General features: G+C 38.5%; 7 protein-coding genes across 7 annotated transcripts; 1 reads left to right on the forward strand and 6 right to left on the reverse strand.

Moving 5' to 3' along the window:
• Positions 1–49,868: 49,868 nt before the first annotated feature.
• Positions 49,869–53,847, reverse strand: LOC139320579 (protocadherin-23-like). The gene is made up of 3 exons (XM_070948956.1): positions 53,548–53,847; positions 53,315–53,453; positions 49,869–52,264 (listed from the first exon to the last, which is right to left on the reverse strand). Exons 1-3 carry the CDS (start codon positions 53,845–53,847, stop codon positions 49,869–49,871), a joined length of 2,835 nt encoding a protein of 944 aa, XP_070805057.1.
• A 128-nt stretch (positions 53,848–53,975) lies between these two features.
• On the reverse strand, positions 53,976–68,393 carry LOC139320580 (protocadherin-23-like). Its single transcript, XM_070948957.1, has 6 exons — positions 68,330–68,393; positions 67,334–67,444; positions 61,479–61,690; positions 60,083–60,234; positions 55,086–55,216; positions 53,976–53,998 (listed from the first exon to the last, which is right to left on the reverse strand). Exons 1-6 carry the CDS (start codon positions 68,391–68,393, stop codon positions 53,976–53,978), a joined length of 693 nt encoding a protein of 230 aa, XP_070805058.1.
• A 3,584-nt stretch (positions 68,394–71,977) lies between these two features.
• On the reverse strand, positions 71,978–124,781 carry LOC139320581 (protocadherin-23-like). The gene is made up of 14 exons (XM_070948958.1): positions 122,873–124,781; positions 101,597–101,781; positions 100,599–100,830; positions 97,994–98,230; positions 93,527–94,546; positions 91,148–91,323; positions 90,127–90,226; positions 87,948–88,105; positions 84,507–85,344; positions 82,896–83,135; positions 75,174–75,308; positions 74,291–74,500; positions 72,940–73,797; positions 71,978–71,985 (listed from the first exon to the last, which is right to left on the reverse strand). The coding sequence occupies exons 1-14, from the start codon at positions 124,779–124,781 to the stop codon at positions 71,978–71,980; spliced, it is 6,306 nt and encodes a 2,101-aa protein (XP_070805059.1).
• Positions 124,782–142,959: 18,178 nt separating this feature from the next.
• PLRG1 (pleiotropic regulator 1) lies at positions 142,960–162,102 on the reverse strand. The gene is made up of 15 exons (XM_070948682.1): positions 162,004–162,102; positions 160,677–160,783; positions 159,598–159,737; positions 158,647–158,700; positions 157,151–157,244; positions 155,234–155,324; positions 154,982–155,083; positions 153,191–153,283; positions 152,725–152,874; positions 152,534–152,635; positions 151,828–151,930; positions 150,788–150,896; positions 149,112–149,251; positions 147,618–147,811; positions 142,960–146,591 (listed from the first exon to the last, which is right to left on the reverse strand). The coding sequence occupies exons 1-15, from the start codon at positions 162,010–162,012 to the stop codon at positions 146,532–146,534; spliced, it is 1,548 nt and encodes a 515-aa protein (XP_070804783.1). The 5' UTR covers positions 162,013–162,102; the 3' UTR covers positions 142,960–146,531.
• Positions 162,103–167,867: 5,765 nt separating this feature from the next.
• Positions 167,868–178,676, forward strand: FGB (fibrinogen beta chain). The gene is made up of 9 exons (XM_070949190.1): positions 167,868–167,978; positions 168,173–168,190; positions 171,157–171,369; positions 172,589–172,772; positions 174,306–174,533; positions 175,328–175,441; positions 175,796–175,918; positions 176,720–177,005; positions 178,335–178,676. The coding sequence occupies exons 1-9, from the start codon at positions 167,880–167,882 to the stop codon at positions 178,561–178,563; spliced, it is 1,494 nt and encodes a 497-aa protein (XP_070805291.1). The 5' UTR covers positions 167,868–167,879; the 3' UTR covers positions 178,564–178,676.
• Positions 178,677–190,306: 11,630 nt separating this feature from the next.
• Positions 190,307–199,517, reverse strand: FGA (fibrinogen alpha chain). Its single transcript, XM_070948960.1, has 6 exons — positions 199,434–199,517; positions 197,353–197,481; positions 195,415–195,598; positions 193,618–193,763; positions 191,525–192,328; positions 190,307–191,191 (listed from the first exon to the last, which is right to left on the reverse strand). The coding sequence occupies exons 1-6, from the start codon at positions 199,482–199,484 to the stop codon at positions 190,442–190,444; spliced, it is 2,064 nt and encodes a 687-aa protein (XP_070805061.1). The 5' UTR covers positions 199,485–199,517; the 3' UTR covers positions 190,307–190,441.
• Positions 199,518–205,773: 6,256 nt separating this feature from the next.
• Positions 205,774–215,435, reverse strand: FGG (fibrinogen gamma chain). Its single transcript, XM_070948171.1, has 9 exons — positions 215,276–215,435; positions 215,124–215,168; positions 214,662–214,845; positions 214,469–214,562; positions 212,723–212,853; positions 209,745–209,878; positions 208,759–208,943; positions 207,527–207,804; positions 205,774–206,167 (listed from the first exon to the last, which is right to left on the reverse strand). The coding sequence occupies exons 1-9, from the start codon at positions 215,336–215,338 to the stop codon at positions 205,971–205,973; spliced, it is 1,311 nt and encodes a 436-aa protein (XP_070804272.1). The 5' UTR covers positions 215,339–215,435; the 3' UTR covers positions 205,774–205,970.
• Between the last annotated feature and the right edge of the window lie 72,923 nt (positions 215,436–288,358).

Raw genomic sequence — 288,358 nt, forward strand, 5'->3', positions numbered from 1 at the left:
AATGGAGAATACAGAAAGATAACAAACTGAAAATAAATTATATATTCCATATCAGTAATGGTAAGAACATCAATGTTATTTTTGCCTATTAAATATATTTATATATTTATATATTTATATTTTGTTTGTTCCTGGTCAATCTGGCCCATAATGTTTCATAGTATTAATTCAAAACTCGTAAGTACATTCTAAAACATTAAATTTATTGTAATCAATATTACCTTTATAAATTACATAACAATTACATAAAATTCACTGCACGAGAGCTAAAATATCTTAATAATCTTAAAGTAACATAATTTGGATAGGTGGGTGAGAAATTGGGTAGAAAGGTCCATTTTTAAGATGCATTTTTCAGGTTTTAATATACAATTTAATAAATACATTTTTAATCTTTTAAGATTTCCAGGGAGAGAATAATTTTGACAAGGATAATAGTTTATTATACCCTGTTTTCACCAAAATAAGACATCAAACAGGGTATTATTAATACCCTGCTTTCCCCAAAATAAGACATCCCCTGATAATAAGCCCAATTGGGCTTTTGAGCACATGGCAATAAGGCCAAGCGCTTATTTCAGGGTTCAAAAAAATATAAGACAGGGTCTTATTTTTGGGAAAACACAGTAAATATAGCCAATATTATATATTGGACGAATAATTCTACTTCAAACTAGTTTTATGTTATAGTAATATACTATAGTAATGTTATAGTAATAATATAGTAATACTATAGTAATGTTATAGTAATAATACCTTTGAATGTTTCTCTTAAAATGCTCTATTAAAATATATAACAGTATTTCTTGATTTTCCTTCAAAGTACTTATGCAATTTTATTGGTATGTCTGTAAAATCTATCTATCTATCCATCTATCTATCTATCTATCTATCTATCTATCTATCTATCTATCTACTTATCATCTATTCCCATGATGGTGAAGTTATGGCATGCGTGCCAGAGGTGGCACGCAGCACGCAGCACCTCCTCTGCGGGCATCGCCCCAGTTCAGCTCCGCCATTCATGAGTGCATGTCTCCCGCCAGCCAGCTGGTTTTCGGGTCTCTGCTGGGCATGTGTGGACTGCAGGGGTGTGCGTGCATGCGCAGGGTGTGTGCAGGTGGGGCTGTGCATGCATGCACGGTGTGTGCGTGGGGGCACGCATGTGGGGGCATGCATGGAGGGGCGCATGAAGACATTGTATTTTGGGGGTTCGGGCACACACGCACGGATTTGCACGTGCAAGTGTGCACTTTGGGCACTCGGTCCGGAAAAGGTTAGCCATCACTGACCTATTCAAATTACAGAAATGTTGTGACTTAGAAGATAAAAAGATGTCAGGCATGAACAATCAAATCCACATGTGATGAGTTCAATTAGCTTTTTTATTCCTTAAGCCTATACACAGGAATCTTCTCAGACCAACAGCTGGCATCTGGGTAAGAGTAGATAAGGTTCAATGGCATTCAAGAGGTCAGACTTTACTCTCTTGTACCCACCTAGGGCAGTGGTGAGATGTAAAATTTGTTACTACCGGTTCTGTGGGCGTGGCTTGGTGTGTGTGGGGGGGTAATATGACTGAGTGAGCGTGGCCAACATTTTTTTTTTTTTACTTTTAAAACCATTTTTTCTACAACCTCTTTGGCATCTAATGTTCATGCGGCTCAGCTGGGCATGGGGGTGGGGAGGGATTTTTGCTACCGGTTCTCTGAACCACCCGCTGCCATCGCTACCGGATCGGGTGATCCGGTCCGAACCGGGAACATTTCACCCCTGACCTAGGGCTTTCAGACTAATTCCCCATTTGATTCCTTCCATTGGCTTAGCCAGTCTTTCTCCAACAAAAGGTGAACGATTAAAGGAAGTCTCTCCCTCTTTTTCTTCAAATGTAATTTATATGGTTGTGATTGAATAATTCCACTTTTGTCTCATCAGTCCAAAGAATTTTATAACAAAGCATTTCAGACTTTACTTTACAAAGCATTTCAGCTTTACTTTTATATGCATTAGACAATGATTTTTTTTGTAGCAAGTTTGGACAAAGCTTTCTTTCTAGCAATTGTCTCATGAGGATTATTATGGCATAAATACTGGTGTTCTCTGAGGTCCAATGTTAGTGAAAGTTTCCAACAAGTTATTTGCAATGATCTGTGGGTTAAACAGACCAACTGGGGGCAGTTTGGCCAGAAATTTACTTGGTCGGCCAGATTTTGTCTTGACTTCAATCGTTTCATATAGCTTCAGTTTTATAATTAGGATTCTTACAGTTGAAATTGCTATCTGGAAGTATTTGCATATTTTGTTCCAAGATTCCCCTGCTACATAGGAGTGAATTCTTTTCATTTACAAATGTTCAGACACTGTTTAGATGACTCCATGGTCATAGACAATAACAAACTCAACCTGAGTGGTAAGAAGAGTTAGTGCATTTATTCATCCATGAAATTGTCTTTGCCTGGTTAATTGCAAGGCCTGAAACCAATGAATATTTAAATACTTTTTAAAAAAAAATAGCACTGAATTAACTAGAAATGTGTACAGCTTCTAGATCTGCCGTATTGTTTTCCTACTTGGATCTGTAAAAAAAACAGCACAGAATTAATAAATATGCATTCAGCAATACAGAACAACAGGATAAGGAAACAGATAACATGTCCCAACAACTATCGAAAAGTGCCTGACCAATCAACTCACTTCAGCACAACCAACACAAGCTAAGAAAAGGATAACCATGTCATACATCAAAAACATCTCAGAAGCAACCAATAGTCTATTACAACCACATGGAATTACCATAGCACACAAACCAATTAAAGTTCTCCAAAACATCTTAAATGAACCAAAAGATACAGTAGCTCAAGAGGAAGAAAAAACAAAAGTAATCTGCAACATACAGTGTAATAACTGTAAAAACCACTATGTAGCACAGACAAGCAGAAAACTAGAAGAGCAAGTCTATGAACACCAACTAGTAATCAGAATATTCCTTAATCTTACAATATGTGGACAGACTCAACCATATTTTTATTGGGAAATTGTGACCATCCTAGACCAAGCTAAATCCACAAACACTAGGGAATTCCTAGAAGCTTGGCATTCAGACAAAATAGCCAGTGGTGGGTTGCCCCCGGTTCAGACCGTTTCGCAAGAACCCGTAGTAAAACCGGCAGGAAGTCCCACCCACTGCCCCGGATATTGTCATTGGTGATCTGCGCGTGTGCAGAAGTTTCCCGTTGTGAACCGGTAGTAAAGGTAAGTAGAACCCACCCCTGAAATCAGCCATTAATAGACATATAGAAATAAACCACAAGAAGGAAAGAAAAAAAACAGAACACATCTTTTCCAGCAGCTAACACTCAGATAAGCAAGGATTGACACCAGAAAAACAATCAAGTTGAAAACAATACTCTAATCAATGAACTACTAGCAAGAAGGAAACCACATCCCCACCAAATCTGGCAGGGCAATCTATTTGAAGGGAACAAACCCCTTGCACTGATGTTTTATTATCTGACTAGGTAACATCTGCAGAAAAATAATAGCAATAGCAGTAGCATTTAAACTTATTGTCCCATAATGCTTTATAACATTCTATGGGCAATTTACAATGTTAGCATTATTTGTATATTGCCCCCAACAATCTGGGTCCTTATTTTATCAATCTCAGAAGGATGGAAGGCTGAATCAATCTTGGGCCTCTTTGATATTGTCCAAACAGCATAAAGAACATTGATGTTTTTTATTTTTTATTTTTTTTTGCAATTTTGGAGTACTCTTTATTTATTTGGAAATAATACAGAATTTACCATTACTTTCTCATTTCACCCAGAGAATAAGAGTTTAGGGTAGGGTCATTTTAAAGACCTGTCCTACACTGTGAAATATTTTATACAGAAAAAATATGAAAATATTTTTAAAATGAGCAGGAATTAGGCAAAAGCACTGGAAACTCTACTGAATTATTAATTCTTTTCCACTGGCAAAGGCAAGCTCACAATTATTTAATGAGTTATGTATACTGCTAGCAGCTAATATTCTCACATGCACCATCTTTCATATTAGAACCATTGAACAAATACATGGCACATACCCCAAATTACAAATGTTGTATTTTATAACAACACTAATTAACAATATAAGATAATTTTGTTTATGTGGCTTTTCTTAAAACACTGAAAAAAAGAAAACATATGAGCCTTTATGCGTAATTTATAGCATGGATCCAATAGTCATTAATTGAGAGATCACACTGAATTCAATAGAAGTTGTCAGCTTAAAATCTATTGATCTGATGTGTAAATCAATATCAAGTTTCATCAATTATCATTGGCTTACATCAGGGATGGAGAATGATTGCCTTTTTATGATGTGGACTTTAACAATTCTGGTAGTTGAAGTCCACAAGTCCTAAATGCTATGGCTAAAATATTGAATGCAATGTATATGTTATTAGATTTAATCTTATTGGTTATGGTTTAAAGAGAGAGAGAGAGAAAAAAAAATTCTGAATATTTACCTAATTTTAACAATGGAGAAATAAAAAGCCAGAAAGAATGTCTGTAAGACCTGCTTTTAAAAATGTTTTCTTGTTGTTTCTCTTATTTATTTATTTAACTTGTGTGAGTCCCTTGAACTGCAAGGTGATCAAACCAGTCAGTCCTAGAGAAGATCAACCCTGACTGCTCTTTAGAAGGCCAGATCCTGAAGATCCAGAATCTTATGCAATAAAATATACACAGGGCACTCCTTCGTTTTTGGACATCTGTAATCCAAGAGTCAATGCATTTTTATAAAATGGGCCTCTGAGTCTCAGACTGAATCAATCTGAAAGGCCATACAGACAAAGAATTTTCAATGTAGTGAATCCTAAAACAATTAAGAAAAACTAGTAAATTATACTTATGGGAAAGTGAACTTTGGTTGAGATTGCTGACTGACGAAGACTTGGCAACATCTCTGTGAACTGTCGTGCTGCAAAATGGAAATGTTCAGCCAGCTAAATAATATTTTAGGATTTTGACTGGCAAAAGTGAAGGAAGTGTACAATATATATCTGCAATCATTCTTGGAACAAAACCTATGCTATGAAGCTCAAGAGACCTTTTCAATACAGTTAAGGCCTAAAGGCATTGGCCTCTGCTTCTATTATTATTAGCTTGAGGAATATATATTTGCTATGAAGATTGGAATGAAAACAGTAACTATGACATGTTTGATCATATTTGTAATATTTAATTAAAAACTGCATGGAAAGTATTTCTGTCTACAGAATTCAAGGCCATTGAGCTCAGACCATTAACTGCTGAAATTGATTTAAATCAGTGGTGAAATTCAGCCGGTTCTATCTGGATCGCACAATCCGGTAGTGCTGGCGGCAGGAGGCTCCGCCCACCCGCCCGGACGTCATCATGTCCCCATTTTTGACCCTCTGCGCAGGAGTGGAGGAGGCACACGTGAGTGTAGCGAGTGCACACGCATGGACACTCACCTTTGCGAACCGGTAGCGAAGGTAAGTGAGTACCAACCCTGATTTAAATGTTTGTAAAACAGGGCCGATCAATAAATTACAAAAAATCATCCTTAATATCATGCATTCTTAAAATATTATCTTCACACAAACACATTTAATATACTTTCTCCCAATATATATACAATATGTACAGCTTTCTTTAACATTTTAATTAGGCAAATAAATCACAAAGTGTGGAGCAATGCAAATCCTAATTGTTAATGTCAGATAGCATGTTGTTGAAAAGTGAAATTAGTTAAATGCACCATAATGCAAATTGGGTAAGTTTTCCCATCTTCCTTAGACACAAAGAGCTTCACGTTTTTTTTAATTATAATCATGCATACCACAATATAACATGATCTTCCTCAACTCCGTCCCTTCTTTATACATTACTGATTATTCAATTAATATGCTTACGATATGACATTTGCACTCATTCTAAAATGCTGAGACTGTGCTATGATTTCTGACTTGGTATGTGTCAGTTATGATACATGCATAATAAATCATATTATAATATACATTAAAACCAGTAAACTAGTTAACATCGTTGGAAAGAAATCACCATTTCAAAACCAGAGTTTTGAAAAAAGTTCAAAAAAAACAAATTAAAATAGGGAGAAGATTTTGCTCTGAATCTTCTACCATCCCACCAATAAATTCATAAATATCATTTCATATATTATACACAATGAATTATCAAATACATATGACTTTTTGATTCTATCAATTAAAATGCAGTTCCAAGTTATAATTATTATTGCAACTTAATGCTCTCAGAATGGAAAGGTTCTATAACTTGAAAATTCCTAGTAGGATGTTCATTCCCCTTGCCACTTGGTCTCTTCATCTGATCACTCAGCAAGTCTGTGTTTTCACTCACTTCTTCACTTCTTTTCCTCTTACTGATTTCTCATTCATGTATTCACTATTTTATCCATTAAGCTGGTCATTCAGTAGCATCTGATTGGTTGCTTCCAGGACAGAAGCAACCAATCAGAAGCTGCCTCTAGAAGTCCCATTGATATTTGGAGGTTAATAATTAGAATTATAAGTCCGAAAGCTCTGGTCTCGGTGACTGACCCAGATTGGATCTTGCAATATTATCCTGGGGCTCATATATATGCGTTTGTTCATATAGAAGGACATTACTTAAATCCAGTGGTGGAATTCAAATTTTTTTACTACCAGTTCTGTGTGCATGGCTCGGTGGGCATGGTGTGGCTTGGTGGGCATGGCTTGGTGGCATGGCAGGGGAAGGATATTGGAAAATCTCCATTCCCTCCCCACTCCTGGGGGAAGGATATTGGAAAATCTCCATTTCCACCCCACTCTGGGGCCAGCCAGAGGTTGTATTTGCCGGTTCCCCAAACTACTCAATATTTCTGCTACCAGTTCTCCAGAACCTGTCAGAACCCGCTGTATAGCACCCCTGCTTAAATCGTATGTAGTTTTAGGACTAAATCCTTTAAAAATTATACAGTGCAAATGTGGTACCAAATATGCATTATAATCAAGCTCAATAAAGTAATTTTCACATTGTTCTCTAAAAGTCTATGGAAACTACAGAATCTAATGACACAGTGGTTTATGAAGCAATTGTAAATAGACCCTGTTTGAGGTTGAAGTTTAGTTATTTTTCAGATTGACATTTCATGCTACAAATGATATTTACATAAGAGTGGATCCTGGCACAGACAGCAGTGTTTAATTTTGTCTACTTTTAGAACAATTAGAGTGAATAAAAAAAGATAATAAAATGCGAAGAAACTGCATAGAACTTTGTCAGGAAAATTCTACATTGCAGTTACACTCAACGGGAAATCTAGCTGTAATCTTGGTTTTCACTTTGCACCCCATTAAGTAAACTTTGGGGGGGATATTTATCTTTTAAAGATTAAGCAAGGAGACCAGTGATACCTATAATACCCGTCTACCTTCCAATATACAGCTGTCTCTGAATTTTTTTTAAATCCTAATTATTCCTTGTGCCTTACCTTCCAATGCCTTACCTTCCAATTTTCATCAGTGTTTCAACTGCGCATCAGAAAAATCCCTGAAAACAACAGGCAGAATATATTTCAATGTATGTTATCACTATACTCCATGTTTTCAAGTAAGTTCTTCCATGGTCTGTTGAAATAAACATATATTTTTAGTGTTATTGTATAAATAATAATAACTATTAAATTCTATTTCATTAAATTAACTTAAAATAATTAAAAGCAGCAGTTAAATGCCAATCCTTTAAAATAAGAAACTCGGAAAAGAGCCAGGTGCAACAAAGATGTATTTAGAGTCTGCATACTTCCCCTATAATAGCCAATAAAGTGCTCATGTAAGCAGGATATGAGTACAATAACACTCTCTGAATTGTATTCTCTACCAGTTGAATATGAGTAGTGAAGTGCTAATATAGACATAACAGAAAACCATTGTGGGTAGTAGTGATTTTTTATATTTTTACCGTGAATCATGAAATCTATTTTCAAATTGTCCAACTTTAGAATAGTAAATTCCATAATTTAAATATGTATTTTAGGAAGCAATAACAGATTAACAGAGTTGGATGGGACCTTGTAGGTCATCTAGTCCAACCCCCACCCAAACAGGAGACCCTACACCATTTTTGACAGATGGCAGTCAAGTCTCTTCTTGAAGGTTTTTAGTGATGAAGCTCCCACAACTTCCGAAGGCAAGCTTTTCCATTAGTTGATTGTTCTCACTGTCAGAAAGTTCCTCCTCCTTTCTAGGTTGAATCTCTCCTTGGTCAATTTTCATCCATCATTCCTTATCTGACCTTCAGGTGCTTTGGAAAATAGCTTGACCACCTCCCCTTCTGTGGCAGCCCCTCAAATATTGGGACACTGCTATCATGTCTCTTCACTAAACTAGCCATGCCCAGTTCCTGTAACCGTTCTTCATATGTTTTAGTCTCCAGTCCCCTAATCATCCTCTGCACTTTTTCTAGCATCTCAACATCTTTTTTATAGTGTGGTGACCAAAACTGGGTGCAATATTCTAGGTGTGGTCTTACAAAGGCTTTATAGAGTGGTATTAGTACCTCATTTGACCTTGATTGTATCCCTCTGTTAATGCAATTTAGGATTGCATTGGCTTTTTTGGCTTAGATTGAATAATATCTCCTAAATCTCCCACCATTAATTTTACTGGAAAATATGGAGAAGAAAGAAAACTGTTTTTTTATGCCACTTGGACACTTCTTTCAAGATAGTTCTAAAAATTAGTCTTTTCAAGATACTTTGAAAGAGAGTCTTCATCCCACAGATTCATCAACATGAACAGCAATCCTCAGAAAATCTGGTTCTTAAACTATTTTGTGCTTTAAAGATGAAAACAGAACCAACGGAACTCATGCAGTCAATAGACAGCAGTATAATTAGAACAATTGGATGGCATCTGGAAAAATTGTGCTTCCTGATAAGCTTTTGAATGAATTTGAAATGCGTTTGAAGAGAAAAGAGATGGCAAAGGCTATCTGAAGTGCAAAGATGGAGGCTGAATTGGCTGAAGGGGCAATTTCTCCAGAAACTCTGTTTGATTCTGTTGACTGAACTGGCTCCTGAGACAATCTCCAGCATGTAACTGGTATTTGATTGAGACACATGTGCTGGCAGTTGTGACTTTTCATTTCCTTGTAGAAGAAGGAAAAGAAAAGCATGAAGGAGGATTTTATTTTCCTGGTGGAGGAATTCTCAGGATGGGGAAAATAGATTTGTGTCAATAAACTGGCTGTGATTGACTCTTCAAGCCCCATGGCTGATTTGGCTGTTTGGTCTACATGTCCAAGTCAGACAGTTGCTGCTCCATTGATCCACCAGGCTACTTATGTCTCTTGTATCCCTCCAAATTAAACACATCTGAGATTCATTGATCCAATTGTGATTTATGACCTACCCTGGATTGCAGGGGTGGGATTCAAAAATTTTAGCAACTGGTTCTCTGCCCGGTTGCTGAGAGGGCATGACCATGGTGGGCGTGGCCTACTCAGCCTCCTGCACCATGGTAGGGGGGTTGTTTTTGCCCTGCCTGCCTCAAGCCTTTGGGAGGGCAAAAAAGGCCACCCCTGGGCTCCAGAAGCCCTCCAGAGGCTGGAAACAGGCCCGTTTCCAGAACTTCCAAGAGGCCTGTTTTTTGCCCTCCCAGAGCCTCCAAATGGGCCCTGTACTTACCTGGCATCCAAAACGGGCCATGTGGAGACTCCTGGGGAGGGGAGGGGTGTGCGGGGCCAGCCAGTTGTTGCAACTACCAGTTCGGTGAACCAGATGTAAAATTAGCATCCAGTTTTCCCAAACCGGTCCAAATCGGCTGAATCCCACCTCTGCTAGATTGTATTTCTATAACAAAAGGAGAGAGGTGGGAATGGATAGATAGTGAGTAGAAATTTGAATAGCAAAAGCACCAAAGGTGATTGGGATAGAATTAAAGACTTGATTCCTCTTCCCCCCACCAAAACAATTCCCCATTGAAATTTGCCTTTGGAAAGAGGTTTAATGACCATATTCTACCTTCCCAAACAATACATATTCACACGCTCTCATGTGGATAGTAGTTCCTCTGGTAAACCATTCTGAAAGTTCCAAAGATTTATACATTACTCTTTGCAGACTGGTATATGGGTATGCATGTCTGTAGAACATTTTTCACATAATTTCTGTTAACAAAAATAACACAGTGGCTTACCAAACATTGTAAGGCGGGCAGTAGTATGTCCCATCTTGTCTGTGTTGTGAGGGATTTCTTTCTTATTCTACTTCAGAATTTTCTAAGACTCCACTGAAGCCAGTCTTTAACATTATATTTGGAGTCCCAGCTGATCACAGGATAATAAACTATCGATGTCTGCTCAAATCATTTCCCCCAAGGCATCAACTTCTGTTTTATCTAAGGTTCCAGCTACTGTCAGTTTGACATTCTTCTATCTTGCTCTTTTCAATGTTTGAGCTGGATACAAATAGCCTTTCAAAATTCTGCAGCAAATCTGCGAGAAGAAAGATTGGGTGGAGGATTTCTTTGAGTTTCTTCAAGAAAAAAAGGGGAAAAAAAACAGTGCAACGTTTTATCAAGAGCCACCCCTCTTTAGCAGCTCCAGTGGAACTTTCACAATAATGTATTCCTTCCATGTTACACACTCATCCCTTGGTTCCTTTGAAATGTGCAAAAATGTGTAAAACAATACCACATTACACCTAAAAGAAATTCTCCAAAATGTCTTCTCCTTTGAGAATAAAAGTCTCTAAGGAATTTGCTATCTCAGATTGAACAAGAAGCAATAGGGGGGAAATGCAGAAGAAGTGCTCCTTGTGGCATGAGACTTTAGAGTCGTAACCCCTTTTCTGCATCCTCACATGAGTTTTACGTTTTACAGCTGTGGGGAGTTGAAAACCAGCCAAGCTTTTGTTCTTTTCAAACGACTACAATATGTCTTTCAACAACGCTTAAAACAGGCCAGCTTTGAGATCTGGTGTATCTCAGAGACCAGGTCATACCACAAGACAGGAGACACTACAGAAAGGTCTGTTGCTCTAGTCTAGGGGCCAAGTAGCAATTTTCTGAGGCACAGCATGGAGACAAGTAATTTGGCTCTAAAGCATTTCAGGCTTTACATATTAGTACCAACACCTGAGCCTGACTTGGTAGTATTTATTTATTTATTTATTTATTTATTTATTTATTTATTTATTTATTTATTGAATAATTGAAGAGCCTTGGTGGTGCTGAAGAGCCTTGGTGGTGCAGTGGACTAAGTGCTGTTATGTAGCACTTAGCTGCCAGCTGCCTGCAATTAGTGCAAGTTCAAATCTCACCAGGCTCAAGGTTGACTCAGCCTTCCATCCTTCCGAGGTAGGTAAATTGAGGACCTGGATTGTGGGGGCAATAAGCTGACTTTGTAGAAGTCTTATGAAGGGGTCAAAAGCCCTAATAAGCAGGTATATACAAAAGAATGAAGGCTATTGCTATAAGTGCATTGTAAGCCGCCCTGAGTCTTCGGAGAAGGGCGGCATATAAATTGAACTAATAAAATAAATAAAAATAAATATTATTTTATTTATTTATTTATTTATTTATTATTTATTTATTTATTTATTTATTTATTTATTTATTTATTTATTTGTCAGGCATATATAAGATAACCAGTGGTGGGTTCCTTCCGGTTCAGCCCGGTTCCGCCGAGCCGGTAGTGGTGATGATATGATGTCACCAAACCAGTTCTGTCCCCCTGCCGCCCCCGCCCCCCGCCCCCCCCTGCATTATTCTTACCTTTTATTTGGCCCCACCCCCAATTTATTGCTGCCTCCTGAGTCCCAGCTGATCAGCTAGAGGGGAAAAACTGTTTAAACTCTTGCCGCGGGGCTTCAAAGGGCCGCCCTACAGCTGATCAGTGTTAACAGAAAACAAATGAGTAGACCGGTGCCTGCAAAAATAAATGGGTAAACCAGTGCCTCCAAAAACAAATGAGTAGACCGGTGCCTGCAAAAACAAATGAGTAGACCGGTACAGCTCTGCAAGCAGTTAAAAGCCTGGTAGACCAGTACCTCTGCTAAATCCTAAAGAATTGTCACATGACCATCAAGCCATGCCCAGAAAATAAGCCATGCCTACAGAACTGGTAGTAAAAATTTTTAGAACCCACCCCTGAAGATAACAGATAAAAATATAAACACGATTATGAATACATGAAATGGATACAAATAAAAGACATTAGAATAAGGACAGTAGGCTCTTTGGTGCGCTTATGCACACCCCTTACAGGCCTCTTAGGAATGGGGTGAGATCAACAGTAGACAATCTAAGGTTAAAGTTTTGGGGGTTTGGGGAAGAAACCACAGAGTCAGGTAATGCATTCCAGGCATTGACCACTCTGTTGCTGAAGTCGTATTTTCTGCAATTGAGTTTGGAGCAGTTTACTTTAAGTTTGCATCTATTGTGTGCTCGTGTATTATTGTGATTGAAGCTGAAGAAGTCATTGACAGTTAATTTTATGTACAATGCTTAGGTCAGACCGAAGTCGGCGTAGTTCTAAATTGTCTAAGCCCAAAATTTCAAGTCTGGTGGCATAAAGTATTCTGTTGCAAACAGAGGAGTGGAGGACTCTTTCCGTGAAATATCTCTTGCCTCGTTCAATTGTATTAATGTCCGATATGCAGTGTGGATTCCAGACAGATGAGCTGTATTCGAGAATTAGTCTAGCAAATATTTTGTATGCTCTAGTTAGTAGTACAATATTACCAGAGAAGAAGCTACACAAGATTAGGTTAACAACTCTTAATGCCTTTTTGGCAATGTTGTTACAGTGGGCTCTGGCACTTAGATGAGTAGTCCAAGGTCCTTGACAGAGTGAGGGTCGTCTACAAGGTCATAGTGTAGTATATTGGCAACTAGAGCAAATCTTGTAAAAAATGTGCTGGAAGCTTGCTAAAGGGTGATTTTGTGCCTCTTTTAAATAAAATCAATAAATAATATCAATGCCACTTGGATATACTTAAAACAAAGAAAGCCAAAGAAATCCAGTTTTCACTTGGTACCGGACAACTTCAAGCTTCTGCAGAATCCTAGGCCCTTGCTCTAAAAGCTTTTCTACGGACTATGAGTATCATCATTTCACGTCCTTTTGCACAGTGCTTGCAGACTATGTTAAGCCAATCCTGGAAACATCTATTTAAATTCTAGCTGTCTTGAATATGGAAGAGGTAAATTTTGAAAAAGAAAATCATTCTTTCACTTTTGAGATCGTGATATTGGTTGAAAATCTGTACATCTGCTTTTATGTAAATAATTACAATGCATGATTTATGTAACATTTTAGAAAACTAATCTTTATCTGGATTTTTTTTTTTTTAAAGAAAAACAAGAACAGCTGGTTTCACTTTTTGTTATGGTGTAACATCTAGTACAAATGTATGTTGCCTTGCTTGCAATAAATTTATTGCCTAAATAAGTGTTACAGAATGTGATATTTTTTAAATTCAGTCAGCCGTTCTGTCAGATTTACACTCTGCTTTATGCCAATGTTTCAAAAATTCACATTTACAGAACAATCCTTTTAAAATAACACACGAGTTCTGCAGTCTTGCCCTTAGTGATCCACTAACCAAGTTAGAATTAGACTGCATGCTGGAAATAAGAAGTGGAGAAATTAGAGAAGAACAGAAAAAATGATTTTATAAATTTATAATGAACAGCCACTGCCTAGCACCTGCCTCCAAGACAACAGGATACAAATTAGTGAAGTAATAAACAAGCACAATTTAGAAAGAAGAGAACAAAACTCTTTGTAATGATAGAAATAATTGTTTGCTGTGTAGACAATTTACAACACTGCAGCTGTATTAATTTCCTATCACATAAAGGCCAGTGTGCTAAAATTTAGGTCAGTTTAGCTTCTGAAGTAACACTCAATTTTATATTTTTATTGCACTTCAGAAACCTCTTAAATTTAAATTTAACTAAATCTTATGTGACAATAAAGAGTTTAAACCAGTGGTAGAATTCATTTTTTTTACTAGCGGTTCTGTGGGCGTGGCTTGGTGGGTGTGGCATGGCTTGGTGGGCGTGGCTTGGTGGGTGTGGCAGGGGAAGGATACTGTAAATTTCCATTCCTTCCCCACTCCAGGGGAAGGTTATTGCAAAATCCCTATTTCCTCCCGATCAGCTGGGACTCGGGAGGCAGAGAATAGATGGGGGTGGGCCAGTCAGAGGTGGTATTTACCGGTTCTCCAAACTACTCAAAATTTCCGCTACCGGTTTTCCAGAACTGGTCAGAACCTGCTGAATACCACCTCTGGTTGAAACATACTAAATATATAAAAAATACTTTTATGTTCTGAGTCTACACTGAGAACGGCTTCATCAGAAAAGACAGAATATCAGGTGCTGTAGACTTCTGAATATCTCAATCTCAATGATTTAGGGAAAATATGCCTGTATATGCCTTTGTGCTTGTAGTGTATTTCCCCTTGGTCTGTATTTTTATGCATGCTGAATCTGTATCCAAATATCTAGCTATGTAATGCATTCCACAATCTAATTTTGTTGCAAATATATAAATTTCTACACTCACTCTTATAAAGGCGACTTGAAAACGTTAAAAAAATGTTTTAGGCAACTGTTGCTTTGTTCAACTCATTAGTGCAAAACTTTTCAAATTGATCATTGGCAGGGTGGTATCCGATGTTCTTTTATTTATTTATTTATTTATTTATTTATTTATTTATTTATTTATTTATTTATTTATTTATTTATTTATTTTTCATATTTGTATACCGCCCTACTCCCGAAGGACTCAGGGCGATGAACAGCCATAATAAATACAAATACATATAGAAGTTAAAAACTATTAAGAAACAGATTAAGTAATTTAGGCTCAAAGATTAAAAACATCCAAATTTATCTAAAGAGGTTTAAAACCCAATTTAAAAGCCAGTTTAAAAGCCAATTAAAAATTTTATTTTTAATTCAATTTTCATTCACTAAGTGTTTTAGTCTGACAAGATGGTAGACAACAGCAATAAAGAAACTACTTTGAAATAACTCATGTCTTTCTTGTTCCTTGGGCCTGACATTAACCAATCACTCATCGGCATAAATATTAAATGTACCCTATGAAGTGTTGGGGGTAGGTTCTGCCCTCACCCTCTTTCTGCACACCAAAGATTCCAAACTATGTCGCCTCTTTGGTTTCTGCTAATGAGTTAACTAATGTATGTAGGAAATATACCTTGAAGTAGTAATGGGGGACTTTAAGTACCCTGACATTAGCTGGGAAACAAACTCTGCATCAAATGGGGGTCGAACCTTACAAGCCTAGCTGATAACTTTGTCATCCAAAAGGTATGTTGGACTGAGTTCTTACTAACAGATGAAATGATAGAGGGCGGTCGAAATTTGGGAGAGAGTGACCACCTTGTATTGGAATTTAATATATTGCAGACACAAGCAATAGAACAAAATCAAACTAGTGTCTTAGACTTTAAAAGAGCTGATTTCAACAAACTTAGAGAGATCTTGGGAAGGGTTCCATGCATGAAAATCTTAAAGGCAAAACAACTCAAGAAGGTTGGGAAACTCTGAAAAATGTGATTATAAAAGGCCAGTCTACCATAATACCAATGAAAAATAAAAATAAGAAATCCAAGAAGAAACCAGCATGGTTGCATCTAGAACTTTCCAAAAGGACTAGGGGCAACATGATAGCAGTGTTCCAATATTTGAGGACTTCCACAAAGGAGAGGGAGGCAACCTACTTTTCAAACCACCAGAAGGCAAGACAAGAAACAATGATTGGAAACTAACCCAGGAGAGAAGCAACCTAGAACTAAGGAGAAATTTCCTAACAGTGAGAACAATTGACCAGTAGTATGCCTTGACTTCGTTAAGTTGTGGTTGCTCCATCACTGGAGGCTTTTTAAAAGAGACTAGACAGCCATTTGTATGAAATGATATATTGTCTTCTGCTTGACGAGAGAGTTGGATTAGAAGACCTCCAAGTTTCCTTCCACCTCTGTTATTCTGTTCTGTTAAGATTTAACTATATTATATTTCTAAAGGATGCTAGGGACATATGCCTTGTCCTGTTGAAATAAAATTTGGCACAAAGAGCAAAACATTTATTTTAGCAACAAATATTTTAAGTTAAGTATTGCTTTTAAGCAATTTCCATTTAATGATCTGTTCATTGTTTAAAAGAAAAGAAACTATGGTGAGTGTTTATACATTAATTGGCCCTGGATTAGCTTGTCAGTAGATTACATATAGTCGCCTCACTTTTATGAATAAACATATATTATTTTAAAGCATGACTTTCAGAAATGCTGTTCCTAAATATTCACTTATTCTGCTCTCTTTGTTACAACTGCTGTTCCTCTTGAGAACCATCACATGTTTTCAGATTTGAATCCCACCTCTGGTCCTCGCTCAGGTTCTTCCTCCTATCTTCGAAGATCATTCCCATGCAAAATCTCCATTCCCACCCCACTCCAGGGGAATGATACTGCAAAATCCCCATTCCGTCCCCACTCCTGGGGGAAGGATATTGCAAAATCTCCATTCCCACCCCACTCTGGGGCCGGTCAGAGGTGGTATTTGCCAGTTCTCTGAACTACTCAAAATTTCCGCTACCAGTTCTCCAGAACCTGTCAGAACCTGCTGAATACCTGGCTTCTTGAGTTGTGGTAGTCTTGTGTCACACTGGCTATTTTGGATGAAAGTCAAACCTAAGCTATTTTGTTGCTTATGTTCAGAAATAGATTTTGGGCACAGGAATGAGGTAGTGGGATGTGATCTTGAACAGTTTTTAGTCCCATGGGCCATGCTATTCTTTTGTAATGGCCTTGCATTTATCCTTGTACTGTCTTATGGTTTTGAAACTGGATATAAGAAATAACTGATGTATTATCTCTCAACAATGGAGCATATCATATTATCTTTACATGAAGACCTAGGAATGAAATAACAAGTGAGAAAATAGTGTATTAAATTTAGCCAAATTTAATATCATGCAGTATTTCTTTTTTTTTTTTGACAAAAATGTTATTTTTTAAACAAATATAAAAAACAAATTTAAAAAAACCATGTAAATACAAACAGTGTGGTTACAAGTCTTTTGTGCATCTTCACTCTATTTATATATATCCATATTTTATTATCTTCATTAATCATATATTTAACTTCTTCCCTCATTTCATACAAAATAGTCTAGGATTTGAGTTAATTTATATTACACCTTACATTCTCCTAAATCATTCCAATAATAGTAGATCTTTATATTGTATTTTATATGATTCTACATTTCTTACATTAAAAAAATCTCAATCATATTTCATTTCCATGTCTTTTTATCTAACCATTGGTAAAATAAATCCCATATCTTGTAATATTGTTTATCTTCTTGTTCTCCAATTTCAAATGTCAATTTACTCATTTCTGCACATCGTATTATTTTCTTAATAACTTCGTCTTGCGTTGGTATTTTCTCATTTATCATGCAGTATTTCTTATATCTATTTTTCTTTTAAAGAAGAAACAACAGCAGATACACTTGTATTTCAGCATGAAATTAAAATAATTACAGATAACAGACTTAACTACTGCTATTCAATTTTGCAAGTTGAATTAAAAAAAATTGGATGCAACTTTAGATTTCATCCAAATCCAAATTTCTCCACATTGGTCTTTTCTTCTCTTGTATAAGGGCAGAGGATGTGAAATGCCATATTTTCTGATAAATGTTTATATCAAACAGAATCAGGCAAAAGTTTCTAGTACTGAAGGAAGAAGGTTAGTCCTGTCTAGACACAATAAAAGTTATACTACATAATAGTATACATTTGGTGACAGGGGAAACAATAGATGTATAGACTATCTGGCCAATGTCTTGGATACCTCTGTAACAGAGCTTTGCGGACTAATCTGATTTACACTCTTATGAGCAAGGCAAGTTCCTTTATGTTTCTCTGGCACACTGGAAAATTAAAACAAGGTGAGCTTTTTTTAGCTTGCTAACAATTCCGAGTTCTTTTTATTAGAAAGAATCTTCACCTTTGGGCTTGTTAACTTTCTATTCAGCCACTGCAAGAATGGAGTGGATGAAGCGGGGGGGGGGGGGGTTGGCTAAAAACAAAGGATAACATGACATGACTGGGACATGGAGCAGCTGGATAAGGATGCCTAGGCTAATTGTATTTTATTCATTTTCATTTAGCAAAGGCATAACCATTTTAGCAGAGTGGGAGAGATACAAATTTCAAGGTTAATTTCTAAAAAGGAAAAAAGAGAACATCTAAAAAGACTGCATGCGTTCAACCAGAAGTCTCAGTTTAGTCCCTGATGGGCTAAAGGCCTGAGAAATTTAGTGTCAAGGAAACCTGAAACCTTTGTTGTTGTTGTTGTTAGCTTATGTTTCCAAAGTTGTCCTGGATTCAAAGCAAAACAAAGCTTAACAGAAATGGAAAAAGGAGCTCCAAGGCTGGGAACTGGTCTAACAAAATAATCCAAAACCTGTACATGTCATAGTTTATGTCTTGGATTGCCTCCAGGGCACTCAGTTCAAGTCCAGTCTCAGCCAAGGAAGTCCTTTTTCTCAGCACAACCTAATTCACAGGATAGCAATAGTATAAATGGGATGAGGGAGTCCTTATGTACATTGCTTAAGGTGCTGAATGAATGGTAACAATGAGCACATACTGATTAATCCAATGTTTTCATTTTAGCTATTTTATGTTGATGAAGTTTGTTTTATGTTCACGTGGATCGTACTCAAAGATTAAGAAGAGCTGCACACCTGTTGTGGCCTGCCAGCGGCCTGCGCGGATCGTGGCTGATCCCGACGAGGAGGAGGCTGGTGTGGTGTCGTGCCAGCAGCCTGCACAGCTGGCGCTCGCATCGGACAGCGAGGAGGCTGAAGAGGATGAGGTGCCAGAGGCAGAGACTCAGCCAGGGCCTTCAGAACCTCCAGAGGCTCCTTCAAGTGGAGATAGCAAAGTGGAGGAGCCTGTCCTCAATGCTCGAGCATGCAGGGCTGCCAAAAGGCAGGAGTGGCTACTCAGGAGGAGGAGGTCTCCTCGAGAATAAGGCTTGAGGATAATTGGCCACTCCCTTAGTCTATTTAAGTTACACGCCATTAGTAAGTTTCTTGCTGGAAACAACTGGTTATTTACGGGACCGCCTACTACCACAAGCAGCCTCCCACCGGCCGGTACGCTCTCATAGAGAGGGGCTCCTCCGGGTGCCATCAGCAAAACAATGTTGACTGGCGGCCCCCAGGGGGAGGGCCTTCTCTGTGGGGGCACCCACTATCTGGAACGAGCTCCCCCCAGAGATATGGAGGATCCCGGATCTACGCACTTTCTGCCATGCTCTTAAGATTCTCCTATTCCAGCAAACCGGCCAGGCCTAATTGTCTCCCCTATTTTAAAATTCTTTTAAATTGAAATTTTAATCTGTTTTAAATTATTAGGATTATTTAATTGTCTCGGGCTAAATTATTTAATCTGGTTTTAATTATGTCTTTTAACTTTTGTATCTATGTATTTTATTTTGTGCCTGTTCACCGCCCTGAGTCCTTCGGGAGTAGGGTGGTATATAAATCTAATAAAACAAACAAACAAACAAACAAACTTGTAATTATCATCAGAGTATTTTTGGAAAAGTCTTATCATATCTTGTTTTCTGGGCTGGTTGCCAATCTTTGCCGGACTTTGGTTTATTCTTGCTACTTAATAAATTTGATAAGGACTGTTGGTGTGTGTCAATATCTCAGGAATCCAGAGCTGGGGCAGAACAAAACCAAATGGACTGAAGGGTTTGATAAATAGCAAGCCTTAAGGGTATCAGCCATTATATCCGTTATGGCGAACCTATGGCACATGTGCTGGAAGTGGCACGCAGAGACATCTCATCGGCCTGTGAGCCATTGCCTATTGCTCTTCCAGGTTCCAATGCACCAGCCAGCTGGTTTTCATGCACGCGGGAGCACCAGAAATTGGAAGAGCAGCCATCCGGTGCACATGTGCCAGCTAATCTTCACATGCATGCCAGAAACTGGAAGACCAGGTGGCCGGTGCACAAGCACGTGCCAGACACCAGAAGATCATATTTCCGGTGCACGCATGCACACTGGACAGCTGCTCTTCCGGTTTCTGGCATGCGTGCACTCGTGCACACTCCCCTGCTTCAGCACTCGGTGCCAAAAAGGTTCACCAACACTGCACTATATGGTGCATCAGTTACAGTATTATATCAATCATAACCAAGTGTTTTCTAATGTGAAAACAGCAGGGCTGTCAAACTCCCGGCCTGTGGGCTGGATGCGTCACACGCTGGCCACACCCACGCCCTGTTTAGCAAAGGGGGGGAAAGTCCCGATACGTCACGTGATGTCACCATGATGACATGAGTTTGACATCCCTGGAGTACAGCTAAGGTATCTGCCAGTCCATGGAAGAAAATCTTTGGAGGTTTCAGCCACGCGGAAGGCAGCCCTAGTAAATTGTTTTGCTGGATTCAGACTGTGCTTCAGGGACTGTGAGAATATTAGACTCAATATATCTATGAATTTTGATTTATCCCCTTTTTAATATAAAACTCTAGCATTAGAGCAAATCAGCTTCAGAGGTTTCGGGGTTACAGGGAGAATGTTGATATGTTTAAGACTGGAAGTTTCAGAGAGTGAATTATCTCTCTAGTTGCACAGATGTAGAACTGCAGTCTAAATCTCTTATTTGTCAATTTTAAAATGCCATTGTACATTAACTACTGAAATCAAATATAATCAGCTGTCAAATACAGATGGCTGGTATTTGCTGAACATTTGGTGGTGAACATTAAATATCTACTGTCATAAAGGAGAAATTTGAATGGAGTTCAAGTAAATAAATTTGTTTCAACTCTTAATTTAAACAATATCATCCAACTTTCGATACTAAGTAACTTTTTCCAAGAATATAACTGAACATTTTTAAAAGATATTTTTGAGTACATTAACATGTTTCTGTGCATTGAAGCAGTTTATAAACACCCTTAAATCCCCCAAAACTCCGTGATGCTGATATTGTTTAAAAAGGTGTTGAGATGATAGTTAAGGTCCAATGAGACCTTCAAGGCAAAAATAATAAAAGACAGAAGCCAAGAAACTCTTTTCTCGGAGTTAAAACTATAAAACTATGCCACTATTACTCAAGTACACTTATTTTCTGCCTTTAAATGTTTTAAAATAGACTATTGTTCACAAAAGTAGTGAATATCAGGAACAATTTTGCAAATATTTTGTAGTTGGTTATTTAATATAACTTGTTTAATTTTGTTTTCATTTCAGTACCTTTATTGGATATGTGGTGCATTAAACAGTATAGATGGCTCAGAAAAGAGTGTTTTGGTTTTTTAAAGTTACCAATAAAAACTTATAAAGTGGAAACAATGCTATTTAATTTAATTTAATTTAATTAATTCAGTTTATATGCCGGCCCTCTCCGAAGACTCAGGGCCGCTATTATTTTGGATGATGTAAGGAATCCTATTGATTGTGACTTAAACAACCTGGACTAGAAGTTAAGATTTCTGCATAGGCGCAGAACTCTTTACCTGGGTTTGTGCTGAGCTTTCCATATGGTGCATATGGGTTGAGACTTGGAGTAGAATGGATGGTTACTCAAATGTATAGACAAGAAACAATATGCATTGAGGGATAATCAAACTTAAATTGTTTAAGTCACAATCTGTAGGACAGAAACCCAGGACAAAGCAAATTGAAGCTAAATTATCTAGAAACCAGCAGACCTATAGTTCATCCCAAATATTGCTTCAGCAGAGAGGAGATAAATGTAAAGAAAACAAAAAAGAAAGGAAAGGAAGGAAGGAAGGAAGGAAGGAAGGAAGGAAGGAAGGAAGGAAGGAAGGAAGGAAGGAAGGAAGGAAAGAAAGAAAGAAAGAAAGAAAGAAAGAAAGAAAGAAAGAAAGAAAGAAAGAAAGGCTTCTCTTTGGCAGAGATGGCCAAGAGCAGTCTTGTATGTTTAAGTATAGTCTAGGCAAGAAGAATGGCTCTGGCTTTAGGAAAATACAGCAAATAGGAATTGTCTAATGGTCGGCTACAGTAGCCTACAGCCTGGACTTAGCCAGCTACTGTTAAAGTGTCCCGATCTGGACACTTAAATAGTATTCTTGTTTTCTTAAATTAGTTTAGAGGCACCTTCCTGAACCTTAAGATAGTACAAGGCAGCAGTGAAATCCATTTACCTTCGCTATCGGTTTGGGAACGGGAGTGCATGGGGGTGCGTGCGTGCGCTACACCCACTCGCGCCTCTTCTGTGCATGCGCAGATGGTAAAAAACAGGATGTAATGATGTCTCGGCAGATGGGCGGAGCCTCCCACCACCAGGGCTACCAGTTTGGTGAACCTCTCTTTCCTTGTTTCTGATAAAAATGAATAGTAGCAGCAGAATCAAAACAAACATTTTGAGCTTTTCATTCATTGCTTCGCTTCCTGTCTGTTTTTTCTTATATTGTCTTCAGAATGAAGTCTAACAGACAACCTAAGACCATGATGGCGAATTTATGGCACCCGTGCCAGAGGTGGCACGCGGCGCCCTCTCTGATTTCAGCTCAACTGCACGTGTGCGTGCCTTCTACCGGCCACTTGTCTTTGGGTCTCTGCCGTGTGCGGGGGCAGGACATATGCAGGAAGCACATGTGCGGGGCCCGTGCATGATTTCCATTTTGGGGGTTCAGGTAGACATGTGCTCATGTGCGTGGATGCGTGGATGTGCATGCATGTGCATATGTGTGCACATGCACGTGCCCCTTGGGCACTCAGTCCAGAAAAGGTTAGCCATCACTGACCTAAGCCAAACGAATCATTGAAAAGAATTGCATACTTTACTATATGTATTTACTGTGGTTTAAAAATACAAAGATAAAACAATGCAAAGATTTGTTTTTAGACATAAGATATAGGAAGATTTTTTTGCCTTTGTATGGAAAGACTTTCTATGTTTCTCATGCTTCATCTGCTTTTTTCCAACGGTTTTCCTATTAAAAATCACTAACCTTCTTTATCTAGAGTCTAGACCATAAATATTTTAAGATAACAGCAGCAGCAACCTTTGCTACAAAGTACAGTCATACACCAAAATTTAAGTATAAATCCATGCCAATAGTAATAGTAATAAAAAGGAACAGTGAAATGGGGAAAGACAAATGGAATAGCTGCACAACTTTTCAAAATTGTGAAATATGAGTGTTTCTACTTTGGTCACACAGTAGGCATGGTTTACAATTAAGTCATAGTTTACAATTAACCCATCAAAATATTAGACATGATTTATTTTTACTTTCCAAAATAAATAATTTGCTGGGTAAAATCTTTATCTACTCTTTAGTAAGCCTATAAACCTTTGTTTCATCTGCACCAATAGGATGAACCAACGTGATGCCGTTATCAGATTATTTGCAGATGGCTGAAGGGAGATGAAAGATTCTCTCAAGGTATGCCTTGCTCTGTTCTTTAGACCCCAGACTATTGGTCTACGTGCTGACACTTGGATGCTTGTTTTACAATATCATTTGACATGTGGGATTTGTGTGTCAAATTTTCACTTAAAGCCAAGAAAATGTCAGCTGGTAAATAATACAATAAATCAGCAAAAAGGCTATCAAGGTGGTTGAGGGCTTTTTAGGAGAAAGAAGGCAGAAACTGGGTGAGTGCCAAGTCTACTTAACTCAATACTATGGGCACAAATTTGACTTGACTGCCAGCAGGTTCAGATTCCTTTGGGGTGCTTTGTTGAGATAACATTACTGCCTTTATCATTAAGGGGGGGGGGAATATTTTAACAAAAATGGTACCTTTCCTTGAATCTATTAATGAGATAAAATGTGTTGGTCAAGTTCCAAAACCTCTGGAGCCACCCTTAATTTGATGATGCTTTTTGTGGTTTAAAACTTGGAATGCAGGGATGTTCCATAACATAATGAGAATTGTAGCAGTATATTTGAATAAAAGACTTTGGATTCCATCATAGAATCTTTGTACTTGAGGAGCACCCGGAGGCTCCAACTGGTTCAGAGTGCGGCCGTGCAGGTGGTAATGGGAGCGACATGGCTTTCCCATGTAACACCTCTCCTGCGCGAGCTGCACTGGCTCCCGGTGGTCTTCCGGGTGCGCTTCAAGGTTTTGGTTACCACCTTTAGAACACTCCATGGCTTAGGACCTGGTTATCTACGGGACCGCCTACTACCACCAATAGCCTCCCACCGGCCGGTACGCTCTCATAGAGAGGGGCTCCTCCGGGTGCCGTCGGCCAAACAATGTCGACTGGCGGCCCCTAGGGGGAGAGCCTTCTCTGTGGGGGCACCTACTATCTGGAACGAGGTCCCCCCAGAGATACGGAGGATCCCAGATCTGCGCACCTTCCGCCATGCTCTTAAGACCTTTTTATTCCACCAGGCGGGCCTGGCCTAATCTTTTCCCTCTTTTTAATTATGCAAATTTTAATTGGTTTTTAAATGATTGGGGTGTTTTAATCTGTCTGGGCCAAATTGTTTAATTCGATTTTACTTTGTTTTTAAATTTTGTATCTATGCATTTTTACTGTTTGGCTGTTCCCCGCCCTGAGTCCTTCGGGAGTAGGGTGGTATATAAATCAAATAAAGTAAGTAAGTAAGTAAGTACTGTTTAGGCCATTATCCACATATGTTCACAGTGAAGCCCACGTTAATTCTGTTGTAAACACATTGGCAAAAAAAATCGAAACATAAAATACAAATTAGATGGACATGACCTTGTAGACGACCCTCACTCTTTCAAGGACCTTTGAGTACTCATTTCTAAAGATCTAGGTGCCTGAGCCCACTGTAACAACATTGCCAAAAAGGCATTAAGAGTTGTTAACCTAATCTTGCATAGCTTCTTCTCTGGTAATATTGTACTACTAACTAGAGCATACAAAACATTTGTTAGGCTAATTCTTGAATACAGCTCATTGTCCGGAACCCACACTGCATATCGGACATAATCAATGTAGGCTGGTGACCCCCAGGGGGAGGGCCTTCTCTGTGGGGGCACCTACCCTCTGGAATCAGTTGCCCCCAGAGATAAGGAGAATCCAAGACCTTAGTGCCTTCCGCCGTGCCCTTAAAACTCACTTTTTCCAGCAAGCCGGGCTGGCTTAAGAAGAAATTTTAAATGTTTTAATTGGTTTGTATTTTTAATCTTGGGCCAAATTTATATATATTTTAATTGTTTTTTAATATTTGTATTCCATGTTTTTTAATTCTGGCTGTACATCGCCCTGAGTCCTCAGGGAGAAGGGCGGTATATAAATTTAAAAATAAAAATAAAATAAATAAAATAAATAAATGCAATTGAGTGTGTCCAGAGATGTTTTATGAGAAGAGTCCTCCATTCCTCTACCCGCATTAAAATACCTTATGCCACCAAACATGAAATTTTGGCTTAGACAACTTAGAACTACACCAACTTCAGTCTGACCTAAGTGTAGTACATAAAATTATCTGCCACAATGTCCTACCTGTCAATGATTACTTCAGTTTCAACTACAACAATACACGAGCAAATAATAGCTACAAACTCAAGGTTAACCGCTCCAAACCTGATTGCAGAAAATACGACTTCAGTAACAGAGTTGTCAGTGCTTGGAATGCACTACCTGACTCTGTGGTTTCTTCCCCAAATCCCCAAAACTTTAACCTTAAACTGTCTACTGTTGGCGTCACCCCATTCCTAAGAGGTCTGTAAGGGGCGTGCATAAGCGCACCAGCATGCCTACCGTCCCTGTCCTAATATTCCATAATAATAATAATAATAATAATAATAATAATAATAATAATAATAATAATAATAATAATAATAATAGTAATTTTTACTCTTTACTCTTACTCTTTTCATGTATTCAAATTATGTTTATACTTTTACCTGTTATCTTATATACTGTATGCTTGACAAATAAATAAATAAAATAAATAAATATGCCACCTCCCCAACAGAAGTTGTGTAAAGTAAAACCTACCTAACTTTCAGCTGCTTTTCTGAGAGATGGATTCTTGGTGTTAAACCTCTTCTCCTACTAATATTGGTGTGCCTCGTTAACTCTGTCCAGCCCCTAAAAGCAACTCATAATCAAGGTAGCAAGATTCACTAACAGTCTCATTATTCATATTTATTGCATGGAAAAAGAAGTTAGGTTATAAAATCTTGAAAACTATACTTTAACCCTCATATATCAATGAATTTATTAAAGAAGGGAAGGGTGTCCTTTTGCTTTTGATCCTTTTTCTAACTGCTTTCCGACTCAAAGCAGAGCTTACTACCTATTTAGAAGATACAAATAAATGTCTAACTGTTTTGCAATAGTTCGGAAACATCTGTTCCCATTACTAATACCAGACCATTTGATTGCAAAATCTTTGCTTAGGAATAAGCTCTCCTTGACATTGGCCTTTGCCTGTTTTTCCCCACCTGAATGGGAAAATGAAGAGCAACCAAGATAATGAGGGGACTGGAGGCTAAAACATAAGGTTGCAGGAACTGGGCATGGCTAGTCTAGTGAAGAGAAGGACCAGAGAAGACATGATAGCAGTGTTCCAATATTTGAGGGGCTACCTCAGAGATGAAGGGGTCAAGCTATTTTCCAAGGCACCTGAAAGCCAGACAAGGAATAATCGATGGAAACTGATCAAGGAGAGATTCAACCTGGAAATAAGGAGTTCACTCTGACAGTGAGAACAATCAACCAATGGAACAGAAGTTGCCTTCAGAAGTTGTGGGAGCTTCATCACTGGAACTGTTCAAGAAGAGACTGGACCGCCATCTGTCAGAAATAGTGTAGGGTCTCCTGCTTGGGGGGGGGGGTGTTGGACTAGATGACCTACAAGGTCCCTGTTAACATCTGTTAAGCATACATATAGTTGCTTTCTACAACATTAAATGATATAACTCTAGAGCTATAAAACAGTAAGCAAAATTACATGTTTGAAATATTTGGCTGTTGGCAAAGGTAGAAGATTGTTCATGTTTCCAGCTGCTTAACAATTCTTTGTCAACACACAAGCATAACTTTTTGAGGAAGGTATGCAGTCATGGATATTACTTTTCAGTTTGACTAAAAAGATGTTAAGGGCCCCTTCTGGATCAGCAAAGCAATTCATTTTAACAAGCTTTAAAAATCAGACCTTCCAATTAAATTTTCATCTGATTTATTTCTTTTGACATAATATATCATAGTGTATGAACAACGGACCTCTGCTTTGTTAGTTGGAGTTTAGAATGTTGCCTGAACTAAGCCATAAAGAGACTAGTTTTCTTTTTTTTTTTCTGGCAACATATTCAGACATATCCAGAACAACAACAAGAAAAAAATGGACCCAAATGCCAATAATCTTCCTCATCTAACAGGAAATTTGTGGTAACACCTTTGTTCTTGTTGCTTAATTTTCATTTTTGTTACATCTGCCCAGTTTATTTTAGCAGGGAAAATAGCCGAGAGCATGATATCATCTCCCTCTTTCAAATGGAAAAATTGATTTATGTGCACACATAACCTTCACCAAATCTCTGCAGACCTCTTTAAAGCGGTTGCCTTATGCTGAGCTTGGTGTTCAAGGATAAAAAGCATTTATTGAACCCATAGTTATAAGGAACCAAGGTGTACAGCAGATGTTGGACGGGAGAAAAAGTCCAATAAGAAGCAAACTTAGAACTGGTTGCCAAGATAAAGGATTAGAAAATGAAAAGGAGATCTACACATCCTTGAAATTAGTTTAGAAAATTGACATTTCTCAGTTTATATAATTAAATTTCTATTTGGACTGAAAGAGGCTTCATCATAATACATAGAACTTCTATTAATATCAGCTATGGATGCAGCTCTGTGTAGGTGAAGAGTCCAATCTCCTCGATAGTTCTCATGTTGCCTATACATTACAGTACAGTACTTGATACAGTACTTCCATTATAGTATATGTTAATCTGATCCACTGTTACTAAATACTAAATTCTCCGACCAGATACAATGGATTGTGGGAATTTATAGATGTAGAGGACCAAGAGAGCTACAGCTAGAATACATCCTGTGAAAGTCTAATGTTCAAACTCCAGAATTTCCAGGTAAGGTTTGAAAAACTCTGGCACAAATACTGAAAAATACTTCACGTCAGCATCAATATTAATGGGCTCAAATAGCTAATAATTTGACATTGTGCCATCAGGGATATGAAAAGCAGAAAGAAGAGTTTGTCTCCAGACCTCCACATCATGTGTTCCCATAAGTTATCCTTTCAATTTGCTCCCTCCTTCTTCTTGTCACCCAATATCATAACATTTTTCCTTCTTCCTTTTCTTTCTGTCAAGTTAATTCATCCTCCCCCATCATATTGCTTGAATACCTTGCATTTGCTTACTTTTTTTTTTCAATCACATTAATATAAATTCAGCCCTCAAAAATGGGAATTATTGAAGTTCTAATCACCATCATAATAGTTATGATAATCAAGATAAACCAATGCGTTTTTAAAAAGCTGTATTATTTCAATCAAGGTGAAAAGCAGATTCACCATCCCCACCAAGAAGGCAGCTGTTTTTAATGTTGCAAATGCTATAACCTGCTAACAGTTCAAATGGGATTGACCTTTTTGATTGCAAATGTCTCATAGTGTCATAAATAAAGGAATCTGCTCTAAATAATACAATTTCATCTAATGCTCAATATAAACTCTTGAGAAATGCAGTGGTTTTTTAAAATAAATGACTGGCAGAAAAAATATATTCCAGGAAAGAATTCCCCTTGAACTGGATAATATTTCTAATAAAAAGAAACAATATGTGTTCAAGGCCACTTTATTCAGAGAAGTGAAGGCATGGGAAAAATAAATTCAGATCTTATTGCTTTTAAAACATGGGACAAATCCCTTCTCTTTGGGGATATGATCAGACACAAATAAAATAATTAAACTTCATTTATTTATGATACAAAAAAATTCAGGGGTTAAAGGCAAAGAATTACAGAGTGCATTAAAACATTCCCAATACATTTTCTCAGAAGGATAAAAAGAATGATAGGAGAATATTCCAGGCAAAATGTGAGATAGCTTTTATTTTATTATTGGGGAAACCACTGTTACCCTGAGAATCCAAGTGATATAAGCTCACCAGTTTTTGCATAGCTAAAAAAGACACCAGAATAGATAAGAGCCGAGAATAAAGCAGAGTACAGAAGATTAAAGCATACAATTTTAACACCGATCTCTAGCTAAAAAGATTTACTCTGTGGGACAACAGATTTCTTAAAGAATGAATTTTGCTAGCCGGGATCCACATTTCTTGTAAATTTTCAATCCCCCCCCCCCACCGAAACTGATTTTTCTTTATTTAATCCCCAGTTGGTTGAGATTTGGATTTAACACATGTTTTCTGATATATAAAGGAGAGTTGAGGGGAATTTCATGATTGTCACGCAGATAAAGTATAAACCTTCTGCTGATTCCATGTCTAGGAAGTACCTGTCAGATTTGGAACTGCCAGTTGGCAATCACAACAAAGAGTTTGAGCTATTTTGTCCAACAAACAATGGAAGGCTAAGATTCATGATTGATTCTTCCCCCTCTAAACATATTTACCAAGCATTTAATTGCAACAACATGGCCCCAGGCTCCAATTATTTTTCCCCTACAGTAATATACATTGGAATTTCAGGATAACTTAGTATAATTCTTTATGAAACAGTATTGATACAGATGCATAAGAATAGTTTGAAAAAAGTAGATTTCTGTTTCATCTGTAATTAATTCCTTATGTACTTGCTTCATTTGCCACGTAGAATTTTTTCTTAGATAATTAATTGCATCTCAATGTCTTGCAGTAAAATAACAAATCCTTAGCATGTCTGATATTTATTTATTATTTATTTATTATTCATATTTCTATGCTGCCCACTCTCCGAGGACTCTGGCCGGCTTACAACAAAGACAACATGAACAACATATTGCCCCCAACAATCTGGGTCCTCATTTTTCCCACCTCGGAAGGATAGAAGGCTGAATCAATTTTGAGCGCAGTGACCACTGCGGCTCTGATATATAATAGGGTACCAAAGTGTAATTAGCTCTTCTGTGCACTGCACCTTCCTTAAGGACTGGCAATCAGCAGCTCAAAATGCCAGTGAACTGAACTAGCTTCTTTTCTTATCAGCATCATCATTTAGATTTGGAAATATGGAGGAAGACCATCCCTTGAATGTCTTGAAGCAACTTCTCATTCTAATATGGGCCTTGGCTGTTTATATGAGAAAATATCATGGGCAAGTCCATAATTAATCATTACTTCTGTTTGGATGCATTTTTCCCCCTTGCATCTTCCTTTGTAGGTGAAGGCCAGAGAAAATGAAGAATGTTAAAGAAAGCTCTGATGCAATTTATCCAAGAGATCATTAAAAAGCTAGTGGCTTAAGGTGCAGATCTATCTGAATGAAAACAAATTGGCTCCTTTCATGTCTAACAAGTTATTCAAAGACTTTCATACATCACTTCTTCTTTTTGTGCCATATCCATCATCGGACGTTGGCGATCATTTTGGCAATTGTATTTTTATCAACAGCCGCACGAAAAAGTGCTGCTGAGTTTTGTCCAAACTAGTACCTTAGATTTTGAAGCCATGATGTTCTTCTTCTGCCTGGACCTCATACATCACTAAAACCTATTAAATTAATCCATATTGGATAGATAAATTTCAATAAAAATGTAACTTTTTAAAAAAAGTTGTAATGCAATTTATAGAATACAGAAAAATAGCGTTGGAAGGAACCTTGGAGGTTGCTCAAGCAGGAGACCAGGGGTGTCAAACTCAAGGCCCGGGGGTCAGATCTGGACCATGGGCTGCTTAGATCTGGCCCGTGGGGCCACCCTGGAAACAGCAAAGGACTGGCCCATGGCGTCTCTGCCAGCAAAAATGGCACGCGGCACTCCCAAGCTCCATTTTCATTGGCAAAGGGTTGCAGGAGGCTGTCACAGCCGAAAACGGAGATCAGGAGTCCGTTTTCTCTGGCAGAGTGCTCGGGCTGCCACAGGTACCCCCGACAAAAGTAATGTCCAACTGGACATGCCCATCCTGGGCACAGACACTCCAGCCTCCCCGAGGTCAAACACAACCCTGATGCAGCCCTCAATGAAATTGAGTTTGACACCCCTGCCCTATACCATTTCAGACAAGTGGCTATCCAGTTTCTTCTTAAATCTTCCAGTGATGAAGCACCCGCCATGCTAGTCTGTAACATAAAGCTTTCTAGAGTTGAGAAAAAGCAGTTATTTCCACCCACAATCACATGTGGGATCACTGTGAATGTGATAGGTTCTGTTTTGATTTTTTAAAAAATGAAATAATATATTTCAATATATTCCTTGCATCATTTCTCTAATTGTCAATTAATTAATTGCCTAATTGGGCAGAGTTTCATTTTCTTAAAAATTCATTGTCTTAAATGTACATGACAGAGTTAGGCATTGTTAGACTTGTGAGGGATTTCATTCTGCATACTTTAAATGCAGCCCTGATGCATACCTACCAGTTTTTAAATTGGCCTTGTTTTCAATAGTCCAAGTCATTTGAATGACACTAGGTTAGAAGGGCTGAGCTATACAATAATACATAAAAATAATCTAATTTGGGAATCTTAGCAACCAACTAAAGCTTCTTCATAAAATTTATTTATAAAAGTACACTTTCTACCAACTAATTGCTCAAATAAACTCTCTCTATTACTTGAACTCTGCCCTCCCCCATTAAAGCACAGCATATCAGTTGTAACGGACTCCAGCAAAGTCATCTTAATTAGAGAAAATTGCATTCATTTCAGACTGTCTCTCAATTATTAAAATTCAGCTTGTAAATTTTAAAACTAGCAAACACCAAGTTAATGTTTTATCTTAAATAAACAAATAATTTTCAGTGTCTGACTAACACAGAGATATCCCACATCTAGCTGATGTCTTTACTTTTCATTCCAAAATATTATGTTGTTTTAAAAGATCAATTCTAAGCTTTTTTCAGGCTCTCAATATGGTGCTCTAATGTATTTGCTCTGCTTATATTTAAAATATGCAGCAATACTCCAAACAACTGGTTGGATTCAGTTACTCTTATTCATTCTAATTGTTTCACTGTAGACGGTAATAATAAATACTTGCATATGATTTTGAGATTTAGATATTTTCATCCTTAATATTAATTTTTTTTGTGCAATCAATATTTGTTTTTTGCATGATCAAAATATAAGCTTTTGAATAAAAACAAAATTCACATATTTAAGCGAATTATGTAAAATGGAGTGTGCTGTACATATGTAGGTTCTTCCGCTGATTGGGAAGAATGTACAGAATTCCAAATTATATGAAGAGCTTACACCAAATTTCCCCAACTTGATGTCCTCCAGATGTGCTGGGAATGCAATACCCAGAATTTCCTGCCAACATGGCCAAGACATCTGGGAAGAAACCAAATTGAGTAACATTAGTTACTCAATTCCTCAATTCAGCAAGCTTCCATTACAGGTGCTCTTCCTAAGAATGAATGATGGGGAAAAAATACAAGAAGCCTTCTCAATTGTATGAAACCTGCCAACAGAAATACACTGTCCCATGAACTGTAATAAGGGATCTTTCCTGATGGGCCTTGCACTGCACATATGTGCTAGTCGTTCCCGACTCTAGAGGGCGGTGCTCATCTCCGTTTCAAAGGCACTAGGGATTCGAACCGCTGAACTGCCAACCTTTCGATTGACAAGCTCAGGGTCATAGCCAGAGCCACTGTGTCTGTTTTAAAGGATAACAAATATGCTTGAACGTAATGAAAAAAAAGTTTGTAACAGAAGAGAAAAGATACGGAGTGTAGTAAATGATATTGGTGTAAAAGCCTTGGCTATATTTCTTTCATTGAGATGGGCATATGTCCTATTGATCTTCTGTTCTCTGTGTTCTAAGCCAGTGACAAAGATTGTACAGCAATCTTCAGAAGAGGTTGGAAGGACTTGGGAGTAAAAATGGTAGACAAAAACGGGAACAGAGATTCATATAAAGAAGAATTATTCATCATCATCACATCTGTACCATAATTTGATTACATTATACTTTTTATTAGATTTTCTGTTACCAACTCCTTGGCTGCATATTTGTGATCTACGACTTACAATTCAGTCATAGATCACTGTTGCTCCACTCTTACTGGCAATGAAAGTTTTCAGGATCTGTATTTTATTTATTTGGATTTATGTACGGACGGCCTACTATCTGTGTGGTCAGCTCTTGAAAGTACAGTAGTGGAAGACAGAATGACCCTTTTTTTGAGTTAAAAAACTAAATATAAATTTATTTGAGACACTTTTATACACAACATTGAGCCCCCAAATTTCTGATTTGAGGCCAGCTGCATTTTCTTCTGGTTTGAATACCCAAGCTCAAAACTCATTAAATGGTTTGACCTCCAGAGAGCTGGGAAGTGAGCCACTTTCTCATTGCCAGATACTTCCACTGATTCCTGTATCCACACTGCTTGCCTCTCTATGCTCCCTTCACTGTGAAGAAAACAGCACACTGTGCTATGGCTCAACAGAGTGACTTCCCCCATGCCACAAGCAAATATAGTAGCGACTCAGATAAGTTGACTGCAGTCCATTGTAGAAATGGCTTTGAAGATTTGGGCAAGTGTTTTTTTGGGTGGCAACATTGGATATCTAATTTTATGAAACTTATGTTGATTTATGAAACAAGAAATCAATTCTTTAATAAGGTGTTTCCCCGAAAATAAGACATCCCCTGATAATAAGCCCAATCGGGCTTTTGAGCACATGCGCTAAAATAAGCCCCCCAAAAAATAAGCCCTGCCCAAAAATAAGCCCTCCCTGAAAATATTTAAACACATGCACAGCCAGTCCCCGCCATTTCCTCTGGTTAGGGTTAGAGAGACAGAGCTGGAAATCAGGTAAGATGGCAAGAGGAGCCCCATCTTGCTCAACGTGCCCCAAAATAATAAGATCTTCCTGAAAATAAGGCCAAGCACTTGTTTTGGGGTTCAAAAAAATATAAGACAGGGTCTTATTTTCGGGGAAACACGGTATGTAGCTATCAATATCAATTATTAGAATATATGATTACAAATTTATTCTTAGTATGAATAAGCTAATAATACAAAGAGAGAAACAGATTAAATATTTTCTCTGATTTAAGATAGACTGATACACGCATAACATTGATGTTAACAGGATAGAAATCGTAGAATTTGCATCCCCATGTTTGCTGCCAACAAGAAACTTTGCCAGAAATGAATTTCTGAGTATGTGCTTCTTGACAAAGATTCAACGGCCTGCTAAATGTGAAGTCGTATAAACAATGTGAGCAAATAATCTGCCATTGAGGCGGACTCTTTTGTGTAATGGGGACAAAGAGCATGAAAATCAAGATAATACAATGCATTGGTTTCATGGACAATACAGATTAGAAACAGACAACTAACATAGTGTTTCAATTTGATGGGTAAAATGTTTTGCAAAAACTTCATTTTTTTTTCCAGTAACACTCAGGAACCATCTTGTTGTATTAAGATGCACAAAACAGAGTAGCAAAAAACTGTGTGGCTAAGTGGGATCCCTTTGGTAAATAAAGCAATTTTCTTAATATTAGGGATGCTTATTTAAGATATGCAAGCACTTCTCTGTACTAAGATCAAATCCACATTTCTGTATCAATTGCTTGCCTCTGGCAATTAGTCTTAGGAAGTCACTGATGAAAGAAAAACTGGATATACAATCTCCTTTTTATATATACATGCCTCTCTGTTCTATTAGTCAATAATTACTGCTAGGAGCCCATTGTATAATTGACTAAAAACCTACACATAAGGCCAGACTTGATTTTTTTGAAAAGAGCTGAATTAAACTGGAATCAGCCCTGGCAATCAAGAAGTTACATAATGTTCATAATTTTATTTCTTAGAAATATTTTAACCAGCTGTAAAAGCTAAAAAAGAACTGTGAAATATCTTAGGCATGGTTAAAGGAAAAAAAAATATGGAGCGAGACTTGAAGATAGATATTTATTTTCCCTCAATATAGTACTTACAGTAGGACAAATACCACTTCTTTTCTCTCTTACTTCTCCGGGTCATATATAATTATCACAGTCCAGTAGAACAACTTTTCTTTTAAATAGGAAATGAACAGTTCCTCAAACCTAAGATCTCTCCTGCAAGACCCTTGAACTGCAAGGCAATCAAACCGGTCAGTCCTAGAGGAGATCAACCCTGACTGCTCTTTAGAAGGCCAGATCCTGAAGATGAAACTCAAATACTTTGGCCACTTAATGAGAAGGAAGGTCTCACTGGAGAAGAGCCTAATGCTGGGAAAGATTGAGGGCAAAAGAAGAAGGAGATGACAGAGAATGAGGTGGCTGGATGGAGTCACTGAAGCAGTAGGCGTGAACTTAAATGGACTTCAGAGGATGGTAGAGGACAGGAAGGCCTGGTAGAACATTGTCCATGGGGTCACGATGGGTCGGACATGACTTTGCAACTAACAACAACAAGAAGAAGACCTCTACACGATATAACAATCTATCTACTGTATGCCAAACATGTATATTTGGCAGGTCAATATATTTTCCAAGATTTCAACTCTTGCTATCAAAAGTAATAGGATGTGTGTTGTATAATCCATGCAATTTTTATTATTTGGGATTTGTGTGAAGAATTTGGAAAACTACCAGATTAGATAAAGCAGAACAAAGCAAAGCCAGTCACATTGCCCAATTATCAATTCTATGTATCCATTCACTTGAAAGTACCATACAAGTAGTCCTCAATTTATGACCACGATTGAGCCCAAAATTTCTGTTGCTAAGTGACACAGTTGTTAAATGAGTTTTGTATTTTGACCTTTCTTGCCACAGTTATTCAATGATTCACTGCAGTTATTAAATTAGTAACGCAGCTGTTAAGTGAATCTGGCTTCTTCATTGACTTTGCTTGGCAGAAAATCACCAGAGGTGATCATGTGACCCTGAGACACTGCAACGGTCATAAATATGAGCCAGTTGCCAAGGGTCTGAATTTTGATACTGCAATAAGTGTGAAAAACGGTCACGAGTCACTTATTTTCAGTGCCATTGTGACTTTGGTCACTAAATAAATAATCGAGGACTACCTGTATCACAAATATTTGAACATTTAGAAGTTTATTGATATGTCATTTGGTCACCTGCAAATTGAAAGTTAGTTTCAAAATATCAGGCACTTTTTTGGATCAATTGTAAACTAAGGAATTCTTAGTTATGGGGGCATGGCAGAGGTGGTATTCAGCAGGTTCTGACCAGTTCTGGAGAACCGGTAGCGGAAATTTTGAGTAGTTCAGAAAACCGGTAAATACCACCTCTGACTGGCCCCACCCCCATCTATTCTTTGCCTCCCAAGTCCTAGCTGATTGGGAGGAAATGAAGATTTTGCAGTAACCTTCCTCTAGAGTGAGGTGGGAATGGAGATTTTACAATATGCTTCCCCTGCCACACTCACCAAGCCATGCCACGCCTACTGAGCCATGCCCACAGAACCGGTAGTAAAAAAAATTGAATCCCACCACTGGGGCATGGGGATCAGGAGGTAAAGAAAACCTGTGAGATTTGAATTATTGTCGATGGTTATTCTTGGTCACCCCTTTTTCATTTTACTCTTGTCGTCTTCTTCTTCTTGTGCCATATTCGTCATTGGATGTTGGCGATAAAGTTGGCCATCATATTTTTATCAGCAGCCGCACGAAAAAGTGCTGTTGAGTTTTGTCCAAAGCAGATTATGAAGCCATGATGTTCTTCTTCTGCCTGGACCTTATTTGCCTTCAATCTTTCCTTGGAGGGTTAAGTGAAGTATGCCGTATTTTTCTGGGTGTCGCTTCACATGTCCAAAATGTTCTAACTTTTGCTTTTTTATGGTTTTGATAATTCCCCTTGGCTTTCCCAGGAAGCTTATCACCTCATTTCTTATGTCAACCCAACTTATACGTAACAGCTGCCTGTAAATCCACATTTCAAATGCTTCTAGTCTTTTCAAGTGGCTTTCTGTCAGAGACCAACTCTCCACTCCATAGAGCAGGATAGAAAAGATGTAGCATTGGACAAGCCTGATTTTCAATCTTAGGCTTATGTCTTTATTCTTCTAGGGCATCCTTTTAATTTTAATTTTGTATTATCAGGTCGATGTTTTTAATTGTGTTTGCCAGCCAGAATCCTTAGGCGAGCTGGGTAGCCTTTTAAATGAAATGAAATAATGAAATGTCTTTAAAATATCACAATAGTAGTGCAAGAATAGTGTAGAATGAGAATAATCAACTGCAACTGAAAAAAATAAGCATTCACTTGTGTATTTGTTGGGACTGACAGCTGGTACCAGCTGTCAGTGGTTGCTCAGAATTGTTTCAAAAGATCTGTAGGATAAAAGATTGCTCTCTCTTGCTAGTTCCACTTAAATAAAATGTATTACAATGACACAGCATTAACCACATTGATGAATTGCTTATGCCACTATTATCCAAAATGTTAGATGTTGCCATAACAGGTTTTAAACTGGAAAAAGAACTAGGCAGTTTCAATTGCCCCTTACTAACAGTTGGTATAGTTCTTACTAAATTGTGACCTGGACCCTACCTATTTCATGACAATAATTTGTCAAACTTTGAATCAAAGGTTCTCAGTTAAGTAAGCTACCTCATTTTCTTTATGTGTGATGTCTTTCATACCTTATGCCCAGTGGTGATCGCGTGCTGTGCACACACGCTTTTTGCATGAGGACATGCCTGATGCACACTGCATGCACATGTACAGTTTTACATAAACTTACCTTCTGCATTACTGCTGAGGAGTAATACAGCTGAGGCGTGGCCACACGAATCAAGTGAGAAGATATAGGTCAATACAGCACAGGGGTGGGCAGGCAAGCCCACCTGATCGTCGGAGCGAATCATTTTGCTTCCAGCTGATTGTCGGTGCTACCGGTTCGCCCGAACCAGTCTGAATCGGTAGAATCCCATCCCTGCTTATGCCTGATTTCTAAGCTGCTCTGGAAAATAGTTTAGCTAGTTTTTTCAAGGAAATAGCAAAAACAAATAGATAGAATGTAACCTTGGAAAGAAGATCATGTCACGAAGCAATCACACAAATCCACATAGAAATCAATTTCATTAAAAAAAAAAACCCTGTAAATTAAAACAATATTGCAGTCACGTTTTTTGGTCTAGCATGGGAATATATATTGAAGCAAACAGCTTAAAATTATGAGTGAAAAAAATAAGTATTGGGGCAGGAAATTTACTATATAATATATATTTACTATATATCATCATATGCCAACAATATGATCCCCAAATATAAGAAATGTAAGCAGGGGAAAACAGTTCAGTAATCTAAAAACAGGGCAGTAAGTGTTGTGACCCAGGCCCACGTAGTTAGTATTAAATATAAAACAATTCCAAAAAACAGATTTTATTAAAACAGCTGAGAATTAACACATTCTCAGCGTATTCCAAATTAAATGAAAGCAAAGTTCTCAAAACACCATTCTTCAGTTTATCTCCGACCTTGGGATAATTAGGCAAACTGCCAAAGGCTTTTCTTGGCAACAGTTCAGGAACAGAAGACGCTGACAAGAAAGAAATACATCCAAACACGAAGCAAATCTCTCAACGGTTGTTTTCCTGCAAAGAAGCCAAGAACCATTGCTGGTCTTTTAAGCCTTATGGGAGGGGCCAATCATCTATTGGCCCTACTCCCGAGTCGTCCTCTCTGCTTTAGCTGCTCCTGCCTTCTGGCAGATCTTCTCATATGTGCACTAGGAACAGGCTCCTCCTATTCCTCTGCCTCTCTACTGTCAGTCTCTGGAGACTCCGAAGTCCACGCATCACTCCCCGATGGTCCTGGCCCCATCTCTGCCTCTGACACAGAGCCCTCATCCGGACCTTCCCCAGTCTCCAGGACTGGCCCATGTTCTTCCTCAGCCTCAACGCTATCCGACTCCGCTGCCAGCTCCGCAGGCTGTTGGTGGACCACAACAGTAGGCCCAGAGAATACACAATACTTTGTTCCTACAAATATAGTACAGTATAGTTGAAATTAATTTACACATATAGTCATTTTGCTATTCTCCCTACCCTGCAGTGTCGTAAAAGAAAGCTGTCAGATTTCCAAGTTATGTAAGGAAGCTAAGAAAATTAATTTCATTGTTCAACTTCACTGTTATACTGCTTAATAACAAAGAAGTAAGCTAAATTATGTTACATTTTCCTGACCGATTCTAGTAAGTGAGAATGATGCTGTTTATCGACTTCTTTTGAAGAGCATAAGCACTGATAATTCTGAACATTCATGTCATGTTATTTTTATTTATTAGATATTTCTATCCTGTTTTTATATATTTTTTTAAATAAAATATGTAAGGCTCCTTCCTCCTCTTATTTTCCCAAAACAATCCTGTAAGGGAGTTGGGCTGGGAGAAAACAACTGGCACAAAGTCACCCAGCCAGCTTTCATGCTTCGGGTAAAACTAAAATTCACAATTCCCTGCTTTCAACCATGTGTCTTAATCACTATACCAAACTGAGTCACGTTATTTTATCATGTAGATTATTACAATTATTTATAATCTTATTATGACAAATGTGACAAAATTTTTAAAGACCGAAAGATAACTTTTTTCCCCATTTGCACAAAGTATTATACAACTACTTTACAATGTAAAAAGCATTGCTCGTTTTTTTGCAACATACATTACACAATATCCTCTGCTAGCTGTTGTTCACAATTCCTGGAATATATCTCCCCCCAATACATCTCTGGATCTAAACCAGCAGCAGTCTGGATGTGGTTAAGGAAAGTTGCAGATATAATTGTCAAGAGGGAAAAATTGTGAGATAAAAACAGCTGACTCATGAGCAGCTTTTTACTTTTAGCACTCCACGTTAAATGTAATAATGCTTCTTTATCACTTTCACAACTCAAAAAAAGCTCCAGAAGAAATAAACAGATAAATCAAGTCCACTTAATATCATATTAGGTTGTAAGGCCATGAATTAGTCTTCAGGATTTCATTAAAATAAACAGATCAGTAAGTAGCATCGTGCAGATCAGGCCAATTGTTAACATTCCAACCAGCAATCCTCACTAAACATTAACGTTGAAGGGATATTCAAAATGCACAGACAATGTCTCCTCTAATGGTGATGAAACGTTTGCAACCAAACTGCCAAGCTTGGAAGTCAAACCAACAGCCCAAGTTACTAAGTGTAAACCATACACACAAAGTACGAGGACTTGGATTCATTAATTTCAGAAATACATAATATTTGAATAAATTTGGTGAGATTTGCAACCAACACAGATCAGGAATTTATGATTATTATAATGTGTGGGCTGTATGAAGGAAGAATTTTAAAACAAGGGATGTCACAGCACAAACCAATGTATTCAAAATTTAGAAAGTCCCAAGAAAGTTGTTATGTAATGCATGAGCAACAATATTTTTCATAACTTATTATTTAATATATATCCTTCAGTAAGCCACCTGGAGTCATTTATATATAATAAATACATAAATAAAATAAATATCTTGTTTACAAACTTAAGATGGCTCACATAATATCTCTATTTTTTCCCACAATTGTTGAGGTAAATTGTACGAATGGGAATGAGAGAGAATGAAGACTCACTGTCACCTAGGGAGCTCCAGTCACTCTAAATAAATGAAAAAATGGGTCTTCCCATTCCTAATCAAACAATTTACCACTATCCCAGCATTTTAGGCTGATGCCGAGCTGCAATTTCCCGGGTCAATTAACCTTTTTTAAATTACAGATTATAGTTTGGCTGAACTACTCTACTGTGCTCCACATTACTCTGCAAACAGATCTCAAGTTGAAATTAATACAAAATGTTGCTACCCAGAGGTTCTTATCATTCCAACATTATCAATTGTATAGGCTGTTCATTTAAAAAGTGGTTTTAACATTTACAGCCCTATTTGAGTTGGGCTAAATAAATTGATTTACTATTTGCACTCATATATAGTGTTTTAGGAGCTATAATTGACACTACTAATACAGTTACATTTCAGTGAAATTCCCTGGCTATTGGATTTTAAATAGATCCTGAAAACTTTTTTTACTCTGATTTATTCTTTCCGTTACTAGATTTTCTTCAGCTTGTGCTTCAGTTGAATACAAAATGGTGTTCTGGTCATGGACATTCAAGTTTTCATCTGGAAATATTCCAGACAATCTAGGAATACTGTAATATTTTTGCCACAAATAAATTTTCCAAAACAAAAAGTGGTTTATGGCATTACAGCAGAGGTGAGCAACTATGGCCCTTTTATGACTTCTGGACTTCAGTTCCCAGAATTCCTGAGCTAACATGGCTGGCTCAGGAATTCTGGGAGTTGAAGTTCACAAGTCATAAAAGGGCCATAGTTGCCCACCCCTGCATTACAGAATCTGGCAAATATCATGACTCAGGAGAGAAAAATATGTTCCACGCAACATCAGAACTGTTTGTGAATGGAACACAAAGTATTGTGCATTCCTGAAATGACTTATTTAAGCTTGTACTTATGGGTTGGTGGTTGTTTTTTTTTTTTTTGCATTGATCTATTTATTTGAATTTTTTTATTTCTAAGGATTTAATGTAGTGCTTCATGGTATATATTGTGTTTTATAATTTATTCCATGCTTTAGAAAACTGTAGATGTGAAAATGAAGAAATCTTCAAAGTAAAAGAAAAATAATTTTAAAAACAAATCCTTTCTTGTAGATTTGTCATAACATGTAATATAACTTTAAATAGTAGTAAAGTAGACAGTTATATACTCAAACTTTTATTTAAAGTATATTATTTCCATATGTGCCTTTACATTAGTAATAAATTATTATACAAATGTAAAGATGTTGATGAATGGAATTTAGGAAAGAAATACCCATATTATCGAGAACTGATAAATTTTCCAGAAAAAATAAGTTTTGCTCTGAGTATATGGGATTTAATTAAAGATTATAATAATAAGAGTAAAATTACCTCTGCGACATCAGCTAAAATTGGGAGGCTTCTGCCACCGATAGCCTCCCACCGACCAGTACGCGCCCACAGAGAGGGACTCCTCAGGGTGCCGTCAGCCAGGCAATGTCGGCTGGCGACCCCCAGGGGGAGGGCCTTCTCTGTGGCAGCTCCCGCCCTCTGGAACGATTTGCCCCCGGAGATACGAAGGATATTGGATCTCCGGGTTTTCCGCCGTGCCCTAAAAACTTTTCTTTTCCATCAAGCAGTGAAAACCCCCCCCTTTTTTTTTAGTTTTTTAGCTTTTTAAATTGTCAAAGAGGTTTTAGTTTTCAATGTTTTAAATTTTGGGGCCACAGTTATTTAATTCTTTTAATAATTTTAAATTTTGTATTGATATGTGTTTTAGTTCTGGCTGTGCGCCTCCCTGAGTCCACTTGGAGAAGGGCGGGATATAAATTGAATAAAATAAATAAATAAAAAATAAAAAAGACAACTGAATGACAGATGAAGAGAGGCAGAAAAGGAAATGGGGGAGTTGGAAGCAAGATAAAAAAAATTCTGACATCTATAAAGGCAAGGATCAAATTACTGGAAGTAAGAAAAGGATGTAATTTCCTAATTATGCATGAAAAAAAATGTTTTCTGTGTAGTAATACTGGACAACAAATCTGGAAAGTAAAACTTGCTTAAGTTGACTAAGTGTGAAGATGTCTGTATGGCAGTTACTTGTACTACACAACCCTGTACACAAGAATAGAGACCATCTCTTGAAACTTCATTCACAGGCCAAGAAATCAATGGTGTTTCTGTCACCTCAGTTTCATTCATTCTCTCAATTAACATGAAAAATCAGATTTGTTTTTAATATTCTGATTATTATATTTAAATTTAGGGGCAAAAGAGCCTCATTTAAGTACATAATAATATCTCTATTACATATAACTATTTGTAGTAGTTTAAAAAATTTTTTTTTATTTTACTCTCACCATGCTTTGTTGAGGATCTGGTTCTAAGTGGCCCACAATCTTCCATATCCTCCAAGAAATAAAGCTTGATTCTCTTGGTTTAGTTATAAGAAAATGTCCCTCTCAGATGTATACTACTGTATACATACTGTATAGATTCTATATCCTTGGAATCTGTCCTTGTGCAACATATTAATACATTAATATTAATGGACATTAATACATTAGAGAGGGTCCAGAGGTATTTTACAAGAAGAGTACTCAACTCCTCTGCTCGCAATAAAATTCCTTATAACACCAGGCTTGAAATTTTAGGCCTGGATAACCTTGAACTACGCCGTCTACGTTACGACCTAAGCTTAGTACACAAGATTATCTACCATAACATCCTACCTGTTAATGACTACTTTAACTTCAACCGCAATAACACAAGGGCTATTAATAGATACAAACTAAATGTAATCTGCTCTAATCTTGATTGCAGAAAATACGATTTCAGCAAGAGTACTAAATGTCTGGACTACTTTACCTGATCCTGTTGTTAGTTTCTCTAACCCCCATACCTTTTACCTTAAACTGTCTACCGTGGACCTTACACGTTTTTTAAGAAGTCCCTAAGGGGCCGTGCATAAGCACACCAGAGTGGCCCACCATCCCTCTCCTATTGTCCCCATTTATATGTACTCATTTTATGTGTTTATGGCTATGTTTTGCTCATTTATATCCATTTATTTGTGCCATTTTTTCATGTGTCCATGTCTATGTCTATACTGATACTTGTTGACAAAACAATTAAATAAATAAATAAATATTCCTTGCTGTTTCATATTCAGTGCATTGCATGGAATCAGTTTAGTTTTGCCAATTATATTAACCGATACTTTGATTCTCCCAGGTGCAGTATGTGGGTTTAATGAAACTGCTGTTACAATAAACTTATTCTGGCAGAGGTACTTCAAGCCACAGGAATATTTCATTTTATATATTCTTGAGTTTCTTTGGGGAAAGGTTCTAGCCAAATATGAGCATTTAATGGATTTTTCTGCTTTAAGAAAGATCTTATCATTACAGATGTGTGTCAGCGTTAAAAAAAAATCTGTATTAGAACTCGATAATATGATTACCAGAGACCTTCATTTGGTTATCTGAAAGTTAAGGAAAAATTTGCCTCAGACTGATTCAGTTAAGACATAGGGTAAGCCATCAATGCTGTCTGGTGTTTCTATACAGTGGTATGAATTTCTTTCAATAACCTGAATGACATCGGTGCATAGATAGCTATGTCCAGTTTTTATTATTGTGTAGTACATATGGGCAGCAGAGGTTAAAACTTTCTGTCCTTTCCACATCTATTGCTATTTTATGTATGATTTATAACAAAAGTCTACATTTTCACTTGGGATGAATCCATATATGTTCAGTAAAGCTTATTGTCAAGTATGATTTTGACATAATGTTCTTCAAGAGAGTTAGGAGAAATTTGTATTGGAAAAATTATGACTGGTACAAAATTCCCTTGATTATTTCAGTTCTTTGTGCATATAATGTATATACTAGTCAAGCTATTGTTCTGCAAGATGATCAATTTTATACAATGGTGTATATCTTTATTTTCACTTGTATTTTATTATGAAATTTAATTTAAAAATTGAAAATATATAGTGTAGACAAGAGGTAAGGAATAGTAATCAAAATAAAATAAAAATTTATTAAATTTATACCAACATCATTCACTATACTTCTATCTTTCTTTCCTTGCATCCATTCTTGCTTCCACTTTATCTGTACTCTGTTTTACACATTGCTTTTTGTCCTTATTAGATCAAAATAATGATTTGGTATTCTTATGTCAGTTCAAGTTCCATGAAAATAAAAAAGTCTTATTTTATACATTTTACACTTGGGACTTAATTTACTTTTCCATTCACAAGTTTTATTCTTCTAACATTAGTATATGCTGATCTCTTTCTTTCTTTACTGAAATAACAGAGAATAGACTATTTGAAGCAAGTGAAAAGTAAATTTACAATAAAATAAATGAATTACATCGTTTACACAACAAATTAAAAAACCAGGTGAAAAGAGCCGTCTTATGATTTATAGCAGTCTCTTGCTGTATATATTCACTTTTCCACGTTCAGCTACACACAAGACAGAACTACTTCTGCTTAATATACTTCACAGTTTTGGACAGATGATTAGTAAATATATATATTAAAAAGAAAAATGTAACAAAATATTTAATTGAACATTTGTTAAGCCTGATTATCTTAAGCATGGCATGGCATAAGTATGTCTACAAAAGGGAATCAGCTTACAGCTATTATTGGAAAAGGTACAAGGTTTGTTGGTAACAGTAAAAGCAGCTATTTTGGTATATTAGTAGAAAGCTAAATAAATATATATTTTTATGCCATCAGTCTATACGAGTCTAGACATACTCTAGGCAACTATACTCCATAACATTTTTCAGTGTTGCCTGAAAAACGAATCAAAACTGATGTTGAATTTTTAACTCAGCTGTGTCAGGTTTTACCCATATTCCCTAAAGTTGATAGACAACCTGGTGCTCTCCAGATATTTTAGCTTAGACAATGACATTGGCCTTGCATGCTGAGGCTAATGGGGATTTGTGTAAGCCACCTAGAAGGCAGCAGGTTGTCAATGCAACTCTAAAGAGGTTTTCATATACTGCCATCTATAGCAATGATCAGTCAACATAAACCCACAGCTCATTAAGAATTAGGGACAATATACATTTCGTATTATAGTACCAGGCCAGAAATAGAGAGGGAAGGGTTAACAAAAGCATAAGGCTTAGCCTTCTTGTAGACTGTTATTGCTGTAGACTTATTTGTCTACCATTGTAGGAACTTGTCGGCTGACGGCGCCCAAGATGAGGGCGTTCTCTGTGGCTGCACCGACCCTCTGGAACGAGTTACCCACCGAGCTCCGGATGGCCCCTGATCTCTGTTCCTTCTGCAAGGACCTGAAGACATGGCTCTTTAAGCAAACTGGCTGAGTCTGTTCTGGGAGTTTTAATTAATTGTGGGTTTTGAATTGAATTTTAATTGTTAATTTTAATTGCTGTGAGCTGCCCCGACTCCTTCGGGAGAAGGGCAGCATATAAATTCTAATAAACTTAAACTTAAACTTGTTAAAGGTACTGCTGCTTATATGGCATAATAGCAACACAAGAGTTTTAGTAATTATATAGCATTGTGAGAAACAAACAGGCCATGAATTAAGTCAACTCTTGACAAATATAACTTAAACAAAATGCTTCAATGAGATTTTCTGTATCTAACCTGTATTCACATAGAATCTTTGACTAAGTCTCAATGTAAACTGCATATATAAGTATTAATAGAAAACCTTGAAAATGAGACTGTGATATTATTTATATGTATTTTTAACCTTTCCAATATATGCTAGTAAAAAAAAGAGCATAGTGATAATGCATATGATAAAAAATAATGAATATATGAATAATGAATAATGTTATCATCTCAACTGAAAAAATAAGAACAAGTAAAACTGTAATAGTGCAATGCGGTAAAAAAGAAGCAAAACCAAAGTGTTGGAATACCATTTATTAATAATTAAAACAAAGTAGTAATAATTGATACTTTATGACAATGAGCATTTTAGAATTATAGAATGCTAGGATATTACTTGTTCTAAAAAAACATTAGTACTGAACATACTGTATATAAGGCTGAAAAAATATTTTATGTAACCAATATAATCTCAGGTATTTTGGGTTCAAATTTTATTTTCTAAATATACCTAGGCTATATTTCTAAATATTAGTTGCCAAATATCTGTCTCAAATCTAGAATGTGTACTCTACCTGAATACTTATGCTATTTCCAAAATATTATCAATCATTATTGAGAGCTGCTGTCAGAACTTTTAAGTGTTATATATGTATGTATGTTTCTGGATGCTTCTGTTCAGAATTGGACCGTCATACTGCAAAATACTTCCTCTTAAAGCAGGGGTGTCAAACTCAAGGCCCGTGAGTCAGATCCGGCTCATGGGGTACTTAGATCTGGCTCGCCGGGGCACCTTGAAAACAGCGAAGGACTGGCCCATGGTGCCTCAGACAGTGAAAATGGCACTGGTGGAGGATTGCAGGAGCTCAGGAGCCCGTTTTTAATGGTAGAGCGTTTGGGCCACCACAGCCCCCTCCCCGACATGAGCGACATCAAGCTGGCCACACCCACTCTGGCCACGTCCCCAATGTCAAACACAACCCTGATGCGGCCCTCAATGAAATTGAGTTTGACACCTCTGTCTTAAAGCATTGAAAAACTCTAAATGTAACTGCAGTTTAAAAGTATAATTTTTTTAAAAAAAAAAATACTTGATTTAATCATGTAATCATATTGCCATGACCTTACGTTTTTGGTTATGCTTTGTTTTGCTTGTATATATCTGCATTGTGTAACTACAGATAGTCATGTTGTAAAAAGAAAAGTAATGCAATCGAAGAGCTATCTTATTTCAGAATGTGTTCATATCATTAACGCATTATATAAACAAAAAAAAAACCCTTTTTATAAATTGAATCATCTCTCACACTTCTCATGCCAAGCCAAAAGTCAAAGAAAATGAGCCCCCAAACCGCATGTGAAGCAGGATGCCATTGGAGGGGTCCATAAAGCCCAAAACCATAAGCAGGAGTCCATTCTGTAGGCAAGAACTAGGAAGTCCTGGCTGCCCTCAAATGCCTCCCTGCAGATTTCTTTATAACGTGGGTGTCAAACTCGCGGCAACACGTTGCCATCACGTGACAACTGGGGTGGCATGGCCTGCATCCGGCCCACGGGCTGCCAGTTTGACACCCTTCTTTAGACTATTCTCAAGTCACAGTTCACAAGGGTTACCTGAATAACCCCTGAATGCCTCATAGATGATCTCAGAAGATCTTGAATGGAGACTCCTCTCAAAGCAAGGTAAAATAACCCCATTCTGAATACACTTTTCTGCATACTGTATATTTTACTGTATATCCTTATCTTTGCAGGAGTCACAAAATTACTGAATCAATATATTTTGTGTCTCGAATTGTTCAGAATAATCAACCAGTCATAGAATCTGAGTCCGTAGAATCAGTGATATTTTGCACCACGATTATTCTAGATATGCACTGAAGAAGTGAACGTTTCAAGGACCTTTTTTGCATCCAATACCAATTCAAACTTATCATAATTTCACAAACAGTAATTATGATGAAGGTGCAGAGACAATCTCTCATTGAAAAAAAAAAAAGCAAACCCCTGTAAAACTGGTAAAAATGTTTTTTTTTCACTATAAATATACTAGCTCTATCATGTGAATATGCAAATGTACATCTATATGAATTCATAAAAGAGAATATTTGTAGCTTAGGGTTGACAAGTGGGGTCCTTGGTGCTCTCTGGGCTTGTTTCCTTGCAGACATTTCATTACCCAAATGAAATATTATATACTGGAGCACCATTTCCCCCCTAAACTGAAGTATGCTTGACTCAGAGTAATTTGATTAGGCACAGTGGTGGGTTGCCCCCAGTTTGGACCGGTTCACAAGAACCGGTAGTAAAACCGGCGGGAGGCTTCACCCACCGACCCAAACGTCATCAGGAAGCTTCTGCGCATGTAAAGTGAGCGCGAGCACGCAGCCCCATTGCAAACCGGTACTAAAGGTAAGTACAACCCACCCGTGATTAGGCAAAAAAGTAGTATAATCTCTGTTCTGTTGGCAAGACCATGATAGATCTGTTTGATTCCAGTGCACCATGACTCCACTGAATGAACACATCTTTAGTAATACCCATCTCGAGTTTCAGAATGAACATCATGTAAAAGTAATTTCCAAGGAGCCTGGTGGCGCAGTGGACTAAGTGCTGTTAAAGTAGCACTTAGTTGCCAGCTGCCTGCAATTACTGCAAGTTCAAATCTCACCAGGCTCAAGGTTGACTCAGCCTTCCATCCTTTCGAGGTAGGTAAAATGAGGACCCGGATTGTGGGGGCAATAAGCTGACTTTGTATAAAAAAAGAACACCGCTTGGGGGGGGGGGGCAAAAGCCCTACTAAGCAGGTATATACAAAAGTATGAAGGCTATTGCTTAATGCATTGTAAACCGCCCTGAGTGTCCGGAGAAGGGCGGCATATAAATTGAACTAATAAATAAATAAATAAATAAATTGGATTTCCCCTAAACAGGGATCTCAAACATAGGCAGGAGAAAAGAGATAGACTATTCCTGGTAGTATCTGACAAGTTGATAGTATATGTTGTGGACAATTATTTATGAAAATAAGCTTGGCTAAGTAATTTCTAATTTATGAAAATAAAACATTTACAGCTTTATGATATAGGATGCTGTGTTTTATAGCATATGATAAGAATGCCAAATGTCTGTTTTATATTTGAAACCAATGATAAATTATCTGCACAGGTTCTTAAATTTCTTCTGCTGTTGAAAGTTCGCATGCTGAACAACTGGAACTGATTAAAACTTAAATATCGCTTCACAGTGGTTTACAGCTCTCTATAAACAGTTTACAGAGTCAGCATATTGCCCTCAACAATCTGGGTCCTCATTTTACCGACCTCAGAAGGATGGAAGGCTAAATCAACCTTGAGCCTGGTGAGATTCGAACTGCCAAATTGCAGGCAGCTAACAGCCTGCAGTTCTGCAGTCTAACCACTGTGCCACCATGGCTCTTTGGTGAAAAGGTGAAAAACATGGGGTTATAAGTGCTGAAGGAGATTTCAAATGATGGATATCAGATGAGTGGGAATATTTTTAAAATACATCTGGCAATGAAGTTGGCAGTTGGGAGAAAAATGACTTTAAATCAGGTTGAGCTGTAGAAGTAAGCAAAGGAGGAGGAAAAATGAAAGATTTGTCCCCTTTAGGAAAATTATGCATTTCGATACTTTCATCTTGCAGTTCTGCAATGTCATTGAACACAGAAGCAAGAGGCTCAAAGCTGGGCTCCCAGTTCAGCAAACAATTCCAGTTATAATTCTCTCCAAGATCTTTAACAGAGTCTACTGGGGTAACAAGATCCTTGCTATCAGGTGCTACTATACATTCCATTGTGAGATCTGTCATTATCTCAATTTCTTTAACTGTCACTTTTGCAAGTGTATGGGACAACATTTTGTTGCAGAGTAATTCTCTGAAGTAATGGAGGGCCTCTGTGTTTTGAGAAACGGACATCATCTTATTTTCTCCAGACTGACATGAAAACTGATCAGAATCCCTTGGAATCCCTGAATCTGGATTAAATGAGCCTCTGTCACTTAAAGCAAATCTAGTACCCTTCCTATAAGGATGTTCATTGACCTTTTTTAGTTCCACATCTTCTCCAATTGACCCTTTCATTGATCCGTGGCTATGTGAGTTGGGTTGTACACAAACACTATCAATATTTCTTTTATCCATGGTGCCAATTAAACTTAGCCAATCAGCTATGCTCCCTAAAGGGAGAATAGTTGTTCCATAGATTTGGGGTTCTTGGAAATGTTTAGATGAGGTTTTTTGTCTATGCATGTTTAGATCTATAACTGAGGGACATGGCAACTCTTTCTTCAGGCTACACCTGCGGGTATCTTTTAGTATATATCTACCAATAAGCACAGCAAGGCAGATGGCTAAAAACAAAAGTATTATAATAGAGATGGCAATGTTAACAGATAGGTTAGCTGCTCGCAGTGTGTGATAGCTCTTAGGGCTATTAGAAATGTTTACCAGAACTGTGCAGGTGCTGGATTTTGAGTCCTGCTTTGGACTATGAGCTTTTATTAGAAGTTCAAAAGTGCCATCTTTCTTCTTCATGCTGCTTCTTTTTTTGTGAAAAGATCTAGCCAAATAAACAGACCCACTGCTACAGTTCACCGAAAAGAAGGAAGATTGTTCTAACAAAGTATAATAAATGACACCATCCAAGCCACCATCACAGTCTGATGCTTTTACATCGCCAATCAACTGTCCTGCTTCATTCTTCTCGGGAAAATAAAAGAAATATTCATCTTGGCTGAACACAGGGTCAAATTCATCCAATCCTTCAACATTAATCTGAACAGTAACAGTAGCTGTGGAATTGCTTTTATCTTTTGCCTGTGCAACGAAACAGTACTTACTCTGATGTTCAAAGTCAAGTACCTGCTTGGTGCGGATATTTCCAGACAAAGAATCTATTATAAACAGGTTATGATCTCCAAGATTCCCAAGATGAGTAGACAAGCAAGATGACTGGATAGAGTAGGAAAGATAACCACAAGGGCCAGTATCAAAATCTAGTGCAGAAATTGTGCAAACAGAGGAAAAAGCAGGCATATTTTCATGTATACCACACTCGAGGTTTGGAAAAACAAATACGGGGACATAATCATTAGCATCAAGGACACTGATAAAAACAACAGCAAAAGCCACGTTTTTAAGAACTATTCCTCCGTCAGAAGCTTGAACAGTCAAATTGAATTCCGTAGCATCCTCGTAATCTAGAGCTCTGATGAGACGTATTGAGCCAGTTTTACTTTCTAGTTGGAAGTGCCCGTTATCATTTCCAGAGGCTATATTGTAAGTGATATCTGAATTAGTTCCAGCATCATAATCATACGCTGACACTGAAGTAATGTAATTACCAACTGGAAAATCTTCCCTGACATGAACATGATATTCCAAACTTGTAAATACAGGTGGATTGTCATTAACATCTAAAATAGTAATCGACACGGTAGCAGTGGAATTTAGATGAGCAGCTCTATGATTAGAGGCAAGAATTAACAACTTATAAGAGGAATATTTCTCTCGATCTAGGGTGCTTCTCAAAACAAGATTTCCAATCGTTTGATCTGAATATTCTGGCCCAAATAAAAGCTTTTTCACATAGAATTTATTATCGTTATTGCCACCAATGATGGAATACACAACATTGGTGCCTTGATGATTTCTATCTTGGTCATTAACTGAAAATGTAAACAAGTTCTCTCCAGCTGAAGCATTTTCACTTATAGTAAAAGTATAGATTGCCATTGTAAACAGAGGAACGTAAGTATTCATAGCCTGTATCTGCACTGTAACAGAAGTCATGGCAGTCAAAGGTGGCTTTCCATGGTCGACAGCTTCTACAAGGAGACGGATCTCTGGGTTACTGAACTGATAGGTCAGTGGCTTAACAAGAAATAGTGAACCTAAAATAAAATAAAACATGCATTATGTTGTGCAAAAACTTTTAGTAGTAACACTATAGTTTCCACTTTCTGTATTGCACAAAGATCATCATTTTAAAAAATTTTATGTGCTACAAAAAAGAAAGACAATATAAAAGGACAATTCCAGGCAGCCAAAAATTGCATGTACTAAATGGAGTTCATATAAATTCAGGGGTATGAAAAACATATGTACCTATTGTGAAAATCATTATAACATGTTAGTACTTTATTCTTATATTTAAAGAAATTCTGATATTCTTAAAATGTATTAATTTAGTGAAATTTCTAAGTCACAGAAAAATAATAGCATTCAAATTAAATGAATAGATTTAGATAGGCCAAAGAGTAGATATACAATCCAAAATATACCATGTTTCCCCAAAAATAAGACCCTGTTTTATATTTTTTTGAACCCTGAAATAAGTGCTTGGCCTTATTGCCATGCGCTCAAAAGCCCGATTGGGTTTATTATCAGAGAATGTCTTATTTTGGGGAAAACAGGGTAGAATCAGAGGTGGGTTTCAGCAGGTTCTGACCAGTTCTGGAGAACCGGTAGTGGAAATTTTGAGTAGTTCGGAGAACCAGTAGTAAAAATTCTGACTGGCCCCGCCCCCATTATTCTCTGCCTCCCAAGTCCCAGCTGATCGGGAGGAAATGGCAATTTTGTAGTAACCTTCTGCTGGAGTGGGGACGGAATGGAGATTTTACAGTATCCTTCCCCTGCCACACCCACCAAGCCATGCCATGCCATGCCACACCCACCAAGCCACACCCACAGAACCAGTAGTAAAAAATTTTGAAACCCACCACTGGGTAGAATATATACTATATGATATATATAGTATATATACTCCTTGGATCCTTTCTTCTAGTACTTAGAAGAAATACCTAGATCCTTAATTAAAATCATGAATAATATATTTAGCTACACTTAGGTATGCATGAAAAGACCGCCTATTAAGCATTCTCAGTAGACAGAATCTTGAACAGGATTTTTCCCAATTTGTGTTGTTGTTTATGCATGCTCACCATTTTGTGGATCAATAAAAAATGTATCAGAGACAGAAATCATTCTGTAGAATATCTTTCCATTGTGCTCTGAATCTTTGTCTGTGGCATGCACAGTCAAGACAGAGTCATCTATGTACCTACATTCAGGTATAATCACCTGAAAGAAAGGGAAATAAAATACAGCATTTCAAATATTGACCATTAATTGGTTTTAAAAAGTAATTACTGATCCTGGCATTTCTTTTTCTTACCTGATAGGCATCCTGAATAAATACTGGAGGATTATCATTGACATCAGCTACAAGAATCTGAAGTTGTTCTATGGTTTGATGCACAGAATCAGAAACGTTGATAAAAAGTTCCAAATGAGTATTTGTTTCAAAATCTAATGCCTTCACCAGTGTAATTGTTCCCTTCAATTGGTCGATTGCAAATTCCTTTCCATGATTATAACCTTCAGCAAAACTGTAGTGAAGAGGGGGGCCCAGGTCTGTATCATTTGCAACTACTTGTATCAGTAGGAATCCAACTGGTGTACCTACAACAATCATGCTTAAAAATGAGACTATATCACAGTAGTTCTTGCATGGTTTGAATAATGTAAGCCAACTATTGATTCTAAATTATTTAGTAAAAAAACAGAAGTGTTATATCACAAATGATCATAGTTTTATAGATGTTAGGCAAATTTTAAACTTAATTCTAAAATGAGTAACAATAATATTACATTTCATTCTGTACATTTTGCAACAACCACAATACAAATATATGGCTATCCCCAATTATCTGAGCAGAGTTGGGAATAATATATTCAAACTCCCTGTATGTTGCACTTGGTAGCTTGACTTCTAGATACTTCATGGCCATGGCAATATACTTTCCTTAAGCAACCTTCTTCTGGGATGTTTTCCTGCTCCTAACCAGATTTTAATCCACTTCGCTTCTGGAGATCACGAAGATCGATATGTACCATAGCCTCCTTCATAAACCTTTGTTATTCACATGCACAATTATTTCAAGATAGGAATCTTAACTTTTACACCTAACCATTTTTAATTTTTACAATACTGATCACAGAATATTAGATAAGTTTTTAATTATTGTTATATAACTATAAGAACAACTCCTCTGGATCTTGACAAAGGCTCTTCTAATTCAATATTTTATATCACACTGAAGCCAATTGGATGTATTTGGGAAGTCACAGAACTGGAGAAGAAAGTAAAAATCCCTTTCTACTGTTGATTTCCAACAATCAGTGCCCATGATTCAAGAGAAGTAAAGAGCTATTTATTTTAGTAGCTATTGATATTGTCATCTCTTTCCTATCTAGTCTACTTTTAAAACCTGACAAATTAGCTACCATTATTTGAGTTAGATTTCAATTTTCCTCCACTAGCTCAAGACACCATACTTCCATCAACATTAAGAGTATTCTAAAATTCTCTTAAAGTTGGTTGTCTTAGCTTCACAGTAGGTTTTTTTCGCCCCAAAAGTAAAACAGAAATTAAAACTAAATGTCAGGAATAATAAATAATAATCAATTCTTAATTTCCAGATTGCTGTGTCTTAAGACAAAACGTCCTTTGAGGATTTAAAGGAATAGATTGCATTATTTTTTGGTGTTTATTTTAAATAGTTCAAAAATAGAATATTAATAGGTATTAGAAATATCTCACAGAATATTTGCTGAAATGATACTTGCTATTTGAGCAAGAATATAAATTGAAAGAAAAACTATTCCCATGTTTAAAGTTTAATCCAAGCATAAAATGAGAATCATTCTTACTTTCAGAGAGATGGATAACATCAAATGGCTGCAGAGTTGGGGCATTATCATTGATATCCACAACTTCTATCTCTACAGTGCAAATAGCAAATAGCCCAGGAGTTCCTTTGTCAGCAGCTTGTACAACCAACCTATTAGGGAATCAGTAAACCTGGGATTATTGGCTGCCAGAAGCATTACACAGGTTAATTAATATACTAATTATTACAAAGTGTCTGAAAAATTGTCACTTTTTTTTCCAGTGAAAATGTTAGTATAATAAAATCATTTGTGAAAGATAATCCTGTATTTGTCTATTGGTGGTTTTAAAAAAAAAAAACATAAGCAACTGAATGGATTTTCTTAATTTATAGAATGACATACTATGTTAGTAATTGATTAGAACAGTAGCATTAATAATTGTTTTATAATTCTTTTTTAAGAACCTCGATCCAGATGTTATCACTCATACACACACACACACACACACACACACACAATGGTTTTCTGTTGAAGCACCTGGTCTACTCCAATATGGGAGGGAGCATACTGCTTCCCTTTCGCCTTTCAGCTCCAATCCAGGAGCCCTCAAGCAGTCGCATTAACGACAAACCATTTTATACCAAATAATATAAATTTGAGATATATAGGTATAGGTATAGATATACTGTAGAAATATATATCATGTACATTTTTAGTTTTGTAGCACTATTTCTCTCTCTCTCTCATCAGATAGATAGATAGATAGAGATAGAGATAGATAGATATAGATATACCCTGTTTCCCCCAAAATAAGACATCCCCTGATAATAAACCCAATTGGGCTTTTGAGCGCATGGCAATAAGGCCAAGCGCTTATTTCAGGGTTCAAAAAAATATAAGACAGGGTCTTATTTTCTGGAAAACACGGTAGATACAGATATAATGGATTTAGATATAATGGAAGAGCCTTGGTGGTGCAGTGGACTAAAGTGCTGTTAAAGTAGCACTTAGCTGCCAACTTACTGCAAGTTCAAATCTCACCAGGCTCAAGGTTGACTCAGCCTTCCATCCTTCCGAGGTAGGTAAAATGAGGACCCGGATTGTGGGGGCAATAAGCTGACTTTGTATAAAAAGAACACTGCTTAGGCAGGGCCGAAAGCCCTACTAAGCAGATATATACAAAAGTATGAAGGCTATTGTTTAACGCATTGTAAGCTGCCCTGAGTCTCCGGAGAAGGGCGCATATAAATCAAACCAATAAATAAATAAATAAATAAATAAATAAATAAATAAATAAATAAATAAATAAATAAATAATGAGAAAGAGAGAAATAGTGCTACAAAACTAAAAATGTACATGATATTCTTATTGATTTATATACTGCCTTTTATGCAGGAATTTAAGACAGCAAACAGTGCTCCCTGCTGCATTTTTTCTGCAATAGTAATGTGATATGAACCTATATGAGCATAGACCAAGAGGAATGGTACAGTATAAGCAATGGTGAGAGAAAAAAAAAATATGTTAGTATAAATTGCATTGAAAAATCCTACTGGTTTCAGTATGAGGTCATTCCATACACAACTTGATCACGTCACGTGACGTATCGTGACTTTTTTGTCTTTGTGGAGCTGGGTGGGCATGGCCTGCATGTGGCGCATCCAGCTTGTGGGCCACCACTTTGACACCCCTGCCATAAGGAAATTCACCTGAGATAATATCCAATTGGACTAAGTAGTGTCTTACTAAAAAATACCATCTATTGAGTTCAGTGGGACTTCAACTGCTTTATAATCCATGTAAAGTTTAAATATGCAAACATTGAGATGGATCAAATCTAAATTCATTCTCACTGAAATCAATGGGATTTTAATGAAAACATAGTTTAATTACCTCATTGATTTCTTTGATACTAAAATAGTCCGTTCAGTTTTGATTCACCTCATTGACTTCCTAAAGCAATAAAGCATTATACAAAAGTAGTAAAACTCTCTTAACCATACTACTTTACAACAATAACTTCTAAGTTAAGGCAAAATATTCTTCAAAAGATTAAATAACTTTAATTGGTAACATTTGCACAGCACTTTTTATGTTGATACGTAAAGAACCACAAAGTTCAATAAAAGCTAGAACAAAAGAACAGGACTAAGCATAGACACAAAGACTTAATGGAGTGAATATGCTTTCTATATTGTAAATAGTCTTAAATTGATATACGTCAGTTTTATCATTTCAAATGTATTAATATATTGTACATGTTTGAAGTATAGCAGAATATACATTGTCAAATAAATATGGAAAATTTATATTCCCTTTCATCTCTGATACAATAACCTCCTTTCAAAAAGTAACAAACATTTGTTTTCCTTTATTCATATGTCCCCTCACAAATAGATCGGGAAGAAATGGAGGTAGTGACAGATTTTATATTCCTGGGCTCCAAGATCATCGCAGATGGGGACTGCAGCCAAGAAATTAAAAGAAGCCTGCTCCTGGGAGGAAAGATATGGCAAATCCAGATAGCTCACTAAAAAGCAGAGACATCACCCTGCCAACAAAAGTGTGTATAGTCAAGGCCATGGTTTTCCCAGTTGCAATGTATGGCTGTGAAAGTTGGACCATAAGAAAGGCTGAGCGCCAAAGAATAGAGGCCTTTGAACTATGGTGCTGGAGAAGACTCCTGCGAGTCCCTTGGACTGCAAGGCCATCAAACCAGTCAGTCCTAGAGGAGATCAACCCTGACTGCTCTTTAGAAGGCCAGATCCTGAAGATGAAACTCAAATACTTTGGCCACCTATTGAGAAGGAAGGGCTCACTGGAGAAGAGCCTAACGCTAGGAAAGATTGAAGGCAAAAAAAGAAGAGGACAACAGAGAGGTGGCTGGATGGAGTCACTGAAGCAGTAGGCGTGAGCTTAAATGGACTCCAGAGAATGGTAGAGGACAGGAAGGCCTGGAGGACCGTTGCCCATGGGGTCACAATGGGTCGGACATGACTTCGCAACTAACAATAACAACATTTATATATCAGGAACGAATATTACAATTTGATTATAGGATTATAGGATTCTATTGCCATTCAATAGAACCAGTATAGAACACTGGTTCTATACTGGATTTTTGTTGTTTAAAAATGGTCAGAACATATTACTTAAATTACAAACTTGTATTTAAGTTTCTAAACAGCCATAATTTCATATTATGCCTAGAATATTTATAAGTAAGCTAAATGTTGAAATACATACTAATCTAACCAATTTCTTAAATTTCAGTGTTTGAAAAACACGATAAAATATATAATCAAGGGCATCTAGATAAAATCTGTTGTCAACAGTTCCCTCTGAAATTCATACTTTCAAGTTTTTACTTTTCCAGCATTTTTCAACAACAGATCATTGTAGTTTCAGAAGTTTTTTTAAAAAAATTCAGACTTAAGGTTGGTTATAGTTTGTTCAAGGAAATGCATTTTAAAAGCAACAATTTATTTTAGAGCACATGAAATCACTTCTAATTGTGCATTCAGTAATATGTTTAGAAAAAAAGCTTTGGAAATTATTTCCAGACATACTGAATTAGATACATCAGGAAAAAAAAACAAACCCTCCACAAATATGATTTAGACTAGCATTAGGCAATCAAAAACAGCCTCATTTGTACGTCCACCATCTTGAAACTGTGCCACCCAAATTTGATGGTAAAATGACTATATTTCACCTTCTGCAACTTTTTTACATTTATTTTGTTTTGAAATAATAATAATAATACATACTTCGTCTTTCTTATCAACAATTATTAAGTCTGATTGATAAGAAAGACAGATGTCTGGATAATGGATGTGGCATAGCTGGAGGTGTGGTGGTTAAACAATATCTGCCTATCCAGGTCCTTGAGAAAGACACAAATGTCAATTCCAGTCTAACTATCTGACTGACTGTGTAACCAATCATGATAATAAAGGTGGAATGGGAGCTCAAAGCCTTCGAGAGGCGCACTGCTCTCATTTTCATTTTTAAATCCTCCAACTCCCTGAAAACAGAGCCAAAGTGTCTTCCAAAATATGAGCTGGAGTTGTTGGGACTGGGCTTTTTTATTCTGAGGATGAATAGGAGCAGTTTTCCACTTTCCTCATTCAGTACACACGTATTCTCCCAAAGGAGGCTGGTAAATTCACCTTCACCTGTTTCTATGATGTCACTATATCATGATGTGGCCTACTATATCATGGCCTACTGTATTTCTCCAGAAGATCAGGAACCCACATCCCTCAAATGCTGCCGAACTATTTTAGATGAAACCTCAAGAGTGCTGATGAAAGAATCTTCACCAGTGCCTTTGGAAGTGGCAAATGTCATACCATTAGGTTATGTTTGTTAAAGGTCAGTGTTGAGAACGATTCCAAGGTGGAATTATGGAGAGCTCTGCCATCATGTAAGCATTAATGTGCTAGATCAAAGGTATAAAATATGCGGCCCGGAGGCCAAATCCAGCCCATGATAGGTTGCAGAGTTGGACTGGTCCCTGCCGCCCCAGGCCCAGCCACTCCCACCCGGTACCGTGATGACCACGCCATGCCCACCTCAGCCCCTCAAGGGCAAACAAAACCCCAACGCAGCGGACGATGGTTTGACACCCTTGTTCTAGATGGACCACCATGTGATTTGACAACTTCCTATGATTCTGTGTCAGAAAATGAGATTCACAAATCATATTATCAAATACATAAAAACGTGCGCTCCCCAAAATACTTAACAAGTAACAAAGTAAGTAAGACTGATATACCATATTTCTGCCATAGAGTATGACAAGAAGTATTGAAGGACACAGGTAACAAAACTAACAACACATCATCCATTATTCACATAACATACAACTACACACAACATATTTGGTGTAGCTATGGTCCAAATTCAGAAAAAAAAATCATATGTATAACCCATTTACATATCCGTATTGTATTTGCTTATAATATAAGTAACACATTTTCAAGGCTCATGTCAAACATGATATAATATAGATTTTATAATCATTACAAACCTATATAATGAAATGTCTTCACGATCCAGGGCCATATTTGTAGATATAATTCCTCGTGATGAATCAATAAGAAATACTTCATTTATATTCCCAAATAAAATAGAATATTCAATTTCTCCATTTCGTCCACTGTCAGAGTCTGTTGCATAGATCTGTATGGGTACAAAATCCATGCTAATCTTGAGGCAATAAAGGTTCCAGGACAGATGTCTGCCATTCTAGAACAGAAAACGGCCTATGATGCTAGTAAGTGACGTTAGCTTAATTTTTTTGTTTTTCAGAATATGTTTTTGGTCATATTTTGGTCATGTGTGACAATATGTGCATATATAATTCAAATGTATTTCATCAACAACTTATGAAATACATCTCAACAAAATAACTTATAGACAACTTTTATCATATTTGAAACCGCTGAAATAATATGTGTAGTAATCTAATGTATTTGTAGAGAGTTCCAAATCCTAAATTTGTCTTTTGAAGTTTTCTGTCATTCACACCTGAACAAGAAGGGGTAACAATGTGCATGGAAGCTCTTGGCTAGCTTCCTAAACTCTGGTTTTAGGTTTCCATTCAAACAGGAATCACATATCCATTAGAAGTTCAGCAGTTTTCTTTCTTGATTTTGCAGTAGTATTTCTTCTTACAATGCCTTCACATGCAATACACTACTGTACTACTTTCTTGGTAACTTAAAGGGAAGATGTTAACACTTCCTGTCTGCCTCTGAAGGCAATCTGCTAGAAAACTAGTGGGCTACCTTGAGTAGTTGGTTGGCTATTGTAATAAAAGATGGGTCAGGGATCTGATCCAGCAGGGTGATGTTTGTATCCTTATTGTAAGGTTTTTGAGTGCAGCTTAGAATCTGATAAATCCAATGAAACTCTGAACACGAGGCAACTGATAATCAGTTTTATTTCTGATCAGAAAGCAAAACTGGGCGACATTTTATCTCCCACCTTAAACAGAGCAGGCAGAGAGAAAAAGAAAAAGCCGAAGCTGCCACGCACAAAAACGTTTTCTTGAACTTCTTATAGTTTACACAGCTTGCACAGATCGTCAGTGTTAGAAACATAATTTCATATCGATGATTTCATGCAAACCTCATGATTTTCTCAATGGTCTGCAAACAAAGGACCTCGGAAGGGGAAAAGAATACATTTTCTGGCATATAGCCCAGAGCTTTGTTAGAGGGTGCTATCTTACATTAGGTTGCTGAGAATACACATTTTGCATTTCACAATAAGTTATTTAGCTAGGCTACTTGGCAGCCTGGAGGCTTTATCTATGCAGGTAGAGCATTAGGTCACAATGGAGCTTTTCTCAGCAGCAAGGAATATCAAAAGTTGAGTTAGGTACACTCTGTACATGCTCTAATCTTTCATTATGTTCTTACCTGTGTAATATATGCATCATAGGCTTGGGCTTCCCAAACTGATGCTCTGATATAGCTTTGTTCAAACTGGGGTGCATTATCATTAATGTCCTGTAAGAATACTGTGACACCACACACTGCTGAAGCCATGCTATTTTCAGCTAAAACTGAAAAATGCACTTCCTTTCTGATTTCATAGTCAAGAAATTCAGTACGTTTTACTGTAATTTCACCTAGAGACAAAAGAAGTTATCTACATCAGACTGTTACACATGCAATGAAAATGATTCTTTCATTACAATTTCTAAATTAGGGTGTGAAAATGAAAAATTATTCTGGGAATTTGGTAACAAGTTCGAATCTTGAAATCTTAATAAAATGGTTCTTACAAAAAATAATGGATAATAGTGAGGTATACCATCTGTTCTTACTTAAGTTAAACAATAGAGCAATCAAAGATATGTAGAATATTTTTGTCTTTTTTGTTTGTTTGTTTGTTTACCACAAAAGCTTGGTTATGGCAGCGGTCAGCAACCTGTGGCTCTGGAGCCACATGTGGCTCTTTCATCCCTCTGCTGTAGCTCCCTGTTGCTGGTCGGTTCCACAATTGATAGGGCTTTTGGCTAGGATAGGTAGAAGAAAAAGGATGCCACACTAGGAGGAGACTCTATGGTGGGGGGACCAGACTTCCGGTCAGCAGAGGAAAAACGACGCCATGCTAGGAGGAGACTATGGTGGGGGAACCGGACTTCCTGTCGGCTCCAGAATTGAATGGGGGCTTCCGGTTAGGACCTTTGTGGCTCTTTGAGTGTTTAAGGTTGCTGACCCCTGGGTTATGGGGTCCCTTTCCTACAGCCTGAAAAAATATAAAGCAGGCCAAAACTCTTACTCTTCAGAAAACCAGAGTCTTAATAGCAAAATTAAAACGTATTAATATTGTTTTAAATTTTGTATTTTTTGTATTTTATCTGCTGGCTGTTCACTGCCCCGAGTCTTTCGGGAGAAGGGTGGTATACAAATGTAATAAACATAAACATAAACATAAAATTAAAAAGTATATATTCAATTCTATATAAATAGAAATGTGTGCATCCTTGCAATTGAATTGAAGCATGTATGTCTTTTAAACCACATATAATTGAAATAAATACCAAATCTCAATTCCAGAGAACTAGAGGGGTACACAGCTTAGAATGGGTGAAGCAGTTTCTTCCAATTTTCCAGGTCAATACGATTATCTTTGAAAGGGTTGGGCCTCACTTTCCCCATGTGGTGGGATGCCAACTTGGTAGATTAATGTGGGTATTAGCCTTGAAAATACTGAGTTACAAGACACAGTGCCAGAAAAGAGGCCCTCTGTGTGCGGATCATAGAAAAGGTATAAGTTGGCTATACAAAAAAGGTTAGCTTTCCCTATAATGAAAGACAGAGAGAATAACAGATTTCAAGAAAACAGATATAGAAACCAGTAAGCTCCAAGATCAAAAAATGGCACAAATTCTTTGGACCAAAAAGACATTTAAAGAGCATAGCTGTATGTCCCATCTTTACATTTCTCAATCATCATCATCACCATCATCAAATTGCAGCTTCCTGCAATAACACCAGCGGAACTGCAAAAAACTGTGCTACTTGGAACATCATACATTTTAAGAAGGTACTTGGTTGATACCTAGGATGCTGGCAGCAACCCGTATCAACCATTAGCACAGTCAATAGTAATTGTGATGCATTTCTGAATGTTTAGTTGACTGAGTTTCATGTTTAATGAATAAAGTAAATAATAATAATAATAGTAATAACACTGTTATTACCATGACGTGTTGCTAAGATCATTCACTGGAAATTGTGCCAGAAGTTTGGATTTGAGTACAGCAAAAACCACTGGGAACATCAGGTTGAGAAAGTTTTAGAGAATGAAAAACTCAAAATCTTGTGGGACTTTAGGATTCAGACTGACAGGCACTTGGTCCACAACACACCTGACATAACAATAGTTGAAAAGAAAAAAGTATGGTTCATTGACATTGCAATACCTGGTGATGCACGGATTGAAGATAAGCAGCAAGAAAAAACCACAAAGTGCCGGGACTTGCAAATTGAAGTTGAGCGACTGTGGAAAAAGAAATTGTGTGTTGTCCCGATTGTAATTGGAGCCCTTGGAGCAATACCCAAAGGGCTACCTCGCTATTTAGAAATTCTAAATTTGCCAGACTTGAACATTTTGACTCTACAAAAAACCACCTTACTCGGAACAGCTTACATCCTCCGATGATACCTTAACAGTTCCTAGGTCCTTGGTTAGGACTCGAGCTGCTGAGCTATTAACCAGCCTCAAAGGCTGTGAATCTCACGAAAGATTAACCAATAGTAATAACACAACTTTATTGTCATTGTACAACACAGTATACCTATACAATGAAATTCACTTAACACCCGAAGACCAGGTCGAACACACATAACAATCCCCAACCACACCCCCACCCACCACAAATTCCCCACCCCTAAACCACCCAAACATCCACAACAGATCAAGTAATGCTGCCCAACAGCTCACTGATGGTGGCCCTTTAGTTCATTGTTGAGTGCAATTATAGCTCTGGGATAAAAACTATGTCTTCAAGTGAATTAACCTGTGGTTTAAAGTCAACGTATGTATCTTCCTTGTGAATCACAAGACAGTGGTGAAATCCATATTTTTTACTACTGGTTCTGTGGGCATGGCTTGGGTGTGGTGTGGCTTGGTGGGCGTGGCTTGGTGGGGCGTGGCAGGGAAAAGATACTCAAAATTCCCATTCCCACCCCACTCTGGGCCCAGCCAGAGGTGGTATTTGCCGGTTCTCCGAACTACTCAAAATTTCCGCTGCCGGTTCTCCGAACTGCTCAAAAGTTCCGCTACCGGTTCTCCAGAATCTCTCAGAACTGCTGGATTTCACCCCTGTCGCAAGATAAACTTTGCAAAATCAAAGGTGGACATAAAGGAAAAAAAACCAGGACAGGTGATTCGAACCTATACTACAAAGAAAGTCTACCATGGATTTAAACTGAAAGAAGCAAAACTACAGAGACTTTATCGCCTTTAGAGAGCACTAATGGCCAATATAAGCTCATTTAGCCAGCTGAAATTTCAAGAAAATTCATATGTCACTGACAGATACTTAGGATAGACTATAGGCTTCTGTGGTCATCTTAGTTACTTGCCCCCAGAATTCCCTTACATGGTGGCATTTCTTCATGACAGGCTGGATGCTGTAACAGCAATAACAACATGCACTATTTCCTAATCAGCAAGTATCCTAGTTAACAATTATTCAGTTATGTTCCTATTTGGGCATATGCCAGTTTCCTAGTATTGTACCCTATTCAAAGCTGTATTGCACAGCATGCTGATACAAGTAAATCATGCCTCAAAATAATTTAAGCAAATCATCCCCACAGAAATGAAACCTTGGGTGGATATGAAATATATCCTGATTACTCTGCCAACAAAAAGTCAGGCAGTATATAAACTATTTTACTTTGTTTTGTTTTGTTTTTACTCTATTCTATTAGCTGAGGAGTTGTTGAAAACATCTTTTATAAATGTTCCCAAATGTGAACTTGATTTAGATTAAATAAGACAGTCATGTTAATAAAATAATTGATTATTAAAAACATACTTGAGGTTTAACTAAGCAGTAGATCTCTTTTTCCACAGCCAGGAGCAAATTATGTTTTCAGCAGTCAGCTGGTATTCATTTAGTATATAGCAACTTTTCTCATAAAATCTAGCCTGTTTCATCTTAAAATCTTTAAAACATAGTTTTATGTTTCAGGTCATTTTCTTTTTGACTTCAGCATTTGGGGAATACAAAATATACTTTTAATACAAAATACAATTCAATTCTCACAAATATAGAAAAGGTTTACATTCCTTTTTGTGATCAACCTGTGTAAAATGTTGATGTTAAATACTAAATTGGATGGAAAAATCCATCTTTACTTTGTTTAATTTGGTAAATAAAATTGATAGGAAGTTCACAATTGTTGTACCCATATCAGAATAAATGAAATCTTAGATTTTTTTAAAAAAACACATTATTGGAAAAAGTATTTCTCATCAGTACAATTAACGGGCTAACTGGAGAACTGATAAACAAACCTAACTTTGAATGAAGAAGTGATGTACGTAATCCGCACTCTAGACACATACTGTATAAAACTACAGACAGATAGATCTTCAATGGAGATTCCATAACACCACCAGCAAAAGAGATACCCTGTGAATCTCATCCATAATTTTGGAACTCTCTTCCATTTGAATTCCAAAATCACTCAGGCAGTGGTGAAATGTAAAATTTGTTACTACTGGTTCTGTGGGCGTGGCTTGGTGGGGGGTAATGTGACTGGGTGGGCATGGCCAACTTTTTTTTTTTTACTTTTTAAAGCATTTTTTCTACAACCTCTTTGGCTGAAGAGGTTGTAGAAAAAATGCTTTTAAAAGTAAAAAAAAAAAGCCTCTGATAATCGCACAGCTCAGCTGGGCATGGGGGGGGGGGGGACAGGGATTTTTGCTACCGGTTCTCTGAACCACCTGCCGCCATGGCTATCTGGGTCCGAACCAGGAGCATTTCACCCCTGCATTCAGGGCTAAAATATACTTATATATTCAGAGAATTATGTGTATGCTATTTGTAAGATGGAGTAATATAATGATGTTGAAAAGACCTTGAATTGTATCAATTCAATCTGAAAGTGGCAGTCTGAATACTCATACATTTATATCCAAAATTTTTATATACAATAGATATTTTTAAAAATTATTAACACCAAACAAGATTTTACTAGATTAGGATTTTATTTTAGCATTTGGGATAAGTTGACCGTGAAATGTATTTGCATTTGTTCCTTCTTCCTCAAGACAAATCTTGCTGGACAGAGCCAGCTGCAAGGCTCCATGTGTAGTGTAGTAACTAACTCTACTATTCATTCAACTTGTCCCATGTGGGCTTCTGTGTTGTATGAGGAGGCCCTTTCACTATCTTCATGGAGCAATCTATCAAGTGAGCTGTTGAAGTATATTGGCAGTACTCAGTTATTGGTACCATAACTGAGATGTTCCTTCACTGAGATTATAAAAGAGCTGAAACATTACTGTGAACCTAGTAGTGTGAGTGCAGGTCTCCTTCCAACTCCTCCTGAATCAGCTCTTCATGTCAAAAAAACCTCCAGCTTTCAGAAAAGCAACACGGAGTGAATACCTGTGCGACCAAATGAGAAGGAGCAACACATACATCGCCTATGAAAGGAAGAGGGAAGAAGTCCTTGGGAGGATGACTCATAGTTTCCCAAATCTCATCCAACATTCGTAGATTCAAGATTTCATTATTTTTTGTTTTCTATGGTTATATACTGGCATAAAATCATCAGCATGAAATTAATAATTGTGACCATCTTATAGTCTTTTTTTTTAGAGATTCCTTTTGTTTGCTTTAAGAATAGCAACCGTTACTTTGAAAACATTGCATAACTTGGGTCTTATTAGTGCATAAAGTCAGAAATTGCTTTGGGGAATTTTGAATGAAATGTTTGGGTATTTTTAGGTATCTAAGATAAAAAATATATATATTGCTGACCTTTGCTATTGAGATCACTATAGAAGGATAAATCTCAATTCAGATGAACTTTAAGGAAAGAAACCCTACTTAAAATTTTATTTTAAGCAAACATCGTTTTTAAGATTAAAACTAAACCCATTTTTTACTGGAATTTAAATAAATAACCACTAACCCCTTGTATGATGTTTATACAAATGCAATCATAACTCCACTGTGGAAAATATTTTCCTAAAGCCTCAAATGATTTTAGAACATATGAAGAATAATAGGCTAATTTACCTGTGATGGGATGAATATAGAAAATATCCTCATGTTCACTGATGATTGTATATTTTACATTGTTTTCCAACAAACTTTGGTCATGAGCAGCAACGGTAAAAACAGAAGTACCTGTGAAAGCAAATATTAAATTTATTCTAAAAGATGTTAAAGTATGAAACAAGTTAAACTGATAACTGGTGAAATATATTTAGTGTTTACAGGTATATGTGTTTACAGCTTGTTTCTTCCTACCCAGACTGTAACAGCTTCCAGATACTGGGTCACGACATTAAATGTACGAGTCATTGGGCCTGGTATAGTATGTAGCTATTCAACTATCATTATTTAGTAGTGACGCAAATCCTGAACCAATAGTTTGCTTCTGTGAGTGGTCTCATATAGAAATTAAACAGGATGGGGAGATCACCACACTATGGAGCATATCATCAGGGAGCATCTATCAGCCAGATATCTTCCCAACTCTACAATCCTTATTGGGCTTTCCCATTATGGAGGGTGTGGAATGATCAAAGAATAATATTGCCAACTTGTTGTAGTCTGGCCAGAAGAATATTGCGGTTGACTGGGTCAAAGTTTTCCAAGAGATCGAGGAAGATGAGGATGGTCTTGCTTCCTCCATTTAGGTCCCACCTTTAAGTCATACTGAGACCTGAATCTCAGACCTGACAAAAAGAACAAATAACTTGCTTCTTCCAGGATTCTCCGTAATTGTCACTCCATCACTTTCTCCACAATCTCTCATACAAAGCAGATATTGTATATAACTTAGTAATTGTTCAATATTAGTAAGCGCAAGCCAGGCCTCTTAAGGAGAGAGCAGAAGCATGATTTAACACAGGAAGATTTAAGTTTATAAAGTTCTAAAAACAATTCTGACAGAGGAAAACACATATTTTTCCTGGCACTTATATGCTTTTTTATTTTTATTTTACTCTTTGAATTTTTTCAAAGTGTACCAGGAATCTATATATATAAAAGCCAAATACCACTCACTCATCACAAAATCTCCAGAACAGTAAAGCCTACAAACTTGAAATTTGGCATGTATGTTCCTCATGGCTTTTAGGTACTTGCTAAAAAAGGATTTTTCGAAATGACCATCAGAACATTAGTATTTCATATACAGTATATTCATATATTCAGTTTAATTCATACGCTCTAATGCTACGGAGTTAGACGTTCTACTCTACCTCCCCACCTGAAAAGAATTCTGTTCCAACTGCCAGTTGGCGTATATTAACATACTCTGATGCTATCCTTTCGCTAAACCGGGCATGGGCGTGGCCAGCGCGTGACTCATCCGGCCTGTTGGCTGGGACATTCTACTCCCCCTCCCCCTCTGTTCCAACTGCCAGTTGCCTTATATTACCCCGTTCTGATGCTATGGAGTTACACATTCTACATTAAGTTTCAGTCTTTAAGTGTCAATTTATCAAGCCCGCTCACATAGTTTCATAGCAAAGCACGGGCATCCAGCTGGTAATGGATAAAACAATAAAATATAGCTGCCCTTTGAAACATCATAATCTAGGACATTAGATTAGCCCTGACCCTGCTGATTTTTTGTAAGGCCTCAAAGACAAAAAAACAGTTTTGTCACTGAGCTTGGGGATTTGGATGTGGTAGAGCCCATGCAGTGGCTGTTGCTTGTTACCGATTTCTGAATCTAAGCTCCTGATGTACTTGTAAAATTGTAAAATAAAAAACCATAATAGCCACCCAGAGTCATGAATTTGAGGTGGGTGGACATATAAATTCAATGAATGAATGGCAGTACGATGAAGCAAATGATCAAATGGGCAAACAAAGATTTCTGTTTTTCAGTATGTTTTGTCAAAGTAGCATGATTTATAAAGGAAGAGAGAAAGAAGGTGAACAGGAAAAGAAATTGGTAGCTAACTGTGAAGTGGACTTTGTGAAATCTGGTAAACAAAATCAAATAATGGCACTCTTTCTAAGCCACTGATGCTGATTTATGTAGAAAAGTATGAGACATGGTCTCCAAAAATCTAGAAAAGAAATATATATAGCCATTCCGTCTACCTAATTTAGAAGAGAACTGATACATAAAATGCATGAAACAAACAAGCATTCTGTTAGTAGTTTAAATCGGACAAATAATAAAAAAGAGCTAATCCTAACCAAATAACCGTACTAAGCTTTAGAAACATTTGCCATAATAGGCATTTGTTAAAATGTTATAAAGATAAAGAACTGGAGAATTTTACTCAATTAAGAGTACGGAGGATCCCAGATCTGCGCACCTTCCGCCGCGCTGTGAAGACCTTTTTATTCCATCAAGCGGGCTTGGCCTAATCTCCTCCCTCTTTTAATATGTAAATTTTAATCTGTTTTTAAATTATTGGGGTGTTTTAATCTGTCCGGGCCAAAATGATTTAATTTGATTTTATCTGGTTTTTAAATTTTGTGTATTTATGTATTTTATTGCTTGGCTGTTCACCGCCCTGAGTCCTTCGGGAGTAGGGCGATATACAAATCAAATAAACTAACTAACTAACTAACTAATTATGAAAACAAATTTGTAATATGGCAACTGATATTAATCAGTTATGATATATTCAGGTACATTTGCCTTAGTCAAATTTTTTACAGAATCATTCTGTAAATACAAGCAAAGCTACACTAGTCTAGGAGCTGGAACAGACTGTGTTTGTATTGTTGCCTGCAATTGCATTAACTACCCTGACAGATTTTTTTTCTAAGTTACATTAGCAATCTATTCTATTATAAACTGCATTTTATACTACTGCCAAAGGCTTTGAGGGTTAGGGGATCTTACAAACAAAATTAAGTTGAATTGGTACAAAAATAAAAAGGTTTAGGCACCAATGATGCATCGGAGCAATTAAGCTAGTGGTGGGTTGCCCCCGGTTCGCACCGGTTCTATAGAACCGGTTGTAAAACCTGCAGGAGGCTCCGCCCACTGACATCATCAAAATGCTTCTGCACATGCGCAGAAGAGCACACGCACAAGCGAAGCAAGTGCACACACGCGGCCCCGTTGCGAACCGGTAGTAAAGGTAAGTAGAACCCACCCCTAAACTCAGCATGGATTCCGCCACCAAGCTTTTTGTATAAAGCATGTTCAAGCAACAGATTAGCATGACTTTAGCTGCCATTAATCGACATATGCCTAAAATTAATCTCTAAACAAAGGGAGCTCACTCCCCTATTACATTAATAAGAATTCGATATTACAAATAAAAAAAAACAAAATATAGAACCTATAGATAAACTTTGCCTGACTGGTTCTTTTACTTGTTGCTGGCTAGGGATAATGGTATTATAATTCACAATACCTGGTTGGTTCAGTTAGGGCAGGTACATTTAGAGAACCTATCTTGTGAATAGTTACTGCCCAACAGTCTCTTCCTAGGTCAATAGCAATAGCATTTAGACTTATATACTGCTTTGTAGTGCTTTACAGCCTCTCTAAGCAGTTTACAAGTCAGCATATTGTTGTTTTGGTCCACCGGCAGCCTGCGGAGCTGGCAGCAGAGTTGGACAGTGAGGAGGTTGGGGAGGAACATGGGACAGTCCTGGAGTTTGAGAAAGGCTCGGACGAAGGCTCTGAGTCGGAAGCAGAGAAAGAGCCATCTGGGAGGTATGTGCTGCCTACAGAGTCGGACCTCAGCGAGGCAGAGGAACAGGGGAAGCCTGTTCTCAGTGCGCGCATCCGCAGAGCTGCCAGAACAGTTAAAACAAAAGGGACAATTCGGGAGTAGGGCTTGGAGATGATTGGCCCCTCCCATAAGACTTAAAAGAGGAGCAAAGGCACATGGGCCTTTGCAGGAAGCAACATTGTTAATTCTGTTCAGTTTAAAGTCTGAAGCTCTGTTTGATTCTGGACTCCGTGTGGCTTTGCCAATTAGGTCTTTGATAGCTTGTTAAGGGAGATAAAGGTGGGTGATTATCAGCCTTATCCCGAAGGACTCTTTACAACTATTTGGGACTCATCTGTGAATGAACATAATTCACAGCTGTTGCAATAAAAGAGGTTTTAGGGACTACTCGTGTGTTTACTGACTCAGGAAGCCTTGGTCAGAACCTTGTCCCCAACAATCTGGGACCTCATTTTACCGACCTTGGAAGGATGGAAGGCTGAGTCAACCTTGAGTTGGTGCGATTCGAACTACAGGCAGCTGGCAATCAGCAGAAGTAGCCTGCAGTACTGCACTCTAACCACTGCGCCACTAAAATAATGAGGTTCTCCTTGTATCCTCTGTGATTTTACTCTTGATTCCCTAAGTTTCCTTTAGTCAAAACTGTCCAAATGTATTTTTATTTATGTTTATTACTAGTTAGCAGCATACTGTTTTTATTCTCATATTGTATTCCCTTAGGGAATTTCCATAAAATACACCCCTTACAAGGTCTTATTTGTAACAGACCGTTTCAATATCAGATTAACTCATTGAATTCTAATAATTGTATGCATATCTAATAAAAAAAGGGAAAGAAACACCTTCCATTTGAATATGTTGCTAATATTAAGCCTGGAAAAGAAGCTTACAGCTTTACTCATAGTCCTTGTTTAGCAACTGCCTAATACAGAAACTGATTGTAGTTATGACAGTGATGAAAAAGTAACATTGTGACCAATCCTCACATTTACAACCTTCACAGATCTGTAAAACAAACAAAAGCTAAAGCAAGAACATATGGTAATGGTTTCATTTAGTGACCACTCCACTTAATGATTAAATGGTTGCTCCTAATTGTGATTACTAAATGAGGACTTCCTATGTAGGCTCAAATTAAGCAGCCCACACACTCCTTTGACTTCTCCAAAACATGAAACATTAAGAACTGTAGTTTCCTGAGCTCTATCTCCAAAAGAAGAAACAACAAAGTCAATACAGAGAAATGAATATTATGCAGCTAAAATTGTATGTTCATCTTCATTTAACGACCCATAATCTCTTGCGGGATGGAGTCTTGATAGCTGAATGGAGCTGAGTATTTACTGGCCGGATGCCCTTCCTATCACCAATGCGGAGTTATGTTCAGCAGATATAATCTCATCATGCCCAGAGAGAGTTAAAATTGTACATTGCTATTTTGAAAACATTCAAACCAAATAACTGTCTTTAAAACAGGAAGTAAAAATGCTTTATTGTGTGTTGCAGCTTACAGCTAGTTGTGATGGCAACTGAACAATGTATATTAGAGACACAAAATCATGATAATCTAAAAGAGAGCTAAAGATTTTGAAAATGAGAAAATAAGGCATTCTGATATGAATCAGTAGGTAGAGAACATGTTTTAATATGGGTTCAAATTTCAAACTGTAGCTTATTTTTGCTTTTTCTGTAAGCCCTTTCTGTCCTAGGATGCCTATTAACACACATACTGTACATTCAAATATATATACATCAGTGATGGGTTGCTACTGTTTCGCCCCAGATCGGGCGAACCGGTACTGACAGCGGGAGGCTCCACCCACCCGCCTGGACATCTCTGTGCATGCGTCGCGAGAAGCGCCGCAAGAGCACCCACGAGCGAACTGGTAGCAAACGAAATTGAAACCCACTACTGATATACATAACATTACAGAAGACACAATATGATTGGGTACTCACCCATTTCACTGTTTTCAGGAACCACTGCTTCATATTGAGTATGACTGAAAGAAATAATTTCCATGTGAGCTTTAGAAGAGATGATCACAACAGCTGTAGCAGTTCTAGCTGGGATCCCTTGATCGCATGCTACTATCAGGAGGTGGGTGAATAAGCCATCATAAGATACAGGTTCCCTAAGAAATATTTCACCTGTATTTGAATCCATCTCAAACACTGTGGCTGGTGTCACAAACCGAAACTTCACAGTTCCATTCAGACCTAAATCTAAGTCCCTGGATTGCACAGTAGCTATTGCCTGGTTTACAGGTGTTTGAGAGGACACTTGAACTTTAAGAGGATTCTCTAAGAAAAAAGGATTATTGTCATTTACATCTTCAATCTGTATTATTATAGTAACACTGGCACTTCTTGGTTGCCGGACATCAGAATCTGTCGCTATACCTTTAAATATATATTGAGATTGTCTCTCTCGGTCCAATGGTTTATTAGTAATGACAACACCACTAGTTCTGTTAATAGTAAACAATCCAAGAGTTTCATCCATTAGAGCGTACACAACCTTTCCATTTGGACCTTCATCTGCATCTGCAGCAAACAGTTCAAGAATTGATGACTTTTCTTCAATATCTTCACTTATAATTGCTTGATAATGATTTCTTGTAAATGAAGGACTGTTGTCATTTTCATCCAAGACTCTGATTTGTAGTTCCATAACAGAACTTCTTGCTGGATTGCCTAGATCAAAACACTCTATGACCAAGGTAAAATTGTTGACTATCTCTCTGTCCAAACTGCAAGTAGTGAAAAGGTCTCCTGTGGTTTTGTGCAAAGCAAAGTGTCCTCCGGTGTTACCACCTTCAAAATGAAACAAAATGAATATGTCAATTAAAAAAAAAACCACAAGAAAAACTTTCTATACCTTATTATGTATTTACATATAAATTCTATGTAAGAGCTGTGATACTGACTAAAGTCCCAAATACTAGAAAGCATTCTACCCCAAATTTTAGAAATTAATAGTTGATTCGGTATTCAGATGCAGGACTTAAATTTGCATTGTGAATTTAAGAAAGACTAATATTTTCTAAGGGAAAAAAAAATAAGATTTTTAATGAGACAGCTAGACTTTTTTTAAAGGACTTATGTATTTCCTCTATTGTAGAATTTAAAGAGTCTTTTAATAATAATGTATTAAAATAAATAAATCATATTAACACAAGTTAAAGGTAAAAAAATGCAAATATTAAAATGATCACATTTTAAGAGTAGTTAAATAAGGTCAGCAGATGCTAAATTTCAACTTTTGCTTTTTCGAAATAAATATACATTATTAAATTTTTCACCTTACCAATTATTTGATATTGCACAATTCCATTATTAGCTATATCATCATCCACAGCCAGGAGAGTTGTTATTGTTGAAGGCAGTTGGTTCTCCAATATTTGGATATCAGAAGCTGGAAAGATGATCTTAGGAGTATGATCATTTTCATCTAGTACCCTAAAGATAATTGATGCTGTACTGGATAAAGAGGGAGTGCCCCCATCTTGAACAAGCACTATATTTGAAAATAAGCATATTTGAAAACTGATTTATAGTAACAGATTGACGAGATCAGATTGTGAACCATTCTCCCTAAAAGATCAATGCAACACTGCTTTGTTTCATTCAAATATGTTCATGTATATAGTTTAAGTTTAAATTTAATGCAATTTATATGCCGCCCTAATGGACTTAGGGCGGCTCACAACAATAAAATGCACAATTGCACATTAAAACAATATGAAATTAAAAGTCCAAATTAAAACAGTTTAAAATCAATTTAAAACTATTAAGAAGCCCCCCCCCCCCATCAGTCCAGGCTACAAAACAACTAGGTCTTCAAATCACGGCGGAACGAGCAAAGGTCAGGAGCCATCCGGAGCTCCAAAGGAAGTTGATTCCAAAGGGTGGGTGCACCCACAGAGAAAGCTCTCCCCCTGGGGGTCGCCAGCCGACATTGTCTGGCCGATGGCACCCTGAGGAGGCCCTGTCTGTGGGAATGCACCGGGTGATTGGAGATTGTTGCTGGCTGCAGGGGGTCCTGGACCTAGGCCATATAGGACACAAGTGATACAAATCAAAGGCCTTCCTTGTACATTTCAGACAAATTAAATTTAAAGGGAAATAATCAGTTAAAAACTATGTGTAATCCCTGGGTCATTGTATGTATAATATCTCAAATGCCTTACCTTTAATATGAAGAACCTCTCGAATTTCCCTGTCAAGCGAGGTGGTTGTTCTAATTTCTCCAGTACTTGAGTTTATCTGAAAATTCTCATATGCAGGTCCTGGCAATATGTCATATTTAAGTAGGGAATTGATTCCTTAAAATGCACACACAAACACACACACACACATAAAAATCAGTCCATTTTAAATGTGCCACTATAATATTAATAAAAGCTTTCAAGCAGTTTCCTGGCATATTCACTTATTACAGAGGTGATATAGATTTATTTTTTCTATATATTTGTTCTGCACTATTTTATTTAAAAATCAATTTTAAGTAAAGATGTTTAAAGATAAGGATATATTAAATGTGAACATTTAGAGACTTTTTTTTAGACCTTTGAAGGGTTGAAAAGAATGTAGCATGACTTTTTAATTTGAACATTATGTGGCATTTGCAAGTATTAAAGTTCTCTGTTATTAAATAAAAGAGAAAATATTCCGATTGGTCAGATACAGTTAACCCTGTAGTTCAGTAAGACAGAACCCCCCAAAATAAAATGTTGAAAAGATCAATAGCTAAAAAATAAATGTTGGTTACAGATTTTTTTAATGTTATTTTGGTAATTAACAAATCTTTACTAAGATTTTACATTAATACTGGGAATTCTAAATTTATCACATGGCCAAACTGACTTGTTTGAACAGCCAAATTGATTTGATTGATCAGAGAAAAGACAACATTTATGTTTATTGCTGACTGGAAATACCTTATTGGTATTTTGCATAAAACAGAAAAAGATGAACTCGATTTATGGGTTTGATGATTACGGTAGATATAAACTAGATTATAGAAAGAATAGAGTCACAATGTAATTTATAGAAAGAGGTAAATTTATAATTGCAATTATAACTGCTGTAGAATATTGAAAACGACATGTTAGTATTTCTTTCCCTTTTTTCTATTAATTTTTTCTTTCTTGCATTTTTACCTATCTTTATTTCTTTTTTCTTTCTTATTCTATATTACTTTATTAGTTTTAGAAATATTTAATAAATAATATTTTGCACTGTCCATATGAAGAATTTCCTGTGGTATGTTGGAAATTGATTCTGTAAGTATTTTTTTGATAGTCCTAAGGATTTTGTACAGTGAAACTTATTTTCTTGTAATGCATTTGCAAGTGTTATCCTTCAGTCCATTTAATTACAACATATTTATCCACTATCAAGAATGACCTGATCCATCATTTACCGATTGTGAGCTTTATTCTTTGAGAATACCATGTAACTGATTTTTATGCATGTCCCTTAAAAATGGAGCTGTGATATTAAACATATAACGTTCCATATTAGTCGGTCGTCATGACAGAACTTTGCCATATCTGAGTGTAGGAAAAGAAAATGTTACTCATGAAATTTAACAGCTCTTTATTTTTTAGAACAGCTGTATGCCTTCTGTCTGTAATGGGAAACTTACTTCCCATTTTTGCCTTTTATACTTTTATATGAAATTACTTCCATATTTCTTGTGGTTTCAGTGCTGAAGAAAGCATAGCATCTTTTTCATAATGTTTACAGCAAAATAATACTGTAACAATAACTATAGTCCTTTATTACAGACAAATGTATATGTCAGGTTATTATAGATTATTTTACCTTCAGCTATTCAACATTTCAATTTACTTGGTCTCTTGCCCTGGAAAAATGTTAAATAAAAACAGCTAATCAGAACACTCTATTCTGATATCAGTACAAAATCCTGCTTCCTATTAAATGGTTTCTGACTTGCATTCTTGTTTTTACAACCTTATAAATGGTACACAAGGTGTTCTTAGGCATTTTCTATTGTTTCTGTGTCTGAACTGGGGAATTCTGGTCCAATTAACGGAGGAAATATCATGAAAGCTGAGAGAACAGCTCTAATAAGTATTTTGTTAGTATTCCAAGAAATAAGGCAACATCAAGATCCATATAGTCTACATAGGAAAGAGTCAGCTTCAAGTAAGTATCCATCCACTTTGCTAAACAAATAATTCCCTCAACACTGTCAAACTAGTTATTAAGTCTGCATTACTATTTATCTTCTCATCATTCCTATCACCCATCTCCTCCCACATATGACTCTATGACTGTAACCTTGTTACTGGTATCCTTACGATTTATATCGACTGTTTCCTAATATGATTTGATTGCTTATTTGTCCCCTATGACTATCATTAACCGTTGTACCTAATGATTCTTGACGAATGTATCTTTTCTTTTATGTACACTGAGAGTGTATGCACCAAGGCAAATTCCTTGTGTATCCAATCACACTTGGCCAATAAAAAATTCCATTCCATTCCATTCCATTCCATTCCATTCCATTCCATTCCATTCCATTCCAATCTAGCTAGTGTCAGAAAACCAAGATTATGGCTTTTGCCAAAAGGCTGAAACTCCATTTATGGAGCACTAATGGCCATAAAATAGAATACCGGTAAGTGACTGTCTTTTAGTATTTAGGAGTAATCATGCATGCCACTGGCTCAAGGCAAGCCCACTGTGAATATGTGGTTGCTGCTAGACAAAGATCTTCCAATGCTATCCTTAAATTTTTAAATTTTTCCGAATCAAGGGAAAATGAACTTTCAACTGAACTTTCTCAGACTAAGTCTCTAGCCCAGTTCCTTCATGGGACTTTGGTTGGGCCCCCAGGTTTGTGTTTCCCCTCTCTGGAAAATGTACAATCTAAATTCATCAGAGCAGCTCTCCAGATACCACGCTGTGTATTAAACTTACACCTACAACTGGAGACAGGAATGATTAAAGTTGAGTCCAGAGTGCCTCTAGCTTCTATAAACCTTTGGTTAAAGCTCAGACTTCTTTCCCCAAGGCTTAGCACCACTAATCCTCGGGATAACTTCCAATCCACATGGATCAAGGCTACGGAATTATCTTTCCAATTTAGGCTACCCGCCCTCCACATTTCTTAAGATGGAATATGAATCGGGAAAAACAATCCCTGAAGCAAAGGTTAAAAGGACACAGAAAGGCAAACAGACCTAGGGAAAGCTCCAACCTGCCTGTCACCACTACACATCATCCACACCGTTACTGCAGCCAGCTGCATCACACAACTAGAAACACCTAACTATCAGAAAGCTTTCTCTCTTGCCCCATGCAAGAATTTGCCTGCGAGCAAGAAATGATGGGATAAAATAGACAAAGTAATAAAAAATGAGGAAGCTAAAATGCTCTGGGACTTTAGATTTCAAACTGACACCCAACATCCCAGACTTAACAATTTTGATAAGAAAAGACAAAATAAATCTGGACAGTGGAAACTGCAAAGCCTGGAAACAGCAGAATAGAACAGAAAAGCACAAAATACAAAAATCTGCAAATAGAAGAACGATTATGACAAAGGAAACAAAGATAGCAGCAATAATACTGGACACCTTGTGTGCAATTCCAAAACATCCAGAGCACCTATTGAACGACTATTGACATTTACAAAAGCACCATCGGTCAAATACAAAAGGCAGCCTTACTTGGAACAGCTTACATTCTGTTATGACTTGAATATTATTGAACAACATCTGGCTATCCCAGGTCCTTGAAAGGACTCGAAAGGTGGACAAAAATGCCAATTCCAGTCTAAACATCTGGCTGACTGTGCAACCAACTATGATAATAATGGTAGTTTTATTGTCAAACCTGCTTATAGACCGAGATCTAAGAAAAATTAATTCCTGGAATAAATACGATGAGAGACAAGACGTTTTCTTCTGAGCAAATTCCAGGATGTTCTGCAAGTGACAATCAAAATGTCCATGGAGGAAAAAGTAATTCTGTTGCCCTTGGAGGCCAAATTACTTCTGTGGCTCAATACTTTTCATATTAAGAGATTCACACAACAAATAGACTGCTGCTCATAGAGAACAGTCTAATGTCCTAATCAGGGTGCGCCAGTGTTTTACCAGAATATTGGCTAAAATAAGAATCTACCATAAAAAAACCCAGCAATATACTATGGAGCCGGTTTATGAGGTTGTTAAATTATGCCTGAAGTTATAGATTGAATTCAAGAAAATACAGAAATGTACACTGCATGCAGACTGACATCTATATTATACTCAGAAACAGGGGTGGGAATCCCATTTGATTCTTGGGAAAAGAAACCTGGGATATCCCTGGTTTACTTCTAATTCAGTGCTTCCTCTGAGTTATGCTAAGGAGACTTTCTCTCTCTCCAACTGTGGTTGTGGACTGTTTGCGACATGGGGGAGATTTCATGAGTAGAAAGTTGGCCATCTACAACATGTTTGTTGCCTCCGTGTCCTGGCCCCTTGAATCGTCTGTTGGATAAATAAGAATTTACCCACACAGTAGTCAGTCAGTTTCTCCTTTTAATGTACTTCTCTGCAAAATACGTGTGTGGACAATGCTTTATGTAAAAATTCTATTTCTTTTTACAGAAGTAATGAAAAAGGCAGAGACAGGATTTTCTTTGCAAATTTTGGAACAAAGAAAGGACTGAGATAGCAATCAAGGGGAGAAAAGCTATGTTTCCTTGAACAACAATGGTTGACTTGGAAACTAAACTCAAGTCAATGCCATTGTGTTCTCTGCTTATGAAAAATCAGATTCTTTAATATCTGTAAAGAATGTCCTGTGAAAAGCATCTTTTTTACACTGAACTTAAAAATCCTTTCTAAAGTTCAAATCTGGCTTTTATTTATGTATACTTTAGGCACACTGTACAATCTCTCATGCTAGAAGCCTAGATCAGTAATGGCTAACCTTTTCCGGACCGAGTGCCCAAAGCGTGCATGTGTGTGTGTATAAGTACGTGCATGTGCGCCCGAACCACCAAAATGCAATGCATGTGCGGCCCCCGTGCACGCATCCTGGCCCCCCACATGTGTACCGTGCATTTGCGTGCAGCTCCCTGCATGCGTCCCGCCCCCATGCATTTACACATGCCTCCTGCACGCACCCCTCACAGGCGCACCTGGCCCCTCGCACATGCCCAGCCTCCATGTACATGTGTCCCCTGCATGTGCCCCACCACCATGCATACGTGGCAGAGACCCGAAGACCAGCTGGCCAGCAGGAAGTGCGTGCACATGCACATCAGAGAGGGCATTGCGTGCCACCTCTGGCACACATGCCATAGGTTCACCATCACAGGCTTAGACCATTTTATAAGAACAGCCTAGTTTCTCTTCAGTTTTGGGTTCAATTTGCTGGATAGAACAGAAAGCAGGGTTATAAAAAAGAGACAGTGAAATCTCATTTTTTGAATACTGTAGCCTTTTTTTAAGAAAAATTAAGATATATAGCTTTTAAGGTTGTTTCAGCTACAATATTCCACGTTATTCTTATCTTGTTATAAGCTATTATTGGGTACTACTAATGGGAAAATGCTGGTAAACAATAAATTCCAGTATTATGTTTTTCTTACTTTCTGGGAATTAGAGAGGTTAGGTATTTCCTCAGATGAGAAGGCAAGAATATATGTATGGTCTCATGGACCATGTCCCTTGAACAAGGGATTGGATTAGAAGACTTCCGAAGTGCCACATAACTTCTAGAACATGCTTTCTAGAATAAGTTTTGTATTGACAACTGACCTTTAATACATCAACACAGTTGACTGAAATTCAGTAAAATAAATTGGCAAGTGCAACATATATTATAGCTAGCAACATATACTACAGTTAGAGAAGCACAAATGTAAAATTTGATACACTAATTTTCCCAATTCTTAAAGTCAGGGAACTCTGCACACATTTCATGTTCTACTGTTATAGTATTTTTATGTTTTGTCTGTCTCTCTGTCTAGGTAGCTACAGTCTGTCTCTCTCCCTCCCCCTCCCACCCCTCTCTCTCCCTCACTCCTTCCATCTATATCTGGGAATTTGAAAAGCAAATCAGATGTGTGCATATGTAAGTTCAGGAGCTGTAACTTGAGTGTAGAATTATTTTCATTTAGAAAAAAGTGACACCGATACCCTCTTCCTCCTGCATTTAATATAGCATCTGATTTAAAGAATTAAATAAAAAAGCTTTATGAAATAAGTATTTGAACTGAAATTGTCCATGATTTCTTTTCTTCTTTAATAAAAACAGTAATTAAAAGTGGTATTATACTGCCCCATTCTGGACAGATGGAATGAATGCATCTGTGTAATAACTTTTAATGTATACTGATTAATCTATAACTTTTAAAAGAGCATAGATCTCATAGGGAGAGCTTTGAACTAGTTCGTACTGCTGAAGCCGTGATCATATGCTCATAATTCAGGCATTTTGGCAACCACCTCGTGACCTTTCCAGCCAGCTCACCAAAATTAATGGGGAAGCGGGCAAGGAAGCTTGCAACTCACTCCCATAAGCACTACCCACTCACCCTCCTCAGCAGCCTACTTGTGGTCCATCTAAAGAAAGGTTGGTCGTGACCAGGACGTACAACTACTCATGGGCTTTCCCATCGACTTTGCTTGTTGGAAGCCAGCAGAAAGTCACAAGTAGCAGTCACGTGAGATCCTTACTTAATGACTCACAATCGTCACTTAATGATGGCAAAGGGGATTGCTGGGACTGCCATTGCTAAATGATGATGTAATGTGAAATTCCAGACCCAATTGCCATTGTAACCTGCACTGTCACTATCATATACTATTTGAGCTACACTGGTTTTTGGTGTTCTAAGGCACTTCAAGGTGCTGGTTGTTACCTACGGAGCTCAGGATCTGGAAGTGAAGGATCTAAGAGAAGGAAGAACTATACATTTTTATTCAGTATCTTTAGGTTCTTCTTCAAGAAACATATTTACACACATTAACGTTTTATGGATGAACAATAGATACTGTAATAGCAATGAAATAAAAAAGTTACTTTTCTATATACACAGTGGTGGGAACCTCCCGGTTTAACAATCGGTTCGGTGATTGCGCGATTTGCTGCACACGTGTGCAAAGTTTGAAGAAATCTTCACTTCCTGGTTTCTTCGGAGGAGTAACACAACTGATTCGCACGGCAATCCGCTCTACCATGCGAATCAGCTGAGAAGATAAAGGTAGGGAAATAGCACGGACAGGAGGATGGGCCCATCTGATCATCGGAGCAAACCAGTTCGCTCCCAGCTGATCGTCGGAGCTACCGGTTCACCCAAACCAGTCCGAACCGGTAGAATCCCATCCCTGTATATACAAATTTGGATCCTTTAGTGGAGATAAAATCTATCTTGCATATATAATAGAAATGGAATTCATTTCTTTTTTCTTTTTTTTTTGACAAAAAAAACAATGTACATTATTCTACATATAATAACGGCAGCAAGACTAGCCTCTGCACAGTGCTAGAGAAACACAAATATACCCTCGGAAGACTTAATAATTAAGAAAGTCTTGGACTGCGCTGTAATGGACAAGATGACACTTGAGCTGAAAGGATTGATGGATTTGGAATATTATATAATATTGGTGGTATAAATGGATTGCAAATAGAAAAAAAATTAGATAAAGTAGGATTGAATTTAGTTAGAATGTATAGAATATAAATGAAATATAGTAATATGTAAATGATCACAGTTATGCACAAACTTTCTTTTTTTTGTATTTTAATTGTTGAAAATCAATAAAATATTTATTAAAAAAAAAGAAATGAAATTCATTTCTATTGGAATAGAAAAAAAAATAAAAATGGAAAGATGTAAGACTGTTAACCGTTTTTAAAAATGTGAAAATTACCTGAATCTTTATCTATTGCTTCAACTTTGATGCCAAGCACTCCTGGGGCACTATTTTCCCAGACTGAAGCTTCATATATAGCTTTGGTAAATATGGGTGCTTCATCATTTACATCAAGAACAATTACTATCAGGTTCTGAGTGGCAGATAGAGCTGGATTGCCATTATCGAGAGCAACAACCTTCAAGGTATAATATTCTTGGTTTTCACGGTCCAGAACAAAGACTGTTGTTAGCACTCCTAAAGGAAGACGAGAAAAGATATTAATGCCATCTCATTCAGTTGATGTTCCCATAAGGCACTATGAGGATGCACAGCATGAGAGTTCAGATACCATGCCAATCTATGGTTTGTTTTAACCAATATTCAGAAACCTATCTATTGCTTGGGGTGCAAAGAACTAGAAAATTATTGTACATCTTATCATAACAGAGGCTATGAGTACTAGAACCTCAAAGAAAAGTAACTTGTTAGGAACACACATCTCTGCAAAATAGTTTTCTAAAACATGCTTGGAACTTCAGCATTTTGCTTATGAATGTTCTGTTCTTTGGTTAATGGTGATTATGAAAGCCTCTTATAATGCCACTTACAAGACTGATTCAAATAATTATCTCTATTATCAAATATTCCTTTTATAGGAACATACTTTATACTCATACAATTCCAGAGATGTTGATCTTGATATAAATCTTACACTGTTTGGCATCTGCATGCCTTAAGGACACTCTTCTTCTGTATGATTTTCCCTGCAAGATACAATCAGTATCTGAAGTCTTTTTTTCAAACCCCAAATGCAAGATAAATGGTTAACAGGAGCAAAGCTTCATCATCAACTTTCCAATGTTTTCTTTCAGATGCTCGACTATAAAAAAGGCTGTTCAGAAAAGTCTAATATATGTTTTTGGTCTAATATATATTTAAATCTGTTCTATTACATAGCTATCTTGTAATATTTATTTTTATGTTTATTGGATAGAAAAATACTGATTTTAAGAGGTTTTCAGGGTTTTTATGTCTTGCCAAAAACGACTTAATATAAGTTTCTTAGATAAAATCATCTGTGACTATTATGGAATCTCTCAATTAGTTTTCTGAATGCTGTCCAAGAATTACTCGGCCCTTATCAGCTTTTATGACTGCTTTGGCCTTCAGAGACATGGTGTATCACTGAAAGAAATAAAAACACTGGACACAGATAAATATAAGTGCCATTCCCTGTTTCTGCAAACCTTTAATATCTCCCTTGATGTTCTTCTTTACTATTTGTTTGGTTATATAAAGGTCATTAAAAGATATGATTTTAAAATGTGCCTTGAGTATGCTGATTCTGGTATAGTTACTAATCAAATAAATTGTTTGCCTGCTTGCTTCTAGCATTTTTTCCTTTAACACTGTGTCAGTAAATTGAGATGCATTTTAAGAAAACCGTTAAAACACAACTTAAGAGTATTGAATTTTTCATATGCTATATGTAGCTATGAGCTATTTTCCCATAGACTTAGACTCTATGATAAATTAAAAATTGTATTTCCAGGAAATCAATAAGGATGCAATTAGTATTATCTCCAGGGTAACATCAATGGAATCAACTTATCCCTTTTAACTTACCAGTAGCTTTATCTATGAAAAAGGCATGGTCTTCATTGCTTGAGAGAAGATATGTGACTTGTCCATTCATTCCTTGGTCTGGATCATGTGCTATTATGTGATGTGCTATTGAGCCTACCTCTGCATCCTCTCTAATGTAGGAAACAGGAGATGAAACAAAGCTAGGGCTGTTATCATTGACATCTAAAATGACAATTTTTGCTGTCAGTGAACATTGGTTATGCTCAGTCAGGCTTACAGCCTGATTTGAAGCCAATACTGTCAGGACAAAAAATGGAGTTATTTCTCGATCAAGAGATACTGCCGTAATTAAGGTACCATAAATAGGATGGATGAAAAATGAATTTTCTGTCAAGTAATTACTATGCATTGAATACTGAAGATTTCTGCTTAAAAAACTACCGTCTCCATCTCTTGCGCTAAATGTATACACCAAAGTACCAACAGGCACATTTTCCTCTATCCCAATTACAATAAAGTCATTTTGGAAAAAAGGTGAGTAGTCATTTTGATCTTCAACATCAATACTGAGGAAAACAGTCTCATTCTGTGGAGAACTGTTTAGACAGTCAGTTACAACAACTCTGAAGAAGTAGTGAGATATTGCTTCATAATCAAGTGCTTTAGAAAGAAAGAGATTGCCTGTAGCATTATCAATTTCAAATGGAATATCAGAATCTTCTTCAGGGATAATAAAATGCTGTTTTCTGTTGGGATATAAATGCTGATCAGGGAGTTTTAAAGAGCCCATGACTTGACCAGGTCTAAAATCTTCTGGTATGGCAAAATGTCTGATGTATTGAGAAGAATAAGAAATTCCTTTGCCAAGAGGTATTACCTAGGCAAAAAAAAAAGAATGTATTTGTTTATTAATGGCATTTTATAACATTTTCCCCTGAAATGGGAATGATTACTCATTCATTGACTGATAATATTAATTTCAGTTAAGGCCGATATGTCTTGAAAATTTGAACAAGGTCAGCTTGAACTTTCCATTTGTTTCATGAGACCTCTCTTGTTGAGTTAGACCTAAATTAGCCTGTACAGCAGAAAATATTCCCCTTAGAAACTAACAAGCATAACATTACAACACCCTTCAGCTCATTATTCTCAGAAAATTATATTACGATATAGTCAAACTCTCAGCCTGCGGGCAGCATGAATCACATGCTGGCCACACACCTACACCTGGTTTAGCAAAGGGGAAAAAAGTTGTGATACATCATGTGATGATGCTGTGAAACCGCGAATTTGACACCCCTATATATATCATCATGATGGTTAGCAGGGCTTCATTTTCTAGTATTTTCAAGCATTTTTGTGCTCATTAGTATAACATGATGTATAATCAATGATTTCATCTATTGATTAATTTTGCAAATGATCCTTCATACTGTGGCAGACGTTACAATGCTACTACTTCTGTAGTAACTCAGAAATAATTCCAGAAATAATATTCTACTAACTGCATAATCAAGAGAAAATCAGGTGTCTATTAAAGCTAAATGAAACAATCTTTTTATTGACAGCCTGGATATTATGGAATTTTTCAGGGTAAGAAGGTTAGATCAACAGAACTATCCACACTTCTTCATGAACCAGGGTGGATAAAAATCAATGATTTTTTTAAAAAAATCAAAAAAATCAGATTTTTTTTATTTAAATCGGATTTTTTTGATTTTTATCGAATTTATTTTAATAAAAAACTTTTGGGGTAAAAATCTATCGTAAGATAGTTTTCTATTTAAGATACATAAATAATTTAGTTTATTCAGCATGAAATGGAGCTTAGTTATGTAGCATGAGGTTGTATATTCTGCAACACTGGGACTATCGGTGAGTCAACAGTAGGTCAGAGGAGTAGCAGAGATGACAGTTGCTCTTTAAAAATTATGATTTAAATTGAGCTGATTTAAATCAAGGCTCCTTACTAGTGATTTAAATCATGATTTAAATTGTGATTTAAATCAACTCGATTTAAATCAAATCCACCCTGTCATGAACTATTAAAAACAATCTTCTTCATCCGATACAATGTTCGGCATGACTTCCTCTGTTGTGTTTAAGCCACAAATGTTATTTCATTAGATGATACAATATATTTTTGTTATGAAGTCAAAATTAAATATTACTACAATTAGATTATTCATACTTTAAAATGCAGTGTTTTTTCTGTTCAAGAGAGAGCAATGCTCTTTATATTGAACAACAGAATGTGTCAAATTTTGTACTATTAAGAAATACAATTGGTGGCTTAAAATGCATCAGGTCACATCATCTATTGCATACATTAAGTAAAATCACACCTTTGTGGTGAGTTATATTGAAATAGTTTCATTTGGTTGGTTATAACTGAACGCACTGTAATGGACAACAAAAATTCCAATGAAACACTCAAGTGCTTAAAACTATACTAAACACACCCAAAGGTTATTAAAGGATCAACCTAAGAAATATATAAAAATACCTATATTTTGACTAAACCACAATTAACTTTTCACATTTAACAAGATCTGAGGGCAAAGATGTTAGCAGGAACCATTCTGTAAGTTGATGATATACCATCCATGGCTTTAGAACATTATGCATTTCTTTTAAAGCCTTTGATAAAAAAAACCCAGAACCTTCCAAATTGGCCAAAGAATTGTAAATACATATGACAGAAGAAGAAAAATTATTGTAGAAGATAGGTAGATAATAATATATAAGATAATAATGATAGCAGCTGAATGTGCTTACTGTGATCTTAAATTTAAATTAAACCAAATTTAATTTTTGTCCAGGTTCAGCATTTCTTTGCTCAAGATTGATGAATCTTTGGGAGTATGCGCCCCCCCCCTCCCCACATCAGTGAAAGGTACTGAAACAAAGATGTGCATCATTATTTTTCTGCTGCTTTTAGTTATATTTTTAATTTTTCCATATATACTTTGTAATTGTATTATTTAAAGGCAGGGGTGATATTCAGCAGGTTCTGGAGAACTAGTAGCGGAAATTTTGAGTAGTTCGGAGAACCGGCAAATACCACCTCTGGCTGGCCCCAGAGTGGGGTGGGAATGGAGATTTTGCAATATACTTCCCCCAGGAGTGGGGAGGGATGCGGATTTTGAGGTATCCTTCCCCTGCCACGCCCACCAAGCCACACCACGCCCACAGAACCGGTAGTAAAAAAATTTGAATTCCACCACTGTTTAAAGGGATATATTTCTTTTAATGAAGGAAATATTCATGCCAAATTCTGCAGCACCCATATTTTAAAATAAAATAAAGGATGTACAAATGAATCAACAAAGAGAGATTGAATGTATGGTGCTCTGGATAGGGTATCCATATGTCCAAAATATCATTAATTTTGGTCTCTTTTAGTTGATTCGTTTAAGCGTGTCATTTCTTATTCAAAAGTACTACTTCTCAAAAAACACTGTATGCTGAAGCCAATACCTCAATATTGATGACTGTTTCCCCTTGAAGAGAAGGATCTCCCTTGTCAATTGCCTTGATTACCATTCGATAGCTTGAATGCCAATTGTATAAAAGAGCTTTGGTAGTTCTTAACTCACCGCTACTGCTGTCAATCTGAAAATGACCTAAACTTTCTTCTGAAAGAGATACATGAGCATGTTAGGAAAGTGTTATTTAGAAGAACCTTAAACAATGTTAAGTACTGAGTGGACAGCTGACAATTCAAAATTTTGAATTGTGCAAAATTCTCTCAGATGGCAAGCAGAATATAACCATGTTTCCCTAAATGTGCATATTTTTTCTCTCTGCCTTGCAGTCTTAAAAAGATTCACTTAAATAGAAATCAACTTCCAATTCAAGGAATAAAAATTTAAACTAATAGACTTTATAAGCTTACAGAAATATCTGGCACTTTTAAAAAAGCAATCTGATTTCTTAGGGTACAATTTTAACCCCTCATCCCTCCATGTTACAAGAGATAATGATATACCCAATCAATATGCAATGAAGGTCATTTATACCAATGATGAGCAATTCAAACTTATAATCCATATTTGGCCCCAAATTCTCCAAGATTGCACTGCCTCAAGTCAAGGAGACCTTTTCCTCTATCTTAATAGTGTCACTTTCTATGCTTCCCTTCAAATATACCTGAGAATAAGGATATTTTCTGGTAAACTCTTTATATAGTATGGCAAGTTGCTCTGAGAGGGTAATCTATATACCCTGTTTCCCCTAAAAAAAGACATCCTCTGATGTCTTTTTTTGCCTAATAAGCCCAATCGGGCTTTTGAGCGCATGCACTAAAATAAGCCCCCCCCTTGAAAATAAGCCCTCCCCGAAAATATTTAAACACATGCACAGCTGGTACCCGCCATTTCCTCTGGTTTCCTCCACACACCCCAAAATAATAAGACCTCCCCGAAAATAAGGCCAAGCGCTTATTTCAGGGTTCAAAAAAATATAAGATAGGGTCTTATTTTCGGGGAAACACGGTACTACTAAAACTCCTGTAACTGGATGAAATGGTATACCACAGAGCAAAACATTTTGAACCAAAGTACAACCATAGTCAAATAGGCTAACCTACAGAATACGTACAAAATACAGTATCCAAGTATGCCCACGGAATTAAAATTTGGCAAATTTTATAAATGTCATAAAACATTTTCTGTGCTGATTTGAGTGTGTTAACTGTTCAACATGGATCATTTTCAAGGCAGGTACATCTTTGAATATAGGCCAGCTTTTATAGTGAGAGCAGTACATTAGACCCTCTGTAACTGTTGAAGACATTGAGGAATCTGGTAAGGAAATATCTTTGAAAGCATGTCCTAATATATATCAGATAAGAATAAAAAAAAAATTCCACATGGTTGATACCCTCGAGCAGTAGAGCACATTTTGTATCAACTGTGGCTTTGAACACAGTAGCTATACTATTTTATAACATATCATAAACCTATCAGAGTTTAAAGATAAACATTGGATAGATTGTCATGGCTTACTTTGGGAGAATAAGATCCAAAACACAGATGTCACCCATCCAGTTTGTCACAATTAAGATAAATATATATTAATAATATATTAATATATTATTATGACAAACTGAACATATGACATCTGTGTTCTGGATCTTATTCTCCCAAAATAAGCCATGACAATTCATGAAGTCTAGATTCTCCCATTTCCTAAATAATTCCAAGAAATATGGAAGTCAGAGAAAAACAGACCAAGGAGAGAAGCAACCTAGAACTAAGGAGAAATTCTCCTAACATTGAGAACAATCTAGCAGGGGAACAGCTTGCCTTCAGAAGTTGTAGGTGCTTCATCATTGGAGGCTTTTAAGAAGAGATTGGACAGTCATTTGTCTGAAATGGTATATGGTTTCCTGCTAGAGCAGGAGGTTGGACTAGATGACCTCCAACTCTGACAATGTTCTTGTTCCTGTCCCTATGGGATAGGTATTGTCTCTATGGGATGCCCCCAGCAGGCTCAGCTACCCTCCAAAACATAGAATCCCAGTACCTCAGTAAAAAGTAAAAAAGGCAATAGTCACCTGAGTCCATAGCATTCCTTAAGTTACACATGGGTGGTGCTAAATGGGTGACAATGACCAGATGCAGCCATACTATTTTTACTTCATAAATAATATTACCTGAGGATAACAAATACAGCACTATTCCATTGTTTCCAGAATCAAGGTCTTTGGCAAATATACTGGCCACTCGTGTTCCTGCTGGTTGCCTTTCTAAAACCTAAAATTAAACAATTCAGTTAAAACTAAATGTTTCAAATTTACAAGGAATTCAAATAATTTGTGTCCCAAAACAAAATCATGACTTATGGTTTGGAGACAATTTTCACAAATATATTCACAAATGGGCGGTTCATACCATATATTCAGATATTTTTCTGTTATCTATTTGCCCCTTTTCTGAGTGGCTGGATCAGCATGATTTTCAGCCTACTTATCAAAATATTACTAATAGTCAAATTTATTGACTGATTGCAGGATGCTTACTTCTATCTCTGGCCATAGGTAAGTTGTAATTTGTTGAGGTTGGTTGGGGCTCTATTTTCCAGTCAGAGCATAACTAAGCTGATATATTAAAAATACTTCATCTCACTGAGCATATACACATAAATACATACTATATTTATACATTTAGAAGACATGTCATAGCATTGTCATAGCATCTAGCTTCATTGATTTTTCTGTAATACCTATACAGGTTTCACTTTAAAAAATATATGCCATAGCAAGTAGCAGTATTTAACCAATTATGATTCCAAAAAGCTAACCTGACTTAGATTTTATTAATATTTGAAATTGGGAACATTATCTGACAAAGGTAATGATTAACCAGTATGGTTGCCACAAGACGTTCATGTTAATCATCGGGATCTCAGATCAAATTCTTTCACATTTTGTAACAGGATGCTCAAATTCTAATTCAAACGTTTGACCACAAGATGGTGACCAAAACCAATTTTTCTTCATACATTTTTTTTTTTACTTGCCTGTAACGCAAATTGAACATACACTGGGTCGAATTCACATTCAAATTTAAAATTAATACCCTCCATATTCCGTCTCACTGTAATAAAATGTATAAAATGTCCCCAAAGCCCTTTCTCAAACCTGCACAGTAACAGACTCTGCATATTTTGCAAACCTTGAAACGTAGCAGATCCTGAGAGAAGCATGGACGGTTGTCATTGACGTCCATAACTGAGATATAGACAGATACGGTAGCATTAAGTTGAGGGACTCCATGGTCTGTTACCAGAGCGATCAAATGGTGCTGAACTTGCTGCTCATAGTCTAATGCCACCCAGTTTATAATTTCCCCTGGTGAAAAGGAACAATGAAAAGAAAGAGTATTGTGGGATGCATTTTGTCTTAATAAGTAGCACAAGGTACCATTTGCTGCTTCTGTCACTTGATCCATTACCCAGAGGCTAGCAAGAGCAGTCATTCAGCATTACTTGTGCATCTAATGTCATTGTGCAGTAAATGACTTGGACTTCACACAAAAGTTAGCGTCAGAACCAGATGCTATCAGCCAGAAGCAATTAGATTGTCAGGGTTCCAAGTAATACACCCATAGCAAACATAACTCCAAGGCTGGTCGATTCCTCAAAGAATAGTTTTATTGGGATATATCATATTGGCACAGGCTGGTGAAAACCAACTCTGAATGTTCCTACGGTTTTCACCTAATTAGGTAAACATTTTCTCCCTTCCCTAAACTATCAGCCATATAGTCCAATCAAGGTGTCGTCCAGTTGTCTGTTAACTTCATTCCTCCCCTCTCCGACCACCTGTTGGAATGTCCTTGGTTCCCAGGAGAAAGAATTTTGTTTTGGCTACAAACTCCAACTATCTTTATTCACCCCTCCCTATCCCCCAGCTCCAGTGTGGCAGCACTGAAGCCTCAAAATGGCCTCGGTTAGGTCAGCTTCAGGGTTAACACAGATAATATTATGATTCCCAGACCAGCAAAACAAAAGGGATGACGTTATTTTAGTTGTTAAGGAAACTCACTAAAATCTTCTTAAATTGGGGATTCTCAGTACAAATGCTTTTGAGAGACTAAGGAACATTTCTTCACTTTGTTCAGAGCTGCAGATATTCTGAAGCCTTGCAACAACTAAATATGAGTTATCTGGGAACTTTTAAAAATGAATTGCCTCATAATAGAATAATACAGCAGTGGTTATACTCCATGATTTCCAAATTATTTCTTTATATCTGCAACAGCAATGCTGCTTTATTCGTTTTTTTCAATTGATAAAAGGACAGGTTTTATGGAACGTATTATTTACATGTAGAAACAACTGTTCTGGCAATTAATCTGGCAAGTTATGTGTAATTTCCATTCCATTCCATTCCATTTATCCATCGTTCTGGATAAAATTTGTTTATCATTACACCTTTTCTTGAATTTTATTCCGTATCAGCTCTCTCATTCTCTTTAAAAATATACCAGTAGATTATTTACATCTGTGATATGCTATTATTAAGCATTTCGTACAAATATCTCTAAATCATGCGTAAAGCCATGCTAGTCAATTTCCTATCAAAAGGGGTAAGCACTACCTATGAAGTTTGAATTAACTTAAATTCTCCAAATGGAAGAAAAAGTTAGAAGAAGAAAAGGGCAAATATGTCAGCAAGAATAGAAATAGACAACTGTATAGTTTTAAAGCAGTAGGGCATCCCTGAGAAACTGGGGCAGCAGAATACAGAGAAAACTCAGATTGAGTGGGGCGCTAGTATCAATTGAGGGCACATACTGAGAGAATCTGACTGACTTTTATCCTAGAAGTTCATTCCTCAAATCAGTAGAATATATGTAAGAAGCACAGACTACTCAGCATTTGTGCTGATGGTTTATATTTTTTAACTTTATGATACTTGGGAGTATCAAAAACTTTTATTTATTTATTTATTTATTTATTTTATTGAAAAGTTTTATGAAAAATACAAACATTTTCACCCCCCACCCTTCCCCCCTCAACCGCACCCTCCCCTTCCCACCCTCCCTTCCCCTCCCTCCCCCCCAACCCCCTCCCTAGACTTCCCAGAACGAGCACAGGGTATAGCATTCACAAACCAAAAACTAAAATGTGCTAACAAATTATTACATTTCATATTCTCCCTAGGTCCTTAACTCCTTATAACTCAGAAAAAACAAACATAAACTACTTAATATTATTTCATTCATAAGCTATATGAATCTTCTTATTCGGATACTTCTTCTGTATGTAATCAATCCATTTTCTCCATTCCGATATATATCTCTCATTTGAATGGTCTTTAAGGTATGATGAACTTTTTTTTTTATTTATTAAGTAATGAAGACTGCATTCTATTTTTAGTGTTATTTTTTTTTCTTTGCACCTATGATGCCCAGTTTTACTAAATGTTGAGATGCAGTTTGTTAATTGACAAATAAATTAAATAATTAAACTAATTCAATGAATGCATATATTACTAGAAAAATAACACAGCCCACCTGAATATAGGGAAGATTGTAAAATGTTTTTACCTGTATTGGAATTGATTCTGAAATAATTGTCATTTGATAAGATGAAGTAGGAGAGCTGCCCGTTTCTTCCAGAGTCCTTGTCAATTGCTTTAATTGTGCCAATCACACCTTGGGGTAATACTCTTTCCTCAACTTCAATAAAATAGACATCGTGAAGAAACACAGGAGAGTTATCATTTTCATCAATTACACTGATTATTATTAATGTGCTTGCATTTTGTACTGACTTATCCATTGGGCTAGTAACAAAAGCTCTAAAAGTATGAGTTTGCAAATGTTCATAGTCTAAAGGATTATGTAAGTAAACCATGCCTGTTTCTGGATCAATTTTAAAAGAAACAGAATCTATGTTATGTTCCAAAGAGTATGTAAGAGTAGAAGAAATGTGATGGGAATTTAGCTTCCAGGCCCTTATTTGCAGGATTCTGGCACCTAAACAGGATCTTTCACTAACTTCCACTTGATATAACAACTTTTCAAAAGTCAACACAGGACTTCCCTTTTGTTTGTCAATTAGCACTCCCAAAATCAACACAGAGCTCAGGGAAGGATTTCCATGATCTTCTGCTATGATGTGTACCACTACATGTTCATGCTGCTTATGACCACTCAGATCTCTAGTAAGGTAAAGAATCCCAAGAGCTGGATCAATAGTAAAAATACTTGACTGACTGCTTACAATGGCATAACGGATGAGCCCATTGAGCCCACTGTCTTTATCTTCTGCATGAGCAATATAAAGAGCTGTTCCAGGTAGCATGCTTTGAGATAGATATATTTGATCATATTCTATCATAAATACTGGATGGTTATCATTGATATCAATCAGAGTTATGTTGACCTGGGCACTGCTGAAGATGGAAGAGCTTCCCAATTGTGACTGCACTGTAAGAAGTATGTGATCATATGTTTCATGGTCAAGTTGTTTTTTGGTGTGTATGATTCCACTGTGAGAATCAATAGTAAAAATTCCATGGGAATTGCCAGAGGAAATTCTATAAGAAACGGTATCCAGGAAATCTGTAAAAAGGAATCAAACAGAGAAGTTTAATAGTGTAGAGGTTTCATTTCATGGAAATGCATTCCAGTTTGCTTGAAAAATCCATGCTACAATATTAAATGAACTAAATATTTTAAGCTTGCTTTTAGATACTTCCTATTTGTTTTTGCTTTCGCTGAATCTAAAGCATGCAGAAAAATAGAGAGAAAACAAGATCCTATGGAATATTTGTAAGAGCTATACTGTGTTTTCCTGAAAATAAGACCCTGTCTTATATTTTTTTGAACTCTGAAATAAGCGCTTGGCCTTATTGCCATGTGCTTAAAAGCCCGATTGGGCTTATTATCAGGGGATGTCTTATTTTGGGGGAAACAGGGTATTTCTATCCCTTTAGATTATAAACTCACACACACATAAAATTGTGACCAGGATTGCCATGCAATCCGGTTGTAAAACATGACATCATGTGGCTGCATTGCTTAGTAACACAATTCTAGCAGTGCCAATTGCTGTTATAACTTTAGGACACACAGATCATTAAATGGGAAATGACAGGAGTTGCAGGTAAGAATTTGGGGTTGATATACTGTTGCTGCGGAAGGGTGTGGAGATTCTTTGGGTCATCAGGACATGCAGGCAGGTCAGTGGAGGCCATAGAAAGGTGCATTTGCTATTAAGGGTGAGAAGTGTGAAAAATCTTTGGGATCTCGTACTGGCAACTCCAAATCTCAACCAACAAATGCTCTGTCTTACACACTGGCAAAAAAAAATAAAAAAAAAAATCAATCAGAACACAAAATACAAACTGGATGGATACAACCTAACAGACGACCCTCACTCTGTCAAAGACCTTGGAGTACTCATCTCAAATTATCTAAGTGCCAGAGCTCACAGTAACAGCATTGCTAAAAAAGCATTAAGAGTTGTTAACCTAATCTTGCATAGTTTCTTCTCTGGTAGTATTGAACTGCAAACTAGGGCATACAAAACTTTTGCCAGGCCAATTCTTGACAGACAGCTCGTCTGCCTGGAACCCGCACTGCATATCGGACATTAATACAATCAAACGAGTCCAGAGATATTTCACAAGAAGAGTCTTCCACTCCTCTTCTCGCAACAAAATACCTTATGCCACCAGACTCGAAATTTTGGGCTTAGACAACTTAGAATACACCGCCTTCAGTCTGACCTAACCATAGTACATAAAATTACCTGCTGTCCTACCTGTCAATGATTACTTCAGTTTCAACCACAATATACGAGCACACAATAGATATAAACTTAAGGTAAACCGATCCAAACTAGACTGCAGAAAATACGACTTCAATAACAGAGTTGTCAATGCCTGGAATGCACTACCTGACTCTGTGGTTTCTTCCCCAAATCCCCAAAACTTTAACCTTAGACTGTCTACTGTCGACCTCATCCCGTTCCTAAGAAGTCTGTAAGGGGCGTGCATAAGTGCACCAGTTTGCCTACTGTCCCTGTCCTAATGTTTTCTTTTATTTGTATCCTTTTCATGTATTTATAATTATGTTTACATTTGTATCTGTGATAAAATACATGCTTGAATGAATGAATGAATGAATGAATGAATGGCAGGAACAACATACTGGGGTGACTTATGACCTTTCCTATGGGCTTTCCCATTTACTTTGTCTGTGAGAAGCCAGCAGAGAAGGTTGCAAATGGTCATCACATGATGCGGCTTGCGATGACATCATAATTGCAATCTGCACACCTGAGAACCAGTATCATGATCACATGTCTGTGCGGATGCTACAATGGCTGGAACGTTTAGGAGTTTTAGTTAAAAGTCCGTTTTTTTCCATACCACCATTACCTTGAACAAACGGAAGTAAGCCAAAGACTACCTATGTGAATTTACTTAAATCTCTGCTAACTACATCCACTTAAGTTGAATGATTCTACTGTATAGACACCCATCAAAGTTCTTATGCAGTCAGAGCTTATAAATGATATGAGGTTAATTCAAGCCTGACCCTGCTTTAGAACAAGGAATTAATAATACATAAAGCACACAAGCAAAGGGGACCTAGTCAAAGGAATGTCTTCGAAAACTTTATTAAGATCTAGTAGTAGCTAAGACACCAGGCTAGAAACCAGGAAACTGGAAGTTTTGTCTTGCCTTAGCCTGCTGGGTGACTTTGGGCTAATTACACTCTCTCAGCCCAATTCATCTCACAGGCTGTTGTTGTGAGGAAAATAATTACAATAAAGAATATTAGATATATTCTGTCAGGTTTCGATGTCGTCTCAAATAAAATAAATTGCATTTCCAAACAGATAGTCTTTGAAGAAATCTTTCATTTTATTAAGCACGGCAATCTGTCCCCGATCGTGGCCTAGCCAACTCTGACTTCCTGACCCCAAACCTTCCCTTTCCGTTCCCCAATTCTCTGCGTCTCATTGGCCTTCTTCCAAATCACTCTCCCCATATCTACTACTTAAGCTCCCAGGAATGTCCCCCCTCCCATCTCATCTCCTAAGGAATATTATCTTCAAGGAAAATAAGTAGGTGAAATGTCAAGCGTCCTCTTGCCAGCTGCCCCCTCTTCTCCTTCTTATGTCAGCACTAGAGTAAATGCAGGTTGAAGTGCTGACATATTCACTACTTTGAGTTACTTAAAAGCAAGATAAGTAATCTAAACTTCACCTCCTATGCTACTACATATACATGCTCAACATATTACAAGTAGCATGATGAGAAAGTAGGGAATGTGGCAGGAAGCATAAAAGGTTTCTTGCATTACGTTCATGGAAATGTAACATACATTGAGTATGGATGTGGGAGTGATGTGGTGACCTAGAGGTGGAGCTCTCGCCTCACAATCAGGAGGCTGTGAGTTCGATCCTAGGTAGAGGCAGATATTTTTCTCTGGGCACAATGAGAATATATCTGCTGAACAAAACTCCACACTGGGGACAGGAAGAGCATCCGGCCATTAAACACTCTGCTAGCTCCATTCTGTTGCCCAGACTCCACCCCGCAAGGGATTATGGGGTCATTAAAAGATGATGATGATTGAGTATGGATGTGATTAGAGATATGTTTAGGATGAAGGATATGGTAGAACACTTTCTTTTCCATAAAGAAAGTTGTAAATAAATAATGTTCTATATGTTTCAAAGTCTAACAATTGTTTTAAAAGTCTTTTAACATTATTTAGATGATTTTTAATGTCACTTCTCAAGGAAACATTCCATGAAAACATATGTTCAGAAAAATCATTATGAAATTCTATTATTAATATGTATTTATTTATTTAATATATATGACTACCCACCTCAGCAGGCAGTGGTCCTGATTCCAAGCTTAGCACTAATTTTTTTGCATTTCTGCATATCTAATGTACTAAAAAGAACATTGGCATCCTGTATTGATAACCTGTAAACGATCAGCAGAGTTTTGGAATGTGCTGGAATGGATCTCAAGGGACACTTACTCAAAGGCTTTCTTGCTTTCACTGTTCCAACAGAACTTCCTTCAGGGGCATCTTCAGTGATGGAAAAGCTGTAAGATGAGTGCTCAAAGACAGCAGGAGCCACAGCAGTTTGAAAGATCCCCACAGTTACATCCGCATCAACATCAGACCTAAGACCCCCACCATCCTGAGCAGAAACAATCAGCAGCACACTGGAACAATCTGCATTAGTCAGGGATGATATCAAATAAACAGTTCCTGGGGGGAAAAAGATAAAATAATGAACCGATATATTAATTGTAGAACATTTAAATGCAAAAGTTTTGCTAAAACTAAGTCTAAAGGATCTGAATCTGTTATTATTTTTGTTGTTGTCGTTGTTAGTTGCGAAGTCGTGTCCGACCCATCGCGACCCCATGGACAACGTTCCTCCAGGCCTTCCTGTCCTCTACCATCCTCTGTGTTGAGTATTGAATGGCAGATTTGAACGGACCAATCAGGGACAAGAGCGGGAAATTCATAGGACAGTCAGTGGCTGAAGCCGCGGACAGCTCCTAGCTATAAAAGGAGCTGCTGCGGCTAGGATTGCCATTGCGATTTACGGAGCTAATAAAAGTGTTAGACTCTACTGCGTGTCCTGTCCTTTCTTGCACCCATGACCTAACACTCTGGAGTCCATTTAAGCTCACGCCTACTGCTTCAGTGACTCCATCCAGCCGTTCTCTCGTTCTCTGTCGTCCCCTTCTTCTTTTGCCCTCAATCTTTCCCAGCATTAGGCTCTTCTCCAGTGAGTCCTTCCTTCTCATTAGGCAGCCAAAATATTTGAGTTTCCTCTTCAGGATCTGGCCTTCTAAAGAGCAGTCAGGTTTGATCTCCTCTAGGACTGATCGGTTTGATCGCCTTGCAGTCCAAGGGACTTCTTCTACAGCACCATAGCTCAAAGGCCTCAATTCTTTGTCACTCAGCCTTTCTTATGGTCCAACTTTCACAGCCTACATACTAATGAAGTGGATATTGCAATTTATTATTTTTATATGGTGTTTAAGTAGTATAAATGTACACGTCTTACAAAATTAATGACACCTGCAAAGGGACTGTAAGCACTCCTGAGCTATACTTTGTGACATGCTCTTCCATATGATAGGGACTATGTCAAATAAGGCCCAGGAGTTTATGGCTTCACTGAGTTTATCCTCTGTGAACCTAAACCACATAGATAAACACGTTAGCCTTGTTTTTACTCTGGAGTAATTGCCTCTCTCTATTGGACACACTGGGTGGTGCCAAGATCCCTAGAGTCCCAGCTGAGAAAGCTAAAGATCAAATCTGATTTGAGTATGTTTGAGTCTATTTCAAAGTGGAGCATTTTCATATTTTCATCTCCTACTGCATCAGCAGATTGTTAGGTCTGTCTTTGAGCGGCCCTGTTTAGGATGGCCAGTTACCTGCTCCCACAGAGCTGTACTGACAGTTAGCACAATGTTTTGTCAGCAAAGTCACTCACATTTAGTGAGTCTTCACTGGACCTGGGCTGGACCTAGGGTAATGACTAAGGCATTTTCTTGCCATGTTTTCTGGGATTCAATCTAGCCTGTGTCCTCTGATCAAATAGTTAGGGAATTTTATAGGATGTCCTCTATCTTTTGTTCCTCTTGCATCATTTAAGGGGGGAGGGGTGGTTAGCTTCAAACTTTAATTCCTAAATTAGTCTCTAGCAAAGTTTCGTTTTCCTAGTATTGTGCTATGTTTGTTTTTGCTGGGGTCAATGTAGGTTGCTACAAATGATAATCACTTTCTTAAAGGATACCCAAGGATTATGTTAGAAGATGGGTCGCAGATGTCAAGGCACCTATTTCTGTGAAGTTAAAATCACAGTGAATCTTTTTGTGCTCTTTAGACTGCATCAAGTGATTGAAATCCAGTTGATGTAAACTTAAATCCTAAAAATTACTCATTCAGAAGGATATTTCTTTATCCTAATACTTAAAAAAGACATCTTATTTGGTCTATTTTAAAAGTGTGATCTACAAAGTTTCTTATAATTGTATCTCCCTTTTATTCTAAGAGATAATTTAACAAAGAGTATGTTCAATTTCTAGGCATTTCCCATCCAGGCCTATGCCTATTCTGCTTCAGTAAAATTCTGCATCAGATGCTCCAGCAGTATAAACAATTGTATCCGTAATTTAAAAACAAACAAATCATTTTTAAAGTGTCAATCCAAAATCAAATATTGCAAGTACTTATCGTATTTTTCGGAGTATAAGACGCACCCTTTTCCCCCCTAAAAGAGGGTGGAAATGTTGGTATGTCTTATACACTGAATACAGCCATTTTTGGCCTCCCGAAGCCCCGCCCCGCTCATTCCATTTTTGTGAAAAATGGGCCCGTTTTTCACAAAAACGGGGTGTGCAGAGGGTTTGGGAGGCCTGAAGAGTGCTCCTGGGTGCCAGGGAGGGAAAAAACTTTTTTTCCTCTTACTTACCTCTTGAAATCTTGGTGCGTCTTATACACAGGTGCGTCTTATAGTCCAAAAAATACAGTATTTGTTTATTTTTTAAAATTCACGTTCCCACAATAACATGCAATCATAATTATAATGCATTATATATGATTCCTATCATACCTGTAGATGGGTCCACTTTGAAAAGGGAAGAAAAATATCCCGGAACCAGTTTATATGTCACAGTTCCATATAACCCAGAATCTTTATCTGTAGCAAGAAGTTTAGTTATTTCTGTTCCTGGCTGTGTATGACTGCTGATGTTTATCACATAAATTACAGGGTTGAAGATAGGAAGATTGTCATTTATATCTTCAATTACTATGTGAACAAAAGCTTGGGCACTTAGTCCACCCTGTTAAATCCAAAATCAAAACAATTTGTAAGCCAATTTCAAATATAACAAACACCTTTCAAATTGCTAGAGATCAGTTAACCTAAGGTATCTTAAAAGCAGTGTGAAATCTGAACCGGTTTACTACTTTTAATGCTTTTAAAAGTTAAAAAAAGGCTCTGATGATTTTTTTTTTACTTTTTAAAAACATATTTACTACTATTACTTTTTAATGCCTAAAAAGGAAAAATCTGCTGTATAAAATAACATTATCAGAAAATTATTTAGAGTTTGCGTTCATTGTTTTTACATTCTGAGAGGGAAATTTGTTGAAGTGATTTTAAAGCAGAATCTAAAAGAAAAAGCAGAATCTAATCTGAGCAAGGATTAGTCAAGCATATTTTGTAACTTTAACTGAAAGGTTTATTTACAAGGAATATATGGCCTCATATACTTTTCTAGGGAAGAAAGGCAGGAATAAAGAGTATTTGAGTTTAATGAACTCATAAACAAAGAGCAGGAAGAATGTAAGGGAACGCAGAGCAAATCCCTTTCTCTCTATCTATGGCCCACTGGTCCTTGTATTCAATAGGTTGTGAGATGAGGAATATCAGTGTATCTGAAGTACTGTACATATCCAATAGATATATGGGAGGTTTAAGCAGCTATCAGCATTATCCTTTAATGAGCCTTTCAATTTTTTTCCTTCATTGGTTTCCTATGATTGCATCCTTTAAATTGCCTTTCTGTAGCTGTAAGGATGACATTTTTAAAAAGCGAAACTTACCCCATCAATGGCTTTTACTAATAAATCATAGGTAGATGGATCTTCTTCCCTGTCAATATCCTGAGACGCGTATATACAGCCAGTGTTTACATCAATCTGAAATGCTTCCAATTTTTCATAGCTATGGAATCCATTATAAAGAAAATATTCAATATATCCAAAATAGCCTGAATCTTGATCTGTTGCTTTGACCTGCAATAGTATAAAGAAAACAAAATCTCATTAATTCTTACATACCTGTTAACACATCCAAAACATTACTTAAGCAAGCAATATCTGTATTTCTCCAAGCTAAGTCTGTATCTCTTTGGCCCCATTTTATCTTCTTTCTTTGGCTATGGAACTTTTATTTGCTGCTCAGCTCCATGAAATAGTAATTAATTCAAAGCTAGATTTCATCTGGAAACACCAGAAAGCTGCAGAGTTTAAATTAGGGCAGTTAATTCATGCAAAGAACACTTAATTAATCCTTCCACTTAGTATCTCAAATTTAGTCCCATAGCAAATCTTTTAACGATGCTGGCAGGACAGCTACACATCTCCACCTCAGTGGACTGGGCAACAAATACTAGCAAGTAGTGAAATTGACAAAAATATGCCACTTTCTGCTCTCTGCAGATAAGCTGCCTGCATAGTGCACTTAGATTTTTTTTTAAAAAAAATAGTCTCTTTTTGATGTGGAATATGGATTAAGGAATTTTTGTTACTGTAAATCTGTCACAATTAATAAGGGGCGACTATCTTTAAAGCTGTGTGAAGTTGAAATAGTTATGGAATCTAATGTTGCAATATCAACTCTATAATAGCTTTTGTATATATAGTATAATATACTGTATAATTTTGTTGGAAGAAAGAGACGTAAATAAACATGCTGGATAGCTACTTGCAAAGAAAGGTAGTTTTATTCAGCAGCGTTACATGGAGTATACCAGCCAAAGCAGGGGTGAAATCCAACAGGTTCTGATAGGTTCTGGAGAACCGGTAGCGGAAATTTTGAGCAGTTCAGAGAACCGGCAAATACCACCTCTGGCTGGCCCCCGAGTGGGGTGGGAATGGAAATTTTGCAATATCCTTCCCCCAGGAGTGGGGAAGGAATGGGGATTTTGAAGTATCCTTCCCCTGGAGTGGGGTGGGAATGGAGATTTTGCAGTTTCCTTCCCTTGCCACGCCCACCAAGCCACGCCCACAGAACCAGTAGTAAAAAAAATTTGGATTTCACCACTGAATCAAAGGTAGGCTACAATGTTAGAATGCTGAGAGTGGTAGTACTTATAATATATTTTAATTGTGAAATAATGGACTTTGAGTGAAATATGTGCAAATTGAGGTGTTCCTGTTCTGGAGCATGTGAAGTCCAGAGAGGAAGATCATTTATAGCCTGTGGAATGTGTTGGTCTTAATTGTGTAGATCTTTTCCTAGGTGTGGATTTTTATGAGGTGTCCGGCATCACGGTGCAGAGTTGTGATATTTCCCTTATCTTACAGAAGATTCTGTTTTATGTATGTATGCCAGTGTCAGCTGACATTTGGAGAGGTGCTTAATTAATTGCATCCCAAGTGCCCATGTGAGCAAAAAAAAATAAGCAGTTTATTTGTAACAGGAAGGCCTGAAGGAACGTTGAACATGGGGTCGTGATGGGTCAGACACAACTTTGCAACTAACAACAATTTTATTGTTTATTTTGAGGTTGCCAATGCGGTCAGCAGTTTTTGTTGTGTGATTAGCAGAGATGACAGGAAGGTTTTCAGCTTCTAACAACATTTTAGAAGCGAAGTCTCAATTGTATTTGTGTTAACATGGCTTTGAAATGTTTATAATTTTACGATGAAATAATATTGTAATAAACTACTTTTATGTTAGGGCTGATAGAATGTTAATATTCTGTATAAATTATGCTTTAGATCTTTAATGGCTTCTCACATGTGTCTTTCCAGCCATCCTTTGAAATATTAACATTACTTTAGACTGTAGATGCTCAGTTTAAGAAATGTGTAAAGAAATACTTATTTAGAATTTATTTAAAAAAAAACCTTAAGAAATGAAATACCTCAAGCAATTTAAAATTCTTTATGAATGAAACTTTGTAGATTAAGACACATTAATGGTCAAATGAAATAATGTTTATAAATTGAAAATAATATTTTATTCTATAAATCCAACCTGACACTATTAATTTTAATAACATTAATATCCGTAAGAGAACAGTGCTTAAAAATATGCAATAAAAACAGATGAGTTGAAAACATGCACAGTCTATATATGATAATTATTCTAAGAAATCGAGAGTGTCACAAAGCATGGTCTGTTTCACTTGATCTTTTTCTTTTAAGAGTATATGGAAAATGTAAATCCAAGCCAACCTTACAGCTTGTCTCATTTATGTAAATTTAAAAAAGAAACAATGCAGTTTGCAAAGTATAGTATTTCTTCCAAAACATCTTGTAACCATATAAATTTATTTTCCTTACATGTCTCTTCATAATAAGCTTTACCTAGATTTGACCTCACTAAACATCACACGCTTTCTATAATCATAGGTAAGAGACAATAACTTCCATTTTCATATACAGCACATCTTCTTAACCAAACCAAATGAATAAACTAAATTCTCATACATCCATAAGAGAAGAACAGGCTGATCTGGAAAGCATGGTTAAACATATAATCAGTTTGGAATCTTTGCGTTGACACAAGAGACTAAGTCCAGCCCCCATAAATTCCGTTGATCCTTATCAAGTGTCAATTTAGCTTTGACTGTTAGTTGACTACATTCTTGAACAGAGATAGTACTGATACCGAGGGGTGAAATCCAGCAGGTTCTGACAGTTCTGGAGAACCAGTAGTGTAAATTTTGAGTAGTTTGGAGAACCGGCAAATACCACCTCTGGCTGGTCCCAGAGTGGGGTGGGAATGGAGATTTTACAGTATCCTTCCCCTGGAGTGGGGTGGAAATGAAGATTTTGCAGTATCCGTCCCCTGCCACACCCACCAAGCCATGCCCATCAAGCCACACCACGTCCACCAAGCCACGCCCACAGAACCGGTAGTAAAGAAATTTGAATTTCACCACTGCTGATACTGTCTATTCAAGACAATTTATATTAATTGGAATTGAATTTGCCTTACTGACTCAAGTTGTTAAAATTCCTCTTTAAAATAAATATATATAATTACAAAATTCACAAGAAAATATCTGGGAGAAAAGATTTTTAAGAGTGCCTTTTTAATGTACTTCTTTTACTGACAACTAGCAATGTGCATAGTGCGGTGTGGGGTTAAAAAGGCGATATGATTGCAGCATGGCAAATGAAGCCCCAACTATTTTGTACATGTATCAACACGTTCAAAGAGGCAATGTTTCAATTATGATGCTTCAATTGTATTCTTGCCTATTTTGACAAACACTCTTCCGTTCCCAATGCAGTTGTTAACAATCTAGAGACGTGATATTTATATTAAATAACCTTGAAGTGATAATCATGAGATAAAAAGGTTTGGAACATTTCAACCCTCTGGAAGAAATGCTTCAAATGTTGTTATGATGTGCTGTCTGCTATTCAGAAAATCATACTCCATATACGCATTATGGCACTATGCTAAATAGTAGCTGGACTAACAATAGGTATTAATTTGGAAATGTAGAAACAATTCTGTTATAAGTATTCAAAAGCTTCAGCTGGCACAAAAAGCAATCGTGCAGGCGACCATGAGTGATAGTCATTCAGCACGTGACACTTCTGCTCTGTGAATTGCATTGGTTGACAGTTTGCCTCTAGATACAATTGGATACAACCCTCATGGCCTGGGACCATGTTACTTACAGGACCAACTCTTGTCAGTGTAGATATATTCATGAACTGGAATAGTCATGGCAACAAGGTCAGCCAATGGGGACTGTTTGGTAACTGAAACATAGTATTGCTGTGTGAGCCACAAGAGACAGCTAGGAGCCTGGGCGTGGCTTAGCTCAACTGTTCTGTATATAGGAGAAGTCTTGTCTCTGCTGTCCCCAGCCTGTTTTTGTACCTACTTACAATCTCTTCTCTCTACCACGTTGGAAAAAGCAGCATGGGTATTGTAGATTTGTCTTATGTGTTATTATATATATATATATAAAGAAGTTTTGAATCCTGCTGGATTTTCTGATTGTGTGTGCTGCAACAAACTCTTGACATCTCTCCCCAGTGGTATCCATCAGTGGAGTTAGATCTATCAGGAGAGCCATATTCTACATCCCGCCTTGAGGCAATGTCAAGATACCTTTTTTGCTATGGTGTCTACCCTCTGGAAATTAGACTTGCCCAAACCTGCTGGCTTTTTGTAGGGTACTAAAAACCCAACTTTGCCAATTTGGGATCCTGATAGCATGGGTGAGCCTGTTTCATGACTAGTTTGTATATTTATGAGTTTCTCTATTGCTATTTTTATGTCATTTTTTGTCTTTAATTGTGGCTATTTTTATTGTTTTTCACTCTACTTTAATGATAGAGTAGGTGAGATCTCTGTTTGTGATCTACTGCCTGGTTGACCCATGTTTTAAATCAACACCAGGAAGAGAAATTGTCAGGTCTTCCTGTTTTCCTGAATAGCATATCATTTGTTTATAACAAACATGAGCCATGAACTCACAAGCTTCCCTTCTGATTTTAATAGATGAATAGGTACAGGTGGTCCTCGTCTTACAACAATTTGTTTACTGACCGTTTGAAGTTAGAAAGGCACTGAAAAAAGTGACTTATGACTGTTTTCACACTTACCACCATTGAAGCACCCCCATGGTCATATGATCAAAATTCAGAAGCCTGTATTTCCTTTCCCTGTGGCTCATATTTCATTGCCAAATGGCTTAATGAGACAAACAGCTTGCATATTGTATATCTTTCTATGCGTATTCAGTGGTGGGATTCAAAAAAATTTACTACCGGTTCTGTGGGCGTGGCTTGGTGGGCATGGCAGGGGAAGGATACTGTAAAATCTCCATTCTCATCCCACTCCAGGTAAAGAATACTGTAAAATCTCAATTCCCTCCTGATCAGCTGAGACTCGGGAGGCAGAGAATAGATGGGGGCGGGGCCAGTCAGAGATGGTATTTACTGGTTCTCCAAACTACTCAAAATTTCCACTACCGGTTCTCCAGAACTGGTCAGAATCTGCTGAATACCACCTCTGTGCATATTCTTTATTATATGCTCACATCCTTTTTTTACCCTCCCTTAACAATAGAATCTCCTTTAATGATAGAATATAAGTAAATAATTATCTAAAGTAAATCTAAGCATCTAATTTTAGTCTGGTTAATCTTTTCTGATATGGGGTGAGCCTTCCAAAGCGTGTAGGGAGTTGTGGGGAGCTGATTTCCTCTGTACCACTTTGGCTCATTGAGAGGAGAAATTTGTCTTACACTGGGTTTGCATTAAACTCCTACTATTTATAATTATACTTGGTGTCTTTTCTTGTGTTCAGCTTTCTTGCTATACAAGCTGCAAATAATATATTAACCAGCAATATGATGTTTTATATTTCTTTTGTTGCTGGATTGCTAACTTGTGATCATTTTATAGTTAATTATTTTTGTAGTTGTAATTGGTAACTTTTTTTGTATTTTGGTATTTTTATGTCACTTTATTGTTGGGAAGTGCTCAGAGCCAGGTGGAATTGGGAGCATTCCAATAAATAAAATAAACAAATTGAGTAAGTTGAATAAAATTAAATCAATGTAATGCAATCAAAAGATTCTGATAATATCAATATCTATTCCATTATTTTTGCTATAGGAAGAACACATTGCCCAGTAAATTCCTTGAATGTGCCAATTCAGCAATATTTCATGAGGCAACTGGGAAGTAAATCCAGACTCAGATAGCTTGTTTTAATACTATCAGTTTCACACACCATATTCCATATAAAAATTGTTAAACTGGATGCTGAATTTGCAAATATTTATTTATTTATTATTCATATTCCTATGCTGCCTGAGCCAGTGAGATTTGATCCACTGATCTGCTGAACTAGCAGGCAGCTGAAGTAGCTGCAGTACTGCACCCTAACCACTGCGCCACCTCGGCTCATTACAGCATGCTACATATCAATCAAGGTTATCCTCACATATTCAAGTCTGCTATTTGAGACATGTAGACATTTGCCACCCCTGGCCTTACACCAGGCTGAGCTATGTTTATATGCATCACTCTAACAACAAAATACTTCAAAATAAATTATTGCTGAAATTAACAGATAAAGACTCTGGAAATATTAATCAGATACATGGAAACCAATAGGGGAAAGAGAGAAAGTGACAAACATGCATCATGAACCAAATACAGCAATTTATGCATTTGTATCAGATATTGGAACAAATATACAAAGGCAGGATTTGCATCAGGCCATCACCAATATGCTTGTTGTCATTTTTGTGACATCATGGCTTGCTGTTAATGCTTTTTTTCTTCCACTGTAAAATGAAGATTGTTTATAACACCAAATTAATGACATACAGATTTACAGTACAGATTTAATTTGGGAAATATATGCTGTTCTTTCATTTTTGACTTTTTAAATGAAAACAGCATGTTTCAGCAGTCTAGTAGCAGCATAAAACCATTATGAAGCTTTAATGATGCAAAAACTGTACAAAGGTCTGGAACTTCAAAGGCATATTTATGAAGAAAACACATGAAAAATATTATCCCCAGATCTATGAATCTTAACTCAAAAATCATCAAACGAAACAATAAAAAATACTGGCCAAACATATACTGTTTTGCATAAACAATTTTTGGTTTTGAACCATTAGAAAAAAAAAAATTCAAACAAAGATTTGAAAGGAATTACTTGTGTAAAATCAAACAATATGAATAAAGAATTTATTATAGGATAAATTAATTATTCTCTGGAATTTTTAGTGGTATAATTTTATCCACCCTCATTTTTTCCATGTGCACTGTACTTTGAATTGAAAAATAATCATCAGTTTTCTGTCTCTACTTTTCTATGTTACTTGCTCTCACACTATTAAAAATGGAATATGTTGTACTCAGATTCCCAACAGATATACATATATTTGATTGGTTTATACCCATTGTCCATTAGAACTTATTTCTTAAGATACCAAACTTCAGTGTTCACCAATACGCTCAGTGTCAATGAAGCTACACAGAATGTCTGATATTTTTATTTATTTATTTATTTATTTATTTATTTATTTATTTATTTATTTATTTGTCAAGTACATATTAGATAATATATATAAGTATAAGCATAAATTGAATACATAAAATGAATACAATTAAAGGGAACATTAGGACAGGGACGGTAGGCACGCTGGTGCTCTTATGCACGCCCCTTACAGACCTCTTAGGAATGGGGTGAGGTCAACAGTAGACAGTTTTAGGTTAACGTTTTGGAGGTTTTATTCCAGTCCACGAATAGATTTGTTTTCATGCTTTAAAGCTTGCCTACTAGTTATATACTAATACAAAGCTACTTAGAGTTACTTGTCTTGATCTCTTTGAAGCTAAAGCTTTTATCAAAGCCACTATATTAAAGTATAGACTACGACTGATAGTTATACGAAACAGCACATGAAACTGGCAATGGGCTGCATTACCAAAGAAATGGCAAGGTAATGTGCAATGTTATTTTCCACATGTCAAGATCAGAGACAGTTCCATGTGAGTGTGGAAAGGAAGACCCCAAAAAGGTTTAGAATTCCATGTGGAATTCTGCAAGAGATTTGATCTTAAATCTATATAAAAGAATGAAGTATGGCTGCAGAGAGGCATATTTCGAAGTACAGTCTTCAGAAAAGAATAGACTCTTAGTGAAATGAGTCTATTCTCTGGTGTTTTTGGCATACAGTATGTTTCAATAATGTATTCTGCTGCTGCACTACAGGGTGATCGTTTGAATCACCAATATTTCTGTGGCAGAGTCAATAACACCTACATATGCAGAAGACAGTTTAAGTGTCAGAAAAATTCATCACCAGAACTCCTTCTGATTCTCATTCCTGTTAATACCCAGTTTCTGGAGTGCTCTAGAAAGAATGCAACTGAGAGTCTAGAAAGAGCACAGAGAAGAATAACAAAGATGATCATGGAGCTGGAGGTTAAAACATACCATGAACAATTGCAGGAACTGTCTAAGTCTAATGAAGTAAAGGACTAGGGGTGAAATGATAGCAGTCTTCCAATATTTTAGAAGCTGCCATAGTGAAGAGGGGATCAACCTGTTCTCCAAAGCATTTGTGGGCAGGGCAAGAAGTAACAAATGGACTTATCAAAGAAAGATCCAACCTAAACTTCCTGATAGTGAGAACAATTAATCAGTGAAATGGCTTGCCTCCAGAAGTTAAGGGTGCTCCATCACTGGAAGTATTTAAGAAGTGTTTGGATAGCTATTTCTCCAGAATGCTATGAGGTTTCCTGCTTGAACAGGGGATTGAATTAAGAGACTTCCAAGGTTCCAGCCCTGTTATTCTGTTATTAGGTTCCTGTTATAACTTATTAACTATATTTTATCCTGGTTACTACTATACAGGCAAAATAACTAGATTAAAAGGAGTGTCAAAAACTCTTGATTTCCCCCACTACCCTCAAAGCTAGCACATGGACATATCCCAATGATACTTTATGTGCAGTCCTTCTCCCCCAAACTCCACTCAGCTTAAAACATGCAAATAAGATTATTTGCCACTTAATGCACAGATGATGATTTAACAAAAAATTCTTAGGAAATATCCTACAAATACCACCCTGTGTCTCTAATGTTACTCTCTGCTGTGAAATGGGGTCAATTAAGATTGAGCTGAAAATCTGGTTCATCTTCTTTGCATGTTGGCTTATTTTTTTTCCCCATAGGATTGATTCTTCCTGTCATTAGCAGACAATTTTAGCTGTGGGTACAAGAGGTAATATCCTTGATTAATTTCATTTTTATGGTTTTTCACAAGATGGTCTCCTTCCTTTAGGACAGGGGCGTCAAACTCAATTTCACTGAGGGCCACATCAGGATTGGGTTTGACCTTGGAGAGCCGGGGGGGGGGCATGTCCATGATGGGCGTGACATGGGACCGCACCTCCACAGACATGGTTTTATAAACTTATAAAAATAGAGAGGCATACATTTCTGTGATTTTGTTTTTTTAATACTTACTTGATCTACTTGATCACCTTATGAGAGAGAGACCAGATCAAGAAACTGATTCCATGCGAAGACTAGAACTATAAATTTTTGACATAGGCTATAGTAGCAGATTCTGCAAGCCTGAAAGGTAAAATATTTTACTTTTCTTCCCTTTTATAACTTTCTGAATCAAGGACTGCCTTCTGCAGTAATGGAAGGCCTCCTGGACCACTCCAAAGGCCCCATTTTGGCCTGGAAGGCCTTCTGGACCACTCCGGAGGCCCCGCTTTGGACCTAGGCGGCCTCCTGGACCACTCCAGAGGCCCCGCTTTGGGCCTGAGAGGCCTCCTGGACCACTCCAGAGGCCCCGCTTTGGGCCTGGAAGGCCTCCTGGACCACTCCAAAGGCCCCATTTTGGGCCAGGAAGGCCTTCTGGACCACTCCAGAGGCCCCGTTTTGGGCCTGAAAGGCCTGCTAGACCACTCCAGAGGCTCCACTTTGGGCCTGGAAGGCCTCCTGGACCACTCCAGAGGCTCCACTTTGGGCCTGGAAGGCCTCCTGGAGGACTCTGGATGCTAAAAGCAGTTGCGGGGGGCGCCCCCACCTGCACCCCATTTTTGCTAGCAGAGGCAACGCGGGCTGGTCCTTTGCTATTTCCAGACTGGCCCTGCAGGCTAGATCTAAGCATCCTGCGAGTCGGATGCAGTCCGCGGGCCTCGAGTTTGACACCCCTGCTTTAGGATATGAAGAAGCAGGCAAATCACTAGCCAGCAATATCAGTAGCAAATGCAGTGACCCAAATGTTGATTGGCACCAGGTTTTCCGACCATATAACTAGCCTATTTGTAGTAATAGTAATTCAAATTACTGATCTTCATTTTGAAAGTCTTGTATCATTATGAATAATACCTCTTCACTGGTATCGTTTGGTATAGGAAATTATCTTTTATGTAGAAGATAATCTTTGCTATAAGCAGATAATGCATCAGACTCAACTGTTGTGGCTCCGTCCTCCGAGCCTATCTTATCGGAGGAAGAAGGCTCCGAACATGAAGGAGAGGAGACGGCCAGGCCTCCCTCTCCAGGACCCTCCTCTCTGGCAATGCCTCAGGTGTCTCCCGAAGGAGAAGAGATTGGCCAGGAGCCAGGTGTTTCCGAGCCGTCGGATAGTGACGAAGAAACATTGTAGTTGGACCCACGCCAGCGTCGGAGAGACAAGCGTGCGCAGCAGAAAAGGAGGCGTGCCAGAGATTAAGCTGAGTCACTGGACCACACCCCACAGGCTATAAAAGGGAGTGTGATGGCCATTCGGACTCTGTGACGGACAAAGCTAATCTCCACGGAGTTGCTGCCAAGTTCCTTATCACTGACGTTGAGTGTTTGAAGAGTTTATTTAACCCTTGGCTGGCTGGTTGGGTGTGTGCGTGGTACGGGGACAGAACATCAACAAAGCACGTCAGTTCCATGGTAATACTGTGTTTCCCCGAAAATAAGACAGGGTCTTATTTTCTTTTGAACCCCGAAATAAGGGCTTGGCCTTATTATCGGGGGGTCCAGCAGAGAGAGGCTCCCTCTGTGCACCATCAAGCCCCACCCCTCCTGCAAGGGGAGAATGTGAGCGGCCCAAAGGCACCAAGCCATGCGAGCGCCTGTTCCCTCCGCCACTTGCACGCCTCCCAGGCCTCACCATGTTGATGTGGGCGAAGCCGGTGAGCACCCGGCTGGAAGCCGCTGGAAATGGAGAAGGCGCCCTTCGGGCCAGCCGCCTGCTGCCAAGTCTTCCGGGAGCCGGGGCAGAGAGTCTTCCGGCAGCCAGACCAAAGAGGTGGCAAAGGGCAAAGTGAGGTGCAGCCCCGCAGGGGGAGACCGTGCTGCTGCCACCGCCATCCAAGCACTGAGGATGATTTCCTCTCCAACTTTCAAACCCCAGCTGGGAGCTGCTGTAAGCGGAGAAGAAGCCGGTCGGGTCAGCCACCTGCTGTGAGTCTTCCAAGAGCCAGGGCAACCGCATGGAGTTGGAACCATAGAGTGGGAAGCGCACTCCCAGAGCGGCCACTGCCGAAAGACTGCGTCGGTTATTTATAATTCCTTCTAATCTTTCCAATTCTAAAAAGGGAAGAGCTAAGATTATAGTTAAATTCAAACTATATACTGACATACACAAACACAGGTTTCTCAGCATTTATCTATGTTTTCACTATCAAAAACCTCTACAATTCTTAATTTAGATTTCTATAAAACCATGGTGAACAAAGCTATTTAGAGTCATTTGCCATAAGATATAAAATGCTATTTCTGCACTTTCAAAGCAACAGAAACATGGAACAGAATAAAAACAAATTCAATGTATAACAGCTTTAAATATTTTCTCTATGTGGAAATATACATCCAGTACTTTGAACATTACATTAAACCATATGCATTACATGGGTGGGAGTTGTAAGAACAATAAAGCATGCCTAAGTTGTTTGTCTCAAGCATGTCTAGGAGGTTTAAATGACTGCCCTTCCTTTCACTTTTTTCCCAAATGTAGTCCCATGAGTGGGAATAGAGCAGACTTAAGCGTGACGGCCCTTGCATAAAGTGGAAGAAAACTACTGCTTGGGAGTCAATGTGGGAGACAGACGCATCAATCAGAAATGAAAAACGTGTGCATTTGCTTATTCTGTTAATAAAACATACCTAAAGCAGTATTAATGGTTGCCTGCTTACTATATTTGAGGCTTCAAAGAGACAATTCTAAATATGTAGACAGTTAGGTAAAGTGTCTTAAATTACATAAAATAGAATTTACTGTATTTTTCGGGGTATAAGACACACACACCCCCCCGAAAAGAGGCTGAAAAATTTGGGTGCGTCTTATACTCTGAATGTAGCTCCGCCCACCTGCCGGCCCCCACCCTTTGGTCTCCGCGCGACCTCTTCCTTTCTGCAGAAATTGCCAGACAATGGCTTGTGTTTTTGGGCTCCGCACGTCGTGTTTTCAGCTCCAAACGTTCTGTTTGAGAGCCCTTCAAAGCTGCAGGGATCGCCAAAGCACATCGCCATCGATTGCTGCCTGAAAACGTGACGTGTTTGGAGGCTTAAAACGCAATGCACGGTGCCCAAAATGGCTACTGCTATATCTTATCCCTTCTGAGCTTCACTGGAGCTCCCTCCGATGATCAGCTTTTTTTTTTTTTTTTTTTTTTTTAGCTTTAATTTATATGCTTTGAAAGCTGTGGTTTCAAAGCTTTTTTCAACCCTAAGGAGGTGCTAGTGATTTCTGCGCTTCGCCTGCTTTTCTCATTGCTGTTCCCTCCGACGATCAGCTGTGCTTTAGAAGCTGTTTTTAAACCCCAACTGGGGGCAAACTAATGTGCTGAAGCTGACCAGGCTAAGGACTCTAGCCAGATGAATACCTGGTAGGCAGAATTTTTTTTCCCTATTTTCCTCCCCAAAAACTAAGGTGTGTCTTATACTCCAAAAAATATGGTAAGTATAAGAAAAGTATGCTTTACTTTAAAAACTGCTTTGTTTGGTCCCATAAGAAGGAAATATTTATCAAAGCAGAACAGACAAAGGCATTTTAAAAGAAGAATGTTTTGCAAAAAAGCACTCTTCTAAATCAGTGCTTCTCAAGCATGTTGGCCTCAGGACACATTTACATTCATAAAAATGCCTGGGGTTTAGGTGTGTTACATATAAATATCTGCTGTATTAGAAATTAAATCTGAAAATTTTTTTAAGTATTTATTTATTTGACTTTGTGGACCCTCCTGAAAGGGTCTTGGGGATCCCAGGAGTCTCCAGAACCCCTGTTCCAAACAAAATTCTTAATGGGAAATACTTTTTAAAAGTATACTTTGAATTTAGTTGCACTGGCACCTGCCATAGTTAGGTAGAAAATTAAGGGTTTCAAAATCCGCACCTGTCAAAGTCCATAAACACTACATGTATTTTGAAATCTGTGGAAAAAAGAGAATATAACATCATTAGCCCTGTTTAAAAATCAGAATATTATATGGGATTACAAATGACAGAATAGCAGTGCTTAAACACCCAAAGAATTTACATAGCATAACAAAATTGACTTATTACTATTTACTTAACATCTATCATTTAAATCTAGTGTGCTCCATGATTGTGGTATTCCAGCTGTAACCATAAACAAAGGTTTGTTTTGATTTTCTTTATATGATGAAACAAAACTAAATCAATTTTCTAATCCCAATAATAAGGACTACACTATCTAGTCATCTTCAACCATATAAAATGTTGATAGTATACAGTAAGCAAAGCACTACTTTTTCCCAGCATATTGCAGCTTTCAAAGAGGAAAAACACGTCCAATTTTTATTTAACCAGCAAAAATATAAGGTTCCCATGAGCTGAGCATGCTTCTTTGTAATTTTCTGGGCAAAACTATGAGAGAGGTGTGCTACTGTCTTCTTCTGGATTTGTTTTTTTCCCTTCATAATCTAGCCTTTGGATGTAATGGGAGGCTAGCGTAAGCTCATACATTCTCATTCCATTATTCCACACAGAGATTCTGCAGGTCACAGAGGTCTAACCCTAACCCAAGCCAAACTGTATAAGCAAAATAAAGAGAGCACCTGCAAGAGATTGTTGGTGTTTTACATTTACAGTGCACGAGTCTTTGGCTATGCTTACTGGTAAATCTTGAGGCACGATAGCTCAATGGCTTAATGATGCTGGATATAGTTTCTGCATCAGCGGTTCGAGTCCTAGCACTGCGTGTTGGGGTGAGCTCCCATCACTCGCGTCAGCTTCTGTCCACCTAACAGTCTGAAAGCATTTTTTATGCAAGTAGATAAAATAGGTACCACTTGGAGAGTGGGGGGGGGAGGGGTGACGAGCTGGTGCTCCATGCAGACAGTCAGATTCCTGCCCTCTGAACCTTCCTAGTTGCGGTGCCTGTTTTCGAGGTGGCTCAGGGGAGGCCTTGAATGATGCTGCAGGAAGACCTGCTTATCTTTCTTTCTGATGCGAAGCCAGCTTGCCCCCTTGTGAATTGTGCAAGCATGTACCTGACTGAGCTGGTAAACAAGCAGCCAAACTACTGCTCTGCAATTGCATTATAGTTTCCTGGCTAATGAAATAATGCCATATGCTATCAACAACAACAATAACAACAACAACAACAACTGGCAATCCCAATATATTTATAGAGGATCAGATTGGGGATACACTATGCACTTTCCAGCAGCGGTTGGCTTCTATCCAGATTACATTAAGCATTCTAGGAAACCAAGGACTCAGTTTACAGTTAAATATTTGCTTTGGTGTCATTTTCTGGTTTTCCACAATTAGTTTTTAAGATAAAGGGAACTTCTTACCTCTTTTGACTTGCTAGAGATTTTGAACTTTTGCTTTTATTAGTAACATTTATAAAGTTGTATTTGTTGTTTCTATACATAGCATAGCTGTTCAAGAGATCAAGAATTTCTGTTTATTATTTAGTGTCATGGTTATTTCGCAATTTCTCTTTTTACTGCAATTTATTTACTTTGAAAAAGCTGGGCTTAATTTGTTCTCAGCTCCTTTCCCCAGGCTTACTAAACCAGCAGCTGCTTTAACTTAACAATACTTGTTTCAGCATGGAAAGCAAAAAAATCTCATACATAAAACACACTTGCTGAGGTTGTGAAGATACTTATTCAACTGAAATGCCTGAATGAAAAAGTGTCCTTTAGGCCAAGTAAATGATTTGGCTCTGTGGGATTGTGTGAGAAAACTCTTCATTAAATATAAAATGTGGTAAATCAGAATTTTCAGGTAAATCTCTGAATTAAGACTGCATTTTTTAAAAAAATAAAATCGTATTCATACCTCTTTTCTCTCCCTAGCTTGCAGTAAGGAAAGGCTAGTAAGGAAGTTGACATGGACTGAGATATAAAGTAAGACTCCGAGAAAGATATGAAGCTGTGGGACATTAAACAAGAGCCTTGGTAGTACAGGGGTTTAAGGCACCCTGTTATTAAGCTTATTAAGACCAGCTGCCTGCAATTACTGCAGGGTTCGAATCTCGCCAAAGCTCAAGGTTGACTCAGCCTTCCATCCTTTCTAAGGTAGGTGAAATGAGGACCCAGTTTGTGGGGGCAATAAGCTGACTTTGTATAAATATACAAAAGGATGAAGGCTATTGCTGAGCACATTGTAAGCCGCCCTGAGTTTTCGGAGAAGGGCGGCATATAAATCAAATTAAAAAAAAAAAAATTCCCCAATCCAAACAGCAAGATTGGAAATAAAGGAGACTGGTTATTATAAAAGGATAAAATGTCATATCAAATCATGCAAGCAAGTTGAGTTCTGTCATATCATAGAGATGCTACTGGATGTAGTATGTTGAATTATACTCACTGGAAGAAAGCTAATGAGATCTACCTGGGTAAAACAGAAAAATAGTTTTATAAATTACTACAAGTTTCCCTATAGATGAGAATTGGAGACTTTTCATCAATTTTTCTATAGCACAAACAACAAAAAGACTTTTGACATCTACCATATTGGTCCAATGTACCTCAGACAAAAGCTAATATAGGTATATGCTGATTTGACTACATAATAGCTCATAGAATATAAGAACCAACAGAGACACTATTTTGAATCTATATCCCACCCCTCACTGGCCCATTAATCATAAATCAGTAGCAAATGGCACTTAACATCCCAATGTCACACATCCATTCATTTAGAGTTATCATCAACACCTAAGATCTCTTGAGCAGCTGCTAGCCGGGATGGTACATTAGTGCACTGAATCCCAGTACTGGTACATATCTTAAATTCCATTTATATATTAACTTAACCCAAAAGGTTCATTATCATTTTTTTTCTTTTGCCAAGATGTATAAATTAAGCCAATACACTAAAACAGGAACACTCCACTTAAACAGGCTAAGGAGCCACAAACTCTGTAGAATAAAATTGTTCAATACTGTAGATAAACAAAGGGGAACACACAAATGTTTTTGATTAGGTTTTAAATAATATTAAGAAAGTGCCAAGTGAAATAAACATAAATTAAAAGTAAACAGTCATTCAGCAGACAGTGAGAGCCAGAAACAGGAATTGCTCAGGAATTCTGAAAGTTGAAGTCCACAAGTCATAAAAGGGCCATGGTTACCCATCCCTGACATAGATGAAACAGAGGTATACCAAAGAGGGTTATTGGATCAAAATGAATCTATCATGTTTTGTTCAAGTATGGCAAGGTGGCTATACCAGGGGTCTGCAACAGGGGTGGGTTCTAAATTTTTTTACTACCGGTTCTGTAGGCGTGGCTTATTTTGTGGGTGTGGCTTAGAGGTCATGTGACTAGGTGGGCATGGCTAGCTGGTCAGTCATTTCTGGAAGGTCCTCGCACTTACGACCAGTCCTCGCACTTACGACCCGACTCATTTGTTTGCTTTTAACACTGATCAGCTGTAGAGCGGCCCTTTGAAGCCCCAGGGCAAGAGTTTAAACAGTTTTTTTCCCTCTAGTCATCAGCTGGGACTCAGGAGGCAGCAATAGATTGGGGGTGGGACCAAATAAAAGGTAAGAATAACGTGCGGGGGTGGGAGGGCGGGGGGGAGAACCGGTTCGGTGATGTCATATCGTCACCGCTACCGGCTCGGCTGAACCGGACCGAACCGGGAGGAACCCACCACTGGTCTGCAACCTTAAATACTCAAAGAGCCATTTGGACCCGTTTCCCACAAAATGAAAATGTCGACACCTGTGGTGGCCCGAGCGCTCTGCCAGCAAAAACGGGCTCCCGAGCTCTGTTTTCGGCTACAACGCCCTCCTGCAACCCTCTGCCAGCAAAAATGAAACTCGGGAGGGCTGCTCTCCTGAGCTCTGTTTTCACTGACAGAGGCACCACAGACAGGCCCTTTACTGTTTCCAAAGCGGCCTCATGGGCCAGATCTAAGCACCCTGCGGGCCGGATCCAGGCCCCTGGCCTTGAGTTTGACATTCCTGCTCTACTGCCTTTTCCTCTTCCCCTGTCTTCTTATGATATCCTTTCCCTCCTTCTCCATAGTGCTAGTAGGTCAGAGAGAGAAAGGGAGCAGTTGAGCTTTCTGCAGCAATCAGCTACATTTCAAGTGAAGAAGTACAGATATTGCTTGATGAACAACCAAAACTGCACAACCCAGATGAAGAAGAAGAAGTGCTACCTTTTATTCTCCCTGTCTTCTTCTCTCACCTTCCTTCCATGGTTTATCTTTCCATTACTTCACAGTGCATGGATGCATAGATGTGTCTGACAAAGAGAGATCATTTTAAAAAAAAAAATCATTTGGAAGATGTCTTAAGGTATGTGGATAGGAAATGTAAGAAAGAGCAAAAGAAAAATGATGATCAAAATTTGGGTGCTTGGCAACAGGTATGTATTTATAACAGGTGCAGTGTCCAGGGGCCATGTGGTCATTGTTGTAAGCACCCCAGCTGACTTCCAATAAACAAAGTCAATGGGACAAGCTAGATTCACTTAACAACTGTGTGTAAGTGCTGTTGCTTAACTACACTTCACTTAACTATGGCAAAATGGTCATAAAAATGGGGCAAAACTTGCCCAACAACTGCCTTGCTTAGCAAACAGAAATTTGGACTCAATTGTGGTCTTAAGTCAAGGACTACCTGTAATGCTTTTTTCACAGATAAAAATATTTCAGAATTGTGGGTCCACTGTATGCTGTGATAATTTGTGGGTGCACGTGTGCGCGGACATGCCTTTGAATACGTACTGACTCCTGTCGACTGTCTGAACAAGTCCTTGCAGATTTCTTGGTAACATTTCAGAAGTGGTCTGCTATTGCCTGTTTTCAAGGACTGAGAGACAGAAAAAGGTCACACAGCTGGATTTTGCCTAGAATGGAACAAGTACTCAAGGTCACCTTAATCACTGCAGCAAATTGGCTTTCTATGCTGTGATCACATTGCTACACAAATTGGAGCATATCCAGTCACCTATATATCTGTGGCAAGGGATGATAATCTATTTTTCTATTTAGTGACCTGCAAAACTTTTTACCAGCACTTGAGTAAGACAACACTTACTCAGGTGCTGTCCGGCTTTTACCATGCAGAAGTCTGACAGCACTTGACAAGAATTTGGAAGCCACAGTTTAAAGAAAATGAAGGCAGCTAATATGTATGCTCTAATGTTAGAAAATTAATAGAAATACGAATTGCATTTGAACAGAAAATGTGCGGAAGATTCTCCTGAAGAGGAAGAGGATGCCACGACACTAGTAATACTTGTGAAAGATTTATAAAGTTCAAGATCATTACCATCAGCTAAGAAATTTGTTTTATTTATTTATTTATTTTAAAAAATGCCTTATTTTAATTCCCTCATCTCTATATACAGTGCTAGTTTTTTCTAACCTGTTGCCTTTCAGGCAGGTTGAGCTATATAATACCTATAATCTCTACAGTATGTGTCTGAATTTGGTAGTTGGGTTTTTATGAGAAATATAGTTGAAAATCTAAGTAATGTACCAAAATAAGGAAGGTTGTTCTATTCACAAATATAAAGTATTTTTTTTTGGCAGCTCTACCCAAAACATATCTACATATCTAACTAAGCATGGGTTTAATGGAAGTTATTTAAAGCCACAATTGACTCGTTTCACACAAGACACTAATCAATAAGCTATAGTTTGCACACAACTCGTTCACACAACCTATTAAGCAAATTCCTGTGGAGTCTGTGTGTCTTCTGCCTCACACTCCACATTAGCATGTGCATCTTGTTCCTTGTTTGCTAATCAACCCACACTTCTGATGTAAGAGTTGTCATAGAACCTTGACTGAAGATTGCCACGTTCCTATCTGGTCCTTCTCTTCCATCAAATACAACTTCAAGAAGGATGCACAGGAAGAGATAAAAGAGGGAGGGCATACCATCTAACCAGCCATATCAGTTCAATCAATTGTAGTGACCAATGGAATGACAGATGTTGCAGTCAGATCACAGTCACATAATTAGCGCTCAATGAGGCATAGATTTTCAAAATATCTGTACACCTGTCTAGGAAAGATATCTTCTAAGGGATCATTTTTCTTTTTCTCAGAGTGATGGCTTCCATGAGATTATTATTTTCTGCACCACTAGAGGAATTTTGGAAAAAGTTCTCTGAACCATTCTGCTTCCTTCAGCTTCTCCAAATTAAATAACTTGGCCTTTAGAGAACAAGCTTGTAGAACAAACTTCTGCCATCTGCACGCATCACCCATCCCCAGCTCAATTTCCATGTGGTGTTGGGGTTACTATGACCCTCTGAATCTGGGAGACTATCATTGCCTTTTTATGGGAAGAGGTTTGAAAGAGATTTATGGTATGACTCTTCCTGAAGAGATCTTCCCTAGATCCAACAATCTAAATTTAGATAACCATTAGCCAGTTTCCACCTCTCTGTTTTTAAGAAAGGTTGCTGAGGTAGTAGTGGCAGATAATTACAGAGCACGTTGGATTACTTGAATCCTTTTCGGGCAGGATTTAGCATTGAGAAGGCATTGGCTGCTCTTATACATGACTTCTGTAAAGATTTGGAGAGGAATTGTGTCTCTCTCCTAGTTTTTTTGGCTCTCTCAAAGGTTTAATACTATGAGTTACTTTATGGGATTAAGGCAGAGGTCTTCAAACTTGGTAGGTTTAAGACTTGTGGACTTCAACTCCCAGAATTCTCCAGCTATGCTGACTGGAGAATTCTGGGAGTTGAAGTCCGTAAGTCTTAAAGCTGCCAAGTTTGAAGACCTCTGGGTTAAGGAATGGAAGTGCTCCTTCAGGGGGCAGTTTCGTCCAATTATTATTGTGAAAAAAGAGATTGCCTTGGTGATTACTTATGTTAGGGGATTCCAGGCTTCTCCCTTTTTAACTTTTATAACAATAAAAATAGTACTTAGACATATATACCACTCCACAGTGCTTTACAGCACTCTCTGAGCAGTTTACAGAATCAGCATATTGCCCACAACAATTTGGCTCCTCATTTTACCGACCTCAGAAGGTTGGAAGGCTGAGTCAACCTTAGGCTTGTCAGGATCAATCTGCTGGCAATGGGCAAAGTTAGCCTGCAATACTGCATTCTGACCACAAGGGCTCCTTATAATGAAGCTGCTAAATGAGATCATTTAACATTTCACAGTTTGGTATCATTTATATTGTGGAAAAAATGTTCTGCCTAACCCAACTAAACTTCCTTGCTCTGAATCAAACAGAAAATGTCACAACTGTGCAGATACAAAGCCTGCCTGTCCAAAATATCTGGGAAACCTATGAAAGACTAAATAGTACCTGAAAAAGTACCTACAATCCACACAAGCATAATTAAACAAACTCCATTCTAACCTAGGATTGTTTCTTAACAAATCAAAGAGAAGAAACTTTTCCAGTGGCAGCCAATCTATTGAGGCAAGGATAGACACCTGGATTAGTTTAGCACCTGTATTTTGATAAAGGTTCTGCTATTTTTTAATTGTGATAGTGAAGGGAATATTTTAAATCAATAAAGGAGAATATTTTAAAATACCAGCTGGTTTTACCTGGCAAAATTCACCTAAACCAGCTTTTTTGCTGGTCCTCCAACCCAGAAAACACTAGCTCATTTGGGGGTCATTCAGGGGTGAAATCCAGCAGGTTCTGGAGAACCGGTAGCAGAAATTTTGAGTAGTTCGGAGAACAGGCAAATACCACCTTTGGCTGGCCCTAGAGTGGGGTGGGAATGGAGATTTTGCAATATCCTTCTCCCAGGAGTGAGGAGGGAATGGGGGATTTTGCAGTATCCTTCCCCTGGAGTGGAGTGGGAATGGAGATTTTGCAATATCCATCTCCCAGGAGTGAGGAGGGAATGGAGATTTTGCAGTATCCTTCCCCTGGAGTGGAGTGGGAATGGAGATTTTGCAATATCCTTCTCCCAGGAGTGAGGAGGGAATGGGGGATTTTGCAGTATCCTTCCCCTGGAGTGGAGTGGGAATGAAGATTTTGCAATATCCTTCTCCCAGGAGTGAGGAGGGAATGGAGATTTTGCAGTATCCTTCCCCTGCCATGCCCACCAAGCCACACCCACCAAGTCACGCCCACAGAACCGGTAGTAAAAAAAAATGGATTTCACCACTCCTTGTGCTCTACCTACAAGAGGTTGCTCCTCCTCCCCGGCCAGTTACCTGCAAGAGGCAGTAGCCGACCTCGGAGTGTTCAGCCAGGCTCACGTTGTAGACTTGGCGTTTGAAGACGGGTTCGTTGTCGTTGGCATCCGCGACGGCGACGCTCACCAGGCACGACGCAGACAGAGGCGGCGCGCCCAAGTCCCGGGCCAGCGCCCATAGCTGCACCAGCGCTTCCCGCTCGCGATCCAACGCGGCTCGGAGACTCAGGACGCCGCTGAGCGGGTCGAGGTGGAAAAGCGCGCCGTGAGGCTGAGAGGGAGCCAAGGCGTAGCGCACCTGGCTGTTGCGAGAGCCCGGCTCGTCGGCATCCGAAGCGCTGAGGCGCAAGACCACCGCGCCGGGCGAGGCGGCTTCGGAGACGGTGGCGCGGTAGCGAGGCTGGGCGAAGGCGGGAGCCTGGTCGTTTCGGTCGGCCACGCGGAAGGCCAGCACGTGGCGGGAGGAGAGCGGCGGGACGCCGGCATCGACGGCCGTCAAGCGGAGCTCGTAAGCCTGACGGGTCTCCCGGTCTAAGGGACCGTCGACGCATAGGAAATAGACGCCGCCGTCGCCAGAGCGCCGCAGTGAAAAGGCGCCTTCGCCGCCTTCCAGGCTCAGCGTCACGCCGCCTCCTCTTCCTCCCGGCTGTTCGTCGGGGTCGGAGACGGACACGCGGGCTACGTAGTCCCCCGACCGCGCCCCTTCGGAGATTTTGGCGCCGGCCTCGGTGAGGTAGAGCAACCGAATGACCGGCGGGTTGTCGTTCACGTCGAGGACTTCCACGGAGACCCAGGCGGTGGCCATTTCGGGCTGGGCGCCGCCGTCGCGAGCTTCCACAGCCAGGCGGTGGCTGGCGCGCAGCTCGCGATCCAGCGGCCGGCGCAAACGGAGTAACCCGCTGCGCTCGCCCACCTCGAAGTAAATCTCCGCGGAGGAGTCTCCCTGGCGGCGGCTGAGAGCGTAACGCACCTCCCCGTTGACACCCAGATCCGGGTCGGTGGCGCAAACCCGACACACGGAGGTTCCCGCCGGCGCGTCTTCCCGCAGGCGGGCGCGATACTCGCGTTGCCCGAAAGCGGGAGCGTTGTCGTTTTCATCCAGCACTTGGATCTCTACCCCGAGGCGTCCGCTCCGGCGAGGGCTGCCGCCGTCCCAAGCCTCGACCAGCAACCGATGGGTAGCCGCCTGCTCCCGATCCAGCCGTCTCAGCAAGAGCAGCTCCAGAGGGTCCGAGGGAGCGCCGTAGCGCACCTGGAAAAACGGAGCTTCTTCCTCCTCCGCCGAGCCGTCCTGACCCCACGGCAGCAAGGAGTAGCCTTGGAGGCCGAAGCTTCCCTCGTCGGGATCGCGCGCGGCGGGCAAGCGGAAAGCGCTGCCGGGCGGGCTGAGCTCGGAGACGCCGAGATGCGCCAAATCCTGAGGGAAGCGGGGAGCGTGGTCGTTCACGTCGGCGACGGCGATTTCCACCTGCAAGATCGCCCCTCTCGGCGTGGCCGCCGCGAAGCTGTAGCGCGCCGTCCGCTCGCGGTCCAGGGGCCTGGCGGTCAGGATGAGGCCGGTGTCGGTGTGCACGTGGAAATCCGCGAACAGGGCGGACTCCCCGCTGCCTTCCGATAAGAAAAACCCACCGGGGTGGGCTTCCCCGGGGGGCAGCCCTGCGCTGATGTCCCCCACCAGAGTGTCTGCCGGCAGCTCTTCCTCCACTCCCAAGCTGAGGTGGTACACCTGGGCTGAACACTCCCCCGCGATGCATAGGCAGAACCACAGTGGGATCGGCCATCTCCCGGCGATCCACGGCTTAAGGGCCGGTCGCCCCCTCAGCTTCCTCCGTCTCTTCCTCATCTTCAAGGCGAGACACCGGAGCTCCATGCTCTCCTCGATCTCTTTGCCCGAAGCTGGTGCGTTAAACACTCTGCCCATAGGAGCCCTTGTAGCTCAGCCAAGTCAGACTGACCAGAGCTTCTCCTTAGTCCTTTCCTCTTCCACGCTCTCTCAGCCCTCCTTGTAGCCTAGACTGAGTGCAGTCAGACTGCGTTCATCCATAAAACTTGGGCTAAGAGGCACCGATGCCAGGCGCCAGTGGGCAGGACATCTCCCTTGCCTCTCTCCCGACGTGACTCCTTGTTTCTGATGCTGCAGCAGCCTTACCCAGGCACCTCTGAGATGCTAACACACCCCCACTACCCCATGTGATGGTGGGGGTGTGGGCAAGTGGGTAGCATGGGACTTAGCCCCAATTAACCAGCCTATAGCACCCTTGCTGCGCACTATGTACCCAGCTAACTTTGAAAACAAGATTAAGATTTTATTTTAATTCATTTTTAATTCCTCTTGGCCTCCCACCTTTCGAAGGAAGTTATACAGCACAGCTTGCTAAAGCATACTGTCGTGCAATTTATATGGTGGAATACTATTGTTCAGGATTCTAATCTCTGACTTACATCTTTTCTTTTTGTCACTTTAAACTATTTTAAGCCAATCCTCAGTAGTCCTTGCTGAATTAATTTTGAGATGCTCCCCTCATCTTAGCAGCTCTTTCTGTTTCTTTCTTTTTTTACTTTATCTTTGCAAAACGTGGAAGTCTCCAAAACTATGGTTTTGAGTGATGATATGTAAAAGCTAAATGAGGAATGAATATCATAATTAGAAAGAATGACGAGCAGGGGATGTATATATGTTTTATAGAAATCTACGATAACCTGTACATGTTTGATATGTATGTCCAGTACTTAGTAAATAGATAATTCACAGTAATAAAAAACGTTTTTATAATGCTTTCAGGACTTTAAAATGTTTTGTTTGTTTTATCTGATTTTACTCTTATAACAAGTACTTTTATAACAAATAAAAATTATTACATCTTCTACTCTAGACTGAAGTCTTACATAAGATCACTTCACAGCAGAAGAGTCAGCCTTGTGCCTTCCAATATATAGCTCAAACCAGTGATGAAATCCAAATGTTTTTACTACTGATTCTGTGGGCATGGCTTGGGCGTGCAGCGGAAGGATACTATAAAATCTCCATTCCCACCCCACTCCAGGGAAAGAATACTGCAAAATCTCCATTCCCTCCCCACTCCTGGAGGAAGGATATTGCAAAATTTCCATTCCCACCCCACTCTGGGGCTAGCCAGAGGTGGTATTTGCCAGTTCTCCGAACTACTCAAAATTTCCACTACCGATTCTCCAGAACCTGCTGGATTCACCCCTAGCTCAAACTCTTAGTCCTATAATACTATTATTATTTTGTTGAAGGACACCTCCATGAAATCACCAGGAGTACAACCCAAATTAGAATATAAGGTTACCTTTTAAGAAGTATTATACTTGATTTTGGAATCCAGGATGGGAAATTCAAAATATTTTGCTAGTTCTGGGATAGATGCAAGGAGTCCCGATCCTGTCATAAATAAATGCCTTGCCTCTGACCCAGAGCTGGAAGCGGGGGGGCTGGACAAGCCAGCCCCCAAGGTCCACCCTAGCCCAATAACCCCTCCTTACCTTAGCCACGCCCCAGGGGTACTTAAGGGTCAGCCATGCGGTCCTGCAACACTTCCAGATCTGTACCTGCAAAGTTAAGATGTATGATCAATAAAAGATAATTGATTCACTAAGAACTTGTCTATGGAGTTATTGGGCACGATCCTCGAACACATTTAACAATATGGTAGCAGAGGATGGTTTGATAGCCCAATCCTAATACTCCGCAGCATGCAAGGGACCACGACAGACAGGGTGAATACCAGGGCATTCACCAAGAAGATGGCAGAACGGCCTGCTCAACCCGAAACCACGCAAGGAGAGGCACCAGAGAAAAGCGGCCTACTCCATCACCCATCCACCCCGGCCAGGAGCAACAAGGGGTGGACGAAGCACGAAACCTCAAAGGAGGAGATGCATCACCTGAAAGAAAAACTCCTCGAGCTGATAGATTCATCACAAAGTAACAACGACCTCATCGCGGAACTCCGAAGCCTGATCGAAGGCTGCGAAGCAGCGAGTGAGGAAGATGAGGACGAATCCGGTCACAGCGAAGGAGACCCGGTAAGGGAAAATTTCCCCCACCAAAAACCTACCGCAAAGGCCGAAGGAGGCTTCGCGCCCTTTTCACGGCGGCCATCTTGGAAGGCGGCGTCATCAAAAATGGCCGACCATCCACCAATAGACTCCCGAGATTCAAATTCCGCGGCGGGAATCGGGGCCTACTCCAAAACTACCGACCAAAAATATCACAAAAAACAAAAAGACCCAAAACCCAAACCTACAAGCTCACCTACCGAGCCCGAGATCAATAAGGCCATCGAACTAATCGCCGCGGCCCTAGGGGACAAGGTAAAAATACAAACCGCAGACCCCGGTGCCAGGCCGAAAAATAAAAGGGACCCCAGCGCGACGTGGGCCGGCGCCGATGCCCACCCCGGGAAGGCGACCACCATCGCGTGGGACCAGGACCACCCAGAGCCCCTGAGGGACCCACACGCAAAAACGAGACACCAAGGGCGGTGGGATTACTCACCGGACCGACGACCGGGACCAGATCCGTGGACCGCGAGGCCATCCACAGGCAGAGGACGTCCATCGGCGGGCAGGGGGATCGGCCCGACACCCACAGGCGGCACCCGCGCGAGACCGGGCCGACCGGGACCATTCGCGGCCACAACGGGACTCCCAACGTCCATCGGCGATCCTCACCGCTCTCCGAGACTCCAGGCGGCGATCTACGACGATCCCGAGCAGGCAAGCCCAACCGGAGAGGAGCTGAAGGCCCATCCGGAAGATTGGGGCCTTCATCCGGGAGCAGCATGGACGAGCTCCTCACTCCACGACGACTGGGGAGAAATGAACTTCACGCATGCGCAGCGCGCCCCTGTAAGAGAAACGGAACAAGACATAGAGCTACACCGACGCAGGCACATAGAGACAAGTCAGTTCAGACTTGCCACAGTCGTTCCCCTGCCTTATTGCGAGTATCCTTATGTGAGGAACCATGGACAGCGACACAATGTAAGTAATTTAACTTACAATTCAGGGAATTTACCCAGTGATTTTCCAAAACTGAGGCTAGATGGGGAAAATTTCCTAGACTGGAATCAACAACTCCAGGGCACCCTACTTAAAGAAGACCTGCTATCCATGATTACTGACCCCCCAGAAAAACCCTGGACTTTTGAACTGGATTGCATCCACCACAAGGCTTATTGCATTGTCATAGCTAGCATTACCCCCAGTATTTACCCCAGCATTGGTCACCACCTAACTGCATTAGAGATAATACAAAGAATGCACAAACTGTTTTACTGCCAAAGTGTTGCCAGCACCACCAGGCTATCCAGGGAATTCTATGCCACAAAACTCAAGGCAGGGACACCCATGAGCGAGCATTTACTATCACTAAATAATACTAGAACCCAGCTGACACAAAGGGGGGAGGTCATAAGCGAGAGGACCATGATAAGTATCATAGTGAATTCCCTAGACCCCAGTTGGGACACATTTATTACGCAGATAGACAACCTAGGGACAGGGAGGCTCTCACTTGACTTACTAACGAGTAAACTAATATCTGAAGATTGCATCAGAAAGGAACGCTCCCTAAGCCGCAGGGAGCAGAGACCCAGCAGAAAAGTTGAGCCACAGGGCAGGAGCCAGAGCAACACAGAGTGCTATACATGTGGGTCAAGAAACCATTACAAGAGGGACTGCCCCAAAAATACAGGTGACAGGATGCATAGGAGAGATAGACTAGAACAAAGGACCAGGCATACTAGCGGACGCTCACCAGAGGCCAGGCACAGGCGTAGGGACTCACCTAGCCCTAGAGACAGGAGAGACCACAGGGACAGTTCCAGGGAAAGTCACACCGGATCCCTATATGGCATAGGGGACCAAGCACGACACGTATGCCAAGGCAGGGAGGAAGGCACATGGCTGCTGGACTCAGGAGCCACAAACCACACCACACATGATCGCAACCTACTAACCTCTTTCACGGGAGAAAGCTTTGTAGTGAAAGTGGCTAACCAAAATAACGTACAAGTGACAGGCAAAGGTAATGCATACGTACCAGGGATAGGTACGGTGCGTGGAGTACTTCTAGTCCCAAGTATACCATATAATATCCTTGCCACCCTAAAACTAAGCAAGGATAACAATGTTGAGGTGATTTTCAAAGAAGGAAAGGCACAGATAACCAGAGGGGGTAAAGGGATAGGAAAAGTAATAGTCTGTGGGGAACTACCATTCTTCCACCCAATTAAGAGCACTCAACCAGAAGTGAACAGTCACCAAGAGGCCAGTCCCAATAGCGCAGACAACGCAAGTGGGGAAGTAGAGGGGGTTGAGCTCACCCACACCACTGATGAACCAAGTAAACGGGGGACACCTAGAAAGGAAAAACCTATGATAGGGAAACCAATGCATGACAACTGTGCTCATCTATTGCACAGGAAACTAGGACACATTAGTTTCCCCGTAGTGCAGAAAATGTTGGAATGTTCTGAAGGTGTAAAAATAAAGGATTGTGAGAACTATCTCGAGTGTTCTATTTGTAAGGGCTCCAAATTAAAAACCAAACCAAGGCCCAAGAAGTCAGTACGCACAACTAATTCGATTTTTCAACTTGTGCATATGGACCTAGTTGGACCACTAAGGCCCTCCATCAAATACAGGAAGAGGTACTTCCTCACCATAGTGGATGACTTTAGCCGCTATGGCTTCGTGTACACCCTAAAACACAAAAGTGAGGTTTTTCAAAAATTTAAGGAATTCTATGCAAGGGTAGAGACACAACACAACACCAAAATCAGACAAATAATGACAGACCGGGGGTCCGAATTCTTATCAAGCGACTTCTCGCGATGGTTAAAGGCACGCGGGATGGTCCACTACACAACTTCGCCATTTTCCGCTTTTCAAAATGGCGTGGCGGAACGAAAAAACGGAACGCTACAGACCATGATGAGGTGCGCATTAGACGATGCCGGCCTAGGGCAGCATTTCTGGTCCGAAGCACTCATTTATTCAAACTATACTTTAAATAGACTGTGGTCCAGCGTACTAAATAAAACCCCATATGAACTAATGTACCAAAGGAAACCACAGGTGTCACACTTACACATATTCGGGGTTACAGCAGATGTACATATACCCAAGCAACTCAGGCGTAAGGGAGACAGGGTATCCAGGAGGCTGAGGTTCATGGGCTATGAACCAGGGACGAAGGGATACAGGTTCATAGACAATAGCAACAATTTCGTGATATCACGAACAGCTGTTTTTCACGAAAACGCTAACTGGTCTAAAATACACCTCAACGAGGTGTCCCTTAACAAGGACGGACCAGGGGATGAGCAAAAAGAAATGAAACGCCAAGCAGAGAGGGACACTGAACAGAGGAAAAACAAACCCAAGGGACAGGAAATATCAGTGAAGGGATGGAAGGAAAACCACCCGATCATTAAAGTAGACTCACTCTCCGAGAAGGAAGCTAGGTACATGCATGACACAGAAACACCCCCTGACAGGCCAGTCAGGACAAACAGGGGCAAGAGGCCAGAAAGGTTAGGGGACTACATACTATCCCTACATAATAACCAACTAACCCCCAACACGTATGAGGACGTACTGAGGTTGCCAAATGAGGAGAGAGAAAAATGGGAACAGGCCATGGAAAGGGAAATGGATAGCTTGAGAGAACTAAAAGTATACACTCCCTCTAAAGTCCCAACAGGAAAGACAACCATAGGCACCAGGTGGGTCTACAAGGTTAAAACCCTAGAGGGAAACAAAACACTCTACAAAGCAAGGCTGGTGGCTCAGGGATTCGCCCAGAAATACCCTGATGACTACACGGAAACATACTCCCCCACGGTCAGGGCCGAGAGTGTGAAGTGTGCACTCGTAATCGCATCACTGCTAGGATTAGAAGTGCACCAGTTCGACGTGCAAACCGCTTACCTGCACGCTGAACTCGACAAGGAGATATATGTGAAAGCGCCACCCAGCCAAAGTACCAAAAAGGGGGAAACCTGGATTTTAAACCGAAGCTTGTATGGACTCAAACAATCAGGGAAGCGTTGGTATGAGTGCCTATCCAAGACATTAAAATCCATGGGGTTCTTAGCCACTTCAGCCGACAACTGTTTTTTTACCAAGAAGTCGGACAACTCCCTCGAATATGTTTTGATATACGTAGACGATATATTATATATCAGTGATCAAGCCAGCAAATGTAGTAACTTCGCAAATGAACTAGGAAAACATTTTACACTAAAAGTATTGGGCAAAGTAGACAAATACTTGGGGGTGCAAATCACGAAAACAAACAAGGGCTTTCAACTGTCACAGAAAGATAAAATTTTGGAACTAGTTCATAAATGCAACATGGCAAACGCCAAGGGGTGTGAAACGCCAATGCAACCAGATTTTCTAAAGGACATGTATAATGAGGCTGAGGCGTTCGAGGACAATACATTATACAGGTCCACCATAGGCTCTCTACTATACATTGCAAACTGGACCAGGCCAGACATCGCACTACCAGTTAATTTACTGTCAAGGCATGTGGGGAAGCCCACCGTGTACCACTGGGAGGCCATCAAAAGAGTACTAAGATATCTAAAGCAAACCTCTGAGGCTTGCCTGTCATTAGAGCCCGAGAACACCACAACACCCACACTCACGTGTTACGCTGACGCTGACTGGGCTGGGGATGTAAAGTGCAGAAGGAGTACTTCAGGTTACATATTTTTTCTAAACAACAGCCCAGTTCATTGGTATACAGGCAAGCAAGACCTGGTAGCCACATCCACCACGGAGGCCGAATATATCTGCTTGTCCAAAGCCGCCGACAACCTGGTCTGGTTTGATGACCTTCTCGCTGACATATGGGCCGAGCCAAGCTACCCCATCATCATGCACGAGGACAACAAAGCTGCCATGGAAATATCTAAGGCTGAAGCGGTGGGTCAAAGGTCGAGGCATATCGACATAAAATATAAGCACGTTAGACAGTTCGCGAACATAGGATTTGTGAAGGTTATACACTGTGACACGGAAGAGCAAACAGCAGACATTCTAACAAAGCCATTGCAAAATAAACAGCACACGTATCTCACATCAAAATTAGGCGTTCTACTAAAAAGGACACCTCAGTCACACACAACGCAGAAACATCTCGGCCAGGCATTTAGAGGGGGTTTTGTCATAAATAAATGCCTTGCCTCTGACCCAGAGCTGGAAGCGGGGGGGCTGGACAAGCCAGCCCCCAAGGTCCACCCTAGCCCAATAACCCCTCCTTACCTTAGCCACGCCCCAGGGGTACTTAAGGGTCAGCCATGCGGTCCTGCAACACTTCCAGATCTGTACCTGCAAAGTTAAGATGTATGATCAATAAAAGATAATTGATTCACTAAGAACTTGTCTATGGAGTTATTGGGCACGATCCTCGAACACATTTAACAGATCCAGTTGCGTCCCTTTCTGGATCGGGACTCCTTACTCACGGTCACTCATGCCCTCGTCACTTCCCACCTGGACTATTGCAACGCTCTCTACATGGGGCTCCCCTTGAGGAGCACCCGGAGGCTCCAACTGGCGCAGAGTGCGGCCGCGCAGGTGGTTATGGGAGCGACATGGTGTTCCCATGTAACACCTCTCCTGTGCAAGCTGCACTGGCTCCTGGTGGTCTTCCGGGTGCGCTTCAAGGTTTCGGTTACCACCTTTAGAGCGCTCCATGGCTTAGGACCTGGTTATCTACAGGACCGCCTGCTGTCACCAATAGCCTCCCACCGGCCGGTACGCTCTCATAGAGAGGGGCTCTTCCGGGTGCCTTCGGCCAAACAATGTCGACTGGCGGCCCCCAGGGGGAGAGCCTTCTCTGTGGGGGCACCTACTATCTGGAATGAGCTCCCCCTGGAGATACGGAGGATCCTGGATCTGCGCACCTTCCGCCGCGCTCTTAAGACCTTTTTATTCCATCAGGCTGGTCTGGCCTAATCTTTTCCCCTTTTTCCCTTTTTAAAATGTAAATTTTAATCTGTTTTAAATTATTGGGGTGTTTTAAATCTGTCTTGGGCTAAATTGTTTAATTCGGTTTTACTTTACTTTAAATTTTGTATTTATATGTTTTATCTTGTGGCTGTTCACCGCCCTGAGCCCTTCGGGAGTAGGGCGGTATATAAATCAAATGAAATGAAAAATGAAATGAAAAAATGCTGTAGTATCAATGATGGGCAGTCTATTAGCCATGCAATATGTGCCTCCATAGTCCTACATTTACACCCCAGGACCTAATTTGAAGAACTGAAATTCGATAACAAAATGAAGAAATGCCACTTTTAAAAGGGAGGAGAGAGTGTAAAATAACCTGCTAAGCTAAAAAATATTTTTTTAAAAAAAACCACCTCAAATTCCAAAAGATCTCTTTCCCCTATCTGTGTGTGTATATAAATATTAGTACAATAAGGTAAAAAATATCTGAATAAAAGAGCAAAACAACAGAACACAGAATCACAGAGCTGGAAGGGTCCTTAGAGGTTTCTAGTCCCACCAAGGCTGGGATCAGAAGTGATGGTTGATCTCCCATAGAAATAAATGATCCCCAGCAATCATGTAGGTTATTTCTAGCATAGAACTAGGGAAAAATATGACAGCTTTTATTTTCTAAATCCATCTTAATTTGACTGTTTTAAGCAAAGCATAAGGCAAAAGTTATAGATATTGGTACATTTCAGTTCCAGAACTAAACTCTTAAATCATACGTAATGTTCAGTGCTTCGGTTTTGATTCCAGAAAGATCTTCAAAGCATTTGGGACTTATCTGTACAGATACTTAAAAGTATCTGTAATACTTTAAATTAGCTCTGCTTTCTCCTTGGATCATGCAAATAGGGAATGCAACATGAAATCAGAATTGGGGATGGTGGTAATTCTTATTATACACATTTTCAATTTAATGGAAACCATGTCGCTAACAATTGTTAGGTAAAAAGAAAAAGCAACTGCACTTCAATAGAACAATAAAAAGCAGTGGTTTGGGTTTTTTTAAGTTTTTCTTTTTTCTGTTGTTTTAACCAGTTTAGGATAGTTGGAGAAGGGTGAAAGGAAGGGAGTTTAAAAAGAAAGGTTCCCCTCGCACATATGTGCTAGTCATTCCGGACTCGAGAGGGCGGTGCTCATATCCATTTCAAAGCCGAAGAGCCAGCACTGTCTGAAGACGTCTCCGTGGTCATGTGGCCTGCATGACTAAACGCTAAAGGCGCACGGAACACTGTTACCTTCCCACCAAAGGTGGTCCATATTTTTCTACTTGCATTTTTTACCTGCTTTCAAACTGCTAGGTTGGCAGAAGCTGGACCAAGTAACAGGAGCTCACCCCATTACGCGGCACTAGGGATTCGAACCGCTGAAGTGCCGACCTTTCGATCGACAAGCTCAGCATCTTAGCCACTGAGCCACCGCGTCCCTGGAAGGGAGTTTAGAGTTGAGATATTCTTCACAGAAAGACCTGCTTTCTTCCTCCCTCCCTCCCTCCCTCTCTCTCTCTCTCTTCCTCCCTCTCTCTCTCTCTCTCTCTCTCTCTCTCTCTCTCTCTCTCTCTCTCTCTCTTTCACACACCGGAGGTAGTCTGATTAGATTTAGAATTTTGCAGATCAGTCATTTGATTCCAGCTCCAAATCAATTTATAGTTCAAATAGCTGTCTTTTAAATCTATGGGAAAATTTGCACCCCAGTAGCAATTAGAACCATCTGGATCTTTTAAAGAAAATCAGATTTGCATAAATCATACCATCACAATCCCATGAATATTATCTGAGGTTGAGTCACTATGATCAGACTAGGTTTCTTAAAAACAGCTGCAGATGATAAGTGCTCCATCGAACACAGCAAATGATGTGACATTGTGCAGGATCTGATTTTAGATTGAGGGTGTACAGATTTTTTTTTAAGTCCGAGAGGCACATTTTACTTTTGAATAGTTTGCCAGGGAATAAAGTCCAAAAGCAAAAGGAAAAGGAAAGAGAAAAAGAAAGGAAAGGAAAGGAAATACACTACCTGTATTTTTCTATTGTAACCTTCCACACCCTATGCCTATATGTATCCTAGACTTAGAATAACTTTGTCAATTTGAATATACACTAATCAGCATACATTAAAATGAAATTTTGTTGCATACCGCTCTCAAAGGGTCACTACCTCCAATATATACTACATAAACATGACAAAATAAATAAATACAAAATTATTTATATACCCATATATAGGACGCAGAAAAACAAGAAGTCTAGTTTGGATGTATACATGTACATGACAAGAAAAACTAATCTTGTGAGTGTACCAGATGGTTGGCATAAGGAACAACGCTGTTACAGAATCTGGTAGTCCTGCTAGAAATACTTTGAAACCGCCTCCCAGAGGGGAGCAACAGAAGCAGTCCATAAAGTGGGTGTGTGGGGTCTCTAACAATGCTTTGAGCTCTAAGCACATAGTGCTTACAAGCAGTATCCTGAATAATGGGAAGCAAGCTTCCTATAATCTTCACTGTCTTCACCACTGTCTGTATGGTCCTTCTATCTGAGGCCACCAAACCAAACGGATGGAGTTTGTTAAAACATTCTCAATGGTGCCTCTGTTACATGGCTGCATTTTCTCACCGTTTCCATTACATTCACTTTGTCTGCCAAATTTTATGGATTAGGATCAGATCAAGAAGAAATAACCTTGTACTTCCCCTTCCCCTTTCCCCCATTCTAATTTGAAAAGTGTGCAATTTTCTTGTCAGAAGTAACTCCTTTTAGATAATTAGTAGTACTCACCAACAATAGTGTCATACCATACTTTGTCATCTATGAGAATTTGGCACTCTCCAAGATTTTTTTTTTTTAATGTGTTGGAAAATACATTTTTACTATGTGGATTGTATTACATTAATTTAGAGAAATGTATTTTGTGACATAACCCAGGTCTTCCAAGTACTATGCCTTTTTAAAAAGTTATTGGAAAATCAGCAAAAGAAAGATGGAAGCAAAGTTTTAAATTAACACTACCTTTGTTGTGGTGCTATCTTAGCTGCCTGTTCTTGGATCATATAAATCTTAGTTTTGACCAAAAAGTAGAAAAGAATGTAAAGAGCATTAAGATAATAGGGCAGATGTTTTCTTTTTTCAAAAAAAAATATGAAAAGTGCCTGCAAATCTGTAGTTGATTAAAAATAGGTTTTTTTCTTTCTCTTTCAAATCTTAGTAGATTAAGAGAACAAATACTCCATCACATTAACTTATTTTCAGGAAATTGGAACTATTACTTGCTTTTAAAATGGCTTTTAGCTCATTCCCCAAGTCTTAAAATAATGCTGAATGTGTTGCCAATTTAAGACAAATCTCAGCTCCAATCTCCTTCATGGCTTACATAAAAGCCAATTGTGGTGATGCCAAAACTTTGATTATTTAGTATTTTGTTCACGATCTATCACAACTATTATTTATTATTATTTATTTATTTATTTATTTATTTATTATTTTATTGTTCATATTTCTATGCCGCCCACTCTCCGAGGACTCTGGGCGGCTTACACCAAAGACAGTAAACTAAATAGCATATTGCCCCCTAACAATCTGGGTCCTCATTTTACCCACCTCGGAAGGATGGAAGGCTGAGTCATCCTTGAGCCGGTGAGATTCAGCTGAACGTCAGCTGAAGTAGCTGCAATACTGCACCCTAACCACTGCACCACCTCGGCTCTATATACTGGATATGAAAAAAAAGAAAGGTAAATGCCATGTAATTATCATTCCATATTGAGTCAAATACCAGTAGATAACCAGTTTAGCATAAACTTTCAAATGTCCAAGTCAGAAGACTATTTACCATCAACATTTGCATTAAAATAAGTATTCAAACTACTTTGAAGTTGATTGAGTGTTAATGACAGCCATTCCTTTCTAACTGCAGGTGTATTCTGCAAGCAGAGGCTAATGAGATTTGCTGTGATTGGAGATGCTGGCTAAATCATTCTTACTTGGAAGAATTCTGGCATGTATAATGGGATTAGCTTTCAAAGAAATGTGTTTAGGATCAAGATGCTTATTTGTTTTTCTAATGCAAAGGAACTTTGTGTGCTAGCTAAAGATGTTATTGTATGCAAATGTATTTGCATTTCATTGTTATCTTTAATTAAACTTGGAGACAAAAATAATTCTTATTCCAGATACACAAAATGAGCTACACTTCCATGAATGACCAAATAATTCTTCAAAATTACAAATGGGGCTATTATTATCTTGAGCTATTATTTACTTTTGTTCTTATATTTCTAATTTTTTCCTAGTTTTTGTGATATATAAAACTGATAGGAGGAGAGATATTATTGTTTGGAGCATGACAATCAATATTTTATACTTCTTCTTGTGCCATATCCTTCATCGGACTTTGGCGGTCATGTTGGCAATCCTATTTTTATCAACAGCCGCATGAAAAAGTGTTGTGGGGTTTTGTCCAAACCAGTCATTTAGATTATGAAGCCATGATGTTTTTCTTCTGCCTGGACCTCATTTGTCTTCAATCTTTCCTTGGAAGATTAAGTAAAATATGCCGTATTTTTCTGGGTGTTGTATCACATGTCCAAAATATTCTAACTTTTACTTTTTATGGTTTTGATGATTTCCCTTGGCTCTCCTAGGCGGCTTATCCCCTCCTCATTTCTGATTTTGTCAACCCAACTTATACGTAACAGCCGCCTGTAAATCCACATTACAAAGGCAAAAATGCTGAAATGCCATCATGACTATCTGCATGGAGACTCTTTTAAAGGTAAAGGTTCCCCTCGCACATATGTGCTAGGCATTCCCGACTCTAGGGGGCGGTGCCTATCTCTGTTTCAAAGCCGAAGAGCCAGTGCTGTCTGAAGACGTCTCCGTGCTTATGTGGCTGGCATGACTAGATGGCAAAGGCGCACGGAACGCTGTTACCTTCCCACCAAAGGTGGTCCCTATTTTTCTACTTGCATTTTTTTACGTGCTTTTGAATTGCTAGGTTGGCAGAAGCTAGGACAAGTAATGGAAGCTCACCCCATTACGCGGCACTTAGGGATTCGAACCACTGAACTGCCAACCTTACGATCGACAAGCTCAGCATCTTAGCCACTGAGCCACCGTGTCCCCTTTAGACATCCACTAATATAAGGGCTGAGGAGCAGAGCACCCTTAGAGAAAGATTGCACCATAACAACCGTCTGCTAGTATCAAGAGGAAGGAAACAGAATATGCAGGCTAGAACAGCCTGCTATTTTACGGTATAATTGGAAATCCAGGTTGTTATGTATTTATTTCACTAGGAAAAACACATCTCTATTTTCTGTCGAAAGAAGGGGGGAAAACAACTCCTGAGATTTCCATTTTTTTTAAAAAATGAGCATAAAATAACTTGAATTGCTAAACACTGCACCCTGCTCACATTTTAGATCTGTCTGCACTCAGATGAGCAAATACGCTTTTTTAAAAAAATAAATCCAGTGACTATAGTTCCACTAAAAGATGATGAAAAATTTGAATTTCTTGGGAGTGCCATCCAGAAATATTAAGCAAATTCTACCACTCCAGTTAGGTTAGCCAGTGAAAAGTCATCCTCTAAAACAATCATTGGAAGTGTCCTCTTAGGACAAGGACCCAAAGGAATATAATAACACAAATATTCAACATTGCCACTTTCGGGGTCCCTTTAATAGAACAATGCCATATTTTGCAACACAAGATGTGTGCTTTCTCTGATGCTACTCTCTGGAATGATAGATTTTCCAGAAATTTTAAAAACTTGCCTGCCTCCCAGGCCTTAGGGGCCTAAGTATGCAACAATGTTTTCGTTTGTTTGCATCCTACCTTTATTATTTTTACAAATAGCTCAAGGTGGAGAACATAAAAAGAGCCTTGGTGGTGCAGCAGACTAAAGCACTGTTAAGTAACACCAGCTGCCTGCAATTACTGCAAGTTCAAATCTCACCAGGCTCAAGGTTGACTCAGCCTTCCATCCTTCCGAGGTAGGTAAAATGAGGACCCAGATTGTGGGGGCAATAAGATGACTTTGTATAAAAAAGAACACCGCTTAGGGCGTGGGAGTGAAAGCCCTACTAAGCAGGTATATACAAAAGTATGAAGGCTATTGCTTAACGCATTGTAAGCCGCCCTGAGTCTCCGGAGAAGGGCGGCATATAAATCGAACCAATAAATAAATAAATAAATAAATAAATAAATAAATAAATAAATAAATAAATAAATAAATAAATAAATAGCTGATACAATTTCCCCCTCTCCCCCCCCAACATTCCTCTGAAGTGGATTGGGCTGAGTGAGTGATTGGTCCAAAGACATCCAACTGGCTTTCACAGCTAACGTGGGACTTGAACTCACTTTTTCCCGTTTTCTCACTTCTCCCGTTTTCTAGCCTGGTGCCTTAAACACTAGACCAAATTAAAACATAAAAACCATAAAACATATAAATATTGAATTCTGGCACGAAGCAGTTAAAACCAAGATAGAAATAATAAAGTTAAAAATTCTATAGAATTTAATTGTTCAAATGCATCAGATTTTCTCTTTATATTTTTGTTTTTTAATTGTGTGCCATGTGGAGTCACTGGAGTCGGTCACATCTACATTTAAATTCTCATCCTCATCTCAATAGCACCATATATAAACTATATGTCTTTTATGTATTTGTTTATATTTAAACTCAGTTTAATTCAAGAAGACATACTTCCAAAGAAACATATAAATGCAGACTTATACAGTCATAGTTTGGACTGTATATTTCTTCTGCATGTGAGACTCTGTGAAACCCTGCTCAACAGCCTTCCTACTTGAAAAAAAAATGTTTTTTTTCTCAGGACAGAAAGCTAGCTGTGATCTCTAAAGCATAAGTCTAGTCATTACGTCATATCTAATGAGACAATGTCCCTTGGAGAATTGAGTCATTTTTGCCATAACCTAGACCAGTGATGGCTAACCTTTTTGGCACTGAGTGCCGAAAGTGCGTGTACACCTACAGCCATAATGCAATGCCCATGCCCACCCCTGCGCATGTGCACACCCGTGTGCCCTGCCCCCCACGCATGCATGTGCATTTCCCGCATGTACCCCACCCTCCACGCATGCGTGGCAGAGACCCAAAAACCATCTGGCCAGCAGGAGGTGCATGCTCATGAGCAGTGGAGCTGAGCTGGGGCGACGGCATATGTGCCCACAGAAAGGACGCCACAGGTGGCACGCGTGCCATAGGTTTGCCATCACAGACCTAGACATATTCTAACAACTAGCAAAAACTGAATTTTGAAAGAAATACCTTGTGTTGCAAATAACTAAACGAAAAGTATTCTGCTAGTCTTTATTTTCAAATGCCTAAACTTCTTAAACAGATGAATTATAATTGTCTTGTGTTTTCCCCTGTAAAAGAACATTGGAAAAATATGCTGTTCCATATAAAGACCATATAAAACTGTTTCAATACAAGATTCATGAACAGAACCACAGAGCGCCTACTAGGCTGACAATTTAAAACTGATCAGAAATGTATGTTTGCAGCTCAGAAACAAATGTTACTCTAAAGTAACCTCTTTGTAAAGAAGGCGGGTAGCACTCCTAATGCATTTCATCATAGGGTCAGTTTTAGCTTTCAGCATCAGACACCATCACAGCTTATTAGAAATGATTTGTGCATGGGATCATGTAGACTGCAAGATTATAAAGCATCTCCATGCAGATCAGAATCAGATGTGGGGCAAGCCATTCCTGTTTCAATAGGCCATTAGTCATCCTTACTATTTTATCAGTTTGTGCGTATATCAGTGTTGTGACACCAACTCCGGAGCCTGTCCTAACAGAGGAAGAGGACTCAGAAGGTGATGGAGAGGAACTGACAAGGCCTTCCTCTCCAGGACCCTCTTTTCTGGCAATGCCTCAGGTTCCATCTGAAGGCCAGGAGGAACAGCCTGGGATGTGCCAAGAAGAAGGCATATCAGAGCACCAATTGATAGGGAGCGAGGATGATGAATCCTGGCTTGAGCCCAGGCAGCGTTGGAGGGAGAAGCGTGCGCAGCAACGGAAGAGGCATGGGAGGGCCAGAGATTGAGCTGAGTCACAGAGCCATGCCCCACCAGGAATAAAAGTGGGTGGGATTGCTCTTCAGGCTTTGTGACGGACAAAGTTAAACCCTGAAAGTCACATCGTGATCTCTGAAATTCGGCTTGGATATATTTTGGACTGAACATTGACTAAACTCTTGTCTCATGGATAATTTGTTGCTCCTGGAACGGACTGAAGATAAGTCCTCTTCTGCTATATGAGAGTGAAAACGGTCTTGGCAGGCATTCGGCAGTTTGCTGCCAAAACCTTGGTCTGCCAAGAATTCTAATCTGTTTACTTAATAAAATATTGGCAGGCGTGCTTGGTATTACCTTTGCCTGTGTGAGGAAGGGGGACAGAACAATCATGAATTAATGTATATAGTATAATACTGTGGTGGGACCGAAAGCTATCTCCATGCCATGGAAATGCGAATGCTCCATTGGATATCGGGCATCTCCCTTCTTGACCACATCACAAACGACACCATTCAACATTTTGGTGAGGCACCAATTATAGAGAAGATGAGAGAAGGCCGGCTGCTCTGGTATGGACATGTCCTGAGAGCAGCACCTTCCACCGTTGCCAAGACTGCCTACCAACTAGAAGTCAATGGCCAGTGACCTTGCGGGTGCCCAAAACAGAGATGGCAAGACACCATCAACAAAGATATGCAAGCCGCAGGCCTGCACCCTGGAGACACAGCTGACCACGCCCAGTGGCGCTCAATGATCTGAAAAGTGGACCATGCACTTGCTGGAATATGCTAGGAAGAATGTTGTGGTGGAATCACCGGTTGAAGGGGAGGGGCCCCTACCATGGAAAGTTAAGAGATATTCCATCTAAGGAGAAAATGTCTGAGATCAAACCCTTAGGTATATATCTGGCAAAATTCTTGCAATATATATATTTATTTGTTAAATTTATTTGCTGCCTATCTCACCAGAGGCTATTCTAGGAGGGGTATAGGTGATCAAAAATAAAAGTATCTCTTGGGGCCATCCACAAGTGGTTCTAGTTGTTTGTGCTTGACAAATGTAGAGATAAATATTTTTTCTGACCTAAGTACTACCCTTGACATTTATGTTCGTGTTTAATTTTTTAATTTAATTAATTTCCTTGCTCTCTGGAGTGATCCCTTCCCTGCCACACATGCAACAGGACCCAACTTGCCTGTATGAAAGTCCTTAAGTCCTTCATCCAGGCATTTAGTGTCAGTTGAATGGGACTCCTTCTGAGTTTGTTTTGCAGTGTGTTTGATTGCTATTTTACATTTTTATCTATATATTGTTTTTTTAAAAGGATCTAACCGGTGTGTTTATTCATCTTTTGTTCTGCATATGTGTCTAGATGTACATGTTCCTGAAATATGATTTGGGTTTGAGGATAGTTTGCAAAATAACACTATCAAAGAACAGGAGTCTATGTAAAATACTAATTAGTTAAAGAATAATTAGCACTATAACTGTACGTCTACTATAAATAGAACATACTCCACATCATAAGGCTCCTTTGAGTGCATTCTACCCCAGAGGTGGCTAGTGGACTAGGAAAATCCCATCTGCATTCTGTTCATGTAATGCTTACCTAGTTTTACCCAACTTGTTAATTTTAATGTTTTAAATTCTTGTTTTTATAGTGTAAGCCACCTAGAGTCACTCAATAGTAAATGAGTGACATACAAATTTAATAAATAAATGAGCAGCATAAGTTTTCCACACAGAATGGACTGTTCAGAGAAAGCCTTTTATTATGCAGAACTAAGAGATCTAATATTTTAAACCTTAGCAGAAGCAATATTGAGTCTCATTTTGTCTAATGTGAATATCCCCAAAATTTCAATACACTATGTGATTGCCCAAATAATGTTAATTATTTGGAGTGAGTTCTCAATAGGAACAAAATACTACTCTAATTAAAAATTTATTGTCAGAAATTGCAAACATGACCAATATTAGGGGTTTAAGAAAAATACTTTTGTGTCCATTCTTTCACAAATAGTAGCAACTTTATTCTACATTTATATTGCATGCTAGCATACATACAAGAACCTTACTCTATTTTTATTTCCTTAAAAATAAAAACAATGCAATTAAATTACAAGAGCCTACATTTCTATTTATCTACACTTTAGAAACAAAAACAACCAGATGACAAAAATGGGTATTTCTACAAATTTGGAATAGACCATTCCATTGGATATGAAAACACTGAATTCTAATCACACTCTGAGGTATGCTAACAGGAATCATACAATCTCTTTCAATTCAACATGATCTAAACTTCCTGATTTTGAGAGATCCACCTTTATGAATCAACTTGGAACTCGTAATCTGAAAAAGAATAATCACAACATCTAATATTTCTTATCTAGAAGATACTATTCACTGCAGTACAGATCCACTCATTAATTTTAGTTGCTATTGTTTCTCATTATAGCAGAGTAATATACACGTTACTTGGAGATAAATTACATAGAATGGTATGAAACCTATTGTATTTCCTGTCAAGTACATTTAGTCCTTGTTTCTTTTGGGGGGAACATGCCTCACCAGTATTTCAGTGGTACACTTATGAATTACCTGCATTGACGTGGAAGAGATAGTTTTAAAAACACTTTTTTATGCACAAATCTAAATAAATTTGACTACTGTTTGAGTCTTGCCGTAGCCAAGGAAATAAATAAATCCCCTTTAACTGACTTTTTTCAAGTTGTTGACTCAGTCCAACACGAGCAGCTCTTGTTGCTTTTACCAATGGCAATAATGATAAAGGTAGAATAAATGAAACATATAACAGAAACTGTATTTTTTCCTTTAAATAAATGTGAAAAGATCGTTTTGTGCTTTTAAAATTGTTATAAAATCAAACATTACTAGTACTTAATATAGCCCTGATAAATTGCCCGAATAGCAGTTTTATCCTTATGAGCTAAGGAGAATTTAGAGCACAAGATTTTTTGTCCACCTCAGTATAGACTGAGTACATTTCAATATTGTAAATATAGGATATTTTCCATCAATGTGGTTCCATGATTATCATCCAGAAATGATATATATCTAAAAGTAATTTAGTCATAACATTATTTTCTATGATCACCATTTTACTTACACCTGCAATTGTGCAAATCAACATTTATAATAGTTCTGGTATTTCTTAAGATAAAGATGAGTAGTCTCATATCAACTGAAGTAACCATTGTTCAGCTTATATCCAGTTCCTAATTTTCTCTGGATTGTTTTAGTATCTTGGAAAAATCTATTAGCAATTAATGATTAGCAATGATTTCTAAAACCTCTTCAACAAAGGTTATGTAAAATCCAAGTAGGTTGGAGTATGAAATCCTTTCAGCGATTAGCTTTTTAGCTTACCCTTGTGGAAGCTATCTTTGGGGGTTTTTTGGGGGTAGGGAGTACTCTATATACCTGCCCATTTAACCATCCTATGTATGGCTCCTGGAGAATAAGATAGTACTTAAGAGGCTGTTTAGAATTTGGCCTGAGTAGCTATTCCCTGGAGCTCCTGAAAGATTACGCTTGAAGGATCACATTGAAAGCTCCCATTGATATAGAATAAAGATCTGGGCATCGTTCCTGAGATTGGCTCCAGCTCATTGGTTTGTCACACAATTAAAAAAAAAAACAAGACATGATTACTTTCTGAAACGCTAGAATATACTGATTTACTTGACAAAGCTTCGGAGCACCCTGGCCAAATAGCAAATGTTATGAAGTCTTTCCAAACAGAATATCCCTATTTTCAATTAAAATGTTAGTATCAGGTACTCAACATATTAAGCAATTGCTTTTAAATGGAAACACTTTGAATGTGACCCAAGGAATCAAACATAAGGGAAATAGCTTTTAACATTCTTCTGCAAATATATGGACCAAAAGCAAGTTTCTATCAGAGATTCTTCTCAAATTGCAATTGCACAAGTGAAACTTTTAGTTCTTTTCTCCCATAATTCTCTAGTATGAGGAATAAAATAGTTATTAACACAAGGAGGTCACATACTTGTGATATGCTTAACTTAGGTTTATAATCTGTAGCTGACATTTAAAAATATTGATGCAATGCAGTCATTTCATTTAACGAAAACTTGCAACATAAGTTCCTAAGTAGTTCCACCTGGTATTAAATATAATTGATCACCTTGGTATAAATATAAGCAATGGATCACAGCTTCACAATAACTCCAACCTGAGTCAGAGTATAAGGAAAAGTGATAACTATTCCAATTTTTTAAGGTACTTAAAAATGTATCATTACACACTTGCAACATACATGATCTTTGTAACAAAAGCTTTCTACAACAATTGCATATTTTTTTATCAAAACTTACTCATTAACAGCTTCAGGTGTTATATGGAAATTACACTAATAACAGTACCTTACATATCAAGCATGCTACTGACATTACATGTGAATGAATACAAGCATACATATAATACATACCTTGAACATTTTTAAGAAAGTTTAAGTGAACACATTATATCATTTATATTTAACTTGTCTTCGTTACAACTCACATGGAGGGGAGAAAAAGCTAAAGATGTCAATCTATATTAGACACACCCTTGAAGCAGTAAGCAAAATCCAAAACAGAAAAAGATGTGCAGTGATTTTTTCAGTCCTTCCTAAGGGACTTCCTCTCACTCTTTGAAAAGCTAGGGAGATCATGCTATCAGAAGCAAAATTCAATGTTGTTTGAAGGGCTGCAAACCAAAACAAGGAACACTTTGCCACTACATTTAAAGCAAAGTCCACCCATATACAAGTATATTTTATTTCAGCTGAAAAGTGTACCTGTTTCTGAAATTTATTCTATATCCTCTCCAATGTATTACCTTCACTTTGTTTTCAAGCTTTTATAAAGAACGTAAAAATGGAAGAGACAAACATCAAATTATTTTTAAAAGGTTGTTTCAATAAAATTTTAATGATGATTCCAACATGGGATAGGCAAAAATAGAACCGTGACTCAAGCAGAATGATGCACATTCAATATATGAGACTGCAGTTAAATCTTCTATTTTAGGGGAAATGAAATGAAATGAAATGTATTGGATTACATCCTGACAAGCAGCACATTGTATTAAGGACGTGAATCATTACTACAATGGCTTTTGTTTTCCGAATGGTAAAATTTTGACAATTTTACCATTTGGGGTTCTAAGAGAGAGTAGTATATAAGGGTTTTTTTAAAAAAAATAATCATCAAAATTTCAAACATTACTTTTTCATCAAGAAGGCAGAAAGAAAACCTTCCATCCACACAGAAAGACATGCAAACATTTAATGGTTTACAGTTAACAGTCTACTATGTAATGTACTCTGATTTCTTCAGACATGTATAATAGCTGCAGCTGATTTTTCTAGGTTGAGAGAAAAAATAAATTCCAAAAGAAAGTATTATAGAAGAAGAGAAAAAATAAACTCGGACAAGAAAGCAATACAAAATGTAAAGACTGCAAACTGAAGCAATGGCTTTAGCAGTGTTTCGGCTATGTCACAAAGGATTGGCATTATGGCACATCAATGGAAGTTTGGTTTCATTAAAATCGTTTTCTCTTGATGATTTCAGGTTTCCAGCTAACAGGATGAGTTTCTTCAGTCTGGAGAGATTAAAGGAGAAAAAAAAGAGTTCTAGCCCAATTCTAATTTTGCATATGCTACAGTTACATATTTCCTTAAATTGGCTCTAGGGAATTTCTGAATACAATCCCAAATGATATGTCAATTTAGACTACTTTGGTCTTTCTTATTTAGAACAGTCACTCGTATTAACTTCCCAATCAATCCCTAGCTGAGGAGGAATTGTATCAATATTCTCCATTTCTTTTTAAATTTTAATGGGAAGAGAAAGACACTATTGGTATGGAAACACAAAAAACACATATGGGTTTATTTCCTATTTCATCTCAAGTTATCCATGATTAACAGTTTGGGAAAGAATTTTAAAAGTCCAATTGAAATCTTTCATATAAACCACAGCATCAATTAAGAAACATAAGAATTACAATTATTTTTGAAAGTGTGTGCTCCATTTTACTATTTTCATTAATCAGATATTTTGCTAAATAGTCTAAGAGTGATTTCTTGTCATTTGTGAACTACCAGAATTCAACCAATTGGTTTGTTTTCATATATCTTCCTTTATACATCACAACATGCTGCCATACTAAATGTGAAAGCAGGTTGAAATATCATAAATTTACTTGGAAATAAATTCCACAAAACTAAGTTGAACTTTCTTATGAGTAAGATATATGTAAAATTGTTCTATAAAGTGTAATTCACTGTTTTTAAAATGCAATCATAAACACATATTTTGTTAGCCAAACTGAATAAATATCTGATGACATAATGTTCTCAAAGTTACTTTACTGAAACTGAAGAACAGAATGCAAAAGCATTTATTTTATTCTGTTACTGGAAAGTTTCTATCAAGCAACTGAACTCAACTTATAAATCCTATTTTTTTAAAAGAATGTTTCCAGTTGTGTAAAATGTTGTTTGTGAGCCTTATTTAAAAACAGTTTAACCTTAAATATACTTTTGAGATTTCAGAATATGTGCACTAAGTCTATCTTTAACCTAGTTTTATGCTGTAAAATGGTATCAAAAAATATTCCACATACCGCAGACTCATCTTCTTTGTAGACTTTTATAGTTTTGTCAGCTTCAGCTGTAAGAAGTCTGCTTTCAGATTGGTCAAATGCACAAGAAAATATTCCAGATTCACTGTCCAAAGAGCCAGGCTGTACAGCTGCATGCACCCTTTGGAAGTTGTACCCAGTTCTCCAATCCCAAAGGTGCATTGTACCATTGTCAGCTGAAAATAAAACACTGGCATATTCATTCAAAGTTACAATTCAAGTATAAAGCAGAGTTATTCCGAAGACTGACTACATCCACCATAATCCAGATCTGTTTGCATCTACACAATTCATTTCTACGTAATAAGATTAACAATCCATTTCTGTGCCCCTCTGATTTCACTAGAATTGACTTCTAGAAAAATTTAAACATTACAAGTGCTCTACCAAGATATAGTATTTTATTTTCCTATAACTTGTACTGATACTATGTATAGGAAAATAATGCTTGCTATTGGCAGTTAATATATATTGCAAATAGTCTCCTAGGCTTGGCCATTTGTATGTATTGGATTATATACCTAATGGGAATTATAGTTAAACATAACAAACGTACCTGAGGACTAGAAAGCCCAGGAAAAAAAAACTTCCCAGAATTCCTGTGCGAATATACTGGCACCAGGTAGAAACTCTTCATATTATCTGTGATGTTTTAGGCTAAACTTGCTTTACCATTTCTCCTGGTATATATATTTAAATGAGCTTGAATTAGCTTTTACTGAAAGCTCTCCCAAGAACATGGCTATATGATAGATATATATTCCTTTGAATACAAAAATAATTTTAAAATTAAAATATAACTAAGCATTGGGTGTTTAGTACTTGTAATTATTTTAATTAACTAGTCCCAAATGAACCAAATGTAAAATGCTCAAATCTATTTTTAAAGCAGTTTGCAGTGCCTGATGCTGAAAAATGAAATTACTACCTTGAAAACATTTGTTGAAATAAGTGTGTATTGCTGTCTTTAGAAGGAAAAAATTGAAAAACTGACATGATGCACTAGCCCTGGTGGACAGCCCAGCTGTTAGCTTTGGGCAGATTCATCTCCTTGCCCACATCAGATTGTAGCAAGTACCAAAATTTGAAGTAAATATATTCACTTTTGCCTTTGTGCAGGAAAATCTTACAGGAGAGAAGATGTTGAAACTTGAGCAAGGACATTTTAAACTAGAAATGGGAAACTTGTGGATTCTCAATGTCACAGCACGGCTACTGGTTAGACATGATGGGTACAATAGTCTGACAGCCTATGGATAGTCACAGGTTAGCGTTCCAAAAATGAAAGGTCAAAATAAATTGGAAACCCATATTAAATCCTTCCATCACTGATGTTCATGCTAATCATTAAGTCTGCTAATAAGTTCTAAACAATCAGAGCTTTAGAATAGAAATGACAGTGCTGTATCATGAGTCTTACAGTGCATAATAGCAAATTAGAATTTGTTTTCAAATCATATGCAAATTTTAACTTACCTCCAGAAACCAGGACTCCATCTGAGTTCACAGCCAACGTGTTGATAATAGCACTATGGCCAGAAAGGTTTTGGATGAAATTTCCATCAGGGAATTTCCACTGTTTTATATTATCTGGCGATCCAGATGCAAATGTGTACCTGTAAGAAAATGTATATTAAGATTTTAAAAATTACTGGATGTCTAATTAATCAATATTTAATTACTGATTGTTAAAGTTACCAGGGTTTATTACAGTTTCAATGTTAAATTATTTCCTCTGAATTATTTTTGATGGCAAAGAAACATGGCTTTCCAGGTATTTTTGAATTACAACTTCCAGTGATCTCAATATACATTATTAGTAGTAAAAACTATATGGAACTTGACATTCAGCAGCAACTAGAAAGCCTACGTTCTTCACCCAGTAATTTAAGCACTGTAGAACTGCCTGCTTCAAAACAGAGTAACTGATTAATGAGGAGTAAGATGATTGTTAAAGCCAAATATTGTTAAATATAAATGGGAAGTTACATATACATAAAATAGGAAGGAAAATGTATGATGTTTACTTTATTCAGTATAAAATGGTAGGTTTTTATATAATACATAGAAAGATATAGCATACAGATAAATTTTGTCCACTTTATATTACTTAACTAGGTTTCCCCTATCCAGTCCTACTTTAAGGAATGGTGCTCATCTCCATTTCCTAGCTGATGGAGCCAGCATTATCCGAAGACATCTTCCATTGTCATGTTGCCAGCCTGGCTATAAGCCAAAGGCACACAGAACACTGTTACCTTCCCACCAAAGTGGTACCTATTAATCTACTCACATTTGCATGCTTTCGAACTGCTAGGTGGGCAGGATCTGGGGCAGGAATGGGAGCTCACCCAGTTGCACAGCACTTGGGTCTCGAACCCAGGCTGTCAACTTTCCAGCTGACAAACTCAGCATCTTTAACCACTGAGCCAATGTGCCCCCTGGTACTTTATTCAACTAAAGATAATAAAATCAAAGATTTACTGTATGGGAATAATCCACCATAGCTCTATTTGGTCAGTAGAATATTAGAAGATATTTTCCAATATTCATTTTTCCCAAGTAAATAATTCTATTTGGTGAGCAGAATATTAGAAGGTATTTTCTAATAATTTTAGAAGCCATAGTAAATTGGTGTAAAGTCTAAATGAAAGCAATCACACTATGGCTTAATTTGCAAATCTATCCACTCTCAGTCTCTTATTGAGATGTAAAAGGGGAACAACGCCAGCAGAAGGCATACTGCCTTCATCAGTGTAAAGAAATGAACTATTTAAATCTAAATTTAAACTCTTCCTCACTAATTATAGTGAAACACAATCTAAGTAAATTTATACAAGATTGCAGCTTTAATCTTATATACTTTGATCTTGTTATGCTGTAATACAGAACCAACTTTTGCACAAAACCCTCTGGCTTCGATGAAGGAAAATTTCAAGCAATGATCAAAAGCTCAGAAGGTTTGTGACACTGCAATAATACATTGCTCTAATAGTTACAACTGCTAGAGAAATTAAACATATTATTGCCTTAAATAGGCAGCACAGTATTGAGTTCATGACTGGTAATCTGATTTATCTATACTAAAAAAAGTTTATTTACTTTTTTAAAAGCCTTTTTTTTAAAAAAAAAAAAACCATGGAAAATCTTACTGTCTTGGATGCAAGACAACTGCTCTTACGGATTTCTTGTGATTTGTTAAGGTGACTCGTGTTTTTCCTGCTACCAAGTCCCAAAGACGTATGGTGGTATCATGACTTCCTGCAGTGAAGAAATGAATTTAAGAAGTAATATAGATAAATACTTAGACCACACTTTGTTTTTCCTTAATGTTTCTGTTTCTCCTGCACTTGAAAATCTTCTTGCTACTTTGTATCTTATTAAAATAAGAAAGGTGGCAGAGATACTGGATTGCTTCTGGTATCCCACTACATGCTCCAGCAATACAGAGATTATACAGTATGTCGACAACAATTATGACCTTGGCAGAACAATACCCGCTCTGTTCTACCATAGCTCCAGGGAAAGTCCCAGGAGCCACAAATTGAACTGCTGCAGATACATATTCTAGTTCATTTGTAGGCCTTATTCATATGGCCAAAGCAGTAAAGAGATGATTTTCTGAAAGACCTTCTCTTCCTTTGTAAAACAGTTTTTCAAAACTTAAATCTATTTGCCTGAATAAATATTAGCCGCAATCCAATAACAACTCTGAAAAGCATTCAAGATTCTCATGCTTTCAATATGTATTTTTAAAGGAATTCTGGGTATTTATACTTGTTTATACCCAGAGGTTCTTAGCTATATGTAGAATTATTGAAAACATTTACATAATTGAAAACTACGAATGCAACAAATGGAAGCATTTTATTCAACCATAAGCAACTGCATGCAAGTTGGCTACAGCAGTGGTCCCCAACCCCCGGTCCGCGGACCGGTGCCGGGCCGTGGAGTACCTGGCACCGGGCCGCGCAGCGGCCGGGGGACATAAACGCTGCAGCGCAAAGGCTCCTGGGCCGTGCGCAAAAGCTCCTGGGCCGTGCGCAATGGGCCGTGCGCAAAAGCTCCTGGGCCATGCCCCCACCCCTGCGCGCGCTCAGCGGGCCGTGGCGATAAAAAGGTTGGGGACCACTGGGCTACAGGACCAATTTACTGAATTATGTTCCACTCTAACAAGCAACATTAATCATACCTGTGATAATCTGTGGCTCTGCTGCTTGGCACTTCACTGTTGCCACAGCATTCGTGTGTCCTGACAATGTATGCACACTAGCTTTTGTTCTTACATCCCAGATCTAATAAGATCATAAATTTGAACAATTAAGTACAACAATGCAAAGGTTATAAACAATCTTTATCAAACAAACGTTACCATTTGTATATAATTATGAGGTTATCACTCAGGATCCTGCTGACTTTAGTATCACTTATGAACTCCAACATACAGTAAGAACAGTATTTGTGTAGGAAAATAACAGAAACACACAAGCATTCCTGCCACTGGCATGGTTTGCTATTGTAAGGAGCAGAACTGAAACTGCTCAGCTTATTTTTGAGGAATAAAGCATGGATTACAACAGTTTGCAGTCCCAGGGACCTCTCTTATTTCTACTCCCGATCCTTAAAACAAAAAAGTATTAAACAGTACTCCCCAAATTTATTTTGCAAAAGTATTTCAGTGGCACAATCCTGGGATGCTGGGGTTACAAATGCATCAGATAACTCACTTTCCATATTTAGATATCATTCTTATTTGATTGACTGGAATTAATAGAATCTGAAGATTTTAAAAAGGGAGTATAAATAGCTAATGATAAAAAAAAAAATCACATTAGTTTCCACAGGGACAAACAAGTTTTTTTTCAAAAAAAATATATAAAAATTTTGGCTTTACTTACACGTGCTGTTGAATCTCTGCTACAAGTTACAAGCACATCTATTGTTGGATGCAAATCCAAACCATACACAGCGCTTAAATGGCCATGGTAATGCCTAATAACCTGGATGTAAACATATTACCATCAGTACTGAATGTTCTATCATCATTACATTGCTGAAAGATTCAACTGTTTCAAGTTTATTTAGTTACCTTATTATATTCAAGATCCCAACATTTCACCTGTTTGTCTTCCCCACATGAGAACAGATAAGGACTTCTTCCACTGACTATTACACCTCGAACTGTACTAATATGTCCTGTTAAAGACAGTTTTAATTTGCCACTTGCAAGATCCCAAATCTGTAATGAGAAAAATACATCTTTGGTGTGCTTTGAAATAAAACACACAAATGTCTGTTATTCTAATTGAGCAACATCTCAAAGATCTTACTGGAATACAAAATACATTCCTTCAGGATGGTAGAAAGACTGAAACAATAGTTTATTATACCAATCCCAATTTGGAAGTCCTAATACACTTAAACAATTTGGCCTATAGGCAAAGATAGAAGATAATAAAATATAATGAAGTGGATATTACTAAAGCACTATTATGAAATATATTAGCAAAATAATAATAAAAAAGTACTGGACCACAATTAAGTCAATATCTCACCTTTATGGTCCTGTCAGCAGAGCCAGTAACAAACCACTGATTCCCTGGTTCAACTGCAATACATCTCACCCATCCCAAATGTCCACTGATAACCTGCAAAAGTTACAGGATAATTTATCAATTTAGATAAAATATGGAATGTTTTGGAAATGTCTTCCAAAACTAACATATCAATCCTGACAGCTTAAAGCAGTTACATAACAAAAAGTCTGTTTGGTCATTTGGCTTCAAATTTACCAGTAACTGTAATGTTGACAATTTTCAATGAATAATGATTAAGGGGTTCCAAAGGAAATTGCAAAACCCATAGGATGCAGGTTGCCCAGTTCTGCACTAAATTAGGATTATCGTTATGTGCAAATAGCAATAGCAATAAGACTTATATATCACTTTTTACAGCACTCTCTGGGCAGTTTACAATGTCAGCATATTTTCCCCAACAATCTGGATCCTCATTTTATCAACCTTAGAAGGATGAAAGGATGAGTCAATTTTGAACCAATCAGGATCGAATTCCTGCAATACTGCATTCTAACTACTGAGCCACCGGAGCGCCTACACGGCGCCACCACAGCAGATCCATCCATGACCATGAATTTGTAGACTATGTTAAATTCAAATTTTATTTGAAATAAAATTATTTTTGTTGCTGCCTTCTAGGGCAAATTCCTTTGCAACACCTTTTGTCTATATAATCCATAGAGCTACATTAAAAGGGTCAGTATTATATTAGTTAAATTTCTGTTTGGAGCTGTGCCCCTCCCCCAAATTCCATCATTTTAATCTTTTTAAGTTTCCTCCTTGATGGTATAAAGATAAATTGTCCGTATCTTTCTTCAATTTTAAAGTGAACTTGTGTTAATCTTGTTTGAACTGTATTTAAGAATGTGTTGCCTTGCCTACTATGGTTGTCACACCATTTTGTAAAAGTAACTAGTTAACTAATGTGGGAGGCAATAAATAAGTCATATGTGCACATGTGCACTGTGTACATATGTGTAATGAGCTAGATGCTTCTAAGGGGCTCTACATACAGTATGTTTCCATGAAGTTCTGAAGGATGGGAGTTTAAAAAAATTAGTTCCACTCACTCTGACAGTTCTGCCAATAGTATTCCATGCAAGACCAAGCTATCTGAACTAAAATTAAAATACTGAGCCTGGATAGCTCAACAGACAGAGCTCTGTAATTTAACATCAGCTGTCTGCAATTAAAGTAAGATCGAATCTTGCCAGGCTCAAGGTTGACTCAGCCTTCCATCCTTTCAAAGGTAGGTGAAATGAGGACCCAGTTGTGGGGGCAATAAGCTGACTTTGTATAAATATACAAAAGTATGAAGGCTATTGCTTAACGCACTGTAAGCCGCCCTGAGTCTCCGGAGAAGGGCGGCATATAAATCAAATTAAAAAAAAAAAAAATTAGTTGGAATTAGATTCTATATCAAGCTGATTTTGCTATCTTTTCTGCTACTTTGTAGTGATTAGAAACATCATTTCAATTTTTTAATTGTAATTCAGTTATGATTTACTGAAACAAGACAGGATAAAAATGTGATATGACCTTGATTCAGTCAATAAACTTTAATCAGAATGCAGTTAATTTATTAATAGATGTTTCCAATTTACCTGAAACATACTGAAGTAGGACTGATAGTAACTGAACTCAAGATCAGAATAGGCTTATTCTTCTAATAACTTCAGCATATGATTTTGTAACTCCCATCTAAACTAGTCCAATATTTAACAAACTATTTATCCGGCAATAAATACTTCTAATATATTTACTACTTACTCTGTATAGCTTCCATGGTGGATGCCACTGTGGTTTTGGCATTGTTGGAGCCTTTTTTGCCATCAATGCAGAATTTTTATTCCCACCAGCTTCCATCATAGCCTATAAATTGAACAAACATGACATCATATATTTTTCTTCTTTGGACTACTTTCTCATGGGCCTATAATTCTGTCACAAAAATTCTATGCTCTTTCGAGCTCATTAGAAGACTAAATATAATCTGGTTTTTACATGAGAAGTGAAACTTACCATAGTCAAACCTGGAGGCTGTGAACGCTCAGAAATCCCAGCATGTCTATATATATCACCTACACTAGCAGCAGTTCTATTTGATTCTATTCTGAAATGAGAAAAAAATGATGAGGGTTTATTACCTCCAGAACGAATAGACTGCTGATTCTGCATAAAACTGATAATACACCTATTCGAGAAAATCTGTGGAATATCATCATGCTAGTGCAGAACGAACAAATATGTTCAGATCACAATCCAGCTAAACTGGTAATAAGTAGCAACATTTTAATCATAACTATTAGATTCCATAGTATTTCATGAGCCTTAGACTTACTAATTTTCACCTTATATCAGTGCTTATCATAATACCAAAGAAAGAAATATGTCATACATGCACATTCATTGAGGCAAGCATAGTTTATAAGCTCTGTTGCTAATGGAAGAGTGTATGTCCAAAAGGATTGCTGGAGATAAGAATAAAAAGATGCTATTGCTGTCCCGTTGATAAGACCATTTACTCTGACTGGAATCTGTCTATCTGTCAGACCTGGAAGCCATCATTCTATCTTTGAGGCTTCAGGCCTGCCACAAATTCTACTGTGGGAAAATGGGAAGGGGGATTGTATAGAGTGAAGAGGATATGTAGTCAAAATAAAATTCTTTCTAGAAAGTCAAGGTCATTGTGCCCTGCAGCTGTGCTGAGAAGAATGAGGAGGTATCTTCTGTTCTGGAAGATACAGGGATCCCAGGGTACTGGATTGGTTCACGTGGTGGACGTGTGGGTGAAGGGCAAGGACTTGAACTTTCTTTTGGGTAAGGAAAACCCAGAAACTTTCAGATTCGGGTTTTCCCAGATGTGCCAATATGACATCTCTAATAAAAATTAGCTTTGAGGAACTTCAAGCCTCGGAGTTTGATTTCGTGGGGGGGATGTTACTTGGAACTCTGACACTATCAAGAATTAGCAGAAAGGGCAGTCTTCTGGATATGGCTTCCTCCTAGAATAGCCGTATGGCTCCTTCTCTAATAATATTCAGAAATGGTATTAAAATAAACCTTTGCTCTTCTCTAAAGTCTTCAAGGAATAAAGTTATACTGTACTGTGACTGAGTAACTGATTTATCTGATCCTGTGATAGATTATTTTGGATTTTTTAAAAACAGGATATCACTGTAACTGTAGCGCATTTTGCCAGAGACATTAGAATGAGACAGCATAGAAGACTAAGTAAGCAAATTGCACCCATCTTACTTGCATGCCTTTCTGGCTGGCCATTGTGGAAAAGAATACTTGACCAGACAGATCTATCCTTGCATGGCTCCTCTTCCTTTTTAAGGTCGGTATTAATGTAGCAATAATGTAGTGAAGACCTGAAGTTAATTATCAGGTCATTTATACTGCAATTTATTTCTTTGTATTTTTAGGATTGCCTACTTAACAGCAATCCCACACAGGCATACTTGAATGTATGTCCTATTAAACTGAAATGATTACTGAGCAAAAGCCTGTTAGGATTATATTATTCATGGATTGTGTCCTGGCTCATACAGAAATCTTTAGACACTTATAGAAAACAGCTTTCCTCAAAAGATCCTTTATGCCACACAAAAGCCATCAGAAACAGAAAAGATATCGATTTACATACTGCTTCTGTTTTGCTGTTTGCTGTAAGTTCCTATTTTACTTTTCCCCCCTTAAATTATCAACAGTAAACAACGTCTTGCTGAACAATTAGAATAGAATAGAATAACAGTTGGAAGGGACCTTGGAGGTCTTCTAGTCCAACCCCCTGCTAATTACAAAGAACATAATCAAATAGAGCACACCATTATGAGTGAACAAATACCACTTGACAAATACCGCTGTGTTTTGCAAATGAATCTCAAATGCCATTTTGCTTTCTTAGCTGATTAATAAATAAAATATAATTACTTGGATTGAGAAGTAGGCAGTGCCACAGCTAGTGATTGAGATGCTGATTCACTAGGCATCCTTTGGATTTTAGTGTCTGCAGTCAGAGCAACTCCTTTTTTTTTTAAAAAAAGAAAGAATATAATCAAGAACAATAAAATTAACAACTAAATGCTTATTTATGTTATGAATTATATATTTAATACAGTACCATTTTTCATTTTGCAATACATAAAGGAACAATGATCACTTCTTCAAGCAATTGTGGAATCAGGGAAATCAAGGGAATTCTATGTGAAGTTTTTAACTGATAACAGACATGTTATATATATTGAAAGATTGCCCACTTCAAGTATTATTCTTTTTAATAGACTACTTTTTAATTTTGAACGCTTTTAATTCATTGCAGTCTCTGGATATAGGGCTAATGCTGCCACACAGATATTTCAACTGCTTAGTTTCATAGAACTCAGCAAAAATAATCAGTTTTTTTAAATTTTAAAAAAGACCAGTTTCACAGTAATTTTACAAGAAGTTAAAACATTAATTCCATGTAGGAGTTTGGAAATTCAGTGAGTGGAAGCAGAGATTAAAAAATAAAATTGGATTAAAGAACGTTGTGATCCGTAATGTACCGTATTTTTCAGAGTATAAGACGCACCTCCCCCCCCAAAAGAGGGTAAAAATTTGGATGCGTCTTATACACCGAATGTAGCCCCGTCTAGCCTCTTCAGAGGCTGAAAAAAGCCCCTAAAACCTCAGTTTGAGAGGCTGAAAAAAGCCTCTGAAATCTCTGTTTGAGAGGCTGAAAAAAAAGCCTCTGAAACGTCCGTTTGAGAGGCTGAAAAAAGCCTCTGAAACCTCCATTTGATAGGCTGGAAAAAAAGCAAGGCACAGAACTCACAACCAAGGAACCTGTTGCTAAAGTTCACTTCTGGGAACAGCTGATTGGAGGTATTCCGGAAGGCCGATCCACCCCCAATCAACTTTTTTCTTATTTTCCTTCCCAAAAACTAAGGTGCGTCTTATATTCCAGTGCCTCTTATAGTCCAAAAAAACCCCCGGTATATAACACATGAATTTGAGTAAGATTTTTTTTGAAGCTATATAAAAAGAGATAGAACATTCAAGAGAATTTAACAGTATATATCTACTGGGAAGCTGAATAGATAAAGCAAACAAAAAGAATATATTCCTAGTTTAAAAGTTTGAAAAATATCTGGCATCCTGCTAACTATCTTAATTCAAAGTATTCCAAGCAGGAAGCAATTCTGTTTGTTTGTCTCAATGTCTAAGAATGGGTGAATTCTTCCATGAGATTGCTGAGCAGCTAAAAAGAATACAGAGAAGAACAGCAAGATGGTGAGTGGCTTACAGGCTCAATCTTAGAAATACTTCAGAAACTGGGTGTCTTTAGCCTGAAGAAGACAAAGTTGAGGGGAGACCCAAAGATCCTGTTCTAGAATACAACAGAATTCAACCTAAATATAATTGTATTTGGCAGTATGCTTACTCACCAGGTCCAGGAGGATATGGATGTGTTCCTGTTATCAAATAATCATTATCGTCTCCTAAACATTAAGAGATGTATTAAGTCATTTATAGAAGAGTAAAAACAATCATTTAATGATTATACAATTCCTATCATGATTTTAAACTGCAATCATTTGAATTTCTACTGAACAATTAATGTACAAAATCATGCATATATTTTATGCATATGAACGTGTATATGTATGTAAAAAGGTATTTGAATATCTGAAAAGCTCAGGGGGAGTTTAGCAAAGATGCTAAACATATTCTGAACAATATCTGGAGGTTCAAGAAGTCTTCATATTTGAAATGATACTTTTTTCTTTTAATCAGGCACATGTGGACTTCACCCTGTAGGATCTACTTTATTTTGACTAGAATTTCAAGATCATTGACTGAATTCAGAAGAAAAATAATTGTTTGAACAAATGGACACAAGTTAAGAATTCACAAAGAATCTCTCTCTACCCACAAAAACTCATCCTAGCCACTTGTGATTAGTAGTGGAACTAAACTCATGTTCTGAAAATAGAAATTAACTCAGTTTTCTTTTTCATTTATTTAACTTGGGGTTTGAAAACTTTTTTAGTTATTACAATTTTCTACATAGCCAATAATCAGATACTCTGCCAATGTATTTTAAAATATCTAGACATCTATTATTACATTCTGATCTATATTTAATTATCTCTGCCTTAAAGTCAAGTCAAGTCAATGACAAGTCTTCAGGCAGTTACAATTCACTGTTCTTCAGCCAGCAGGCAACCCTCTCTTGAAAAGTGAGACACAAATCCAATAAAAACAATCCTAAGCATCTCTACAATTACTATCATCTGATAGTGACCAAAGGTGTTTCTTGAACACGGGTTCAGGATTATTAAAGCCATATCTGTATCCATCACCTACACACTTGCACACATGTAACGGTCACCAACCTGGATTTTGGAGATACTGCTTGTGTCCATAGGACTCTACACCATGGGAACCCTTCTCTCGAACACATTCTTTCAATACAGGCATGTGTAGCACAGAGCCATACTCTGTACGGAGTTTAACTGCCATCTTAACTTTGTGGCTGCACAAAAACATACTTTATTACATCTTTTTTTTTTTTACATATGTTTTACTATAATAACATATCAATTTGGATTATTTAACATACAATAACTTGAAGTTTATTTAACCGCATTAAGGGGAATCATTCCATTTTTCCATGGTATATAGCTCTGAATACTGGACTGATTCAAGACTTCAGGATACAAGCTATGAACAATGCCACTGGTAAAAGCTAAAGTGAGGCAAGGAAAGGGAAGCATTGGAAAGATCAGCAGAGGTGGGGGGAAGCGGGAGACCTAGCTGCTACTGTCCCACTCGGTCTTCAGACAGCTTTCCTTTCCTTTCCTATCTGCTGACTGCCTTGGCTTCAAATATGGCATAAGGAAATATTTGGGGGGAGGGGGGGACATTGCCCTTAAAACTTTCTTTTTTCCAGCAAGCCGGGCTGGCCTAACACTTTTTAAAATGTTTTTAATTGTTTGTTATTGTTTTTAATCATGGGGCCAAATTTATATATATCTTTTTAATTGTATTTTAATGTTTGTAGTTTATGATTTTACTTGGCTGTTCACAGCCCTGAGTCCTCAGGGAGAAGGGCAGTATAGAAATTTAAAAATAAAATGAATAAATTGGATAGATGGAGGAGGTCAAGTCAGTTAGATATGCTGCATTTGAAATCACTCATAGTAGGGCAGGTAGGGAAAGGAAAGTACTCAGAAGATCATTATACAAACCACATGGGGGTTGCAAGAGAGATGCACACTAGTCTTCCCTATTCATCATATTAAAAAATCCCAAATTTTGTTTCAGCTGAAACCTAGAACAAATGTTTTGAATTTGATTCTGCTGAACCACAACCTATATGATACCATTTGGCAGAACTTTTAAAGCACAATGTGTTTATTCTGGGTTCAAAACAAACCCTATTTTTCACTTCATGACTAGTTCTATTTCTTACCTCCTTTCATCTAATAATACAGGCTTTGCGTTGTCAGCCACAAACATATCATGGGTCCTCTTTAAAGACCTGAATACAAGAGTGTGGACGGAGTGCTTCTGCACTTCCTAAAAAAGGAAAAAAAAAAGCACACACTGTTGTTAGAAATTCCTTGAGGATGGGCTCCAGCCGGACTCCAAAAATTCAGAAGACTAAGCCTCTGGTCTCGGATTCAATTACTACCGGTAGATAACCATAATTTCTCTTTATGTGCCAATGAGCAAAGAAAATGAACAACTGACCTCACTGGGATTTGAAAAAGAAACCACATAAAACTTTTCCTACCTCCTTCAAAGCACAACAGAATGTAACCTTCAGGACAGAAGGAACCACTACATTAATCACTCAACAAAAGAATCATTATGTTTTACTTTTTATGGAATAAAACCAAAGGTAGCCATTCCTTCTTGCTCTAAAGATCAATATGTCACAAGAAATCTCCCCCTTACTATTGTACAATTTATATGGAAGTAAACCAGTGGTGGGTTCCTCCCGGTTCCACTGAGCCGGTAGCGGTGACGATACGACATCACCGAACCGGTTCTGCCCCCCCCGTCCTCCCGCGTTATTCTTACCTTTTATTTGGCCCCACCCCCAAACTATTGCTGCCTCCTGAGTCCCAGCTGATGGCTAGAGGGAAAAAAAACAGTTTAAACTCTTGCTGGGGGGTTCAAAGGGCCGCCCTGCAGCTGATCAGTGTTAAAAGTAGACCAGTGTCTGCAAAAATACATGAGTAGCTCAGTGCCTCCAAAAACAAATGGGTAGACCGGTACAGCTCTGCAAGCAGTTAAAAGCCTGGTAGACCAGTACCGCTGCTAAATCCTAAAGAATTGTCACATGACCATCAAGCCACGCCCACAGAACCGGTAGCAAAAAAAAATTAGAACCCACCCCTGAAGTAAACGTCCAGCTATTTATTTATCTGACAATATCTCAAGGCTTTGCTGGCTGGGGAATTCTGGGAGTTGAAGTCCGCCAGGCTTAAAGTTGCCAAGGTTGGAGACCCACCCTGGTTTGGAGGGCTAAGCCAGGGGTGGGCAAATATGGCCCCTTTATGACCTGTGGACTTCAACTCCCAGAATTCCTGAGCCAGCTTGGCTGTCTCAGGAATTCTGGGAGTTGAAGTCCACAGGTTGTAAAAGGGCCACAGTTGCCCACCCCTGGGCTAAGGTGCTGGGTGAACACAGCCCCAGCGGGAAAGACCGAGGGGCCCGTCACTCATTTCCTTTCGAATAAAGCCCTGAACGCGTCCAAAGGGTCGGAAGGGAAAGCGCTCTTTCTTTCTTACCTCCACCATGATGGCAGCCGGCTTCGGTAAAGCCGCCCGTTTTCGGCAACGGATTCCTCCCCTCAACGGAAACTACACCACCACAACCAGGTCTGTTACCAACAGGCGCTTCCGATAACGGTCAACGGCGCGACGGAAGTGACGTTTCCTGCTCGCACCCTGGAGCATGCGCAGAAGCTCGCCGTCTTGATTGGCGGCGCAAATAGACTCGTGATGGCGGAGCGGGGCGCGGGGGGGCGGGGCAGTAGATGCGAAGTTAGAGTCAGAATTTCAGCCGGCTGGGGAGGAATCTTCTTACCAACAGAATCAGCCGTGGAAGAGCTATAAATAAATAATATACGATGTTCAATAAAAAAATAATAATTAAAAAACAATAATATACGATAAAATTCTTATATTAACACTTCAAATGTGTGAGATCTACTACTCCCAAGGTCCCTTCGTGGAGGAGGAGGAGTGCAAGTTTTTAGCACTCTTGAAATCCGGTTGATCGACTTTTACAAAACTGAGAAGAGCGGATCGCAAGATCCCAACGTAACAGAGTTGGAAGGGACCTTGGAGGTCATCTAGTCCAACCTCTTCCCCGCTCACGCACGAGACCTATACTAGGGATTCGAACTGCCGACTTTTCGTTCCTGCTCTGTCTCTCCCAAGTTCCGGATTTGATTAAAAAAAATCAACAGTTTGGAAGACTCTGAACCAGAAAATTCTAAATTTTAAGTTTTCTTTCAAACCCAAAAAAAGGGTTTGTCAAAACTACACTGCCCAAAAAAAATAAAGGGAACACAAGCAGAAGACATCCGAGATCTGAATGAATGAAACAGTCTTATTAAATACTTTGTTCGTTACATACAGTAGTTTTGTGTTCCCTTTAGTTGTTTGAGCAGTGTATAAACTACTGTATGTAACGAACGAAGTATTTAATAAGGCTATTTCATTCATTCAGATCTCGGATGTCTTCTGCTTGTGTTCCCTTTATTTTTTTTTGGGCAGTGTAGTTTCGGTGCTATTAAAGAAATGGAAAACTAGCATACTTCTGTAGGCTAAATTTTGTTTTTATTTTATTTATTTGTCAAACGTATAAGATTACGGATATAAGTATAAACATGATTATGAATACAGGATAAGGATACGAATAAATGGGGACAGTAGGACAGGGACGGTAGGCACGTTGGTGCACTTATGCACGCCCCTTACAGACTATATATATCATTATATATAAAATATAGTAATAAAGATCTACCAAGGTCTTCTTTGCAGCCATTCCTCCAGTCTTTAAGCAGAAAAAGTATGTTGGCAGGATCTGTGATACCCTGACAAGCTCTAATTTGCGTCGGTAACAAGGTCTGCTTATTAGAGGATTCCCAAGATAATTGGTCTGGGTTATCTTTAGGCCAGGCTGCATCCAGACTTGGAGAAAAGTATTAAGAGAAATTATAGAATTGAAGTACTACAACACCTGTTAGGGTCAACCAGACTTTGGATAAAAATGCTGAAGTAGCCTGTGGAAAATGAAAAGCACTTGAGGCAGAAACTTTGCCCCCTTTTCTTTAAAAAAAAGGAAGGTTTAATGGAGTGTGATTTTTTTTTTAAAAAAAAGGCAGTCTCCTATGCAATCCAGATATTCAAAAGATAACAAAAATATATATTTACAGCATTACGAAGTTTGCATAGTATTTCAGAGTTGTATACAACCTTGTAAAACTTTCATGCCCCTGGCTTCATGTTATATTTTGGGGCAGAAAGTGCTATTACAGATTCTGAACAGAAGAGAGTGTAGTTTAGCTTGTTTCACAGCAAAGTACTATAAAGCAATTATCAATATCAAAAGGTGGGCCTTTCCCCCCTCCAAATGAAAAAAGAAAAAGAAAGAAAGCCAAAATCCAAACTGATGAAAGATTTAGGTTGGTTGGGGGCTGCAGTTCAATACTTACAGAGGCTACTAGCTTTAGAACAATTAAGACTATAAGCCTGTAAAATTTAAATCTCAAGATTTGTTGAATTTGAGTTTAAAGATGCTTGTTTCCTAATAAAGGAGTATCATGCTTTTATTGCTGAAATTATCATCTGCAAATAATTGGGCATCTGTGGCAGGGGTGGATTCTACTTACCTTTACTACCGGTTCGCAATGGGATCATGCGTGCTCGCTTCGCTTGCACATGCGCCTTGCTTCTGTACATGCGCAGATAGCTTCTGATGAAGTCAGGGTCAGTGGGCGGAGCCTCCCACCGATTTTACTACCGGTTCTATAGAACCGGTCCAAACTGGGGGGGCAACCCACCTCTGATCTGTGGGAAGAAAATTTGTAAGATGCAATGGGCAAAATTGCCAATATATAAGGGTAGGATTTGCACCATGATGCTATTGCATGCATTTTATAATAATCTCAATTTCTGCAAGATATGCCGATAACCAAAATATGCGATGATATACAAAATGCTAAGGAAACTAGATTGATCATCAACAGTTTCAAAATAATCACATATCTAATAATTTCTGCTTAGTGGATTTTAAGATTTTCCTTGGAATAATTTTCAGTAAATATACTGATATTGAGTATTTAATAGCTAAGCGACTAAGAGCTAATCTGATAATTCCAATCTGGTTTTTGTGTGTGTGTGTGCATTATAAATATGCAATATAAAAATAGCTGTCTTTTTTCCAAACAAGTTGTATTTTAAAATGTACATTTGGATTAAATGCTGTACTATGTGCTGCTACCATATTTACTCAGCTGGGGCAGCTGAAAACTGGAAACTATGCATTAGTCTTCCCAAAATGTTTTGGTTGTTTTCTTTATATTGTGATTACATTAGATTCTCATTTACAAGAAGTTACTACTTCAACTTTTTGCTTGCCTTCAGATTACAATTTGAGATATCAGAGATAGACTCTGTGTTTGCTGCTTTAAAAGTCAGAATAAACTTGCGACACCCCTTGTGAAAAAACACTTAAATAAACAACCAGAGGGACTGGTTGGCTTCAACATTGCTTAGATTTGGTCAAAAGTCTCTGTTCCTGGTGCTATGTGCAAAAGCAGTCTGATATGAGTGCTGAGGCCTTGACTCATCTGATAGATACAGCAGGATATTTCACCACTGTTTGAATAAGCCCAGTAAGGCAAACAATGCAAGTTAGCATCTCTGTCCTCCACTGGCTAAATAAATAACTTGGTAAATGAATGAAAAAACCAAGGAAGAACAAAATGCCTACCAACATCTTTACCTCCATTTCTGTTTACATGGAAAACACTGTTCTCCATCTAGCTTTAGCAATGCAGCTTATTTATATACTTCATTCTCATAAAAAGCTCAGGCAAGACAATATGCTATATGCTTAGTCATAATAGTTCAAAGAAACCATGATTCTCCTGTGTAATCTTTGCCTAATTTGAACTGCAATAGCAGATATTTCTCTACATGCTACTGCAGTTCAAATCAGGCAAACAGATTACACAGGCAAATCATGGTGGCAAGTATTGTGTAACATTGGTCAACAGGATAATAAAGATAGTCAAATAATTTCCCCTAAATGCTGCAAGGTATTATTTGTGGCCTAACTTAGGAAAACTATTTTGTAATGTTAACTTTGGTGCACAGTGTACTACTTGAATAATTGTCTATTTTACTTTGCTGATTTTGTGAGTCATTGTTGGATGCTCTATTCCACATTTTCCTGTTATAACACTAGGACATCAACAGGTCAAACTATCTGTACATTAACAGATCAATCAAATATATTTAGGAATGGCTAATGCAAAAAACCATCAAATGTGGCATTCTTATATTTCATACTACATATGTTTAAATTTTAGGGTGCTAATTAGGTTGCGCTCCAAAGACTTTATGACAAATATACCAGAAGTGGTTAAGATGTTGCGCTAAGAATGGAGAGACCCAGGTTTTAGTCCTCCATCAATCACATACTGTAAGTTCCCTGGTTGTCTTGGATCAAATCATATTTCTCAGCACAATCTGTTTCATGGAGATGTGGGGAAATTAGGAAGAAAGAATGATGTACAGTATATATAACTCAAATGCTTTGGCCACCTAATGAGAAGGAACAACTTCCTGGAGAAGAGCCTAATGCTGGGAAATGCTGAGGGCAAAAGAAGAATGGGACGACAGAGAATGAGGTGGCTGGATGAAGTTACTGAGGCAGTCGGTGTGAGCTTAAATGGACTCCAGGGGATGGTAGAGGACAGGAAGGCCTGGAGGAGCGTTGTCCATGGGGTCTCAATGGGTCAGACACTACTTTGCACCAGTTTCCAGACTTCCTTTCCAACCTCAACATCTTTTAATTTATGGAATTGGATCATAATTCCTTCATTGGACAGGATGGCATAGAAGAATATTTTTGAAAAGAATGCTGGTGGATGATTTTCAGGTCTTTTAGTTGCAGAATCTTCTTTTCATAATTTATGTAGTCACCCATCTTAACCAATAATTGAGCAGGTAACACTACAATAAACCTGCATGTATGATAAAATAATATATCCAGCAAAATTTTATTTTCTCAAAGTTCAAGCGACCACAGAATACCTACAGCAGTATTTGATCAGTAGGAGAAATACAGTATCATATAATGTGGCCCTACCACTTCTTTTAGCTTCAGCTGGCCTAATAAATGTTCTTGCTCTATAATATAGACTTGGGAACTTTTCTCAAAGTTGAGATGGCTATTGACAAGCATCTGCAGAAAACTGAGTTTATGTCAGAAAATAACATACAGTGATACCGTATCATAAATCCAGACCTTATGTTCTTTCATCCTAATTCTCAGGAGTGAAATTCAAAATTTTTCCTTACCGGTTCTGTCGGCATGGCTTGGTGGGTGTGGCAGGGGAAGGATACTGCAAAATCTCCATTCCCACCCCACTCTGGGGCCAGCCAGAAGTGGTACTTGCCGGTTCTCTGAACTACTCAAAATTTCTGCTACCAGTTCTCCAGAACCTGTCAGAACCTGCTGAATTTCACCCCTGCCAATTCCTGATGCAAACATGAGTTCTGTTTGTTTGTTTTTTATCACTTTCCCTATAAGGGTTATCATTCCTTTTGTCCAGTTAAAAAAAAAGTGGTATCCCATGGTCAATAACCATGGGATTTGATTATTTGATTTAATCAGGACAAAATACAGTGTGAATTACCAAACATAACATAAGTTTCTCTGAAACCCTATTTTTTTATGCAGGGAACAAATTTACATTTACAATTGTTTTTCTTTATGCAAGCCTTAAAGCTCAATTGTACAATAAGGCTTGTAATTGACAGGCAAATTATGTTTTTACAAAGCGGTGATGTGGTTCAGGTTGAAGTGTCATTTGACACAGGGGTGGGTTCTACTTACCTTTACTACCAATTTGCAATGGGGCTGCGCGCATGCGTGCATGCTCTTCTGCGCATGCTCAGAAGCATTTTGATGATGTCAGGGTCGGTAGGCGGAGCCTTCCGCCGATTTTACTACCGGTTCTATAGAACCAGTGCGAACCGGGCGCAACCCACCACTGATTTGACAGTACAAATCGTACTATAAGGAAACATCCCTAAACTACAATAACTAAAATTACTATTGGTCAAAGATATAACCCAAATTCAAAGAAATGGGTTGTGCTAAAGCCCCACTGAATACTCATCATTTTTGAATCACCACCATTTGATGGCGCAGAACGATATTTTAAAAACTCATTGTTTCTGTGCTTAAGCTTGTGCATAGCAAAAAATATTGCTCAATTAGTGACTTGTCCAGGCACAATGTTAACTATTAACAATTGGAACGACAGTTGGACCTATCAGGAATCATTTAGTACCCCTCATGGTGACTCACTTATATAGGAGCTTGGATTTGCTTTCCCTAATTTGGGGGAAATACTGCAAAGATGTTCAAGCAACTCAGTATCATGAAACTACTATTGCTCTTTCTTCTTTCTGTTGCTCTAGTTAAATCTGATGAAACTGCAGACTATGATGATGATGAGGTTAGAATATCACTTCTTTTATATGGTAGCATGTTTTCTATTTCATTTAGATTAAAACATATTTCTGATTTGTACAAACAAAAGTTTAGTTTTCAACCTAATCTAAGAAAAATGTGCTGCACTTTTGCCCATCCGAGTACATATTTTCAATTTTTCTCTCTCTTCATTTTCTCCTTTTTTTTTTCTTTATACAGGTACCTGATGCATCACTGGTAAGAATATTTTTTTTAAAAAAAATTAAGTTAAAATATATAAGCATATACTAGTTTATGCTTGTTTCTGTGGTAGACAGCATTCTGGTAATGTGTTAATAGTGTCCTATCAAATGCCTTAATGCAGAAAAATCTATATACAAAAAAGTTAAACTTGTCTGAAAAATTTCAATTCGAAAGCAAATTTTATTGTTACTAGGAATGAAATTTCGTAGGTATAATGGGAACCAGTTGATTTTATAGACATTACTTCAGCATCATTTATAGTATCCTTAGTGGTTATGGTTTTAAAAAGAATATAAGAAAAAAGAATGTGAAAGTATTCTTCATTCCTATAGTTAAGAGGGTGGAGTATAGAATCATTTGCTTTGATAATGCACACTGAAGATATGTTAAATAAAAGCCTATTGTCTGAGCAGGTAATCACTGAACTTTTCAGAAATTAAAAAATATTCCGTATTAGTCTAAAAACAATATTGAATATTTTATTATGCTTAATAGATATTTGTAAATGAAATTTTAAAACTTTGTGGAATGAAATATGGTATTAGATTACTTATTTATCAGCAAAATGTTATATAAAATATATGATTAACATGCTAATCAGTGATAATCCATATAGCTAATATATATACATGTACATATACATGTACAAATATATGTAATCGAAGAAAGTAAAGCCTGTTTCTCTTCATATTTGTAGCCATAAGGCCTTAAATTCTTCAGTCACTGTCTTTTATTTTAATGTACAAAAATATTTTAACTGCTTTCCATTCCCCCCCCACTCCCGCAAATTTATCTTTTGTTGTATAAAATATTGTATGAGGAATTTTGGAGATAATACCAAGCTTTTCCGTGATTTTTTGAACTTACGATTTCTTAGAAGGCCTGGCTAGGCTAAACTAAGATGCTGAGCTTGTCGCTCAGAAAGGTTAGCAGTTCGGCAGTTTGAGTCCCTAGTATAGGTCTCCTGTATGAGCAGGGGGTTGGGCTAGATGACCTCCAAGGTCCCTTCCAAATCTGTTATTATCATATCCAGATCCATAGCCCACATCCACACAACTGTGTTGTTCCTGAAGTGGATATAACCCATAAGATCTTCATGTCATGAAACTTTTCCTAGCTACTTTAAACTGATTTTTATATTCTTTGGCTTTGATTCTTTTTCCTTTCTGCATATGTGGATTTTTTAAAATTTCATTTGGCTAGTCTTGGTGATTTATTCTTAGGCCATTTCTTTAGTTAAGGTAGACTTTCATAACTGGAGTGCAGAAATCTGAATTACTACTAGTGGTCTTCCAGTTTTTCTTCATTCTTTTTTTTTAAAGCTATCTAGCACCCTCTCTTTCCCAACAAATATATATGAAGGGGTGTTTGTGTGTGTAATACAATATTTGACAGTACTAAGCAGAAGGAGGTCAAGTTTTTCTCTCTGCTGTTTTTCCTCTTCTAATCATATACTTAGAGGCTGCTTCTCCTCCATGTGCTTTCAGATCAACTTTTATTGTGCATTATATTGAACAGATGCTCCAATATTGATCAGATGCCCCAAATATAAGTCCTGCCCACAGACACATTTTAGAGATGTGTGTTGCTTGCTGCTTCCTTCAACAAACTAACATTTGAAATGAGATCCCTTCTGCGTGGCTTTCACCCTGATGATGTTCCATAAAGCCTTCAAAACATAGTTGTTCTCTCAGGTCATGGGGTGAAATGAATGGGGCTCTTTGATTAAGTGTGCCTATTACTCCTTTTCTGGTCTATATATTGTGGCCAAATCACATTTGGGTTTTGGTTTATATTGGTTTTTATGTTAGTATTTTTGAGCTACCCAGAGTCAGTTAGAGTTGGACATTGTCTAAACTGAATTAAGTAAACAAACAAATAAATACAGAAACATGTCTAGGCTGAATCCTATTTTGGGGAATAAATCTCATTGAACTAATAGGTTTTACATTTGACTAAATTAATGGGAATAATTTGTTAATGCTGTAAACCTGCAGTTCAACCACATCACGTTTGCAATTTTTCTGAGAGTAATAGAGCTTTGTTCTGAATAGATATATATTGTGAATTAGTACTCTGCAGTTGTGTATAAATGTATGTGACAAAATAGGTGACAAAAACAGGATTGCCAACATGGTCTCCAATGTCCGATGACAGATAGGGCACAAGAAGAAGAGGTTGTGTATACTATAATAATAGAAGACAACAGTTATTTGAAAGAAGAGATGGCATTATTCTATGGAATGATGGATAATTACTTGTTCGTACCTTTTCCCCCCCTCCTGTGGATGGAATAAGCTAAACCTAATGGAAATAATGCATATGTATCTTACTTAATCAATGTGGTTTGCATAGTTCCCCAAATGATGATTTTTAAAAATATTGTTGAATAAGCTGCATCGTACGAAAACATAAGTCATATAAACCCTGGCTAACAATCCACAGAATTCTGGTTGGATTAATACTGCATCCTAAATTAAAACCAAACCAATGATATTGTGCCATAGTGCAATGTGGGAACCTAGCCTTGTTAATCATATAGTCAAAAAATTAAAATGTTAGTTAGGTATTGTTGCTAATCATCTCCATGCAATCTACAAGTTCATTATTATTTAATTTGATCAATTAGTTTCCATGAAAGAAAACTTACAGGCTTATTATAAAACATTAAACCACCAAGAGCATCCATGGTACAATAACTAAGGTATTGGACTAGGACCTGGAGGGATTGGTGTCAACTTGATGTCTCAAGGAAACTCAGGATATAAATCTAACAAAGTAAGAAACCAAGCAAAATACATTACACAGAAATATTCCAAAAAAAGCATTTTTCCCCACATGAGTTCGCATCACTTTTTTTTGAGAATTTGATTGTCTGTGTTTTTTGCTAGAAAATTTCTCATCTTGAAAATTCTGACTGGTTGCAATTTATAACAATATTTTTCCTTAATGCTAAATAGATTGAAAATAAAGGTGAGACTCCGGATGCACGAGGTCACAGGCCTTTGGACAAGAAACGGGAGCCACTTCCAACTCTCAGGCCAGCTCCTCTTCCTCCTGTTGGTGGCGTGAGATATAGAGCTCGTCCAGCAAAAAAACCTATTACTGATACAAAGCTAGGCCCAATCGTTTACCCTGATAGTGGAGGTTGCAAACACTTGGCAGAGGAACTGGTAGGTATTAATTGTCCTGAGATAGAGTTGGGCTAGAATATTTAAGACTAAATAATATGTTGCTTTCTTTAATGCTTCCTTTTCAGATTTACTGCACATTTTCATGAATGGAATGTTTATATGGAAGTCCATTTATTATGTGGCCATTTGGTGTGGACGATAAACCGTTTCAAATAGAATACACGCATACATACACAAAAACATTGCTTCCTAGGAAGATTGTTTTAAACCACACAAATTAGACCATTACAATTATAATTGTTTGAGTATTTCTTCCCTTTCATTATTTGCCTATTTAAATCAGTGGCAAAGATGTCAACATGTTCTTTCTCATAGGACTCCAAAAGGACCAAGTTCAGAGTATTGTTGGGCTTATTCCCTGTAACTCTGCTTGAAGAAGGAATGGGCAGGACCAGATATCTTGAGTTTGATTCATTTATTTTTTTAAATCCTTTTAGGCAGGGGTGGGATTGAAAACTTTAAGCAAGCGGTTTGCTACTCAGTTGCTGGGTGGGCGTGGCCACGGGGGTGTGGCCTACTCGGCCTCCTGCACCACAGCGGGGAGGGCATTTGCACCCTCCCCAGGCTCCAGAGGCTTTCCTCAAGCCTCCAGGAGGGCAAAAACGGCCTTCCCTGGGGTTCGGAGGCCCTCTGGAGGCCAGAAATGGGCCCATTTCCAGACTTCCAGTACTTCCAGTAGGCCCATTTTTCACCCTCCCAGAGCCTCTGTGCGGGCCCTGCACTTACCTCGCATCCAAAACAGACCATGTGGAGACTCCTGGCAGGGGCGGGTTGGGCTGGGTCAGCTAGTCCTTGTAACTACCGGTTCGACAAACCAAATTAAAATTAACATCCGGTTTGCCCGAACTTGTCCGAACCGGCTAAATCCCAACCCTGCTTTTAGGGCTCCTTCCAGGTAACTTTGATGGCACCATGAGGAAAACGCTTCCATATTTCTGCAAATCCCCATGAATAGCACTCTTAGTCTCATTAGATCCATAGGATCCACAAAAATTACTCTTCATCTCGTAACAGATTATTACTTGGAAAATATTACTTGTATTGGTGTGAGATGTTGTTAAGAAGAGAGATTTTTATAAGGCTCATAGCAAAATAGAAAAGAATTACGCTCTGTCAACCATCTTGTTTGCACTTTTTAAAGGTTATTTTATCATTTTTAATTTTGAATTAACCTACTGAATTTGTTGTTCTTTTTAAGGGTGTATTATGCCCAACAGGTTGTGAACTGAGAACTGAACTATTGAAGCAAGAAAACACAGTGAAGCCAACTATTAAGGATCTAACAGACAAAGCACACAATCTACACCAGTCCTCCTCAACTATCAATAGCTATGCTCATTTATTGGATGAACGTTTAGCCAAAAGGCAGAAACAATATACGGGTGAGCTGTCAAACAGTAAATTAGTATGTAGGCAAAACTGTCTTGTTTTCATCATGAAAGTTTTGTTTTTAAAAAAGATGAGGGGTAGCAAACAACATGAAAAGGCAAATACATTCTACAAAATAAGTACACTTGAATTAAGTGTGCTTAAATCACATGATTTAAGCCTCAAAGTTGCACCAAGAGCCATGGTGGCGCAGTGGTTAGAATGCAGTACTGCAGCTACTTCTGCTGACTGCCAACTCCCTGTAATTAGGCAGTTTGAATCTCACCAGGCTCAAAATTGACTCAGCCCTTCCATCCTTCTGAGGATGGTAAAATGAGGACCCAGATTGTTGGTGGCAATATGCTGACTCTGTAAACCACTTAGAGAGGGCTGTAAACTGTGAAGCAGTATATAAGTCTAAGTGCGATTGCGTTTGTTATTTTTCAAAAGGCAGCTGGAGTTTGTTTTTCCTTGAAGACATTTTGCTTGGATATACAGGACTGAAGAAGCTTCTTGGATTTGAAGTGAAATGTCTTCAAGAAAAAAAAAAACCCAAGAAAGTCCAGTTGCCTTTTGAAAAAGCATCTTTTGGACAACCATGACCTGGATGACTGAAAATCTCCGTAGACACATGATCTAAGTCAAAAAAACGTACATTTATACTTAGTAAATAAAGCTTATATGGTTTTTCTAGTTTCTACGTGTTTGCTATAATATCTGTAAAAATTAATTTTAATCAGTGTTGCATTTTCTTTATAGTTATACATTAGGTAGCATAAATAGCAGTTTTCTAGTATAATCTTATATTTATTTAAATGTGAGTTCTGCTAAACTAAAAAAAAATTGGAGCTGTTGCATTCCCGTCCATACTTTAACTTGCAATCTTTTAGATAGTCTAAATCTTATCTTTGGTTGCAAAATCTGCTTGTGAAATTTGCCATGAAGATCAGTATGCCAAGTTGCTTAACGCATTGTAAGCCGCCCTGAGTCTCCGGAGAAGGGCGGCATATAAATCAAATTAAAAAAAAAAGTTTGTCACATCAGTTGGTTCCCAATCTGAATAATTAGTGATTCCCAACCCTGGGCTATTAAATGCTTTTGACAAACATTTTCTTTCATTTTTGACCATTAACCATTCTTCCTGGGAATGATGAGACCTAGAATAATCTAGGAACCCAAGAGTGAAATCTACTTAAATTAATATAATAATACCAGTCAAGTACTGGATCCAGTAAGCAGATATGTCCCTCAATCATCTATGATCTTTGTCTAAGAGGAAAAGGGGAAGAAAGTTTTGACCTCGGTTTATAAAATGGCAATTTATAAAACGGCAAAATTGTAATTATTTATGTTGCATATAGTGCCACCTGTTCATAGAAATTTACATAGATTGGGAAGCCTGAGTTCTTTTATCCTGGAGTTTTAGAGTCTAGAAATAAGTATAGTACAGGAATTAGAAGGAAATGGAAAGTCTTAATATCTTGTTAAATGTATTTTGTTGTTCTTTTTAAAAAGCTTGCCACCTCTTCATTTCTTTTTATCTCCAGATAATCAGAATTTAATTTCCCAATATAACAGAGAACTTGAGGAACACTACACTTTCATCAAAGAAAAATTAGATAACAGTATTCCATCCAATTTACGACTTCTTCGTTCAGTTGTGGATACTTTGAACAAAAAGTTACAAAAACTAGAAAACGCTATTACGTCACAGTTGTCTGAATGCCAAACCTCTTGTACAGTTTCTTGCAATGTTCCAGTTGTGAGTGGCAAAGGTAATGTTTCACTTCTCCAGTGGTGGGTTCCTCCCGGTTCCACCCGGTTCTGCCGAGCCGGTAGCGGTGACGATATGACAATACACAAAATATACAATACACAAAACAATACACACAAATTACACTTTAATTTGTTATGCTCCTGGGGTTGGAAAGCAGGTTAGTGAAGGGATGTGGCTGCCTTTCGGGGGGAGGTGTGAGGGACTTCTCTTTGTGTGTGTGTTTTTCTCTCTCTCCCTCTCTCTTTCTCTCTCTCTCTGGAGGCCGGGGAGGCCAAAAACGGGACCGTTTTTGACCTCCCTGGCCTCAAGAAGGTGGGGGGGCCGGTGGGCAGGTGGGGTAATGTGGGCGGTGCAGCATCATGGTCCCACGCGGGCTGGATTAATGGCTTCGGCAGGCCGTAGTTTGAGGATCCTTGTCCTAGACCTTTTCGTCCCACCCTTGTTTGGTTATTGTTCCCTTGCCCTTGAGAGTTCCATATTTATACAATAGTTATTTTTTATCTCAACACTAATGGCTTCTGTATGGCCAAATTCAATCCTTACAGTGGGATGGATGAAAGAATTTCCAAATCAGCATTTCTAAAAATGCATTTAGTCCTAGGTAAGGCAGAGATCCCAAAAGCAAGCAAATACTTGAAAATTCTATGATAGGTGTTTACTGCAGATAAAATCTTCAAGCCTTCCCGTGCAGTTTTAATTATGTTGTAGATTTCTGTAGTTTACTTATTCCTCTGTTCAGCACATTTTTGTTGCTCACTAAACTATATAGATAATGGATTTTTCTGTTTGCAGAGTGTGAAGATATATATAGAAAAGGAGGTGAAACATCTGAGCTGTACCTTGTTCAGCCTGATTCTTTCTTTAAACCATTCAGAGTGTATTGTGATATGACCACAGACGATGGAGGTAATTGTTAAGCTAGTATCCTTAATCAAAATGGTTTCAAATGATGGATCTGCCAGCTTTATAATATTCACTTGCTACTTCAAATACTGTATGTATACAATGATAAGAGCAAAAAACAAGAAGATCCACTTTCAAATGCTGGGATCTTTTTTTCTAGGCAATAGATTGAGAATAAAAGAAGAGGGCACATGATTGACTAAACATAACAGTGATAACAAAGGGGAATCCATTCTAAGTGGGGACTCTACAAAGAGCATCTGTCCCTTCCCCATCCTCCAGTTATGAGGCTTTATGGAAATATTTCAAGAAAGTGGACTATATAATTGTGATTATAATTGTTATCATTTTGAACAGGTTGGCTTCTAATTCAAAACCGCCAAGATGGGAGTGTTGGCTTTGGAAGAAAATGGGATGCATATAAAAAAGGATTTGGAAATATTGCTTCCAGTGGTGGAAAGAACTACTGTGACACCCCAGGTAAGGATCTGTTTTCCAGCAGTGTGTACCAATACATACTTTGTTTTTCCGAAAATAAGACAGGGTCTTATTTTCTTTTGAACCCCAAAATAAGGGCTTGGCCTTATTATCGGGGGTCTTATTATTTCTGGGGTGCAGGAGGCCCGGGGTGGCCTACGCCCTCACAGTCAGGAATCTGCCATAGAGAGGCTCCCTTCGTGTGCCACTATCAAGCCGCTCCTCTCCCACGGTGTGTGTGTGTAGAACGCAAGTGGCCCAAAGGCACCAAGCTGTGCAAGTGCCTGTCCCCACCCCCCACTTGCATGCCTCCCAGGCCTCACCATGTCGATGTGGGCAAAGCTGGTGAGCACCAGGTCCTTGAGGAGCTCATAGTCAATGCCGCCAGTGCCCACCACCTTCACAGAAGCCAGGGCCTGGGCTAGCTCTCCCTGCAGGCTCCAGCTCCAGCCGTCACCATAGAGTGGGAAGCACACTCCCAGAGCGGCCGCTGCCCCGGCTGGGGTTTGGAAGCCGCAGAGACAGAGTTTGGGGGAGAAAAAGAAAGATTTCTGCTGCTTCTGCTTTTGGCTGCATGGAAAATAGAATGCACGCCATTCTATTCTTAAAGTTGATCTATCTTCTCCCAAAAGTCCAACTGAACTTGTTTTTGAGTTAATCCATTCCCAATCTATTTCAATCTTCATATTTTCATACATCCAGAATGACTTTGATTCAGTTATTATGGTATAGCTTTATGACAAATTGAAGACACTGCTTAAAATTTGATGAAAAGAGCTTCAAGGGATTTATTTTGTGTCATAGGTGAATATTGGCTTGGAAACGACAAAATCAGCCAGATTAGCAAATTGGGGCCGACTGAACTTTTAATTGAACTGAAAGATTGGGATGGCACTAAAGTTAAAGCTCACTATGGAGGCTTCAGCATTCAGAATGAAAACAGCAAATACCAGCTCTCCATTAGTAACTACAGGGGCACAGCTGGAAATGCACTTTTAGAAGGAGCTTCACAGCTATTTGGTGAAAACAGAACAATGACAATCCATAATGGCATGTTCTTCAGCACTTTTGACAGAGACAATGATGGATGGTAAGTATATGCTTTTTTCATTCGGTTTCTTTATAGTTTTATATAGCATTTCCGCAAAAAAGTTTTTGAAATATATTTGCAAATCATCCTCCTACAGAGGACTTTTTTGGTAATTTTTTTCTACAGTTCCTTGTGAATGAGCTCAGTTGAACTCCGTTAAATTTATTACAGACATTCATATCATTTGTCCAATTTTTAATCCCATGTTTTCTCTGGCAACTCAAGATTGGATGAATACTGTAGTATTTTTTTTCTCTCACTTTTCTCCCCAGCACATCTATGGAACAAATTAGGTTGTGAAAAAGGGACTGGCTGAAAGTCATCTAGTGCAGAGGTCTTCAAACTTGGCAAATTTAAGACGTGTGGACTTCCAGACTATGATGGCTGGAGAATTCTGGGAGTTGAAGTTCATACGTCTTAAAGCTGCCAAGTTTGAAGACCTCTGATCTAGTGAGTTTCCATGATTGAGATGGACTTGAATCTCAGTCTCTTTATCTTAGTTCAATACCATAACCATTTTAACTCTTCATTAGAGCTGTACAAACTGTCTGGAAAAGATTATAAAGAATAGCCAAAAAGTAAAATTATGAGTATCTGATATTCCATTTTTGGACAGCTGATCTTCTAGAGTAGTTAAATTGATTAAAACAAGTAGATAGAGATAGATAGATAGATAGAAGATAGATAGATAGATAGATAGATAGATAGATAGATAGATAGATAGATAGAATGCTTTATTGGCCAAATGTGATTGGACACACAAGGAATTTGTCTTTGGTGCATATGCTCTCAGTGTATATAAAACGACAAGATACATTCGTCAAGAATCATAAAGTACAACACTTAATGATAGCCGTAGGGTTCAAATAAGCAATCAAATCATACTAGGAAACAATCAATATAAATCGTAAGGATACAAGCAACATAGTCAGGCAGTCATAAGTGGGAGGAGGTGGGTGATAGGAACGATGAGAAGAATAATAGTAAGTAGTAAGTAACCTTATCTAAGTAAAATCCAGCTGTTTCTGATGTGCTATCTTATATATAAAAACTATGTTAAAGCAATACTTCATATTGTTTTGTTTGGGTTTAAGGAAAGTTTCAGGTATAGTAAATACTAAATGAATGCATTTATGGGGAAATATAGACATTTAAAAGTGCAACAACTAAAATCAAAGAAGCCAAAACTGTAAGGTTTCTATTATTTTTCTTATGTGTCACAGCAGTGAATATATACACATAGTAAGATAAGGGAAGATTCATGGTATGTATTTACATTTCATTTATTGGTATCTATTCTTTTAAGTGTTATGTGTAATTAATTCACAGGATACACCCAGATCCCAAAAAGCAATGCTCTAAAGAAGATGGCGGTGGCTGGTGGTATAATCGTTGTCATTCAGCCAATCCAAATGGCAGATACTACTGGGGTGGACACTACACCCCAGAAATGGCAAAACATGGAACAGATGATGGAGTTGTATGGATGAATTGGAAAGGATCCTGGTATTCACTCAAAGAAATCAGCCTGAAACTCAGACCAATTTCCCAGTCTTAGTAACAATGATTATTTAAATAAATAATTGCAAATGTTCACATCTGTTTCTTGATACTCAACTTTTACTTTGCATAAAAGCAGTGAAGAACAATAAAACAATTCTTCCTTGGTGATTTGTTTAAAAGCATTTTGATGAAAATGGAAAGACTATGCTGGAAATGAATCTACCAACCAACCGATTAAAATAATGTTATTTGTGATGTACAAAGGGGCAGTTCTGAAATCTACGTTTTGCTAAATAAATATTTTATCCTAATGTCTGCCCATTAGCTTACTCGCCGAAAAGTAGATTCATAAGTAGTGAGTTTTTGTCACACATTTTGTTGAAAATGCTTAATAAAAGAAGCCACATTCTATTGTCAGGGTGCTTTGTCCTTCTAGCTTCCTTCTTAGTATGCAAACATGATTACACTACCTGTTTCAAACAATATCATCGTATCTTTTGTTTTACATTATTCTCATAGCTGTTAGTATGTTTCTGATTTCTTTTTAATCATTGGAGACTAAAACACTTCTGGATTTATACCATAACTTCTCAATCCCTGCAAGGCATATTAGAGAAATATTAAGATTGGGAATTTCATTCTCAATATATTTGTAATGAACAGGTTAAAAGTAAAGGTAAAGGTTCCCCTCGCACATATGTGCTAATCGTTCCCGACTGTAGGGGGCAGTGCTCATCTCTGTTTCTAAGTCGAAAAGCAGCACCGTCTAATGATAATTCTGTAGTCATATGGCCGGCATGACTAAACACCGAAGGCACATGGAATGCTGTTCCCTTCCCACCAAAGGCGGTCCCTATTTTTCTAGTTGCATTTCTACATGCTTTTGAACTGCTAGGTTGGCAGAAGCTGGGACAAGTAACGGGAGCTCACCCTGTTACGCAGCACTAGGGATTCGAACTGCTGAACTGCCAACCTGTCGATTGACAAACTCAGAGTCTTAGCCACTGAGCCATCACATCCCCTAATGCACAGGCTAGGAAAGGTTTAATAAATTTATTTGCTGCCCATCTTGCCACCAGGCAACTTTGGGCAGCTTACAACATTTTACACACACACACACGGTGAGAAGTAGCAACTATTATTAGTCGATCAACCACCTCCAGTGATATTCCCCAAAGGATCTCCAACTGACAGGGCCAGGTCTTCAAGAAAAATCAAGAGAAAACAACATGCTTGATCCCAGGTTAGTTTCTGGCATCCCTAGTTAAACCAGACAGAATTAAGACAGATCTCTGATGAGGTTATTAGAGAGCTGAAGTCTCTCCGAGGTAGCAGTATAAGGACATGGAGCTATGTTTAGACAGGGTATGAGATAAATTCATAGATTCATGTCATCCTTGTCATGGAGATTGTAATAGTTTTACAAACAAAGTATATTTGCTTCCAAGTAAGTCCTACTGTCATCAGTGAGATTATTCTATAAAAGTATAGCTTCATTTTCTACTATTAGGTTGATACTTACCAGATAATAGAGCTTAGTATTTTCAGGATACTGTTGACTTCATTGCCTCTTTTATCCCTTGACAGTTTTCTGTCATTTTCTCCAATGTTCCAAAAAATGCTACTATGGGATTTCCTCAGAGGAGGTAAGATGAAATGATGAGTAGCCTCTTGGTTCCAACAGTAAGAATATAGAAGTATTTTGGTCAGGACATTGTTCCATCTAGTCTAGATGGCCACCATCAAGCCACCAGACTTGAAATTTTGGGCTTAGACAACTTAGAACCTACACTTCCTTCGGTCTGACCTAAGTGTAGTACATAAAATTATCTGCTACAACAGTGTTCCCCAAACTTGGCTATTTTAAGATGCATGGACTTCAACTCCCAGAATTCCCCAGCCAGTATGCCTGGTTGAGGAATTCTGGGAGTTGAAGTCCATACATCTTCAAAGGGTCAAGTTTGGGAAACACTGTGCTACAATGTCCTTCCTGTCAATGGCTACTTCAGCTTCAACCACAACAACACATGAGCACACAATAGATACAAACTCAAGGTAAATCGCTCCAAACTCGATTGCAGAAAATACAACTTCAGCAACAGAGTGGTCAATGCTTGGAATGCACTACCTGACTCTGTGGTTTCTTCCCCAAACCCCCCAAAACTTTAACCCTAGACTGTCTACTGTTGACCTCACCCTATTCTTAAGAGATCTGTAAGGGGCATGCATAAGCGCACCTACGTGCCTACCGTCCCTGTCCTAATGTTCCCTTTTATTCATATCCATTTTATGTTGTTGTGGGCCGCCAGCGGCCTACGCGGATTGTGGCTGATCCCAACGAGGAGGATGGTGTGATGTCGCACCAGCAGCCTGTGCAGCCGGTGCTCAAGTCGGACAGCGAGGAGGCTGAAGAGAATGTGGTGCCAGAGACAGAGACTCAGCCAGGGCCTTCAGAACCTCCAGAGGCTCCTTCAAGTGAAGAGAGTGAAGTGGAGGAACCTCTTCTCAATGTTCGAGCACGCAGGGCTGCCAAAAGACAGGAGTGGCTACTCAGGAGGAGATCTCCTCGAGAGTAAGGCTTGGGGTTAAGTAGCCACTCCCTTAGCCTATTTAAATTCGCACACAGATAGCAAACATTGCTGGAAACAATGTTTGGTCCTACGCAGAGCATTTTGAGAGTGAGTTTTTCTTACAACTTGGTTTCTGGGCTGATTGCCAACCCTTGTCGGACTTCATTTAATCTCTGTAATTCATAGCAGGCTGATAAGGATATTTGTGGTTAAAACCTGCATTTTGAAAGGGGTCTGTTTGTATTAAACGGAGTTTTTGGAGCTCTGTGTGTGTGTTACACTTCTTGGGACCCGTAGCTGGAGCAGAACACATGTATTCATAATTATGTTTATATTTATAACTGTTATCTAATACATGCTTAATGAAATAAATAAATAAATTAAATAAATAAATTAAATAAATAAATAAATTAAGTAAGTAAGTAAGTAAGTAAGTAAGTAAGTAAGTAAGTAAGTAAGTCTGTACTACATGGGGAATGTACTACAAATGTATTACATTTGGAGAATGCACAGGTCTGGCTTAAAGGGTATACCCCTTCCACTGTTCATCTGCATCTATCACACATACATACCCATCACACTATTTCCATTGAGCGTTGTTGAAAAACAAGAAACACTAACGCAAATTCATTAAAAGCTTGAAATAAAAATTTTAAAAAACAGCTAAAAATGTATTTAGCCATAGCTACATTCACAAAGTATTGCTCGTTGTTACATAGAGTGCCCTTTCAATTAGAACTCTACCAAACTTTTTCCCAGGCACATATAATATCGTGTTTCCCTGAAAATAAGACCTTGTCTTATTTTATTTTATTTTTTTGAACCCTGAAATAAGCTCTTGGCCTTATTGCCATGCATTCAAAAGCCCGATTGGGCTTATTATCAGGAGATGTCTTATTTTGGGGAAAATGGTAGTTTAAATCACTTGTGTTTTTTTGTAGTGTTTTTTTTTTTTGAATTTCCCCTTGCTATTATTCCTTTTATATAGAAGAACAGTAATTAACATTCTTCCAATCATGAGGCATAGATACAGTCTTGTATGTTGAACAAATCATGCCCACCTTCCTCAAGCAAAGCACATTCATATTTTTAACATGTTTCCAGTTACTATTTCTTTGGATATGTCACCTGAAGTCTTACCATTCCCATAGCATTTATTATTTCCTATTCATCTCTTTTTACAATTGAAAATACTTACATTATTTTCAATTCCACTCTTCAATACCTCACTCTCATTTTTGTATAGATCCTTGAACTATTTGTTCATTTCAGATTCATCACAAATCTTTTCATTTTTTTTAAAAAAAAATCTATTCAGTCTTCTGGATGTTTATTTATCTCCTTTTAGAACACAAACCTGTTTCCCCCCATTTTTGGTCCTTATTCATCTTATTTTCACCCATTCATTGCATCTCTCACAAGAATAATTGTTCTGTTCATTCATATTCAATAGTTTTCCAAAATTTCTTCCATTTCTCACTATTATCATCACTCACTGAAGTGTAACATACAGTTATCCCCACCTATGGATTCCTATTTCTTTATATATATACTGTAGCCAACTATATAGACACCAATTCATGCTTTTTAGCATACATTTTAGCCCTTTCATTCATAATTAAAACTACCCTTCACTTCCGTATCTCTATTAATCTCTTCCACTCCATGGGATTGGACAACATTCAGATCTATTCAGTGAGTTTCCGTGGCTCAAATGAACTGGAAGCTGGGTTTTGTCAGCTTCATTAAAAGCTTGAAAGCTTAGTTCAGTCACTTAACCAATATACTATTCCACATCCGAGTTTGTTTGGGGGTCTTTGTAAAAGATTTTGTCAAAGGCTACTTAAAAAGTTCATGCATACAGTATACATTGAAATGCTCTTGTGTGTGTATTTGTTGAAATCTTCAAAAAAAATCTAGAAAGTGAGATAGCTTTATCTTTGGAAAAACTATGTAGTTTTCTTTGAAGAAAGCTTGTTCTTCGATGTTTGTACTTATTTTTATTAACAACCATTTTTTTCTATAACAGAGGTTGAGCTAGCTTACTTATTATTTCTTTAGAAACCCTTTTAAAAATCAGAGCCATATTGGATATTTTCCAATCTTTAAAGCAGGTGCAAAAGGTTTTTTTTTTTTTTTTTTAAAGATCAACTATTCATATTTAAATTCTTGAAAGATTTTTGAGAGAATATCATTTGGACCTGTGAACCAATTTGTTTTTATTTTGTCAGCCCTTGTAATTTATAACTTCACCCCTTTACCTTTATTTGTCTCAATTCATCCAATCTTGTGCCTAAATAAATTAGTTTAGGAACAAAATATGCCTCTGTGTACTGTTTAGAAACAGAAAGAGGAGCAGGAATGCAGAAATGTGAACAAGAATTTGTCATTAGTGGGCTAGATATTAGAGGAAATCCAAGTCTCCTTTAAGTGTTTGAAAGTTAGCTATGCATAGGTTCTAAATAAACATTAAATAAATAAAATAAATAAGTAACTTTATTGTCATTGTACGTGTATACACAGTATACCCATACAACAAAATTCACTTAACACCCAAAGACCAGGTCCAACACACATAACAATCCCCAAACACACTCCCACCCACCACAATTCTCCAACCACCCAAACATCCACACAACAGACCAAGTAATACTGTCCAACAGCTCACTGATGGTGGCCCTTTAGTTCATTGTTGAGTGTAATTATATCTCTGGGATAAAAACTATTCAGAAAACGTGTGGTCCGAGTTTTAATTGTTCTGTATCTTTTGCCAGAAGGCAACAGTCCAAAAAGATTGTAAGCAGGATGGGAAGAGTCTCTGAGAATGTTATGCAACTTTCTCAAACAGCGAGATTCGAAGATGTCATCCAGGGCTGGTAGCTGGAGTCCGATGATATTCTGGGCAGTTTTAATGATTCTTTGTAGAGCTTTTTTGTCTGCTACAGAGCTGCTCCCATACCATGCAAGAACGCCATATGTCAGGACACTCTCAATGGTGCTGTGATAGTAGGACAAAAGTAGATGCTGAGATAGATTTTTCTTCCTGATCATTCTCAGGAAGTACAGCCTCTTCTGTGCCTTCTTCACAAGTATGTTAGCATTCATAGTCCATGAGAGGTCCTTTGAGATATAAATGCCCAGAAATTTAAAACTACCCATCCTCTCCACCTCCTCACCATTTATGTACAATGGTAAATGTACACCTCTCTTCCTCCTGAAGTCAATTATAAGTTCTTTAGTTTTTGTGGCGTTAAGTGTGAGATTATTTTCATTACACCACAATGTCAGCCCTTGTACTTCCTTCCTGTAAGCAGACTCATTGTTCTTATTAATGAGCCCCACCACTGTTGTGTCATCCGTAAATTTAATAATTGTGTTGGTGTTATACGATGGGGTGCAGTTATGTGTGTACAAGAAATAAAAGAGGCTCCAACTGGTCCAGAATGCGGCCATGCGGGTGGTTACGCGAGCTACGTGGCGCTCCCATGTGACTCCCCTCCTGCACGAGCTGCACTGGCTCCCGGTGGTCTTCTGGGTGCGCTTCAAGGTTCTGGTTACCACCTTTAGAGCGCTCCATGGCTTAGATCGGGGTACCTATGAGACCGCCTTCTGCCACCAATAGCCTTTCACTGACCAGTACGCTCCCATAGAGAGGGTCTTCTCAGAGTGCCGTCGGTCAAACAATGTCGACTGGCGGCCCCCAGGGGGAGAGCCTTCTCTGTGGGGGCACCTGCCATCTGGAACGACCTCCCCCCGGAGATACGGAGGATCCTGGATCTGCGCACTTGATGGTAGATGTTAATGGTGCACTATCAGTGGTAAATGCTGGAATGATGGCCGTTCCTGTGTCCACCTCAAAACGGTTGATTATGCTCAGTTGGAAACTATTGGTTATCTATTATGCCATCATTTCTATCGTGATTCCTGGATTAGATAGGCCAGCCTTTTAGTTTTCTGTTTGGCATTTTTGAGGAGAAAGTCTAATGGGCAAAATGGGAACCACAAAGCTTGTGGGTATTCAAGGGACCCTTTTCAATCTTTAAGACTTCTGAAAGTTGCTTTGTCCCTACTCATTTTGGGAAGCCCTTGAAACGGCATGCAAAATCTGGATTTTGGCCTTAACCTGGCAGAAATGATACAGTTGTTATGATATGACAACCCAGTTTATAATTGTGCAGTTAGTATTTGAGAGCAAGTGCTTATATATATAGATTAGCGTTTGCCCATAATTGCTGCCATGCAAAAACATGTCTTAACCAAACTTATAATTGTTTTAACTGATTAACTGAACTGATTAGAAAGTCTTTGGAGTTTACTTTTCTGCAAATATTAAGCAACAGGGTTTTGTAAACTAACCTTTGAGTTTCTGGCTTGTCTTTTTCATGTGTACATCACATGTCTGCCTTAATATTTGACATGGACCTTAGTATTAACTTTGGACTGGATTCACACATTGCAGGAGCCATGGTTTATTTAAACATGATTTGCTGAGAAAGCCACAATTGATTGAGATCACACAATACCCTAAGCCAAAACAAAACATGTTATAGATATGTGTGAACATAGCTAATCCTTGACTTGTAAAGAATTGGATGGGACAATTCCTAAAGATGGATGTCCTTGAACATGAGAGATAAATGGCATCTTTTCATAAGGGCTGAGGCCTTTGAACTATGGTGCTGGAGAAAACTCCTGCCAAGTCCCTTGGACCGCAAGACGATCAAACTGGTCAGTCCTAGAGGAGATAACTCTGACTGCTCTTTAGAAGGCCAGATCCTGAAGATGAAACTCAAATACTTTGGCCATCTAATGAGAAGGAAGGACTCACTGGAGAAGAGCCTAATGCTGGGAAAGATTGAGGGCAAAAGAAGAACAGGATGACAGAGAATGAGGTGGCTGGATAAGGTCACTGAAGCAGTAGGTGTGAGCTTAAATGGACTCTAGAGGATGGTAGAGGACAGGAAGGCCTGGAGGAATGTTGTCCATGGGGTTGTGATGGGTCGGACACGACTTCGCAACTAACAACAACAAGACCCCCACAATATACAGTATTTCTATTTGATCTAGGATTTGTACTTGGGGAAAAAGACCTAAATGTTTCATCTCCTCTATACTACTATTCTTTGTGATTCCGGATTCAGTGTGTATTCTAGAGCAAGGAAATGAAAGAAGGGAAGACCCAGGAGACTCTAAGGAAAAACAACAGACCTCAACAAGGCCAGACCCTGGTGATTGGTGTCATCTGTAATCCAGCCAGTTAAGCCTGCCTGTATATTAAAGCCAATGCCTGAGGCCTAGTTCCGAGTCCTTTCTTCATTAGACATTAATAAGCACTAAAGTTGGAGCTTCCTTGGTTCAACCTGAATTCTAATATATCCTCAGATGGCTCAGATGGGCGCAAGAAGGCGAAGCTGGTCTAAGTGGCTGCTGAATGCAGGGTGTGTGTGTGTCCCCCAACTGGCTTCTCCGTGTCCCAAGGACACACACACACACACACACACACACCCTGCGCTCAGCAGCCACTTAGACTGGCTTTGCCTTCTTGCGCCCACCCGAGCCATCAGCTGCAAGCCGAGGAGGACGTGGGGTGATGATCGTGTCCCTATCTCAAAGTCCCCTTGACTCCGGACGGGTTTCGCAGTTGTGTCTCTGAGTCAACACCGGGGAAGGAGCAGAAGGGTGGCCAGCTGCCCCGCCCGCTGGTCCTTCTCTGGCGTTGGCTCAGCCGGCAGCGCAGCAATGGGCATGGTGGAGATCGGGCGATGGGTCCAACCCTAGGCAGCATGGCACCCCCGTCCGACCTCTGCCACCAAGCCAGGCTCTCCGGCTGCCACAGGGGGAGGTGGCGATGCCCACAGTCCAGGGGACACATGCAACTGGCGGAGCGAGCCAAGAGGGTTTCTCAGCCCTGCTTTGATGGCGGCCATGTGGTCACCTGCGCAGGCAGCCCATCCCCCCACCCTCATTGGCTGCTGGTCCGCCAAAGCCCCGCCAGCTGCATCTGCTCATCCAGCGGCTCCCAGCGGGAGGAGCCCAGGCAGGGTGGCAGAGTCCACGCATTTGGAGGCCGAAGTGGCCCAGTCAAGATGCTGCCGCCACCACCCACACATACGCGCCCCCGTGCTCCGTTTTGGGCCTGGAAAGGCTCCTGCACCAAATTTTGCCGGCATGAACAGTCTGCCAATGCTGCTCCTCCTCCTCCTTCCAGCCTCGAGCTCCGGGCAGCATCCAGCATGGCCATTCATGCCGGTAAAAGTTGGTGCAACCCTCTCCAGCCACTTTTTCCAAGGGAGCCACTTCCGGCACGCGTGCCATAGGTTCGCCAACACAGCTCTAGGGGTTGACTGACTAGTTTTGTTGCTATTTGTTCTTTATAGGCAATTTTGTCCATCAGTTTCAGTCAGCAATTTGCGGCTGGCTAGAACATCAATTCCTGATTATTACTACTACCAGTAGCCTTGAGTACAGTAAATATTAAATAGAAGTAGCAACAAAAGCTGTGGTTCATAGCTGCCAGTGGTCAGAGGCATAGTGATCTGATACTACAGGTAGTCCTTGACTTATGTCCACAATTGAGCCCAAAATTTCTTTTCCTAATGTCCTGAGACATTTGTTAAGTGTGTTTTGCCCAGTGGTGGGATTCAAGTAATTTAACAACCGGTTCTATGTCCTAATGATTTCTTCCAACAACCAGTTTGCCAAACTGCTCAAGAAGTTAACAACCAGTTCTCCCAAAGTGGTGCGAACTGGTTGAATCCCTATTCTATGATTGGTTTTGCCCTATTCTATGATCTTTCCTGCACAGTTCTAAGTGAATCACTGCAGTTGTTAAGTTAGTACAGGTAGTTCTCGACTTATAACAGTTCATTTAGTGACCTTCAAAGTTAGAAATGGTGACATGACCATTTTTCACACTTATGACTGTTGCAGCAACCCCATGGTCACATGAACAAAATTCAGGCAGTTGGCAACTGACTTACATTTATGATAGTTGCAATATCCTGGGATCATGTGATCCAGGGGTGAAGTGCTCCCAGTTCGGACCAGATCACCCGATCCAGTAGCGATGGAGGTGGTTGGTTCGGAGAACCGGTAGCAAAAATCCCTGCCTCCCCCCATTGCCCAGCTGAGCCGCGCAATCATCAGAAGCTTTTTTTTTATTTATAAAAGCATTTTTTCTACAATCTCTTTGGCTGAAAAAATGCTTTTAAAAGTAAAAAAAAAAAAGCCTCTGATGATCGTGCGGCTCAGCTGGGATCATCAGAGGCTTTTTTTAAAAAAAGAAAGCCTCTGCCGATCAAGCAAGTCAGCTGGGCGTCAAAGGCTTTTAAAAAGAAAAAGAAAGCCTCTGCCGGTCAGGCAAGTCAGCTGGGATCGTCAGAGGCTTTTTTTAAAAAAAGAAAGCCTCTGCTGATCAGGCAAGTCAGCTGGGATCGTCAGAGGCTTTAAAAGCATTTTTTTTTACAATGGTTTTAAAAGTAAAAAAAAAAAAAAAAACTTGGCCATGCCCACTCAGTCATATTACCCCCACCACCACCAAGCCACGCCCACAGAACTGGTAGTAACAAATTTTACATTTCACCTCTGATGTGATCCCCTTTTGAAACCTTCTGACAAGCAAAGTCAATGGATAAATCAGATTCACTGAACAAACCTGTTACTAACTTAACAACTGCCGTGATTCACTTAACTGTGGCAAGAATGGTCGTAAAACGGGGCAAAACTCACTTAAATGACTCTTAGCAACATAAATTTTGGGCTCAATTATGACTGTAAGTTGAGGGCTATTTGTATCATGGCTGTTAAGTGAATGCACCTTCCCCAATGACTTTGCTTGTCAGAAGGTTATAAAAGGTGTTCACATGATTAACAGAATAACAGAGTTGGAAGGGACCTTGGAGGTCATCTAGTCCAACCCCTGATCCCGGTACACTGAAACCATCATAAATATGAGTCAGTTGCCAAGCATCTGATGTACATCATGTATCTGATGTACAGCTCTGCAAGCAGTTAAAAGCCTGGTAGACCAGTACCTCTGCTAAATCCTAAATAATTGTCACATGACCATCAAGCTACACCCACAAAATAAACCTCGCCCACAGAACCGGTAGTAAAAAAATTTAGAACCCACCCCTGCCTAGCCTCCCATTCTTCTTATGGAAACAGACACAGATTCTGTCTTTTATTGATCCTAATTTCATTTCTCTCTGCTTTTGGAACACAGTTTTTCTGTCATTCTTCTCTCATATGTAAAAATGGAGCACAGACAGTCCCCAATTTACAATAGTTCATTTAGTGACTGAGGTTACAATGGCACTGAAAAAAGTGACTTATGGCCGTTTTTCACACTTACAACCGTTGCAGCATCCCCATGGTCACGTGATCAGAATTCTCCAAAATTGTTTTTTTTTTCTGAACGGTGCTTGAACATCCAATAGGCTTCTTGTGCAGTTATTTGAAAATCTAATGGAAGTCATAATTATTTTTTTCAGTGTTGAAGATTATTATATTTCCTCAGTGAATATTTAACTATTATAGTGTGAGTTAGGCTTGGGGTAGATTTCCTATATAATTGTAGGCTTCCCTGTAATATTGTTTCATCACACTGATGATAAATGTTCCTGTGCCACATTTCAAAATTTTGTGTTAACAATAATTCCTTTCTAAGAAGGTTTTGCTTCTTTATTTTACAAATCAGGATCTCATCCTATTTAAAAAGGTAAAGGTTCCCTTCGCACATATGTGCTGGTCATTCTCGACTTTAGGGGAGGTGCTTATCTCTGTTTCAAAGCCGAAGAGCCAGCGCTGTCTGAAGACATCTCCATGGTCATGTGGCTGGCATGACTAAACACCAAAGGCACACCGAACGCTGTTACCTTCCCACCAAAGGTGGTCCCTATTTTTCTACTTGCATTTTTTACATGCTTTCGAACTGCTAGGTTGGCAGAAGCTGGGACAAGTAACGGGAGCTCACTTTGTTACGCAGCACTAGGGAATTGAACTGCTGAACTGCCAATCTTCAATCGGCAAGCTCAGCATCTTAGTCCCTTATCCTATTTATCCTATTTATTTATCCTATTTATTCAATTATAAAACCATTTCCACTGAAATGGTTTAAAATCTGGTTTCATTGTGGTTCTTCACACAGTTGCAGCATATAGAGAGACTTCCTTTTTATTTTGCAAAATAAGTTAAATACATCAGAAAAATTTATTAGAGTGAATCTGTTTATTTTGTTTAATAAGTAGGTATCACTCAGTTGCATTCAGATAGTAAAGAAACAAACACACACACACACAGAGACACATGTAAGTTTGAGGTATATATTGTTTTGGAAGTTGGATTAAATTTTAGGGCGGGTATCTAGTCTGTTTCCACTGGCCGAATTTTCATTCTCACAACTTTGAGAGAGTAATCTGATGGCCGAAAGGGTAACCAAATCACCCCATTTTCAATCTCATAAGGAGCATTGTTCCTTGGATCATACTGACCCCCTGAGTAGTAAATACCATTGAGATTAGCAGCTTGGCAGTTGTTATACCACCAGCCACCTCCATACACCTCAGCGCAGTTATCCTCCCACTGATCACTGTCTTGGTCATAAGTACTAAATTTCATGTTAGTGTGAGCTGTATATTCAGTGCCATCTTCCTCTGAACCTCTGATCAGGGCATCCCCTGCTGTCCCCTTATAATTGGAGACTCTGAGTCTATAACCTTCTGATTCAGAATCTATGTGTATATTATATTCTGCATAAACTTTATCACCCTCCCAATCTTCTAGTTCAACCCGAAGGACAGTATCTTTTTGGGTCAGGATATGGAGATTTTCATTGCCCAACCAGAATTCTCCCCTCCCTTTGACATCCAAGCTTCCGAAACCTTTCTTGTAGTCTTCCCAGGTCCGGTTAAAATTCAATGACCCATCCAATCTCTGTTGGATCAGAAGCCATCCTCCCAAAGTAGTCTCTTGGTCGCAATAAACTGAAAAAACCTTAGCGGATCCTGCTGGCGTGATTCTGAAAATGCCACTTTGGGCACCAGAAGTGTGTTTTTGGTGGATATCCTCACAGTCTAAAAAAACAAAGTTGATCAAGTTGACAGAAGTTTTCAGTTAAGTTTTATTACAAGCTCACAGGTATCCAACAGTAATATTGCTGAAGTCAACTGACTATACTCAATGTTGTGCTACATGGAAAGATATATTGCATCGTCCCCCACCCGAAAAGTACACTACAGATTTAAATTTATTACCTCTGGCATTCTGTATGGAACTGCCTTGCTAACCAAAGACTCATGATAAAAACTCAATGTATCCCACCTTTCTTAAATGGCAACAAACAGACACATGGCTTTCATTAACTGAACAATGTCATGGATTGCAGTATTTGTGTCAGTTTGGTTGCAAACTTCATTTTCGCTCCCTCCACAATTATTTTCCATGAACTGGATGGATACCTGTCCCGATGTTGCCTTTCCCATGCTCTATGTTTTCATCATGTTGTACGTCTTCTGTTTCAATGACTCTTCTTGACTTGGTCTCTATGATTGTCTTGGTGCTGCCTCCATGGGAGATATGGTCAAAACTTGAGAAGTCATCAAATTCTCCCTCCCCTATTTCTGAAAAAGCGTCCCCTTCCTGTACTCTTCTGTGGCTGAGTTCGGAATCGGCATCTGGATGGTGGGGAACAAAGTCATGAGAGCCACTTCCGCCACTTCCACTACTGAAAGCTTCTTTAATGAAACCTTGCAAATTAGAACAATCGGAACCATCAGGAGTTTTAAATTCTTCAATGGTCTCTTCTCGTAAACCGTCAGGCCCACGAATAACTTTTTTAGTGATGGTTTTGATACATGTACGGCTGGTATGAACTTCAGTAGAAGGTCTTATTATTGCTTTGTTTATAGATGTTTTTCCAACCTCTCCTGTTCCGGGAGCAGCATATTTAGTGTCTGCTAAGGATCCTTTAGAATCTTCCAATACTACCTTAAACACCTTTATACTGTCAAGTATGTTTGCTTCCTGTTCAGTCAGAGGACCAGATTTATAGTGACTGGGAGCAGTAGAATCCTTCACTTGTGTTATTTTCAGGGACTTGATGGGAACAGCTTCTTCTTCTGATACCAGTTTAATGGCATTAACTTGTACGAGCTGCTTCTGTATGTTTCCATAACTCTCAGTGTCCAGATTGTAGTTGAAAAGACGAGCACACGATCCTTTGCAGCCACGTATCTTTATATCAATGTCAACCTAGGCCATAAGGATTTGGAGGGAAAAAATGTAGAAATTTGTAAGTAAACATTGATTACTAAATTTCTCCGAGTTGTAACCCTAGTTGCAGGGGTGCTATTCAACAGGTTCTGACGGGTTCTGGAGAACCGCTAGCGGAAATTTTGAGTAGTTCGGAGAGCCAGTAAATACCACTTCTGGCTGGCCCCAGAGTGGGGTGGGAATGGAGATTTTGCAATATCCTTCCCCCAGGAGTGGGGAGGGAATGGGGATTTTGCAATATCCTTCCCCTGCCACACCCACCAAGCCACACCACACCCACCAAGCCACCCCCACAGAACTGGTAGTAAAAGCATTTGAATTCCACCACTGCCTAGTTGCTGCACCATAACATTAAAAATAAGGAACGCTTGTCAAGCCATTGCTGATCATAGCTCCATTGCTACTTGAAGGAAGGCCAAATTCTACCATAAACGTAGATGGGCCATCTGCAGCCATTGAGTTATATGTAGCTTCATTTCACATGACCCTGTATAATTTGCAAAGTCCTCTGAAAACAAATTGCAGATATTAAATATCCTTTCCCTAGCAGTCTGCTGCAAAATTTAAAAAGGAATATAGCTCATCCATGTTACTGCTGATTCACATTTTTGGTGTTACCTACCAATATATTATTTAACATAATAAAATAACATAGTAAAATGTTGCTGCTGTGAAACAGGAAGGAAGGGAGGAAGGGAGACTATCAATGACAAAAAATCATTTTCTAACCCCACAATGGTTCTGAAACTGCCTGATTCATTGAAACATATAACCAAGGGTGGGCTGCTGGGGGTTCGGAGGGGTTCGGGAGAACCTCTAGCTAAGATTCTGTGCAGTTCGTAGAACCCCCAAATTCCACTCCTGGCTGGCCCCACCCACCCTGCCATGCCCCTTCCATGGAGTCCCCATGCTGCCTGTTTTGGATGCAGGTAAGTGCAGGGTGTACACGGAGGCTTGGGGAGGGTGAAAAACAGGCCTACAGGAAGTTTGGGAAAGCCAGAAATGGGCCTGTTTCTGGCTTCCAGGTGGGCTCCGGAGCCTGGGGAGGCTGTTTTTGCCCTCCCGGAGGCTCGAGGAAAGCCATGGTGCAGGAGGCCGACTAGGCCACACCCATCATGGCCACGCCCACCCAGCAACCGGGCAGAGAACCCCTTGCTAAAATTTTTGAAGCCCACCCCTGCATATAACTGATAAAAAGAAGCATTGGGAGATATTTGCTCCAGCATTTTAAAAAGATACATCTTTTAAAAAACAACAACAGAACTCACCTCTAAACGTTTCAACTCTCCAACTTGATTCTGGATTGAGTTCTGCAAGGTTTTAATCCTTTCTACTTTATCAGCAACTCTCTGTTTAAGTATCACCAACCTCCTTCTTAGATCATCAGATATTTGTCCATAGTTCTTATCTAATTCTGAAATAAAAGAAGTTAACATAGCCGCAGCCCTTTATACAGTGTAAGCGATCTAAAAAAAAAAATGCACTAACCAAAACTACACAGCCTTCACAGTTTGATGTCTTTAAAATTAGATGGAACCATCTGTATAACAGTCAGTACTACTCAGGGGTCAAATTCAGCTGGTTATATCCAGCTCAGGCAAACCGGTAGCAGAGGCTGTGGGAGGCTCCGCCCACCCGTGCGGACATGATGATGTCACTTTTTTGTAATGATTTTAAGCCTCTGCGTATGTGCAGAAGGCTTTGCGCATATGCAGACGATGGCTTGCGCACATTTGCGAACAGGTAGAGAAGGTGAGTGAATTTTACTCCTGGTACTACTCTATATGTGTTTGTAAGACTGGATAGAGACTTAGAGATAGAATACTATATCTGCAATTCCTCCTTAATGTCCTTTCCTTTCCCTTCTAGGTTTTTTTTTTAAACGAAGTATAGCGATGGACTAAGATTGGACTCTCTCTACTATGTTCCCTTCAAGAGTTCATCCCATCTCTTGTGGCTTTTTTCTCAGTCTATCATCCCAAAGCATTGTCTCTCACTCACTGTGGTTCCAATTAATATTGGGCTACATCGTTATTTGTAATATTGGAGTATATCATTGTTTGTGTTTCTGTTTTAGGTGCAGCCTGTCAAATAATGAGTGGGTAGCTTAGAAATGTATTAAGCATGTCTAATTTGCAACAGGATTTCCTCTTAATACTAACCCAGGTGTTCCAGAGATGGCACTGGAAAATAAATGTATTGGTCTGAAAGCATGACAAATAATTTTCAGAAGGAAAAGTGAAAAAATAATGCACTGGAAGAAATACTTTTCTAAGATTTGGTTAAGTAATTGGTAAAAACATTTTTGTGATCTGGAAAATAACTGAAACAGCCCAGAATTCGTTAATAGTGCTTTTTACCAATGTATGTCAAATAGTTTTAATTCTGAGGTAAAACAAATATGTTTTTTTTAAAAAAAGAAATAGCTAACAGTATTTAAACTCAATTATTTTATGCCAGCTTTCCCAGTCTGCTCTCCAGATACATTGAGGATAAAGAATTCAAAGAATTTCATATACATTTAAATTACAGAAATACAGATTAAAAGTGTTGAAAGGGACCTTGTAAGTCATCTAGTCCAACCTCCCCCCCAAGCAGGAGACCCTACACCATTTCTGACAGATGGCAGTCCAATCTCTTCTTGAAAGCCTCCAGTGATGAAGCTCCCACAACTTCTGAAGGCAAACTGTTCCATTGGTTGACTGCTCTCACTGTCAGAAAATTTCTCCTTATTTCCAGGTTGAATCTCTCCTTGTTCAGTTTCCATCCATTATTCCTCGTCTGGCCTTCAGGTGCTTTGGAAAATAGCTTGACCCCTTCCTCTCTGTGGCAGCCCCTCAAATATTGGATGGCTGCTATCATGTCTCCCCTGGTCCTTCGCTTCACTAGACTAGCCATGCCCAGTTCCTGCAACCGTTCATGTATGTTTTAGCCTCCAGTCTCCTAATCATCTTGGTTGCTCTTCTCTGCACGCTTTCTAATGTTAAGGTTAACATCTTTTTATAGTGTGGTGGCAAATTTTATGGGCATTTTAAAAATCTTCATAAAACTGTGATTAAACTCACCTTGTTCACTGGGCAGATATCTTTCCAGATAGTTAAAAATTTCTTGTTTCAAATTATTAGATGACTTGTAACTATTTTGGCTATCCAAAAGTGCCTTCTTAATATTTTCTATCCTGTTTTGAAAGTCATCGTTTGTTTCATCTATCAGTCCTTGAATCCTGCAACCTGAGGGACATTTAATGCCCTAAATAACAGAAACAAAATAAAAGGATACATAAAGTAATTGACAAATAAATGACAAATTTTACAATTGATAAATGTTACAACGTATAGGTAGTCCTCAGGTTATGAACACAACTGGAACCAGAATTTAGGTCACTAAGCAATGTGGTTAAGTGAGTCCTGTGTCGTGGTTGTTAAGTGAAACATTAAGTGAATCCAGCATTAGACTGACATGTCTACTCAATCATTGTGGTTTACTATGGCTTACCATATTGTGTGTACCCAAACTGTGGTTAAAAACCTCTTGTACAGATTTGTATATTTCATGCATATTTACTCAAAAGTAACTCTTTGTATTAATTAACTTTTTGTTCAACAGCAATGGCTCCATTATCCCCTCTCAATTCATAAATTAATATTTGTGTGGAAATGCACAAGTCAATATGACTAAGTTTGTTATGTGATGACTATTTTTTGAAGTTGTGCAAAAAAAATCTACTATCTGGTTAGTTATTTTTTCTCTGGAGAGGAAAACAATTACAGGGAGTCCTTGTCTTATGATCAGAATAGAGTCCAAAATTAATGTTGCTAAGGGAGACATTTGTTAAGTGAGTTTTGCCCCATTTTATGACCTTTTTTGCCACAGTTGTTAGGTGAATCACTGCAATTCTTAAATTAGTAATACAGTTGTTAAGTGAATCCCTATTGACTTTGCTCATCAGAAGTTCGCAAAAGGAGATCATATGACTCCAGGACACTACGTAACCGTCATAAATGTGAGTCACTTGTCAAGCATCCAGATACAAATCATATCACCAGGGGGATGCTGCAATGGTCATAAGTGTGAAAAATGGTCATAAGTGTGTAAAATGGTCACTTTTTACAATGACATTGTAACTTCAAATGGTCACTAAGCGAATTGCTGTAAATCGAGGATTACCTGTAGTTAAAAAAATCCATGATGGATGGCTGAATAAATAAATAGACTTATTAAATTCTATTCCTTTCTTCCCTTGTGTGGTAAAGAAGGTATCGTATTATACTCCAGTTTACTCCAGTTTTTCTTCTGGAGTAATTAAATTACTTCTTGTTTGCTTCTCTGCTAGTTCTCACAAAACACTTATCAGCCAGTGACCAGGTTAACTGTGCTGCAACTCTTAGGAAACTGAGCAGAACTGTGGCCTGAACTGTGGCTTGAACTATGCCTAATCAAGCCATTTCTAAAAAATGTTTCTTTAATGCTTTGTTTTGCGTGAGTCAAAAAGAGGGCTGTGAAAATATTTACAGACCCCTTCCATCCTGGACATAAATTGTTTCAACTCCTACCCTCAAAAGGACGCTATAGAGCACTGCACACCAGAACAACTAGACGCAAGAACAGTTTTTTCCCCAACGCCATCACTCTGCTAAACCACTAATTCCCTCAACATTGTCAAACTATTCACATTAGGCTGCATTACTATTGCTATTGGTCTTCTCATCATTCCTGTCGCCCATCTCCTCCCACTTGTGACTGCATGACTGTAACTTATTTGCTTATATCTGGCCGATTTATATTGATATTGATTGTTTCCTAGTATGATTTGATTGCTTATTGGAGGAGCTTTCTACAGGAGCTGATATTCATATATACCTTTATACCTATATACCTATATACCTATATACCTATATACATATATATATATATAAGCACATAACAATGAGGAGAAATAGCTGTTTTGCATGAGAAACAATATGATTTGTCTGCAATTGGCTTTTTGTTTTCTTTTGGTTTACCCAGTCCTCATCGGCACATATTGGCCAATCCTTATCAGATTTGCAGTCCGATTGAGATTTTTGTTCTACAATTCTGGGACCACGCAACACGTCGTCAAGTGGTGGAGGGGAGGATTCATTACTTGTCACCTGTGATAAAATAAGTAAAGGAGGGTAAAAAAAAGAGACCAAATTAAGGCTGAAATTAAAGGCTGAAAACTCACACAGTAATAAAATAATTCCTTTAATAAATAATTTGTAACTTTTAAATTGATAATCCTTAGTATTTGCTAAAAATAATCATCAACTACATTGAGACTGTTCTTTTTTTGAAATAAATAGGTAACAATCATTCAAAGAAACAAAATCCATAAAGTCTCAAAGAGAGACTCCATCTCTGACAATAGGTACCTACTTCCTAGTTTTATAAATATGGATTGAGTGATTAATTTCACTACTCGGGAAAAAAAAATCCCCTTTTCCTATAAACAGATGACATTACATTAGAATTGCTTGATTAGGGTCCATGTAAACAAACAGTAACACCTAATCAGCTTTAATTTAAATCTCATTGATTTCAGTAGGATTTCAATGTAGCTCACCTGTTGGATTCAGGCCATAGTGTTCTTAGTGGTAAATTAACATATTACAAAATACATTAAATATTATGAGTTGGATATTGAAATTAGCAATTGCAATACAGACTGCAATACAAGTATGTTAGATAGCTCAACTGAACTCTCCATTTAATTAGGAGACATATTTTAATTTCTGTCATGGGACTTTCAATTGTGAAGTGAATGGATTGATATACAGAGAAATTTTTCCTTAATATTAACTATTATAGTAAAAATAGAAAAATAGAACGTTAAATGAAGTACAGCTTTCTCAGTTCAGATGCTGACTACATCAAAATGCACATACTGTGATAATTCTGATAAGTTCATGTACATTTTGAATAGTGTGTATAAGCTGTGTGTAGTTTATTTCAAATACAAAATAATCTCTAATTCAAACCAAAGGATTTTCAACTAGTATTGTAAAAAAAATTTATAATACAAATCATGATGTTACAAATTACTCTCCACTGGGACTATTCCTAGAATTATGTTGTTTCTGATGTAAATGAAGATCATGTCCTATGAATAGGATTATTGGATTATTGATAACAAATAATTAAACCTGAAATAAAAGATTAAAATCAGCAATATTCTATCCTTGTTAAAACGTTACCAGGGATTACAAGTAATCAATGAATCAGTGCAAGAGATATAGCTAACAATGCTATATCTCTTGGACTGCCTTTTTATCACGCGAACCGGACTTAAACAGCAGCTATTGAAATGACTGTAATATGCTGATTACCCGAGTTCCATTGTCCCAGATTTTTTCTTTAGATTACATCAGAAATCTTTGAAATCAATGGAACTTCTAAGTAGCCATATATAGTTTTACAATATTAGTTTTACGGTAATGCATTTGTAGTTAAGTGCCCCTGTGTGAGCCTGACTTCTGATAATTGTATGAACAAATGTTAGCACGTAAAAAGATTTTTTCTTTATTTAATATTATAGATAACATGTTCAAACATGTCATCTAGATTTTGTATAAAAATATAAGGGAAATGCATATGAATAATGTATACTGTATTTTTAGTCAAATATTTATAAAGCACCCACAGTTTCTAAGCAAGCAAGATGGTAAACAGCTTTTGTGAGCATTTAAAATCACAAAGACACATCAGGATATGAGCTACATCGCAATATTCTTCTGGGTACCCGTCAACTCTCCAGAGATGGAATTACTTATTCCATGTAAGTCATTGAACATAAATAGGAGTTAAATGTGGCAGTAAGATTTTTACACATGTGCACACAAAGGTAAATACAATTTTTTATCAACAAACTTCCAAGTTGGTCCAAGAATTATACCACCCCTAAGAGAATATTTGAAGTGGAAAAGCTGTTGTTCTTGATCATATTATAGTGTATTTGATAGTGAAGGGATGAAATATGTAGCTGCTTAAATAGGCAAGCAATAAAAAGAACAGAAATCAATACAACCAGTAAAGGAAAAAACAACTAGATAAAATATATTCATACCAAGGTGATGCTGAAGGACAGCAGTGCACAGAGAATTCTTAGCTGAAACATCTTCAGAAGGGTATGGATGTAGCACAAAGGAATAGCCTTAATTTAGGCATTTTTGGTTATATTTCTATCTTTGTCTTGTCAATCCTCCTCCCCTTCCTTCATTAATGATTAGTTTCCTTCTGTTTACACAGGCATATTGCAATCTCTGAGTTTGGCGACCCAGCAGCTCTTGCACAAGCTCTTCAATTTGTTTTTTTTTTGACAGTCTACTCTAATTGCTCAATGCTAGCAAACATGGAAGGCAAGTCATGATTGCTCCAACCATATTCCTGGAACTGAGATTGCCTAAAGGTTGAAGTGAGTCATTTCAGGGTAAATTGTAGAGAGGAATCCAACATTAAGCACAAAGCAAATGTAATGTCAAACAAATGCTATTTTTTTTGCATTACAGGAGTATGTTGCAGAAGATAATTTGTTCTCAATCTTTTATACCTCATTGTAATATCTAGATCTAGATCTAAGAGATTTCTAGAAGGGCTCTCTACATGGAGCTCCCCTTGAGGAGCACCCGGAGGCTCCAACTGGTGCAGAATGCGGCCACGCGGGGGATTATGGGAGCGAGGGGGCGATCCCATGTGACACCTCTCCTGCGTGAGCTGCATTGGCTTCCAGTTGTCTTCCGGGTGCGCTTCAAGGTGTTGGTTACCACCTTTAAAGCGCTCCATGGCATAGGACCTGGGTATCTGCAGGACCGCCTTCTGCCGCCGATAGCCTCCCACCGACCAGTATGTGCCCACAGAGAGGGACTCCTCAGGGTGCCGTCAGCCAGGCAATGTCGGCTGGCGACCCCCAGGGGGAGGGCCTTCTCTGTGGCAGCTCCTGCCCTCTGGAACAATTTGCCCCCAGAGATACGAAGGATATCGGATCTCCGGGTCTTTCGCCGGGCCCTGAAAACTTTTCTTTTCCATCAAGCAGGGCTGGCGTGAACCCCCTCCACCTTTTTTAGTCTTTTTTAGTTTTTTAGTTTTAAATTGTCATGGGGTTTTAATTGAATTGTTTTAAATTGGGCTAGTTATGTAATTCTTTTAACAATTTTAAATTTTGTATCGGCATGTGTTTTAGTTCTGGCTGTTCACCACCCTGAGTCCACTAGGAGAAGGGCGGTATACAAATTGAAATAAATAAATAAATAAAATAAAAATATTTGTACAAATTCTGGAAGATTTTGTCTGTCTGACTGACTTCTTATCCTACTCTTCCTTCCATCCCTGTAAGGGAGGTCCCTTAGTCCCTATGAGACCATAATGGAGGAAGTGTAAACACACAAATAGATCCTTTTTTGAAGGGGATCTCTTGAATGCCATCTCAGAATGAATGAATTTAACATGAAATGAAAAAAAGTTATATATTTGGGGGGGGGGGGAAGTTATATATCTCCCTCCAGAGGCTGGGTAAGATGCAGTCAAATCTAATTAAAAGGTGGTTTTCAAAAGGCAGCTGTGTTTTCTTTGTTTTTTTTCTTTGAAAACATTTCGTTTCTCAGTCAAGAAGCTTCTTCAGTTCTGACTGAATGGTGAGTAATGGAAGGATTTACAATTGTTGCAGTCATCTGAAGGTTGGCCTTTCACACTCTAAAGGTCAGTAGTTAGCTCTCTGGGAGTTGTTGAAGCCACATTGCTGGAATATCTGAAAAGCTCAAGAGGATTTTCAACCAACACAACATACATGCACACTTCCAACCCAAGAATACATTAAGGCAGATGTTTGTCCACTCCAAGGATAAACCACCTGGACACAAACTGAACAATGTGATATATGCAGTACTTTGCAGTGAGATATGTGGAGTTAAGATCTGTACATTGGGAAAACAAAACAACCACTTCACAAACACATGGCTCAACATAGGAGAACAAACCCAGCAGGACAAGATTTAGCAGTCCATCTGCATTTAAAAGGCAAAGGTCACTCTTTTGAAGACAGCAAAGTCTACATTTTGGACAAAGAGGACCACTGGTTTGAAAGAGGGGTAAAAGAGGTCATCTATGTTAAAACTGAACTGCCCTCTTTCAACAGAGAGGAGGGATATGACACCACCTATCTCCTGTCTACAATACAGTACTTTCAGCAGTTCCACACCCATTTGTATTCTGATTCAGGTGATCCTGAGGATACAGATAAACTCCCAAGTGGCCTCAATGCCTCTCTGAGAGCTAATAACTGACCTTCAGAGTGCTAATGACCAGATGACTACAAAGAATATATATCCTTCCATTCCCCACCATTCAGTTAGAACCTAAGAAGCTTCTTGAATAAGAAACAAAACATTTTCCTTCCTTATACCATTCTCTGCCCTAATGATTTCTTCCAACAACCAGTTTGCCAAACTGCTCAGAAAGTTAACAACCAGTTCTCCCAAAGTGGTGTGAACTGGCTGAACCCCATCACTGCCTTGGAAGTCATCTAGTCCAACCCCCTGCTCACGAGGAGACCTATACTAGGGATTCCAGCTGCCAAACTGCTGACCTTTCTGATCGACAAGCTCAGCGTCTTAGCCACTGAGCCACCTAGCCAGCTTTCATTTCTAGCTAGCTTTCATTTCTGAAAGGACAGTTTGAACCCCATGAAGTTAGTCTACCTAGCCTTGTAGTATCAATGCTAATATTGGCAATAGATGTCCAGCTGGTTAGGGTCAGGTATAATCTATGCTTTGATGACTTCTTCTGCTCCAAGCTTTTGTTCATTTCTTTGATGGCAAAGATTATTCTACTATATATCAGACACTTGATGTTTAAGGGATTCAGAGAGTGCCATTGTTTGGGATTTAATAAACAAGATACTATTATCTGCTGCCATTAATGATAGGTGCAATATACTGCTGAAAAGTGACTCATTAAAAGCAGGGTTAGGAAAACAGCAACTAAATTTGTTCTTTATATATCCACTTACCCAACAAGCACAAAAACTTAAGATGAAGCTGAAAGCCAATATTTACCATAACATATGGTATGGAATAGTACCATACCATAGATTAGTCCTATCCCCGTTTTTTAAAAAGGTATATGGTATGTTCCTTTCCTTTCCTTTCATATCATATCATAACCAAGGACACTGTAGAACAATCATTTAACACATGTTGGCTTTAAAGTGGCCTATTAGTATGATACTGTTAATATTTATAATTTTAGATCATAAAGGTACATTATTTCATACATGGAATCTAATTTGCCAGTTTATTTTCCATTACCCTTAATTTTTGTGGTATATATATTTTTTTCACTATCCTGAATATTTGGAGCCATCTGAAAACCTGATCACAAGTTGCAGTCCTTTTTAGATCAGAAAATATTTTTGAAATTGACTCGAAGTTAAGCAGCTCCTTGAAATTAGACTATTGCAATTTGCGCTACATGGGGCTGTCTTTGAAAACTATCTGGAAACTGCAGCTGGGACAGATTTCAATCAATACTTGCTGGCTGATGGAAACTGAATTCATACTATAATACCTGTGGTGAGGTTACAATGCTTGCCAATAGTTTTCAAAATTCACTTTGAAGTACTGTTGGTAACTAAAAAATCCTACTTGGTATGGCTTCATTTTCCTTTGGGATTGTTTCCCTTTAATAATATCTACCCATTGGTGAAGTCTTTCTTGGAGGAATTCCTTTTCTATAAGTTGTGGGAAATGCAGAAGGCTAGAAGACTAAATGTAGACTTGTTGTCTTGCTGTCCCCTAATTATATATGAATTTTCCCCAGAAGTTCCAATTCTTCTAAGTTTTAGGAAAACAGTTAAAACAGTCTTCTTTTGTTCAGTATCCAAAAATTAAGTGGTTTGTTGATTTATGTTGCTTTGGATGACATACTTTTTTTTTTTAATTTGATTTATATGCTGCCCTTCTCCGGAGACTCAGGGTGGCTTACAATGCATTAAGCAAAAGCCTTCATACTTTTGTAAAATACTGTATTTTATATTTAATAGGATGACTGTTTTTCAATCTGTGTGTTTTTTATTATTTTTAAGGTTTGATTTTGTATTGGGATAGCGATATGTACTTTGAGGTTATGTGCTTATGTGGCATATTAGTATACAAATTTGATAATAAAATAAGCAACGTACATTCGGTTCATAGGAGATATAAACAAATCAAATCATCTATATGATCGTTTAGCACAAACATGTTAATCCAATCTAGGTTTTTGCATAGAGTTTTGAAATAAATTTATTTGCAAATGAAGTTTTGAAAACTGTTTTTATTCCTGTTAATTGCATCACTGATAAAAGCCCTTTAAAAAGGGAACCAAAGCTGAGTATCACCACTGAATTTTACCTTACTTGGCAACACCTTGATGATCTGAATTGATACCGATGCTTCTGAAACAATGAGTTAGCTGGAGGGAGGGGGTTGCATCTCTCTCTGTTTAATATTTAATCAAATATGTATATATGTATGTATGTGTGTATGTGTGTATATGTATGTTTGTATGTATGTATGTATGTATGTATGTATGTATAATTTGATTTTAAATACAGAATACAAAATATAAATAATAAAATTAAAAACCTAGTAAAGGGTGCTAATGTCCACTGATCATATAGTAAAATATTGACTATAATGGATTCTATGATTTGCCTTTGATGACAGTCCTAGTGGAACTGTCTTCTACAAGGGCAAGCATGATCAGTCATGAGGAAGCTGTCAGTTCAGCCACACACAGAGAGCTGCCTGCAACAGTGGATACCAAATGGTTTTGCACCAGTAGTGTCGTTTTTGATGACATCTGGGTGGGTGGGCGGAGCTTCCCGCTACTGCCGCTACCAGTTTGCTTGAACTGGGGTGAACTGGGAGCAACCCACCACTGGTTTTGCACAAAACTCACCAGGATGAAAGAGAATCCTGGTGAGAATTAATGTAAGGTTAGAAGCCACTGTAAAATGTGCAACTGTTTTATTAGTCATTTTTAAAAATATGGGTCACCTAGCAAAGTTCCAATATAAGACATAGGAACTATTTTTGAAAAGAACAAGCTAACCTGCTTTTTAATTTGAATGCGTGTGATATTTCTTGCCACATGGATATTTTTAGTATGGTAAGAAAAAGAATTAAATTTGATCAGATTAACATGTTTGGAATTTTTATTCACATCAATTTGCATTTTACATTGAGTTGTCCATCTTTAATAGAATAAGCAAAGCTAATATTGCTATGTTTTTTTATGGCAGCTGAGAAGACATTAGCAACACATTAAAACTGATTCATATAAGACACACTGCAAAGTAATTAGAAATGATAGTGTATATATAGCACAGTTCTGCATGTGTAGGAAATTTATTCAAACATGGAAATCACAATAACATAAAGACTGTGAGACACAATGCAGAAAACATCAAGATTCAGATTTTTGACATGTCAACTATGCCATTCAGCTATTCACTATTCCAAAATTTAATGTACAGTCTACTCAACTGTACACACATATATTTATGCAATGTGTGCAAGAAATGAATGATGAATGTCTTTTATTCCAGTAACAGAGAAAATTACTGTCTGAACTGAATTTAGCTTCACTTCCATTTTATTTTTTAAAGCATCTCTAACTTGCAGTAAAAATGAAAACGAACACTTTTATTTGAAAAATATTGGATTTTTAATGTCTGTAAATAGGATTCCATGAAGATCTTTGTTCATTTATCTGACATCCTCAGTAGACAGTAACCACATTCCTAATTTAAATGTTTACAAGAAGTTACACTTAATGAAGCCAGATTATCAGCAGAACTTATTTTCCTCATGATTTGACTGGGACAAGACAAAAGTTATTAGAAGTTTAAATCACTGGGTGCAAATTTTACTCTAAGTCATAAACTAGTTTATTTGGCTTTGGCTCTTGTGCACTTACTGTTCTAGTTTGTTAACCAATGATTCATAGCCTATAAATCCACCCAACATACGTCCAATTGTTGCTGTACATGACTAAGTATGGTATGGCTTAACTCATTGTGGGAACCAGTGGTAGGTTGCCCCCGGTTTGGACCGGTTGGCAAGAACCGGTAGTAAAACCGGTGGGAGGCCCCGCCCACTGCCCTGGATGTCATCATCGGTGATCTGCGCATGCGCAGAAGCAATGTGCGTGCGCGAGTGAAGCGAACGGGTAGTAAAGGTAAGTAGAACCCACCCCTGGTGGGAACCAAGCAATGATATCACTGAGATTTAAATTATTCATGACATACATAGAGGCTATAGATTTAAACTGATGTCCTCTAAATATGACTGAGTGTTAAACCAATCACAATAATCTATAGCATCTGCTTATAAAGTCAATTAAAGCAGTAAACACTGCCAGAACGTAAATGATCAGTAATTGTCATATGTTTATTAGAAAATTTAAGATGATTTTTTTTCTTTAAAAAAACCCCACTTTTTGTCATGAACCTGCCGTTTTATTGTAAACAATATGCTCAAAATTCAATAGCTCTGACATTTTACATAGGATACAAGAACAAATAGTGTTTATGTTCATTGTTGCCTTTACATAGGCAGTTCTCTTTCTAAATGTCTCCACGGTTTCCAAGATCAACATCTTTTACTCCGCCACTTTGCTGCCCTGTCACAATTGCAAGTCTGCTGAAAGGAATGACTTTCATAACTGTTTTCTTCAGGGAGTACCACCGATTATGCCAAGTTACCCAGATAACGCCATTGTCATAGCCATGTGGACCTGCGTCTTTCTCGGAATAAACACCACCTACAATGTGGGGAGGAAAAGTAAATGTAAATGAGCCAGGAAATACTTTTACATAGCTTTGAGATACCTATGTAGGTATTTTAATGTTATTAATTCATAAAACTAATATATATTAATTTTAAGACCATGCTAGGTGAGTGTTATGTACCGTATTTTTCGAAGTATAAGATGCTCCCGACTATAAGATGCACCTACCTTTTTTGGGGAGGAAAACAAGAAAAAAAAATCTGCCTCTGCCTCCCAGCAATTTGCAGCAAACAGCAGAGGCCCATGTGGCAATAGGCAATGGCAATCCCTGCAGCCTGAAACAGCTGAGGGTCGGGGGGCCGATCCAACCAACAATCAACTGCTTGTGCTAATCAGGCTGTGCTGAAGCTGAAACGGGCTGTTTGCCCTTTGCTGCTTGATGCAAGGAGGTAAATTGCTGGGAGGCAGAGGCCAAAGGATGGGGGCCAGCAGGTGGGTGGGGCTACATTAGGTGTATAAGATGTACCCAAATTTTCACCCTGTTTTTTTGGGGGGGAGGGAAGTGTGTCTTATACTCTGAAAAATACTCTATGATCAAGTTCAAAGTACTCTATGATCAAGTTCAATGGTATTAAACTGCTATAGACATAGTGTTTAACATTTCTGCATGAATTATAATCCAAAATTGGGATTTGCTATCATGAGATGTGCTGTCTACCAGTTTGGCTGGTTTCAAAAAAAAACCCTGCATCAGTTCATGAAAGTTATCGGGATCAATGGCTATTAACCTTGATGGCAATGTGATTGCTCTTGAGAGCCAAACCAACAAAGGCATATTCAATCCACTCCTTATGTTTTTATGCTTTGATCTTTTAATGTTGTTAGTTGCGAAGTCATGTCCGACCCCATGGACAACTTTCCTCCAGGCCTTCCTGTCCTCTACCATCCTCTGGGGTCCATTTAAGCTCACGCCGACTACTTCAGTGACTCCATCCAGCCACCTCGTTCTCTGTTGTCCCCTTTTGCCCTCAATCTTTCCCAGCATTAGGCTCTTCTCCAGTGAGTCTTTTAATAGGTATGTTTATTTAGATCTAATGACCCCAAAATTACGTTGCAGATATTTCGCTATCTTTTTTTTTTTTTAAAAAAAAGGGAAGGAGGACTTGAATTAATACCTGCTTAAAATACTTGAGATGGTTGATATTGAAAAGACATTGTTCAACTAACCTCCACTTTCCCTCCTGAATGATATTTCGTGAATTTTTAAAAAAGGCAAAAATGGCATGAAGAAAGGCTACAAGTTAAAAACTGCTGGGAAAGACAGAAAGCAGCTGTACGGGAAATGTCTCATCCATAGACCGCATTGTGCATATGGGAACTTCCACACATTACCTTGATAATATTTGCCATTCAGATGAGCGGCATGACATTTGTTCATCCACCAGCCAGATCCATCTTGTTGAGCACAGTTGCCTTCATATTTATCATTATCGTTGTCATACGTGCTAAACTGTATGCCGTTGTGAGAAGTAAAAAATTTGTCACTGGGATCGTCTTGAAAATCAAATCCATCAAAGGCATCCCCAGCGTCGCCCCCAACAAAATAGGCATAGATCATACGGTATTTGTCAGCTTCATTTCCCAATTTGAAATGGGCATAATCTGCATATCTGTGTAGGAAGAAAGAAAGAAAATCACTATTAACTTCTAGTGGCCTTTAATTTCTTGGCCATTCAGTTGGATGACCTGATGCTAATATTTCAAGGGCATTCATTCCTGAAAGATTATTAAAATTATTTAATTTTTTTAAATTTTAATTTGTTTTAAATTATGGGGTATTTTAAATTCAGCCAAATTATTTAATTTGTTTTAATTCATTTTAAATTTTTTGTATTTATGTGTTTTATCTCGTGGCTGTTCACCGCCCTGAGTCCTTCGGGAGAAGGGCGGTATAGAAATTTAAATAAATAAATAAATAAATAAATAAATAAATAAATAAATAAATAAATAAATAATACTTAATTTCAGGAGTTATACAAATACACAGGATCTACATAGACAAGCAAATAATGGAGAAATGATGATCATTCCTGCTGCAGACACTGCTGAAACAAACAACTATTTATTTGAAACAGATAAACAAACTAACCCTAGATAATATTATAAAGCTTTATAATGCTAATATATACATTGGCTAAAAGCAATTTAAATTCCACTAATTTCAATGGGTTTGAAATACAGTACATTTAGCTTGTAGGATAGCAATAGCACTTAGACTTATATACCGCTTCACAGTGCTTTACAGCCCTCTCTAAGCAGTTTACAGAATCAGCATATTGCCCTCAACAATTTGGGTCCTCATTTTACCCACCTCGGAAGAATGGAAGGCTAAGTCAACCTTGAGCCGGTGAGAATCAAACTTCCGAAGTGCTGGCAGCTGGCAGTCAGCAGACATAGCCTGGAGTACTGCATTCTATCCACTGTGCCACCATGGCAGCATTACAACTAGTTGCAGTGATCTTATTGTACCACTTATGTGCACACATGTAAAGTGCAGGTAGCTAAAATAGCAATTTTTGCCAATCCCCATTATGTTAGCCTTGAGTTGATAAAGAAATCTATACCTTTTTTCGTTACTCCAGTCCTCCACCTCTATTCTCAAAGCATATGGAACTGTAGTCTGAGTAGTTATTAAATGAATCTTTTCATTTCCCAACCAGAATTCTGTATTGTCATTAGGTGACAGATGTCCAAATCCTTCCTTATATTGAATCCAGTTTTTGTTAAAGTCTTCGCTGCCATCAAGCCTCTGTAAATAAAACAGAAGATGGATAGAAATTATATATTGTTGGGCCTCTTGATGCGGGCGAAGAAGGAGAGTGCAAAAGTTGGCTTGAAACTCAACATTAAGAAAACCAAGATCATGGCATCCTCTCAAATCCTGGCAAATAGATGGGGAAGAAATGGGGGTAGTGACAAATTTTATTTTCCTGGGCTCCAAGATCACTGCAGATGGGGACCGCAGCCAAGAAATTAAAAGATGCTTGCTCCTGGGGAGGAAAGTTATGGCAAATCTAGACAGCATACTAAAAAGCAGTATGCCAACAAAAGTGTACATAGTCAAGGCTATGGTTTTCCCAGTTGCAATGTATGGCTGTGAAAGTTGGACCATAAGGAAGGCTGAGCACCATAGAATTGAGGCCTTTGAACTATGGTGCTGGAGAAGACTCCTGCGAGTCCCTTGGACTGCAAGGCGATCCAACCAGTCAGTCCTAGAGGAGATCAACCCTGACTGCTCTTTAGAAGGCCAGATCCTGAAGATGAAACTGAAATACTTTGGCCACTTAATGAGAAGGAAGGACTCACTGGAGAAGAGCCTAATGCTGGGAAAGATTGAGGGCAAAAGAAGAAGGAGATGACAGAGAACGAGATGGCTGGATGGAGTCACTGAAGCTCTGGCGTGACCTTAAATGGACTCCAGAGGATGGTAGAGGACAGGAAGGCCTGGAGGAACGTTGTCCATGGGGTCATGACGGGTCAGACACGACTTTGCAATTAACAACAACAAACACTCCTTTGCTGTATCTCTTTTTTTCTGTGATATGCTTACCCTCTGTAAAACTGTCCACCCATTGCCTAGAGTGTCGATTTCACAGTACACCAGGAACTGTTGCGACGCTTTCAGGGGTTTTATGAAGTACAGTCCACTCTGCCGTGCACCTTTATTAGCAATGTCTTGACAATCTATAATAAATATGTAAGAGAGAAGTGGCTTGTAATAACTGCAATCCACCATATTCATTTTTAATTAACTCTAAAAAAAAAAAACCTATTTATTTTAAATGATGGTTTATTATGTTCTCATTCTGTCTTGCTGAAAGAACTCACAACACAATACATTTTTTTAAAAAATAATATCCCTTTAATCTCACATCTATCCTGTAAGGAAGAAAAGATTGGACTCCAAGCGTTCCTGTTGCAATGGAAGGTCTATTCCACTAGTTATCCTCAACTATACATACTGAATTGCTTTGGAATAAATGATTTCAAGATCACATAATATAAAAAGTACAGGGGCTTGTATCTGAACCAAAGCCTCACTGTTGTTATTGTTATTGGAATTCATTTGGTACTGAACATGATTTTTTCTGATGGAAATTGAAACGTATAGTCAAGCTTCTAAGCATCTGGACTTGTTGCCACAAACGTTGTTCACATCAGTTCAAATGAAACTAGGAGTAGAGCAGAGCAGAGCAGAATATCAGAGTTGGAATAGACCTTAGAGGTCTTCTCGTCCAACCCCTTGCTCAGGCTAAGACCCTATATCATTCCAGAGAAGTAGCTGTCCAGTCTCTTCTTAAAAACCTCCAGTGATATAGGACACCCACAACTTCTGAAAGCAAGCTGTTCCTCTGATTGATTGTTCTCAAGAAAGTTCTAAGTTGGATCTCTCTTTAATTAGTTTTGATCCATTGTTTCGTGTCTTGTCTTCTGGTGCTTTGGAAAAGAGGTTGATCTCTTCTTTTTTGTGGCAGCCATTCAAATATTGGGACAGTGCTATCATGTCTCCCCTGGTCCTTCTTTTCGCTAGACTAGACATGTCCAGTTCCTGCAACTGTTCATCATGCTTAATCTTCAGGCCCCTAATCATCTTTGTTGCTCTTCTCTCTGCACTTTTTCCAAAGTCTCGATATATTTTAATAGTTTGATGACCCAAACTGGATGTAATATTCCAGGTGTGGTCTTACTAAGGTTTTGTAAAGTGGTACTAGTACTTCATGTGATCCTGATTCTTTCCTTTTGTTAATACATCCTAGGATTTATTGGCTTTTTTGGCTGCCGCTGCACACTGCTGGCTCGTATTTAAAAGATTGTCTATTAGGACTCCGAGATCCCTCTCACAGACCGACTGAGAAAATAACTAAGGTTCAATCAGTACAGAAATTAACTTAAAACAATGGGAACCAATCTTTGCCTTAGCATACTGAAAGAAGGAAGAAGCTATAATTTGGTTTATTTCTGCACCTTAGCATGTTATGGATATAGCAACTGTATTTTGTGATAAAGCATGTTATGTGAAACTAGCCAATGTAGATCAATAAAGCCATGTTTAGAAAATGTCTGCAAATGTTTCCATTAATCCTCATTGCCTAAATAAGTCTACAAGAAGCCCATTCAAGAATTATTGGTGGTCCTACACAAAAGCAGATACGGGAATAAATAAAGCAACATGAGCAGAATTATAACGTATGCTTTTGTTTGATACTTCATTATTATAAAGCTAGTTCCTATTTTGTTTCAACAGATATGAACATATATCTGTTTTTCAACTTTGATGTTTCATCTGAAAGTGGCATCTCCTTGACTTCCATAGCAAACTTAGAAAACTGGAACTGGAAAAAAAGTGTCCTAGTCTAGGCCATTGCCTAAAATACTTTTTTTAAAAAAATAAAATACTTATTTAAAAAAAGCTCGAGATAACAGATATTTGTGAGACACAAAACAGATATTTGTGAGACACAAAAGATCAGGTCCATATTGAAGGTCTGGTTAAACTGATTGATTGCTACTCATGCCTATGCACAGGAATATTCTCAACTAAAAGTTAGCACCTACTAGGAGTTAGGGTGAATGAAATTCAGGGGGAAGGGAATTGGGCTTAGTTTACTTTTGGTTATGTAAAGATTCTAGGCTTATCTCTCTTTTAACTCCACTCTAGGCTGTTGATAAGAATCCATCTGGGGGGAAAAGGACCAACTTCTTTTGGCCCTAATCAATCTTTGAGTGACATATTGGAAGGTCATACTTAATAATTAAGAAATTGGTGTTTCCAAGACCAGCAAGTGAGTAGTTCAAAATTAAATGAGTTAAGTAGAATTAATATTTCTCCCATTTACATCTTATTATAACTTAAAGGCAACTTTTAGTGGGGCATAGTATGATATGTATGCAGTCATGATAAACTATTTCTGGATAGAATATTTGTGCATTATCCTTATGCCAACATGCTTTACACAACTTCTGAAGCCACAGTTAAAATGCTTTTGCATACAGTTTCTGAGTGGCTTATTTGTGGATTGCTTCCATATGACCATAATTTTAAATGCCATTAATTTAACATAATACATTAGATCATAATATCCAAAATTCTAATTCTAAGGGTATTTGACTATAAAAATAAAGAATGTAACTAATACTAAATGAATTGATCTATAAGTGTTCTTACAACTGAGGTCAAAAGATAATTATAGCAGTAACATCTACAGCTTAAGTCTTAATATCCACTGAAATCAGTTTATTTCTTTCACTTAAAAAATAGGTAGAGCACCTTTCAAATTTGTTTTGTTAAGATGTTGCCTTTATGTCTAACTGCTATCTAATAATATTTTTTTTAAAAAATAAATTTAACCTAAAACATATAAGTCAACTAATTATTTCTGTTAATTTATAATATGCTAAAGAAATACTTTTTAAAATCAATTATTAAATTATAATGGATAAAAATGTACTTTTGGCTTGGTAAACAGTTTTTCAGAGGAAAACAGAATTTAATGTTAGTAAATTAATATAATAGCTTGTTATTCTTACCTCTTCCAGTTAATTCTTGTATCTGGACAGTGTCTTTACATGGCTGTTGACATTGTTCCTCAAGCTGAGCAGTTTTCTGCTTTAGTAACTGAATCTTATTATTGTTTAATATCAGTATGTCTGTCAATTGCCTGCAGTTTAAAAAGTATAATATAGTTTTATCATACTGGTTAGAAGCACTTGAAACTCACATATAATGGCCTTTTCTTCTGTGAAAGAAAGCAGCGAGGAATGAAATAAATGAAAGGGAAAACATGAGTATGCATTGCCCTATATCAGTGATGGTTAACTTTTTTGGTGCCGAGTGCTCAAAGCGCATGCGCCAGCACACGAATGCACACGCGTGTGCCCCAACCCCCAAAATTCAATGCGAACGCCCCCACACATGTGCCCTGCCCCCGCACATGCGTGTGTGTTCCCTGTGCATGCGCCCCCCCCGCGCATGCGCCATGCCTCCGCCCCCCATTTTGGCTTCCAGGTTGGTTCTCCTGCATTTTGGCTGCCTGTGTCTTCCACGATCTCCTCAGTTTCTCCCCCCAGCATGCCTTAGCTTTCTCCTGAATTTCTGCCATGGAGAGGCATCTGCGCAGGGTGGCACCTGCAGAGATTGGGAAAGGCAAGGGTGGCAGAAATGGAGGAGAAAGGTAGGACGCGCTGGGGAAGAAACTACAGAGATTGGGGAAGGCCCCTCCCCCCCATGCATGTGCGGCAGAGACCCGAAGACCAGCTGGCCAGTGGGAGGCATGTGTGTGTGTGTGTGGTGGAGCTGGGCTGGGGCGACAGCTGGCATGCCTGCAGAAAGGGCTCTGCGTGTCACCTGTGGCACATGTGCCATAGGTTCACCATCACGGCCCTATATGATCTATCCACTGAGGGATTCTAAAATTTCCTTTCCTCTTTATCTATTCAGTGTTTAATAAGAGAATGCTTGAATGGGACTATCAATTTGCAGACCAACCTCCATATACATGGGGCTCTGTAATATTATTCTTCTATTTGTATACTAATTTTCTTCCCACATTACAGAAGGAAGGTCCAAAATGAAAAAAAAAAGTGCAAATATAAACATATAATTCAAACTAAGGAAACTAGAAAGGGTCTAAAACGGATAAATCATTCTGTCTTAAGCTGATATGGGGAGCCTAAAATCTATTAAAAATTGGTAACTATAACTTTAAGAGATCCCAGCCATTGTAACCAACAAAACAGAATATTGGGAGCTAAAATTCCACAATATCTGGACAATGCCAAGTCTGTTCCTTCCCTACCTCAAAGGAGTGCTATATGGATAAGATGTGCTCGATAAGTAAGTCGCGTATATAGTGAGATAACAAACAAACATTCTCTCAGCATTTTTGCTATTCTTTATCCTTTGTAAAATATAAAGGTTCTTTTAAAAATAGGTAATTCTGCATTAGTTAAAATACAAAGCAATTCAATAGTGTACAAATTCTGTGCTTCTTTTAGATGAACAAGAACTGTTTGGTGTAGTCTGGCTCTACTCATATTTACCTCTCCAATAAGTTACATACGTATAAACTACAATATAAACAGTTTAACTTTCCTTGATGCCTGATTTTAAATTTGACAACTAATTCAACATGGACAACATGAAAGGAAGAAAGATTTGGTCCTCATACTTTAGCAGAAATTATGCTGGAAGAAAATAGATGCAAACCCTTTAATTCAATCCACAGTATGTTTTTTTGCATTCTCAACACTGAAAAAAAAAATAATTAAACCTACTGTATAGTATTTTCATGACCCACAATGATGTTTTCATATCTCAAAATTTCATCAATGATTTGTCTGGACTTCTGTGTATAACCTGGAATCACATCTATAGGGAGAAAAAAAGCAGGGGATGCGTAAAACATTAAGGATACCAAACTAAATCATTGAAATAGTAAAACTATTTACGGTAGCCTTTCATTCTCACTTGACTGAGCTGCTGGCTGTGAGACGTGCACTTGTCGGATCTGGCGTATCAAGCTGTCAGTTACTCCTGAAGAATTAGAGATCTCCCCCAACAATCGTTCAAGGATCTGAAGATCTTGATCGACGTCCTTATGATACCTGCTTGCGAAATCTGCAACGCCGCATGTTGTAGGACAAAAGTTGCCCTACAGGAAAAGAGAAAATTTTTAAAATCATATCGACTATAGCCAGACATTAAAGCTTTTTTTTTCTATACACATGAGATGATGTGGTACAATAAAGGGATTTGTGACAAATAGAAGTCTAAACATAAACAAGATGACTAAGAACCCTATACTGATTGTCAGTTGTTAATCTAAAAAGAGTTGTGGACTTTAGTAAGAACTTCATGTTTACAGCTAACAATCTACAGTAACAACCTGATTAGAAAGGACTGCAAAAACAACCCAGATTATTGACTTACGAATCGTTCATCCAAGATGCAGCAGTTGTCACGCGTGGCAAAATACTGAATAAAAGAAAATACAAAAAATATCAGGATGGCATTTCAGTCATTATGATATTTTGATCACTACGTATTTTACAAAGGTCCATACCCTGCCCAGGTAAACTTACTGCAGTACAAGTTGAAAAGAAGAAAAATAGAAGAGGCAGCCACTCGTGAAATTTTGGCAGCATATTGTCTGTAGCTTTCAGAACCGCCAAACACAGGAGAGGCAGTGCTTAATCAATGTGAGTTTGTGGACTTCAGAGAACTGAACTTGTTCTCTAAACTGTGTAGGGCAGCTTAAGAGATCATGTGGCATTTAGTGGGTGAAAATAGGCGGGGCTGACACATAAAGAGGACAGCCTCTTCCGGCCCTAGTGGGAGTGTTTCCAGAATTTGCTGCCACCCATTCATTGCATTTTAAAATCCTAGATGATTTTGACTTACCTCTGCCAGAAAAACCTATGGAAGGATAATTTGCCCTATGAAGCAATTCCTTCCAGTAATCATTTGCAATAAGGCTGACTTGCTTGTTTGAAGGACCTGAATGCAAAAGATAAGAATTTCAAAAGCAGCTGGCTCTCACAATTTCCCCCCTGCTCTTAGGGGAAAAGCTAAATTTTGTTAAACATGACTCATGTGAAAAAAAAAAAGTCTTCAAGCCATAGCAATATTAAAAGTTTTTGAGTGCAATACAAGGCAGCAGTTTTGTTCCATTTTAATTAGCATTGAAGGAAGAACATAGCTCTTTTCTTTGTCTACATGGCCTCTAATTTCTTCTACCTCCTCTGATCTTGCCCTGACCATTAGTTTAAAAATATCAATTTTGGCTTAAGTCATAGGACAAACAATACTTCTGCATCCTATTGATCAGGGTACAAAGGGAGCTCAAATCGGTAAAATTGTTTTATCACATTAAGGGCAACAGAATTATAGCAAAAGATAATCTAGGAGGCAGGATTAGTTTATGTAATAAAGAAGTGATTCTATTGCTTTCACTGCTTTTTATCCGATGGATACAATCATTAAAATTGCTTATTATATCGGTGTTAATTCAGATTTCCCATTAACCAGCAGAAAGTTCCTAACAGTGAGGAGAGTTAACCAGTGGAACTGCTTGCCACCAGAGGTTGTGGGTGCTTCATCACTGGAGGTTTTTAAGAAAAAAACTGGACAGCCACTTATCTGAAATGATATATGGTTTCCTGCTTGAGCAGGGCGTTCGACTAGAATTCTTCCAATGTTCCTTCCAGATCTATTCTGATTGTTTGATTGATTGATTGAGTAAGTAAGGTGCTGCAGCAGAAAAATAGCTGCTATTAGTCTTAGCTTTTCTACCTCATGGGTAGAAATGACTGTAATTAACATAATAGAAATGTAAACTTTGTGTCATATGTGTCCTATGGTTTAGTGAAATGTGCAAAAATATAATATTTTTTTTTTACATATATTGCCTTCAATTAAGGCAGCAGTTCATAATAATTTAGAAACTAAAACCAAAATAGTTAAAATTTGAGAACTCATGCAGGGATTTTAGCCTCATCAAATTTTATGACCAGTTAACAATTTTTAATTCCTCAAGATGCAGGTAAATGGGCTCCAAATAAGATTGTAACAATTGTAATTTAGAATTTGCAACTTGAAATCAGAGGGTGGCCTGTAATAAAAATGGAAGTGAAAATTATACCAGAAATCAGACATTAATTTCTAATTTTCTTATAAACCACGGATATTTATTAATTCTATTTTCCGCAATTGAATAATCTCCCAACAGAAATATATTAATATTTTCCCCTGAAACTTTTCTTGAGTGACTTCTAATCTGGGATAAAAAAGCAGTTCATGAAGGTTATAGTGTCTGTCATATTAATCCATAGGCAGAAATTAATTGCACTAGAATATTAATCTTATTTCAACATTGAAAACAGGAGTTTTCCAAATCACATTTGATGTAGAAATTCAAAGGGTTGGCACAGACAGCTCTGTTCTCCAATATCTCATCACTGATGCTTTTCTCCAGGCCCTGCTGCTTTAAAACAGGTAGACCTTGACTTACAAAAGTTCATTTAGTGACTGTTGAAAGTCACAGCGACACTGAAAAAAGTGACAATTTTCCACCAACATCGCCATGATCACATGATCAAACTTTAGAAGCTTGGCAACTGACTCATATTTATGAATTTGCAGTGTCCCGGGGCAGTGGTGGATTTCAAAATTTTTTACTGCTGGTTCTGTGGGTGTGGCTTGGTGGGCGTGGCAGGAGAAGGTTACTGCAAAATCCTCAGTTCCTCCCAATCAGCTGGGACTTGGGAGGCAGAGAATAGAAGGGGGCGGGGCCAGTCAGAATTTTTACTACCGGTTCTCCGAACTACTCAAAATTTTCGCTACTGGTTCTCCAGAACTGGTCAGAACCTGCTGAAACCCACCTCTGTCCCGGGGTCATGTGATCACCTTTTGCGCCTTCTGACAAGCAAGTCAGTGTTTCTCAACCTTGGTAGCTTGAAGATGGGTGGACTTCAATTTCCAGAATCCCCCAGCCAGCTGGCTGGGGGATTCTGCGAGTTAAAGTCCACCCATCTTCAAGCTTCCAAGGTTGAGAAACACTGAGCTAAGTCAATGGGAAAGCCGAAGAGACTTTACAAATGCGTAACTAACTTAACAACTGCAGTGATTGGCTTAACAACTGTGGAAAGAATGGCCATAAAATGGGGCAAAATTCATTTAATAATTGGCTCATTTAGCAACAGAAATTTTGGATAAATGTGCATAGAATCATATTGGAATACCAAATAAACAGCCCTTTTTCATTATTATATAGATATGGATTGTTAAATTTATCCCAGAAAATGAGCAGGACTGTGTATTTATTTACATTATTTATAATGTGCCCAGAAAATTATCAAGGGACTTTTATAGTTGATAGTACAACAAATTAATGATATAAATAAATGAACAAGGAAATATTGTCTGACAGATTACTAGCTAAAAGAATAAAAACACAATAAAATGATTATTTTTCAAGCCTAAGAAAAGAATACGTCATAATATATCAGAAAGGTAAAGGAGATAAGATATTCTTCCCCATTTGTTTTTGCTCTTGCAAATTGTGTCCTTAGAAATGTTTTTCCAGAAACAAAACAATCATAAAATAATGTGTAATGCATTTTTAGAGGCCAAAATGAATCCTAGTATATCCCAATTGAGCAATTCCGACCTTTCTTGTAGCTTGCTTACTGATTTCTCAAGAACTTCTAAATGATTATACATGTGGAGATACAAAGAAGATTAGGTCTAGATTACCATGTCCCTTTCAAGCTGATTAGAAGGGTGAAATTGGTACGAGGTTTGTTCAAACTTTCTAAATTATATTTGTTATGCAAATACTAGTTTGATTCAATTCCTGTGACACAAAATGTTCTCGGTGAGGTGAATATTTTAGGTTAACAAAAACAATGAGATGTCAGCTGTCTGTTTGTCACATATTTTCAAAGAAACTTGGGAAATAGTTCAGGATATTTGTAGAACATTTAAGTTCAACATTACTATCAATTTTATAGTCCACACCCATTACGGGATTTAGATTTAGAATGGAATCCAAGGATGATTTTGGCAACCAAGACACGATTCATTGAGGATGTGCACACATGCAAAGAACTGCAAGCGTTTATTTTGCAAGTTTAATATATTATTATATATATGCAAAAATGTGGAGTCACAGCTTCCAATTCCTTAGCTGTTCTTCTTCTTCTTCTTGTGTCATATCCGTCATCGGACGTTGGCGATCACATTGATTCTTGATAAATATATCTTGTCCTTTTATGTACACTGAGAGCTTTAAAGGTGTTGGTTACTACCTTTAAAGCGCTCAATGGCATAGGACCTAGTTATCTTCGAGACCACCTGCTGCTACCAACAACCTCCCATCGACCCGTGCTCTCCCACAGAGAGGGCCTCCTCGGGGTGCCATCAGCCAAACAATGTAGGCTGGTGACCCCCAGGGGGAGGGCCTTCTCTGTGGGGGCACCTACCCTATGGAACCAGCTGCCCCCTGAGATAAGGAGAATCCAAGACCTTGGTGCCTTCTGCTGTGCCCTTAAAACTTTCTTTTTTCATCAAGCTGGGCTGGCTTAACATATTTTTAAATTTTAAATTTTTAATTGGTTTGTCATTTTAAACTGGGACCAAATTAATATATATTCTTTTAATTGTTCTTAATGTTTGTATTGTATGTTTTTATCTGGCTGTACACCGCCCTGAGTCCCTTGGGAGAAGATGCGGTATATAAATTTGAAATAAAATAAATAAATAAATAAATAAAAATATGCACCAAGATAAATTCCTTGTGTGTCTAATCACACTTGGCCAATAAAGAATTCAATTCAATTCAATTCAATTCAATTCAATTCAATTCAATTCTGTTCTGTTCTGTTCTGTTCTATTCTAATTGCTAGCTTTTCATAATGTACTGTGAAATAGGTTACAATTTACTACTTACTCTGGCTGACTGTGCATCACAACATACAAGCCACATATGATATGTAAATCCATCTACTGTATTTGTGATGAAGGTTTTTCTCCATTTTAAAAGCATCTTTGATTCAGTAGTGTATTATTTAAGCTGTTCTCCCACCATTTTATTTTATTGGTTTTGCTTCATTTTATTAGCTCAGTTGTTGCTATTTTATAGGCCAGGCTTGACGTTATGAATAAAAAGATCTATTTCAGCTACAGTGAAAATATGAGGGTCTAGAGGCAGAGGAAATGACAATACCTGAAGGACAGAGATGATTGGGGGGAGAGAGAGAGAACCATATCTGCATGAGATGCACAATCTACAGATCATTTTTGTAGTTCCTATAATTTTATACTTTGAAATTAAGTTGAGCCCAATGAGATTTATTTCCTGGTGAATTTGGATCACATTGCAGTTGGACAGTTATTGGAGGGACTTTGGTATATTTATAAAAGGTTATTTTTTTAAAAAGTTCTTTATTTCAAACAGATTGCAGTGTATACTTTACCTTGAGAAGAGGATCACTGAACTCCATTTGTTAACAAAGAGCAGACCTGCCAATGTGCAAGGAGAAAGTAAATAATCAGCTCAAATATTTGTAGAATGCATTGTAATTACGGGAAGATAGACTAAAACAAATTGTATAGTTTGTGGGCGATGATTGATGCAGTAGAGGCAAACAGGGACAGTCCACATAAATGAATAATACAAAATTTCCTGGATATGAAATGGGGATAATAATAAAAAAAACCCACTCTGTTAAGCCATGACACTAGGAACAAGGGGTGGGCTGCTGGGGATTCGAGGGGTTTGGAAGAACCTCTAGCTAAGATTCTGTGCAGTTTGGAGAACCCCCAAATCCCACTTCTGGCTGGCCCTGCCCATCCCACCCCTCCCAGAAGTCCCCATGCGACCCGTTTTGGATGCAGGTAAGGGCAGGGCACACATGGAGGCTCGGGGAGGGCGAAAAATGGGCCTACCGGAAGTTCGGGAAGGGCCCCGTTTCCAGCCTCCAGAGGGCGTCCGGAGCCTGGGGAGGCCATTTTCACCCTCCCAGAGGTTCGAGGAAAGCCTCCGGAACCCGGGGAGGGCAAAAATGTCCCTCCCCCATGGTGCAGGAGGCTGACTAGGCCACGCCAACCAAGCAACCGGGCAGAGAACCCCTTGCTAAAATTTTTGAAGCCCACTCCTGCTAGGAACCAAAAATAGAGATGAAAATAATTGCCAAAATGGATCATTTCCAAATGAACGCAGAGATGATGTGTTACTTAACATCTGTGACAAAGTAAGGAGACACAGGTTTAAGAACGAATGAACAAAAGAAAGTGGATTCAGTGACTAGTAGCAAAGAAGTACAGAGTTGATTTGCTAATTAAGAAAATGAATGAGGCTCAAATGACAAAATACATATATGAGGAAGAGTGGATGAACTGAGAAAAAGTGGGGAGAACTTCAGAAAGATGAGAAGTGAAAACAACAAAAATATGGATGCTGTACGGACATGGTGGAAGCAGTGATTGTTAGGACAGAAAAGTAGAATGCTGTTGGATTAAAGTTATTTTAACTCTTTATTGTGCACCTTTAACTTCTTTCTTGCTCCTTTTCTGGGCTCTGCACAATGTTTATCTTGAATGAGAAAAAAGCATGATGGCTATACATGTGTATAACAAGTGCAACAGAGCCCCCTGCTGGCCAGATTATCTGTGAGAAATTGAGATACTCCAAGTACAGTTAGATGTAAGTCTATTTGTAAAATGTTTGGCAAACAAACCATTAACCCTGAATTTGCTAATCATTTTATTTTTAGTTTCAATAGCCAAAAACTAAGCACAGGTGCAATGAAGCAGCTAAGTAATTTTAGGCATTGGATAGTAATTTTAGGAATTGGATTACAAGCCAGAAAGAATGTTGATACAAGCACAATCAGTCTGAGTGGCCAATGACATACATGTACCGTGTTTCCCCAAAAATAAGACCCTGTATTATATTTTTTGAACCCTGAAATAAGCACTTGGCCTTATTGCCATTTGGTCAAAAGTCTGATTAGGCTTATTATCAGTTGTTGCGAAGTCGTGTCCGACCCATCGCGACCCCATGGACAACGTTCCTCCAGGCCTTCCTGTTCTCTATCATCCTCTGGATTCTATTTAAGCTCACGCCAGTGGTGAAATCTAAATTTCTTTCTTATTGGTTCTGTGGGTGTGGCTTGGTTGACTGGGTGGGCATGGCTATGTAACCATGTGACTGGGGGATCAAAAGACAAGCTCTTTAAGAATGTCCTGCTGGAGCAGGGTTGGACTAGATGACCTCCAGGTCCCTTCCAGCCCAGGATTATCCTCTGAAGCTGCATCTAATGCCAGGTTTGTAATCCTTCCTGCCTCTCCTTTTTCCTTCCTTCCTTCCTTCCCTCTCTCCCTCTCTCTTTCTTTCAAAAACGCACCCCCACCCCCCATTTTTGTCCTACATCCCTCCCCCCCGTTTTTGGCCTAGCAGACTTCAAGGAAGCCTACTGGGAGCAAAAACGCACCCTCCACCCCACCCCTGTAAAAAAAGGTGATCCAATGATTGCGCGCCACAGCTGTGATCCTCAGAGCCTTTTTTTACCTTTTAAAAGCGTTTTTTTTCTACCAGCTCAGGCGAATAGGTAGTAAAAAAATGTTTTTTAAAAAAAGGCTCTGATGATTGTGTGGCACAGCTGTGATCGTCGGAGCCTTGTTTTTACTTTTTTAAAGCATTTTTTTACTACCTATTCGCTCGAGCCGGTAGTAAAAAAATGCCTAAAAGTTAAAAAAAAGTTCCGATGATCAGCTGAGCGATATTGGCACTTTAAAAAAAAACTTTTAAAGCATTTTTAACTACCGGTCCTGGCAAGTACCCCTGCATGAGCAGAGGGTACAAAAAATATTACTTCCTGGTTAAAACCAGGAAGTAACGGCAACCGGTCGGGTGGGCAGAGCCTTGTGCCAGGATCGCTACCGGTGATCCGAACCACCCGTCACGCTTGCTACCGAATCGAGCGATCCAGTCAGAACTGGGAGCATTTCACCCCTGGCTCACGCCTACTGCATCAGTGATTCCATCCAGCCACCTCGTTCTCTGCCGTCCCCTTCTTCTTTTGCCCTCAGTCTTTCTCAGCATTAGGCTCTTCTCCAGTGAGTCCTTCCTTCTCATTAAGTGGCCAAAGTATTTCAGTTTCATCTTCAGGATCTGGCCTTCTTAAGAGCAATCAGGGTTGATCTCCTCTAGGACTGACTTGTTTGTTTGCCTTGCAGTCCAAGGGACTCACAGGAGTCTTCTCCAGCACCAGAGTTCAAAGGCCTCAATTCTTTGGCGTGCAGCCTTTCTTATGGTCCAGCTTTCACAGTCATACATTGCAACTGGGAAAACCATAGCCTTGACTATACGCACTTTTGTTGGCAGGGTGATGTCTCTGCTTTTTGGTATGCTGTCTAGATTTGCCATAGCTTTCCTCCCCAGGAGCAAGCATCTTTTAATTTCTTGGTTGCCGTCCCCATCTGCAGTGATCTTGGAGCCCAGGAAAATAAAATCTGTCACTACCCCCATTTCTTCCCCATCTATTTGCCAGGATTATTATCAGAGGATGTCTCATTTTGGGGGAAACAGGGTATGTAGTATTTGGATCTGTTTGTCATTGCCACATTACCAAGTCTTTGATAGTAATTTGAGACCCTCTTGAAAATGGACCTTGTTTACTGCTATACGAGTAAAAACAAAGTAAAACTATTGCTTTGGAGAATGGGCTTGAACTTTGTTTTTCATTTCTTCATCAATGTTCATCACGTATAGCTTCTCAGTCAAGGAAAATTTTGTTCTTATAATGGCTTACACCTTTTTAATGGGGAAAGTTACATTTTATTTTATTTATAAAATAAAACTTTAATTTTCTTTATCACAGATGGAAAACACACTGATGGGTTTAATTACTAAAGCAGGGGTGTCAAACTCAATTTTATTGAGGGCCGCATCAGAGTTGTGTTTGACTTCAGTGGGGCAGGGGGGCGTGGCCAGCTCAACATCACTCATGTGGGGGACTGCCTGAGGGGGCCCGAGTGCTCTGCCAGCAAAAATGGAGCTCAGGAGGGCCATATGCAGACCTCCCAAGCTCAGTTTTTGCTGGCAGAGGCACCGTGGGCCGGTCATTCACTGTTTCCATGGTGGCCCCACAGGACAGATCTAAGCACCATGCAGGCTGGATTCGGCTTGTGGGCCTTGAGTTTGACACCCCTGTATTAGGATGATGGACACACGTTGAAAGATCTGGACAATCATGTTGGGGACAAATCTTCCTGGGGAAAATCTATGCGCACGTTTCGTCGTGCTCTCAAAACTTTTTTGTTTCAGCAGGCTGGCCTGGCCTAACTCTCCTTTTTTAAATTTTTAATTTGTTTGATTTTATAAATTGGGTGTCTTAATCTGTGTTTCGGCCAAAATATTTAATAATTTTAAGGGATTTTATATATTTGTATTATCTGTATTTTATCTTGGCTGTTCACTGCCCTGAGTCCTCCGGAAGTAGGGCGGTATAGAAATTTGATAAATAAATAAATAAATAAATAAATAAATAAATAAATAAATAAATGGCCACTAATAGTCAATGTCAGCTTAATGGCATATAATCGATTAAAGGGAAGAAAGGCAGTCATTTATATTTGCATTCACCTTCTATTTTGCTGTGTTTTAGGCAAGCCCTACTGGTAACCACTTCAAGAAAGAGAATGGTGACCAGATGGGAGACATGGACTGAGCAACATAGACTATAGGACAAGCTGAATCTATTTAACCAATCTGATGTTGATAGCCTAAGAAAGATTCTGCCCATTTGCTTGAAAAAATTGCCAGTCTAGATGGTTTCCATACATGCTTTCTTTAAAACCCCCAATAGAAAAATAAGCTGTATCCAGCCCTGTCCTGATACTGGATTTTTTCTTCTAGAAATGATTTATTATTCATGCACCCTTTCTTGTCTATATGAATAAGAGTAACAAACATTCTTCCAGTTGAGCTCAATTCTGCACAACTTTGTAAGACATCCAATTTTGTTTTATTTTGCCTCAAATAAACAGTCCCCTCTCCCAAAGCTTCCATTTACTTCAATATGCTGCTATTAAAATGATGATTCACACCCTCAGTTGAATGAAAGAACTGGAGTCTTGAACTTTAAAGAAGTCAAAACTCAAATCTTCCCGTAGCCCAGAAATTTCAATCTAACTTTTCTCACATGCGTGATCTGAAAATAAACTGGAGTATATTCCCACTTTCATTTTTGGAGCAATCTGGGAGAATTGTTGAAAGATTAATCATTTGCCTTAGACTATATAATTCTTAAGCTCTGAAAAAGTGAATGTTCACCTTCAACAAGATGATTTTGAATAATTTGAACCCAGGAAAGAGGGTGTCTAAGAAGGGATACCGTGAGTAAATGAGAAGCAAGGCTGAAAGCTCATTCTTTATCCTCATTACACAACATTCTGGTGAATTTAGGAAAAACATATTGTGGGGTCTTGTTGTTAGTTGCAAAGTTGTGTCCAACCCATCGTGACCCCATGGACAACATTCCTCCAGGGCTTCCTGTCCTCTATCATCCTCTGGAGTCCATTTAAACTCATGCCTACTGCTTCAGTGACTCCATCCAGCCACCTCATTCCCTGTCATCTCCGTCTTCTTTTGCTCTCAATCTTTTCCAGCATTAGGCTCTTCTCCAGTGAGTCCTTCCTTCTCATTAGATGGCCAAAGTATTTGAATTTCATCTTCAGGATCTGGCCTTCTAAAGAGCAGTCAGGGTTGATCTCCTCTAGGACTGATCGGTTTGACGAATAGGAGAGGGCAATAATGTTGGAAAGGGATGTACAGTATGAGCAAGTCAAATGACATGCACAATATAATTTTGTAATCAAGAATGAAGGAAAAGTTCATACCAGTAATTTCTCAGGATAGCATGGACAAAATCTAACTGAAAATCTATTTTCATGGCCAAAACTCTTTAAGCCAATGCTTTTCAAATTTGACAAGTTTAAGATGTGTGGAGTTCAACGCTCAGAATCGGAATTTTAAAAAACATGGCTTTAAGCAATGGGCTTTTACCCAAAGAAGTGGATTAGATTGTAGCTAAAGATACATTTGATAGGTAAGATGAAATTCCTTCTGGTTTGCTAATAACATTTGCATGGCCAGCCTGTAAATGTGAGACAAAACTATTGCCCATTATCTTAATGAAAAGCTTCATGGATATTTGGGAAATGTGTTGTTATCGCTACATAATCCTTGAATTAAAAGTCAGGGTTTATAGACCAGTCAAGAATCTTTGAGCTTTGACACTGAGTTTTAAAAATTAATCCTCTCATGTCGAAAGGAGTATGTGTACATTTATCTCAAGTTACATTTCCATAATTCTATATAACACGAGTGAACAACTTTGGCCTTTATGCATTAAAAATTCAATTTATTAAGGATAGTAGAAATTCTGTTTCATCATGTTGTGTAAGGGTAATGTCTAGATCAGGGGTCTCCAAACTTGGCAAGTTTAAGATTTGTGGACTTCAAAGAAAGGTTTGCTGGCTGAGGAATTCTGGGAGTTTATTTATTCATTCATTCATTCATTCATTCATTCATTCATTCATTCATTCATTCATTCATTTATTTAAATTTATATGCCGCCCTTCTCCGGGAGGACTCAGGGCGGCTCACAACCATCACATAGAGTAAAAACAATAACAACAATAAATAAAGTTTTTAAAAAATACAATTAAAATCCCACAATTATTTAAAAACTCCCAACAGATCAGACAATTTGTTTAAAAAGCCATGTCTTCAGGTCTTTGCGGAAAGAACGGAGGTCAGGGGCTGTCCGGAGCCCAGTGGGTAACTCGTTCCAAAGGGTCGGTGCGGCCACAGAGAACGCCCTCATCCTGGGCACTGTCAGCCGACATTGTCTGGCTGATGGCACCCAGAGGAGGGCAGTCCTATGTGAGCGCACTGGGCGGTGGGAGGCCGGTAGGAGGTGCTCCTGCAAGTACCTTGAACTCATGCCATGAAGGGCTTTATAGATAAGTACCAGCACCTTGAAGCGGACCCGAAGAACCACCAGCAACCAATGCAGCTCGTGTAGGAGAGGTGTTACCTGGGAGTAATGGGAAGCTCCCGTAACAACCCGTGCGGCCGCATTCTGGACCAGTTGGAGCCTCCGGGTGCACCCCAAGGGCAGCCCCATGTAGAAAGCATTGCAGTAGTCCAAATGAGAGAGAACAATAGCGTGAGTGACTATACGGAGGGCATCCCTATCTAGGAAGGGTCGCAACTGGTGCATCAGGCGAACCTGTGCAAAAGCCCCCCTGGACAGCCATCAGATGATCCACTAAGGACAGCCGCGAATCCAGGAGGACACCAAGGTTGCGAACCCTATCAGAGAGGGTCAACAACTCCCCTCCTATCAAAAGTGATGGGGCCAGTAGATCATGGGATGCCGGCATCCACAGCCACTCCATCTTGGAGGGGTTGAGTCTGAGCCTGTTCCTGCCCATCCAAACCCCCACCACTTCCAGGCACTTAGACATCACGGAAAGGGCATCCCTAGATTGGTCCGGGGTGGAGATGTAAAGCTGAGTATCATCAGCATATTGATGGTAACTCACCCCGAAAGTCGAATGATCTCACCCAGTGGCTTCACATAGATGTTAAAGAGCAAGGGGGAGAGAACCGAACCCCACAAGTAAGGGGCCCCTGAGGAACCCCACAAGTAAGGGGCCATGAGGAGGATCTCTGCCCCCCTGCCCAGACAAACTGCGTATGGCCCAAGAGGTAGGAGGAGAACCACTGTAAGACAGTGCCCCCCACTCCCAACCCCTCGAGTCGTCGCAGTAAGATACTATGGTCAATGGTATCAAAAGCCACTGAGAGGTCAAGTAGGACCAGAGCAGAGGAATAACCCCTGTCCCGGGCCTGCCAGAGATCATTCACCAGGGTGACCAATGCCGTTTCCATGCTGTGTCCACGCCTGAAGCCCGATTGGTAGGGGTCTAGATACCTACATACAAACACCCGCGAAAATCTGAGAAAACATATATATATATATATATATATATATATATATATATATATATATATATATATATATACACACACACACACACACACACACACACACACACACACACACACCATATGGATGGTATATGTTCTTGTTTCATATCTTTTCCAAACCTGAGCCAAATCTTTTTCCAAATTCAGTTCTTAGAATTGGCATTTTTTAAAAAAATCTAACTTTATTTTACTGGTTTCATTTAGTCCAGGTGAGGGCAGTAAAAGACCTTTTGCTCATCTGGATCTGAACAGTTTTTTCTCTCTCTCTCTTTTCTAATATTTTCTCTCCTGTGGTTCATATCATGAGGCTAAAATATAGATGGCATTTTTGCTTGTTCTTAAAATAAATAAGAGTGCCACCATAAGGGGTATTTTACCATAACCTCTCACTAATCTATAATCTTGACTGTGCTTTGGCCTAATAGCCTTTCAGATATCTTCTGGAACTAAAAGGTAAGTTCTTTGGTAAGATTTCCAAAAGGGTTTTGTACAGACTCAATAAACCTGTTTAAGTGAAATTTGTCACTCAGGCAGATGGTAACATCAAAATGATGTGCCTCAGACAGTTTTAAAATAAAAAACTTTGCAGTGGGTTTCAAGAGTACCTGCCGGAATGGAAAGTAAATAAATGATACTCTGAAACTGCTTCATAGATGGTCTGAAAAGAAAGATGTGTGTATCCATGGGTGGGTGGGGGGGGACACATTAGACTGTTACCCTCCCTCCAAGCAATCCTTCCTGAGAAAATGGTTGTGCCTGCAATTACTTTTCCGTAATCTATTTTTAAAGCAGTTTAAAGAGAAATGAAGCAGTTCCTTTCAAAATCTTTTCTAAAGGGCATTGTGACTCTCCACTTAAAACTGACTGCTTTTCATCAGTTGTTTTTATTATATTCTTTTGTATCCTCTGAAAAACAAAGTGGATCCTCCTGGGGAACATTTTACAGTGACGGGGGAAGCCATCTTTCTGCTGAATGTTACTCATGGGAAACTGCTTGTATTCATTTGGAAAAAGAAAAAACAACGTGTTCTATAGCTCCAAAACATCCCACCGAACTGCCAGCCCTTTCAATGTTTTCTTTTCTTTGTGATTTCTATATACAGAGAGTCACTTGGTGTAGTGGTGAAAGGTGCTGCCCTAAACACCACTAGACTGTGAGTTCTAATCCTGCCTTAGGCACGAGAGCTGTTTGGCTAACTTCGGGCCACTCCCTCTCTTTCTCTCTCAGCCCAACTCATTTCACAGGGTTATTGTGGCCAAATAGAGGATAAAGGAGTATTGTTTATGTCTGCCACCTTCAGTTACAAATATACTACTACAGGCAGGATAAATCAGGGGTGGGTTCTAAATTTTTTTACTACCGGTTCTGTGGGCGTGGCTTATTTTGTTGGTGTGCTTGGAGGTCATGTGATTAGGTGGGCGTGGCTAGCTGGTCAGAGTCATTTCTGGAAGGTCCTCGCACTTACGACCAGTCCTCGCACTTACGACCTGACTCATTTGTTTGCTTTTAACACTGATCAGCTGTAGGATGGCCCTTTGAAGCCCCGCGGCAAGAGTTTAAACAGTTTTTTTCCCTCTAGTCATCAGCTGGGACTCAGGAGGCAGCAATAGATTGGGGGTGGGACCAAATAAAAGGTAAGAATAACATGGGAGGGCGGGGGGGAGAACCGGTTCGGTGATGTCATATCGTCACCGCTACTGGCTCGGCCGAACCAGACCGAACCGGGAGGAACCCACCACTGGGATAAATATATAACAAATAAACAAATCTATGTGCCCTCTCTATAGAACACCATTCTCCCTGAGGTATAGTTAGTCTCTTTCCTGATTCTTTTCCAAAAGATCCTAAAAAAAAACGTGGTTTTATCAGCCAGCTTGGGGACCCTGAATGGAGATGGCGCTAATCAAAGTGATTAATTTGATTGTATTGCTGCTGCCTGAGGAGGGGGGTTGTTGGTTTTTTTAAATGAGTTTTTATGTTGTGAGTTTTAATGTTGTAGGCCTCCAGGAGTTACCTATGTGTGAGTTGGGCTGCCAGATCAATTTGTTTAATACATACACACATACATGTTTTTTGTGAAATCATTTCCATGTATTCTGTAACCTGCTGCAATAGCAGCATTCCCTGGCTGGTTGGCTGGTTGGGGCCTTGCCAGAGGTGGGTTTCACCAGGTTCTGACCAGTTCTGGAGAACCAGTAGCAGAAATTTTGAGTAGTTTGAAGAACCGGTAAATACCGTCTCTGACTGGCCCTGCCCCCATCTATTCTCTGCCTCCCGAGTCCCAGCTGATTGGGAGGAAATGGGGATTTTGCAGTAACCTTCCCCTGGATTGGGGACGGAATGGAATTTTTACAGTATCCTTCCCCTGCCACACCCATCAAGCCACGCCCACCAAGCTACGCCATGCCCACCAAGCCACACCCACAGAACCGGTAGTAAAAAATTTTGAAACCCACCACTGGGCCTTGCCCCTGGAATTGGGTCAGAAATGGGCCCTGGAGAGGATTTGCTGAGAAAGGTAGTCTCTATCAGGAATTTGATAACTCCCCACAGCCAACTTGCGATGGGACAACTCGTTGTGGAATAATTCAACAATCCCTACTAATTCGTCTCTGTTCTACTGTCCTATTGTCCCCATTTATTCGTATCCATTTCCTGTATTCATTATCATGTTTATACTTATATCTGCTATTTTATACGTGCTTGACAAATAATAAATAAATAAATTCAATTTAATTATTCAAAATAATTAAAAAAATATTTTAATTTTTGTTATTCACATTTTATTTTGTCCCTCTATTTGGGCACCCTTTCTTTAATGATTCTATTGGATTATTTCTTCAATACTAGTGTAACTCTTGCCCTGCGGTGAGTTGTCTTACACCGAGTTGTCCATGGTGAGTTCTCCTGTGGCAATTTGGCTCTGGCGAAGTTGGCTATGGTGAGTTGTCATAAACCCCTAGCAGGGGTTAAGTCTGAGCGCTGGGAGAAGAACAACAGATTTAAGCAGCTGAGGAGAAAAAACGAGTGAACAGAACAAAGCTCCTACAAGGAAAAGAGACTGCACTCCTTCGGAAAGAGAGAGAGATTGCCACCCCAAGGAAACAAGCCTAGAGATTACATCCTGGCTACTATGAGAGGTAGACTCGATAGGACTGTCACTGGTCAAAAAGGACAGTCTTTGGGACATTTTTACATTGAGCAACACTGCTCACTGTAAGATTTAATGTTTTATGTTATTGTGTTGTTTAACTTATTTTTTAATCTTAAAACACATTATATTTAATTTAAAGCCGATAACTCCTTCCAAGGTGTGTTGTTGTGCATAAATCCGGTTGGACTGGTCACTAGGGAAAGGATAGAAGGACCCAATTCCCAGCAGCCCTTTTGGAGGAAATTATATTCCAAACAGTGGTGGGTTTCAAATTTTTTTACTACTGGTTCTGTGGCTGTGGCTTGGTGGCCATAGCTTGGTGGGCATGGCAGGGGAAGGATACTATAAAATCTCCATTCCCACCTCACTCCAGGAGAAGGATATTGCAAAATCTCCATTCCCACCCCACTCTGGGCCCAGGCAGAGGTGGTATTTGCTGGTTCTCCGAACTACTCAAAATTTCCGCTACCAGTTCTCCAGAACCTGTCAGAACTAGTCATTTATTTGAAGAAGCACTCATAAGTAAATTTATTGAATTCTACCTTCCCCTATGAAATAACAAAGCAGAGCTCATTCTTAGTGGCACTGGGAAAAATTATTCCAAGGATCCTAATAAGAAGTAAGACCATTAATGTAAACTGGATAATCTCTAAACAGGGACAGAGTTTTAAAAGGAAGAAACTTGTTCCATTCTGCCAAAACAGAAAAAAAATTCTATTTTCATCTGAATGTCAGATTACTTATAGTGATCTTTACATCTTTGAATCAGTGGTGGGATTCAAAATATTTTACTACTGGCTCTGTGGACGTGGCTTGTGGGTGTGGTAGGGGAAGGATACTGTAAAATCTCCATTCCGTCCCCAATCCAGGGTAAGGTTACTGCAAAATCCCCATTTCCTCCCGATCAGCTGGGACTCGGGAGGCAGAGAATAGATGGGGGCAGGACCAGTAAGAGGTGGTATTTACCGGTTCCCCGAAGTACTGAAAATTTCTACCGGTTCTCCAGAACTGGTCAGAACCTGCTGAAACCTACCTCTGATTCCAAATATTAGAATTTCCTAATAAACCAGATGGATATGTTCTCATATGGTAAGTTTAAAAGAGCAGCATTATGTTTGTGAATGATGGCTTATATGAACTTTGATCCAGGGCCTTCCTAAATAATATTCTTGGGCATGACAGCCTTTGTCTATTTAGTCAGAAAGGTTTTCTATTGGAAATAGCAGTCACTCTCTGAAGAGTTGGACAGGGATTTTTTTACCTTTAAATGTGTTACCATAATAGAAGTCTCATGTTCTGCCACTCATTTATGATCCTTAGTGTTGTGTATGATGTATTTTCCAAGAGATGTCAGAGCTGGAAGAAAACAAGCACTTTTATAATCTTGAAAACATTACAACAACCAAAATTTCTAGGGATAAGTGAGACATTTGTTAAATGAGCTTTTTACCTATTTTACTACCTTTCTTTTCCAGAGTTGTTAAGTGAATTATAGATATTGTAAAGTTGTTAAGTGAATCAGGCTTTCCCATCGACTTTGCTTGTCAGAAAGTCACAAAAAGGTAATCAAATAATCTCAGGAAACTGCAACAATCATAAATATGAGTCAGTTGATAAGCATATGAATTTGGATTGTATGGGATGTTGCAATTTTCATAAGTGTGGAAAACAGTCATAAGTCACTTTTTCCAGTACTTTTGTAAGTTCAAACGGTCACTAAGCAAACTGTTGAAAGTCAAGGACTAGCTGTATGTGTTATGGAACATATAATTTACCAAAGTCACAGGTGTTTTACCAATGCATACTGGTAGTAACTGTCTCATGCTTTCAGTATTACCTATGCAGTGAAATCAGTAAGATTTGTTTAGATTGTTTACATGTTTCTTCCAAAGGCCTGCAAATTTCTCTCAAATTTCAATGGGGCCTCAATCCTATGCAGCGAATACCTATTAATATGAAATCATTGCCGTGTTAGCTAATATCATTTACAGTGTAAATCCAACTATAATTTATCACAGGGTTATTTAATTTAATAAAGAACTAAACACACACACACACACACACACACACACACACACACACACACGGATATAGCCATTCCTCATTTGGAAACTATAGAGCTGAGCATGTTGACTTGTAATTAGTGAGCCTCCTATGATGGCCAACCTGACCTTAGGTGAACCAGTTGTTAAATTACCCTCCCCCATTGCTATCAAAGTGGATCCTGGGCGCTGTGCTGCAATAGAGAAACAGGCAATGGAGCTGCTGGCACAAGGAAAGGAGGAGGAGCAAGGAGAAGAAAGAGGGAAAGCGGCCTTCTCCTTCCCTTGCGCTGGCTGCTCCATTGCCCATTTCTCCATTGCAGTGCAGCACAGTACCCAGAATCCACTTTGATAGCCTGGGGGGGGTGAGTGGGAATTTAACAACCGGTTTGCTTGAACCGGCTGAATCCCACCACTGCATAAGACCTGTAATTATGAGTGTAATCGATCAAGGAAAATTTCTGTCCTATTTAAAGCATTCCTGAAATATTTACCTTCATCCACAATTTGGTTTTCTATAATTAAGAATTAACTATCCAATCATGTATTGTACAAAATATCAGCTTTACTGCTTTGCATCATTCCCATTTACATTAGGAAATAAATCTGAGCTCAGTGAATATTATACCCATCATTGTACAGATAGACAGCCTAAATAATAGATACAGCTGCTAATAACATAGCTCAACAATTACTTTCCAGATTTCATTTTCTATGCAGACCTGCAGAACAACAAACCTGCTTAATAGCTGAATACAATTAATCATAGAGAAGGAAATCTATTTCTCATTTTTTATATTCTACCTGCTTAATTGCCTATCTTTACAATTTGCCTTTGAATTTTATAATTAAACCTTAGGTCTTTTAAGCATGACCCAAGCAGTAATTATCACGGAGGAACAAATACTGTATCACAGTGATTGCTTTCATCAAATTAGCTGAATTATTGATATGAATAGGGAAAAACAGTTAATGTTCTGTCATTATACCACAAGAGTAAAGTAACCACGGTGGTTTAATGGGATTTGACTGATTTCAGTTGATTCACCCTGAGTCTATGGAGACTTCGTTTCAACCTGTCAATTCCAGTTTTGCATACACACAACACTTTTTGCTGCACGTACCTTGAATTTGACTTAGGTTCTCTGGAGACCCAGATGAAGCTGCTTGAAGATATTTCACCTGTCATTTTTAACAACCATCAGGAAGATGGAATTGTATCTCTTTGCAGAGAGATTGAATTTCAGTTGACAGAGCAAGTGTGCAACTTAAAGTCCCTTGTAAGTCATTTATTATTCTGTCTACTTGACCCTAAATTGCACTTCTGAAAATGAATACAAATCTGGGTAGTAATGAACATATATTAAAAAGTTTTTTTGTTTTTTTAAAAATACAATTTTGTAGGTGTGTATTCTTAACATAGCTCTGCAGACTAAGCACTGTAATTTAACACCAGCTGTCTGCAATTAAAGTAAGTTCGAATCTTGCCAGGCTCAAGGGTCAACTCAGCCTTCCATCCTTTCTAAGGTAGATAAATTGAGGACCCAGTTTGTGGGGGCAATAAGCTGACTTTGTATAAAATATACAAAAGTATGAAGGCTATTCCTTAACGCACTGTAAGCCGCCCTGAGTCTCCGGGGAAGGGTGGCATATAAATCAAATTAAAAAAAAAAACATTTTCAGATGAGTGGGGAAAGGCATTTTTGAAACTTTATAGACTTTACCATATTTCTCAGAGTGTAAGACACACTGGAGTATAAGACGCACCTTAGTTTTTGGGGAGAAAAATAAGAAAAAAGCTGATTGCAGGTGGATCGGCCTCCCGGAATACCCCCAATCAGCTGTTCCCAGAGGTGAATTTTAGCAACAGGTTCCTTGGTTGTGAGCTCTGTGCCTTGCTTTTTTCTTTTTTTTTTTTTTTGCTTTTTTTTTCTGCCTCTGAAACTTCTGAAACTCCATTTCAGAAAAAACTTTTTTTCCTACCTCTGAAAGCCTCCGAAACAGAGCTTCAGAAAAAAAGCCTCTGAAACTCTGTTCGGGGGCTTCTTTTCTGAAGCTCTGTTTGGGGGCTTCTTTTCTGAAGCTTCTTTTCTGATGCTTTTTTCAGCCTCTGAAACCTCTGTTTGAGAAGCTAGGTGGGCCTACATTCGGAGTATAAAACACACCCAGATTTTCACCCTCTTTTTTGGGGGAAAAAGGTACTCCGAAAAATATGGTAAGCCAAACAACAAAACCTAATTTTCTAATCTAAATGCTTTGATGGTAGGAGTTCTTAAAATATAATTTGAACACTACCCAAAGACAAGCTAACGGGGGTAGGTAGAGTCTACTTTTGTTACAAGAGCCTATAAGATACCTGCTTTCTTTTAAAAATTGTTTCCTCTAGCATGAGAAAACAAACAGAGCTAAATCCAGTAAAAGCCACATTACTTTTGCAATGCATATGTGCGAGGGGAACCTTTACCTTAAGAAACGTGACATTGACAGATATATGTAGGAAGAATTATCTAGGCAAAAGGGAGTGAGATACTTTAAAGTCTGAACAATGAGATAAGATTCAGAAGTGGCTGAGACAGATGACTCCCTATTTCTTGCTCTTAATGGTCAGATGGATAGTGAATAATTTTAATCAATAAAACAAATAAATAATTCACTGATTTATATGACGGAGGATGAGGTATAGCACAATCAGATTTGCAACATTCTATTATAGCCAATCTCAATAAAGGTAGTTTTAGCCTTCCTATGGAGTTGATTATTTAGTCTGTTTTACTTTAATTTTAGGCTACACAGTTCCAAAATGACTCAGAGAGACTTTATAAGATCAAAAAAATACAATCATGTTATAAAAAGAACATACAATCTTATACAAGAACATAGAAATTATGGAAAAGAACAACGTAATATATTTCCATACCCCATACCTCTCAACTAAAATGGACCTCCAAGACCTGAGGAAATAATCAGATTGCTTGAAGGCAGGAAAGACAGAGCTATATGAAAAAGTAGAAAAAGAAGAAATCTATCTATCTATCTATCTATCTATCTATCTATCTATCTATCTATCATCTATCTATCTATCTATCTATCTATCTATCTATCTATCTATCTATCATCTATCTATCTATCTAATCTATCTATCATCTATCTATCTATCATCTATCTATCATCTATCTATCTAATCTGTCTATCTATCATCTATCTATCTATCATCTATCTATCTATCAAATTTATATAGCTGTCCATCTCACAAAATAAGTGGATTTGGGCAACACATAACAAAGTTTAAAAAAACAATAATACACAAATAACGGCAATTATTATTACTATTAAAATATTAAAAACTGTAAAACACAACTAAAATAGATAAATAATGGACAAAGGGATATCAATAATAATAAAACCACTTCATTAATTCCCCAAATCTCATGGCTCCACTATATCTTGAAGGACCTTCAACATTCTTAGAAAACTCGTATGATTTGATATTTTTGAATTTATACCTGAATAATTTTGTTCCTGATAAGCTCCTTTGATGTCCTATATGCAATTACATTATTGTGTTAGATATCCTTGAAACTGCAATTGGATAATGCTTACAGGAAAATTTAAAAACTATGTATTCCCAATAGATTTGGAAACTCCAAATTTGGAAAAATGATCTACATTTAGATTTTACAAATGCAGGTGAAAGTTTTAAATGAGAAAAATTTATACCATTTTCATTTTTTCAGTGCTTTTAAATCCCTGGTCTTGAGAATCTAAAAATCAAAGAGACCTACAGCTTTTAGCCATAAAGATATACTGGATAGTTTTATTGTATTTCTTAGGATAAACTATTTGATAAACTGGCTATGTAAATAAATGTGAAAAGTACATTTTAATTCAAGTCAACAGACTTTTTGAAAAATACCAGAAGGCCAAATATTTCACATGATTCGTTTGTTTATTATGAAATTAAATGCCTGGCTAAGGGTTCTGTACCCATTTCTTTTCTATAAATTTCTTTTTCATCTGCTTAAAGTAATTTTTCTTTTAACATTGTTCCAACACAGATAGTCAGGGTAACTGGTTTTAACAGTTTTTGCATGTATATTCTTTTTAGTCTTTCTAAAAATGAAAGGCCATCTTTATTCGCATATACATTACTCTTAAACAGTGGTGGGATTCAGCCAGTTCGCACCTATTCGGGAGAACCGGTTGTTAACTTTCTAAGCAGTTTGGAGAAGCGGTTGTTGGAAGAAATCTTATTTTGTTTTTTTCCACTTTACAGGGCTAATCCTGTAAGAAAGGCAGGAAGGAAACATTCTGGTGTTGTTTCTAGCCTAATCTTTATTGCCCTGCTTACAGAAACTGCCTCTCCGGTTAACCCTTATTACATTGTAACAGCTAAGGTGAAGCGCCCATCGACGTGAGTGACATTGAGTTGACTATGCCCACACAGTCACATGACCACTGAGCCACGCCTACCCAGTTGGTCATTAGGGCAGAGAACCGGTTGTTAAATTATTTGAATGCCACCACTGCTCTTAAAGTATGAGTGCCTTCCATTTGTATTTTGGAGAAAAGGGGACAATATAATGTCATTTATTTGAAGAAGCACTCATAAGTAAATTTATTGAATTCTACCTTCCCCTATGAAATAACAAGGCAGAGCTCATTCTTAGTGGCACTGGGAAAAATTATTCCAAGGAGCCTAATATGAAGTAAGATCATTAGCGTAAACTGGATAATCTCTAAACAGGGTCAGAGTTTTAAAAGGAAGAAATTTACTCCATTCTGCCAAAACAGGAAAAAACAAAACAAAACAAAATTCTAGTTTCATCTGAATCTCAGATTGCTTTTAGTGATCTTTACATCTTTGAATCTATATCTTTGCATCATCACCACACATTTTAACAGATTAACAGAGTTGGAAGGGACCTTGTAGGTCATCTAGTCCAACCCAAGCAGGAAACCCTGCCTACACCATTTCTGACAGATGGCAGTCCAGTCAGAAATCCATGCACATAATGTGGCTTGCAGCCTCATTAAGTGTGCTCCTGCACCAAAAAGAGTTCCATCTGGTTTTCAGAATCTGAAAAAAAGAGAATAATATCTAGAAATATATGTATGTATATAGATTTACTTATTTGTACAAAATGTATAGCCTTCCCAACTCAAGAATTTAGGAACATTCGTAATCCACAAAAAACCATAACAAAACTCAATCTTAAAACTTCCAAATGGTTTTCCTAAACATATTAATTAAAATACAACAAAAACAAAAACATAAGTACATATGAAAATGAAAAACAAATCAGACAGATTTGTTCCCCTTCCTTCTCTTGGGAAACCAAACTGAACAATGGACTTTTCAGGACAGACTAGACTTCTGTGGACAAGCTGAGCCATACAACAAAGAATGGCTCCCACTTCTCCTCTTTTTCCATGAAGAATTATTCCCCAAAACAACTCTGGAACTGATCACACAAGTTGCATTGATTTTACTTGAAGAAGATAGTGCAGAAGATAACTGGGAACATAGTAGATAGAATCCTACATTTACATGTGTCTCTGATTTGTTCCTCAGCCCAATTTAAAATACAAGCATTCATATCAAGGGACCTATGAAATAGGGCACTTCATCACAATCAAAATTTTGCATAGGATCTTCATACTTCCTCCCAACTCATCTGAAACTCTGAACAGAAGGTTTTGGACAGGATGATATATTCAACTTCCCTCAGGTAGTTTTGAATTATGTATGTCAGGGATACACACTAACCTGTCATTAAATCATGGATAAATGTGATTCTATTCAGAATGCCCTCACATTCACCAACAGCAACCTGAGACTAAGGCACTTAACAATCCAAGCTCTGGACTTATGGAAAAAACTGTGGTTCTGCAATGCCCTGCCCAGTGCTTCCCATTACTGTAAACCTCACTCTGCTTGTCTCTATGGTAACCTATAATCATAATCATAAATTTATTTGTCAAGCATATATAAAATAACAGGTAAAAGTATAAACATAAATTGAATACATGAAAAGAGTAAGTAAAAAGGAATATTAGGACAGGGATGGTAGGCACTCTGGTGCACTTATGCACGTCCCTTATAGACCTCTTAGGAATGGGGTGATACCAACAGTAGACAGTTTAAGGTTAAAGTTTTGGGAGTTAGGGAAAAAACTACAGAGTCAGGTAGTGCATTCCAGGCATTGACCACTCTGTTACTGAAGTCATATTTTCTTCAATTGAGTTTGGAACGGTTTACCTTGAATTTGTTTCTATTATTTTCTCGTGTATTGTTGCAGTTGAAGTTGAAGTAGTCATTGACAGGAAGGACATTGTGGCAGATAATTTTATGTACTATGCTTAGGTCAGACTGAAGTCGGCGTAATTTCAAGTTGTCTAAGCTCAAAATTTGGAGTCTGGCAGCATAAGGTATTTTATTGCAGTTAGAGGAATGGAGGACTCTTCTCGTAAAATATCTCTGGACTCTCTCAATTGTATTTATGTCCGATATGCAGTGCAGGTTCCAGACAGATGAGCTGTATACCCTGACACTATCATTTCCCCAGAGACTTCCCATGCCTTATCCTCACCATTATAAAGGAGGCCTATACTCAGCTAAGAAGCAATTGCAATATCACTCAGATATCGCTTCATAGTGCTTTACAGCCCTCTCTAAGTGGTTTAGAGAGTCAGCAACAAGCTGGGTCCTTATTTTACTGAACTCAGAAGGATGGAAGGCTGAGTCAATCTTGAGCCAATCAGGATCGAACTCCAGGCAGTCAGCAGAATTAGTCTGCAATACTGCATTCTAACCATTGCACCACCACGGCTCTATCTAAACCAACAGAATTTATGAACCAAGAGATTCCTGCCCAATCAATCTAACCCTCTCTTCTTATAACTCATATAAAAGGTAAAGGTTCCCCTTGCACATATGTTCCCGATTCTAGGGGGTGGTACTCGTCTCCATTTCAAAGCCGAAGAGCTAGCGCTGTCCGAAGACATCTCCATGGTCATGTGGCTGGCATGACTAAATGCCAAAGGTACACAGAATGCTGTTACCTTCCCACCAAAGGTGGTCCCTATTTTTCTACTTGCATTTTTTACGTGCTTTCAAACTGCTAGGTTGGCAGAAGCTGGGACAAGTAACGGGAGCTCACCCCGTTAAGCGGAACTAGGGATTCAAATTTGACCAAGTGCTATAGATCTACAGAAGGATAATAAGATGCCTGCATAAATGAAATATCAGAAAGATAACTAATTTCCATATGTTTTAAGATTTGTCATGCTGCGTGACATCACGTTAGATATATGTTGACATTTGTCATGTCAGCTATCTTCACAACATTTGTGTTTTTCCATATTACACAGAAGAGAAGGTATTGTAGCTGTTGTACAATATGGGAACAACTAAATGAAATTACTGACACAGAGAATGAAATACAGGCAGCACTTGTTCTCATCTTGAAACAGACTGGAACTGCTTACTAATAGATATCTGTAATTTATTCTGGCAGCTGTCATAGCACCTTGTGTTTGTGCTAGCATAGCTCTGCAATGAGAAAAAAACCTCTCTGGATACTGTCATATGATGCTCTGTTTTCAGGCTTTTGCAAAGGTAGAATTGCATGCAGGGAATCTGCCATTTTCAGATTGGAATCCTCAGGTTTATGCAAAAATAGTGTTTTCTAGAGTTTGCTTATTGGATTTCCATTATACATAATGTTCTATTATTTAAAATTGTATATGAGTCTATAAAGACAGTAAGTATGTTTTTGTTTCACTATCAGCTTTCTGTTCAATTCAAAGGTGCAGTCATCTCTCCAAGTTGCAAATGTCAGCTTTCTTTTGCAAGCCATATTAATATGATTTTCTCCTTATCTTTAAGACTTCACAAAAGTCTGGTAGCATAATTTCTTCTGTCCTAACAGGCAATTGCTATTCTGCCTCCGTACAAAAATATGGAAGAGTGGTGCTTTCCTTATCCTTACAGTTTTAATATAGGATAAGTTAAGGGTAGTGATTTTTCCGTGACCAGCATCAGTGATGGGATTCAATTTTTTTTTACTACCGGTTCTGTGGGCGTGGCTTGGTGGGCATGGCAGGGGAAGGATACTGTAAAATCTCCATTCCCACCTCACTCCAGGGGAAGGTTACTGCAAAATTCCCATTTCCTCCTGATCATCTGGGATTCGGGAAGCAGAGAATAGATGGGGGCGGGGCCAGTTGGAGTTGGTATTTGCCGGTTCTCCGAACTATTCAAAATTTCTGCTATCGGTTCTCAGGAACTGGTCAGAACCTCCTGAATACCACCTCTGACCAGCATTCCCTGACAAGTGAGGGAAAAGCAACCACCAACTACTTTTCTTAATGTTGAAGAGGATGGAAGCCTGGGTATCAGAAACCTGTTTATTTTTCTTCCATCAGAAGTCATTAATTAAAGCTCTTACACTGTGTGGAAAGTTTAACAATTACCTGAAAATGAAATACATGATCTTGACTGTTGTTCAACTTTGCCACTGGATTGATTGCTCTCTGATATGGGTTGTTATCTGAATTAGTTCTGATTGTGTATTAGTCAGGAGAGTAGTAGACATGTGCAGGGGTGGGTTCTACTTACCTTTACTACCGGTTCGCAACAGGGCAGCACGCACGCTCTTCTGCACATGTGCAGAAGCGTTTTGATGTCATCGGGGTCGGTGGGCGGAGCCTTCCTTCGCTTTTCCCAGGGACAACCCACCACTGGACATATGTCAATCCCTACCCATCCAGGTTGACAGGTGAATGGAGCAGTGAAATGGCATGGGACCAAGTGGGAAAACACATTTGGGGAACATCAACTGAATTATTTCCTGACAGTTGTGATGATGTCTATACTCTATAATCTACCTTCTTAGAACCATGGCCTTTCTCAGTGAAATGAACGTTCTGGCACACAGCTCATCTTGTTCATTTTGTTTTTAAAAAGATTTTATGTTAAGAACTGCTGAATTTGTGTGTTGAAAGAGGTCTTGTGCTCTTTAAAAACAGTGAGTGCTTGTTAATAATGAGTATGTTGGTTGATGACTGCAATTAAGTGAAATTAATACAGAGCCCATGTTAGGTCAGATTTACATATCAGAAAGCATCAGCCAGGCATTTCATGGACTACCTACAGAAGTCAGATGTTATGTTAATCCACAAATCACTGTGACCATGAAGCACAGTGCTCAGCACCCAGTACCCATATGAAGTGGGTGTCTATACTGCAAACAAAAGAACTTTGTAAGAATTGGGCAGACCAAGCCTATGACCGTAGTGGCTGCTGACATACCAGAAAATGTTAACGTAGTGAGTCTTGTATAGGCAGAAAACATTTCGTTGGCCTAAGATTTTGAAGTGTCATTTACCATTTAAAGACTCAAGGATCAAGGATCAATAAGTAGGGATGACTACAATGTGAAATGTATTTGATATTATAAGTTTGGGACTATCAAACTAGGAATAATGGAAGAATAATATTTTTCCAGACAGGATTCTTTATGGTTCTGGCTTCTGACAAGTATGATAATGTGTAAAGTCTTAGTAGTACCAGAAAATAACAATCCAATTTGCTCTTGCTTTTGAAAATGCATTACGTCTAACATATGCAGAAAGTGTTTTTATAACTTATCCTTAAGCAATTCAAGTAGACATTTTTTTTTTTGTTTTAAAACACATTTTTATAATCTTATTTAAGACAAAAGCTCATTCTCTGACAAAGACACTTGAAAACTACCATTATCCAGTTTAAATTTGTCCTTTATTAAGACAGTTGTGATTAATCACATGAAGTAGCTGGAATCTTCCTACCTCCAGACTTATTCTTCAGCACAGCCAAACTATTTAGTTTAAAGATTTTATCTATCTCAGTGCAGAGTCCCACTGAACAAAAATGGACAAAAGACATTCTGAAACATCTTTCTTACTCAGGCATTTTTCGCTCCAGAAAGTTTCAAAGATGATTGAGAACTACCGGTATGGCACATAACTTCTTGGCAACTAACTCGGATAAACTGGGGAGTGTTTAAGGAGACATCCGAGATGTTTCGGTGTCCAAGGCAGATAAGGAAAAGCAACAAATAAAATTAGTGGTTTTGAGGTAAAATCCCCTCTGGCTTGTTTTACTGGAAAACTGTGTCTTGCATGTCAGCACTATACTACATGAGGAAGGTGAAATGTTTTTTCACTAGTTTCTGAGAACTGATGGTTCTTTTTTTTAGAAATGAGATCTATGTCCTTTTATTTGTTTGAACTTGGAGCTTCATGTAGGGTAAATAAAGCCTCACTTATGTAAGAAGAACAAGATGATGAAACAAGCTTCAGATACTATGAACGATATTAGAAAAAAACCCTAAATAAAAATCCTAAATAATATTATATATTGTATATTATTATAATAATAATATAGTGGATATCTATACAATATACTGTGCTATTGTCAGTAGCATTTAAATTGGAGGGGGGAGATTTATGTCAGTGGTGAAATCCAATTTTTTTTACTACCGGTTCTGTGGGCATGACTTGGTGGGCATGGTGTGACTTGGTGGGTGTGGCTTGGTGGGCATGGCAGGGGAAGGATACTGCAAAATCTCCATCCCCTCCCCACTCTGGGGCCAGCCAGAGGTGGTATTTGCCAGTTCTCCGAACTACTCAAAATTTCCGCTACCGGTTCTCCAGAACCTGTCAGAACCCACTGGATTACACCCCTGGTTTATGTGTATATTTCAGGTTAATCTGTATGGATATGGCTGCTTGAATAGTCTTTACTCAAGAGGACATGCCCAAAAAATAGCTATTATGTAAAAACAACCATCAATAAATCTGAACCTAAAATACATCAAAAAAATCAATTAGATGTTGTTGGTGTTGTTTTTCAGTACGATCGCATTCTGAAAATGACTATTATTTCAATCTATTGCAACAAGAAGCAAATTCGAATTAGACCAATGCATAGTCTTTGGGCTAAAGAACTAATTGTCTTCATGATGCTCTCAGATCCCTCTCATTGAAAACATTTAAAATGTGCTGATCAAAAATGCTTATCAAATTGAGCTAAATTAGTGTACAATACATTTGTGATGCTCAATTTAACTTTACCATGAAAAATCAATTTGGGATAATAGATGTTGTCCCTGGGATTTAGAAGAATATTTTTAAAAAAAAGGATTCAGGTTTTGGATTGCTAATTAAAAATCAGTAATACTGAAAACTTTAATGATTTTCTCTCATTTTGACATGCCAGTGAATGTAGTCATGGTCATAATGCATTTTTTTAAAAGAATAAGTTATTACATAAATATATTTTATATTTAACAGGATACTTATGCTGAAAATATCTAGCAAATAATATATGTATATTGGATACATTACTGTGAATTGTAATACCATATGAATGTATGTAAAATATTAAATAGATAGAATATAGGATATTTCTGAATTATTCTTCAGAATTAGCCCTGGAAACTCACTGAAAGCTTTTATACCAAATACTCTCTATTGATATATATTACATATTATTATTATATACTTTATTCATTAAACATGAAACTCAGTCAACCGAACATTCAAAAATGTGTCACAAATACCATTGACCGGTGCTAATAGTTGATACGAGTTGCTGCCAGCATCCTAGGTATCAACGAAGTACCTTCTTAAGATGTACGATGTTCCAAGTAGTGTAGTTTTTTGCAGTTCCGCTGCTGTTATTGCAGGAAGCTGCAATTTATTGATGTATCTTATAAAATTCTTGGATGTATTATTATTATTATTATTATTATTATTATTATTATTATTATTATTATTATTATTAATATCCTTTATTCATTAAACATGAAACTCAATCAACCGAACATTCAAAAATGTGTCACAAATACCTTTGACTGGTGCTAATGGTTGATATGGGTTGCTGCCAGCATCCTAGGTATCAACCAAGTACCTTCTTAAGATGTACGAAGTTCCAAGTAGTGCAGTTTTTTGCAGTTCCGCTGCTGTTATTGCAGGAAGCTGCAATTTATTGATGTATCTTATAAAATTCTTGGATGTATTATTATTATTATTATTATTATTATTATTATTATTATTATTATTATTATTACTTTATTTATTAAATATGAAACTCAGTCAACTGAACATTCAAAAATGCATCACAAATACCATTGACTGGTGCTAATGGTTGATATACATTGCTGCCAGCATTCTAGGTATCAACCAAGTACCTTCTTAAGATGTACGATGTTCCAAGTAGCGCAGTTTTTTGCAGTTCCCCTGGTGTTATTGCAGGAAGCTGCAATTTGTTGATGTATCATTATTGTATGTTGTTGCTGTTGTTGTTGTTGTTGTTGTTGTTGTTATTATTATTATTATTATTATTATTATTACTTTATTTATTAAACATGAAACTCGGTCAACTGAACATTAAAAAATGCATCACAAATACCATTAACTGGTGCTAATGGTTGATACAGGTTGCTGCCAGTGTCCTGCTCAGATCCGGGGGGATTTGGACTCTGACTGGGTAGATCAGGGCAGGGTGACGAGGAATAGTCTTGAGAATGTTACCTGGGAGGAGTTTGATGCTGTGACTCCCGATGATGTGGACAGGATTTTGGGGAGACTTAGTGCGGCCACATGTTTACTGGACCCGTGTCCCTCCTGGTTGGTACTGGCCTCCTGGGAGGTTACACGAGGCTGGCTCCAGGGTGTTATCAACGCTTTATTGAGTGAGGGTCACTTCCCCGCCGCCTTGAAAGAGGCGGTGGTGAGGCCTCTCCTCAAGAAGCCGTCCCTGGATCCGGCAATATTGGCCAACTATCGTCCTGTCTCCAACCTTCGCTTCCTGGCGAAGGTTGTTGAGAGTGTGGTCGCGCGACAGTTTCCGCAATTCCTGGAGGAAACATCCTATCTAGATCCGTTCCAGTCGAGTTTCAGGCCTGGGCACAGCACGGAAACGGCATTGGTCGCGTTGGTTGATGATCTCTGGAGGGCTCGGGACAGGGGTTGCTCCTCTGTTCTGGTCCTGTTAGACCTCTCAGCGGCTTTTGATACCATTGACCATGGTATCATGCTGCACTGGTTGGAAGAGTTGGGGATGGGGGGCACCGTATTACGGTGGTTCTCCTCCTTTCTCTCCGACCGATCGCAGTTCGTGTTGGCAGGGGGGCAGAGGTCGACCTCAAGGCCTCTTATATGTGGAGTGCCTCAGGGGTTGGTCCTCTCGCCCCTCCTGTTCAACATTTATGTGAAGCCACTGGGCGAGATCATCCGTGGCTTTGGGGTGAGATACCACCAGTACGCTGATGACACCCAGCTGTACATCTCCACCCCAGGCCACCCCAACGATGCCCTTGAAGTGATGTCCCAGTGCCTGGAGGCTGTGCGGATCTGGATGGGGAGGAACAAGCTCAGGCTCAACCCTTCCAAGACTGAGTGGCTGTGGCTCCCGGCATCCCGATATAGTCAGTTGACTCCATCACTAACTATTGGGGGTGAGTCGTTGGCCCCCACTGAGAGGGCTCGCAATCTGGGAGTCCTCCTGGATACGCAGCTGTCCTTGGAGGAACATCTGATGGCTGTAACCAGGGGGACCTTTTGTCAGGTTCGTCTGATTCGCCAGTTGCGGCCCTTTCTTGATCGGGATTCCCTGTGCACAGTCACTCATGCCCTCGTCACCTCTCGCCTTGACTACTGCAACGCTCTCTACATGGGGCTCCCCTTGAAGAGCACCCGGAGGCTCCAACTGGTCCAGAACGCAGCAGCGCAGGTAGTGACGGGAGCAGCATGGCGCTCCCATGTAACACCGCTCCTGCGCGAGCTGCACTGGCTCCCAGCGGTCTTCTGGGTGCGCTTCAAGGTGTTGGTTATCACCTTTAAAGCGCTCCATGGCATAGGGCCTAGCTATCTTCGAGACCGCCTGCTGCCACCGACGACCTCCCATCGACCTGTGCGCTCCCACAGAGAGGGCCTCCTCCGGGTGCCATCAGCCAAACAGTGTAGGCTGGTGACCCCCAAGTGGAGGGCCTTCTCTGTGGGGGCACCTACCCTCTGGAATCAACTGCCTCCAGAGATAAGGAGAATCCAAGACCTTGGTGCCTTCCGCTGTGCCCTTAAAACTTTCTTTTTTCATCAAGCTGGGCTGGCTTAACATATTTTTAAATTTTAAATTTTTAATTGGTTTGTCATTTTAAACTGGGACCAAATTAATATATATTCTTTTAATTGTTCTTAATGTTTGTATTGTATGTTTTTATCTGGCTGTACACCACCCTGAGTCCCTTGGGAGAAGATGCGGTATATAAATTCAAAATAAAATAAAAATAAAGTATCAACCAAGTACCTTCTTAAAGATATACGATGTTCCGAGTAATAATAATAATAATAATAATAATAATAATAATAATAATAATAATAATAATAATAATAATTTATTGTATGAGTGTGTGTGCGTGCATGTGCACATGCAAACATGTACAAACTTGAGGTTTTGAAGAAAAAGCTGTCACGAGCGGACCCACTTAAGGAACAAAGAATTTTATAACTGAACCACTAGCTTAGGAATTGGTGCCACTAAGAGAACTTCAGATTCCTAGGCCATGGTCTGCATTACCTACATGAAGGACTTCTGGCAAGGGATGGACTGCACCTTACAAAAACCAGGAAAAATGTATTCAGAAAATGACTGGTTCAACTTAGCAGAAGTTTAAACTAAAATTTAAGGGAGAAGGTGACCAATCCTTAGGATCTTTATGAGCTATTCTCAAGCATAAACTGCAAGACAACCAATCAAATGATGACATAGAGAATGATGGAAAGGAAGAAACTCAGATATAAAATAGGAGATATAGGAAGCATATCCAGAGTTAGACATAAAGGACTCAAATGCCTATACACAAATGCTCAACATTTGGGGAACAAACAAGTGAACTTGAAGTACTAGTACATGAGGGCAAGTATGATATATTTGCCATTGCTGAAACTTGATGGGATGAAACTCAAACCTGGAATGTACTGATGGAAGGATACAAACTGTTCAAAAGAAACAGGTCTAAGAAAAAAGGGAGTTGCATTATGTGTAAGAGGCCACTATATCTCTACAGAAATGCATAAAACCAGAATGAAAGCCTCCTAGAATGCATATGGGTCAATATAAAAGGAAAAAAAGAATGACATTGCCATAGGTGTATGCCACAGACCGACCAACCAAGCAGAAGAAATAGATGAACTTTTTGCTAATCAATTAACAAGTGTATGTAGGAAACACCCCACAGTAGTAATGGGGGACTTTAACTATCCTGACATCAATTGGGAGACAAACTCTGCATCAAGAGCTCTGTTTTGTTATTATCCTACTTCAGACACTTTGTGCAATAACTCTATCAATAACGCTAGAGAAGACTCTACTGCTGAGAAAGATGGAGGTAAAGAGACAAAGCAGATGACTATCAGCAAGATGGATGATCGCAGTTACAGTAGTGATGGATATACCGTATTTTTTGGAGTATAAGACGCACCAGAGTATAAGTCACACCTTAGTTTTTGGGAAGGAAAATGGGGGGGGGGAGGGAAATCTGCCTACCAGGTATTCATCTGGCTAGCATCCTTAGTCTGGTCAGCTTTAGCACATTAGTTCATTGGTTTTGAGCTCCCCTGATTGGAGATCAAAAAACAGCTTCTAAAGCACAGCTGATCATCAGAGAGAGAAGCAATGAGAAAAGCAGGCGAAGTGCGGAAGATCGCTTCACTCGCTAGCACCTCGTTAGGGCTAAAAAAAAACTTTGAAAAAGCTACATTCAGAGTATAAGACGCACCCAAATTTTCACCCTCTTTTTTTGGAGGGGGGGGAGTGTGTCTTATACTCCGAAAAATACGGTACTTGGGAAAAGACTAGGTTAGAGAGAAATAATCATGGAAGAAACCTAACATGGTAGCTAAGGGTCAGTAATGACTGAATGGCACATATTCAATCAATTAATCTGTTATGTTCAAAGCCAAACTACAAACACTATATATATATAGGGATAAGATATGACTTTTTGTCTACCAAAGTTCCAAAATTGAAACATTCAAGCAACTATCAAGTCATATACAGGCTTCTTAGCTGCAGTTCTTACCTTTTCATTCACACCAAAAGATACTGACTACTGAAATATTTTGTGTTTTCTGATCATAATTCCATATTGTATTTTGGCTCAAGGTACTCTATGAGCAAGCTTTCTTGAAATATATGTGTTGTCCTACTCATTATTATATTCAATTACATAAATATCAGGCATATAAATATTAATATAATTCTACAATGGGTCTTTTAATTTCCCCAAAGTTTTCTCTCACTGTAAAAGAGGCTTCTGTTTTCCTACCTTATTCTCATGGTGCTCTAGGACTTCTATAATTTATTTTGGATATTGTTTTGAGCTCACAATTGTTTTGAGCTGGTTGTCCATCACATTGTTGCCTCGCAGTCAGTATTTGCTTCTGAACAAGTGAAACTACAAACAAGTTTTATTTGAGATTTATCTGAAATATGGGATGTTAAGAATGCTGCAAACAAGTGGAGAGATGATTGTTAATGAAAGACTGGACAATCTACATTCTTCAGCCATAACTAAACCAAATGATAATTTCATGCTTAATGCCCTGGAATTTCACTAAAGTTACTTAGCTTTGAAAAAAAAAAACCCTGACTGCCTTTCTATCAAATTTAATAATTGTTCCTTTTCTAAAAATGGTTTCTGCTTTTCATTTGACTGCTGTATATTCCTTGCTACCCTGTTTCCCCTAAAATAAGACATCCCCTGATAATAAGCCCAATTGGGCTTTTGAGCGCATGCACTAAAATAAGCCCTCCCCTGAAAATAAGCCCTCCCAAAAATATTTAAATGCATGTGCAGTTGATCCCCGCCATTTCCTCTGGTTTCCTCCATGCACCCCAAAATAATAAGACCTCCCTGAAAATAAGGCCAAGTGCTTATTTCAGGGTTCAAAAAAATTTAAGACAGGGTCTTATTTTCGGGGAAACACGGTATATAGTCTCCCTGAGCTTTGGTTGGTTTCCTCTTGCTTTTTCCCACTCCAGCCATTCCCTCATACTATGCAGCTCTGCTTTTTGACATAATGTTCTTATTGGCAAACTTGTCTAAAATTGGATAGTATTCAGATTTATTGAAAAATTCTTGGCTCTTAATGGTGACTCAGATCTCTTAATGGTTGGCTCTATGTTAATCCATTACAATGAACTATAATTTTGAAACTTACCCAGGATCTTACTACTATTTCACTATTTTGGAACTAAATCAATAATATTACTGCAATTTATTTATTTGATTTTTATCCCATCTTTCCTCCTCCTATTTTCTTCACAACAGGTTTGGCTATGAGAGAGAAATTCAGCTGGCTTTCATGCCTAAAATGGGATTAAAACTCACAGTCTCTCAGTTTATGAAGCAGATTAATTCATATTTAATAAGAGGTATAAGTATGATCCCCCCACCCAATTTCTTTTAAGAAATATGTGTCAGGAGCAAAAAATCAGGACCATTTATAAAGTTTCAGCATAGATTTATTATGCATACACATAAGAGTCTGGTCAACTAAAGTTAAATACAAAATTGGTACCAGGTAAAGGTCAATGGAGGATGCGATAGCTCAGAGGTTAAGACACTGGACTTGTTGGCTGGAAAACTGGGAGACCCAGTTCAAGACCTGAGACTTTCCAACTGACAAGCCCAGCATTCCTTCCCACATTCCTTCTCCAGCTCCTGACCACATAGAAGTTCAAAAGCATGTGAGTAGATAAATAGGTACCACTTTGGTGGGAAGGTAACAGTGTTCCATGTGCCTCGGCATAGAATCATGCTGGCCACATGACCACACCCAACGTGGTCACTCAACGACTCTAAACTGATGATGCATTTAACTCCTGCCCCCCAGCTCAGCCTCCTGTTCCCCTACAATGTTTCTTGTACTTGCAAATAATAACATTAATCCACATGATAATATCCTTTCTCTTTTTTTTGTTGAATCAAATATAACTGGAAATATTTGTTTTGATTAAATTTGTTAGCTTCAAGCATACAGAGAATTTTGACATTAATGCCTGTTTTAATTAAAGAGAGGATTGTGGTCATAAGATTCTTGAATCTTTATCTTGACTTAAATGAAAATACTCAAACAAAACTATTGAACAATTGCCTGGAACAGAAAAAGAAAATCTTAGCACAGTGATATCAATTTGCAATTACAAAAAGTCCTATTTAATGAAATGTAACATTGAACCTGGAAAGACCAAGGAGACAATGCAACTTTTATCAATCTAAGAAAAGCAGAAATAATACTCTTTAGGGAGGCAAAGGGCAAAGCTGCCAAGGAGACCTTGCTAAATGCTGTGATTCAGACTACTGCAATAGTGCAAGAGAGGCGTAATGGAATTGAAAATAATAATTGAAGGGGAAGAAATCATGGGCGTGCATTTAAAGGGAATGAAACAGGAGAGCAGAAGCACCAAAACAAATAAAAAGAAATCAACATTATCAGTGGGTGTTTGGAAATAGAGAAAAGAATTACCTGCATCTGTTTTGCTTTTGTGACAAATATTTAACAGGACCAACAAAGATGGGGGGGAGGGGAAGGAAGATAAATTAAAATCTACAAAATATTCCCATGAGAGTGATAAAAGCAATGGTGAATTACAAACAAAGACTGATGAATGTAAATGGCATAATTAAAATAGCACTTGTAGTACTTGGAATGAGGATATGTGTGTGACATTCAGAAAAGAAAGCAGGGTAAAATGCTAATTTGGGGGTAATATTATGCAACAATGAGGGGGACGCGGTGGCTCAGTGGCTAAGATGCTGAGCTTGTCGATCAAAAGGTCGGCAGTTCAGCAGTTCAAATCCCTAGTGCCGTGTAACGGGGTGAGCTCCCGTTATTTATCCCAGCTTCTGCCAACCTAACAATTTGAAAACACGTAAAAAATGCAAGTAGAAAAATAGGGACCACCTTTGTGGGAAGGTAACAGCATTCTGTGTGCGTTTGGTGTTTAGTCATGCCAGCCACATGACCACAGAGACGGCTTCAGACAGGCTTTTTGGCTTTGAAACAGAGATGAGCACCTTCCCCTAGAGTCGGGAACGACTAGCACATATATGCAAGGAGAACCTTTACCCTTACTTATTATGCAACAATAAACTAGGGGGTGGTGCTAATCTCCGTTTCAAAGCCAAAGAGCCAGCGCTGTCTGAAAATTTATTTATTTATTTACTTTTATTTATTTGTTTCAATTTGTATACCGCCCTTCTCCAATAGGACTCAGGGCGGTGAACAGCCAAAATAAAAACAGGACATACAAAATTTAAAAGCAGTTTAAAATAATTAAATATTTTCTCCGTGGTCATGTGGCCGGCATGACTAAACCCCAAAGGCGCACGGAACGCTGTTACCTTCCCACCGAAGGCAGTCCCTATTTTTCTACTTGCATTTTTTACGTGCTTTCAAACTGCTAGGTTGGCAGAAGCTGGGACAAGTAACGGGAGCTCACCCCATTACGTGGCACTAGGTTCGAATCTTTACACATTATTGTGTAGGAATATATGGATCCTACCTGATTCAGTTGTCTCAGCTACAAATTTTCACAATTTCAGTCACAAATTGACTTTCGTGGACCATACTTAAATGGTCAGTAGAAGGGGCGTGCAAAAGTGCACTAACATGCCTATCATCCCTGTCATTGTATTTTTTTCTTTTATTCTTGTTCTCATTTTTGTTTGACAAATTCTAATAAATAAAATAAATAAATATTCTCTTGAAACTGCTGCTTTGTCACCGTGAAAAATTCAGATTATTATGTTTGTTCATGAAATAAATACATACTAACTGGTGCTTCAAGGGCAGCACCGTAAATCCAAGAAATAAATAAACATGTCTTGGAAAATATTAAATTGCAATTAGATTGAGAAACATTGTTCAAGTTTACTTAATATAGCCATGCAATCCTGAGTCCTATCAAAATAAGATTTTATATGGTTTTGGTGCACTACTATCCTAATCCTAGTAGGATTATAAACAAGGATTAACCCTCTTTTATGATATGATACCTCAAAGTTATGCTTTGTTACTGAGCTATTAACAATTAAATGAGATTTTGCTTTAATATCTTGAAACCTATTTATTTTGTTAATAAAACACTGGGTTAAAAAATATACATACATACATATATATATATGTATGTATATCATATATATATATCACCATTGAAATTAGAATTAACTGCTCCTTTCTAGTATGATATATGAATCTGCGCTGGATGGCCTCCAGTTAGAATAGAATAGAGTAGGTTTTTTTTTTAAATTGGCCAAGTGGCTTAGGACCTGGTTATCTACGGGACCGCCTGCTACCACCAATAGCCTCACACCGACCAGTACGCTCCCATAGAGAGGGGCTCCTCCGGGTGCCGTCGGCCAAACAATGTCGACTGGCGGCCCCCAGGGGGAGAGCCTTCTCTGTGGCGGCACCTACTATCTGGAACGAGCTCCCCCCCGAGATACGGAGGATTCCGGATCTGCGTACCTTCCGTCGCACGCTTAAGACGTTCCTATTCCAGCAAGCCGGCCTGACCTAAACTTCTCCGCTTTTAAATGGGAATTTTAAATTTGGTTTTAAATTATTGGGGTTTTAAATATGGTTCAGCCAAATTTATTTAATTTGTTTTATCTTTATTTTAAATTTTGTATTTCCATGTTTTATTTTTATGGCTGTTCACCGCCCTGAGTCCTTCGGGAGTAGGGCGGTATACAAATTCAATAAATACAAATACAAATACAAGTGTGATTGGACACACAAGGAATTTGTCTTGGTGCATATGCTCTCAGTGTACATAAAAGAAAAGATACATTTGTGAAGAATCATAATGTACAACACTTAATGATAGTCATAGGGTACAAATAAGCAATCAGGAAACAATATCAATATAAATCGTAAGGATCCAAGCAACAAAGTTACAGTCATACAGTAATAAGTGGAAGGAGATTGGTGGTGGGAACGATGAGAAGATTAATAGTAGTGCAGACTTAGTAACTAGTTTGACAGTGTTGAGGGAATTATTTGTTTAGCAAATAATAATAATTATTTATTATATTATTAAACAAATAATTATTGATTATTATTTGTTCTTGTGTCTAGTTGTTCTGATGTGCAATGCTCTATAGCCATGATGGAGAACCTATGGCACGCGAGCCACCTGTGGCACATGGAGCCATATCAGTGGGCACATGTGGGTTGCCCTAGCTCAGCTCCAGAGGGCCTCCAGGGGAGTGGGAAAGGCTGTTTTCGACCTTCCCAGGCTCCTAGAAAAGCTCTGGAGCCTGGGGAGGGGGAAATGGGCCTACTGGGCCCACCGTGCTATCATTTGCCAAAAGTGGGGGGAGTGCAGGGGGGTGGGTCACACACGAATGCACGGGGTGGGGTGGGGCATATTGAATTATGGGTGTGGGCACGTGTACGCATGACCCCCCGTCCTACCCCCGCTTTTGGCATGCAATGGCAAAAAGGTTAGCCATCACTGCTCTATAGTGTCGTTTTGAGAGTAGGAGTTGAAACAGTTTATGTCCAGGATGCGAGGGGTCTGTAAATATTTCACAGCCCTCTTTTTGACTTGTACAGTATACAGGTCCTCAATGGAAGGCAGGTTGGTAGCAATTGTTTTTTCTGCATTTATAATTATCCTCTGAAGTCTGTGTCTGTCTTGTTGGGTTGCAGAACCAAACCAGACAGTTACAGAGGTGCAGTTATAGGATTTTCCAGTCTGTACAGTAATATATATGTCAAATTCTTTGCATCGCATATGAGATTTGATCTTCGTTAAAAGGCTGAGAAAGGTTCTATTATTTGAAACTTTACTGTATCTGGACTTATGATTGTAATAAACAATACACCCCCAGGGTAGGGGTGGGGGGGGTGGCGGTTATTGTAAAGGAAGGTCTTGATCCTAGGGAGGCCACTGTACATCAAATAGCCGGTTGTGAGTCTCTCCTTGTGAAGTGGGGCCATGGGAGGCAGATGGGCCTGCTGGTTACGTACCTGGCTCCTTGCTACATGGCAGCGACCCTGCCCGAGCTCCTCAATGTTATAGCCGGGGTGGTGGTTGATACCCCCAGGCTTTTAGTCATGAGGGATTTCAACCTGCCGTCCATCGGTGAAACATCTGAGGTGGCTCGGGAGTTCATGGCTTCCATGACGGCCATGGACCTGACCCAGTTAATTCAGGGCCCCACTCACACAGGAGGAAACACGCTGGACTTGGTTTTCGTCTCTGGTCAGTGGTTGAATGGCTTAGATACAGGGGATATAGTTATTGAACCCTTGTCATGGTCGGACCATTCTCTCCTCAGACTTGACTTCCTGACCGCTATGCCCAACCGCAGGGAGGCGGAACCGATCAGGTGGTTCCGCCCCAGGCGCCTGATGGATCCTGATAGGTTCCGAATGGAGCTTGGGCCATTTCCTGAGACTCTGGCACGCGACTCGACGGAAGACCTGGTGGCCGCCTGGGATAGGGCGGCCGCTGGTGCTTTAGATCGGGTCGTGCCTTTGCGGCCTCTGATCCGGCGCCGAATCTGCCCAGCTCCTTGGTTCTCCGAGGAGCTGAGGGGGATGAAACGCCGGAAAAGACGCCTAGAGAGTAGTTGGAGGGCCAGTCACTCCGAACTTGACCGTACACTAGTGAGGTCTTATATCAAGACCTACTTAGTGGCGATAAAGGCGGCGAAGTGTAATTACTTTTCCGCTCTTATCGCGTCGGCAGAAAATCGCCCAGCTGCCTTGTTTAGGGTGACTCGCTCCCTTCTCCATCTGGGAGCGCAGGAAGACCCCTTGCAAGGTCGTGCTGAGGATTTTGTGCATTATCTGCACGATAAAGTCGCTCAAATTCGAGAAGGCTTGGACTCTGACTGGGTAGGTGCAGGCGGGTTGTCCGAGGTCTGTCTTGAGACGGTTATCTGGGATGAGTTTGACCCTGTGACTCCCGAGGACGTGGACAGGATGCTGGGGAGGTTGAACGCAACCACATGTTTATTGGACCCGTGCCCCTCCTGGTTGGTGCTGGCTACCCGGGAGGTTACACGAGGCTGGCTCCAGAGGATTATAAATGCTTCCTTGAGTGAGGGGTTCTTGCCTCCCACCTTGAAAGAGGCGGTGGTGAGGCCCCTCCTCAAGAAGCCCTCTCTGGACCCAGCTGTTTTAGCAAACTATCGTCCAGTTTCCAACCTTCGCTTCTTGGCGAATGTGGTTGCGCGACAGCTCCCGCAGTACCTGGATGAAACCGTCTATCTAGATCCGTTCCAGTCCGGCTTCAGGCCCGGGTACAGCACGGAAACGGCATTGGTCGCATTGGTTGATGATCTCTGGAGGGCTCGGGACAGAGGTTGCTCCTCTGTTCTGGTCCTATTAGACCTCTCAGCGGCTTTTGATACCATCAACCATGGTATCATGCTGCACCGGTTGGAGGGGTTGGGAGTGGGAGGCACTGTTTTACGGTGGTTCTCCTCCTATCTCTCCGACCGGTCGCAGTCTGTGTTGGCTGGAGGGCAGAGGTCGACCTCAAGGCACTTGGTTTGTGGGGTGCCACAAGGGTCGGTCCTCTCGCCTCTCCTGTTCAACATTTATGTGAAGCCGCTGGGTGAGATCATCCGTGGTTTTGGGGTGCAGTGCCATCTGTACGCTGATGACACCCAGCTGTACATCTCCACCCCAGACCACCCCAACGATGCCCTTGAAGTGATGTCCCGGTGCCTGGAGGCCGTGCGGGTCTGGATGGGGAGGAACAGGCTCCAACTCAATCCCTCCAAGACTGAGTGGCTGTGGCTGCCGGCGTCCCGATATAGTCAGCTGGTGCCATCGCTGACTATTGGGGGCGAGACATTGGCCCCCACAGAGAGGGCGCGTAACTTGGGTGTCCTCCTGGACGCACGGCTGTCTTTAGAAGAGCATATGACGGCCGTGGCCAGGGGGCTTTCTATCAGGTTCGCCTGATATGCCAGTTGCGCCCTTTCTGGATCGGGACTCCCTATGCACGGTCACTCATGCCCTTGTTACTTCCCGCCTTGACTACTGCAACGCTCTCTACATGGGGCTCCCCTTGAGGAGCATTCGGAGGCTCCAACTGGTGCAGAATGTGGCCGCGCGGGTACTTATGGGGGCGACATGGCGCTCCCACGTGACACCTCTCCTGCGCGAGCAGCATTGGCTTCCAGTGGTCTTCTGAGTGCGCTTCAAGGTGTTGGTTCTCATCTTCAAAGTGCTCCATGGCTTAGGACCTGGTTACTTACAAGACCACCTTCTGCCTCTGATAACCTCCCACCGGCCAACATGCTCCCACAGAGAGGGCCTCCTCAGGGTGCTGTCTGTCAGGCAATGTCGGCTGGCGATCCCCTGGGGAAGAGCTTTCTCTGTGGGGGCACCCACCCTCTGGAATGAGCTACCCCCAGGGATACGACTAATCCCGGACCTCCGGACCTTCCGCCGGGCCCTGAAGACTTTTTTATTTCAGCAAGCCGGGCTGGGTTAAATTTTTAATTGGGTAAATTTTATGGGTAAGGGGTTTTAAATTGGAGAAGCCAAAGATAGTTTAATTTTGTTTTAATGTATTTTAATATTTGTATTGTGTGTTTTTAATTCTGGCTGTTCACCGCTCCGAGTCCTTCGGGAGAGGGGGCGGTATAAAAATTTAATAAATACTAAATACTAATTCTGTTTGATTTGCCTCATGTAATTTTCTTTTGTAAAAGTTTTATTCTTGCCTTTCAGTGAAGCAAGTCTGTCAGTCTCTACTGACAATTAAGTAGTTTTTGAATTTGCCGAAAAGCAGAAATGGTTTCAAATGCATTTTCGAAATCCCTTCTCTATCCAGGACAGTCAGTGGGAAATTTCATTTTAGTTTTACTGCTACATAAAGAGAGAGAATAATTAGCTGTTTAGGTTTTTATATATTTAAGGTGATACTGCTTGAAAGTTCAAGCAAAACATCTGAAAGATCACTGAGTATTATAAAAGAGACTTAATAGTGTAGAAGAGGATTTATTTCATCTTTATTTATTTCATCTTTAAGCATCTTTAATAATTGCCAGCATATTTTGGTACTTAAACATAAAGAGCTTTGAACGCGCTTGGAGTAAGAATTTAGAAAAATTAATAGAAATTGAGAAAGTTGTTTAGTACTCTGCTTCAAATTTAACTTGAAATGAATGCAATTATGTACACATTTAACACAGTCATCCATGTGTTTTGTATAAAGCACAAAAAAGAAAAAAAATTCTTCAAAGAAAAAAAGCCAGAAAGATAGAGAAACTGTTTGTTTTATTAGATTTTTATACTGTGAAAGCAAACTGTATATTATAAAACTCATTGGCAGTATAGAACATACCATTCCCTTCTAATTGACTGTAGTGGCTAAGCCACATATAGAGAAGGAGTTATTGGTGTTATGCGGTTTTCCCAAGAACTGCTCTTTGGCACTTCTTGGAGAAAATGAATGTTGATTCTCTATCTGCTAATGATTTTTTGATCCAGATAATGTGAATGTCTGCTGCTATAATATTTGATAGGGAGATCTGACCTGAGTTAAATGCATTGAGGGAGCAGAGCCAATGTGCTGGTTTGCTTGACATATTCATATCTGCAAAAAGGCAAGTAGAAAGCAATAAATGTAAGCCAAAAAAATCCAAAGGAAATTCACGTTTTTGAAAATGAAGATCTACCTACTTAAAAACCACTAGTGAAATTTTCTAGTCTCGCCATGCGAAATAACTCTTAGAAAACGAAATATTCTTTAAAGTGTCCTGAAACAACTGTTTTAAAAATAAAATTAGAATTGTAATTCTACTGTGTAAATTCTAGTATTTACACATGTAAATACTAAAAGAATTTCTTGACATCTGGAATATTTGGCAATTTAAGGCAGGGATGTCAAACTTGTGGCCCGTGGCTGGATGCATGATGTGCTGGCCACACCCATGCCCAGTTTAGCGAAGGGGAAAAAAGCCTCAATAGGTCATGTGACAACACCATGATGACATGAGTTTGATACCCCTGGTTTAAGGGATAAACCAGTGTAGCTTGTAGGATTTCCACAGTTCTAATTACAATTCCTGAAATCTTTTTGTCAAGTGACTTCTTCTGGTGAAGTTTAACTTGCTAGAAATTCCTACTGGAAATAAAAATAAAATCCCTGATCTTAGTTTTGTACAGTACAAAATGTTAAACAATTTTAATTCAAAGATCTTGTGAGGGCAAAATAAAATTATTTGGCACATAAACATTTTTCTGCTCAATCTCCAATTTGAAATGGAGATAGAGCAGAAAAAATATTCTGACAAGCTCATTCATGCTTGGATGAGAACAACTGGAAAATAAACATTTTCTTGATTCAGTTCCAATGAAACAGCAATTCAAAACGATACAACTATAATGTTCTGCTCTATTACCTGACTTTTCTTTTTTTAAATGTATAAACAAGGTATTTTGGGACTTAACTGGCATTACTTAACTCACATATCCTTGAAACAATTGTAACATTTGTGAGACCTACTTTCCTTATCTGAAAATTAGTGCTAATAACGAAACTAGAAGACATTTTCCTTTTTCTTTTATGTTTTACAAAGAAGATTACATACCCCCCCAAAAAATACACAATCAACAGATTGGAAATAATAAATGAACACTTTTATATAATTTTACTTTTAATAGTTAAGGGTACTAAGTTCCTTACTTAGGAAGATTGAACACAGTCATACTGTTATTTTTCATTAAACATTGTTTTTGGACATTTAGACAATAAATCATATATACAGTCATGAGGGCCCATAAACATAACATCCAGCAATTTTATATATTGCTGCTAGCAAGCTTCAGGTTTCTGACATTTTGAATGTTAGAAGCATTTACTATTTTAAACCTTTTTCTATCAATTTAGAGAAAATTTAATATTAAAAACCACAATGTATTGCATTAAATAGAAATTCAAAGTACCATTTTAGCAGGTAGTGAGAAAGAAGATTTCTTTTAAAAAGCCAACAACACCAAGCTAACTAACAAACACGTCAAGAGGATAAAATACCTAAATGATTTTATTTCTAAGCTCCCAACATCAGAGGTTTGACCTGAGCCTAACATCTGGCTTTCTGATTTGCCTGCTGATTTTGATTGCTATTAGTATGGGGTCCCCATTTCCAGCTTTAAATCCACTCCAGATGTTGTCCAACACAATCTGGTAATCTCAATAGCTGAGGCCCACTTAAACTAATTTTACATTTGGGACTGAAGTGGAATTAAGAACAAGTTTATCTATTATGGGCATAAAGTGGAGGAATGAAATGTGTTGAATATAAAACTAAAGGCAGGCATCTTATCCTGATCATAGCTGAACAGCAGGAGAAGTGTCCCCTGACAGTATAATTAAAGATTAAATAAAAAGTGGCACCAAAATAATTATAAATCAGTGTTGATACAATGTTCAAAGAAACCTGTTGCTGAATTAATAGCTTTCTTTTGCTCTCCTCCCAAATGTTCATTTAATTGTTTTTACAAACTTGCTCTTTTCCTCTCCCTATGAGCAGTATTGGTTTTCAACAAAAAGAAACATTAATTTCCATAGCATTCAATTACTGCCATGCTTTCTAAAACAAGAATTTCTGCATGATCACATCAGAAATTTACCAAAGCTTGTTAATGAAATGCTACATATAATTGGAAGCAAAACCTTTATAGTTGATGATTAAACAGACTGAGATAGGGAGCTGTGGAATATGATCTGATTACTCTACTTAGGTTACAAAGTTATTTCAATTCCTATCTAATAGCCTTGGAAACACTATGGAATATAATTCAGTACCATCTAACAGGTTGGATAGACCATACATATTGTTCATAACATGGCCTCTGTTGCAGGGGTGAAATCCAGCAGGTTCTGGAGAACCGGTAGTGGAAATTTTGAGTAGTTCGGAGAACCCGCAAATACCACTTCTGGCTGGTCCTAGAGTGCGGTGGGAATGGAGATTTTGCAATATTCTTCCCCCAGAAGTGGGGAGGAAATGGGGATTTTGCAGTATCCTTCCCCTGGAGTGGGGTGGGAATGGAGATTTTGCAGTATCCTTCCCCTGCCATACCCACCAAGCCATACCATGCCCACCAAGCCACGCCCACAGAACCAGTAGTAAAAAAAATAGAATTTCACCACTGCTCTGTTGGAATAGAAAACTGAACATTTACTAAAAGTTTGAACAAAATTTGAGGATGTTTACAAATAATTAATATATTTTCTTTATTATTATTATTGTACTTAGGATAATTGCTACTTGAAAGGCAGGATCAAAATTCATTAAACTTGAAACCATTTTGCAAACTCTTATTATTTGTGGTAAGCCTCTTCAATAGACAGCCTAAATTTATATCTTTCATTTATCAATTATTATAAAAAAAATCTTGTTCTATGCTAGGGGGTTACCAATTTCAAATCAATGCAAAATAACTACTTTTTAAATTCAAATAAGAAAGTAAATTTCAAAAATATTATTTTAAATAACTCCTTGTGGCATACAAAGCTTTGAAGGGATATTTTGTTTTTATGAAATTTCATGTGAAGAAAATTCTCTGAAATTGTTTTCTAAGGGCATGTGTCTACCTGCACTTTAAAAAAGAAAAGTAAAGCTGCATTTTTTTTTTTTAAAAAATGTCATTTGTTTCCAGAATAAATGCTGGAGGACTTCATAGCTATGATGTAAAATTCTTCAGTGACATCAGTTTTACAATTTCTGGATCTCAGTGAGGCGAACAGTATCACATTTGGCAAAAAGAAAAAAAAATCACTTCTTGGGATAAAATGTGGCCTCTTCACACTCAGCAGCTCATTTGTTTGTACCTGAAAATGGAAATGTTCTACTCCCACTATTTAAATGGAAATGTTCTACTCCCACTATTAATTTGATAATTAATCAAATTATTTCTCTTAAAAATTATTTGATTATTGATTATTCATCTTACGATGAAAGAATAGAGAACTGGATTCACTGCTGAATCCCTATTTAACCCTAATGAATAGGGTTAATTTTCTTTTTTGACGGAGGAAAGGGAAATAGAAGTATAAATTATTAAATAAAGAAGTGTGCTCTTGTCTTTACGGAATTGCGCCTGTCATTTTTTTCATATATAAAATAGAAATGAAATCAAATTGAATCAAATCAATGACTTTTGATTCTCGTGTATTCTAATATTTTTTTGCAAGGCAAACTAGATCCTTATTTATTGGAAATCAATCAAAAGTGGTAGCTTTGCTTTTTTTGTTTTTGTTTAACAATAATCCAAAAAGAAATGTGGGGTACCAAACCTGAGGCAAAACCTTTCAGCTCTTGCTTATGTGAATGTCAGTTTATATAAGGTGACCAACTTTTTTACAATGAGAAAGACGACACGTGTGTGTGTGTGTGCAGTGTCTTGTTTCTGTAAGAAGTAAACAAAGCCACTTGCGCACGGCACACTCTCTCAAAACAATTCTCCTGTGCAGAGTGCATGTGTCTCATAATTGTGTCTTGCCGCACTGTACCGAGCGTTGACAAATCATCATGTCAAATACAAATACGTCACATCACACGCAACTGATCAACTCGCATTGATTGAATACGGAGATTTACAGATTAGTCTTCAAATATCGAAAAGAAGGACATGTAGGAGGACACTTTTCAAGAGAGGACAGAACTTACAAAAGAAGGACTGTCCTCCCTAAAGGAGGATGATTGGTCACCTTAGTTTATGGAGATCATGCTACACTGCAAACGGGGCCATTGTTTATGCTACTCAGATTGGTGATTTTTAAAACCGCTTTTCTGGAAAGTCAGTTTGCTTTTTCAATGCTTTAGCTTTCTCCTATTCAGTGATATAGGCTTTGAATCAATCAGTAGATCTATTCTAGAAACATTTAAAGATTAAAGCTATAGTTTTACTGTATTTTCTATATTCTTCACTTTGCAATTCAGTTTCCCTTTGATCTTGGGAAAATAGCTAGAGTGCTGCATAGTATTGGATGGTTTGACCTTCAAGTCAATTAAAATAATCCATGAAATCTACTTTCATATCATGATTGTGGTCTATTGCAGGTATGTGCGACATTATTGTTATCATCTGTTCACAATATTATTATCATTGTGCACAACAATGCAAAATAAAAAAAACAAGATTATTTGGATAATAAAAGGCAACATGTTATATCTGATGTTTCACAAAAAAGAAAGAAAGAAGGAAGGAAGGAAGGAAGGAAGGAAGGAAGGAAGGAAGGAAGGAAGGAAGGAAGGAAGGAAGGAAGGAAGGCTGATGTTTGTAATCCAGTATTCCTTGCCAGGATTCCAGATGGTATTTTCACAGTAGACTCAGATCACTGTTGTGAATATAACAAGCATAAGGAACTTTAGATAGTAATCAGGATTCCAGCATTTACTACAGTAAATGGATTGATAATCCCTAAAGAAAGAGCCCAGCTGGGAAATGTAAACTATGATGAGCAACAGACAGTTGTTTCTGTGGAATACATATGATGTCAGAGTTCAGCTGTATCATTTATATAACATCATAAATAATTTTCTTTAATGTATCATTTATACTATATTTTCCCTGCATTGGTAATCACTACTGGAAAATTTGATGAAAGATGTTTTCAGTTCTGTATTGAAACCATCTTTTGTTCCGAGATTGCTTGTTCACATACTTGGATGTAAGTTCACTCATAGAAGTCTAAGCGGGGCCTAACCAAATGTAAGCTTTTTAAGTCTGAATTATTTCAACTGATAATATTCACTACATGATTAAAAATACTTTTCCAGTGGAATAAGGCAGATATTTTATTTATTTATTTATTTATTTATTTATTTATTTATTTGTTTGTTTGTTTGTTTGTTTGTTTGTCAAGCATATATAAGATAACAGGTAAAAGTATAAACATAATTTGAATACATGAAAAGAGTAAGAGTAAAAAGGAATATTAGGACAGGGACGGTAGGCACGCTGGTGCACTTATGCACACCCCTTACAGACCTCTTAGGAATGGGGTGAGGTCAACAGTAGACAGTCTAAGGTTAAAGTTTTGGGGGTTTGGGGAAGAAACCACAGAATCTGGTAGTGCATTCCAGGCATTGACCACTCTGTTACTGAAGTCGTATTTTCTGCAGTCTAGTTTGGAAAGGTTTACCTTGAGTTTGTATCTATTATTTGCTCATGTATTGTTGTGGTTGAAGTTGAAGTAGTCATTGACAGGTAGGACATTGTGGCAGATAATTTTATGTACTACACTTAGGTCAGACTGAAGTTAGTGTAGTTCTAAGTTGTCTAAACCTAAAATTTGAAGTCTGGTGACGTAAGGTATTTTATTGCGGTTAGAGGAATGGAGGACTCTTCTCATAAAATATCTCTGGACTCTCTCAATTGTATTTATTTCCGATATGCAGTGCGGGTTCCAGACAGATGATTCAAGAATTGGCCTAGCAAATGTTTTGTATGCTCTAGTTAGTAGTACAATATTACCAGAGAAGAAGCTAAGCAAGATTAGGTTAACAACTCTTAAAGCCTTTTTGGCAATGTTGTTACAGTGGGCTTTGGCACTTAGATCTTTAGAAATGAGTACCCCAAGGTCCTTGACAGAGTGAGGGCCATCTACAAGGTCATGTCCATCTAATTTGTATTTTATGTTTTGATTTTTTTTGCCAATGTGCAAGACAGAACATTTGTTGGTTGAGATTTGAAGTTGCCACTTGTTAGACCAATCTGACACATAGTCAAGGTCTTTTTGAAGGGTAGTTGCATTGTCGGTGGTGTTCAGGGGTGGGTTCTAAATTTTTTTACTACCGGTTCTGTGGGCGTGGCTTATTTTGTGGGTGTGGCTTGGAGGTCATGTGACTAGGTGGGCGTGGCTAGCTGGTCAGAGTCATTTCTGGAAGGTCCTCACACTTACGACCAGTCCTCGGACTTACGACCCAACTCATTTGTTTGCTTTTAACACTGATCAGCTGTAGGACGGCCCTTTGAAGCCCCGCGGCAAGAGTTTAAACAGTTTTTTTCCCTCTAGTCATCAGCTGGGACTCAGGAGGCAGCAATAGAGTGGGGGTGGGACCAAATAAAAGGTAAGAATAACGTGGGTGGGTGGGTGGGTGGGAGGGCGGGGGGAGAACCGGTTCGGTGACGTCATATCGTCACCGCTACCTGCTCGGCTGAACCGGACTGAACCGGGAGGAACCCACCACTGGTGGTGTTGAATAGTTTAACATCATCAGCGAAGAGAACACAGTTGCTTTTAATATGATCGCAAAGGTCATTTACGGTATGTAAAGTATGAAGAGTGTTGGACCTAAGACACTGCCTTGGGGAACACCACTATTAACAGGTACAGAAACAAGCCATGTACTACTTTACCTTCAGATCATGGTTTCTAATGCAGATTAGAAGCAATGTTAAAATTATTCTAATTTAACAAATGTTCATGTATAAATCCAAAGCTATAATTGAATTGTGTTCATATAGTATTAATTGTGTTAATATTAACACTACTAATCATGTAATGTTAACATAATTAGTCTTAACATTTTTTTCGATTTGCCAAAGAGATAAGCTACCAGAACTACAACATTGTGTATACTGTTTCTTCAGTTTTAAATCACTCTTCTACTTGTGATAAATAAGTCATCCAACTGGTTCATTGGTTTCATCGGAAGAGGTCAATTCTGCTGCTAGCAGACAACCTGTTTCCAAAGAACCTATGATTATTACATGGCATCACTATTAAGACATGTAATTATGAAAAATGCAAGACACAAATGATTCCTGTTGACATTAACAATAGTTCATATTTATCCTTTCCTCCATCCTTTTCAATCTCAGTTACGGTTTATATAATTGAATTCTTCTTTTAGATGCAAACTTTTTTCTGTAGAAACTATTGAAGGCCAGAGAGAAATTCTTTAGGATTGTCTGCTGGCAATACATTTTTTTCCTAGCTGACAATGACATTAGTGATCTTGAGCAACTATCATAATAGGACCTAGTTACCAGTTGGATAAGACAGCCCGAACAAAGACCACTAACAAAAGCTGGAGACTAAATTGGGAAGATGAAAATAATTCTGAAAGAAGAAAATGACAAGTCACCCCCATGTTATTGCCATGAAAACCAGGGATGAAATGTTCCCGGATCAGACCGGATCGCCCGATCTGGTAGTGATGGAGGCAGGTGCCCCCCCATTGCCCAGCTGAGCCGTGCAATCATCAGAGGCTTTTTTTTTCTTTTTAAAAGCATTTTTTTCTACAACCTCTTTGGCCGAAAAATGCTTTTAAAAGTAAAAAAAAAAAAGCCTCTGATGATTGCGCAGCTCAGCTGGGATCATCAGAGGCTTTTAAAAGCATTTTTTCTACAACTTCTTCGGCCAAAGAGGTTATAGAAAAAATGTTTTTAAAAGGAAAAAAAAGCCTCTGCTGATCAGGCAAGTCAGCTGGGATTGTCAGAGGCTTTAAAAAAAAACAAAGCCTCTGCTGATCAGGCAAGTCAGCTGGGATCGTCAGAGGCTTTAAAAGCATTTTTTTACAACCTCTTCAGCCGAAGAGATTGTAGAAAAAATGGTTTTAAAAGTAAAAAAAAAGGTGGCCACGCCCACTCAGTCATATTACAACCCCCCACCAAGCCACGCCCACTGAACTGGTAGTAACAAATTTTACATTTCACCACTGATGAAAACTACATGACATACTCATTAAGTTGCTAGATATAAAATTTGCCTTAAGGGATATGTTATTATGATACTATATGTTTTTAAAGTTTATAGAAATATACACATATACCACCATTATATGCAGTCTGAGCGTCTGGATGATGTTCGGGTGGGTGGACAGAGCCTCCTAAGCTACCGCTACTGGGCAAACCAATAGAAACCCACCACTGTTTTGACTGGAACACCAGTTAACATTTAGTTCCCATTTCACTTGTTTTTTTCTCCACAAATCTGTTTTACTTTTCTTATGTTCAATGAAATTTATACACTACTAAAACTCTTATGTGCATTTGTATCCTTTAACTGGGTGAAACAGTACATCATAAGGCAACATTTCTTGAACTAAGGTGCCTCATATGACTTGTATACAGAAGGCTTTCAAAATCTAGGACCCATGACTCCTATAGAAATAAAAATTTGACAACATTGTGGTCACTTTAGTACCATTGCACCTTCTGACTTCGCTTCCCAGAAACCCGTAGGCAAAGATGGGAGAGAAGCATATCCCTGCCTTCTTTCCTGCCTCCCTTTTGACTTTGTGCTGATTGGTTGACAGCAAGGTGAGTGGCAATTGGCTGACATTTGAATGATGGTAGGCTGTGAGGGAAGGTCTGGAGTGTGGCTGTTGGTGATGTAGGGCTGTCAAGGGGTTTGTTACCAGTCATCATGTGAACCTTCTTCCTTCCTGGAAGGAACATCCTGGGAACATGCCAGGATGAGGAGTGGGTGCAGTTTTTGTCATGGGTGACAAAAATTGTTCTCTGTCTACCAGCAAAAGTGGTAGGCAATTCTACAGGTCAACTAAGGAGGAGTGATTTTTGACGCTTCCTGCCAGCTTCCCACAATGTCAACAGGGAATCCAGTAGGAAGTTAGACATCGCTCCCACTCCTGTTGCCTTTTTAAGCAATAGCAATAGCACTTAGACCTACATACTGCTTCACAGTGCTTTAAAGCCTTCTCTAAGTGGTTTACAGAGTCAGCATATTGCCCCCAACAATCTGGGTCCTCATTTTACCGACCTCGGAAGGATGGAAGGCTGAGTCAACCTTGAGCCGGTCAGGATCAAAGGAATCAAACTGCTGGCAATGTGAGCAGAGTTAGCCTGCAATATTGCATTCTAACCACTGCATCACCATGGCTCTTTACTTCCTAGGTTCATTCTGTTTCTCTGTTTAGATAAGGAAATATCTCTGAAAGATGTTCCAATGGGTCATGGATTGTCTAGCACTCCTATAGTGCTTTATCTTTTCCCTAAAATCCCTGACTGTAAGATTAAAAAGACAAAGGTTAACTTTTTTAAAGCTTATTTTCCATGTAACAGCATGATACTCTAAACCTGCCACCATGGCTTTGTTTATACTTGAACTGTTGCTTTGAATAAGTACAGGAATTGTCTGCAAAGCCAAAAATGTGTATTAAGCTTTTCTCTATTATTCTCTGTGTTCAGAACTGCTTGGATAAAAGGAAACTTCTTAAACAGAATAAGAACAAACAAGAAAGGTATACTACTACAACATTTTATGTTGTTGCTGCACTATGCTGTACAATTGTTTTCTTCCATTTTCTCAAGGATACTACAGTAGTGACCAAAATTGTGGAAATCTTTTGGGAAAAGTGCATTTTTAAAGTTTGGTTAAGGTTAATAACACCACTTTTGGGGGGGGAATGTCAAGATAATCATATCCCACTGCTGGAATGGCCTGGGAATAGCCCAGACCTTAACCCAATTGAAAATCTATGGAGCCGACTAAAGAAACTTGTTAGTCAGAAGCGACCCAGCAATAAAATCCAGTTAATAGAAGCAATCATTCAATCTTGGTTTCACATTATAACAGCGGCAGAACTAAAAGAACATGGTTCACTCCATGGGAAGATGGTGTAAGGCCGTAATTCATGCTAAAGGTTATCCCACTAAGTATTAACTGATGTGATAATTTTTGTACATCTCGTTTTTTTCTATGGTGATAATTTTCGTATAACTCACTTTTTCTACATATTTCACTTTTCTTCTTTATACCGTAACTGCTATTCTAATAGCAAATCCTTCATAAAATTTATTGCATTGCACTCTTGATTAAATTATCTTTCCATTGATATATAATTTTATGGCACTATCCAAAAAACGTGGTGTTATTAGCTAGTTTTAGAAAATACACTTTTCCCAAAATGTTTCCACAATTTTGGCCACTACTGTAGTGTATACTAAGAATAACTTTTGTAAAAACTTTTCCTTTTAAAAAAACAGTTGACATAGGATATTCTGATTATCTATTGTATGTTGAAAATGTGCATTTAAAACATAGAAAGCTAAAAAACATATATGAACAGCTATATTGCTGTTCTAAATAAAGGGTAAAAATAGATTTAGCAATTACTCATTTGTATAATATTTTGTATCAGTGATGGGTTGCTAACGGTTCTACCCAGATTGGTGAACTGACAGCAGTGGTGGCAGCGGGAGGCTCCGCCCATCCCGCCGGATACTTCTGCACATGCGCAGAAGCATTGCGTGTGAACGCAAGCGCACATGCACGAGCAAACCAGTAGTGACAGGTTTTGTGACCCACTACTGTTTTGTATGCTATGAAGATACTAACAATGTTATTCTATTGAAGTCAACCCAGCTAAAGGCCACTTTACTAACATTTGCTGGTCAGAAAGAAAGCACAATGTTTTACTCAGAGCTCAATGTAGAAGGAAACCACAGTTGCAAATGTTTGCATTCAGATACCCTTACCCAACTTATTTGAAAGTGTTTATCAAACTTGTCTCCATTGTCTCATACACTTTGCCAATATAGCCATTTGTATACATTAAGGAAACTGCACACAAACTGCACTTATAAGAAATAGGGCAAAATAGAATTTTTTTTAAAAAAAAAATGTTATCAGGGAAAGTGTACACAAAAGTGCATAGATCAGCACAAATAATATATTTGGAGAAATGCATACAAAAATATTTGCAGCATATGAACTTTTTAAATAATATAAATTGGTGTGGAAACAGGTGCAAACAAATTTCATGCTGAAAATTTAAAAAGAAGCAAAGATGGTTAAAATTACATTTACTAAATGTTTTTTTCTAACAACCCCACAGTTCTTTATCATTGATATGTTGAGAAATAACAAAATAAATTAGCATTTAGCATTAGTATTTATTATTTATTAATAATAAATTTGCTAAAGTATTTTTTTAGCAAATAGTATTTGCTAAAGTAGAAAAGCAAAGAAAAAAAGAGAGAAATCTTTGGAGAAATTCACTTCGAGGGCAAGATATTACCCCCAAATATCTAGTTAAATAAAGGCTAGTTGGTTTGGAAGATACTCATTAGCCGATGTGGAAGAAACAGAAGATTGGATCTAAGATTTTGAATGCTTAGAACTTATTATTTTCCTTTAATCATATATCAAATTCAATCAGACTATAAGAGTCCTAATAAAAATAAAATATTATCTAGATCTAGGGTTAACAGCAGGGATGAAATCCAGCAGGTTCTGATAGGTTCTGGAGAACCGGTAGCGGAAATTTTGAGTAGTTCGGAGAACCCGCAAATACCACTTCTGGCTGGTCCCAGAGTGAGGTGGGAATGGAGATTTTGCAATATTCTTCCCCCAGGAGTGGGAAGGAAATGGGGATTTTGCAGTATCCTTCCCCTGGAGTGGAGTGGGAATGGAGATTTTGCAATATCCTCCCCCTGCCACATCCACCAAGCCACACCCAAAGAACCGGTAGTAAAAAAATTTGGATTTCACCACTGGTTAACAGAATAAGAGAATAACAGAGTTGGAAGGGACCTTGGAGGTCTTAAAGTCCAGAGGTCCCCAACCCCCAGTCCATGGACCGGCTCCATGGACTGGTTGTGGCATACCACTGGGATGTGCAAACAAGCGAAGCCCCATCTGTGGGATGCAGGCAGTATGCAAAACCACATCCCTTTGGTCCACGGAAAAACCTTTCTCCATGGAACCGGTCACTGGTATCCAAAAGGTTGGGGGACTCTGTTCTACTCTAATCCCACTACTCAGGCAGGAAACCCTATACCATTTCAGACAAATGGTTGTCCAATCTCTTCTTAAAAACCACCAATGTTAGGGTGTCTACCAAATGTTTTTGACTACAGCTTCCACAGTTCTTTACCACTGATACGTTGAGAAAATCTATTGATACAAAACTCTGGAAAGTCTCAAAGTATCTGCCCTAAGCTTAGTGCCATTAAATCTTCAGCACAGAATGGTGGTGGTGTTTTTTAAAGAGCAATTTAAAGCTTAGCTTTATTTATCTTACATTGGAAAACAATCTGAGCATAGATGTATGAAGAGAATTAGATTGCTTGGGCTGGGATTAGGCAAAGGAAAAGGAGTCCCAAGCAAATAAAATGTAACAGTGATATTGGTTACAAATCAAGAGTTTAACTATTAGAATAGAATAGAATTTTTTATTGGCCAAGTGTGATTGGACACACAAGGAATTATTAGCTACCTCATTAATATCAAGATTAAGCAAATCCCGTCAACGGCAACAAACAGCAACACTTTAATTTTCTGAATATAAAATAATACTTCTAATATTACAAGAGCAGTGTTTAGTGGAGCAACACCTGCTCCATCCCAATTATTTCTGTCTCCAGACACTTTTGCAATCATGTAATGTAATCACATTATCTTTTCGTCATCATCAGCCATTCAATTGTGTCCAACCCTCAGCCGCTCTAGGAATTAGCACTTTCCATGCCCTTCTGTCAGACATCACCTCCTTCAGATCTGCCACAGTCATCCTGGTGTCATCCTTTATAGTGTCCAGCCAAAACATAGTAGAGTGGCCCCCTCTTCTTTTTTCACTGTTTACTTGCAGCACAATTGACTTTTCGAGTGACTCAGCTCTCATGACAGGACCAAAATATGACAGCCTCTGTTTTGCAATCTTGGCTCCAAGTGATATTTTTGATGGGGTTTGGTCTATGACTTCTTTGTTATTTTTGAAGTCCATGGGATGCCTAATAGTCATCTCCAGTACCATAGTTCAAAGGCATCCATCCTTCTTCCATCTGCCTTTTTCGGAATCCAGGTTTTGCAGCTATAAGTAGCAATTGGAAAAAAATATTGCATTAACTAATCTGCATTTCTTTGTGGGGCTGATGTCTTTATTCTTTCAGATGTTATTCATGCCAGAGATTGCCCTTTTCCAAGTGCTATATTCCTTCTGACCTCAGGGCTGCAGTCACCACTTTGGTTGGTTTTAGATCCCAGGGAGATTAATTCCTTTGCTGTTTTGATGGTCTCATTGTCGATCTGCACTCTGACCTGTATGTTCCCTGACATTGTCATTATCCTTGTTTTTTTGACATCAAGGTGCAGTCCAAATTTTTCACTTTCACCTTTGATTCTTAGGATTAGCCACTTCAGATCCTCCTGGCTTTCTGTGAGCGATGTTATATCATTTGCATATCAGAGGTTGTTGATGGCCCTGCCACCAATTTTAATCTCAATAGTAAATTTCTCTAATTTTGCATAATTATTTCCAATTCTGAACCATTTCTGTCTCCATATTCTGCTCTTCCGTTCATCTTCCCGGATTCTCTGTGACGACATCGCAGTTTCCCGGGAGTCCATGGACCACTGGGGTTGAGAATCACTGTTCTAAAATATGAACAGTCTCAATATTATGCATAGACATTTTTGAACCTACTGTTAACAAGCTATAGGAATTTTAAAAAACAACAACCAGAAAATACTCCTCTTTTTTTGGTAAGCCTATTTCCTGAAGAATGTATCCTTCACAAATTCCAGATTTTATCGTGCAGTTTGCAATGCTGTTTGCTCAATTAACTGAGTTCAGATTTTGAGGGTACCCTAGGTGTAGGGAAACCTGATTTATATCAAGTCTGACCAGGCATTCGTTTAGCTCATTTCCATGGTTCTGGGTTGGAATCCAGAATTTCAGAGAGTAGCTTGGTCAGAATATCTAGAATGGCCAGAGAATAAACAATCCATCATTTTGTGAAAAAAGTATGATCCTTCCCTTAACAATATTTTGTGATTTGCAAGCTTATTTTTTCTTCTGAAATATTATGTGGAATTAAAATATTTTTCTCCTTTTTGCCAATAAAAATAAGCTCTTGAACCTTGTGAATGAAGAAAAAGAAAAAAAGCCATTTTAACTGACTGAAAACGTGTTCATTTTCTACTAGGTATTTTGTTTTTCTTCATTTTTTAAATTAAAGTACAGTTTATATCATTTATAATTAAGTTTCATAAAAATAAAAGGTGAATTTGGTGAACTTAAGGAAGTCATAAATGTGGAATTATTTTTAGAAATACCTTTTTTTCTTTTCCTTCAAAATCTGAAGTTCCACTGTCCTATCTGTCAAAGAATCTATCATCAACCAAAGCAGAAATAAGCAATCAAATTCTTGTAGACCAACATATATGAGTTTACAGGCATCTTGCTAGCTTATTTAATATTTCTACTATGTTTTAAAAGTGTTAATGTTTAGTCACTTACTTGTCCCTGAAATATTCGGCTATTCCGCTTTTGATTTCTGTAGCATTGACTGAGAACTATAGCTTTAATTGCTTCCTGAAATTAATTCACTTTCTTTTAAAACTATTACATACAAACCCATCACTATTAATCATAATTCTATACTTTGCTTATATTTTGTTATATCTCTGACATTTCTATTTTGTCACAATCTCTAGGTCAATAATATTGCTAAGCTTTATATTCATTCTGCCTGCCTTTCAGCTACAAATTACTTAGCAAAACACGAGTGATCCAACTGTATGATATATTCTGCAAATTTTCATTATCTTTTCCACATAGTTCTAATACTGTGACATAACTACTGCCAGCATATAAAATGAACATCATTCCTAGTGATCAGGAAAAAATAAGTACTGTAAAACAACATGAAAATGGAAAGATAATACAATTGTTAGAATTAACTATTATATTGTGGGAATCAAACATAGATTTTAGAATTTAATTAACATAACATAATTACAAAATAACAGAGTGTGAACAAAATAACATCCCTGCTCAAACAGGAAACCTTGTACTATTTTAGACAAATAGTTGTCCAATCTCTTCTTTAAAATCTACAGTGTTGGAGTACCCACAGCTTCTGGAGGCAACTCATTCCACTAATTAATTGTTCTAACTGTCAGGAAAGTTCTCCTTAGTTCTAGGTTGGTTGTCTCCTTGATTAGTTTCTATACATTGCTTCTAGACCTGCCTTCATGTGCTTTGGAGAATAGGTTGACCCCCTCTTCCTTGGAATATTGGAACATTGCTATCATGTCACCCCTAGTCCTTCTTTTCATTAAACTAGACATACCCAATTCCTGCCACTGTTCTTCATATTTTTTAGCCTCCAGTTCCCTAATCATTTCTGATGCTCTTTTCTGCATTCTTTCAAAAGTCTTGACATTTTTTTAATATACTGATTTGGTCACATACTGATTAAATCATAAACTCTACATACTCTCCAGTTAAATTCTGACTTACAAACAGTTCTAACATTTTTGTTTTAAAGACAGAATGTGGTATAGTACTAAACCAGGATGTATTCATTACCTGTGCAAATAGTTTGCTCTTGGCATGTTATGCTACAAGGGATGGGGATAGGTGTTTGGTTAGGAATTAAAAGGATTGGAGTTAGCAGATTAGCAAGTTTTCATTCTGTAGCATAGGGAAGACTTTATAATGCAAAAATGAGGGAATGATCTTAACCAAGTCATTTACGGTTAAAGATTATCCTGTGTTCACTTTAAATTCTATTATTGGGAGAATGAAATAACCAATTCTAGAGATAATGGAAGTGAGAAAATTAAACATCTTTGGAGCAAACAATAATGTCCATAGCAGGATGTGGCTATGTGTGAGCTAGGTGATACTGAATTGTAAATAGTAATGGTAAAACAAGTGTGGGCCTTGTTTGGTCTATCTAACAAAAAAATAAATATTTGTTTATTAATCCCAGTGGTGGGATTAATTTTTTTTTACTACCAGTTCTGTGAGCGTGGCTTGGTGGATGTGGCATGGCTTGGTGGGCATGGCTTGGTGGGTGTGGCAGGGGAAGGATACTGTAAAACCTCAATTTCTCCCAATCATTCTCTGACTCGGGAGGCAGAGAATAGATGGGGGCCAGTCTGAAATGATATTTACTGGTTCTCCGAGCTACTCAAAATTTCTGCTACCGATTCTCCAGAACTGGTCAGAACCTGCTGAATACCACCTCTGATTCCAATGAGTGCCTGGCTCATGCAGCCACCTTCACAAGAAGTTCCAGGTCTTCCCTTGCAGATTGAAGAGAAATATTTTTTTAATAAAATGAACTTTTTTTCTCTTAAATACGTATGTAGTCTTAGAATCTTTCTAACTGGCCAAGAATTTATTTGTATTGCAGGACGTTCTAAAATTGTATTGCTTAAGGTTTTACCTTAACCAGCTTATTACAAATTCATATTTTTAATCAAAAATCCATAGAAAGCTTTATCAGAACTTAGGAGTGGATGAAAGTTGAATTCATTTTTTAAACCTCATAGGCTGACTAAGTTTCAACATTTTTTTAAAAACAATATTTAGACGCTGAGTGTACAACAATTACAACTATGGGCTATTTGAAGAGGAACTACAAACTCAGCAAGTTTAAACTGTGTAGAGTTCAACTCCCAGAATTCCTCATCCAACACGGGAAGCATCTGGATATTTTCTGAGACAGAATGAAAGTCTAGAAATGTATCCTATTGATCCTATTGATCTGCCAAGATATTCCCAAATTTTCTCTTATAAGGATCTGTAGGAAAACTCTAATGTATAAACACATGGCACTAAATTGAAATTTTATTTGACAGATAGTGCCTAATTTCCTTCATTTGCACCAGAAAATATATTTTGCTCATCCCCTAAAGTCAGATAATTCAAGAGGTGAATTACTTGATACTACAATGAAAATCGTGTCAGTACATATGGTAACAATGTTCTGCATTAATTTTATCTGAGTCTAAATGCAGAACCTTCAGGCAACAACATATCTGAGGTTAGCAAAAGACAGAATGAGGACAACTTCCTCACACTTTCATTTTTTTAAGCTTATGGAAATGCTGAATGCTTTCTGTATTTTTATATACACTTTATCTGTGAGGCAATCCTAACAGGATGAAATTAGATGTACTTCCAATTAACAAAATAACAATTGGATTAACAGTTATATCTTGGATCTTAGGCATCTATTTCTAACCACCAGGATACCAAAATGATCTGTGTGCAAGTTTCCTCAAAAGAGAAAGATTCTGCAGTTGTTCCTAATCCCTTTTGGTTGTGATTGGGTAGTGTTCATATAACTATACTTTATATTGTAATAGGAAGGATTTATGACTTAGCAGATATACTTTCAGATATAAGTATTATTTATGCAGCCTCCTTGCCTTTATAATTGGTTTTGACAAGCAAGTCAGACATTCCTGACTTCCATTCAAAATTCTTTCATGATTCTTCTAACCAATTTTTTCTCATCTGATAAAATCAGAAAGGAAAAATCAAATAGCTATGCAGTGCCCTTTGATTTATAACACAGCACTCAAAATTTCAGTCTTTTTTCTTATTCTTCTCGGATGCTCTACTGCAACTTCTGTGTTCTGCACCAACAACGTAGTAATAAAAATAGTAATTTCTAGTTACTCATATAATAAAAACATCATATTTTTGGACTACAGTTAAACATATCCAATGTAAATGATAGAAACTATCATTTAAAATATATGTCTGAAGGATACCACTGTTAAATTCAGTGTGTCTTACATGACATTGATCACATTCAGTGGCACAGTCTTGTCTGTGATTGACCTGCATTTTAAATTGACACCTGTAAGAGATTTTGTTCTTTCTATTTACTCTCATGGACTGTGAGATAACAGACCTCCAGCTCTCACCCCAATTTGATAATCATTTCCTGTAATAATAATCACAGGACAAGACTGTGCCACTGAATGTGATCAGTGTGATGTAAGACACACTGAATTTAATAGTGGTGGTATCTTTCAGAAATATATTTTAAATGATAGTTTCTATCATTTATGTTGGATATGTTTAGGCAGTGACTGTGCTCTACAAATATGAGGCTTTTGTCTTAAAAGTAAAGGTTCCCCTTGCACATATGTGCTAGTCATTCCCAACTCTAGGAGGCGGTGCTCATCTCCATTTCAAAGCCAAAGAGCCATCACTGTCCGAAGATGTCTCCGTGGTCATGTGGCCAGCATGACTAAATGCCAAAGGCGCACGGAATGCTGTTACCTTCCCACCAAAAGTGGTCCCTATTTTTCTACTTGCATTTTTTACGTGCTTTCGAACTGCTAGATTGGCAGAAGCTGGGACAAGTAAAGGGAGCTCACCCCGTTACGCTGAACTAGGGATTCAAACCATTGAATGGTTTGATCGACAAGCTCAGTGTTTTAGCCATGGAGCCACTGCGTCTTTTGTCTTAGCAGGCACCAAAACCTGCTAGATACTTAAGCCTCAATAATACAGAATTTTCCCTTGCGGATATTTAAATTCAGCAATTCTGGGACAGTAGCTGAAAGATTTCAAATTTGTCTAACGAAAGCAACCACTTTGTGAGCAGAATTCTGGAGATTGTTTTCACTTTTTGGACTAACTATGGCAGATTGAGAAAGGACCCCAGCACTGTGCATATATTTGGGGAAATTTTCTTAAATAAACTTTCTCAAAGTTTGTTGCCTTGTTGGCATTTCCTTAGTATTCTTTGGTATTTGCCCTGTAAATTTCAAATGTGTCAACACACAAATTAGCCTCAACAAATGCAAATTCAACTTCTTTGTCTTTCCTTTTTAGATACTGGGAGGGACATGGTGGTTCAGTGGCTCAGTGGCTAAGACATTGAGCTTGTCGATCAGAAAGGTCGGCAGTTCAGTGGTTTGAATCCCTAGTGCCGCGTAACGGGGTGAGCTCCCGTTACTTGTCCCAGCTTCTGCCAACCTAGCAGTTCAAAAGCACGTAAAAAATGCAAGTAGAAAAATAGGGACCACCAGTGACATGACCACGGAGACATCTTCGGACAGCAATGGCTCTTTGGCTTTGGAACGGAGATGAGCACCGCCTCTAGAGTCGAGAACGACTAGCACTTATGTGCGAGGGGAACCTTTACTTTACCTTTAGGGACCAAATTTGCATGCTAAATTTTGGTTCAATGAATAGTAACTGAATTGCTTTTACTGATTGGAGAATACCTAATATACTTTTATAATGCTCGGTCACCAATATACTAAAAAAAATCCTGAGGTGGGAACTCAGAACATATGCCTGACCACCTGGCTTCTGGTAAAAAATTTTAAGGTAATAAATGCAGCATTGCCTTTCAGTTTGATCTGCAGTCAAGTATGGTACCTTCAAAGGGACCGTCTGCTGTAAAAAGTAAGAAGGAGCTGCCGAATTTTGCCAAAGAGGGATTCAACTGTGAATTGATTAAAATTAAAATGTGCATAAATTATATACAACATTTCAACAATATTCTAAACTGCAGCTGGAAAGTATTCTTGAGAGAGATTTTCTCCTTTAAAAATATAAAACACCAGAAAATGTTCTGTGCAAAAAGTTAGTATGAACTTTTTGAATTATGACAACAGCCATAGAGAGAAATAGAGATGATAGAAGAGAAAAGAAGAGAAGAGAAGAGAAGAGAAGAGAAGAGAAGAGAAGAGAAGAGAAGAGAAGAGAAGAGAAGAGAAGAGAAGAGAAGAGTTTCTGTAGCTTGGGATACAGCTGCCTTTCCAAATAGTACTGACATATCTCAGTACTATTGCACCAATTCCCATCTGTCCAATCTAGATGAGTTCAAATCACTGGGACCTGATGGATGGCATCCCAGAGTTCAAAAAAGAGAAAGAATGGATCCAAGAAACCACAAACCAATCAGCCTAACATCATCAATACCTGGGAAGATCCTGGAAAAGATAATCAAGCAAAGTTATAATCAGAAGCCAACACAGGTTTGTCAAAAACGGATTATGCCAAACAAATCTTATTTCATTCTTCGACAAAGTGATTAAATTAGTGGACCAGCAAAATGGACATAGTATATTTGGATTGTATTAAGGCATTTGACAAAGTTGACCATAGCCTATGTCTTGGTAAGTTAAAAATCACCACCAGATGGATTGTAACACACTGAGAAACTACTAAGCCAATGCTAGAGCAGTAGATTAAAATAGCATTGACATAATTTTAAGCCAAATTTGTAATAGTGAGTTCCTTATTGTATGTGTTTTAAAATATGAATGTGTTTTGTATTTCTCATCCCACATAAAGGAGTGCCAGCCAGTTTGAAGTTCGTATCCCTCAATTGTTAAAATTCTAGACTCCTTTAATTCTATCCAATCTTTGACCCACGATAGTACTGCTGCTTGGTAGTATATCTCCCAGTCAGGGAGTGCAGCTCCTCCTCTATCTTTTGTATCCTGAAGCAGTTTAAATTTTATTCGTGGCCTTTTCCCTTGCCATATAAATTTAGATGTTATTTTATTCAGCTTTTCAAAAAACGGTTTATCTATTTTAATTGGGGTGACCTGAAACAAATATAAAAATTTAGGTAATATAGTCATTTTGATGGCCGAAATTCTTCCTAGGAATGAAATGTGTAAATTTTCCCATTTTTCTAAGTCTTTCTTTGTTTGTTCTAGTAATTTATCATAATTGTTTTCTTTAATTGCTGATGTTCTTGTAGATAAGCAGATTCCTAGATATTTTATTTTTTTTGTTGTTTGAATTTGTATATTATCTGTCAAATCTTTTGTTTGGATTTCCGTAAGGTTTTTAACAATTAGCTTTGATTTACTTTTATTGATTTTTAGTCCAGCCACTTCTCCAAATTCTTCTATTTTTTGGAACAAATTAGGTATAGATTCCATAGGATTTTCTGTCAAAAACACTAAGTCATCAGCAAAGGCTTGAACTTTGTATTCTTCTCTATTAATCCTTAAACCTTCAACATTATATGAAGATACCAAATTGGCTAGCACCGGCTGAATCAATTAGGCACCCAAACTTAACAGATAAGACAAAATAATTAGATATAAAGATATAATTGACTATCAAGGCAAACTAAAGACAAAACAACAATTGGAGATAGATTTACACAGAGGAATAGACTGGTGGACTTACACTCAAATACAATCCAAATATAGAGAACATATAAAAACATATGAAATTTATAATCAAAAACAAGAAATAGATAAAATTATATTAGATTCAGAAAATAAATTAATTAGTAGAATTTATAAATTTCTCCTACGCTATAAATTGGAAGAAGAGACAGTCAAAGAAACGATGATCAAGTGGGCTCAAAATATCAAACGCACAATACCTTTGGAAAAATGGGAAAAGTTCTGGCAGGTAAACCTAAAGTTAACGAAAGCAACGGCGTACAAGGAAAACCAACTGAAAATGTTTTATCGGTGGCATATGTCTCCAACCAGATTGGCAAAAATACAACCTAAAAATAGCCTGATTTGTTGGAAGTGCAAAAAGGCACAAGGGACTTTCTATCATTTATGGTGGACGTGCCCGGCAGCAAAGAAATTTTGGTCTAACATCAAAAAATGGTTGGAACAAATAACAAAAACACAGATTGAAAAAGAACCAGAAACATTTTTATTAGGAATATTTAACAAATCATACTCTAAGGATATCAAATATCTTACAATCCACATATTAACTGCTGCAAGAATAACCTACGCAAGAAATTGGAAACAAGAAAAAATACCAAGTGAAACAGAAGTAATAGGGATAATTTTAGAGTGCGCTGAAATGGATAGGTTAACCAAAGAATTACAAGAAAAAGAAGAATCAGACTATTATAAAATATGGAATAATTGGTATAATTGGTTAAAAATTAGAAATATACAAAAAATATAGGGGATATATTACCGATTGATACATATATATGTAATAAAAAATATTATTAGATTAAAGAGAGGTGAAGGAATATATTATAAGTAGAATTGTAGAACGTCACTCTGAAAAAATGCTTAAGAAGAAATTACACTCTTTTTGTGTATATGTTGTATAAATGTTTGTTGTGTATATGTTACGTATGTCTTTTTTAATATTTATATTCAATAAAAACTATTTAAAAATAAAATAAAATAAAATAGCATTGACATAGATGATAATATAGGTATAATATAAAATAGCATATGCTTAGTAATAAGTAGAAAATAAGTACCGGTAGACAATAAATTAGCTTATTTTTCTAAAAAAGATAAAAGCTTCTGTGAGGAAACTGATGTTTGATGCTGGTTTGTACTGTTTCCCAAAAGTACACTCTCACACACCCTTACAGAAAATAAGCAATGAAACTAAAATAACTAATTCAATCTGACACATTTTGTGTCTATGTCAGAGAACTTTGCCCAAGGCTCAACATGATGGATTCTTTTTTTAAAGAAATAGTCACTCCAGTTAAACCAAGGTGGAATTTTAAGATTTCTTCCTTTCTTCTCTTTTTTTTTTTTTAAAAAACCCCTGTTAATTGTTTTGTGTAGCGATGGGATATTGGATGTTTTCAGTTGCAGAAAACTATTTCCCGAATGAAGGTCACAGAATTAATCTCAACTAAGTGTATAAGACATTGCAGCTGTCAATAATTTAAATGAAGGTGATAGCCCAAACATCTTATTTAGCCAGTAGCTGGGGGTAGGAGGTCAATGTTATGAATTAAAACAAAAGTATGAAATATTTGAGTAATTAATTAGCCAGACAAGATGCTTTTTCAGAATGCACAACTGCATTCTTATAAAGGGAAGGTTGATGAAATAATAAAACCAGAAGCAGTTCTTAGGCTGGTAACTGTAATACAATTTTCCCATCCAGAATCATTTGATATGCCAAGCACTAGACACATTGCATTAACCTTCATTCATTAGTCATTAGCCCTCACAGAATGATCTTTATAAAAGCATTATCTAGACATTCACATGCTTCCCTGATGTATGCAATCATTTACCTTATTTTTCTTTTCAGGTTGAAGTAGCTTAAATATAATTTGCTTAAAGTATAAAGCTGTCTACAAGATGCAAGGGAAATAACAGATTCACAAAGCAGAAACCATCTAGGTTCTAGCGGAAATCATCTTTCACAAACCTTTCCTTACTGGACTCCAATCATTTTTGCAAAGCAAATAATTGTTGTTTATTTGATACATTTCGTTGTATGCATCTGAAATTTCATAGCACGATCCCAGTAACTTAAGAACTATGCTGAGTTTGTTCTCATACTGTAAATGCAAATATGCCTTTAATTTAATTAGGAAGAAGAATTTATTGTGAATGATATCATAATATAAATTCCAACTGAAACAAGTCAGTTAAAATGTCAGTTGAGAACTAAAATAAAAAAAAAATGGAAATATATTTCTAAGGCAGGGAAAGATATATTTGTGATCGTGATGGAATAGCAAACATGAATTAAACCTTTGGCTGCTTTTCTATAAGAAAAAAAAAACAGTATAAGGCAGTGGTGAAATCCTCCGCAGTTTCCATCAGTTCACTGCCCGCGCATGTGCAGTGTGCACCAAATGCACGCTTCGCGCGGAAAAAGGAGGCTTAAGAAGGTAAATAGAACAGCAAGGGGGGAACAGCTGTGCCGTGATTTAGATTCACTAGAAAGCAGGATTTCCTGCTTTCTCGTGAATGTAAATCGCGCGGCCCAGCTGACTGTTGGAAATAACAGTTCGGATGAACCGGTAGCATTTTTTTACTACTGGTTTGTTCAAACGGGTAGCTTTTATTACTACCGGTTCACCTGAACCGGTGCGAACCGGTAGCATTTCACCCCTGGTATAAGGTATAGTTAGATCAAGGAGGGAGGTTTTCCTTATTTTTCTCACTTCAATATGTCTCTTCTGAAACTCTTTTCTTACAAGTACATTTAGATATAACTGGCCTTTATTAAGATGCTTATTGGATGATTTACTTTAAAACATGAAAATAAGAGTGAAACTGTTCTGCCCCAGCTCAGGATTCCCGAGGATATTGACACACACCAATGGTCCTTATCAAATTTATTAAGTAGCAAGAATAAACCAAAGTCCAGCAAAGGTTGGCAACCAGCCCAGAAAGCAAGATACGATAAGACTTTTCCAAAAATGCTCTGATGATAATTACAAGTTGTTTCTATCAAGAAACTTACTAAGGGCATGTGACTTAAATAGGCTAAGAGAGTGGCCAATTATCCTCAAGCCATACTCTCGAGGACACCTCCTCCTCCTGAGTAGCCACTCCTGCCTTTTGGCAGCCCTGTGTGCTCAAGCATTGAGGAGAGGCTCCTCCACTTCGCTATCTCCACCTGAAGGAGCCTCTGGAGGTTCTGAAGGCCCTGGCTGAGTCTCTGCCTCTGGCACCACATCCTCTTCAGCCTCCTCGCTGTCCGACATGAGTGCTGGCTGCTCAGGCTGTTGGCGTGACACCACAGTCTCCTCCTCGTCAGGATCAGCCACGATCCACGCAGGCCACTGGCGGGCCACAACAGAAACCTTCTTTGTTCTTCTGGACCTTTCAGCAATTTCTGATAATATCCTTCTGAGGTATTTGTATCAACATGTGGGAGTGGTTCCAACCTTATTTGGCTGAGCAGTATTGGCCTGTGAATCGGCCCCAATCTAATTCAAACTGCTGGTTCAATTCATAACATTGCTCTTAGGGATTTGTCTCATGTCCTGTTTTTAATGGCATAAAGATAGTTTACTAACCATTTTCAAAGGACGTGATATTTCTTCAGTTTCATAGACACCTCACTGATTGCAGCTGTTTCAGTTTAAAAGTGGCATCTTTCTCCACCTTCTGATTCTGTCACAAAAGTTATTCTGTGGACAATCTAGGCGCCTTAATGATGATCCTAGGCCCGTGATGGCGAACCTATGGCACACGTGCCACAGGTGGCACATGTAGCCATATTGGTGGGCATGCAAGCTCAGCTCTGGCGCGCGTGTGCACACTGGCCAGCTGATTTTCGGGCCTTCTGGGCCCACCAGAAGTAGGGAAACAGGCTGTTTCTTGCCTCCAGAGGGCCTCGGGGGGGGGGACGCCCATTTTTCTCTCTCCCCAGACTCCAGAGCCTTTCTAGGTGGGATCAGAAGTTGCCAAACGGAACATTTCTCGCCTCCAGAGGGCCTCCGGGAGTGGTAGAGAAGACTATTTTTGCCCTCCCCATACTCCTAGAAAGGCTCTGGAGCCTGGGGAGAGAGAAAAACGGGCCTACTGGGCCCACCGGACCATTGCGTGCCAGGAGCAGGGGGAGCGGGGGTGTGTGTCACGCACGCATGCATGGGGCGGAACACATAGAATTATGGGTGTGGGCACTTGCACACGCAGCCCCCCTGCGCTCCCCTCACTCCTGGCTCGTGATAGCAAAAAGGTTAGCCATCACTGTCCTAGGCACATAGCAGGGTCAGGAAAAGAAACCTGCTCTTCTTCAGTTGATCAAAGAAGCCTGCCACTGGATTGTTCCTTTTCCATCTGGTCACCAGATACCGTCTTGCACAGAATAAACCCAATTTTTGGGGAGGTGATGGTCAAAGTACTCCATTTTCCTGACATAACAATGGCTCAATTTTTTTAATGTGACCTTTTAAAGCACTCTTTTTAAATAACCCCTCCCTCTCTCTCACACACAATTTTATTGCTTTTTTTAACAATCATAAACAAGTTTTTTTAAAAAAATCTAAAATCTCTGAATACTGCTCAGAAAGGATATATACAAAATCTTAACGAAACAAACTAAACTAAGATAGGCAAAAAAGGGGGAAAAATCACCTGAATTATTCTATGCTATTCCAATATAATTCCAATATAATTCCAATACAATAAGAGGGACGCGGTGGCTCAGTGGCTAAGATGTTGAGCTTGTGGATCAAAAGGTCGGCAGTTTAGTGGTTTGAATCCCTAGTGCTACGTAACGGGGTGAGCTCCCATTACTTGTCCCAGTTTCTAAACCTAGCAGTTCGAAAGCACATAAAAAATGTAAGTAGAAAAATAGGGACCACTTTTGGTGGGAAGATAACAGCGTTCTGTGTGCCTTTGGTGTTTAGTCATGCCAGCCACATGACCACAGAGATGTCTTCGGACAGCGCTGGCTCTTCAGCTTTAAAACGAGATGAGCACCGCCCCCTAGAGTTGGAAACGACTAGCACATATGTGCAAGGGGAACCTTTACCTTTACCTTTTATTCCAATACATATATAACAACTGCACCTATATAAAGTTTATTGCAACTTGTTTTTTAAACTTTAGGTTTAAACTTTGATCACACAGAATCATATTGTCTGGCTTTTCCTTTTTGCCAATAAATTGCCAAATTAAAAGGCAGAGAGTTGTCCATTTTCACCGAGGCAACCTATAATATCTTCTAAGACATTCTGATCTTGAATTAAGGGCACAAGATGGAGCCCTGGAGTAAAATACTAAAGACTTGGTGCCAAAGTTGGCTGGCTGTGTTCAGCAGTTAATGCTAGAAACTCATCAGGGTGGGTTTTTTTTTTTTTGGCTGATAAGCCATTCTGTAAAAGGTGATATGCAATATTTCTCCAGATGTCTTTTTTTGTGAATGTCTAGCTTTAAATCATTTAGTAAGCAGCTTGCCTTTCTTCCATTTAATAATGAGAAAGGGGGGCATTTAAAAAAGTTCCTTGTCAGTTCTCCTCAACTTCACAATGTAACTTTAGCATCACAATCTTCTTAGCCAGTGTGCTGCAGCTCTAATATTTTCCTCCCATTCTATCTTGCTTTTTTGGGGGGGTTTGGTGATGAAAAAAGAAAATTTTCAGTCAAAGAGAAGAAACAAAGAGAAACAAAGAAGGAAATATATATATGGGATATGGCCTGGGGGAAAAGGGACATGAAAAAAAACTTTCTGTATTTTTGTTCAGCAGTAAAGAGCTTGGCGAAACAAAGATCAAAACAGACAATGGATGAAATTGCAGAACCTGAATCTTTGCTGGTTGATGCTTCCTGATTAGATTTAATTCATACTAATAAAGGTCACCTCTTAACTGAAGCTGGCATAAAACTGGAAGCATATTCCTGAAGTCTGTTCCTGAAGTCTGAACTGATCAGAACCACCTTCACCAGCTGGAGAAATTTGAAGGTTGATGCCACAAACCCTGTGAATTCTTTGTCATGGGAATATTCATCTATCTTCCAAGCAATTGAAAGATTAACATTTCCATGCTAAAAGAATAAACATGCAAACAATCTAAATTGAAGTTATAATCTAAAGCAGGGGTCTCCAACCTTGGCAACTTTAAGACCTGTGGACTTCAACTTCCGGAATTCCTCTGGGAATTGAAGTTCACAGGTCTTAAGTTCCCAGAATTCCTCTGGGAATTGAAATCCACAGGTCTTAAAGTTGCCAAGGTTGGAGACCCCTGATCTAAAGTGTCCAATTCAGATGTTGGATGGTAAGACAGCCTCAATATAGGGAACTACCTCTTCCCAGTCCAGCCACAGAACCTGCTGGGACTGAGTTGAAGTGATTCAAAAGACTTATTAGAATTTGTTTAACTTTCTTGTAGGAGTAAAACAAGGAAGAAAGGAGTTGTGGGTTGGGGGAAGAAAAGCCAAAAGAAAAATAGATTGGAGCAACATTTCAAGATAATGTTTTTTTAAAAAAAAGTTATTGGCTAGGTGTGGCATAGCATCTCTTGTCCATATAGCCTACTTACAACAGTCTGTATCTTGATTATTTATGCATATGATAGACTGACACTAAATTGAAATTCCTGTCATAGGAAGAGAGTGGTTATTTGATGTTTTCAAACTGAGGGACAGACTCCGCTGTGCTCCAATTAAAAAAATAAAAGGAAAAAATGTACTCTTTGCCAGAGATGACCACAAAGCCAACAATAAATTTAATAAAACTAATGTAAAAATGAAGTACATGTCTGCAAGGCATTGTTTTCATTAAAGTTGAAGATGATTTCCTGCCTTTTTCCAGACAATTTCCCTTCTCCCTTGGCTGACATTTTCTTCTTATTAAAAGAAAACAGAAAGAGAACAATGTTTCCAGAAATGTCTACATTCAGACCAGTACATAGGCATACCACTCTGACATGATTCCTGCTGAGATAACTTTCCTTGGTCAATTTTAGAATGCTCTACATTTTTGTTAAAACTACATTTTAAATGGTTGAAACACTTTTCATATAAATGTAAATGGGGGAAAAGGAGAAAAGTGTAGGTTACAATATGTATTTGTTAATGAGAAAAATGGAAAAGAAGGGCAAGAAAAAACCCCCCCCACAACTACAATTAAAAATGACAAGTACAGCTCCTAAAGCATATAACAATAAAAGGGCATTTTCATTCAAAATGAATATTGTAAAGTTCAGGAGGTGGCTATCACATCTACAAAATACATTTAGCCAGTGGTCTTGAATACAGCGGTACTTTGCTTTAAATTTTCAATATATGTTTCAGAATGTTTGTTTGTTCATTAGGTGGCTAATGTTCTTTAGGGTCTGACCATTTTCATTTTCATTTTGAATTTATAGGTTCTTTATGTAGTAAAGTAAAAGATAAAGGTAAAGGTTCCCCTCGCTCATATGTGCTAGTCGTTCCTGACTCTAGGGGGCGGTGCTCATCTCCGTTTCAAAGCCGAAGAACCAGCCCTGTCTGAAGATGCCGGCATGACTAAAAGCCAAAGGCACACAGAACACTGTTACCTTCCCACCAAAGGTGGTCCCTATTTTTCTACTGGCATTTTTTTACGTGCTTTCAAACTGCTAGGTTGGCAGAAGTAACGGGAGCTCACCCCGTTATGCAGCACTAGGGATTTGAACTGCTGAACTGCTGACCTTTCGATCGACAAGCTCAGCGTCTTAGCCCCTGAGCCACCGCGTCCCTGAATGTAGTAAAGTAGCTCCCCACAAAGTAATATTTCACTGCACATTCACAGGTTGCTGTTTTAGAGCATGCCAACCTATTTTTTCCTATTGACTTTTAAAAAAAAAATTAAATAGGAAGCTGACATGTTGTAAACTATCACCATCACTTTTAATAAATTAAAAATGGTGAATGGCTTTTAGAAATATGAACACCTGGCAAGAAAAAGAAAAGAAAAAGGCAAATTAGATTAGTACAATCATCTGGGAGACCAGCAAGGATGGGGATGAAAATCGTCATCTATTTAAGTTCTAGTAAATTGGTATTTTGGTTTTGGTTGATTGGCCACTATTGATCAGTGCAGACCTTTTGTGTGTCAGATGTTTCCTTTTTCTGACAACAATTTCATTTGTCCATTTTGTGCTCTCAATGTTTCAAATATACCTATTGGTCGCAGCATTTTAAATATATCTATTCCTGGAATCCCCATGCAATATTCAGATACTACTTGTAAAGTCTGAAGTTTGAGACCAGGGAAATTTCTTGTTTTCTTTTTGCATGAGACTGATGTGGGATTCCTCCGAATACACTTGGTGTGCTTAGTTATTCTCTCATTTCTGGTATGTTTGAAATGTAAATGTGAAGTTTTTTTCTTCTTTTTTTCTTCTAGGTACATGTGGCAACTTATTAAATCAGACAGATAATGTCTT

The sequence above is a fragment of the Pituophis catenifer genome, unplaced genomic scaffold (genome assembly GCF_029215685.1).
Source record: "Pituophis catenifer annectens isolate HBS135680 unplaced genomic scaffold, rPitCat1.0.hap2 SCAF_8, whole genome shotgun sequence".
Taxonomy (NCBI): Eukaryota; Metazoa; Chordata; class Lepidosauria; order Squamata; family Colubridae; genus Pituophis; species Pituophis catenifer.

What these genes read in the sequence shown, in the direction of transcription:
- LOC139320581 (XM_070948958.1), bottom strand. Translation starts at nt 124,781, where the DNA reads ATGGGCAGAGTGTTTAACGCACCAGCTTCGGGCAAAGAGATCGAGGAG. An exon ending in TAGTAAAAGCCATTGATGGG is followed by an intron (nt 100,831 to 101,596) that starts GTAAGTTTCGCT and finishes TGGATTTAACAG; the next exon opens with GGTGGACTAAGTGCCCAAGC. An exon ending in AGCAATAGATAAAGATTCAG is followed by an intron (nt 75,309 to 82,895) that starts GTAATTTTCACA and finishes GTGCATTTTAAG; the next exon opens with GAATCAATTCCCTACTTAAA.
- FGA (XM_070948960.1), bottom strand. Translation starts at nt 199,484, where the DNA reads ATGTTTCAGCTAAGAATTCTCTGTGCACTGCTGTCCTTCAGCATCACC. An exon ending in TATGTGCCGATGAGGACTGG is followed by an intron (nt 195,599 to 197,352) that starts GTAAACCAAAAG and finishes TCTGTTATTTAG; the next exon opens with GGCATTAAATGTCCCTCAGG. An exon ending in TCGGGACAGGTATCCATCCA is followed by an intron (nt 191,192 to 191,524) that starts GTTCATGGAAAA and finishes AATAAAACTTAA; the next exon opens with CTGAAAACTTCTGTCAACTT.
- LOC139320579 (XM_070948956.1), bottom strand. Translation starts at nt 53,847, where the DNA reads ATGATTGTTGTAGGTACACCAGTTGGATTCCTACTGATACAAGTAGTT. An exon ending in TTATTCAGGATGCCTATCAG is followed by an intron (nt 53,454 to 53,547) that starts GTAAGAAAAAGA and finishes CCTTTCTTTCAG; the next exon opens with GTGATTATACCTGAATGTAG. An exon ending in TTTTATTGATCCACAAAATG is followed by an intron (nt 52,265 to 53,314) that starts GTGAGCATGCAT and finishes ATTTTATTTTAG; the next exon opens with GTTCACTATTTCTTGTTAAG.
- PLRG1 (XM_070948682.1), bottom strand. An exon ending in CTGCCTACTTCTCAATCCAA is followed by an intron (nt 155,325 to 157,150) that starts GTAATTATATTT and finishes TTCTCATTTCAG; the next exon opens with AATAGAATCAAATAGAACTG. An exon ending in CTGCTGACAGGACCATAAAG is followed by an intron (nt 152,875 to 153,190) that starts GTGAGATATTGA and finishes TTCTCATTACAG; the next exon opens with ATTTGGGATCTTGCAAGTGG.
- FGG (XM_070948171.1), bottom strand. Translation starts at nt 215,338, where the DNA reads ATGCTGCCAAAATTTCACGAGTGGCTGCCTCTTCTATTTTTCTTCTTT. An exon ending in GACTGGAGTAACGAAAAAAG is followed by an intron (nt 207,805 to 208,758) that starts GTATAGATTTCT and finishes CTTCCTACACAG; the next exon opens with ATATGCAGATTATGCCCATT. An exon ending in GAATGGCAAATATTATCAAG is followed by an intron (nt 206,168 to 207,526) that starts GTAATGTGTGGA and finishes CCCACATTGTAG; the next exon opens with GTGGTGTTTATTCCGAGAAA.
- LOC139320580 (XM_070948957.1), bottom strand. Translation starts at nt 68,393, where the DNA reads ATGAGGAACATACATGCCAAATTTCAAGTTTGTAGGCTTTACTGTTCT. An exon ending in TTCTGGAGATTTTGTGATGA is followed by an intron (nt 67,445 to 68,329) that starts GTGAGTGGTATT and finishes TTGCTTTCACAG; the next exon opens with GTACTTCTGTTTTTACCGTT. An exon ending in GAAGACATTTCATTATATAG is followed by an intron (nt 55,217 to 60,082) that starts GTTTGTAATGAT and finishes ATTCCCTAATAG; the next exon opens with GTTGGTTGTACAAGCTGCTG.
- FGB (XM_070949190.1), top strand. Translation starts at nt 167,880, where the DNA reads ATGTTCAAGCAACTCAGTATCATGAAACTACTATTGCTCTTTCTTCTT. An exon ending in AACACTTGGCAGAGGAACTG is followed by an intron (nt 171,370 to 172,588) that starts GTAGGTATTAAT and finishes GTTCTTTTTAAG; the next exon opens with GGTGTATTATGCCCAACAGG. An exon ending in TATGACCACAGACGATGGAG is followed by an intron (nt 175,442 to 175,795) that starts GTAATTGTTAAG and finishes CATTTTGAACAG; the next exon opens with GTTGGCTTCTAATTCAAAAC.